The following is a 226,876-nucleotide window of genomic DNA, read 5'->3' as shown; positions in this document are numbered from 1 at the left end:
CCCGCAGCCCGCACCGTCTCCGCGCAACAGCCCGCCAAAGGGAACTGACGCGTTACATACATACATACATGCATACATACATACGTACAGACGTTTTGATTTTTATATAGGCAAATTACTCCAATACAATGGGCGCTAACCAGTTTTCTCAGCAATTTAGCTAGCAATTCTCGTGCTGTGTTCAAAGAGACGATTACAGTGAGGGTCGAACTTGAAAAAACGAACTATAATTTCAATCGTTTAATTGTTTTTTGAATGACCTCCTTACAAAATTATACTTTTCATTCATGTATTTTTGTTTTAGATGAATTTTCGGCCACGGGCCATGATCACATCAATGCCAAATATAAGAATATTGGAAGACAAAATACAAATTAGGTACAAGTCGAATCATCGTCAGTTTCTATCTTTCTACTTTTCGCGTGATAAGAATGACAGGCACTTTCACACTTGGTAATGGGTACACTCAAGTAATCGTTACATTCGCACATATCTGCATGGAAACATGAAAATCCTATCACTATAAAGATAACACTTTGCTTTCCATGATACACATTTGGCACAAAATACTTAGTATGAATTACTGACTTATGAATGTGCGTAGGCATGATTTCTGCGGCGAGTGATAACAGCTACAAAATGTGCCAAGAAGATATGTTTCGGTTGAGAATCGGTCTGTGTTTGCGAATTTGGATAGATTCACATATTTTTCTGTGTGGATGGTCACTTGTCTTTTGCAGGATTTCTACCGATAAAGGTGTGTTCCCTGAAGTGTCAAGATACTCCTGATGAGTGGCGGTAAAATGATCTCCGATGGGCGTATCCGGTGTTTTGTTTTTAGCGTTTCTAAGGTGTTCGTTAAATCGCAGCCTGATGGGTCTTTTTGTCTCTCCTACGTATGTGACATCCTCCCCCCTTACTTTGCACAGCGCACAGGTGATTTTGTAGACTACCCCAGAAGTTAAACATTTACCTTTAAGACCAGACTCACAAGCATGACATGTCCGTGTGCCAGACGGGCATTGTGGCTGAGAGAAAGCTGAACGAGTTAGAGCGCTTTTGAGAGTTTTGGTGTTACGCCATGCTACGCGTACGTTTAGGCCTGACTTTTTAACGATGGATTTCACTTTGGCGTTTACAGCTTCATCAATGTAAGGAAGAGTTAAGTATCCGTCCAGAGAGTCGGGTTCTTTTTTGCGTCGAGAGGGTTGCCCTCCTGCATCTGAGTCCCCCCTATAGCTTTGTGCGACCTCTCTGTGAAGTCGTCGCACGAGTTGTTTCCGGTAGCCGTTGGCTTCAAATAAGTCCTGTATTTTTTGACAGGAGCGGGAGGTGGCGGCTGTATCAGAGGACACTCGCATAGCCCGTAGGAACTCTGAACGTATTACAGCCTTTTTCGTGGCCATTGGATGTGATGAGGTTTGGTGAATGATGATGCCTGAATGATTGGGCTTGATGTACAGTTCTGTTGAATATTTGAAATTGTTATCTACCGTTACTAGTGTGTCCAGAAAGGCTACTTTACCAGAAGAGAAGCTGTCCTCAAGAGTGAATTTGATTGTTGGATGAATTGAATTGAGATAGTCAATGAAACTCGGAAGGTTCCCGCGACCGTGTGTCCACACTCCTATGCAATCGTCAATGTACCTGCCATAGAAATCTGGTTTTAGAGACGCGTTTCTGATGGCGCTCTGCTCGAAGTGGTGCATGAAGATGATGGCCACAGGAGGGGCCACTTTGTTCCCCATGGCGATCCCCACTTGCTGTTTGTAGTGGTCGTCATCGAATCTGAAGGTGTTGTTCTCCAGAACGTGAGTCAGAAGTCGTGTGACGTCCTCCGTGGATAGACCGCACAGGTCGATATCATCTTCATGCTCCGCTAGAAGCTCGGCGACAGCAGATACAGCATCATTGAGAGGGATGCTGCCGTACAAGTTTGTCACATCTATACTGAAAAGTATGGCGTCTTGGGGCAGCTGGTGCTCTGGGTACTGCTCTCGTAGTCGGCGAAGATACTCATCTGTGTTTCTTAGATGAGCAGGTATCTTGTCGAGAAGTTGGTTTAAGATTCGCTCTAGTAGCCAAGACGTTTTTTTCACTGGGGCCACCGCAACTGGAAATGATGGGTCTTAGAGGGACTCCTGGCTTATGGTCTTTGGGCAGACCATAAAAGACCGGCGTTCTCGCGTTCGTTGAAGTCAAGTCCTTGATGAGTGACTCTGGAAGTTTATCTTTGCAAGTTTGTTTGAAGATTTGTTTCGTCTTTGCTTCGTTTTTGGCTGTGGGATTGTTCGAAAGTTTCTGATAATTAGTCTCATCATTTAGAATATCTCGCACTTTACTAACGTATGATTCTTTGTCCAATATAACCATGCCCTTGCATTTATCACTTGGTTTGACAATCACCTGTTCATTCATCTTGAGATCAGTTATGCCTTTTCTTTCCGCTTCTGTAGTGTTTGGCTCGATCTGCGAATGATTCTTGTAGACGTTTAGCACCCTCTTTTTTAGATTCTTCAGTTTCTCCTCTGTTTCGTTGGAAGATAAGGGTGGTTGCCTTTTAGTTGCATCTGGAAAGTTTGGCTTAAGTCTTCCTTCTGTATTTTTGGTCGGTACCGTTCGCGCTTGCGCCTCTTGACCTTGCTGACCTTGCTGTTGGTCCGTGTGACCGTCGGATGAGTGATCCATTGTGCTACCTTCTATGTTATTTACGTTCTTGTTAGTTAAGAAATCCTTCCATCTTTTCCCGTATGCTAACCTTTCTACGCCTGATTCAACTTCGACCATAGTAGATTCAGTGATCTTTGTTGTCATAGCGAATTTCGGCCCCTTTGAGAGTACATTTAGGACACCGGGTGGCACATCAGTTGAAGATAGGTTGGTAACACGATTGCTCCCTTGTTGGCGTCTCTGCTGATCGAGATCACGGTCTGTTCTGTCTGAGTTGTTCATCCTTGATACATTCAATCGGTTCAAAGTCGGCAAAGCCCATTGGCGGTGATCGGCAAATTTCAGTTCCGAAACAAACTGTGTTTGAATAATTTGACTGAAAAATCTCTCAGCCCATCTGCTGATGGGAGTGTCGGCTGCCTTATTGTCAATTTTCCTCTCACCAACTCACCAAACTAACTGGGTGTCACAGCTCAAGCTATTATTGCGATTATTGGTGACCTGCCACATGCGTACATTAAAAGGCTTCGTTACCCTGTCAACTTTGACTGATTTTTGTAGAATAAGGAAGTAATCTAGCAATTCTGACTGACGCGTTTTCCGTACATGATAGAGTGTCCTACACGCTCATTATTTCATATTATGCGTCGAACAAATTATGGCAAAGCCTGAGACCAAAAACCGAACACGTTTTCATCATCGGCAAATTCGGCAAATGCCATTCACGGTGATCGACGAAGCTCAGTTCCGAAACAAACCATGCTTTCGATTGGTTTGATTGAAAAGTCATTCGGCCCATCTGCTAATTGGAATGTCAGCTGCCTTATTCTCAATTTTCCTCTCACCCAACTCACCAAATCAACAAGGTACCATCGGCAAATTCGGCGAATCATATTGACTGTGAGACTGTGAGTGGAACACAACAAGAGGAAACTCACAGTGTGAGTTTCCTCTCACCACTGTGAGTGGTGAGAGGAAAATTACGAATAAGGCAGCCGACACAATAACCTTTGGTGAACTCGGTTCACTTTTTCGAGTTCTACATGTTTCGAGGCTAGTTTTTGGAGCTGGATTCGAATTTAGCAACTATTTGAACATTTACGAAGCAGTTTTGGTAATTTTATAACACGTTACGAAGCTGTAAGAGGCTGTAAGAGCTGTAAGACACGTACTACGAATACTCGTCACAACCCCTACTGGTTGACCTGACTTGACCTAAACCGACCTGGTCTAAATGCTTCAAGACATCATCTGTGATAAAAACTAACACGATATTCGTGATCCGAAAAACCCCCGACAAAACCTTACAGCAGGCACACTTCACGACTTTTTAACAGTTCCTGATTTTCCCGACTTTTGTGTCATTGACCTGACCTGGAAGGTCAACCGATGATCTAGGACCTTAAAATGGGGTATCATCGGCTTCGTCTCGTTACGGGTCGCACGCTCGTTTTTCCGCGAAGCTCTAGCTCGATCAGGGGCCAAACGCGAGAGGGGCAGGGGTCGTACCAACCCTCCCTGTGCAGTCGAAGGACGTAAAATGGCCTGTACCGGCGAGAGGTTAAGGTTAAGGTTAAGTGGTTAGTGGTTATGTATTTAATCACTGAAACTGAACATATTTGATTTACTTTTTGCAATCTATATATTCCTGCGAGTAACTTTTTCCTCATCGCTGTTGGGGAGACGGTTAGGTTAGGATGGGTTAGGTTAGGTTAGGTTAGGTTAGGTTAGGTTAGGTTAGGTTAGGTTAGGTTAGGTTAGGTTAGGTTAGGTTAGGTTAGGTTAGGTTAGGTAAGATTAGGTTAGGTTAGGTTAGTTTAGGTTAGGTTAGGTTAGGTTAGGTTAGGCTAGGCTAGGCTAGGCTAGGCTAGGCTAGGCTAGGCTGGGTTGGGTTGGGTTGGGTTGGGTTGGGTAGGTTAGGTTAGGTTAGGTTAGGTTAGGTTAGGTTAGGTTAGGTTAGGTTAGGTTAGGTTGGGTTTGGTTAGGTTAGGTTAGGTTAGGTTAGGTTAGGTTAGGTTAAGTTAGGTTAGGTTAGGTTCGGTTAGGTGATGTTAAGTTAGGTGAGGTTAGGTTAGGTTAGGTTAGCCCGCGAGTTGCTGGGGGGGGGGCGTTAAACGCCCCCACTTTTTTCGCCGGGCCATAGCATAAAAACGGCGCTCCGCAGGCGCGCCAAATTTTGGGTACCTGTAGGGAATTGATTGAAGTTTATTGTGACAAAGTTTCAAAAAAATCGGTCGGAAAATTTTTGAGATATCGAGGTTTTAGTGACGTCATGATTTCTGAGTTTTCGATCAAAAACGGCATATGTTCAAAAAATCATATAAAATCACAGAATAGACATACAGACATGCCGTAAACGCCATTAGACTGCCAATACCATGAACAATCAAATGGCTATCTTCGATTATTGATTATCGTTACGCATTTTCAAAAATCTTGAACTGAATCTTGACAATTTCTCGTGACTACTTTACGACCATGATACATGCATTTCTTAAATTGAACTTTTTTAGCCAAACACGTACACATATGATAAAATGAATGTCACCATCGTGTTCTACGCCCCAAATTACCCATAAAACATGTGTCACAGGCTGCGAATATCAGTTTTGATTTTTGGGAATATGTGCCTGCCCGGTTGACCTAACCTTGACCCTGACCTATGCTTGACTGACCCCTACATGGAGCTGACACTCTTGTAGGCCTTATATGATGGATTGTGCACCGTTTTGACAGAGTTTATGACGAGAGGCGCCCATTGCGAAGTCCTGAAGTCCATGCTACTGAAAGCCCGATTTCAGGTGTTTGACCTGACCTTGACCCGACCTGTGACCTCAAAATTCAACTTTAAAGTACTCATCTGAAGCGTCTCGTCGCGTTCTTTCGTTTGCCGCCTCGTGCGTTTCGCTGCGCCTATCGGTTCTCGAGTTATCGGCTGGGGGCGTTTAACGCCCCCCCCCCCCCCCAGCAAACGGTGGGTGGCGAAATACCCCAGCAACTGCCGGGTTAGGTAAGGTTAGGTTAGGTTAGGTTAGGTTAGGCTAGGTTAGGTTAGGTAAGGTTAGGTTAGGTTAGGTTAGGCTAGGTTAGGTTAGGATAGGTTAGGATAGGTTAGGTTAGGTTAGGTTAGGTTAGGCTAGGTTAGGTTAGGATAGGTTAGGTAAGGTTAGGTTAGGTTAGGTTAGGTTAGGTTGGGTTGGGTTGGGTTGGGTTGGGTTGGGTTGGGTTGCGTTGGGTTGGGTTGGGTTGGGTTGGGTAGGTTAGGTTAGGTTAGGGTAGGTTAGGTTAGGCTAGTTTAGGTTAGGTTAGGTTAGATTAGGCTTGTTTAGGTTAACCCTCGCCCTGGCAGGGCATTTTTCATAACACAGCCTGGCAGGGGGGGGGGGGGTCGATGCGACCCCCCTCGTGATTGGCTCCTATGGCACCTAGAAACACCAAATTTGGTAGGTAGGTGGGCCCCCCGGAGTTCTCGCCCCTGTGCAAATTTGGTTGCTCTAGGTCAATATTTAGGGGGGTTTTGGGGGGTATAAATGTAAAAATTTCGCTAAAAACAGGTCAAAAGTTTTTCGCTTATAACTTTTGATCTAATTAAGATAGAGCAAAAAGAAAAGCACCAGTGAACTCAGCACGTCAAGGCGCGTCGAATGATATACTTTTTAGCTTGCTTAAGTGTACTTAAAGTTTTCCTTAAATTTTAAGTAAACTTAAATTAATAAATTAAGTTCAAGTTAACCAAATTGCATCATATCGCATATCATTCGATTCGGCTGATCACCAGGAACACAATGATACCATTTTTAAAGCTCTAGCGTCATTATGTGCCAAGTTATTGGCAAAAACGTCATTTGACCTCAGTTGACCTCATTTGACCTGACCCATGGATAAGTACACCAAACAAAGAAGCACCAAGTGACCTGCTGCTATGTACCGTGGTTTCAAAGCAAAAAAGTGATAGAACGAAGCGGATATCTCCAGTATTTTCCGAATTTAGTATTTTCCCATAGGCTTAACATTACGACGTAATGACCTCTAACTGACCTCAGGTCAGTGACCTCAAAAAAGCCGGACTATATGTTATACAACTCGGTGAACTTAGCACATCCTGAAAGTTTGAAGGAAATCAGTCGAAAATTGAGAGTTGGACAGGTGTAAAAAGAAAATTGAAATTTGACCATGACCTTGTACCGGTTTTTCTGACCTGGTGACCTGACCCAAGGTCACCCGGACCTGAAATTTTCAGGTCATATGTAAAAAGGTTGCCCCATAGGCTGTGCCAAATTTGGCGGCGCTGCGCGCCGCCGTTTTTACGCTATCTTCGAAAAACCTTAGGGGGGGTCGCATCGACCCCCCCTGCCAGGGCGAGGGTTAAGTTAGGTTAGGTTAGGTTAGGTTAGGCCTGGCTAGGCTAGGCTAGGCTAGACTAGGCTAGGCTGGGTTGGGATGGGTTGGGTTGGGTTGGGTTGGGTTGGGTTGGGTAGGTTAGGTTAGGTTAGGTTAGGTTAGGTTAGGTTAGGTTAGGTTAGGTTAGGTTAGGTTAGGTTAGGTTAGGTTAGGTTAGGTTAGGTTAGGTTAGGTTCGGTTCGGTTCCGTTCGGTTCGGTTAGGTTCGGTTCGGTTCGGTTCGGTTCGGTTAGGTTAGGTTCGGTTAGGTTAGGTTATGTTAGGTTAGGTTAGGTTAGGTTAGGTTAGGTTAGGTTAGGTTAGGTTAGGGTTAGGTTAGGTTAGGTTAGGTTAGGTTAGGTTAGGTTAGGTTAGGTTAGGTTAGGTTAGGTATGGCTCGGTTCGGTTCGGTTCGGTTCGGTTGGGTTGGGTTGGGTTAGGTTATGTTAGGTTAGGTTCAGGGGCGGCGCCACGGGTTTTCGATAGGGGGGGACGGGGACTATAGCTGTCCGAAAATCCCAAAAGTAGATACTGATCGTGTATGCAAAAAAAACGGGGCACGTAACGCCGCGAAACTTGGCAAAGCCCAAAACACATCGAATGGTGCATCCCGTTTCCAAACTTATCCTAGGACACCTAAGATCGATCACCTTTTCAAGCATCCTTGCCTCTAAATCAAAATTTGCAGTCTTGCCAACTCAAAGCTGCTTTCCTACAAGCTGCGAATTGATTAGGGATACTGGCCGCGTGGCCGAGTGGATTGGGTGTCCGGCTGGAAATCCGGAGGCGGGAAGTTCGCGACCGGTCGGTCAGTGTCGAGTAGCAGTGCCAACTATTCTTACGTTTCGTATTTTCAAATTTTCGATCTTACGTCTGGTCAGCTTCATGGCTTCACCATCATATAGTCATGGAGGAAAAGTGGGAATGTCTTCTGCTCTGACAAGTGCGCCAAAACTGCAATATAATTTCAGAATCATGACATCACCACCTGATCCATATGCAACGGGCAGGGTGCAGCTAATGGCTAGCCGTCAGTGGTCATGTCATTGGTGGTCACTCAAAAGGTCATGCTAGGTCATGGAAGGTCACCAGCCGTTATTTGATCACACTTTCTGATGGATTTTACTTACCAAGAGCTTCGCGGGAAAAACGAGCGCATGCCGCATGCACCGTTGAAAAAAAAAAATTGAGTGAAAGGGTCTCAGGTCCGGCGGCCTCTGCAGGTGAAATGCCTCAGGGTAGGATTCCGGTCCTTGTTGATTAACTCCGTCAAAAATGGCAGTAGAGCTGTGATGTCGGCACCATTGTGTTCGTCATGATCGAGCTGGCACGACCTGCATCGTTCTCATATTCACCCTCCAATCGTAACAACACAGCATGGGGATTGGCAAATGGCGGGGCACCCCCTTTGGGAGGTAATGAAGGTCTCTGGAAACCTCATCCCTCATCTCTTTAGCATTAGTGGCTCTCCTTATGGAACAGGTTTCTTGACTGGTCTGTTTCACCCCAGAATTCAAAGACTAGTCAAGGTAAAACCGAGCGCACCACAGTGAGCACAATTTGATAAGCTGGTGTATCTCAGTTTCCATGTAGAACCTTTCACGTATCACGTACCTAAAACACTTTCGTGCACTCATGCAAAAGCAACTGCCATGCTTCAACAGCTGGTAATGGCATTTTCACAGCCGCTGACGTAAGAAGGGGGGGGGGGCTCGATTAGACCCCCAGCCGTTCGGCCGCCGACCGAACTTTGTTTTGCAGAAAAAAAAACGAGTGCTATCGAACTCCTTGACGAGAGGGAGCCGATGCTACCCAATTGTAAGGTCTTGGGCTACTGCGTGCTTTTTTGGTCCTGCCTGTGATCTATCCGAACACTTCTCCCCACAAGTGCTGGGGTTAAATGGCATAGATTTCAAATGGTTCCTGTGGTAGAACTGCCATGCTTGAATTTGACTAATTAGGAATGGAAAATATCCATATAGTAACGGAAATCTATGGAATTTCAGTTAACTTGGTTTTGTCGGCAATGGGGTCTGGCAGTGGGGTGGGGGGAGGTAATAACCCTGCCTGGCGCCCCAAAAGGGGGGGGGGGGCACGATCCCCGAGGCCCTGCCGATCACCTTATAGGCATCACAGCTCCACACCTTTTGCAGATGGCCAGGACCCCCTGCGATACATCCCAACAGCAATCTTTATTCAGAACCTGCCTTGATTAACCAACGATGCATTAAATGCGACGGATAACTTTACAATGCATTATTATCAACTACTGAACGGGCCTCGCCGATAGGGGGGTACTGTACCCCCCTAACTTTCGATAGCGGGGGACCTGTCCCCCCCGTCCCCCCCGGTGGCGCCGCCCATGGTTAGGTTAGGTTAGGTTAGGATAGGTTAGGTTAGGTTAGGTTAGGTTAGGTTGGGTTGGGTTGGGTTGGGTTTGGTTGGGTTGGGTTAGGTTAGGTTAGGTTAGGTGAGGTTAGGTTAGGTTAGGTTAGGTTAGGTTAGGTTAGGTTAGGTAAGGTTAACCTAACCTAACCTAACCTAACCCAACCCAGCCCAGCCCAGCCCAGCCCAGCCTAGCCTAGACTAAACTAACCTAACCTAACCTAACCTAACCTAACCTAACCGAACCGAACCGAACCGAACCGAACCGAACCGAACCGAACCGAACCGAACCGAACCGAACCGAACCGAACCGAACCGAACCGAACCGAACCATCGGAACCGAACAGAACTGAACCGAACCGAACCGAACCGAACCGAACCGAACCGAACCAAGCCTAGCCTTGCCTAGCCTAACCTAACCTAACCTAACCTAACCTAACCTAACCTAACCTAACCTTACCGAACCTAACCTAACCTAACCTAACCTAACCTAACCTAACCTAACCTAACCTAACCTAACCTAACCTATCCTATAACCTATCCTAACCTAACCTAACCGAACCTAACCAAACCGAACCTAACCTAACCTAACCTAACCTAACCTAACCTAACCTAACCTAACCTAACCTAACCCAACCCAACCCAACCGAACCGAACCGAACCGAACCGAACCGAACCGAACCGAACCGAACCGAACCGAACCGAACCTAACCTAACCTAACCTAACCTAACCTAACCTAACCTAACCTAACCTAACCTAACCTACCTAACCTAACCTAACCTAACCTAACCTAACCTAACCTAACCTAAACTAACCTAACCTAACCTAACCTAACCTAACCTAACCTAACCTAACCTAACCCATCCTAACCTAACCGTCCCCCAACAGCGATGAGGAAAAAGTTACTCGCAGGAATATATATGTAGCGTGTCGCACTCACTTGTATTTGCTTCCCGATCAAGATAACAATACAGTACAGGTGCTGCACTCTCTGCGCTCGGCTCCGATCACACACTGCCCTGCGACCGGTCAGCGACCTCCGCCGGCAGGCAGATAGGCCCGCCCTCTACGATCGAACACCGAAAGTTGCAGTTCTTACTCTTAACACTAGTTGAACGCCTACACCACATCCCTCAATAAACAAGAGCGAACACAGAAGTCACAAAGCGCCTACACCACATCCCTCAATAAACGAGAGCGAACACAGAACCACAGCTTCCAAATACGACCTACACATCGCAACAGAAACACGGGTGACAATCGGAATGCATCAAGTCAATAACAGTCGCAGAACTTAATACAGTCGGAAGGCACTGCGATCAGAGCTCTTCCCGAAACACACGGCACATTGCATCAGGAACGAATCACACTATGGCACATAATAATCTGGCGGACGGATAGTGCGAGCGGAACGACGAAGCGGAATCAGAACTGTCGTCTCGTGAGTCTCCTTACTGACAGATAGCAACAAAAAATGCACTTTTGGATTCGGAGACCACACCGACCCATCTGCAGCCTTACCTCGAGAAAATCCGCCAGTGTCCTCCTGCGACCCCTGTGCACCACGCTCGGCCGATTCAGCGCCCTCTGAAACGGGCTCCCGCATGTGTGCGGCGTTTGCCAGCTTCTAATGTGTGGGGGGGGGGGGGTCGGTTGGACCCCCCTTGCCGTTTGGCCCCTGATCGAGCTAGAGCTTCGCGGAAAAAACGAGCGTGTTGCCCGTGACGAGAGGAAGCCGATGTTACCCAATTTTAAGGTCCTAGGTCACTGGTTGACCTTCCAGGTCAGGTCAATGACCCAAAGTCGGGAAAATCGGGACCTATGAGAAAGTCGTTAAGTGTGGCTACTAAGGGGGTTTTCGGGGTGCTGATCACGAATATCGTGTTAGTTTTGATCACAAATGATGTCTTTAAGCATTTGGACCAGGTCAGGTCAGGTCAGGTCAGGTCAACCAGTAGGCGTAGTGACGGGTATTCGTAGTACGTGTCAACCGCCTCTGACAGCTTCGTAACATGTTACGAAGGCACCAAAACTACTTCGTAAATGTTCAAATGGTTGCTAAATTCGAATTCAGCTCCAAAAACTAGCCTAGAAACATGTACAACTCGAAAAAGTGAACCGAGGTCACCCGAGGTCACCAAAGGTCAATGACCTGACCTGACCTTCAGGTGACCTTGACACCCACCCTAATGCATGGGAGCAACATCAAATCACATGTTTGAACGTTTGAAACCACGAGAAGCTTGCAAACGCACGGCAAATGCGAGCCGACATACGCGGAATCGCTATTCCCGCCAAACATGGTCTCGGAAAAGAGGTCACAGGTCAAAGGTCATTTGGGTCAGGGTCATGAAATTTTCAGGGTAGGTGTAAAATTGATCAATGTAAAGGTACTGAAAATTTCGTTGCGATCAGCCGCTTTTTACGCGAGTTATTCGCGAAAAACCATGGGGGGGTCCATCCGATCTCCCCCCCCCTACACATGCGAGGGTTAACGTAACATAAGTAAGTCACAGTAATTGAAATAGGCCGATGGCAATATTATTATACGAATGCAGCAAGAACACGGATACGGCCGATTAGACGGCCGGCAGCCGCCGCCAATATTCTTCAAGATAAGGTTGGGGCTGCTGTCGCGTGGCTGTCAGCTGTTGTGCCAGGCGGTCGTGCTGACATGCCGGTGGGCGGTAGCGGTATTCCAGGATTCCATTATTTACCTAAATGCTTTGCTTTTGAAGGGGTTTAAATAATAGACGATTCCCGGCTTGTCTCGTGAGGTTGTTATCATAATCAGGAGACTTTTATTTACTAATCTTGTCGAGACCGTAGCATTTGAATGAAACAAATTCGGACGATCGTTCCCTAGTAGCACACAACATTGACGTCTAAGGTGTATTTAGTGGAATGCCCTTCATGGTCACATCTCGGTCGCCCTTATAATCCTCGCGAAAACATACCTTTACCGAAGAATAATCGGAAAACGGTACAGAAAAAGCGAGGAGCCTGTTTCCGAATATTCTCACGGAAACATTCCTTAACCGAAGAATAGTCGGAAAACGGTACAGAAAGGGCGAGGAACCTGTTTCCGAATATTCTCACGGAAACATTCCTTAGCCGAAGAATAGTCGGAAAACGGTACAGAAAGGGCGAGGAACCTGTTTCCGAATATTCCCACGGAAACATACCTTTACGCCGCACACATGCGAGGGTTAACGTGTCCGTGCCCCATGCCAGCCTTTCCCAGCGCCCGTATAGGCACGAGCCACCGCCCGCAGTGACACCTCGTCGCTGAGGTGGCGAATGCTAGTACTAACCTCGCTCCCCAGATGACACTACACGTCCGTACCAGGGGTGATACTGCACCGCAAGACACATTTAAGAACGGAGAGGCAGCTGCGGCCAGGTGGGTGACAGCACGTAATCTCCTGAGGCGGTCGGGGTAAAAATATTTTACCCTTGAATGCTGGATGCATGCACTGCGACTTTTTATTTTAGGAACGAAAAGCGTGTAATTGACGTGTAAAGCGTGTAAAGGCGTGTAATCGACCGTATCCGTATTGGCACTCGTGCCGCATTTGTGTGACGTTAGCCGTTTTCACGACGGGCTATCCGGCGAGTGCACCTAATGTGACCAAATCTGCACCTAATCTCTTTTACAGCAAATATCTTTATTTTATGAATTGATTTCAGTGCTTTAATCGACGATACTCTCTGATAATATGACAAAGCAGGGGCATCAGTAAATAGTGCAGCCCTAGCAAATCTATATTACTATTTGAGGAGGGTGCGTCTGTCCGTTACCGAGGTCCCGACTTGGTCGTGCTTTGCGTGGACTACAGGCCAGACCGTTGCACCTAGCCCGGTGAAATTTGCACAACTTATAGATCAAGGATGCGCGACGTGCCTTTGAGGGGTCTCAGCTCGATCGGGTCGATAGGGAGCGCGTGGTGCGTGCTCAAAAAGTGCAAATTCGCGTCATAGACTTTACATGTATAAATCGGCGTGCGAAATCGGGCGAAAATGGCTAATTTTGGCCGACACGGGTCCAGTTCCCGTGCAATATCTTGGTGACCAGGGATCCGACCGGCACGGGGAAAACAGCATCGTGTACAGAATTGAACGGGCTATTGAATGGTGTGCCATGCAGAGGATAGCACGCGCCACGTGCACCGGAGAGGGCACTTTTATTTGAAAAATTGCGGTTTTTGAGGGATTTTGGAATTAATTTTATTTTTAGGTGACCGTTAAATGGAGCGAGTTGAATCAACGCCTATTTGCAAGAGAAAGGTACCGCCTCTCATATAAAAATTATGAAAAGCTGATTGATCCAAATCAAGGTGGTGCAAATCACAGGAGAAAATGGTGTTTGTCAATTTTGTGCCACTTTATTAATCACACGGGGTTTGCTGCATAACCTGATACCTTTGGCAATTGAATATGGTACCATTGGATAGAGCATTCAATTCTGTCCAATATTCACTCTTCATTTTTGCATAATTAGCAACAGTATCCTTAAAAATGTAAATGTTCCAAACCATTACATTGTCATTTTTAGCGAAATTCATCGATGGCCCTCAAAAGACTTCACGCCAGTTTTCGAATCATTCTAAAGTAGAACGCATGATAATACGACACGGGCACCTCGATGCGATGTATCTTTTTGTTTTCTTACAAAATGCTTGGCCGTCAAAAAGCAATCGAACGAAATGGATATTTACCAACCAAATCGACACAGACCAACCCACGGGTCAAAAAATCCCCCCTTAGCGTTGCGGAGCACGCGGGTAACCCTAGTAGCTACTAAGAGACACACGGAACCTAATTTGACCAAATCTGCACCTAATCTGCACCAAATATGCACCAAACGTGTATATTTATCTGTATATTTGTCTGTCTTGGTAGATAAAACAATACCAGAACAGGCCTACGAACACACATACTTGATCAGGATCGGACGATTGGACACTTTTAAAAGGAGATCTTTCGTGCCTCCCGGAAATTCACGGGAGAGCAGATGTGGGGTTAAAAAATAGGTGTCGATATGCTCCCATCAAGAAGCACACCCGGCATTTCATATATGTAGTTCAACTTTTGAAATATGATACAAAAAATGATTAAGAAACCAAGGCCTTGGCAGCGCTGTACATATGGCTGACCGGTCCTCAGCGCCGTCCCCGACCAGTTAGCGTTCCCTTCAATGTCCGTCCTGCTGTAAAGGGGACGCTAACTGGCCAAAGTCCGTTGTGCTGTGTACATACAACTGCTGTCCCTGCTGTGACGTCACACCCACCCCTCCGGCGGTGCCTGGAGGCAGGTCGGCGGCGGTCCCGCTTCACTGACAATAACATGTTTACATGGATGAAGGAGAACCTCTGAGGGCTGTTCACGGGCCCTGTGTGCGGTTGCACCGCACACAGCCTCCAATCCAAGCTCCGCCCACTGCGTCCCTACGTCAGCCTTCCGTCAACGGACACAGCGACCGCTGTGGCCGGTCGAAGCCGTCCACCGCACGCAGCCGTGACGTCAGAATCGCCTACCCATCCCCTACCCCCACGCCTGCTGGACTCACCGCACACACCGCACGCAGCAGTGTGCGGTGCCCGTGAACGGCCATCCGGAATGGAAAGTAACAGCTGATTGCCTTCCCTTCGGTAAGTGCCCGAGGGCACGCGCGGCGTGGGTAGCGAGGGGGATGGAGGCAGCGGGAGCCGCGTCTTGGTCTGCCGCGCATTCACTGGCGCCGCATAAGAAAAAAAAACACTCTGCCCCGCTGTGCAAGTCAGTGAGTGTCATCAAAATAGAACTAAACCTAATGATATTTTTCACCCAAGAATATTCGGAAACAGGTTCCTCGCCCTTTCTGTACCGTTTTCCGACTACTCTTCGGTAAAGGTATGTTTCCGTGAGAATATTCGGAAACAGGTTCCTCGCCCTTTCTGTACCGTTTTCCGACTATTCTTCGGTTAAGGAATGTTTCCGTGAGAATATTCGGAAACAGGCTCCTCGCTTTTTCTGTACCGTTTTCCGATTATTCTTCGGTAAAGGTATGTTTTCGCGAGGATTATAAGGGCGACCGAGATGTGATCATGAAGGGCATTCCACTAAATACACCTTAGACGTCAATGTTGTGTGCTACTAGGGAACGATCGTCCGAATTTGTTTCATTCAAATGCTACGGTCTCGACAAGATTAGTAAAAAAAGTCTCCTGATTATGATAACAACCTCACGAGACAAGCCGGGAATCGTCTATTATTTAAACCCCTTTAAAAGCAAAGCATTTAGGTAAATAATGGAATCCTGGAATACCGCTACCGCCCACCGGCATGTCAGCACGACCGCCTGGGACAACAGCTGACAGCCACGCGACAGCAGCCCCAACCTTATCTTGAAGAATATTGGCGGCGGCTGCCGGCCGTCTAATCGGCCGTATCCGTGTTCGTGCTGCATTCGTGTGATAATATTGCCACCGGCCTATTTCAATTACTGTGACTTACTTAGTAACATTTTCCGCTATCTTTGATAGTTACCGAGATATAGGTGGCGCCACCCATATATTTTTTATCATTATTGACCTTTAAGAAAAATAATTTGTGGGCTATTTTGTATCTGTAAAAAAAAAAAATCCGACAACAGCGTTGAACTCAGCGTAAAATTCAGGGAACACACCTTTATCGGTAGAAATCCTGCAAAAGACAAGTGACCATCCACACAGAAAAATATGTGAATCTATCCAAATTCGCAAACACAGACCGATTCTCAACCGAAACATATCTTCTTGGCACATTTTGTAGCTGTTATCACTCGCCGCAGAAATCATGCCTACGCACATTCATAAGTCAGTAATTCATACCTAAGTATTTTGTGCCAAATGTGTATCATGGAAAGCAAAGTGTTATCTTTATAGTGATAGGATGAGGTTAAGTGTGTTTTTTTCATGTTTCCATGCAGATATGTGCGAATGTAACGATTACTTGAGTGTACCCATTACCAAGTGTGAAAGTGCCTGTCATTCTTATCACGCGAAAAGTAGAAAGATAGAAACTGACGATGATTCGACTTGTACCTAATTTGTATTTTGTCTTCCAATATTCTTATACAAGGTGACACAAAAAAACGGTCATCACCAAATTTCGAATAACTTCGGAAGTTGTATTCAGATCATCGCCAAATTTCGGCCACTTAAGGTCACACCTATGTAGCATACATCCACCAAGTTTCAAGTCTTCACTACGAATACTTTTAGTACAGTGTGTGTTTTACTGACGCTCCACAATGTGCTCCAGGTGAGCGCCACGGCGCTGCAGGGCGTAGGCACACTTGCATCCGGCGGACAAAGTAGTCGATAACCCGATGGCTGTGCACTTTACAGAGTGCAATGGCCTCTGGAGACAGTGCTCAGGGGGTGTGCTACCCCTGAAACGTTATTCTTTTCGGGTTATCGGCAACTTTGCCCGCCGGATGCAGGTGTGCCTACGCCCTGCAGCGCCGGGGCGCTCACCTGGAGCAAATTGTGGAGCGTCCGTAAAACATACACTGTACTAAAAGTATTCGTAGTGAAGACTTGAAACTTGGTGGATGTCTGCTACATAGGTGTGACCTAAAGTGGCCGAAGTTTGGTGATGATCTGAATAAAACTTCCGAAGTTATTCGAATTTTGGTGATGACCGCTTTTTTTGTGTCACCCTGTATTTGGCATTGATGTGATCATGGCCCGTGGCCGAAAATTCATCTAAAACAAAAATACATGAATGAAAAGTATAATTTTGTAAGGAGGTCATTCAAAAAACAATTAAACGATTAAAATAAATGCCTTACATTCAGCAAGCACTTAACGAATTAAAAGTTGTTGAACTATAATTTCGTGAAAGTGAACTAACTACTCCCTTTACGGTGAGTGCGTCCGTTCGTGATTGAGATCCCGACATGGTGACCTGTTTGCAAGGTGTCCTCCGGCTCCATCCTTAGTCCTTTTTTTATAAGGAGTCGGCGTCGGAGTCGATCTTTGAAGCCGGAGTCGGGGTCATCCGAAAATCCATCGACTTCGCAGCTCTGGATGTAACATTGTCAAGCACTGAGCCGTACGCAATGTTTGAGGCCGTGCCTTGTCGCCGGACCGAAGCGACCCCTAGAGTTGACGACCGCGCCGGCTCGCCGCCGGACAGCCAGTTGAGTTGAGTCTGAGAGTTGAGTTGAGTTCAATGGAGTCGCTGGTCCGCTCACAGTCGTGACGTGGTCCTGGATTATCACGCTGTAGTTCGGTGACGTGGTCCTGGATTATCACGCTGTAGTTCGGTGACGTGGTCCTGGATTATCACGCTGTAGTTCGGTGACGTGGTCCTGGATTATCACGCTGTAGTTCGCGGTCAGTCTCTGGTCAGGACACATCCACTTTGTGAGTGGCAATCACAGCTAACGTCCAATACAGCAGTGTCGGAACCGAACTCTTTGAGAAAGGCACGCTGCGATACTTCATGTATTTTTCAGAAAGAGGCGAGGCTACAAAAGCATTTATAAAAAAAAATCTGCTACTTAATAGATTTCACTGGATTTCCTGCATAACCTGATAAAACTGAATTATATTTTTACAGTTGAAAAGAGCCCTCCATTTTGTCACTCCGCAGTTTTTGGATGATAAACATTAGTACGGGGACCCGCAGTTGCTACTGTACAGCGACCTTGAGTATATTGTCCCAGCACCCTCACAGGGAACAACGATAAGCTGTCAGAGGGCACGCACAGAAAACCTCAGCTGCTCTTGTACAGGGACGGGCAGTCGATATCAATGTTACCACTTGTTACTGGACAGGACAGACGGTTAGACTTGGGGTTCGTGTACAGTGGCAACTGCGGGTCCCCGTACCTATTCCTAAAAATATAAATGTTCAAAACCAATAGGTAAAAGTGATCATTATTAGGTAACGAAATTCATCTATGTCTTTATAGAGTTGCCGCAAGTTTTCCAATCATTCCAAAGTAGAACGCATGATGATCCGATACGGGCATCACGACGCGATTGATCCTTTTTCCATGACAAACTGTTTCTCCGTCAAAAGGCGATCGAGCGAAATGTATATACAACCCAGTAGACACAGGACTAACTCAGAACACACGGATCGAAAATAGCATTTCTTTTCGTTGCATAGCAAACGGGGCAGCCAACTGTTGGCGCCGAAGTTCTTGAGACCCTATTTTTTTCACGATTATTTTTCAATGCGTGGGATAATTTCAACCATATTTAGGAAATAGCCATTTCAAGCCCTGCCGAAACTTTTACTCTATGTACATCTCGTTGTCACTCAAATATTTGTGGCACTTGTCATTGACTCGTAATAAGAACTGTTTTTTTCCATTCTGGATTCGCCTCGAGACAGCGAAGTGGGTGACATCTGGTGGCAGGAATTTGCATAGGAGGAAGAGTGATGCCGAGCGGCGACGCGCACGTAGTTACACGGCGAGAGTACGGTGGAGGGGAGGAGTGTGGGAACTTAAGGTTGTAAGGGGTTGCTTACGAAGTTTACATAGCAGATATGATATCGTCTATAATGCCTCAAAGTGTCAGACTCTTCGAATAGGTACCTGCCAAGCAAATGATGCCCGATAGTAGGCCCATCTTCACGCTTGGTGGTACTAAGCTGGAGAACACCAACGAACAAAGAGACCTAGGTGTTATTGTTGACTCCTCGCTGGATTTCAACACACGTATCAACCTTCGCCCGTTAGGGTGTTAAGGGGTCCGTTCGACCTCCCCCCGTAGGGGAGAAGGGTCGAACGGACCCCCCCCCTCAGTTTTCCGCGAAATACTCGCGCAAAAAGCGGTCGATCGCGACAAAACTTTCAGTGCCCTCGCTTTAGTCAATTTAACACCTACCCTGAAAATTTCATGACCCTGACCCAAATGACCTTTGACCTGTGACCTACTTTTGGAGACCATGTTTGGCCGGAATCGCGATTCGGCGTATGTCAGCTCGCATTAGCCGCGGGTTTGCAGTCTTTTCGTAGTTTCAAGTGTTCAGACATGTGATATGATGTTGGTCTCATGCATTAGGGTGGGTGTCAAGGTCACCTGAAGGTCAGGTCAGGTCACTGACCTTTGATGACCTCGGTTCACTTTCAAATTTTGCATGTTTCTAGGCTAGTTTTTGGAGCTGAATTCGAATTTAGCAACCATATGAACATTTACGAAATAGTTTTGGCGTCTTCGTAGCATGTAACGAAGATGTCAGAGGCGGTTGACACCTACTACAAATACTCGGCAGGACTTCTACTGGTTGTCCTGACCTGACCTGACCCGACCTGGCCTAAATGCATGAAGGAATCATCTGTAATCAAAACTAATATGATATTCGTGATCAGCACCCCGAAAAACCCCATTGCAGCCCCATTGAGTAGCAAAGGAATCTTGATAGCGGCTACCCCTTACAACGTTCAAACGGATCCCAATTTTCCCGACTATTGTGTCATTGACCTGACCTGGAAAGTCAACCGGTGACCTAGGACCTTAACCCGCGCCCTGCTGGGGGGGGGGGGTGTTTGAACACCCCCTTGTGGTTTTTCGCGAATATCTCAAAAACGGCGGCGCGGCTCCGTTTTTGGTACACCTTATCATACATCAATTCTACACATGTTGTGAAAATTTCAGACCAAGGTCATTCAAGGTCAGGTCACCAGGTCACTTGAAGTGACCTCACCTCATAAAAAGTTTCAATGTCTGTCATAGCTACACCGAGAGACCGATCGCTTTGAAACTTTCAGCGATTGCTAAGAGCAATAGCATGTACAAAATCTATATCTCAGAATTTCGATATCGATGACCTTAGGTCAGGTCAATTTTGCGACCTCCCCATTATAAGTCAATGGGAGAAAATTGAAATGCGCCTCTTTTGGACGAAAGACATTATAAACACTCCCAAACACTGAATTACAAGTGGTTTAGACACACTGAACATGAAAATGGTGTCCGTGACCCCTGTGTATGCCCTGAGGTCATCTTAGGTCACGAATGATATCTAACAGTTTTTCGCAAATAACTTTTGATAGAGGCATGCTAGAGCGATGAAAACGCCTTAGATGTGTTCAGCTCGACGATACGGATCGACTGATATGCAACATGACCCTTTCCGGTCAGGTCATGACCTTGACCTGAGGTCAAATTTTCAAGGTGAAGTTATAGTTCATTCGATGCGTCTTGACGAGAGGAACACGATGCCGGTAAAAGTAAGCTCGTACAAGGCTTGGGTCAAAAGTTATTGCAGAAAAACTGTCCGAAAAAATCGGCTATTTTTGCAGTTCTTGCCCCCTGCAGGCAAAACCGTAACATTTGAAAAGCTGAGTCCGGCATTGTTTAGCCTAGCATACAAAACATTTGTTCGCCCTCAAAATTCATGTTGAATTTTGCCCCCAAGTATGGTCCTCTAATAAGAAATCTAATATCAAGAAGATTGATGCAGTTCACAGAGCAGCTACCAGAAGAATTGTGGAAATGCAAGAGTTAAAGTATCCAGAACGGCAGAGTCGGCTTAAGCTTACCACCCTAGAAGAGAGAAGACAACGGGGAGACGAGACTCACAAAATCCTCCATCAGCTCCATGAGTGACCTCAACCAACCGTAAAAAACCGAACAGAGTGAGATTAACTCAAATTGTACAAGCCCCACCACTAGACGTTGACGAGGGAATGTTTTTTCTCACGAATAGACCAGGTAAATAAATGGAATTCGTTAAGCCACCACATCAAGAACGCAGAAACATCCAAATTCCAATCTATATAAACCAAGATATGAGAAACATCAAAGCAGACCGACAAGATTGGCCCAAGTGAAACCAGAGGGCTGTTCACGGACCCTGTGTGCGGTCGGACCGCACACAGCCTCCAAGCTCCGCCCACTGCGTCCCTACGTCAGCCTTCCGTCACCGCACACAGCGACCGCTGTGGCCGGTCGGGACCGGCCACAGGAAGCCGTCCACCGCACGCAGCCGTGACGTCAGAGCCGCCTACCCATCCCCTACCCCCACGCCTGCTGGACGTACCGCACACACCGCACGCAGCAGTGTGCGGTGCCCGTGAACACCCCTCAGACTGATGCAAAAGAACCTGTAATCTAAAAAAGATGTGGGCTACAACATAGACCTCGCCGTCTTCTAGAATAAAAAAACCTTGACTCTTGATTGCTTCTTGTCCTCGCTGTGTGTTGATGTGAGCGGTACCGTAAAGTGGGGCTATTTGAGACAGTGGGGCTATTTGAGACAGTATTTAAAATCGCTATAAAATGAAGTGCGTTTGATTTTTATGTGATATTTTTGCTCAGGAAGGTGTGGAATCGAGCAGTAAATCACCTGAGCAAAAATTAAGCATAAATTTCAAACGGTTTTTATTTTATAACAATTTTAAATACTGTCTCAAATAGCCCCACTGTCTCAAATAGCCCCACCTTACGGTAGCTATTCTGCCTTACAAAAGCGCGAATATCAATACTTTTAAAATAATGATCAAAATCCTGTAAATTCCCACTTAAACCTCCTTAACCACCCTAAAACACTAATGTTCCTATCTTGCGCGCCGCACTCAAACCGTATACAAGCCTGAATGTCTCATGCGCGCCGGGTTCGCTATCCCTCTTACTACACTAGCGCCACCCTCGCGCAGCGGCGAGTCTCGAGGCGATATCTCGAGCCTAGAGACTTTCGTGCGTCATGACATTAGGCTCCGCCCACGACTCCGGTATTGACCCGTGACCATCAGCGACCTCTGTACAAACGACACTGCTGCCATCTGTAATGGGCTATGAATTTCGCTGATGCTTCACATGGTATGAATTGTATCACACGGTTACGGAAGAGATAAATAGTAAATGTTAGGCAATATATCGACACCTTTTTTTAAACCCCACATTTGTTCTCCGGTGAATTTCAGACAAGTTGGTTAGAGACCTTCAAAAAAGGTACAATCACTCGATTTTTCTCAAGTTTGTCTGTCTTGGCAGATAAAGCAATACCAGAACAGGCTTACGAACACACATATTTGATCAGGATCGGACGATTGGACACTTTTAAAAGGAGATCTTTCGTGCCTCCCGGAAATTCACGGGAGAGCAAATGTGGGTTTAAAAAAAGGTGTCGATATCTAGAATCATCAAATTCTTAACCTACTATTCACACACGCTTCGAACAAACGGTTCCTAACAACACACAATTTTAGATGTACCTAGGTAACAAATGACACCAGAAATTTATATTTAGGCATGACCCCTTTTTGGTGAAATACGAGCATAGCATTGTGAAGTGAAATTAAATTAAGGCAATCCAATAACTGACACCGTTCCGTGATTCCATCCTCAGGATACATAAATCCTTCTCCTCCGCACTGCAACCCCCTCCGGGCTGGACAGGCAACTTTATCTCATGTGGGCTGCTCCCTTGGAGCGGCTCCCGAGGGAGCGCACCCCAAAGCCGGGTGCAGTGAGTATCGTGGGGCTGGGTGGCCTGTCTTCTGGACGGGCTCAGCCCCGGTGACTCACTAGGATGCCTGCCCAGACCGATGCCTCCCCCTAATTCCTACCATCCTCCCGGCTCTGAAATGGTCTAATTGGACCGAAAGGGCCTATCCCAACAAAACAAACAAAAAACAAACCAATTCCAATAACTATTGCGATGGTGCATTGCGATGAATGTACCTATGAACAACTTGATGACATCAGACACCCCGTGGCCGTAACATAAGACTTTTTGATTCTCGACAATACCTACAGCACGCATTCTGCTCATCATTGACCATGTTTTCCTGGCGTGAGCGTCATTTTTAATATTATGATGCTAGAAACTGACCTTATGCTCATGCTACAATGAAATATGATACATTTAATTGTATCATGAGCATATGGTCATTTTCTAACATCATACTTTTCATAATAATGCTCAAACTGGCCATAGCTCACCTTCAACAAGTTACTTTTAATTGCCATTAACATTTATAAATTAAATACAAATTAACTGTTCATATTTTCATCTTTAAATTAATAAATGCTATCATATTAGGTACGATAGGTATGGCGTTGTAGAAAATGCGCCTTGGCACATAGGCGCATTATCTACAACGTCATAGGCTTTAAAGGAAGACTGCCACCTTCAAAAAGTTCGAACAAAACTATGCATTTTGTTGACTTTGACCTTTGACCTGCAAGGTCAAATTTGAGGTCTAACGACGGGGTACCGGATAACGTCTTGAATTTATGGAAGGAGCGGGCTAAAAACGGTCCCAAACGACGGACAGCCTCCGTGACCATGACCTTGAAGGTCAAAGGTCAAGGTCGAAGTCATGGTCACGGAGGCTGCCCACGGTGACGAGCTATCATGTATGACCACTTTTGGTCCTTTTGATCCCATAATTCGGGACGTTATTGGGTACCCCGTCATTTGACCTCTAATGTGACCCACCAGATGACCTTAAAAATGTGTTTTATGTCCATTTTTGGAACAAGCGTGTCCTACTTGACCTGATAACATGTTTTCAGTGATTCTGAATCCGACGCTGAATCCGTCGCTGAATACGTCGCTATCTTCACGCACGTTTCTTTGATGTCATGTCTCATCTGCCCGTCATTTGCAGCGTATAAAATTTAATGAAAATAAATATCAGCGAACGATCGCATTGTTCAAAGTAAGTACGGGGACCTGCAGTTGCTACTGTACAGCGACCCTGAGTAAATTGTCCCAGCACACTCACAGGGAACAAAAATAAGCTGCCAGAGTGCACGCACATAAAACCTCAGCTGCTCTTGTACAGGGACCGGCAGTCGATATCAATGTTATCGGTTGTTACTGGACAGGACGGACGGCTAGAGTTGGGGTTCGTGTACAGTAGCAACTGCGGGTCCCCGTACATGCAATGCACATTACGCGTTGCTGGCTCCTCATGCGGCGCTGCCTCTTTGAGCACGGTCAGACAACGTTACCCAGAGCCACAGCTCCGCCGGCTTTCGGCACCGCTCGACCGTCCCCGCTCCCCGCCACAGCGAGAGTGACCGCGCGCCGGCCCGAAACCGCCGCAGGCCAAGACCACAGAGGCGGGGCTTAGCTTTGACGTCATAGCGTATCACAGACTGACTAGTGACAGCCTCTTCACAACGGGTAAATATCTTGCTCGAAATTTAACATCACGAGTCAATGAGAAGTGCCTGAAAAGATGAGAAGACTATAAAATATCGCATTGTACAAGTTTCGGGAGGTCTTGAAACGGCCATTTACTAAACTTGGTTAAATTGTCCATGCATTCAAAAATAATCGCAAAAAAGTGCCTCAAGGGGTCTGGCGTCAACAGCAGTCACATCTCCAGTCGTGTCAAGTACCTAACTGTGGCTGGCGCAGGTGCGAGCACCGGCCGAGTCGCGCCTGCAGGCCAGACCCCCCCCCCTCGTCATGGAACATTCCTGAGCAGGACGCCCGGTCTTGGACGAGGCTCACAGAGCGGACAGTAGGCGGACAATGGAACGGACAGTTGGCAGACAATGGAGCGGACAGTTGGCAGACAATGGAGCGGACAGTAGGCGGACAATGGAGCGGACAGTTGGCAGACAATGGAGCAGATGGCTTGGAATGTCCGCAGTTAACAGCTCACTATCTGATAACATGAAAATCTTTATTGAGAGCGGCCGTTGTAGCGCTTAACGCAGACTGCTAAAGTAACCACGTGGCCACCATTCTAGATTTACCCGCGCCGCGCCGAGGGAGGGGGGGCGTTTGAACACCCCCCCCCCCCCTGCGGTTTTTCGCAGATATCTCAAAAACACACCTGTTCGTGCATCTTTTCCGCACATGTGAAAATTTCAGACCCAGGTCGTCCAAGGTCAGGTCACCAGGTCACGTCAAGTCACCTCACCTCAGAAAAAAATTTAGAATACTCGTCATAGCTACACCGAGCGAACGATTGCCTTGCAACTTTCAGCGATTAATAAGAGTAACAGTATCTATAAAATGTTAATCTCGGAATTTTCATATCGGTGACCTAAGGTCAGATCAATTTTGCGGCCTCTCCATTATAAGTCAATGGGAGAAAACTGAAAAGCGTCTCTTTTGCACGAACGCCGTTCTAGACAATCTCAAGCATCGAGATGCAAGTAAAATTGACACCTGAACCGAAAAATGACACCTGTGACCCCTCGTTACGTCCCCGAGGTCATCTCAGGTCACGAAGAGTATCTAACAGTTTTTCGCTAATTACTTCTGATAGAGGCATGGTAGAGCGATGAAAACGCCTTAGGTGTGTTCGGCTCGACGATGCGGATCGACTGATATGCAACATGACCTTTCCCGGTCGGGTCATGACCTTGACCTGAGGTCAAATTTTCGAGTTGACCTTTCAAGGTCAAATTATAGTTCATTCAAAGCGTCTCGACTAGAGGAACACGATGCTGGCAAAAGTAATGTCGTGGCTCTTTGGAGTCAAAAGTTATTGCCGAAAAGGCACTTCTCGTAAAAACGGCTATTTTTTAGTTTTTGCCCTTTGGAGGCTAAACCGTTGATGTGACCGCAGCGGGTGGTGGTTATGGTAATTTAGTTTAGTCCCGATAGCTGCCCCCTCCGCTCGCTGGAATTATATACACGCCCCTGGCGTCTGCTGGGAGACCGCCCGCGTTGGCTGAGTGGCGCCGGCTCGTGGCCCCGGCAGAGGCGGTCTCGCCTGTCTGGTCCGTGAAGGGGTGGTGCTGTGGACGAGAGGGTGCAGCTGGCCGCTTTCAAGTTCGCCCCTGAGCTCGCTCCTGACGGTTTGGCCCGGGGCGGAGCTGGGCCGGAGTTGGGTCAGAGCTGCCGGCGCGTCTCGGCGGTGCGGGCTCCCGCTGCAGCGCTGGAGTCTGGGTCTGCAGTGGGCGCACTTCGTTGTTGTTGGTCGTGCTGAATTGCAGCGCCTTCGAGGCGCCGGAGCAGGTTGTAGTGTCGGAAGAGCCCAAGACTGGATCGCCGGGTCCGCCTCTGTTGTCTGGGAGGCCGTTCTGCGCGGGTGGCTGCCCCGTTACGTCGAAGGTGGTCAGGACCTCTCAAGCCAGGAAGTGGTACTCGTTGGTGAGTTCGAAGTTAATTTGTACTTTATAGTTACATAATGGGTAAACCTGTGGGTAATATCTTCGTTATATTAAGGTGCCTTTTATGCCATTAACCCACGAGCCGCTGGGGGGGGGGGGCATAAAGTTGCCCCCCTTTACGTTTTGTGAAATATCTCCGAAACCTGATGAGCTACGAACGTGAAACTTGGCATAGCTTCAAATGAATACCTAGGCAATCTTTGAGGAAAGTTTAGTGGTTGTAGCACCTAAGATGACGTCACAGTGACGTCATAAAGTTTTGTCGTTTTCCGATATGGACCGTTTCTGATGACGCTGAGCATGAAACTCACCTGTAAATGAACTAGACAGCACCTGCTGTCATCCTAAAACATCTAACTACACTTCCATCTAGTTTCTGACCTATAATCAACCCTTTATATTCGGTCCCATATATCTGATGTATCGTGAGGAATATGAGAGTCGCAAATCTACAATTTCACTTATGACGTCATTGTGACGTCATTTCAAATGGGATCGACACCAAATTTGGACACAACGTCGGCTAGGTATTCAGGAAGATGTGTGCAAAGTTTCGCTTCTCTATCTCTTCGCGTTGCGACGATATCGTCGCAGAAGTAAAGGGGGGGGGCAACTATATGCCCCCCCCCCAGCGGCCGGCGGGTGGCGCGGAGGCCCAGCGGCCGCCGGGTTAAACTCGTTGTTGAGCGTTCGGTGGCGACATCTAGACATGTTGTCTGTCTCAGTCGCTAGATGGCAGTTGGATTGCTGCGTGTGGGACTGCGTCAAATCTGCCGCAGCTATGATCGGCGGCGATAGCGGCTGACCTATTGTTTACAATTATTTGTTACAAATGTTCATTGATGGATGTATTGTTTTCGTTTGTCCGAGTTGTTTGTGATGCCAATGAGCACTCGTAAATAGTTTTCTGTTGGGCCTCACGATTCGTCGCCCCCTCCCCCGTTAAATATGTACTGCCGGCGATTGTATTGCCTACACATGTGTTTAGAAGTTATGTGCCCTGCTTATTGTGTTTTTGTTTTCTCAGGAAGCCGCTAAATACAGACTGAGCGGAACAGCAGCTGTGTTGGCGAGTCAACCGAGCATACAGGGCTTCAGAGGTCACAGTTTCCAACGAACCTGTTCGTCGGTTTGAGGAGCAGCTCCTTCTGTACCGAAGGTCGACTGGTCACTGGACTGCAAGTACCTCCATCACCATTGGCTACATTATATGCTGGGAGGTCTGCAGCACCTGGACATGTGGTGAGAGTGTCAGTGAAGGACTTGATTTCTGAGATTAACTAAAGACTCTGTTAGCTCTGCTCGAATGAGATCCGTGTTTGAAGTTGAACTCTGCCGTCCAGAGCAGTGACTTGAATTGCATTGATGTGTGATATTCAGTGGGGCAGTTGTTTATTATGCCATGCTTGTGTGTAACCCGCTGTGTCTTTATTGGTTGATGCACCAACACATGCTTTGATAGTGTTCTTGGCTCCTTGATGGGCAGTTATTTTGACATTGCCTTAGGTTGGCTGCTTGAGCTCGGATATTACTCAAGTAGGTGATTCAGTCCTGAAGATCACCAGCCCCTTACTCCTGAAGAACCTAAGATAGGATCGGTCCAGAAGACAGTTGATCGCGTATTATAGACCAGTATTTACGTGGTACCTGGGCCCCTGGCTTATTCCATGTTTGCAGCCACTTGGATCTGGATCTGATGCTTGTTCGTAATGATATCTAGGCGCACTATCCAGAAGATCTGCAAGATTCAGAGTGTTCTTTTAGTCCTCTTTGTTTTTATTGTTGTAGGGATAGTTTGGCTCAATCCTGAAGCCGGCTCAACATCAGCAATCATGAAGAAGATGCTGGTTGTGGAGCTGAAGGACGAGTTGAGGAAAAGAGGAATAGACTCGGCTGGTACCAGATCAGTTCTCATCGAAAGACTCGAGCGAGCCATGCAAGGTGAAGAAAGGGACAAACTGGAAGGGCAACATGAAGAGAAAGGCAGTCTTCAAGACAAGCAGGAGCTGCAGCAAGAAACCGAGGAAGAAGTTCGTCCAGATGAAGAAGAGGACCTACCAATGGGTGCCTGTGCATCAAGCATCAAGCACGGCGTACCTCCGTCTGGGCAGAGATGTGGATCTGTAAAAAGTGGTCAATCACAGATGTCTACAGCCTCAGCAAGGGCACTGGAATCTGCCAGACGGGCCGGCCTACAAGCTAAAATGAAGATAATGCAACAAAAGCATCAGTTGGAAGAAGAAGTCTTAAGGGTGCAACGCAAGAAGGAAGAGATGGAATTGATGATGGAGCTGGCCGAATCCCAGGCCAGAGAAGACGTGTTGAAGGACTTTGAAGCATCCCAGGAACATCACCAGAGTAGCATTCAAGCCCAGCTGCATGCTCCTCCTGTTGCTGCAGAAAGACTCGCAGATCCACGAGAGCAACAGCAGTCAACAGCATTCAACAGCAGTCAGTTGAACATGGCGGAGGCAATGTTGGAGAGTAGCAGAAGGAATCTGCTTCCAAGATCGGAAATTCCCAAGTTTAGCGGTGACATCACAAAATACCATTCCTTCATCAGAGCCTTCGATTCAAAAATAGGCAACAGGTCGTTGGACAGCGAGGAGAAACTTCACTTCCTGGAGCAATTTACCTCCGGTCGGCCAAGACAGATAGTCCAAGCCTGTTTCCACATGGAAGCCGAAGAAGGATATGTAGAGGCCAGAAGGCTGCTAAAGAAGCGGTACGGCGACCCTTCAAAGGTGGCTACAGCATACACTGAGAAGCTGCTGGACTGGCCGACTATCAGCGCTGATGATGTGGAAGGACTTGACGAAATGGCTCTGTATGCTCGAAGCTGTTTCAATGCAGTCAGAGCACTGAGGGATCGAAGTGAATTGGACCATCACAAAACCCTTCGTATGCTGGTGGAGAAGCTGCCGTTCCACCTTCAGGACAGATGGAGAAGAGAGGCGGATGAGGTCAGTGAGCGAGGGAAGAAGATCGCATTCTCGGACTTCGTTGAGTTCCTGGAAACCGAGGCCAGAGTTGCATCACATGCAGAATTCGACACGTACTCAAGAAGACAGCAAGACGAAGTGACGTACAGCGTGTCAAATGCAGCAGGACGTCCCCAGAGGAGAAGGAGGTTTGCCCTTTCTGCAGTGAGGAGCACGCTCTAGATAGATGCCAGGCCTTCTCTAACCACCCTCTTGCCGCTAGACAGGAATTCGTGCGTGGAAATCGTCTCTGTTTTGGGTGCCTCAAGTCTGGCCATTTCTCCCGTTTCTGTCCGCGTCGCCTGACCTGTTCTGTGTGCAGTGGGAGGCACCCATCGGTGCTGCATGTGTTCAGAGCCGTAGGAGCGGAGGATCAGCAGCACGGTCGTCAGGAGGCTCAGATGAAGACGGAACCAACTCAACCGGCCGTATCAGTCAATGCGATCTCATCCAGTGATCGTTCTATGAAGATGCCAATGATCCCCGTGAAGGTTCAATACGGTGATGGTCCTCAAGTGGAGACATACATGTTTATGGACACGGGTAGTAGCTCGACATTCTGTACGTATGACCTCCTCCGCAAGCTAAATGTTAATGCCACGAACAAGACTAAGTTGTCGGTCTCCACCATGTCTAAGGACCCGCTAGTTGTATGGGCCTCAGCCGTGCAGGGTCTCAGGATATCAGACCTGAGTGAAAACGAGCAGATCATGCTCCCGACAGTGTTCGCTATGGATAAGATCCCGGCGTCCCGAGAGGAGATCTGCTCAGCTGAAGACCTCCAAAGGTGGCCGCATCTTCAAGCAGTCGTCCCGGACATGATCGACGCAGACATTGGAATATTGGTGGGAGTGAATGTACCAGAAGCGCTCGAACCGATCGACTTCATTCACAGCAGAGATAACGGTCCGTATGCCGTCAGGACGCGACTTGGTTGGGTGGTGAACGGTCCGGTACGTCATCACAAATGGACGGAAATCAGGGCTACAGCGAACCGAATCAAGGTTGAGGTTCAAGGACCCCAGTCAGAAGCGAACCCCGCATCTGAAGAACGGGGATGGTCCGTGGAGGACCACAGATGGATGGAGAAGGTTGAGAAGGAAGCTAGGATGGACAATGGACACTACGAGATACCTATACCTCTAAAGAGTGGTGACACAGTCTTGCCGGACAACCGGGAAGCATGCTTGAGGAGGCTACAGGGACTCAAAAAAAGGTTTCAAAACGAAGGCTTCGCTGATCAGTATCGTGAAGTGATTGAGGACATGGCAAGGAAGGACTATGCAGAAAAGGTGCCTGAAGAAGAACTGGACAGAGCTGACGGACTGGTGAATTACCTACCTCATCACGGGGTGTTTGGAAAGAAAGAAAAGCTTCGTGTGGTTTTCGACTGCTCAAGCTCGTTCAGAGGCGTCTCGCTGAATGACAAGGTTTATCAGGGTCCGTCGCTTTGCACACCGCTTATTGACGTTCTCGTTCGTTTTCGTCAGGAAGAGGTGGCCTTCATGGGCGATATAAATGCCATGTTTCACCAGGTTCATGTGCCAGTCGGTCAGCGTGACTTGCTCCGATACCTCTGGTGGAAAGGGGGCGACCCTGCAGAAGTGGTGGAGACCTGGCGGATGAAGGTGCATCCCTTTGGGTTGAAGTCGAGCCCAAGCTGCGCGAGTTACGCACTGCTACGAACTGCAGCGGACTTCGGTGAGGAAACATCACTTGAGGCTGCTCAGGCAGTCGCTAGTAATATGTATGTAGATGACCTCGTGAAGTCCGTGGCAGACGTGAACCAGGCCGTCAGACTGGTGAAGGATGTGCGGGAACTGTGTGAAAGGGGTGGCTTCCGCATGGCTAAGTTTGTGAGTAACAACAGAGATGTTCTAGAATCAATCCCTCCCGAAGACAGGGGCAAGAAAGTCAGGGATCTAGACTTTGATGAAGACTTGCCTTCAGAAAGGGCCCTGGGAATACAGTGGCATATGGAATCCGACACTATCGGGTTTACAGTGAAGATAGCCGAGAAGTCGCCCACGCGTAGAGGCATGTTATCCGTGATCGGTTCTGTATATGATCCATTGGGGATGGTGGCCCCGTTCGTCCTAAGCGGGAGGAGAATTCTGCAGGAGCTCGCCAGGAGGCAGTATCGATGGGACGAACCCGCACCAGAGGACCTGATCGTGAAGTGGCAAGAATGGTTGACAGGAACCTCCCTCATCTCGGATGTCTGGGTTCCGAGGTGTGTCAAGCCGGTTGGGTTCGGACCGATCAAGGAGTGTCAGCTTCACCACTTTGCTGACGCAAGCAGTGAAGGGTATGGAATAGCGTCGTACCTGCGGTTCACCAATATGGAAGGGAAGGTGCACAGTGCGTTCCTGTTCGGGAAGTCTCGCCTAGCTCCCTTGAAGGGCATGACCGTCCCCAGACTGGAACTAACCGCCGCCACGCTAGCGGTGCGCACAGATGTACTGCTAAGACGAGCTCTCCAGATCCAGATAGATGCTGTGTACTTCTGGACCGACAGTACTACTGTCATCCGCTACATCCGGAACGAACACACTCGTTTCCACGTGTTTGTCGCTAACCGGCTTCAGGTGATCAGAGGAGCGTCGTCCCCTGAGCAGTGGAGGTATGTCGAATCTGCTAGGAACCCGGCAGATGAAGCTTCCAGAGGACAGTCGGCGGCGGCCTTCATAGGCAATCGGCGTTGGTTCAGGGGGCCCGAATTTCTGTGGGAGGAAACTGACAAGTGGCCACGACCGCCTCCCGGGCTAGAAGGAACGACTGAAGAATCAGACCCAGAGGTAAAGCATGTTGTGTCCATCAGAAGCACGCAAGTTACGTCAGAACGTGACCCTGTGGACATGCTGCTTGACCACTTCTCAAGCCTATACAAGTTGAGACGAGCCGTGGCATGGATTCTACGAGTAAGACAGAGACTTCAGCTGAGATTAAGGACGAGATCAGAGCAGGGAGACAGCCAGCCTGCAGTCCGGTCTTCTACTACCTCAGTCACCTCCTGTACGCCCCTGAGCCGGGATGAGTTGGAGGCAGCAAGCCTTGCCGTTGTGCGAAGGATTCAGAATGTATCGTTTCCAGAAGAGCTCCGGGATCTCAGAAATGGGCAGCCTGTAAAGGGATACAGCCAGCTGGCGAGTCCGGTTATCCTGCCAAACTCCCACCATGTGGTTGATCTGATGATCCAGAGTGAGCACGAAGAAGCTGGACATGAAGGCAGAGAACACACGTTAGCAAATCTGAGAGACAAATGCTGGATTCTAAAGGGAAATTCAGCTGTAAGACGCGTACTGAGAAGTTGTTACAGCTGCCGACGAAGGCAAGCTCAGCCGGCCGGTCAGAAGATGGCAGACTTGCCCCTCGACAGGGTGAACCCGGAGCAGGCACCATTTCATTCCACTGGCGTTGATTACTTTGGGCCGTTTCAGGTCAGGCGAGGGCGAGGTCATGTGAAAAAGTACGGGGTCATCTTCTCTTGTTTGACATCTAGAGCAGTGCACTTGGAGGTCGCCGACTCCCTGTCCACCGACTCCTTTATTTGTGCTCTTCGTAGGTTCGTTGCCAGACGTGGACAAGTCAGAAATCTGCGATCAGATAGGGGAACCAACTTCACTGGGGCGGACAGGGAGCTGAAGGCTGAGATGGAGAACTTGATGCAAGATGCCCCGCAGATCGATAAGGCAATGATCTTGAAGAATATTTCTTGGACGTTCAACCCACCACACGCCTCCCATTTCGGTGGTGTATGGGAAAGGGAGATCCGCACTGTACGGAAAATCCTGGGTGCCTTGCTCACGCAGCAATGTTTGACAGAAGAATCGTTGCAGACATTCCTCTGTGAGGTTGAAGCCGTCATGAATGGTCGTCCCCTCACCACGGTATCGCCGGATTGTCGGGATCCTGAGCCCCTGACGCCGAATCACCTGCTACTACTCAACTATTGTCCGACTGTCCCAGCTATTGTATCCAAAACGGACGACCTGTACGGAAGAAAGCGTTGGAGACAGGCGCAATACATGGCCGATGTATTTTGGAGTCGCTGGAGAAAGGAGTACTCGGCTCTCCTACAGGCAAGAAAGAGTAACAGAAGTCAGAGAAGAAACCTGAACAAGAACGACGTCGTACTGATTGTAGATGAAGCCGCGCCACGGAACTGTTGGCCCCTGGGAAGAGTCATTCAACCCAAGCTCAGTGGGGATGGACTCACTCGAAGCGCAGAGGTCATGTCGAGAGGCAAGCTGATTAAACGTCCCATATCAAAGCTCATTCTCCTTGTTGAAGCATCTGAGTAAATGCAACTGAGAACAAGTATGTTCAGATAGTTAAGTTAGTTATAAGTTAAGTTTAAGTGCTGCTACAATCGGTTCATCGCTGCAGCTATCGTTCTTGAACCTGGAAAGGTTCAAAGGGGAGGGTGTGACCGCAGCGGGTGGTGGTTATGGTAATTTAGTTTAGTCCCGATAGCTGCCCCCTCCGCTCGCTGGAATTATATACACGCCCCTGGCGTCTGCTGGGAGACCGCCCGCGTTGGCTGAGTGGCGCCGGCTCGTGGCCCCGGCAGAGGCGGTCTCGCCTGTCTGGTCCGTGAAGGGGTGGTGCTGTGGACGAGAGGGTGCAGCTGGCCGCTTTCAAGTTCGCCCCTGAGCTCGCTCCTGACGGTCTGGCCCGGGGCGGAGCTGGGCCGGAGTTGGGTCAGAGCTGCCGGCGCGTCTCGGCGGTGCGGGCTCCCGCTGCAGCGCTGGAGTCTGGGTCTGCAGTGGGCGCACTTCGTTGTTGTTGGTCGTGCTGAATTGCAGCGCCTTCGAGGCGCCGGAGCAGGTTGTAGTGTCGCAAGAGCCCAAGACTGGATCGCCGGGTCCGCCTCTGTTGTCTGGGAGGCCGTTCTGCGCGGGTGGCTGCCCCGTTACGTCGAAGGTGGTCAGGACCTCTCAAGCCAGGAAGTGGTACTCGTTGGTGAGTTCGAAGTTAATTTGTACTTTATAGTTACATAATGGGTAAACCTGTGGGTAATATCTTCGTTATATTAAGGTGCCTTTTATGCCATTAAACTCGTTGTTGAGCGTTCGGTGGCGACATCTAGACATGTTGTCTGTCTCAGTCGCTAGATGGCAGTCGGATTGCTGCGTGTGGGACTGCGTCAAATCTGCCGCAGCTATGATCGGCGGCGATAGCCGCTGACCTATTGTTTACAATTATTTGTTACAAATGTTCATTGATGGATGTATTGTTTTCGTTTGTCCGAGTTGTTTGTGATGCCAATGAGCACTCGTAAATAGTTTTCTGTTGGGCCTCACGATTCGTCGCCCCCTCCCCCGTTAGATATGTACTGCCGGCGATTGTATTGCCTACACATGTGTTTAGAAGTTATGTGCCCTGCTTATTGTGTTTTTGTTTTCTCAGGAAGCCGCTAAATACAGACTGAGCGGAACAGCAGCTGTGTTGGCGAGTCAACCGAGCATACAGGGCTTCAGAGGTCACAGTTGACCTGAGGTCAAATCTGAGGACATGCTAGCGAAAGAGCGCTAAGAGAGCTATCGAATGCGCTTTTCCGCGGCGCCGTAGCTCTATCGGTTCCCGAGTTAGCTGTTGGCAGTTTCCAAAATGTTAAAATAGCCAACATTTTACCTTTGGTGACCTCTGGTCACTGGTGACCTGACCTTTGACCTGAGCCAAAAAATGACTGAAATGTTTTCGTCCTTATTTTGGACGTTCTTTCGATTGCCGCTTACCGCGTGTCGCTACGTGGCCCAGGAGCCGAGTTCCGCATATTATTACCCCAAGCCCTCCGCGACTTCCGCCCCCAGCCCGGCGCGGGTTAAGTAAGTACCGAACTGAAACAAAGACTTCGAATATGACGTACCGCATAATATTACCCCAAATCGCTTAATGTCAGTAATGACCCGAAGCGGGTATGGCTTTCGAGCGCTGAATGCTCCGCGGGACGGGAATCGGGCGGCGCCGGGACGGTCGGGCCGTCCCAGAAGTCTGGACTAACAGCGCGTTTCCTGATGAGAACATTGGCTGGATCGACCACTCTCCACCGCCGGGCACGGCTCGCTGTCGTCCCCACTAACGGTCCCCGCCGCCTGCTGCTCCTGGCCGCCGACCGGGGCCTGCTGATGCTGGCCGGCCGTCTGCTCCGGTTTGCCCGGTGGCTGGACGCCCTCGGGGCCGGGCGGCGGTGTGGCGCGGAACGTGGGCCCCTCAGAGAGCTCCGACTCGTGGTCGGTGTCCTCTGCCAGGGCGCCGAGCGGCGGCGGCGGCGGCGGCGCCGAGGCGGCGCGCCGCTCGACGCCGCCGCCGGCCGGCCACTCGCCAATCCGACGCGTCAGGTCCTCCAGCGACAGCTCCAGGTTTTCGGAGGGACGTCGCAGCCGGCGCTGGATCAGCAGCTCCATCATCTGCGGCCAGAGCGGGTCCGTCAGCCGGCGCACAGTGGGCGGATATGCCATTCTAGCGCGAAAGGGCCTGAATCTTCGAACGGAACCCTCGGTTTTTCCCGAGTAATTCGCGTAAATAGCGGCCGATCGCAACGAAACTTTCAGTACCCTCGTGATAATTAATTTCACAGCTAACCTGAAAATTTCATGACCCTGACCTTAATGATCTTTGACCTGTGACCTTCTTTCGAGGCCATGTTTGGCCGGAATCGCGATTCAACGCATGTCTGCTCGCATTAGCCGCGGGTTTGCAGTCTTTTCGTGGTTTAAAGTGTTCAAACATGGTATATTATGTTGCTCCCATGTATCAGGGTGGGCGTCAAGGTTACCAAAAGGTCAGGTAAGGTCAATGACCTTTGATGACCCTGGTTCACTTTTTTGAGTTTTACATGTTTCTAGGCTAGTTTTTGGAGCTGAATTCGAACCTAGCAGCCATTTGAACATTTAATATGTAGCTTTGGTGCCTTCAGTTCGTAACATGTTACGAAGCTGTCAGAGGCGGTTGCCACCTACTACAAATACTCGGCAAAACCCTTACTGGTTGACCTGACCTGTCCTGACCCGACCTGGCCTAAATGTATGAAGACATCATCTATGATCATAAATAACATTACATTCGTGATGGTTCCCCGTTGCCCCCCGTTCCGCCACCTATGTTGGGTAGGTTATTTCAACTGTTGACTGCCCTGACACTCTTTACTCAAGCTTGTGGTAATAGTAATCCGAAGCCTAGCATCCCACAAAGATGCCAGATATGAGATAGGGTTCTATGAGGATCCAATCCTTTTTTACCATATTCTACCTACTCGTATAGGTACATACCTACCTACTTCATGGAAAAACATTTGCATGCATGCAAGTAGGTACCTACCAACATGCTTGCTTGAAGTATGAAGTTTCTTGGGCACGCAAACAGTGAATAATATGTGAGGCCTTGGTGTTCAGCTGCTTACAAACTGACTTCTGATATTATTCCATCATGCTATACTGACAAAAGAGCAAATATTCAATATGTGTCTGTTAAGGTATTGGGATGTATTTATGGCTCACCTGCTAAGTGGTGCTGATAGGCTTCCTCACCAGACCCTTCAATGGGGAAAAGGACAGACAGGAAGCATGAAGATAGAGATGCGCCAGCCGCAAATCTCAAATGGGTAAAGCATGGGAGAGGTTGGGATGGTGTGTCTGCTGGTTATGTGCTGATGCTGTTCATTAGGTATAGTGCTTAAAGGTAACGTCTTGCACCTTAACATTAATTCGTATATGATGTAAGATAAAAACACCAAAACCACCCAACGTTTCGTGTTATTCACTTTTTCAAGTGAATAACACATGTGTCCAATTCAAATAATCACCTTAACATTAGTTTTGAGGCTTGAGCTGACATAGTTATGTAGCCAAGTCTGGGGCAGTCAGGCTTAGAAACCATGTTCTGCCTTGGTCCCAAGTTTTACAAGTGCCTGGTGTTGAAGAAGTTTGTTCCTTCTATAACACATTGTGCCTTCACAAGGCAGTATCTCTAAACCATTGGTGTTGGTCTACTAAGTGATCTTCTTCTAGCATCTCCATGTAAAGTGGGGCTAGTACGGCGCTGAGCGGGTTGCCCATAGCCAAGCCTGATTTTTGGACGAATTCTCTGCTGACGAATTGAAAAGACCCGAAGCTGACGCATAGTTGGACTAAGCCGATAAAATGTTTTTTCGGTAGGGGGGCGCTGTGTGTCATCGATGCCCTGTAGGACGCGGCGAACCGCACGCATGGCTACTTCTACGCTCACATTAGTGAAAAGTGACTTCACATCAAACGAGACCATCCTCTTCCCTCTCACATCTGCGTCTTTTAGCCGGTCGAGAAGGTCAGCGGAACTCTTCAGGTGTGAGCAGTTGATGCTCCCCAACGCGGCTGATAGTTTGGTGAGACATTTTGCGAGGCGGTGTGGGGCACTGTCCACCCCCGAGGTGATGGGGCGCATGGGGATGCCTTCTTTGTGAAGCTTTGGCAGACCCATCGTCTGTGCTGATCTTGGGTTTCTCTTCCAAAAGGTACTGTAAACGCTTGCCCCTTTCTGATCGCCTTAGACGTTTTCTGGCTTCTTTGTTAAACTTTTCGGACTCTTTCTTACAAGAGTCGGAAGGAACGTCCTCGTAGACGATGGCATCTGGGATCTGATAGGAGTTCGTTCATTTTTTCGTCATATGTTGAACGGTCCAGGATGACAACACCTCCACCCTTGTCACTTGAGCTAATGACGATGTTGTCGTCTTTAGCGAGGTCTTTCAGGCTAAGCATATAGCGTCTGGGAATCGAGAGATGAGAAGAGGAAGCCATCGTCTTCAGACATGTGACAAATCCTTGTTTGAAGCCTTTGTCCACCTCCGAGTCAGTAGACTTGATGTTTCTCATCATGACGGCTAGGTAGCTTTTACTGTTCTTGTCAGTGTCAAATTTGAGTCCCAGTGACAGCGCTTCAGTTTCTACTTGACTGAGTGGCCGACTAGACAAGTTGGTGATCAGGCGAGCATCTCCAGCATGTTTTCAAGAGCTTGATGCGCAGAGCCGGGACAGTTTGCCCAGTAACAGTTATAGGTGCCTTTTCGCCTTGCGCTTTAATTGTTCCTCGAGGTGTGCTGGAAAGGGCTGCCGGAAACGACTTCTTAAAATGGCTGCTCTGTTGCTTAAAGTTTCGGAGTTTCCACACCATCCTCTAGATAAGCTCTTGCAGCCTTTGAACGGGTGCTGTTTCGAGTACAGTTGACGAGGTGCAGAACGAGGGAGAACTTGCTCTTCTATGCAGTCTTTCAAAAATAATGCTTGGTTCTCAGTTCTAAAATATTTCTCGCGTAGATAATACTCTCGTCTTATTTCCAGCTCACCTCGAGGAACAATTAAAACGCAAGGCGAAAAGGCACCTCTAACTGTTACTAGATAAACTGTCCCGGCTCTGCGCATCAAGCTCTTGGAAACATGCTGGAGATGCTCGCCTGATCACCAACTTGTCTAGTCGGCCACCCAGTCAAGAAGAAACTGAAGCGCTGTCACTGGGACTCAAATTTGGCACTGGCAAGAACAGTAAAAGCTAGCTAGACTTCATAATGAGTAACATCAAGTCTACTGACTCGGAGGTGGGCAAAGGCTTCAAACAAGGGTTTTTTTCACATGTCTGAAGACGATGGCTTCCTCTTCTCATCTCTCGATTCCCAGACGCTACATGCTTAGCCCGAAAGAGCTCGCTAAAGACGACAACATCGTCACTAGCTCAAGTGACAAGGATGGAGGTGTTGTCATCCTCGACCGTTCAACATATCAGTCGGGGAAACTGTGGTCAAATCTTCCATTTTTAGAAAGCCTTCCATTTTTGGAAGGATTTTCTATATATGGGTACGCACCTTCCAAAAATGGGTACGCTGACGACGTCATCGTACCCAAATATAGAAAATGTTGCGCATATGTTGGAACTTACCGATTTCCGCCGAACATGAGGCAAATGCGACTATCGCCCCTGGTCGCTTTCTATTCGCCATAGTGAAGTGTCCATAATCTAGCGTGGATGCCTAAATCCTAGCGTGGATGTATTTTAGGTAATTTTTCAAAGTAATGAGTCGTGGAAAATTGACAAAAATTTACCGACAAACGATGGTTTTATAAGACTTTATCAAACATTTTGTAAGCAAAAAGCATCAAAAACGAAAAGTAAATATCCTTAAAAGTACTTTAGTGACGGGCCATGCTTGTTCGATACCGCCGACTTTATTTACAGTGCGGAATTGTCTGGACAGATTGCGGCGGTTTCGGGAGTGTAGTGGCGAGTAAAACTTGTATTTGTTGCCGTTTTCTGCATTTATTAGCATATTGTGTGGTTGATTTCAATTTTTTAAGGCTTTTGCCAAACATTTGGGTGGAGGTCTCGTCATTTTTCAATGTTTTTTTCCGGAATATGGGACGAATTAAATAGGCGTTGCTGCGCCGTTTTTCGTGTTACTTTCTATCGAAGGAGCATGAATCTTCAATTTATATGAGGAATAGTAAGTTTAATTTAAACCATTTTTTGTCAGGGCTATAGCTGTGTTCCTCCTGGTTGGTTATTGACCAGCTGTTTTCTCTTCTGAATTTCTATGTGTCCTCTAGAAGTAGAAAAAGAGAGCAGTGCGCCAGGACACCATGCTATTATATCACTATGTACATTGACATAGCATGCCTGTATTACCAACACTAGCACTGCTGCTTCTCCTTATATCAATGATCATAAATGGCAAAATCAACTATTAATGTTACACATTTAAAAAGGCCGTAACTTAAATCAAAGAATGTGAATCACAGTTGGGAACACTGAGATTAGACCTTCCAATTTTGGAAGCCTTCCATTTTTGGAAAATGCATACCCATTTATGGAAGGTCCTTCCAAAAATGGAAGGCTTCCAAAAATAGAAGATTTGACCACAGTTTCCCCCACTGATATGACGAAAAAATGAACGAATTCCTATCAGATGCCACCGTCTACGAGGAAGTTCCTTCCGGCTCTTGTAAGAAAGCGTGCGAAAAGCTTAACAAAGAAGCCGGAAAACTTCTAAGGCGATCAGAAAGGGGCAAGCGTTTACAGTACCTTTTGGAAGAGAAACCAAGATCAGCACAGATGAAGGGTCTGCCAAAGCTTCACAAAGAAGGCGGCCCCACGCGCCCCATCACTTCGGGGGTGGACAGTGCCCCACACCGCCTCGCAAAATGTCTCTCCAAACTATCAGCCGCGTTGGGGAGCATCAGCTGCTCACACCTGAAGAATTCCGCTGACCTTCTCGACCGGCTAAAAGACGCAGATGTGAGAGGGAAGAGGATGGTCTCGTTTGATGTGAAGTCACTTTTCACTAATGTGAGCGTAGAAGTAGCCATACATGCGGTTCACCGCGTCCTACAGGGCATCGATGACACACAGCGCCCCCCCCCCCTACCGAAAGAACATTTTATCGGCTTAGTCCAACTATGCGTCAGCTTCGGGTCTTTTCAATTCGTCAGACGAGTGATTCAGTATTGATTGTTTTGTCCTCATGATCATGAAGCTCGTTTTAGTCTCGTTCATTTTCAGAGAGTTTCGTGGAAACCACTTTTCTAGTGCGGAAATAGAGCACTCGACTCAATCTCTGAGGTCAGTGATGCCGTTTTCGGAAGGATGGGCCCTGTCGTTCGCGCAAGAAATTATTTTACCATAAGGAATAAAATAATCTGTCTCCTGTCAGTGAGATAAGTTTCAAACCAGTGGGAAGGCATGCCACACCAGGCCAGCTTCTCGATGAGGGCGCCGTAATCGACGCTGTCAAACGCTTTGCTCAAATCCACTGCCGTTATCGACGGCAGCAGGCCCTGGTCGGTGTTGTCTGGCACCCAGGTGACGTCGATCAGAGCGTCCTAAATCGAGTTTACAGTCTGTCTTAAAAGTACCTACCGCGCAAAGTAACGGTGGATCCATCAAAGCTGACCGAGGAAGAGCCTGCTATAATTTGAAATTTACCGAACCAATTGACCTGGGGAATGGAAGAGGATGTCGATTGCTTCGGTGACGGTCAGGCTTGATGGATCCCCCGCACTGTTGCGCGGTACTTTCAAGACAGACTATACATACGTACAATATTTTCGGTTACTTTGGTCAAGACGCTCAGTAAAGATATGGGTCTAAAATTGCTTGGCAATGTGCGGTCACTATGTATATTTAAAAATCGGCACAATGCACGTCGTTTTACAAGCCGAGGAAAAGACACCGGAGACCAGTAATGCGTTCACTCTGCGCAGCAGCAGCGGACCTTCCGCAGGGTAACACTGCCTGACTGTTAGCAGAGGGACCCCGTCGGCACCGGCGGCCGACAGCTCCGTCAGCGTCGCCGGGTGAGCTTAAGGGTGCGTTTCACGCGTAACGCTATGAGAAACGTTTTTCGTAAATATCTAGAGCATCGTTGCTTCGATTGCCTTCGTTTTTTGATATGTTATGAAGGACGTTAACTTTGTCATCACAGAGTGGTTACCGTTGTTCTGCAATCCACATATACTGAGCAATTGAGACAAACATATTGCAAAATCAAAATTTCAAACGAATAGAACTCAATAACGGATTGTCGTACGACTGTGATGTTTGCAGTTTTGGACTGAAGCAGTCAAGGAAAACATTTCCTAGCAAGCCTTTTTTCAAATTTTGTGCTATGTTTTGCATGATACAATTTTCATCTTGCAGTGCATTGCATGAAAGCCATGACAACAATTTCAAAAATGTGGCTGCTAGGAATCATAAAGACATCGATTCTCTACACAATCCTGTAAAGTGAATCATCGTTGCATGTATCACTATGCAGTTCTATTCATTTGAAAGTCATTGCACAGCTAGTTCATAAAATCGCCGAGAGATGTCTCTGACTGTATGGCCCGCGCGTTTCGACGGCCCCCTCGGCTCGTCACTCAGCGGCGTTTGTTGACACAGTGTCACACCCATTAGTTACGGCGCTCCGCTGGCGTGCGGCCGCCGTCGAGGTGCTCTGAACCCTCCCTGCTAAGTTTCGCCGTGACCAGACGGGTCGGAGACTCATCCCACGATCTATCCATGGGCGGCGCCCAGCCATGCGTCTCCTATCGCGCGCCTCTCACTCTTGATCGGGAGTACGCCGGGAAGAGCTTGTGAGAAACTGACAACTTTGAAAGAAGTCAGTTTGTGTGAGTGGTATTACGAACAGCGAGCAGGTATATTTTGACAATAGGTATTTGACCTGACCTGGGCAGTCGATACTGCATAAATAATGAAAATAACAAGTAATACCTACAAATTTAATGGAGACATAGACCCTAAGTGACGTGAGACTAAATATTAGTTAGACTGCTATGTCAAAACCCTCGCCTTGGCAAGGTATTTTTCATACCCCTTGTCGCGAATCGACATCTGCGAAAGATCAAGCGAATTGTTTCGATTATTTACGAATAAAATAACGAACTATAAATTATCGAATCTAGCCGATCAAAACAAAATGTATTGTTTCACTGAGCCGTTACGAATCGAATTCAAAAAACATTTTACATCGTTATCGAGGTCACATTTAATTTACATCATCACGCGCCGTCATTCTCGGGGAGCCATCGAATTGGCGACATCCTTCCCCCTCGAGACGAGCACGCGCGGCTGTAAAACACCCCATGACCAATATAGGTCATTACACATAAGGGAAAACACACACATTCCGTCCAATCCAATCGATATTCGTCGATATCTGCCACCTTCAGCGAATGTGGTATCATGCTTGTGCATTAGGCTGCCTTCTCCAGAGGGCATATCTTCACCACCGGTCTGACGTACGTGCCAGTTCGCGTCTTCAGCTCCACTGACCGCACTCGCCCGTCAGAGCCGGGGTAAACCTTCGTCACCCGAGCAATCGGCCACCGACCGCGAGGGGCGTTGTTGTCAGCCACGATAACTACATCGTCCACCTGGAGCTGCCGGGTGTCTCTCGTCCACTTTTCCCTCTTCATCAGTGTCGGGACATACTCCTTGGACCAGCGTCTCCAGAAGTGCTCGGCTATCTGCTGAGCATGTCTCCAGCGTCGCCTGGTTGTCAGGTCCTCTTCTGAGAACGCCCCTGGAGGCAGGTTAGGGAACTCTCGACCGAGGAGAAGGTGATTTGGCGTCAAAGCCTGCGGGTCTCCAGCGGTTGAACTGACGTAGGTCAGTGGACGGTTGTTCAGCATGTGCTCCACTTCGGCCAGAACCGTAGCCAGCACCTCATCCGTCACAAGCCGTTCGCCGATGACAACCCGCAGGGCCCTTTTTGCCGAGGCCACCAGTCGCTCCCAGCAGCCGCCCATGTGCGGTCCGCCAGGTGGGTTGTAGCGCCACCTGATGTTCTGCTGAGTCGGAGTCGCTGATCTGCATCTCGTTCCACTTCTGCAGTGATTCACGAAGCTCCCGTTCACCCCTCTTGAAGCTCTTCCAGTTGTCGCAGTGGATCTGGGAAGGACGACCACGGCGAGCCATGAATCGTCGGAGAGCCATCAGAAAGCTATCCGTGTCGAGAGAGGATGTCACCTCTAGATGTACCGCCCGTGTAGACAGGCAGGTCACGAGAAGGATAAACCTTCGCTCAGAACTTCGACGCACTCTCACGTGGACAGGCCCGAAGAAATCCAGCCCGATGGAGCTGAAGGCGTGCCTGCTGTCGAATCTTGCCTCCGGCAAATCGGCCATGAGCGGAGGCTGGGGTTTGGCTCGCCGTCTCTTACAGACCGCACAGGAATGTAGGTATGATTTGACAGCTGACCTCGCCTTCGGAATCCAGTAGAACTGCCTTAGCTCATTCAGAGTGTGCTCCGTCCCTGCATGGAACGCTTTACGATGCTCAGACGTTACGATGAGCCGAGTAACGTCGTGATTTCTCGGCAGGATGACGGGGTGCTTCGAAGACGACGACAGGCGGCTCTTCTCTAATCTTCCTCCCACGCGGATGAGCCCATCTCTGTCGATGGCTGGAGTCAGCTCCACGAGTGAGCTGGCGGTAGGGAGCGGCTTGCTACGAGACAGAGCTGCCAGCTCCTCAGGAAAGGCCTCCTGTTGGGACCTCAGAACGATCCGAGTTTCAGCGTCGATCAGCTCTTCAGCGGTCAGTGGCCCACTCCGTAACAAGCTGTGATGACGCGTGCCGTGTTTTGCGATGAAGTTACCGGTGAATCGAACCACCCACGCAGTGACACGCTTGTATCTGATCCAGGAGGAGTAGCGAGCTGGATCGACCAGGGGCCCTGGAGAGTCCGTTTTACTCAGAGCCGCCACCGTCTTCACTTCTGGGTCGGTTTCGTCAGAAACCTGCACGAGGGGAGCAGCAGGCCAGTTTCCTTCTGGCTTCTTCAAGAAGTCCGGGCCTTGCAACCAGCGGCTGTCAATGGTGAGCTCCGACATCGGCAGGCCTCTCGAGCAGTCATCCGCCGGGTTTAATGAGCCCGGAACATGGCGCCACTGGCTGGGGATCGTGCTGTCTCTGATCTCCGCGACTCTGTTCGCTACGAAGGTTTGAAAACGGCGACTGTCATTGTTGATGTAGCCCAGTATTACCTGGCTGTCTGTCCAGAAATAGGTCTCGTCGACTGGCACGGACAGGGCCGTTTCAATGCTCTTGGCCAGTCTCGTAGCGAGGACCGCTCCCTGCAGCTCTAACCGAACGACTGTCAGTTTTCTCAGCGGAGCGACCCGAGTGCGACTCATTACCAGAGCACAACTGACAGCGCCAGTCGAAGCAACTTGCCGCAGATAGCCAGCGGCTCCAAAGGCGGCCTCCGATGCATCGCAAAAGATATGCAGCTCTCGGCGAATGACATCTGCGACAGCTGCTGCCGTATAGCAACGAGGGATCTTCAGGCCAGAGAGCAGAGTGGCGCTCTGCTGCCAATATCGCCAGCGATATAGGTCGTCATCGGTCAGTGTCGCGTCCCAAGGGAGCTGTTTTCTCCACAGGTCTTGCATCAGAAGTTTTGCCTGTAGAGTGAAAGGTGCGACTAAACCCAGCGGATCGAATGTCGATGCTATGGATGATAGCACACTCCGCTTCGTTGTCGAGATCGTCTGCTTCTCTGGCGGTTGAACACTGACTGTGTCTCTTTCAGTGTCCCAGAGTAGACCGAGGACACGCCCAGGATGCAGCGGTGTCGAGAGGTCCGCGTCAGGATGCGCTCTGTCCGCCGCTGGGACCGACGCGAGAACTTCCCTAGAATTGCTCATCCATTTGCGGAGCTGAAAGCCTCCGCTGGCAGCCAGCGAAGTGACGGTGTGCAGAAGACGTTTGGCTGACTCGGGCGACTCTTCTGAGGCGATATAGTCGTCCATGTAGAACTGTTTTGACAGCCGATCTACTGTCCAGGGATGCACGCCATCTACGTCATTCATCATGGCTTTCTGCAGGGCGTGACTGGCGATAGCTGGAGAACATTTGGCGCCGAAGATTGCCCTTGTCATCTCGTAAGTATCTGGTGGCCTATCGCGCTCCAGATCTCTCCACAGAAAACTGAGAGCCGGTCGATCTTGCTTCTGGATTTTCACCTGCAGAAACATCTGATCGATGTCACCAGCGATCGCGATGAGCTTCTCGCGGAATCGGATTAAGATGCCGGGGAGCTCCTGCAGCAGATCCGGACCAGTGAGCAGTTCGTTATTCAGCGACGTACCCTTGAACTCCGCCGCTGCGTCGAACACCATGCGAATTTTGCCAGGTTTGTTGGGGTTAGAAACCGCGTGATGCGGTAAGAACCAGCGTCTGGGGTTCGCTACTGCGACTTCACTGTCCTCCAACTTCCGCGCGTGACCAGCCGAGACGTAGCTGTCGATTATGTCCTGGTACTTCTGAGCCTTTGCAGGGTTTCTTTGCAGCGACTGTTCAGCTCTTTCCAATCGTCGGAGGGCGCCGAGACGATTGTCTGGCATCGATACGTCGTCAGATTTCCATAGAAGGGCGGATTCAAAATGGCCATCCACCAGCTTGGTCGATTCTTCTAGAATCTTCACAGCACGTCGATCCTCGTGAGACGTAGGCTTCGTCTCTGAGTGTGCCGTTCCGAACGAGTCGGTGTTCCACCAGTTCTGCACCATTTTGTCCAACTCGTCGTCACGAGAAGTACGGCGATGCACGTGCATCACATGCTGCTCCGCGGGCGGTATCAATCCGCTTATCTTGCCACATAGCGCCCAGCCAAAATAAGACTTTATGGCGATCGGCTGCCCAGGCTGTCCGATTCGAACCTCACGTTGGAGTATGGCCTCCAGCACGTTCGCTCCAAGGAGCACCTCTACTTGGTCCGGGCGGGCCAGGCTGATGTCCAGTCCATTCGGATGCTGCCACTGGGCGCGTGAAGTAGAGCTGATCTGCGGCGAGGGAACGTTCAGATGTGGCACCGTCCAGACCTCACTGGCAGTTACAGCACCGGGGCCAGAGTCTCGCGAGAGCGGGGTCAGCTTTAAGGAGGTTTTTAACGCCATCCGCCGCTGCCCGCTGTTTTCAACATTGTTGAGGCTCAGTGGCCTGGTTTCACCCTTCAGATTCAGTTTTCTGGCGAGTTTTTCCGTGCACAGAGAAACCTGAGCGCCAGAGTCGAGGATGGCGAAGGTATCGACGTAACTCTCCGATCCATGAACACGGACCGGCACGATTTGAAGCAGCGTTGTCTCGTCCTCCTGCGGCGTAGTAAAGGCGACTGTGCGGCGACTCGATGTACCTCCTGCTACCTCTGAGCGTGGGAAAACTCGGCTGCTGCCGTGCAGAGCACGATGGTGTCTTCCTTGACAGCCAGCTTCACCGCACTTTTCTCCAGAGGTGCACTGACGCGAGCGATGTCCGTGCTTCAGACACATGAAGCAACGTCCGCTCTCACCGACGAACTGGGCGCGCTCCGCTGGAGTTCTCGCGAGGAAGGTGGGACACGAATCGAGTTTGTGGCGAGCTCCACAGCTGCATTGTGATTCATGTCCGCCGGTCTCTGACGACTCATTTTTCGCTTCGATTTTCGGGGCTGTAGTAAGGGCTGCAGGCCCTGAGGGAGCACGAGGTGTGAAGCTCCGAGCTTCTCCCTGTCGTTGCGATCTTCTTGGTTCGAAGGACCGTACTGGGATTGAGTCCATGATCCGAACCTGCTGGATCAGCCAGCGGTCGAAATCTTGTAGATTTGCGCGTCTGGGTTCAAGCTCGATGATTCGCCGTCCCCAGTCACGCTTCAGTTCATCCGGAAGTTTTAATACGACGCGTCGGAGATTTTCCGTGCTGTTGAGGTCCCCGTCAAAATCCATGCTCTTCAGCACTGTCACTGCGCAGTGGACGGCAGCCGACAGATTTCCCAGCGCGGACGAGTCGATTTCCTTCATAGGAGGGATTCTGAAGACGGAGGATAGATTCGCGTTGACGATGTCTCCCTCTCTCCCGAATCTCTCCACCAATGTCTGTAGCGCGGCTGGATAAAGGTCGCCATCGAAGAGCATCCCTTCTACCGCCTGCTTCGCGATGCCCGTCACTGACGACTGGCGATGCGCGAGCTTCTCCGAGTTTGACAGGCTCCTGTGATCGTGTATCATTGTTTTAAAAAGACCAATCCACTGTGGCCATTCAATCGCTTTTCCACTGAACTTGGGCAGCTGAATCTGGGGCACACTCCGATGATTGCCACCAGCAGCACGATCAGCTGATCCGACGTCCCGAGCGACTTCGTAAATCCACGACGTCTGTGATGCAGTCCGCTTAGGCACAGATTCGGCGGGAAATGCAGACGAGCGCGACGGGAGCACAGCTTCCTGTGACGTCACACTGGGTCGGTTTACGGGAGGGATGTCACGTGCCGCCGCTGCCTGATAACCAACTCCTGAGTCACGCTCCCTTGAGCGATCCGGCTCCGCTTGCGTCTGACGAGTGGCAGCGTCTTCACGGCCGGGTCGGCGCCGTTCTGCCTCATCCATCGTCCCATCGTCCAATGTGATACTGCCGCCGATCACTGGTAGCTGCTGCCGAGCAGAGCGCTCCTCATTCAATGCCGTCTCACCACAGAAGTCATCAACACGATCCCACGTAAGGTCATTTTCTGCCGCTTTTCGAAGCTCTGCCTCTGTCGCTGCAAGCTGTGCTGCGTCTCGAGCCTCAGCGAGCCGGGCCGCCCGCTCCGCCTCACGTTGCTGTCGCTCCGTCTCACGCTGTTGTCGCTCCGTCTCACGCTGTTGTCGCTCCAATATCCGCTCTTCTTCGAGACGGCGTTCCAGCTGGTGCACACGCATTTGCTGCAGGCGCGCACTGATGTGTGCCTCCTTCGATGCAGCCGAGGCTCGAGAGGTGGTGGAGGCGTGTGACCGAGCGACTGACACTAACCTGTTAGAGGCCACGCCTGCGCGAGTCTCGTTAGCGCGGGTCTCCAAGTGCAGCTTTAGCTGGTCCGTCATGTATTTGTGTTTTTCTTCGATATCTTGCATATACTTGTGCGCAAGTTCTTGTTCTTCAGATTCTTCAATCTGGTTTTCATATTCATCGTTTGCAGTTCCTATTTCTTCGAGCACATCGTCAAGCTCCTTTATTGTGTCCTGTATCTTATCTATACTTCCTTGGGAAGATATCAGCACTTCTGCTCTGGAGCATATTCTGGAGAACTTGGCCTCCTTTCTCGACCGCATTCTTTTCAATCGGTCACTCATGTTGAGTTAAGCTTACGTTAAGTATGCAAAAAGTACGTTAAATTCGGCTAGATCCGGCCCGGAGGACCACTAATGTCGCGAATCGACATCTGCGAAAGATCAAGCGAATTGTTTCGATTATTTACGAATAAAATAACGAACTATAAATTATCGAATCTAGCCGATCAAAACAAAATGTATTGTTTCACTGAGCCGTTACGAATCGAATTCAAAAAACATTTTACATCGTTATCGAGGTCACATTTAATTTACATCATCACGCGCCGTCATTCTCGGGGAGCCATCGAATCGGCGACACCCCTCTCCCGGCGTTTCAAGGTCAAGGTCAGGTCAAAGGTCAAATTTCGGGGAAAGCTGCAATTATCCAAATTACTTAGCCAATATTGGCGAATCTATGAAAGATAGCGACATGAAACCTTCATGACAGTGTTTCTCAACGAATTAGCAACAAAATGATGTATAGGTACTCGTAATTGATTGCATTTCAGTCAAAATAGCGTCTCTAGAGATAGTTTTTCACGTATCACTTTTGAAGTAATACCTAAAGCTCGGCAAAAACTGCATAATAGCAATTAGCAGCATCGTAGTCCTCTCGTAATTTCGCCTCGTAGCATATATACATATGTGTTGACTTCGAAAGGTCAAGGTCAAAGGTTGACCTCGGATCACATAACCTTAAGCCTCACACTGGTGGGGGCTATTCCCCCCCCCCCGTATCTCCGAAACTATTGTACGGATTCCCAAAACTCACACGGCGTTCGATAGCCCTGTTGCCTTGAAAAAAAAATCATTTAATTGACCACAGGGTCACAGATGACGTCACAGGTCAAAGTTAAAATGTTTCACCGTTCACGGGCCTTCTAGAAAATGCGCTATAACATTGATTAAAAGGCATTTTATCAAAAATCATCGACAAAGCGTCGGTTGCCTAGTACAGATGTTGCTAAAAGACGTCACTGATACCAGGTCAGGTCACAGAGGTCAGGTCACCAAGGGTCAACAGTCAACACATGAACCAAACTTAACTAGGGCCGTGTGATGCATGTTTTGTGACCATTTTTTTTTTCATTTCCAACTCAATGGTTTTAGATAGACGACCATGAGGGACGGTTCAGGTTACTTTCTGGTGGAGGTTAGGTCAAGGTCTGGTAAAAAAGGTCAAATTTCGAAGTTGATACTTTTGCATAAAATGGTTACCTATTTCGATGCACCTCATCACGGGGAATCCAATCGGTCGCAAAACGTCCTCAATTTTGCCACCGATACACACGAACTCGATTACGACACGCTGACGTTTTGTGATACAATTCGAAAGCTCCGACCCGAACGATTTCTTGGGGGACATAAGTCCGGATGAACTGATAAGATTCCGAGGCATACAAGTTGTAGCTACCAATGGCCTTATTACATCGTGCACTGCAACTTTCAAAGGACTGGGGCATCTATTGTAGCTCTGAAGCGGTGACAAAATTGCAAAGAAAGTGTTTTATACCTAATGCATTTTCTTCTGTGCCTTCTGATGTGATAGTCCGGTACTATACAGTGTAGCTCATGCTGATAGCTCATACAATAACCCGAGTTTCGAGCATCTAGGGTATACCTGAACTGGGTGACCTAAACTTCTGAGATCGGGGTTCCACAATTTCACACACGATGAGAGATTGATGTATGATAAGCTATGCCAAGTTTCGCGGCGCTTATACGGGCAAAAAAAAACTTGCAAGTTTGACAAAAAAAACGCCCAATTTCCCCAGGCGCGGATTAATGAAGCTAACACTATGAATGTGACTGAAGCTGCTTTCCTGTACCTCATTCTGTTAGCCCTTTCAGTTTTCCGGCCTTTCCCTTTCCGTGTGTGTCGGCGCGGGTTCGGCCCAATGTGGTTCGACTGAGAGCATGACATTCAACTCATAGCGGCGACGCGGCTATGGAAGGTTAGGACCCTGCCAGGGCGCCACCGAACGTGACCGTGGCTAATCGCCCCATCGACAGACGCAGGGCAGCCCTCGGAGGGGTGTCTGGGAGGGCGCGGGCCGCGGGACCGCCGGGCCGTCGACTGGAGTGGCACGAACGGCAGTCGTCGACGGCGACGGGCGGCGAAAGGGTCGTAGAGTGAGCGAGAAGTTTCTAGACCATCGAAAGAGTGTAGCGTAACTGTAGGAAGTGTCTCAGTGATCACCACAGTTCGTCCACAAGGCAAAGTCAGAAGTCTCAAGAAAGAAAAAAGTTCACCGACGGTGGGCACGTGACGGCCGCCCGTACCCAGGGCAGCGTCCAGCGGCCAGGTCCGGCCAGCAGCGCTCGCTCCGCTGCACCACTACATTTCACTACAGTGACAGAGCGGGGACCGCAACTGCTGCAGAGGATTGCGGGTCCGGCACACTAACGCCGACCCGGCAGGTGAGGAGTATCGAGCACGTCTCGGGTGGCACCTACCACAGCGGGGAGTGGTTGGCATGGCAATACGGCTCAACGGCTGTCAGCGCACCGCGCCATCTAGCACCACGGCCTCCGTGCTAGGCTCGGCCCCGGCGGACATTAGGTCCGCCGCCGACGCCTCGGCCCTCTGCAACTCAGGCACATATATCGGTCCGCCGCCGACGCATCGGCTACTCTGCAACGCGATACATCAGGTCCGCCGCCGACGCCTCGGCCCCTCCGCAACACGGCAAGAACATGTACCGGGTCCGCCGCCGACGCCTCGGACCCTCTGCAATACGGTAATAACTCATACCAACACGGTAAGAACACATAACGGGTCCGCCGCCGACGCCTCGGCCACACTGCATCTCATCCTCATACATCGGTCCGCCGCCGACGCCTCGGCCATTCTGCAATACGGAATGCACATACATCGGTCCGCCGCCGACGCCTCGGCCATTCTGCAACACGGAATGCACGTACATCGGTCCGCCGCCGACGCCTCGGCCATTCTGCAACACAGAATGCACTTACATCGGTCCGCCGCCGACGCCTCGGCCATTCTGCAACTCAGGCACTTACATCGGTCCGCCGCCGACGCCTCGGCCCTCTGCAACACGGTAATAACTCATACCAACACGGTAAGAACACATAACGGGTCCGCCGCCGACGCCTCGGCCACACTGCATCTCATCCACATACATCGGTCCGCCGCCGACGCCTCGGCCACTCTGCAACTCAGGCACATACATCGGTCCGCCGCCGACGCCTCGGCCCCTCTGCAACACGGTAATAACTCATACTAACACTGCATACTGCATCTCATCCACAAACATCGGTCCGCCGCCGACGCCTCGGCCATTCTGCAACACAGAATGCACATACATCGGTCCGCCGCCGACGCCTCGGCCCTCTGCAACGCAAGCACATACATCGGTCCGCCGCCGACGCCTCGGCCCTCTGCAACACGGTAATAACTCATACCAACACGGTAAGAACACATAACGGGTCTACCGCCGGAACCTCGGCCACACTGCATCTCATCCACATACATCGGTCCGCCGCCGACGCCTCGGTCATTCTGCAACACGGAACGCACATACATCGGTCCGCCGCCGACGCCTCGGCCATCTGCATCCCAGGTAATAACTCATACTAACACTACATACTGCATCTCATCCACATGCATCGGTCCGCCGCCGACGCCTCGGCCATTCTGCAACACGGAATGCACGTGCATCGGTCCGCCGCCGACGCCTCGGCCATTCTGCAACACAGAATGCACATACATCGGTCCGCCGCCGACGCCTCGGCCATTCCTGCAACACGGAATGCACATACATCGGTCCGCCGCCGACGCCTCGGCCATCTGCAACCCAGGTAATAACTCATACTAACACTACATACTGCATCTCATCCACATACATCGGTCCGCCGCCGACGCCTCGGCCATTCTGCAACACAGAATGCACATACATCGGTCCGCCGCCGACGCCTCGGCCCTCTGCAACGCAAGCACATACATCGGTCCGCCGCCGACGCCTCGGCCCTCTGCAAAACGGTAATAACTCATACCAACACGGTAAGAACACATAACGGGTCCACCGCCGGAACCTCGGCCACACTGCATCTCATCCACATACATCGGTCCGCCGCCGACGCCTCGGCCATTCTGCAACACGGAATGCACATACATCGGTCCGCCGCCGACGCCTCGGCCATTCTGCAACACGGAACGCACATACATCGGTCCGCCGCCGACGCCTCGGCCATCTGCAACCCAGGTAATAATTCATACTAACACTACATACTGCATCTCATCCACATGCATCGGTCCGCCGCCGACGCCTCGGCCCTCTGCAACACGGTAATAACTCATACTAACACTGCATACTGCATCTCATCCACATACATCGGTCCGCCGCCGACGCCTCGGCCATTCCGCAACACGGAATGCACATACATCGGTCCGCCGCCGACGCCTCGGCCATTCTGCAACACGAAATGCACATACATCGGTCCGCCGCCGACGCCTCGGCCATTCTGCAACATGAAATGCACATACATCGGTCCGCCGCCGACGCCTCGGCCATTCTGCAACACAGAATGCACATACATCGGTCCGCTGCCGACGCCTCGGCCCTCTGCAACACGGATTAACTCATAACAACACGGTAAGAACACATAACGGGTCCGCCGCCGACGCCTCGGCCACACTGCATCTCATCCACATACATCGGTCCGCCGCCGACGCCTCGGCCATTCTGCAACACGGAATGCACATACATCAGTCCGCCGCCGACGTCCCGGCCCTCTGCAACACGGTAATAATTCATACCTGGTCCGCCGCCAACGCCTCGGCAATACCGACTCCAGGGTAAAACGCCCCACGGCCTGGGGCAAGTAGCCCTTACTCTAGACTAAAGATTTAACGTGGTAGTTTGCTAAATGTTATATGAGAGGTCCGTTAGACCTCGGGAGGCACGGCGCTGAGATTAGCACATTCCATCCCTATCAGGTGTGCAGCTATGACACTATTGTATGAGCAGGTTTCTCACCTGCCCCATAAGGCCAATTAATAAATTATTGCAATGCTTATGTTAACAAAATACTTCTTTGGCCTTCCAGTCGCCGAGAAAAATGCATACAAAGGCATAGAAACTTACTGTTCGCCAGCTACCAAACATTAGGAAAGGGGGTAGTCCGAACAACACATGCGGTAAAACGCCCGATGGGGTTTTTGCCCCGCGACGTACTGGGGCGTTTTTACCCCATCACGTAATTCGGTCAGAAAACAGCGCCATGCGCTCTAGCAAGACATAATTTAACACGAATTAACCCGGCATTATAAGCGTTAGACAATAGTTGTTCAGAATACATTAAGTCGTTAACCTGACGTGGGCCATAAAAGAACGCCACGATGCATCATCAGACAACAAAACATCAAAATTACAACAACAACAAAAAAACACACACACACACATCTTTGGCTACATCTCCCTCAAGAGTTATCACAATTTCCTTCCAGTCGGCGCATATAACGATCATATAGTGCACGTTTTATAGAAGAGAGGACGGCTTCCCCAGAACCTTGCCAGTTCGGAGAACATCGGCGAGGCGTCTTACCCCGGCCGGGCGACTTGCTCCGGTCTACACTATCTCAGCAATTTGATACTTAACATCTGGTCCGCCGCCGACGCCTCGGCCACTGTTCAACTTGACATGCACACATGGTCCGTAGCCGACGCCTCGGTATCCCAGCAGCTCGATATTTGCACCTGGTCGGCCGCCGACGCCTCAGCAACCCTCGAAGACATGGTCCACCGCCGACCTCCTGGCTACCCTGCAACTCAACATTATGCACTCGGTCCGCCGCCGACGCCCCAGCTGCTCTGCAACTCGACATTCTACTCCGGTCGGCCGCCGACGCCTCGTCCACTCTGCAACTGGATAGACATACACTCGGTCCGCCGCCGGCCAGTGTTGGAAATCAGGCCCTTTGCTGGTTCCAGTCGGGTCAAAACGATTTTGTGCTTCTTTACAAATTTATACTCCGGCACCTGAAATTTCTGAAATTTCCAACCTATGTAAAGAAATCTGCTATTATTACGCTATAACATACATTTATAGCAGTGAGCGAACACATTTTATCGACTGTCACATTTAGTAGGCCAAACATATATGATTTTCCTGCTGAGATGTTCTAAAAGCTGGCCGGTTCTCCGGAACAGATTTTATTCTCCGGAACCAGGACCAAAATTCACAATTCCAGCATTGCCGCCGACGCCTCGCCACTCTAGCACTCGACAGGCAGGCATACACCGGGTCCGTCACCGACGCCTCGGCTACTTTGCAACTTGATAGTATAGTCTGGTCCGATACTGACGCCCTTGGCCCGCTGCTGACGCCCCGAAAACCCGGCAACGCGACGCAGACAGGCATAAACGGGGTGTGCCGCCGACGCCTCGGCCATCCCTGCAACTCGACAGATATACACCGTGTTCGCCGCCGACGACTCGGCTACTCTGCAACTCGTCGGACATGCATAAACCGGGTCCGCCGCCGACGCCTCGGCTGCTCGCAACTCGATACCATACACCTGGGCCCAATCTTACCAATGCCGTAAATAGGATTTGTCAGCACTGCCCGGATCTTACGGCTCTCATATCAAAGATATCCCTTTTATTTACACCCAGCTAATTTTGCCCGATGATTTTGATAGCGTGAATGATTATGAATGTTGCTTGACCGAATGAATAAGTGAATGTGTAACAGTTCTGAATGTTACCAAATGCCGTGAATGCGCATTCACGGCATTTGGTAAGATTGGGCCCTGGTCCGCCGTCGAAGCCCTGGCTACTCTGCAACTCAGTAGACATGTAAACCGGGTCCATCGCCGACGCCTCGGCTCCTCTGCAACACGACACACTGCGCTGCAGACGCCTAGGGTAATCCGCAACACGGCATATACGCCCGTCGGCTGCCGACGCCTCGGCCACGCCGCAATACCACATGTACAGATATAAATGTCGTATTGCATGTCGGATATGCATGTCGTATATGCATGTCGTATATACCGGTTCGCCGCCGACGCCTCGGCTACTCGGCCCGGCCCCACCAACCGCCTCTTGACCGGGCACGGCGGCACGCACGCCGGGGGTATTAACGGACGACACCGCCGGGGAGACGGGACGCACAGCCGGCCCGCCAAGGTCATCCGCGCGCCGGCCGCCCGGCAGCGGGGACAGGCATCGACACCGCGAGAGCCGGCAGCCGCGACCGGCGGCGAATGTCACCGCCGGGACAGCTCGGGCCCTCCAGCCAGGACCGTCCACGGGGCCACCGAAGCCTGTAGCGGGACCGCTACAACCGGCCCCAAGGCGAGAGCGGCAGGGCGGCGCCGCCCGCCTCAACCCGACCCCAGTCGCCGCCGCGCGGCCCTGCTCCCCCTCCGGTCACACGCTGGCGGCGGCCGAGCGAGGCAGACGATGAGCGAACACCCGGGACACGGGCACGCTCCATCATCGGGTCGGGGTGCCCCACGACGGTCGACAGTGATTCACTGGCGACACTGTGCGAGGCGATGGGGTCCAGCCACAGCGAGCTCAAGACGGGAGCCGACCTTTGGGCGGAGGGACGCATACCGCCCCGGTTCACCCGCGCAATATCGGTCCGGCCCAATAATCACCGCAGGAGCGACTGCAGTCTATAAATCGGGCACAGGCAGCGGCACACTTGGGGACCTTTCCGCATCTGCCCGGATTCGTAGTTAACCCACCAGGTGCTAGTCAACAACCCGCACGTGGACACTTGACGTTGGACCTCTCACAGCCCTCCGGGGGATCGGTAAACGACCGTATCAATCAAAATAGCTTTCGAGGCCACTACACCACCATCGCGGAAGCATGTTGACCGGTTCGCGCTCGATGGGCAGCGCGCGCTAGCAATAATATCCGGCCACCCTAAATTCCATTTGGTGCATTTGGCGTTTTGTAGGGGCTATCCTACCCTATAAACGAGCCGACGCGAGTGGTTCCGGCCGCTGACAGCCAACTGGGGAGAATGACCGGTGAGATGGCGCGGGCATCGGGGTCCTAATCAACTCATAGCGGCGACGCGGCTATGGAAGGTTAGGACCCTGCCAGGGCGCCACCGAACGTGACCGTGGCTAATCGCCCCATCGACAGACGCAGGGCAGCCCTCGGAGGGGTGTCTGGGAGGGCGCGGGCCGCGGGACCGCCGGGCCGTCGACTGGAGTGGCACGAACGGCAGTCGTCGACGGCGACGGGCGGCGAAAGGGTCGTAGAGTGAGCGAGAAGTTTCCCACCCACCCTCACCAATTAAAAGATGCGATCTTAAAATAAGTGTAACCTTACATATCCTCAATCCAGACTACATCCCGTCGTTATCACTCCGGCGGTATCGTTTGTAGGGGCTATCCTACCCTATAAACGAGCCGACGCGAGTGGTTCCGGCCGCTGACAGCCAACTGGGGAGAATGACCGGTGAGATGGCGCGGGCATCGGGGTCCTAACTGGTCCTTTCCGCCCGGCCCTGCCACTTCTCCCCGAACTTGCGGGGCGCGGATGGGGAGGGGCCCGGCAGTCGAACCCCTCTGCGCTAACAGATGGATGGACAGGGGAAATGTGATACTTGTCCTATGACAGCAAACCGGCGTTCAGCGCTAGGGCCATCTACTGGTCTAGAAACGTATCTCTATGTCGGCAAGATCCTCGCCAGGTGGTGTAAAGGTCGCGTGAAACGCACCCTTAAACATAGCGGCGCAGACTCTCACTGGTCTTACGAGCCGCGACTTATCTTCACTCACTGTCACCCCTGCCGCCAGTCGGAAGCCCACAGGGGAGACAAAGTCATTGAGTGCGTCGGGATCAGGCAGTAGTCACATGGGCGTCATCACTTTCGCTCCCAGATGACAGGCCAAATTTCCGCATGGTGCTCCAAAATCCGCGAAAATCTTTAGAGAGCTTTTGCTGTTTAACTGCTTTTTCAGGGACAGATACAGCGCTTTGTCATCAGGCTGTGTAAACGGCTGCCAATCGGCTTGTGTAATGTTTTAAGCATTAATGGCCTCCCCCACCTAAGCTAGAGCGTCCTGGAGCCACGGGCAGTGGGGCCGGCGCGTCCGCACACTACACTCTGGACACTGTTTATCGGTTAGACTGTTCCAGGTGCGCATAAAGATGTCCAGCAGCACGTGAGCATCAGTGGCGCTACCCAACTCTTCCCAATCAGACAACAAAAAGTCCAGGCTCAGTGTGTCCCAGTCAGTGCAGAGCCGGGCCCTGCACCGTACTGACTCAGAGCATGCAACGGCGGCTCTGAGGGCTCTCTACCGGTTATGCTGAGGTGCCTACCGAAGGCACCACATAAGCCCTTAGTCTCGCTGCGCTTTAATCCCATACCGGCCTTCTGAGCGCGCAACGCCAGTGCACTAATGGTCCCACACCGCTAACTGTAAGGACGTCATACCGAGGTATCTGAGGGTCCCACATAGGCTCATCATGGCTATGGCCACTCACCGGTGACTCTGAGAGTCCTGACCGGCGACTCTGAGGGTCCTTCACTAGCCATCACCGGTCCCTGAGAGCACCGCCTGAGGGTATCACTCCAAAACCTCAACGGATCCCGCACCCTCAGTGAGGGCCCCACACCGACGCCTCTGAGAGCCCCAAAGGGTAACCGATAATCGAAGCGCTTCTGAAGGCGACACACTGACATCTTTACCACGCTGATCTTTTGGGTCCCACCCACAGGGCTTCTGAAAACAGTACACAACTTGCAATCACGCTGAACTCTTGACCAACGCCGGCCTCTGATGACCCCTAAGCTTTCGAGCCTGCCTAAAGAAGGCCTGTCCCATGCGAGAGCCTGCAGGACAGGATCCAGCCACAGACCTCTCGGCACTCACTCACTCAAGTCCTACGGTTGTCCGAAAACTTAATAAGTGCTCAGCTTCGGATGACTCTGTCACACTCATGGTGAGTCTGGCTGCGCGCATGGGGTATTACTCGTTGGCTCGGGAGGCTCACATCAAGCGATTGCATAGGGCCATTTCGGGGCTTCGAAGGTCGTTCGTGCGAACAGAGCGTCTCACCAGGCTCTCATGGGCTGAGTTTGCTTGGCGAGTCCCTTTCACTCATTGAGCCCAAAATGTAACACTTTGTGTTGGGCAGCGTACAGTCTGTCTTAAAAGTACCGCGCAAAGTGACGGTGGATCCATCAAGCCTGACCGAGGAAGGGCCTGCTATAATTTGAAAGTCACCGAACCAATGGAGCTGGGGAATGGACGAGAATGTCCATTGCTTCGGTGACTCAAATTTGGCAGTCCTTCATCGGTCAGGCTTGATGGATCCACCGTCACTTTGCGCGGTACTTTTAAGACAGACTGTACAGTGTCCGTCAAAATGTGTGCACGTCTCCTTCACATGCGCACGTTCAGAGTAGCAACCAAACCGTGATAGCCATGAAAATGAAACCTCGGTCCACACGAGATTCAGCTATCGGGCAAGTTTCAGCGCCATTCGCCGAGTTAATTGGTAGTTTTTGTAAGGGCAACAATTTAAGCAGTAAGCACCCCTGACCTGACACACGTCACGTGTCGTGTCGGTCACCAATATGCATCAAAAGTAGTTGTTACTTCATGATTGAAGAAGTAGATCTCCATCTCCCTGATATAGCACCGCTTGTCGATCGGTCGGACGATTGATGAATCCAATTTTTAGACAAATCCATTCACTTTCAGCTCAGTTGTGCACCTCGACGTGACCCCATCCTTTTCGATCACTTTCTCGAGGCGCTCGCGATACGCCAGCGCGGCTTTCTTGCGCATCTCGACAGTGATCTCTGCGAAGGCGGCTCTAGTCCGACCTTTCAACTCTAGGAAGTTCGCCGGCCGCGTCACGTATACCTTCGACTTCACATACCCCCACATGAAAGTCACACGGGTGAGGTCGCGCGAGCTTGGTGGCCAGGGCAGATTGGGCGAAGCGAGCGCGGTGGACAGAGCAGATTGGGCGAAGCTCGACCTCACTCCGTGTGACTTTCATGTGGGGGTTTGTGAAGTTGAAGGTATACGTGGCGTGGCCGGCGAACATTCGGGAGTTTAAAGGTCGCAGCAAAGCCACCTACGCAGAGATCGCCGTCGAGATGCACAAGAAAGCCGCGCTGGCGTACCGGCGAGCGCCTCGAGAAAGTGATCGAAAAAAGATGGGCTTCACGTCGAGGTGCACAACTGAGCTGAAAGTAAATGGTTTTGTCTGAAAATTGAATGAATATAATCCCAAACGTGTACTTATATACAGGGCTATTTTTAAAGGGGGAAAGGGGGAATTTCCCCCTTCGAAAATTCCACTCTCCCTTTCAAATTGTGTCAGAATGGCTAGGGAGGGATGGGGGAAGTTCCCCCTTTCAAAATTATTTTTGAGACCATTTTCAATTAATTTGCTATTCAGATTCTATAGTCATCGTTATTCAGATTCTAGTCATCAATCAACGTTGCTGGCGCTAAGATATGATCAATGAGTGTGGGCAGTGGCACCGCCGGGGCGGAACTTGGTATATCCGGAACTCCAGATTTGACCCGATACCGATCGGATGGTCGGTGAGACCGTCTCTTGTGTTATCTCTTCGCACTCACTCAGGGGTGGATCCAGGAAAACTCCAAGGGGAGGGTCATGAATCGAAGTGGTGCCCCTACCTATACCCAAAATTAAAAACTCAACGGATTTATGCCACTCAATTTTGCTGGTGCCCTAATTTCATTTGGGGGGGGGGGGGCTGTGGTGTCCCTGTTAGGCCGCAGGTGCCTCTGACAGGTTCGTGGTGCCGCTGGAAGGAACGTGGTGCCCCTGACAAGTCTGACGTGCCAAAGACAGACCTGTGGTGTCCCTGACATACCCATGGTGCCCCTGCGAGGCCGGTGAACCCCTGCTAGGCCGGTGATGCCCCTGCTAGGCCGGTGGTGCCCCTGGCTGGCCTGTGGTGCCACTGCTAGGCCGCTGGTGCCCCTGGGCCCTGACAGGACTGTGGTGCCCCTGACAAGCCTGGAGTGTCCCCGACAGGCATGTGGTGCCCCTGACAGGCCCGTGGTGCTCTTGCTAGGCCTGTTGTGCCCCTGACAGGCCTGTGGTGCCCCTGGTGTGCCTGTTGCCCCTAGGCCCAGACAGGACTGTGGTGCCTCTGACAATCCTGAAGTGCCCCCGACAGGTCCGTGGTGCCCCTGTGAGGTCGATGGTGCCCCTGGCAGGTCTGTGGTGTCCCTGGCAGACCTGTGGTGCTCTTGCTAGGCCGATGGTGCCCCTGCTATGCCTGTGGTGCCCCTGTCAGGCTTGTGGGGTCCCTACTAGGCCGGAAGTGCCCCTGGCAGACCTTTGGTGCCCCCGGGCTCCAGGGGGGGTCATGACCCATGTGACCCCCCCCCCCCCTTGGATCCGCCACTGCACTCACTGACATCGGTACTGGCGTCGGCTGGAAACCGGCGGAGGACGGGGGTCATGACTTCCCCGAATTTTATTCCCCCTCAAGTTTTCCTGTAAAAGTAACCCTGCCTATGTAGTGTGAAAAAAATTATCCAATTTGGTTAAGAATGCAGGAAGTTATTCAAGTTTCAAATCGGGAATTTTACGCGAGTCACCCTGTAGAACAAATTTCTTGAACGCCAGACATTAGGTAGCTCTGGTGGTTGCAACCGAGATAGATGAACCATAGTTTTCAGCCTGGCCACAGACTTGGCTATCTCAACTCAAAACTGGCGCAGGTAAAGGTGGGGCAGTACCTTTAACCATTGAGCTTATTGCCGCCCTGCAGCAGGTCAGGCACCTGCAACCCAGCAGCAGCCTGCACCAGCTGACGCCCTTCCTGGATTCCAGCGGCCTGCTCAGAGTCGGCGGACGACTTCGGCACGCCCAGCGCAACTATGAGACGAAGCATAAAGTGATGTTATCTGCCCGTGGAGTTATCATCCGGCTGATCGTCACCGACCCACACAGGAAGCTCGCCCACGCCAGGACGGAGCACGTCCTGACTCACCTGAGCTAACAATACTGGATCAGGTCTCTCTGCGGCAGGGAGACCGTGAAACGATTCACACGCGCTTGCACACCCTGTCGAAAAAGGTCAGCACAGCCGCTGCCACCACGAATAGGTGACCTGCCAGCCTTCCGCATGAGCGGGCCGGCGCCAGTGTTCGCGCGAGTGGGCGTGGACTTCTTTTGACCGATGACCGTCAGGAAACGCCGAAAACGAGAGAAACGGTACGGGTGGGTGTCACTTCACATGCCTGTTCACCCGTGCGGTCCACATCGAGCTCGCCCACTCATTGGACACTGACTTATTCATCATGGCCATGAGACACATGATGGCCAGACGAGGCAAGGTCAGACTCGTGTGCTCTGGCAAGGTACAATTCTGCGCGCCGACGAGCGTGAGCTGCGGCAGGCGCTCCAGCACTGGCACCAGTCCAAGATCGCCGACACTCTCTCACAAGAAGGGTTTGATCGACTCTTCAAACCACCGGCCGCGCGGCACTTCGGCGGCGTGTTCGAGCACGCGGTCAGCCAAACGCGCCCTGGCAGCTATGCTTGGTGACAGGGTCGTTGACGACGAGACGCTGCAGACGGTGGTGACTGATGTCGAAGCGCTCCTGAACGGACGTCCGCTGACGCACGTCAGCACCGATCCTGACGTCTACCAACCTCTGACACCGAACTACTTCCTCATCGGACGAGCCTCCCCTCAGCTGTCGCCCGGTGTGTTCACCGACAGTGACATGTGCAGCCGACGGCGCTTGAAGCACACGCAGGTGCTGCTGGTTCATTTCCGGCAACGCTGGCGGCGGGAATATCTGCCCACGCTGACCGTGCGCTCCAAGTGGTTCAGGGACAAGACCGAGGTCAAGGTCGGAGAGCTAGTACTGCTGTCCGAAGAAAACGTAGGCCGCGTGGACATTGGCTGGTGGGACGAGTGGAGCGTGTGATACCCGGCGCAGACGGCTGTATTATTCGCGTCGTGGACGTGGCGACTGCCACCGGTCAATGTAGGCGGCCTGTCACCCGCCACTGCCGACTGGAGTGCGACGGTAATGGCTGTTGGAGCCAGGCTGAAGTGTCTTGTGCGGTGTTAGATTTGTTTATGGTAGTGCTTCCAAGCTAGCGGTAGTCTCTGTTCGCGTACGTTCACTTCGGTAATTAATGTGAGTTCTGTGTTGTACGCTTTGCGATGGTTGTTGATGTGCCGACCATGTGACAGCACCTTCACTGCCGCCAGTGCCTCTCAAGCGTTTGTACTTAACGATATGTGCCAGTGTGTGTTGCTAAGACTGCGCCGTCACTGGTTTTATGAATGGTCGCGTGATTGTTGTCGGGAATGATCTCCGCCTCGGTGAGACACTAATGTGTATTGTACGCGAGTGTGTGTTTGTAAAGTGTGCGCGGATGCGAATAGTTTGAGCGTGTCAGTGTAGTTTGAATGATTGTTCGTTTGTGGTTTGATTTTCCGCGGATGATTGCGAAAAAAACCGGGCCGGATATGCAAGCGAGCAAAGACGGCCGGCGCTTGGCACGGTCGGTCCGTCGCACCAGCGCACATGTGTGTGTCATGTTACCCTGTCCTGGTTCTTATATATAGACAATATAGACTTTTATGCACAAATTTTTACATTATATAGGTACAGACTTTTTATAGACTTTTACGACAGAGGGCCCACGTGTTGTGTACCGTGAGGGCTGAGACGGGACGGGGCCGGACAGTCTTCGACGCGACTCCGCCGGTGCGAGGCCGCGCGGGCGTACGACGTGGCCGACGTGCCATTTTTTTTTTTTAATAAATTTAGTTCGAATGTTTGAATGGACGGATTGACAGAGCCGAGGCCAATGCTAAGCAGAGCTTGTTGCGTAGAACCCGACTCCTACCGCCCGATCGCGCAATTCCGGGTAACGGGAGAATTTAGATGCCAAAGTTTAACGTGCCCTTCAAAGCCGGACACGGCCTGTCCCACTCGACTGACTTCAACTGGCTGCGGATGCTCCCACCAACCGCAGACGATCCCCGTCAGGAGTCTCAAATATCGAGCGCCGGAGCGACTCGAACCCGGGCTCTCACTACCGGGAGTCCGGTGTTCTACCAACTGAACTACGGGACCAGAGGTCGATAAAATGCTTGGAGTTGCTCCAACGAACATCTTAGTCCCATCCAGTGGCGCAGCCAGGGGGGGGGGGTGAAAGGGGTGAGATCTCACCCCCGTCTCTTATCCTAGGGGCCCACCGTCGATTCGAACTGTAACGTTATGCAGCCTGACAATTTTTTATCATAATGTCAAGGTCCGTCATAGGACTGAAAAACAGTTTTCAGGCCTCATAGCCCCCCCCTTAGGATTTATAGTCCCATTTTATTATCTAAGAGGGTACATCCAAGACCCGATTGAACTAATCAAGGCCTAGGAGGGCCCGTTCCATGGCATGAGAGGACCATTTCAGGCCTGAGAGGGCCCACTTCACTTTTCAGGTCTGTGAGGGCCCATTTCAGGCCTGAAGGGGCCCATTTGAAGCTTGAGAGGGCCCATTTCAGGCCCTAGAGGGCCTGTTTGAGGCCTAAGTGGGGCCCATTTCAGGCCTGAGAGGGCCCATTTGATGCCTGTGAGGGCCCATTTCAGACCTGAAGGGGTCCATTTCAGGCCCTAGAGAGCATGTTTGAGACCTGATAGGGCCCATTTCAGGCCTGAGGGGGCCATTTCAAGCTTGAGAGGACCCATTTCATGCCCTAGAGGGCCTGTTTGGGGCTAGAGAGGGCCCGTTTGAGGCCAGAGAGGGCCCGTTTGAGGGCTGAGAGGGGCCCATTTCAGGCACCATTTCAGACCTGAGAGGGCCCAGTTACGGTATGAGGGGGCCCTTTTTCGACATTGCCGGGCTGAGGGGGCCCATTTCAGGTATTAGAGGGTCCATTTTTCAGGTCTGAGAGGGCTAATGTCAGGCCTGAGAGGGCCCATTTCAGGCCCTAGAGGACCTATTTGAGGCCTGAGAGGGGCCCATTTCATGTCTGAGAGGGCTAATGTCAGGCCTGCGAGGGCCCATTTCAGGCCCTAGAGGGCCCATTTCAGGCCCTAGAAGGCCCATTTCAGGCCCTAGAGGACCTATTTGAAGCCTGAGAGGGGCCCATTTCAGGCCTCAGAGGGGCCATTTCAGGCCTGAGAGGGCCCATTTGATGCTGTGAGGGCCCATTTTAGGCCTGAAGGGGTCCATTTCAGGCCCTAGAGGGCATGTTTGAGGCCTGATAGGGCCCATTTCAGGCCTGAGAGGGCCCATTTCAAGCTAGAGAGGGTCCATTTCATGCCCTAGAGGGCCCGTTTGGGGCTAGAGAGGGCCCGTTTGAGGCCAGAGAGGGCCCGTTTAAGGCCAGAGAGGGCCCGTTTGAGGCCAGAGAAGGCCCGTTTGAGGGCTGAGAGGGGCCCATTTCAGGCATAACAGGCACCATTTAAGACCTGAGAGGGCCCAGTTACGGTATGAGGGGGTCCTTTTTCGACATGATAGGGACCATTTCCGGGCTGATGGGGCCCATTTCAGGTCTGAGAGGGCCAATTTCAGGTCTGAGAGGGCTAATGTCAGGCCTGAGAGGGCCCATTTCAGGCCCTAGAGGACCTATTTGAGGCCTGAGAGGGTCTACTTCAGGCCTGGGAAGGGCCCATTTCAGGTCTGAGAGGGCCTAGTTCAGGCCTGAGAAGACATCCCAGGAATGAAAGGATCATCCTATGTGTGCAGGAGGGTCCGTACTCCGTGCCTGGTCTGGGTCTGATAGGGCCTACCCCAATCCTGATTGAGCCCATATTATGTTTGATATAGGTCAACTCACCACATGTATATTGATGGCCCAGTTCATGTCTAATGGGCCCATCTCAAGACTCAGAGATTTTATGCGTCAGGAAGCCTACCCCAAGCGTGAGGGGGCCCATAGAGGTTTTTGAGGCTCATGGAGGTCAGAAGCGGCGGAACACCTTCAAGGGGGCCACTGCCGAATTATGGTCCCATTCATTCCATGCAACGCCCATAGGGCTTATGTTAAAATGCCAAAATCAAAGGCCACAAAGGGGGGCACGGTGCCCCGGTGCCCCTCCTGTGACGCCGATTTCGGTTTTAAGCGCAATCACGTGACACACCCCAGTCACGTGACCTAGAGGTGCGCTTTCAATAGACAGAGTGCGCTTATATCGCACCGAGAGTTGTACGCAATTAAAGACAATAAACGTGTTCAGTTTAACCTGCTCTCTTCAATAAAGCGAGATAAATGTTTCATAATGCTTCGGTACCAACGATATTGCCAATCCATCAAACATTGTAGTCAGGAGACGATTTGGCATTCGACACTTTTTCGAATTAATTCGGCGTTAGAATTGCACATATTTTAACAAATTGCGCTTTACAACAACAGTCGACTGAGCCGTCCGAGCGCACCCATTCCATCTGCGCCGGCAGGCGACAGAAACCGCCAGTGGCGGAATCAGGGAGGAAGGGGGGGGGGGTAAGAAAGTGGGGAAGAAGTAGCAAATGGCTTGTGGCGTCCGAAGCTCAATAAGAGCCTAGGTACTCAACCGGAGCCGGAGCCGTCCACAAATCTACGGCTCCATATATTCTTTGAATTGGGCTGCCTAATCGTAGGCTATGACTTCATTGGTGGTTGATTTATTTCAACCGAATGTCATAGTCATGAGCTGCTGATCGCATGTCTCTGGTCCATCTGCATTCTGTAGTTACTATCATGAAATACTCGGGAAACTTTGCCCTATTATAGATACTGTGGCTGTTGACGGCGTTCGAGTGTGAAACCAAAGGCGTTAATGACGTAGAGGAACTTCAGTGAAAATGTCTCCCAATTACTCCAGTGACCTTGACTCCAGGGTGGTGTTTCACAGCAGATCGCTGAGTGCGCTGCGCGCGTCGGCGCGTTGGGTTTCCATGGCAATATCAACAAACTTCACTCTGACGCTAAGCTATGACGTCATCGCAAAACGCTAGCGCGCCGCTCCGCCAGCACGCTAGCAGCATTCACACTCAAACCTCTGTTCTCTTTGTACTTGGTTCCTTAGGACCTCTGTTCCAAACGCGATTCATCATAAGCTAACAGATCGCTCGCAACGTCATTCGAGTGACGTCAGGGGTATGCCTTAGCTCCCAGCGCGCGCAGCGTCGGGCGGTGAGACAGGGGCCAGGGCCCAGGATAATATTCATTAATCGGTTTATCGTCCAAGGCCGTATATTAGGGGGTTAACTCGTCAGTAGGTTTGTTTACATTTGCTCAGCTGAAGAAATGACGTCAATGGTCGTCCGCCCCGCAAGGATCAGACGGCCGCACACAGTAGGTAGGTACATAACGCGGGCACAGGCAACAATCTCATCGACCTTATCTTGATAGAAAACACAACAGTAAAACGCTCTAAACAGGGGCGCAGCCAAGGGGGGGGGGCACACTGGGCTTTAGCCCCACCCCCCAAATCTAGTAGGCGCCCTCACTGGACGGCGCCTTCCACGATCATTTCGGGGCGCCGAAGGCGCCTTTCTAATGTCCAGCACTCTAGGCGCCCTCGACGGTTAGCCATTGCGGTACACCATGCGGCACTGGCGCCCAGGTTTACAATTTTATATCTCTTTGTGGGTGAAGATGCACCCACAATCCTGAACTGCCAGACATCCACCCCCAATCTCCTGACCATCTAGCACCCTGGCATCATCTTCAGCGCCCTTCTGTCTGTTCGGCGCCCTTCTGATCTGTCGGCGCCCTTCTCGCCATTCAGCGCTCTTATGGCCTGCCGGCGCCCTTTTCACATTCGGCGCCCTCTGGGCTGACCAGTCGGCGCCTTCATGGTCCTTACCACACAGCATCCTCCTGATCTTTCTGCGCCCTCCACACTTGCCAGCGCCCTCCTGACCTGTCAGCGCCCTCCTTATCGTATTATAGCGCCCTCCTCACCGTACAGCGCCCTTATGGGCCCATCGATAGCGCTTCGGCGATACCTATCGCCTAGAGGCTGCAATGGGGCCCTTAGAGTACGGTGTCAGACCCCCCAGAGGCCGGTGTTAGACCCAAGGGTCAGCGAAGGGCCTCAAAGGGCAAAGGCCCAAGGTAGGGCCCCAGAGGCTGATGTGGGCCTTCAGAGGCAAGTGCGTGACGCCCAAAGGTAAGGCTTGAGCCCCCCAGAGAACATAATAGGGCCATCAGTGGCCGGTGTAGAGACCTCATAGGCCAGTTTGGGGCCCCTCAGAGGCTAGTGTGGGGCCTCAGGTGTCGGTATGAGGCACTTAAAGACCGTTATGGGTCCTCAGAAGCCGGCATCGATCCTTCAGAAGCCAGTACGGGACCCTCAGAGGCACATAAGGGTCAGTTTGGGTCCCAAAGACAGAAATGGGAGTTGGGACCATCAGAGGCCGGTGTGGGACCTTTAGAGGCTGGTTTGGGTCCTTAGGGGCAAAATTAGGGCCCTCAGAGACCAGTACAGGACCTGCAAAGGGCAGTTTGAGACCATCAGAAACCGAATTGGGCACTCAGAGGCTAATGTGGGTCCTTACAGGCCAGCATGGGCCCTCAGAGGTTAGCGTGGGGCCCTCAGAGGTTAGCGTGGGGCCCTAAAAGACCAACATGGGCCGGCGTTGGGCTCCAGAGGCCATTAGAGGGCCCTCAAAGGCTAAGATGGGCCCTCAGAGGCCGATGCGGGCCCTTAGAAGCCGGCATCAGGTCTTCAGAAGCCCGTGCGGGGCCCTCAGAGGCTAAGGTGGGTCCTTACAGGCCAGCACGGGCCATCAGAGGTCAGTGTGGGGCCCTAAAAGACCAGCATGGGCCGGTGTTGGACCCCAGAGGCCAACAGAAGGCTCTCAAAGGCCAAGATGGGCCCTCAGAAGCCGATGCGGGCTCTTAGAGGCCGGCATCAGGTCTTCAGAATCCAGTGCGGGGGGCCCTCAGAGGCTAATGTAGGCCCATACAGACCGGCATGGGGCCCTCAAAGGTCAGAATGGGACCCTAAAAGACTGGCATTGGCCGGCGTTGGAACCCAGAGGCCAACAGAAGGCCCTCAAAGGCCAAGATGGGCCCTCAGAAGCCGATGCTGACCCTTAGAGGCCGGCATGGGGTCTTCAGAATCCAGTGCGGGGCCCATAGAGGCTAATATGTGTCCTTTCAGGCCAGCATGGGCCCTCAGAGGAGTGTGGGGCCCTAAAAGACCGGCATGGGCCGGCGTTGGACCCCAGAGGCCAGCGGAGGGCCCTCAAAGGCCAAGATGGGCCCTCAGACGCCGATGCGGGCCCTGAGCGGCCGGCATTGGGTCTTCAGAATCCAGTGCAGGGGCCCTCAGAGGCTAATGTGGGTCCTTACAGGCCAGCATGGGGCCCTTAGAGGTCAGTGTTGGGCCCTTAAAGACCGGCATGGGCCGGCGTTGGACCCCAGAGACCAGCAGAGGGCCCTCAAAGGCCAAAATGGGCCCCCAGAGGCCGATGCGGGCTCTTAGAGGCCGGCATCAGGTCTTCAGAAGCCCGTGCGGGGCCCTCAGAGGCTAAGGTGGGTCCTTACAGGCCAGCACGGGCTATCAGAGGTCAGTGTGGGGCCCTAAAAGACCGGCATGGGCCGGCGTTGGACCCCAGAGGCCAACAGAAGGCTCTCAAAGGCCAAGATGGGCCCTCAGAGGCCGATGCGGGCTCTTAGAGGCCGGCATCAGGTCTTCAGAATCCAGTGCGGGGGGCCCTCAGAGGCTAATGTAGGCCCATACAGACCGGCATGGGGCCCTCAAAGGTCAGAATGGGACCCTAAAAGACTGGCATTGGCCGGCGTTGGAACCCAGAGGCCAACAGAAGGCCCTCAAAGGCCAAGATGGGCCCTCAGAGGCCGATGCGGACCCTTAGAGGCCGGCATGGGGTCTTCAGAATCCAGTGAGGGCCCATAGAGGCTAATGTGTGTCCTTTCAGGCCAGCATGGGCCCTCAGAGGTCAGTGTGGGGCCCTAAAAGACCGGCATGGGCCGGCGTTGGACCCCAGAGGCCAGCGGAGGGCCCTCAAAGGCCAAGATGGGCCCTCAGACGCCGATGCGGGCCCTGAGCGGCCGGCATTGGGTCTTCAGAATCCAGTGCAGGGGCCCTCAGAGGCTAATGTGGGTCCTTACAGGCCAGCATGGGGCCCTTAGAGGTCAGTGTGGGGCCCTTAAAGGCCGGTATGGGCCGGCGTTGGACCCCAGAGACCAGCGGAGGGCCCTCAAAGGCCAAAATGGGCCCCCAGAGGCCGATGCGGGCTCTTAGAGGCCGACATCGGGTCTTCAGAATCCAGTGCGGGGCCCTCAGAGGCACTTAAAGGCTAGTCTTGGGACTAGAGAGACAGAAATGAGGCCACCAGAGGCCGGCGTGAGGCTATCAGACGCCGGATGGGCCCCTGAAGCCGGTTTAGGGGCCCTTAAAGGCCAGTGGAGGGCCCTCAGAGGTCAATGTGGGTCCTCAGCGGTCAATGTGGACGCTTGACCGCCACTGAAGGGCTCTCAGAGGTCAGTGTAGGACCCTCAAAGACTGGTATAGGAGCTGTTAATAGCTGGCGTGGGTTTCTCGAGCCTCGTGACAATCGAACACGGGCCAGGGCCCCATACGGCCATGGGGGCCCATCGGTTGTTTGGGGGGGGGGGGCAAATGATATGATCCCCCCTGATTTGCCTTTTGGGGGGGCATGGCCCTGATGCCCCCCCCCCCCCCCCCTGGGACCGCCACTGGAGCCGTCCGCCTTGCATACACCTATGCATTCATATCTCGGCCAACACCGACCAGCTGAGCGCCACACGGACACATTTGGCAGCACATACACCAGTGCGAAGGAAATCCCCTCCGCTAATACTTTACGCATAACAGGCCTAATGAAGAGGGGTCCCGCGCAAGCAACAGGTAAGTATGTGCATAGAGTAAATACAACAAAACTGATCGTTAACATCTAAACATGCTAAAGTATAGCATAAAAGGCATTAAATCCACAAAACCAGTGGCTGAAGCCGCCTCTGTCAAGTAAATTGTGCCGTCAAGTGTAAGTGCAATGCGCCCAAATCAAACATAAAAGTGTCTGGAAAGGGCGCATATGCGCTCGGATCATACTGCAGAGTGTCGTAAAATGGCGCAGTGCGCTTTTATCTGACTCGGTAGTGTCGTTTTTAGGCTAAGTGTCTGATAATTGCGCCTGAAGTCGACTCGGGAAAATTATTCAAACCGGTATTTCGAGAAAAATACAGTGTTAAAAGCAAAAGAAAAGCTGTCGAAATGCGTTTTGCAAACACACCTATCAATTAAAAGTGTTTGGGTCACCTTCAGGTCATTATTTAAAAAAAACTTGTTCACCGAATTCCAGCTCAACATCTAGGTAAGGTATACGACACCCACTACGTCTTCGCGGCAAAATCCTTCATCTGAAAATTCAAGTACATATGGTTGTGAGTGTGATGTACTAAATGTATGCATTATGCATCAGAAATGACGAGCGAGAAAATCTCTTTCAAATGAGCATCATTTTTTAAAGATTGGTTACGAAATAAACGAATGAGAACAGAAAAACGGAAAGTGCTCGACCACTCAGGCTCCAACAGGACTGTTGAATACAGGCGCAATTTACCCACGATTTGTCGCGAATGAGCGCAGTTTCACCGCATCGTTCTGCATCGCGTTTTTCTCATTTGTGGCGGAATCAAACAGTGTCCTGATACTATCACATATTCCGGGGGGCTAAATTTACCTCTTTTCATTGCAGCGAGCTTCCTAGAATGCATAACTTTGAAGATTTTGCGACATGAAAGAAATGTCGTATTTCAGCGCAGTTTGAGTGTGCAATTTGCGGCAACTGTCGCTTTTAAGCGCTGTCGTTTTATTTTGCGCAAAGTCGAATTCGAGCGCAAAAAAGTCGAATGAGGGTTGAATCGTATTCCTCCCCGTTCCACCGCCTATGATGGAGGTCCCGCAGTACGATATATCAGCCTCTGAGAAAGACATGCAGGGCCCTGCCAAGCCGACATCTGAAAATCTTCTCCTCAGGCCTGTCACCTGTGCCTGCCTCACCGCCCGGCCCCACGCCGACGTCTAGGAGTTTGACGCCTAGGTATTTGTCAGGACCCCACACCGGTCCATGATGGCTCCAAACTGCCACCTGAGGCTCCTGCACCGGCTTTTGAAGGGCCCACCGACCTCTGATAGCCACCACGCAGGCCTCAAAAGACCATGTCGATTGTCGATATCTAAACCCCGAAGTCTTGGAAGGCCTGTGCTCTATGCAGATTCTTGAGGGCTTTACGTGGGCTTGTAAATATCCCAAACTGGCTCTAGCCTAGCTCGACCGCGCCCCGCAGAGCAGGGCTCCAGGCTTTCCAGTTTTACGCTCCCGAGGGGTGTTTGAATATTCCCTTCTAACCTGACTCCAGGGTCACGTAGCGACAAGTGCGGCGGTAGGCGGCTTTCTAAAGAGCGTCGAAAATCATGGAGAAATTACTTCAGTCATATTGCAGTTCAGACCAAAGCACACGTCATGATGTTCATCGAAGGAAAAGTTTCGCCTATTTCGACACTCGAGGACATAAAAGCTATAGCGCGCTGAAAGTGGGTTCGATAGCTCTCTAACTCGTGCAATCAGCTTTAGGCGTATCGGCCAAACCCAATCATAATTTAAGACGGCTAGAAAGACGAGAAAGGAACGGATAGCTATAGGATGCTTCAGAATCGTAGAGGTCATTTTTCGATTAGGTCATCGCTGAGGTCATTGAAGATGAAATGATGACAAAATTATGATAAACACAAAGACAAGGTTACGACGAAAAAATTCATTCGATAGGCCTTTCAAAACGCTTTCGCTTTTAAGATTTGACCTCAATGCCTCATGTCAATGGTTTGGCAACAGAGCAGAGGGTAACACAAGCAAAACCATCTAAATAGTCGCATTTTACCAAAACAGTTTTGCTAAGAATTTTTGCATGGACTTTGCTGAGAATAACTATGAGACATTTACTTTGTCATCATTCTCTTGTTAACATGCATCGAATGAGCTGCTTATAATTTCACATAAAAAGTTCAACTTCAAAATGTGACCGCAGATCAAGATCATGCCCTTACTTCAGAAGTTCATGATGGTCATCAACCGATCCGTATGGATGATTAACACTTTCAAGACAATGTCATAACTCTACCTCGTCTCCTATATCAAAAGTAATAGTCGAAAAACTGATGTTGAGCTTTTTGAAAAGCCTTTTGACCTAGCCCGACCATTCAGATTCAGATTCAGATTCGTTTATTAGCAATAAGTCCACAGCACGGTGGCTTTTCACCATTGCACGTCAATTGACAAGGGATATAGCAGGGACAAGCACATCACATGCATTCATATACAGACTATCATATAGACATCCAGACAATGACGCGTAAAACGAGCGTTTCAAGGCGGTTGAGACATGATCACACTTTTTAGGTGTCTTTTAAAATTTGTGATACCGGGATCGAGCCCCAGTTCATTGATGATAGTCACACCGCGGTAACACAGGCGACGTTTACCGGTTTCTGTACGGATACGTGGTAACGTTATTCGACCAGCATTTCTGGTGGCATGGTCATGGTGCATGTTTGATGGACGCCCGATGGTGCTGAGCAGAGCCTCTGGTTGTCCAGTGGTAATCGTCGACTGAACAGTACAGGCAGTGTGGTACATGACAAGCTGCTTGGCATCCATCCACCCTAAGCGTTGAAATACATCCGCTGTGTGGCCGCTGGCCATCAATTGCACGCTGTCCATCTAATATGGGCAGAATGGTCGTGTTTCTGTAAATATGCTGTTGTTTTTTACGTGCCTCTTCAGATCAAGAGATATTTGTCCTTTTCCCCGATTTGACTGGTAATGATGACAATGATCTTACCTTTCGTTGTTGGTAAGGGGCCCCCATTTGTTTGAGGGGGCCCACTTTGCTGGGGGGCCCATCGCGAACGTCTCTCACCCCCGTCGCCAGAGTTCTGGCTGCGCCACTGGTCCCATCACTGTCTCCAGCTTAGCCCTCGCCTAGCGGGGGGGGGGCAGCTTCCCTAAGTTTTTTTTTCGCGAATAGCGTAAAAGTTGGCGTCGCGTAGCGCCGCAAAATTTGGCACAACGTCTGGGAATGAGCCTTTTGCTACCTATCCTGAAAATTCACTGCCATCCGCCGCGTCGGCACGCCGGTATCTCCTCACCTTCTCCCCATACGGCCTTGATTCCCCAACTCACACCATCACACTACTGCCTAGGTACGGTGACCGGTCGCACGGTGGATCTGAATGCCTACGTTTTCGCGCCAAAGTCTGAAACAACTAACGATTATCATCAGCTTAGAGATGTTGAAATTTAGCATTTTAAAGCTTTTAATTTAAAAGTTTATATGTGTGCTTTAACGCGCTTGTCCTTATTGATTGAGAAAAGAGCGGACTTTTTATCGTATTACCTAATACGAAGTAACGCAATCGAAGTGTGATTTCGGTCCACTGTGCGTTTTCAGGCGCGCTCGATAAAACACCCAGGCCTGGAGAAAGTTGGAAGGGTGATTTTCTGATCCTCCTCACCACAAAATGACCCTAAGCGAAAAAATGCCCGCAGGGCGCTGCCAACGCGTGCCAGCGGCCCTGCTAGTAAGGGCGAAAATCAATGTATGTGTATGCGGAGCACACCCTTAGCGCTACGATGGCTCCTTGGAGACACCTGGAGAAACCTCTGCCGGCAGAAGGGTCAGGTCCCTCGCAGACGGCGCGGCACGGCGGGAGCTCAGCGGGTGGCCTAGCCGGAAAGAGGATAAAAATAGCCGACTGGCCCGACCCAGCGAGGGGTGACCGAAGGGTGACCAGGAGTGAATGAGGGAACATACACGCGGTACCGAGCAGCCGATAACAGCACCGGACGATTAGTAAATCATAAGTCAATGCTGTACTTTAGGCGTAAGGAAGCATCCATGTAGACGGGCGGACTGTCTCCAGCTCTTCCAAGTATTGCTAATATCTTGCTCCAACGAGCGTTGGCACGTTGGAAGTTTTATCGACCACTGTTAACGGGACAGGCCATAACGAGAACGACGAATTGCACTGCACCTGTGGTCGCCATATTTTAACCTTTTTAGCCGTTTGGCTATCATTCCAGAATAGACTTTTACATAGACGAACAATAACTTTATATAGTACTCCAGGTGACGAACGAGTACGAGTAGTACGAGTGAACGAGTACGGATACGCGCAAACAGCAGGGGAAGAGCTGGGGGTAGAATATGCCGACCCCTTACATGCCGTGAAATGCATTAAACACCCACTGATCTATTGTTTTAACAAAAAGAAGACCTTTGGGGCCCTGTCCCTCACTTCGTTAGCACAAACAATGATTGGGGTCTGGGGGGCCCTGGCCGTTAGTCCCGGTTGGACGTCTGCTGTGCCAGGCAAGTGCTCTGCCTACCTCATTAGTGTTCTCATTTACAAAATTAGGGACGTACCCACGGGGGGGGGGGGCGGACGGGGCGCGCGCCTTCCCCTTGGGGCATGAGGAGGCCCCCGTATGGAATCAGGGCCCCCGTGGACTGAAGACCCAGGTTGACCAAAATCACGTCGGAGGCGAACGAAATTCACGGGAAAAAATCACACCAGGACAAACAAGGTCCTCTGACCAGCCTGACAGCTAGGGTCCTTCTCGCTTCCTGGGGCCTCCTGTGAATAACCGTTAGTGTCTGTGTCCGACCGCTAGGGCCCCTCTGACTCCTCAGTAGAGAGGAGACCCTCTGTAGGTAGGAGGCCGTCTGTAGAGAGGAGGCCCCTTTACGAGTAGAGAGGGGGCCCTCTGTAGAAAGGATTGGAGGCCCTCTTTAGAGAGGAGCCCCCTCCCCCGGGATTCCACCGCCCCCCCCCCCGCTGGCGAAGTCCTGGGCACCTGCCTGTACAAAGTCAACTCATTTCGTTAGAGAAAGTTATTACAAGAAATAATTTCGCTTTATACGGCCATCATATACCCACTCTCGATCATGACGAAGTGGCTCCCCGGTCAAGCTGCCTACTTAGGTACTCGTCCTATCAACCTAGGCGTCAGGTCGGTCGCGCCGGTGCGGTATACATAAATTTGGCGGGCGTCGGCCGTGCCCGAAGTGTTCCTTTCCCTTTCCCCTGCCAACCATGAAAGAAACGCCGTTTTCCCGTCATGTCAGGATGTGCTGGCATAAGCTGACACGTTAATTAAACGATCAAAAATGTCAGCTTAAAAATGTCACCCTTAAATAGACACTGTTTATTTGTGTCAGCCTTTGTTGGAAATTCGACTATGGATGAACGCTATTCTAGACACTCTCAAACATCGAGATGTAGGTAAAATTGACACACTGAACCGGAAAATGGCAACTGTGACCCCTCGTTATGTTGCCGTAGCAGATATATACCAAGGAGACTCTACACTGATCAACTTGAATGAGAGCACAACAGAGGAAATGGACGTGACAAGTGGAATTCGACAAGGATGTACCGGTTCTACAGCATTGTTCAAGATTGTTACGTATATAATCACCAAAGAAATACAGGAGACAACGCTTGGGTTCAGAAACAGGAAATTCTACATTCCAATACTGTTCTTTGCAGACGATGGACTAATATTAGCACATTCACTTCATGAAACACAACTGCTGATCAAAGTTCTAACCGAAGTGAGTAAGAAGTGTGGTCTTGATATTAACAAGGATAAAAGTGCTGTATTGGTATTCAATTGCAAAGAACAACCAGCGGAAGTAGAAGGAATACCGACAACAGACAAGTTGAAGTATCTGGGTATAAGGATTGGAAATCAGCGAAACATGTTCAAGGAGCAGAAACAGCAGATGATAGAAAAAGCTCAAAGGAATGCAAATATGACTTATGGGGTGATCGCGAGAAGTTGCAACAAGCTCATGATAGGAAAAACATTCTGGAAGAGCCTTGCTCTACCATCCATTTTGTATGGTGCCAACATATTCTACATAACGGAAGAAGAGGTAAAGAAACTGGAAATGATAGAAAACGGATTATATCGACAGATACTCGGTGCACCGAGATATACCGCCAACTGTGCCCTCCGGGGCGAAATTGGAGCTTCGGCGATGAAAACAAGAGTTATGAAAGGGCATCTACAGTATGTTAGAAGCACTCTTCAAGGAAATAACCAACTATTGAAGGAAGTAATAGAAACTCAATTAGAAGAGAAGAGTACGAAATGGGCAAAAACGATCACCGCGCACCTAGAAACGCTAAACCTAAGCCAAAAAGACCTGAGAGACTTGAAGAAAGAAGAACTTAACCAAAATATGATCAGGTGGGACGATAAAAGATGGAAAGAGGAAGTAGAGACCAAAACAAGTTTGAGGATATACATGAGATGGAAACTGAAGGTAAAAGAAGATGATGTATATGACAACACCCCACAATCAAGAATCCTCTTTCAAGCAAGAACGAACACTCTCCCTCTGAACTCTAGGAAAAGGTTTACAAAAGAGAAAACAAACTGTGTTTTGTGTGATGAACAAAATGAGGATCTAAAACACTTCTTGTTGGAATGTCCAATATTGAGTGAGATTAGACAGAAATGTCCCGAACTGCAACAGCCATACTGGGAAGAGAAAGAAGAAGTCATTATGAAATTTCTATTTGATGATAATAGGAAACATATGGAAGATAAGAAACAAATTCTATACAGCATGTGGAAGTTAAGATATAGAAGGCAAAAAGAAAAAGAGCTCAATACTAATCATGCACCCCATACCAACTCATAGCGCGATAGCTTAAGTACAGTTTAAAAGAATAGGAGGAGCCGTTGCAAAGGCAAATCCTCTAAACCATCATCATCATCATCATCATGTCCCAGAGGTCATGTCAGGTCACGAACAGAATCTAACAGTTTTTCGCTAATAACTTCTGAAAGAGGCGTGCTAGAGCGCTGAAAACGCCTTAAATGTGTTCGGCTCGACGTCGCGGATCGACTGAAAGGCAACATGACCTTTTCCGGTCAGGTCATGACCTTGACCTGAGGTCAAATTTTCAAGTTGACCTTTCAAGGTCAAATTATAGTTCATTCGACGCGTATCGACGAGAGGAACACGATGCTGGCAAAAGAGATGTCATGGCTCTTTCGAGTCAAAAGTTATTGCAGAAAAAACGCTTTTCGTAAAAACGGCTAATTTTGGAGTTTATGCCCTCTGGAGGCTAAACCGTTGACCTGAGGTCAAATCTGAGAGCATAATTCAGAAAGGTCTGTTAAAGGGCTATCGAATGCGCTTTTCCGAGGCGCTGTAGCTCTATCGGTTCCCGAGATAGCCGTTGGCAGTTTCCAAAATCTTTAAATAGTCAACATTTTACCTTTGGTGACCTCTGGTGACCTGACCTTTGACCTGCCCCAAAAGTTGAACCGAAGTGTTTTCGTCCTTATTTTGGACGTTCTTTCGATTGCCGCTTACCGTGTGTCGCTACGTGGCCCAGGAGCCGAGTAAGAAGGGGGGTGTTCAGATATCCCCCCGGCACGGCGCGGAATCTCAGAGCACCGGCCCGGCGCGGGTTAACCCTCGCCCGCACATGGGGAGGTTGCCCCCCAGGTAGTCTTTCTGCTCTGCGCTCAACATTTTTAGAGCTAGAAGGCTGATTTTTCGTATAGCTGCTCCTCTATTCTTTCTTGATGTCCACTGAAAATTTTAAGTTTCTGTGGTTTTTGGTTTCAGAGATATGACCTTATTTTTCAGGTCATGTCATGACCCAAATGGCCAATTCTCAACATCTTGCGTTGGCTATGGGCCTTATGAGCTTTTGACACCTTGATTTCGGCCTTTTTTGCCAGTCTTACCACCCACCTATCATGGAACATGTTGTTCGACGATGTACAGATGTCAAGGTCAGGGTCAAGATCAACCTAGGTCATCTATAACTGCGTTTTAGGCAAGCGGAATTTACTTTTTGTGAAGTTTTTTGACTGCATTTTTGGTAAAAGCTTCTCAGATCATGCTTTCACGTAATATTGACATATAAACACTCGGTGCACACATCAGTATACACACAGACACAGACAGACATACAAACACATATAATTGACATTGACCTAACTTGACCTGAAATGACCTCAGCAGCAAAAACCTGGTCGGGTAGTGTGGCAAAGAGGTTCTAGCTGGCTTGGCACCAGAAAACGGCATCGTCATCGGTATATGATAAGCAGCGCACTTGATATCCAACGGTGACCGAAAACAGCAACATGTTTTAGTTTGACCTGACCTGGAAGGTCAATGAATGACCTGAGAAGGTAAAACTGGGTATCATTAGATTCGTCTCTTCCCAAAGAATCTTTTTGGTCTTTACCGCTAAGCTCTATCTCCAACAGGAACGAAATGGCGCGGGGGGTGGCAACCCCCCCCCCCCCCCCATGTGCGTTCTAGGATGGGAAAATGGCATGTGCGGGCGAGGGTTAAGGGAGCATTTGGCTCCGAAGAGCCGAAGAGTGAAATTGTTTTTTATGTGAAGGGCTCAATTTTTTTCATATGCAGGGCCACTTGACTTGGTGATCAGATCTTAGGTGCTGTGGCATCAAACTTGTTACACGGGCTGCAAAATGTATGTGTTTTAGAGCGGTTTCGCCAAGTGATTTTGCCAATTTTCGCGGCGCTTCGCGCCGCCAATTCATACTCGAGTCAAAAAGAGATCGTGAGTTGTGACTATAAATAAAGCACCCTCACACGCAGTTATCTATGCATTAACTATCAGACTGGTGGTACACGGTAGAAGACAAAAGGCTAGTGCCGTTACCGGTGTCAAATTGAATCGGACTTCAGACTGGCGACTGTACTGTGTAGGAATTTGGTCCATTACCATTGGACAGATAGTGCATCGGCCTGAAAAAGTACGGTAACAATATCTAGGTTTCAGTTTTTAGTCGGCCGATCCGTCCCCCTGTTGAAAACCCGTGGCGACGCCCCGGAATTAATAGGTACAGACATCCCAAATATGGAAAGTTTTGCTGCTGACTGCTGAGCCCCCCCCCCCCCCCTGACAATATCATAAAGTTACACCCCTGTCTGAGGGATGAACCTGACCGCTCGCTGCTCATTATTTAGGTCGGTATGCTGATAACAGATGGAACTCCCTGAACTGCACGCATGCATATTGCAGACGCAGTGAAGCGTTGTAAAGTCACCGGCGCGGCGGTGGGTCGGGGTTACCGAATGGGTCGGAAACTTTTGCCCTCTCCAAACGGATTAGCTGGATCCGCCCCTGACGTCATGTGACGTAAAACATACAAGACTCTGGACTTACTAAAGTGGAGACCGGGTTAACATCAAGTTGATATCAAAATACACGTTTGAAAATGTTTTTGAAATGAATATAAAGATTGTAGGTCCTATATAAATAAGTCCTATACCTATCAGAGCATTCAAGGTCACCTGAGGTCATCAACGCTAATTAACAAGGTCATGTCCTAAAAATTGACTTGCCTCGTCGATGAGCCTTGCTCAGACTTGCGATTACTCTAAATTCACAGATACCTAAATGTTCGTGCATTCATAGCTAGAACATGACCATATTTTTATATGTTTCGTGACACTTGTGACGTCATAAACAAGTACATAAGCATCTGGTCCGACACATTTTGCACTTCAAATGATCGTTAGTCTCCAGCGTTTCGTTTGAGCCCAAAAACACGTCTGTATCTCATATAGTTTCTTAGTTATGAGCCCTGGCCAGTTTTGGTCCCGAGTCAAAACATAGTGCAGCGAGACGACCGTATTCGTGATTCGTGAAGCGGTGCGGGGCGCCGGGTGGGGCAGAAGCGTAATATGTCGTATACAGGTGGAAATGGCCTGCATCGCGGTGTCATGTGTGTGTTATATTGTTAAGACGTGCATAAAAAGAAATAGGAATGTTGCAGGCGGACGTTGGGCACTACATGAGAACGTCACGATCATCAAGAAACACGTATCTTTTTGTAAAACTAATGTAACAGTAGGTATGTCCTCAATGGTGAGGTAACTATCTCTAGGTTTTTACTTTTAATGTTTGCATTTCAACACACAAGATCTGGGGAAGAGATAGTCCGGCGACCTCCTCAACCTAAGTCGATGGTAAAATGGATTAGTCCTTGAAGGTGTTCAATGCTTATGTTGCACCGGGATGATATAATCGACCACGCCGGCATACATTCCTAATCAAATTTCATATATCAAACACATAAATTGCATCCTATTAATGGTGATTCTATTTTGCAATTTGGACGTAGTCTGACGCGATACATAATTTTACGCAGTCATTTGAAATCAACAGCGTCTTTTATGTGCGTTTTTCACAAGCCCCGAATCATGCGTGGAAATATATTTTTTGTGACTGAGTCGAGGGCTTCAGCTAGTGCGTTACTTATGCGCGCTTTTTAGCTCATTCGATGAAGTTACGGCTGCAACGACAACTGCACGGCAGCTACGTTCCATGCGAGCGCCCCGGTGCGACAGCTACTGCCCCGCCCGCTCCACCTCCACGCAGCCGCCTGACCGGCCAAGGTCACCGCTCCGTCCGCCGGGAGGGCGGAGCTTAATGGTCACGTGTTTGTGACGTCACGCCTACGCACGGATAGCCTCTACTCCACTGACGGATTTCCGGAGCCGATTTTAACATAACGAGGCAACAAGTACCCTAAAATTTGATATTTTGTTAAGAGACCATATTAACGAAAATTGGCGCTTGAGCTGAAATGTGCATTGTGGAAATTGGAAGCAAATTGGACAAATATAAAATAAATTATCGCCGAAAAACAGGGTCTCATGGGGTCTGAAATGCATAGTAGAACCTTAACATTGGGTATCATCGGCTTCCTCTCGTCACGGGCAACACCCTCGTTTTTTTTTTTTCGCGAAGCTCTAGCTCGATCAGGGACCGAACGGCAGGGGGTCCAACCGACCCCTCCCCCCTCCCCCTACACATTGAAGCTGGAAAACGCCGCACACATGCGAGGGTTAATATTGTCAATATTGACTAATGCAAAAAGTAAAAGCGACCAACTTAGCTATTTTCGAAGATGTCGGTCTAAAAAATTTGACAGTGGGCCATCGGTATGTGTTCAATCACATGCTCCATTTCCTGTTTTCTTCAGCACAAATGTAAGTTTTGAAGACCATCGCAGTAGCAACTGCTTCGAAAGATGGATAGTGGGCAACATATCCTGAATTTGCCGTGCTGCATGGGAAGTAGTGTTAATGAGAAAAGGGTTTTTTGGCTCAGATTATTGTGGGTGCAGAATACACTGTCTGCACCCACTGGAGAATTATTGTGGGTGCAGCTGCACCCACTGCACCCATGGTTCCTTCGCTTATGTCTGCAGCCTTGTCAATAGATGGCAGTACCACAATATGGGCGGCGAATCGTGCAACTGACGTCGAATTTTCGGTTCCTGCGAAGAATTGAACGGCAGATCTTTTCATGCAAGAATCAAGTAAATCGGTACACAACTTTTCTAACAACAGGGGTATAAAGTCAAAGGCCCTGCCAGAGCGGCGGCCGGCGGCGGCCGTTACGCGCCGCCTGGGTGACTGCCGGCGCGGGACGGTTCCGACTTTGCATTGCACTTAAACCTGTCAACTGCTTGGAATAGTTATTATAGCAAAATTTTCATTCGAGTGAGGAATAATCCAAGGGCAGGAAGCATGTATGTTTGTGTGCATACTGTGCAAGCCAAGAAGCTGCGTTAGTAGATACTCGCTAATACTAGATCCAGCCAAGTCCAAACGCATTTGTAACGCAGATGCGCTACATTTTTCATCTTTCATGCTGAACTGCAAGCTGTGCCACAAGCTGAAACAGGGCCATCTGCGAGCGCCGCACAGACACGGTCAGCCGGCTAAATCGGCTGTGATACCCTCTCTCTGTCCCAGCTGGCGTCCACACAAACGGCGCAGCCCGCTTTGACAAACAGGGGTCCCCTATAGATGACCACCCCACTTCATGAGAAACCGGACCTGAAGTCAACAGATAGCATACCAAAACGCGCCATTCTGCCGGTCTCGAACCATTAATCAGTTTAACCTTCGGAAAACAAGACAATGTCCCACGCTCGGCACCCCACCAGAAGAGAAGAACAAGGAGAGGGGAGTGCAGACCGGCCCTTATTTGAACCAAAACAAGAAAGGGGAGCGGGGACCGACCCGGTTTAAACGAAAACAGGATGAAATGCAACTCGGTCGCCAACGACAAAATATAGGACATCTGGCCGGAGCTGACTTCAAAACAAGGGGAGCGGAAGGCCAGCCCCGCCACCTGGCGCCTCAGGCGCCGTGATCGCCGTCGGCGAATTCCACCCGACCGCTGCGTGAAATGGTGTGACTGCCGTGGCCGGGGGTGCCGAACTTCAGCAAATCACGAACGTTTGAAGGCGGAGCCAAAAGCACTTTCTGAGAATGGAGGACGAAGATTGGACAAGGAGATGCTGCCCGGCCCTCTGAAGTATGACGTCATCAAAAGTATAAGTTGATGAAACGGAACTGGAACGCTCTCTCTGGCTCTCTCTCGGACGACGGATTCCACGCCGCTCTTCGCTCTCGGCTCACATCTGACACCGTGGACAGCCCACGAGACACCAGCGGCTGGCATCACGGCGCCGGCGGCGGCTCCGGCCGCCTGGCCGGGCGTTGGACGGACACGCGATAGGCGCTATCACAAGTGTATTCGCGGCCATTGGGGCGACGTAAGAAAAGAAGAAAACATCTGGCCCCAAGAGCTTTGAATTATCAGTTAGCATGCAACTTTTCCTTTATGTGTAAAGAATCTACCATTAAAGGTAGTGTGCCAGCTTTCCTGGACCGTATGGAGTTAATGGCCCAGATAAGGAGAACCGGATTTTTAGAACTTATCCATACCTTCAAAACTCATGGAAACGTCTTAAATTCTTCAAATTTTGAGTACCCCAGTGCGAAATTCGCCCCGACGGGTTGTCGGTCGTACCCCAACCACATTTCACACCACTATGAACAATAAATGCACACACTGAAATCGCTATTACCGATATGCTCATCCAATCAAGTTTCGATAAACCCGTTCATCATCATCTCCTGCGGTTTCGAACACGCCTGTTAGGTGGTGCGGTAGACCGCGCCCAAAGCCAGGGCCCCGGTAACGTGAGGTAGCCGAGTCGGGGCAGCGTGCGCTGACCCAAGCCGGGGCCGCGCGTCCTCCCGGTGTCATGTGATAGCCCGGGGCTGCCCGCGGGGATGCGGTAGACCGCGCCCAAAGCTGCGGCCCCGGCTTGGGTCAGCGCACGCTGCCCCGACTCGGCTACCTCACGTTACCGGGGCCCTGGCTTTGGGCGCGGCTTCTGCTCATACTTTGTGGTGCGGTGGTGGTGCGTCGGGCCGCGCGCTCCGACTTCGGCCAAGAAAAATGCGTCAGCTGATCATTGTCATTTCTGCCACTTGCGTGTGGTGAAATGGGGTCATAACTAAAGAGACGGCTTTTTCATATCAATTACTTTACATAAAATCATATTTCAAACCATAAATAATGTTCGACAGCCAAATAAAAGAAACAATACCAATACAGGCTTACAGTTTAAGGCTCGACATTGTGTTGTCTACCATTAGACAGCTGATAACTCATTCCCGTACGTCGTAACTCTATAATGACCTTTGCTTATTGTCACATGTGCGCCGCACTCGCGATTGTTGCCGACGCCTGTTTACAGGTTAGCCCACTACAATTGTTATACATATCGAAAAACCGATAAACTTTTAGGCGAAAAAGGCACTATTCCAGGCCCATTTTTGATTTTTTTTGCGATATTAGGTAAAAACAGAAGCTTCTTATCCTAGGAAAAATAAAATGGGAAATCTTTCAAAGGTGGCACACTACCTTTAATTGTTAGATAAAATTGCATTTAAAATCTTAGTTTTATGTTTTTCCATCGTTTGCACAATATATTCTTTTACTAAGGTAGAAACACTAATTAAAAATAGTTCCAGCATCATCGTCAAGAACAATAAGGAATGCTTGAAGTGAATACAATAATCTGAACGGTTTTGCAAGATGTAAAGATCACTCCTAAAATTGCCTGTAAAAATATTGAAGGCAAAAGTTCAACTTTTTCACAAGACAGATGTCTATAAACCTATTCAACGTGTGACAACTCAGCCGGTATTTCATCGCCTACAGCCCAGCTTTCAGTAGTGACCGCTAGAGGCGCTGCTATCGACGTTCACCCGTGCCGCCTAACGGGCCATCATGCCAGCGACTCCATCTCAAGTAAGGTCACGGTGAACATGGGCACGCACCTAGTCCATAAATCCTTCAAATAATCAGCCCCCCCCCTCGTCACTGCTATGTGAGCCACATTATATTTCCTTTTTTTGTGTCGTTGCGCAATAATTTAGGCCATTCAGTTAAGTTAGTTCAATTTTTTTAGAACCTTCAGTCTAGGTAGCTTAATTTAACAATCCGATTTCGGTCAATTATTTAACTATGGGCGTGGTGCGAGACGCGTGCCGACGTGGAGTGGACCCTCGTCCGGCGCCTTGTGATTAAGACGGATGGAGGGGATTATGCTCCGTGGGGAGTCGGGAAAGGGACGGGCGACTGTGCACCGCACCGTGCGGCGTGTGAGACTCAGTTGCTGGACGGCCGGGTCCCAGAACGTTTTCTTTTAAGTTTGGCATGTACGAGGGGCGTTCAAAAAGTTCTCGGCCCAACCATGAAGGAGTTGGAATTTCGGCCTGTAACGCGGTGCATTCAATGATGTGTTATTGGGATGTCCACTTACGTAGCCATTAACCAATCTGCCCTGTGATTGGTTCAGGCTGCTAATTAATCGTAACATAGTTTGCCATTCCCGGTCAGAATGGGCGACGCCCAGAAGAGAACAGTGATTTGGTTCATGCATTGCAGAAAAATGCACAAAACGTTATTCACGAAAAGCTAGTGCCAACACATGTTGAGGTTTGTCTTTCTTACAGTAGCGTCAAAAAGTGGGCATCTCTGTTCAATTTCGGTCAACAGATCATTAATAGTCACCCCCGCAGTGGCCAGCCATCAACAGCATTGTCTCAAGAAAATATGAAAAATAAGCACTTCTTTGTGAAAAATGACAAATGTTCTGGTCTTGAACAACGCAGCAGAAGCGGAGGTGTCTATCAGCCTCCTCAAAGTCATTCTTCAACAGCGTATTAATATGTTTAAGATCTCTGCAAGATGCATCCCCCATTTGCTGACTCCAGAGAAAAGGCAAACTCGTAAGGAGGCGTAACGCGAAAATTTTGGCCCCTATATCGAAGATCCAAAAGAGGTCATTGAACTACTTGTTACCGTGGAGGGATTGTGGGTGTCACACGTTGACCCTAAGAGCGTGACCGAGTTGCACAAGTGGAAGCACACTGATTAAAGGCCACCAAATGTGTGCGACGTGTTTAAGTCAGACGGCAAGGTGACAGTGGTTGCATTTTGGGATACTGACGGGGCTCTGCTGGTTAACTTTCTAAAACAGAGGCGCACAATTGATGATGAATACTACACCTCCCTTCGATAATAGTTGCGAGCAGCAGATATAGAGGAGAGAGTAGGGAAGCTGACTAAAAGTGTGCGCCTGATCCAGGACCACGCACCAGCACACATGAGCAGGGTGACGATCAGCGAAGCAGTGAGCTGTGGCTTCGAGTTGCTGTCACAGCCACTTTTTTATCCGTACCATGCACCCTCTGGTTGCCACCTTTTCCCCAACATAAGGAAATTGCTTAGCAATGGCAACTTCGCTGACAGCAAGGAGACAAAAGCAGCCGTCTTGGATGTGCCAGATGGGTCCAAAACCCACGTACTAAGCTATGGAGACCCTGGGGCCTCTCGCGAAGCGCTGCGCGAGATATTTTTTGTCTTAACGCTGGTTATTTGACTCAATGAACATTTTTGGTCTAATAAGTCGACGTCGTATCTCTGCTCCTTCATGGTTGGGCCGAGAACTTTTTGAACACCCCTCGTACAGGATTTTAAGGCATTGTGTCAGGAAAATGTCAATAAATGGGACTTGTACATATTGTAATACGAGTGTAAGGAGTGATGAAAGGAAAGGACCGGAGAGTAAAATGTCACAAACCATATGCCATCTACACAGCCGGAGAGGAAGTCGTTGCGGGAGAGGAAGTGGTTTCGAGGTATCCAATTCGCCATAGTATTTGGTAACAGAACAGTTCTTCTTTTTGTCTGCCTGGTTCTCAAGGGACATCCAAATCCGATAGGACCCAGGTAGTTTATCGAGCCCGTGGGGCCCGATCCCGCTCAAGGTGGGTGGAGCCGGCCGGCAAGGCCGTCAGTGATTGTCTCAGTGGTTTGGTAGTACCGCGTACGGCACGACTAGAGTTATACAGGTTTCGGAGGCCACGGAGTGGCCAGGCTGGCCTCAAGCATCTGAACTGATTCCACTTCCCCGTCGTCTGGTCAGTACAGGCTGCCTATCCTCCTGCCTTAAACAAATGCGGCGCCCGCACAGGAGCTGCTATCTTCCTGCCCTAAACAAACGCGGCGCCCGCACAGGAGCTGCTTATCCTCCTGTCCTAAGACCAACGCGGCGCCCGCACAGGAGCTGCTTATCCTCCTGCCTTAAACAAACGCGGCGCCCTCCCAGGAGCTGCTTATCCTTCTGCCTAAACAAAAGCGGCGCCCGCACAGGAGCTGCTTATCCTCCTGTCCTAAGACCAACGCGGCGCCCGCACAGGAGCTGCTATCTTCATGCCCTAAACAAACGCGGCGCCCGCACAGGAACTGCTTATCCTCCTGTCCTAAGACCAACGCGGCGCCCGCACAGGAGCTGCTTACCCTCCTGCCTTAAACAAACGCGGCGCCCGCACAGGAGCTGCTTATCCTCCTGTCCTAAGACCAACGCGGCGCCCGCACAGGAGCTGCTATCTTCCTGCCCGAAACAAACGCGGCGCCCGCACAGGAGCTGCTTATCCTCCTTTCCTAAGACAACCGCGGCGCCCGCACAGGAGCTGCTTATCCTCCTGCTCTAAGACAAATGCGGCGCCCGAACAGGAGCTGCTTATTGTCGTCTGGTCAGCACTGGCCGGGTCATACGTTCCCATTTCCAACCCAGAACGGCCTCAACTAAGGGGTTTCCGCTCAGCCTGGTCCGCACTGGTCGGTGGCTCAACTTTAAAAAAGGTGACGGTGGAGGACGAGAACGAGGAAGACGAGTTGTTAGTTCCAGCTAGAGTCTCAGTAAATCATCCCCACTAAAGTCAACCCACACCTAAGATGAATAAGGAACTCAGGGGGGATAGATGATGCACGTCACGCCCCTGTGCGTGGAAAGTCCACCGACGCGGCTACGGGTTAGGAGGGAGATGAGAAGCGAGTGAAATGGAAGAAGACTGCACACGTAGAGGAATCGGATTTCCTGAATGAAGCTCAGCTCGGATAGACCCCACTTAAAGGTAGTGTGCCAGCTTTCCTGGACCGTATGGAGTTAATGGCCCAGATAAGGAGAACCGGATTTTTAGAACTTATCCATACCTTCAAAACTCATGGAAACATCTTAAATTCTTCAAATTTTGAGTACCCCAGTGCGAAATTCGCCCCGACGGGTTGTCGGTCGTACCCCAACCACATTTCACACCACTATGAACAATAAATGCACACACTGAAATCGCTATTACCGATAGGCTCATCCAATCAAGTTTCGATAAACCCGTTCATCATCATCTCCTGCGGTTTCGAACACGCCTGTTAGGTGGTGCGGTAGACCGCGCCCAAAGCCAGGGCCCCGGTAACGTGAGGTAGCCGAGTCGGGACAGCGTGCGCTGACCCAAGCCGGGGCCGCGCGTCCTCCCGGTGTCATGTGATAGCCCGGGGCTGCCCGGGGATGCGGTAGACCGCATCCAAAGCCGCGGCCCCGGCTTGGGTCAGCGCACGCTGCCCTGACTCGGCTACCTCACGTTACCGGAGCCCTGGCTTTGGGCGCGGTCTACCGCAGGTGGCTTCTGCTCATACTTTGTGGTGCGGTGGTGGTGCGTCGGGCCGCGCGCTCTGACTTCGGCCAAGAAAAATGCGTCAGCTGATCATTGTCATTTCTGCCACTTTCATGTGGTGAGATGGGGTCATAACTTTAGAGACGGCTGTTTCATATCAATTATTTTACATAAAATAATATTTCAAACCATAAATTAATGTTCGACAGTCAAATTAAAGAAACAATACCAATACAGGCTTACAGTTTAAATTCGACATTGTGTTGTCTACGATTAGACAGCTGATAACTCATTCCCGCACGTCGTAACTCTATAATGACCCTTGCTTATCGTGACATGTGCGCCGCATTCGCGATTGTTGCCGACGCCTGTTTGCAGGTCAGCCCACTACAGTTGTTACATATCGAAAAACCGATAAACTTTTAGACGAAAAAAAGCACTATTTTAGGCCTATTTTTGATTTTTTTTTTGCGATATTAGGTAAAAACAGAAGCTTCTTATCCTAGGAAAAATAAAATGGGAAATCATTGGAAGGTGGCACACTACCTTTATATAGTAGGCCTCGCTTGGGTAAGCCCTGGATACGTGCAATAAGTCGCGAAGTGAAGAGAAAGGGTGAGAGCGAGTTGAAGATCGATTATTGAGGATGAGTGCTTAGCCGAGGAAGGCTGATCCGTTCGGTTGCCGGCGCGGGCCCCATAAAGCCGTGGCTATACGGAGACGATGCAGGCAGCCCGGAGGGACCTAGTGACCCCGCCCGGTTTTAAAAGATAGGTTAGGTTCGCTATCGGTCCATTGAGTGATCAGCGGAGGATGACATTCGATAAGCGACGTAGGTAGTTTCGGAGATGGTTAGGACCCCAGGCGTCCCAGCGAGGAGACGTATGCCGCCGGTTAAGTAATGTCTCGCGAAGAAACGTGTGATGCTGCAGGATAGGGGTGAACATTAAATACCAAAGCATGCGAGTCGGGTGATCGCGGTAAGTCGGTACTGGCCACCCCGCTGTCAGTCGATTTACTCCGGCCGTGCAGCGGTCATTTCGGATAGGTCTGTGACGACAGCTTAACTACCAGCAACGGATAGATAGGGCTTCGGGCAGCTATAACGCTGGTAGTCGTGGATTGTGTGAAGCCAACGGAGGCTAACCCGTTCGGTCGCCGGTGCTGTTCCAAAAGCCGTGGCTATACGGAGACGATGCAGGCAGCCCGGACGGACCTAGTTACCCAGCCCGGTTTTAAAGTTTAGATAAGCCCACCGCCGGCCGTGGTACGCTTAGTTTTCGTTTTCTTATAGGCAATTTGGCATAAACTGGTAGTCATGGATTCGTGTAAAGCCGACGAACGACTAACCCTTTTCGGTCGCCGGGGGCTGGCCCGAAAACCACGACTATACGGAGACGACGCAGGCAGCCCGGACGGACCTTAGTTACCCAGCCCCGGTCTCAAATTTCAAATAAGTCCCCCGCGGAAACCGGACTACATAGTGTCCTGCGAACCGCAATCTCGGAACCGCTGGCCGAAGGACATTTATGTTTTTTTTTGGTAGCTAGTTCGACATGGTGATGGGATGGACCGCAATAAGTCACGTAACGCGAGGGTCGAGTGCCGAAATCTGTGGTGGGTCGTATCTCTAATTGTGTAGCGTGAGCATTATGAAGCGTTTGTCTGATGTACCGAGCATTGTGGTTATGAAGGGATAACGGTTAAATGAAATTTAAGGCCAATGATTCGATAACGACTTTGCGCGCGCCCTAGCACCACCGGGGGAAGTTAGGAAAAAGGGGGAGGGACCGGAGATGGTCAACTCTGGTAAATTACGAGGTAATAAGTGGACGAATGACAGGGTTGTAAGGGGATGGATAAATGGACGAATGATTGATACATATATCTGGTGGGAGATGACCCTCAAGCTAGGAAGGGCGCTGTTGTTTGAGAGTGGGACTTTGGGTTATGTAGAGTTGAGTCCTTATTTCATTGTGATCAAGGGTACTATGCTATCATTTATTATCATCCCATTACCTAACCCTGGCCTACAGTGGCGTATCCAGGGGGGAGGCCAAGAGGCCATGGCCTCCCCCTTTGGGATCAGACATGCAAGTGGGCCCTTTGGGTCACTTAAGTGCAGTGACGCACCCAAGGGGGGCCACAGGGGCCCCTGAGGTCCAATGATAACTCAGGGCCAGGGGGACCAGCGTGACGAAGGCGTTCTGGGTCTCCCTGCCTTAATTCCAGTACTAGACAGAACGTCTTTTACTCGGAAGAAAAACTATCAGAGAGCGATATCTATCACAGTGACGAACACAGAGGGCCCCTAACTACCTGAGAGCTCCTGGCTACCTGAAGGGCCCCTTGGTTACCTGAGGGTCCCCCTGGTCACCTGAGGAGCCCCTGGTTATCTGAGGGGCCCTGGTTACCTGAGGGCCCCTGGTCAGTAATCTAGGGAGCCCCTAGTTACCTGAGGGGCCCCTGATTGTCCGAGAAGTTCCTGGTTGTCTAAGGGACCCCTTGGCTACCCGAGGAGCCCCTGGTCACCTGAGGGGCCCCTGGTTATCTGAGGGGCCCTGGTTACCTGAGGGCCCCTGGTCACGGAACCCCTGTTTACCTGAGGGGCCCCTGGTTACCTGGGGGACCCCTGGTTATCTGAAGGACTCCTGGTAAAGGACCCCTGGTTACGAGGGCCCCTGGTTATCTGAGGGGCCCCTGGTTACCCGAGGGGCCTCTGGTTACCTGAGGAGCCCCTGGTTATCGGAGGGGCCCCTAGTTACCCAAGGGGCCCCTGATCCCCTGGATGGCCCCTGGCCAGTCATCTGAAGAAGCCCTGGTCACCTAAGGGGCTCATGTTTACCCGGGGAGTACATGGTTATCTGAAGGACCTCTGCAGTCGCATGAAGGCCCATAGTTACCCGAGGAGCCCCTGGTATAGCCGGCTCCTGATTATCAGAGGATCCCCTGGTCACGGTAACCTGGTGGGCCCCTGATCAATTGAAAAGCCCCTGCAGTCACCTGAGAGGCCCCTGATTACCTAGAGGGCCCCTGATCACTTGGATTCAATGGCATAGCCAGGGGGAGAGGGGACACGTGTCGGTTTTATGGTTTAGGGTCCCCTCGGGCCCGAGGGGCCCTACGGTGCCAATTGACATCAGAGGGTTCGCGCTGGCCACGCGGCACGCTTCAACTGGAAAGGAGTGAAAGGACACCACGGGGCTTTTGAGAACACGTCATGAGCTCTTATGTAGCCACACTTATCTCCAGAAGGGCCCCACCCCAGGTTCTGAAGGACCTTGCCGCCCTCTGAGGTCCTTGAAGGCTAATGAGGGATCAGCTGTAAGGGCCCCACACCTGTTTGTTATGCCCCAACGGCCCACACCAATGTTTCTGAGGGCCCTCACAATGGCGCCTGGGAGGGCCCTCACCGCCACCTCTAAGGGCCCTACACCAGTGCCTCTTAACGGCCTACATCGGTGGCTCTGAAGGCCCGCTCACCGGCGCCTCCGAGGGCTCTGTACCAGCGCATCTAACGGCCACTTAGCAGCGACTCTGAGGGCCTCTTACCGGCATCTGATGTTCCCTTGCCGGCCTATAAAGGGCCACTAGTAACTTTCAGGGCCCCATACATGCCTATGACGGCCCCTACCAGCGTCTTTAAGCCCTAAGGCCCCCGCAACGGCGCCTGTGTGGACCCCACATTAGCGCATCTGACGGCCTTTCACAGACACATCTCATCTGAGGGACCAACACCGGCGACTCTGAGGGGCTCGCTCGCTTCGCTTCTTCATAAAAGACCGTGCATTTTATGCACATTTCTCAGGGAAAATGAAATTTTTATCTGCCAATTTTCCACATTTTCTCATGGCTTAGACTGACAGACAGACAGGCAGACAGTGAGACAGACAGACAGAGGGGCCCGTCCGCAAGGGGGACCAGACCCACCGTGCCCAATCCCCCCCCCCCATCGAAATGTTCTGGATACGTCCCTGCCTGGGTTGACAGTGGCCCCCAGGTAACCCGAGGCCCCTTCGAGAGCAGGTTGCCCCCTCCTGGGCGAAATCCTGGGTACGTGCATGCTTGGGTGTCCCAAGAGAAACGACCTTCAGGGCCTAATGCGAATTACTGGCCCAAGCTTAAATAAAGTCATTACGTCATTAAGTCATTAATAAAGTCAACTACGTCAAACTATCATAAATTTGCCGTTTGATGGCCTTCAGAGGCCGTCTCAGGGCCCTCAGAGGCTGAGAACTAGCCCCAGAGGCTAGCGCTGAGGCCCTCAGAGGCCGCTTCAGTGGTCCTACAGAAGCTTAGACTTGGGCGTGGGACCCTTTGACGCTGGCATGGAACCCTAAGGAGCCTGCGCGCAGCCCTCTAAGGCCAGCCGTGGAGCCCTCTAAGTCCATTGTGGGGCTTTCTAAGGACAGTGTGGGGCCTTCTAAGGCCAGTGTGGGACCCTCATGTTCAGTGTGGGGCTGTCTATGTCCAGCTTGGGGTTTTCTAAGCCCAGCGGCGTGGGGCCTTCTGAAGTCAGTTTGAGGTCCACTGGCCACTGAGACCAGCTTGGGGCCCTCTGAAGACAATGTGGAGCCATCTGAGGCCAGTGTGAGGTCCTCTGTGACCAGCGTGAACCCTCTGAGGCCAGCGTGGGGCCAGCTGTCATCTGACTTCAGACGCTGGTGCTGGGCCCTCAGAAGCCAGCACGGGGCCTTCATGGGCTGGCGTCGGGCCATTAGAGGCCACTTCGAGGGCCTCGGCAGCCATACTTCAGATCTTATGCATGTTTGAGCCCCCTGAGGTAGGAGTGGCCCTTAGAAGCCAGCGCGGAACCCTCAGAGGGCAGCATGGGCTTCTAGAGATCGGCGTGGGTTCGAGAGCGGCATAGGGTCATCAGACTGACTCACAGGCTCCCAAGAGCCAGCGTGGGGCCCTGGGAGGTCAGCAATAGCATGGGTTGCCTGAGGCCATTATAGGGCCAGCTGAAGCCAGAGTCGTTCACTCTGTTGCCGAATAGGGGCTTTCAGAGGCCAGAATGAGCCTTCAGAGTTTTTAGATTGCCAAGTGTGCCCAAAAAGGCTCCCTCACATGGCGAAAGTGGTAAAGAACCGCACCTGTGCGTGGGTTAAGTATGCTACCACTGGGACCCCTAAGGTAAGGGTGGGGCCCCTTGAGCAGGTTTGGCCTCCCCCTTTTCAAGATCCTGGATACGCCACTGCTGGCCTATGTGTTTCCGGTGATTGACCGCCCCAATGTAAAGATAAAGTCGGGACGCGTTCGCGAGGGGCTGGATACAGATAAGGGCTTCTAGCCCGCGAGTTGCTGGGGGGGGGGCGTTAAACGCCCCCACTTTTTTCGCCGGGCCATAGCATAAAAACGGCGCGCCGCAGGCGCGCCAAATTTTGGGTACCTGTAGGGAATTGATTGAAGTTTATTGTGACGACGTTTCAAAAAAATCGGTCAAAATTTTTTTGAGATATCGAGGTTTTAATGACGTCATGATTTCTGAGTTTTCGACCAAAAACGGCATATGTTCAAAAAATCATATAAAATCACAGAATAAACATACAGACATGCCGTAAACGCCATTAGACTGCCAATACCATGATCAATCAAATGGCTATCTTCGATTATTGGTTATCGTTCCGCATTTTCCATAATCTTGAACTGAATCTTGGCAATTTTTCGTGACTACTTCACGACCATGATACATGAATTTATTAAATTGAACTTTTTGAGCCAAACACGTACTTATATGATAAAATGAATGTCACCATCGTGTTCTACGCCCCAAATTACCTATAAAACATGTGTCACAGGCTGCGAATATCAGTTTTTATTTTCGGGGATATGTGCCTACCCGGTTGACCTGACCTTGACCCTGACCTATGCTTGACTGATCCCTACATGGAGCTGACACTCTTGTAGGCCTTATAAGATGGATTGTGCACCATTTTGACAGAGTTTATGGCGAGAGGCGCCCATTGCGAAGTCCTGAAGTCCATGCTACTGAAAGCCCGATTTCAGGTGTTTGACCTGACCTTGACCCGACCTGTGACCTCAAAATTCAACTTTAAAGTACTCATCTGAAGCGTCTCGTCGCGCTCTTTCGTTTGCCGCCTCGTGCGTTTCGCTGCGCCTATTGGTTCTCGAGTTATCGGCTGGGGGCGTTTAACGCCCCCCCCCCCCAGCAAACGGTGGGTGGCGAAATACCCCAGCAACTGCCGGGCTTGGAGCGCACCGACGGAGCTCTCTCTCTCTCTCTCTCTCTCTCTCTCTCTCTCTCTCTCTCTCTCTCTCTCTCTCTCTCTCTCTCTCTCTCTCTCTCTCTCTCTCTCTCTCTCTCTCTCTCTCTCTCTCTCTCTCTCTCTCTCTCTCTCTCTCTCTCTCTCTCTCTCTCTCTCTCTCTCTCTCTCTCTCTCTCTCTCTCTCTCTCTCTCTCTCTCTCTCTCTCTCTCTCTCTCTCTCTCTCTCTCTCTCTCTCTCTCTCTCTCTCTCTCTCTCTCTCTCTCTCTCTCTCTCTCTCTCTCTCTCTCTCTCTCTCCTCTCTCTCTCTCTCTCTCTCTCTCTCTCTCTCTCTCTCTCTCTCTCTCTCTCTCTCTCTCTCTCTCTCTCTCTCTCTCTCTCTCTCTCTCTCTCTCTCTCTCTCTCTCTCTCTCTCTCTCTCTCTCTCTCTCTCTCTCTCTCTCTCTCTCTCTCTCTCTCTCTCTCTCTCTCTCTCTCTCTCTCTCTCTCTCTCTCTCTCTCTCTCTCTCTCTCTCTCTCTCTCTCTCTCTCTCTCTCTCTCTCTCTCTCTCTCTCTCTCTCTCTCTCTCTCTCTCTCTCTCTCTCTCTCTCTCTCTCTCTCTCTCTCTCTCTCTCTCACTCACTAAATAAATACACTGCCCGGTTAGCCCCGCAACGCCGCGAAACCCCGCTACACATTCCACGGGATGTGCTTCTGATGCGTTAACAATATTCATCGTCGTTCGAGGGCGGATACAAAAAAAAAATTTGCACAGCTCAATTCCTTGAATAATTCTCTCCAACGCCTTATTCCTAATTAAGCGAATTAGTCCACCCTGGTTGAATAAATAGGGCGATTTCGCCAAAAGGTCGCGGAAAACGGACCGAAAACGGCCGCGCTCAACGTTAATTTGGGCATGTAGACTGTTAAAAACTCGCATTGGGCGGATAGAGGTTCCCAGGTATTGGTTCCAAAACAAGGTATTCGGCTCCCGAATACGTCCAAGTGATCCATCTCGTTCCTAGTCAAACTCTAATTAGATCAAGTGACTTATAAGGAGCAAAAATGCGACAAAAAGCATGAATTTCCCTATGGCGGCGGGCTGCCGGGTTGCCAGACGGCGCATTGGCTATTTCCACTTTTGACACACCATGAATACCGGCCTCAAACTAACACCGGCCAAATTGCCCCACACCCCCAGCCAAATAACCCTGCTAGTGGGGCAATTTGGCCGCCTTGCAGACCTTTGTATTACGTCACAATTACAGTATAAGTAATTACTCTGTCATTTCAAAGTAAAGTAAAATGAATGCGACACATGCCAGCGTTAAGAAAATGCAGAAATTGTAGTTGTAAATGGACAAGTATTGTATCGAGAGTACATGAGCCTCCAGGCTCCACGAATCAAACTATTAAAACAGTTACATCAAAGGCGTTTGTATGTAACTGTTGTAATGTAATGTTGTACGTTATGTTGTAATGTAACTGTTTTAATAGTTTGATTCGTGGAGCCTGGAGGTTCATGTACTCTCGATAAAATGCAGAAATGTGTCGTCAATTATACTTTATTCACGCCTTCCCGTGAGTAAAGGATATTTGATGCACGAGTGGGATCATTTAAACACGAGTGTGTAAATTTCACGAGTGAAACGAGTGAAATTTACACACGAGTGTTTAAATGATCCCATGAGTGCATCAAATATCCTTTACTCACGGGAAGGCGTGAATAAAATATATTTTAGTATGACTCCCCGTGTCGTTCAAGTGCTTAGCATTGAGTATTTCAGCGCTCCGGTCAGGATTATTAAAGGGTTTTTTTTTTGGAGAGTTAAAGAAAAAAGGGGCTTGGCTTTTTGGGGGGAGCAAAAATTGATTCACGCGTCAATTAAACGTATGATTTAGCGTATATATTGGTCACCATTCCATCCAACTTCTTATGGCACCGATGTAAGAAAACTCATGCATTTGCGCCTGCCAAAGAATCGTGTATTGCATTAAACCTGCAGTAACAAACCTATGGAGAGAAATGCTACGTGGCATACTAAACGAAGGTAACTGAACGGCGCAGTCGCTGTACGTCCGGGTACATCTACACTACGGGTAACTGAACCGATCTGCTTCTAGATCTTGTCACTGATGGTGATGTGGAAGGTGCAGTTGGTGTACGTGCCACTGAACAGCTGTCGACGTGCACTAGCTGCTCGTATATGTAGGCTTTCTTCACACTGCATGGTACGATTGCCATCTCCGGCTCCCTGCCCGGCCTCTTGAATGACTGAAAGCCGGCTCTGAGACAGCGTGCCTGCAGTCGCGCCATGCAAGGCCGCCTCTAATAGCCGTGCTTCATGTCGTCGTTCAGAAGATGTTGTCATTCCCACATAGTGCTGCAGACTTTCGACACTGCGGTGTCCAGTCCTAGCCATTATGCTCTGGGCCCGCACTCCGGCATGGAACAGGACTCCAACAGTTGTGGAGCGGACACAGTGGTTAGTGTACCGTTTGCTTAGTCCGGCGCTGGTGCTGATCCGGGGCATCATATCACCCAGAGTGTTCACCCCGAGGGGCTCCTTCTTGTACCAGGTCGGGTCATCCTGTCCTGGTCGTGGGCGGCTCTGCTGAAACATCCACTCACAGTCGGGATGGAGTTTGGAGATGTAGAGTCGCAGCAAAGACAGTGCGCTCCTTCCCCCCACCTGTGTGTCATAGATCCTCGTGCTGAGGTCGTACTGCTTATCCGCATCGGCGCCGCCTTCATGGTTTTTTTCCACCACACTCTGCTGCAGCTCGCAGTACTCCTTGCCCATGTCATCAGTGTAGAATTTAAAGCTCTCTCTCTTCAGTTGTCTATATATCTCCCGTCCGCGGCACCCCATGTTGAACGCTATCGTAAACCATACAGCTTGCTGCAGCTGTCGTGGATCCTTCGTGATGTTTTGTCCTCCCAGATACTCATTTATTTTTTCCAAATCTCCTGCAGCAATTTGCTCTTTGTGCTGAACCTTGGGACCTCCCTTCATGTTAAATAGGCGGCACTTCGCTTTGAATACTTTGTTTGCTGCAGAAAATGCTGGATCCTTAGTTATGTCCATGCCGTCCGGCCGAATTCCTGACAGGTGCCGCTGGAGCCCGGCCCGCATTCCCACCAGCGTGCTGGGAGACAGGTCTGATCCCTGCATCCCGCGGACCTCACCGTAAAATCGCTTGAGGATCCCAGACAGCATTGTAGGCTCGACTTCACTCATGTTGATATCAACTTTTCTTTTCGTCATCCAGTCTTCGAATTTTTCAACGCCCATTTTGTTTGTCGGGCTGTTCCTTTCTGTTCAGCTTGTCGAACCATGTTTTCCAGCTCTTCTTCTCCCATCTCCGAGCTGCTCCCATCATCATTATCAATATCCATACAGCTAGCTGATCAGAAAAATAATATAAAGAAATTCACAGATATGTAGAGCAAAACCAGATAACAATCACTGGCTTTTAGAAGAGCAGCTTGAATGCGCTCGTCAACAAGAAGCAAAACCTGTCGAGAGTAAAACGAAAAAATTAACGCGTGATTTATTTTATTGACGCGTGCAGTCTTTTCTGCACTGGATCTTTTACTTTGATTGCAGTAAAAAAAGCCGAGAACGCACGGGGAATCATATTAAAATTTAAAGTTACATCGTTTTCTAAAAAAAAGCGGCCAAATTACCCCAACCTCCCCTAAGCTAAAAAAGACAAAAATATAAGTTGATAAAAAATAATTGACCCGATATTAGCCTCTGTTTTGTCTGACCATGATTGCGATTTGCGTGTAAGACACCGGTCCAACCGGGTTCAACCCGGCCCAACCTGGTTCGGCTCCCCATTTTTAATAAAAATTTGGCCCGAACCTTTTGAATTAAAGGAATCACAAGGACAGAGTCCCCGCTAAGCTGAGCTTGTTGCGTTGAATCTGCCCTCTACCCTCCGGGCAAGCAATTCCTGGTCTATGGCAGAATTTAGCGTCCAAATTTTAACGTGCGCACATAGCCGCGCACGGCCGGTCCCCTCACACTGACTTCGCCTGGCAGCAGCCTGCCACCAACCACAGCCATACCCGTCAGGAGGCTCAAAAACGTCAAGCACACGTCGCGTTTCGAACCCAGACTTTTGCAACCGGGACGTGCGCTCTCACCACACGGAATCCAACGCTCTACCGACCGAGCTACCGGGTCGGACATTTATCTTGGGGTTTCACCTCGTGACATTTACAGACGTCAGACACATTAGCCGAACTTTAGCCTAAGCACTGAGCAAGCTGCGCGGGGCGATAGGTGCTCGTAGCGTTGAGGTTGGGTAGGTATTCGATTTAATGTATAATTCTGCGTACTCTTACCATCCTGAACAGTGCGTCCTCTTACCGTACATGCAATTCGCGCACAAAACAATCCCGAAACGTTGTGCAAAACTTCGCAAACAGAATATTGCACGCACATTATTTCCCCAGATAACCTCACAAGTTTCCCACAACAATCACGGAAATGTACCTTATCTCAACTGCCAAGTATCAAAATTATTGTACCATACCATAATAATATCATAACGCTCGAAAATAATATTCATCGCCTTAAACTCAACGGCGTCGCCGCTCAACGCCCACATTCCGTTGGTGACAATCAAGCACTGGCGGCTTCATGTCACTTCATGAACTCGACAAACCCGCGTTGCTAAGCAACCGAAACAGCTGATGCGTACTCTTATCGCCCGCGTACTCTTACCCGCCCTTACCCTAACCTGTGAGCTGAATGCGATGTCGTAAGTTCGAACCCCACTCCCGGGTCTGGTTTTATCTAGACACGAACCAAAACCTTTCCTTCTACTGCAAGATAGACTAGCACGATGACATCTTTCCCCAATAGGTCTTTCCCCAATGTCCTCTAAAAAAGGTCAAAACTATCCCTTATAAATGTTAAGCTAAGTTTCATTTTTAAGAAAATATTTTTTGGTCATTTTCTGGAGTCATTTTAACTCTTTTTTCTTTTCTGATTCTTTTCGACCCGATAAAACCCACCAAAACTGAACGTGGCAAATGAAAAATATCCAACTCAAATAACAGTTTAGAAAAGCCTGAGACATCATGCAACTATCGACTGAATAGTTGCATGCAATGAATACGTCCTAGATTTCAATTATCATTGTTCAACATTTTGGCTGGAACTGGTGCTGCCTCTCGCTTGCCCGTTTGTTTGAGATAATAAATCCCTTCAGTCGCATTCTTGCTGGTTACACATGAACAGGATACCACCATACCGGAGTGAACGCGCCCGCAACCATCATCCCCTCCCCTCAGCCTCGGCGCAGTGGCGGGCGGCCCTGGGCGGCCCACTCCCGGCGCTACGCACTTCCCATGCGCCGTGATACCGCGTCACTCCCCCTCCCTCCTCCCCCACAATGACCTCACTTCCCTCGGGATTTGGACTCGCCCTACCCCGACCGTAGCGCCACGTGGTGGCTCTGGAGATTTTAAATAGATCCTGTACGTATGGAATTTATCGGGAATGATTCACATGTTAAAACAAGGCGACGTTCGAGTTTCTCAAGTTCAGTTTTTGCCCGTTTCGCTGGCTAAAACGCGTGCTTAGTTGAAAAACATACTTGGAGCCAAACACCTTAAAAAAAAAACTAATAATAATGAGATGACGCTCACCTGGTAGTCGCCGTCCTCGGCAGCCGTGAGCACCTGCTGCGCGGTGGGAGAGCCGGCGCGGGCCGCTGGCGGCGACCCAGGGCGCAGCTCCACCAGACAGCGCGACTCGAGGCCGTCGGTGATGCTGCGGTACTCGCCCAGCGGCAGGTCCAGCGTCGGAGAGCCCGGCGGCAGCACGTGAATCTCGGGCGGCGGCCAGGGCAGCGTGGCGCCGCCGCCGTCCGGCTCGGTCAGACCGGCAGCCAAGCCGCTTACGGCTGCCGCCGGCACGCTGCCCTGGCTGCCCTGGCTGCTCATGCTGCCCGCGCGGGAGGCGCGCGCCGAAAACTCGGCCTTGGAGCGTCGCCGGCGTGGCCCGTGCGACAGCGCGATGCTGACCAGCTCCTGAACCATGGCGTTGTGCGAGGTGTGGTCGTGCGGGCTGGCCGGGCCGGCGCCGGCGCCGGCGCCCCTGTCAGTGTCGGCCGCCGCGCTGCCGGTGCTAGTGTACCGAGGCCTACCGGGCGGCACGTCCGACATCATGTTTGAAATGCCCGTGTGCTGACGGAGCATGGCGTGCGTGGTGGTGGCCAGCCGTTCCACGGCACCCAGGGTCTCCTCTAACCGCTTGAGCCGGTAGTCAACCAGCCGGGTGGCGTCCAGCTGCGCCACTTCGCGCTGCAGTACATCCTCGAGCCGCTGGTACGTCTGCTCCTGGCGCTCCCAGGTCTGCTGTACCTGCGACCACAGAGCAACACGTCACCAGACCTCAGAGCAAAACGTCACCACACCTCAGAGCTACGTCACCAGACCTCAGAGCAACACGTCGCAAGGCCACACAGTCACGTCACCAGACCTCAGAGCTACGTCACCAGACCTCAGAGCAACACGTCACCACACCTCAGAGCAACGTCACCAGACCTCAGAGCTACGTCACCAGACCTCAGAGCTACGTCACCAGACCTCAGAGCTACGTCACTAGACCTCAGAGCTACGTCACTAGACCTCAGAGCAACACGTCACCAGACCTCAGAGCAACACGTCACCACACCTCGGAGCAGCACGTCACCACACCTCAGAGCAACACGTCACCAGGCCACACAGTCACGTCACTACACCTCAGAGCTACGTCACCACACCTCAGAGCAACACGTCACCAAACCTCAGAGCTACGTCACCAGACCTCAGAGCAACACGTCGCAAGGCCACACAGTCACGTCACCAGACCTCAGAGCAACGTCACCAGACCTCAGAGCTACGTCACTAGACCTCAGAGCTACGTCACTAGACCTCAGAGCAACGTCACCAGACCTCAGAGCAACACGTCACCAGACCTCAGAGCTACGTCCCTAGACCTCAGAGCTACGTCACTAGACCTCAGAGCTACGTCACTAGACCTCAGAGCAACACGTCACCAGACCTCAGAGCAACACGTCACCAGACCTCAGAGCAACACGTCACCACACCTCAGAGCAACACGTCACTAGACCTCAGAGCTACGTCACCAGACCTCAGAGCAACACGTCGCCAGACCTCAGAGCTACGTCACCAGACCTCAGAGCAGCACGTCGCCAGGCCACACAGTCACGTCACCAGACCTCAGAGCAACACGTCACCAGACCTCAGAGCAACACGTCACCAGACCTCAGAGCAACACGTCACCACACCTCAGAGCAACACGTCACCAGACCTCAGAGCAACACGTCACCAGACCTCAGAGCAACACGTCACCAGACCTCAGAGCAACACGTCACCAGACCTCAGAGCAACACGTCACCACACCTCAGAGCAACACGTCACCAGACCTCAGAGCTACGTCACTAGACCTCAGAGCTACGTCACTAGACCTCAGAGCAACGTCACCAGACCTCAGAGCAACACGTCACCACACCTCAGAGCAACACGTCACCAGACCTCAGAGCTACGTCACTAGACCTCAGAGCTACGTCACTAGACCTCAGAGCAACGTCGCCAGACCTCAGAGCTACGTCACCAGACCTCAGAGCAACACGTCGCCAGACCTCAGAGCTACGTCACCAGACCTCAGAGCAGCACGTCGCCAGGCCACACAGTCACGTCACCAGACCTCAGAGCAACACGTCACCAGACCTCAGAGCAACACGTCACCAGACCTCAGAGCAACACGTCACCACACCTCAGAGCAACACGTCACCAGACCTCAGAGCAACACGTCACCAGACCTCAGAGCAACACGTCACCAGACCTCAGAGCAACGTCACCAGACCTCAGAGCAACGTCACCAGACCTCAGAGCAACACGTCACCAGACCTCAGAGCAACACGTCACCACACCTCAGAGCAACACGTCACCGGACCTCAGAGCTACGTCACTAGACCTCAGAGCTACGTCACTAGACCTCAGAGCAACACGTCACCAGACCTCAGAGCAACACGTCACCACACCTCAGAGCAACACGTCACCAGACCTCAGAGCTACGTCACTAGACCTCAGAGCTACGTCACTAGACCTCAGAGCAACGTCACCAGACCTCAGAGCAACACGTCACCACACCTCAGAGCAACACGTCACCAGACCTCAGAGCTACGTCACTAGACCTCAGAGCTACGTCACCAGACCTCAGAGCAACACGTCACCAGACCTCAGAGCAACACGTCACCAGACCTCAGAGCAACACGTCACCACACCTCAGAGCAACACGTCACCAGACCTCAGAGCTACGTCACCAGACCTCAGAGCAACACGTCGCCAGGCCACACAGTCACGTCACCACACCTCAGAGCAACACGTCACCACACCTCACGGTTCGTCGGAAGGTCATCTCAGGCTCAAAAGAAACGATATACAGGGTGATCGAAAAAAAGTGTCACCCCTAACTTAAAATCTACATAACTCGCGACTGGTAGGTCGGATGACTACCGCCAGGCAGCATCGGAAAGAGCAGGCAATTTCTTTTCAATTGAATGTATTCATGATTGTTTTCTATTCCAAATCATGTCCCCATGGGCTCAAAAACCAGTCAATGTGCGGCTTTCACGCGACAAGAAATTCACCGAACGGGATCGGACACCGCTGAACGAGAACAATGAGTATCGTAACTCAACATGACACACACCTTACACATTACACATGGAGTGTAGGTTGTTCACTGCAGACTGTTTCTCGGCTGACCTTAGACTCGTCTTCACTCGAAGTCGACTCGGTGCTCGAACCGACCGCCACCGCAGGCGATGCACGCCTCCAGGCCTTTTGGGAAGGCCTCGATTGCCTTTATCTCACCTGATGCTGGGAGATCTTAGCCCAACACACCTGCAGCCGCTCTCTCAGGTGGTCTAGATCAGGGTATATTGAGTGAAGGGTAGGACGAACTTTGGTAGGAATTTCTAGTATAACTACTAGAAAACCTACTATATGTGGTCGGGACTAGCAAAAACTTAGTTCAAACTAGAATATGGTAGCGCTTATGGTTGGCAGTCGTGACGCGCACGTGACATTCATTTATTAAATTTCTTAAATAACAGGTTTTAGGGGCCGATTAGTGGGCAGATACATTCAATTAGTTATTAATAATTGATTATGCAAACATTCAAGAATCTACATCATTCAATTCTAGCCGAAATCACGCGACGCTCCCAGGATTCGAACTCACGACCCTCGGATCCGTAGCCCGATACGCTATCGACTGCGCTACCGAGGACCGCGCGCCGACGATCGGAGAGCCGGATCGCGGGTGCTGGCGTGCAGAGAAATCTTTACCCTGTACGCCGTAGAAGATCGGCTGGGTTTCGTGAAAAATGGTAGAGGAATTGTCGAAAGAAAATTCATCGATCTATCATTTGAGACTAAGAACCATTGATTTCTTCAAAGGTTGACCGAGATATCGCTTGCCGAAAACAGGCCATTTAACATGTAAACCCTATGGGCTGGTAGGAAATGTACGCCGTGGAGCAGCAGTGCTACCAACTAACTTCGGCGGGGGCCGGTCTAGATCACGGATCTTCACGCCGCGGTAAACGAGCCTCTGCAGTTCTCCCCATACGTTTAATGTTTAATGTTTATTAGGCATTGTCAGCCACAGGCAAAACCCAATGACGGCTGAGGTCAAAGTAAAATATAAACACGCACACGCACACACGCACACACACAAGACACACAATATTTCATCACACCTGCCTACGCACATGCATATGCCTATACCCACCACAGACAAAAAGCCGCGGGACACTTTAAGACAGCAATAGCTCGTATAAAAGTGGCAAAAGGCCAAAACACTGAGATACAAAAAAGGAACAATAAAATGACACATGATCTGTAAAAAATGCAAAAGATAAAAGTAATGCAAACAATAGCAGCCTACGTGACTACGTCATACAAGTACCAAGGCCTCGTGCGTAGGCACGGATGCGCGCGGTGCAGTGGGGACTAGGCTGAAAGAAATCCTCGTCTGGATATTTGTTCAGGAACTCATTCACTAGTTTCGGGACTCGTACGCCGAGGCCGTTCTTCACCGTATCAACCCGTCCAAAAGGTACGTTGAACAAGCCCGTCTGCCTAGAGCGCCGGCCAGGAACACGCAGCGAAAACATAGTCACAAGTAGCCCACAGTCCAGTCGGCCGGCAAACACAGAGCGTATGAACTTCAGGTCGGTCTGAACAAGTCTAGCTTTGATGGAGATACAGTCAAAATGTTGGAGGAGAGACTCATAGTCCATCGAGCACCGGCTATGTGTCTTGGCGCCTAACCACATCAGGTAACGGTGTTGCAGTCTCTCCAATCTCGCAAGGTGAGTAGGTGCTGCGCCACTCCAGACGACACTCGCGTATTCCACAACCGATCTGACATGGGCATTGTACGCCGCCATGACTGCCCGGTGATCGAAGTACGGCAGCCGGGTACGGTGTGAGACCTGCATGCTGCGCATAAGTAGACCTAGCATGCGGTTGGCCTTGCTCACACAGGCGTCAACATGCGCGCCAAATGTTAGCCTGGAGTCCAGGATCACACCCAGATCTCTGATCTCCGTACACCGCTCGAGTTCGTGACCATCTAAAAAGTATGATGATGCGATGGGAGATGTACGTAAAGTAAAGGTGATGGTCTTGCATTTAGCCGGATTGAGCCTAAGATGCCATGTTTTTGACCAGTCACTAAGACGGCTTAGATCAGCCTGAAGAGAGTTGACGTCCGCTGGACATTGAATTCTGTGGAAAATTTTGACATCATCAGCATATGACAGTGAGCTGGTCTGAAGTTGAGACGGAAGGTCAGCTACATAGCATGTGAAGAGAATCGGACCGAGAATGCTGCCTTCCGGAACTCCAGATTGCACTGGGATCCAGTCCGAGTGCTTGCCATCCAGAATGACCCGCTGATAGCGGTGGCTGAGGTAAGAATCAATCCAGCTATATGCAAGACCGGTGATATTAAAAGAGTGCCTAAGCTTGTGTAAAAGTAGCCTATGACTAACACTTGTAAAAGCGGAAGAGTAATCGGTGTAGATCGTATCGGTTTGCATGCCCTTTGTCAGTGAGACCCAACAGTGATCCATAAAACATGCCAGATTTGTCACGCAAGAACGTTTTGGAAGAAACCCATGTTGGGAGTCTGGAAGAGCGGGCAGACATGCACGAAGTAAGCCCTCACACACAACTTTTTCCAAGATTTTAGAACTGATTGCCAAAAGTGAATCGATGGCCATACGAAAAAGTCCATCGGGTTTAGGTCAGGACTTTTTGGAGGCCACGCTTTTGAACACGCCAAATTGCGTCCTTAGCATACTTTCTGAATAGCTACATCTTCGTTTGCGGCATAAACCATGCATATTTACATCCATTCGAAAGGAAATTGTATGCTCTTTCCAATGCTGCCTGGCGCAAAGTCGTACCTACGACCAACCAATCGCGAGTTATATGGCTTTTAAATTAGGGGTGACACTTTTTTTTCGATCACCCTGTATATAGTACCATTCGAAAGCTGACGGTGTGATGATTCCAAAAACGTAATTTTTATCAAAATCGGTCGATGGCCTTTTTTGAAAATTGCGTTTTTGTAAAAACTTTATAATTTTTTATTCAACGGGCTGTCCCGGACATTCTTGAAAACATAAACATGTATTTTTGAGTTCCAGTGAAAGCTGAAAGCCAAAAGAACAATATTTATCGAAGCAATATTTCCTAACATTAATATGCGTCTCCCACAGCCGACAATAAGGCGCAATCACACAGCTCAGTGTCAGGATGGACTAAAGTCGGCCACACAGAAGCGTGAAATGACACTTAGCGACTCGCAGACCCGGCGCTCTCAGCTCGCCTGACCGGCCACGGTAAGGAGGTTCGGCTGTCGTTCTACTAAACGGGCGTCATATTTGTTAGTTTAACGATTCAAGTCGGCACTTGAGTTATTCAGGATACACGAGCAGAAGATTCATCGCTCTGTCATCTTCACATCATGCATTAATTTGCATTTGTTCATGAGCTCTGCTCAATTTGCTCTACTTTGCTCAATGCTCAATTGAGCCTGGTATCATGCCCATATAAGGAAAATTGGCCGCGCTGAAATGTCAGAGGTTGCACCGGCCTCAGCTCGGGTGGAGTGGGGTTAGCGCCCGGTGGGGAAGGGTAACCTTTGACCGGTCGCACGGCCGAGCAGCTGTCACCAGTACAGCCTCTGACAGTGATACCCCGCTCACTTCCCCTGCGCGGGCACTGAGCGCAGCTGGATGGAACGAAACATGTTTAAGAAAAATGTTAATTAAAGCATGTTGTAAATCTAGCAGAACAATGAATTTTCTTCACAGGTATCCTGAATAACATTAATAGCGATGTGGACAGATAAACTGACAAATATGACATTTATTTAGTAGAACGAGAGCCGAACGTTCTTTCTGTGGCTGGTCAGGCGGGCCGAGAGCGCCGGGTCTGCGAGTCGATAAGGGTCATTTCACGCTTCTGTGTGGCTGACTTTGGAGTCGCATATTAATGTTAGGAAATATTGCTTCGCTAAATATCGTTCTTTTGGCGTTCAGCTTTCACTGAAACTCGAAAAAAAAACATGTTAATGTTTTCCAGAATGCCCGGGACAGCCCGATGAATAAAAAATTATAAAGTTTTACGAAAACGCAATTTTCAAAAAAGGCCATCGATCGATTTTGATAAAAATTTCATTTTTGGATTCAGCTCACCGTCAGCTTTCGAATAGTATATACCGTTTCTTTTGAGCCTGAGATGACCTTCCGACGAACCGTGACCTCAGAGCAACACGTCACCAGACCTCAGAGCAACGTCACCAGACCTCAGAGCAACACGTCACCAGACCTCAGAGCTACGTCACCAGACCTCAGAGCAACACGTCACCAGACCTCAGAGCAACGTCACCACACCTCAGAGCAACACGTCACCAGACCTCAGAGCAACACGTCACCAGACCTCAGAGCAACACGTCACCAGGTCACACAGTCACGTCACCACACCTCAGAGCAACACGTCACCAGACCTCAGAGCAACACGTCACCAGACCTCAGAGCAACGTCACTAGACCTCAGAGCTACGTCACTAGACCTCAGAGCAACACGTCACCAGACCTCAGAGCAACACGTCACCACATCTCAGAGCAACACGTCACCACACCTCAGAGCAACACGTCACCAGGCCACACAGTCACGTCACCACACCTCAGAGCAACACGTCACCAGACCTCAGAGCAACACGTCACCAGACCTCAGAGCAACGTCACTAGACCTCAGAGCTACGTCACTAGACCTCAGAGCAACACGTCACCAGACCTCAGAGCAACACGTCACCACACCTCAGAGCAACACGTCACCACACCTCAGAGCAACACGTCACCAGACCTCAGAGCTACGTCACCAGACCTCAGAGCAACACGTCACCACACCTCAGAGCAAAACGTCACCAGGCCACACAGTCACGTCACCACACCTCAGAGCAACACGTCACCAGACCTCAGAGCTACGTCACTAGACCTCAGAGCAACACGTCACCAGACCTCAGAGCTACGTCACTAGACCTCAGAGCAACACGTCACCACACCTCAGAGCAACACGTCACCAGACCTCAGAGCAACACATCACCAGGCCACAAAGTCACGTCATCAGACCTCAGAGCTACGTCACCAGGCGACAGAGTCACATATCACGAGACACAGACAGCCGGAGTGGTCGCTCACCAGTCGGTCAGTGCGCAGCAGCGCCTCGGACTCCTTCTGGCGGAAATACGCCTCCAGACATTCTTCCTCGAAGTCGTGCACGTTCTCCAGAGCCTCCTCGTCGAGGAACAGCTTGAGGCCGCGGTCGTAGCTGGCCGAGTCGCGCCGGCACCTGTTCACCAACAGCACGAGCAGCATGTACAGGTGCGATATGATGATGAATGGCGGCGGGCAGACGGGTCGCAGCTCGTACTCCATCACCAGCCGGTAGCGCTGAAACATCCAAACCTCGTGCGACACCGCGTTGATGCTCGCGAATATGTTGTTGAAAACGGCGATCATCATATTGAGCATGAGTATGTTGGCCACCAGTAGGTAGGCTGCCATCGCGAAAACGGTGATCCAAAAGTGGCAGTCCTCGAGGCCTTCCTCCTGGCCGCACACCTCGGGCTCGATCTCTGGCGCGTACACCTCTCCGTACAGCATGAAGTAAGGCTGGTAGAAGACGTGTCGCAGCAGGTACCAGTCGGGCTCCTCGTTGGGGAACCGGATTGACTGGCGCAGCACCCCAAACGAGAACAGGATGATCACTAGCAGCACGATGAAGTGTAGCATCTTCACCGTCATCTTCCCCACCATGGTCACCATGGGACCCAGGTATTTTTCCACGCTGAATATCTCAAACAGACGAATGTGCCTGTGGAAAGAGCAGTGATAGCCCATCACACGCACGCACGCACGCACGCACGCACGCATACGCATCTGAAAGTGAGGAAACTAAAGTCTGTTTTTATTCAAAAGGACTCTGGCTCCAAATTCATTATCGAAGCTCTCACGTGAGTTTTGGCAGCTTCAGCGTCTGGCTAGTGGCGGCGGAAGCGGGGAGGGGGAGGGGCAGCGGGGGCACGGCACCCCCCATCTTCCAGGGTGGGGGTGGGGGAAGCAAACATATCTTTTTGCCCCCGCAAAATTGTTATCGATGATATACCACCATACTTCCATACTACGTCATGGACATTATATGCTAGTTTGGCTGAGTACCTTTTTATTAACCCGCGCCCGGCTGGGGGTCCTGTATTTCCACGCCCTGTAGCCTTTCTCATAAACATCTAACTTACTATTTGTGGTGGGTGCGTCTGTCTGTGGTCGAGGTCCCGACTTGGTGGTGCTTTGCGTGGACTACAGGCCAGACCGTTGCACCTAGCCCAGTGAAATTTGCACAACTTATAGATCAAGGATGCGCGACGTGACTTTGAGGGGTCTCAGTTCGATCGGATTGATAGGGAGCGCGTGGTGCGTGCTCAAGAAGTGCAAATTCGCGTCATAGACTTTACGTGTATAAACCGGCGTGCGAAATCGGGCGAAAACTGCTAATTTTGGCCGACACGGGTCCGGTCCCGGCGCAATATCTTGGTGACCAGGGTCCGACCGGCACGAGGAAAACAGCATCGTGTGGATAACTGAATGGGCAAATTAATGGTGTGCGATACAGAGGATAGCACGCGCCACGTGCACCGGGGAGGGCACTTTTATTTGGAAAATTGACGTTTTGAACGGATTCGGGAATTTATATTATTTTCAGGTGACCGTCAGACGGAGCGACTTGAAACAACGCCTATTGGCAAGAGGAATGTACCGCTTCTCATGGAAAAATTGTGAAAAGCCGATTGATCCAAATCAAGATGGTACAAATCACGGGAGAAAATGGTGTTTATCAATTTTGTGACACTTTATTAATTACACGGGTTTTGTTCCATGATCTGATATCTCTGGCAACTAAAAATGGCACTGTTGGAAAGAGCATTCAATTCTGTCCGAGGTTCAGTCTTCATTTTTGCATGATGATCAACAGTATCGTTAAAAATGTAAATGTTCCAAACCATTACATTGTCATTTTTAGCGAAATTCATCGATGGCCCTCAAAAGACTTCACGCCAGTTTTCGAATCATTCTAAAGTAGAACGCATGATAATACGAACACGGGCACCTCGATGCGATGTGTCCTTTTTTGTTTTATTACAAAATGCTTGGCCGTCAAAAAGTAACGAACGAAATGGATACCAACTACACCTTTTTCATTAGAATTAATCTATATTATGATTTATTCTTTATAAAATTCAATTTAATCTTTGAAATATTTGATTTAAAACACGTAAAGTTCATTTTAATCCAAGTAAAATTCATTTTAAACTTTATAACATTAAATGAAATAGATGGCTGTGATGAGCATCGTTATATATACTATGTAATACGAGAAGTAGTAGCCTTTGCTCATATTAATGTTCAAATAATGCACAAAACTGGATATACGAGTATTAAAATAATACTGACATTTCGCCTTGCGGCTCTGATGATGATGCCGCAAGGCGAAATATCAGTATTATTTTAATATATCCAATTTTGTGCATTATTTGAACATTAATATGAGCAAAGGCTAAAGCTTCTCGTATTACATAGTTTATAACATTAAGATTAAAACTTGCAAAACGCATGTTAAAACTTATAAAATTCAATTTAAGATAGTTAAAGTTAATATTAAACCAGCCGTTTATGCACTATGAAACGTTCCTTTAAAAGTCTGCGACACATTCTGCTTCTAAACAAACGTGCATCAGATGCGGCTGCTCGTGGAAATCGTGAGACGGATCTCAACTAGGATTTCAACATGATTACGAAGGAGTGCCCAACTTCAACTGTGCGAGCTTGGCCACGAGACGTATAAAATAATTTTGTTTCGTGCGTTCGTCATGCCATTATTGGGGCCGTGGTCATTGAACGGTTTTGTATATTCATGACCTGTTTTGTCAATAACGAAACTATTAGTTTATGCGTATTTTACTGTGTTTTCCAAGCAGTCAGATTAGCTAAAAGTAAAACGGCATTTTGATGGTCGAATGGATATGGACCTATACGTTGAGGAGCCTGAAGTTAATGTTCCGGATGCCGACACTGTTACGGATGAAGCGGAAGGAGCAGGTGGAGATAGATTACGGAAGAGGGGCGTGAAAAGAGGGACAAAGCGAGGTCCGTACCGAAAGAGAAGTGAGGGTGCGCGTCAAAGGATAGTGGAAAGTTATGAGAGGGGCGAAGACTGGAAGGTTGCTGCCACTGCTAACGGAGTTGCTATAAAAACCGCCTACGGGTACATCACCAGACCTGAAGAGGAAGGCCCTGCAAAACGTCGCGGTGGGCCCACGTATCAAAAAGTCCAGCCCATTCATGTGGCAAAGCTGGTGGAATACGTGGAGGAAAACCCGCAAGTAAGCATCAAAGAGATGTCCAGAAAGCTCAGAGCTGACACTGGAGTCAGCCTGTCCATACCGACGATACACCGGCACCTTCATGGACAGATGTACACGGTGAAGAAGGTCTTGCCACAGCCAGAACGCATGAACAGTGAAGTGAACAAGGAAAAGCGTGCTGCCTACACCCGAAAAGTGACTGAGGCAGTGGGTAATGGCAAGACTGTTCTGTTTATGGACGAAACAAACGCTAACCTGTTCCTCAGGAGGTCTCAAGGCCGGTCTAAGCGAGGGACACGGTGCAGTGTTAAGGTGGCAACCTCAAAAGGACCCAGCGTTCACGTGATAGGTGCCATCACCCAAACTGGGGTCGTCTACTGGGAGCGCAGACGTGGATCGTTCCGCAAAGAAGATTGCTGCCAATGGCTAAGTGAGGCTCTCAGACGGTGCCAGGAACAGCCTGAAGACATCGTCGTTGTATGTGACAACGCTCCGGCGCACTCAGCACTTGAAGAAGTGATGGGGGAAGAGGAGTTCGCAGGGGTTGAAATCCTCAGGCTGGCGCCATACAGTGCTCCGCTCAACCCAATAGAGCACATCTGGTCATCGGTGAAGGCCACTATCAAACAGGAGATGTCAGCCTCGTTCTATGAGATGCTGAACACGCCACCAGACCTGACGCAGACAGAGCACCGTCTGCGCTTTTTGGAAAGGAAGATCGATGTCGCCATGGCTGCCGTCACCCCGCGAGCTTGTCTGCGGGCCTGCAACCATGTGCAGAGGCACTTCCCAAGGTGCCTGGCCATGGACGACCTGCCCGTAGGAGAGTAGGAGAGCAAGTGAAGCGATGCATTGAGTGCACTCTGTGTTTGAACTGAGTTTCGGCTATTTTCACCTACAGGCTATGCAACCAAAGCATTTTCTTATGAAATACCTAACCTAACTACAGTGCATTGTTGATTGTTCAACGTGTAAGTGTGAAAATCAAATACACCACTGATTCTGTTTTACAAAATATATTTTCATGCATGCCGGGGAGCAAAAAAGATGAGCATGAGAGAGACGAAAATAAAGGCAGAGGGAGGGAGAGATGGGCAGAAAGAGGGAGAGGGGAGATATGCAAACAAGACGTTTCTCTTAGATAGAAGAAAGCTTTAAATTTTGCTCAATTATATTTCTGAAAGAACGGATTTCTAGGGCTTACGTTGCATACGTTTCACCCGATATATATATATATCCCAGAAACCACACATGTGGCTTTAAAGGTTCATCCGTCGTTACATACTCTTAATGGTTTAAATTGATTATTACTAAGTTTAATTTGAATTTTACACGTTTTAACATGGGCTTTACAAGTTTTAATATTAATGTTATAAAGTTTAAAATGAATTTTACTTGGATTAATATGAACTTTACGTGTTTTAAATCAAATGTTCCAAAGATTAAACTGGATTTTATAAAGATTAATTCTAATGAAAAAAGGTCTAACGATACCAAAACAAATACCAACCAAAACCACGGGAAAATACCGAAACCAAACCAACTTGGGAAACTGAGGGAAATACCAACTTTTTACCGATTTATTAGCCTCTTATACACTACACCTTTTTTCATTAGAATTAATCTTTATAAAATCAAATTTAATCTTTGGAACATTTGATTTAAAACATGTAAGATTCATATTAACCTATGTTAAGTTCAATAAGATGGCGAAGTACTAAAATGAGCAGCATTATTGAATATCGTAGAAGAATAACCTTATGCTCACTATCTTTAAACAATCCAAAAAATTAGCCTAGAATCAATGAATATATTTCGGAAACGTTCCTTCTTCAGTTCAAAAAGTTAACTATACAAGCCACAGAAATGTACAAATAATTGAACGTCACAAAAGCGCCGAATTCACTGATCACACCAACGAATATTAGTCACATTCTCGTGCCATATAAGTAGAACGGCCTCTTTTAATCAACGCAAGACTAAAATAACAGGTATGCATAAGGTAGCGTAACCAAATACAGCTGTATGAGATCACTTGTGACCCAACGAATAACTATGCTAGTCATCTTAGAAACACACAATATAATTACAACTAACATGCAAGGTGTACACCACCAACTACTCAATAGATCGATTGTCTAGCCAACAAACTAGCCATTCATCCAATTGATCAATCAACTAGTTACACCCATTACATTCAGTCATGGAGTCGACAAACCATTCAAATATCCATTCCAAATCATTCAATCAAACGTTTTATCATACAATCAAGCAGTCATTCAATCAAACAAACAACGATTTTATCATCCAATCAAGCAACCCTTCAACCGTTAAATCAATCAGACCCACAGTCGTCCATTCAATCCTCTATCAATCAACCATTCAATATTCCATTTAATCAGACATATAATCAACCATTCAATGATTCATTCAAACATCGGCATTTAATAAGACATCTAACTAAGCATCTCAAAAGCCAAAAGATCTAACAGTCATGAGGCTATCCCAACATCTATCACGTCTGAGTCTGACAGTTCACACTAATCACAGAACTGCCCAAGATGCGATGTTGGTGTTTAGAGCTGGTCGGTATGTCCTTATCCATAGCGACTCTGCTATTTTTCTGTCTCTGCTGGTGTTGCATGTCTGTAGGATCTTGGCCGCGATGTGTTGGGGCTCTGGGCGACATCGAGGGTGGTCATCTCTGAAGTGGTCGCCCCACGGTGAGTCCATACGGTGGTTCTTCGCGTCCCGTAGATGTTCATTGTAGCGAAGTCGTATGTGACGTCCGGTTTCGCCGATGTAGCTCCGGTTGCATCGATGTAGCTCAGTCGTGTGGCCCCACCGCTTGCTATCATCTTTATGGACAGCTTGGAACGGGACTTCAACACCAGTGCCTCACACAAACCCGACCTATACATGAGGTATATCGACGACGTACTCGGAGTGTGGACCCATGGCTCTGCCAATCTTCAAGAGTATTTCCGTCACATCAACGACGCACATCCATCGATCAAGTTCACCATCGAATCGACTGACAAGACGCCATCCATTCCCTTCTTGGACACCAGCATCACAGTCGAACCCACGGGAAAGTACACCACTGAGTTGTACATCAAGCCCACATCGGCTGGTATCATACTACACGCTGACTCGGCACACCCGTGGAAAACCAAGCGAGCTGTGCTGCACTCCCAAATACGACGTGCCATCAACATCTCCAGTGACAACAGCGCTCGTGAACGCAGCATAGAGAAAATCAAAGACCTGTTCCTGAACAACGGCTACAACATGCGCACCATCAGCAGAGCCATCAGTTGCTGCCAGACCTCAAGACCAAGACCAAGAAGACGAGCAACGCCGGTAACAAGGCTCGTGTTACCTTTCATCGATGACAAGCTAGCCCAAACCGCACAGGCCATCGTACACAAGAGTGGCCAACAGAACCTAGGAGTGACCTGGACCAACAAACAGACCATCAAGAACCAGCTGGTGCGCTCGGCCCTGAAACCACCTCCGTGTCCTGGTGGCTCACGCTGCCACTCGTGTGCTGCAGGACTACAGGGCCGGTGCCACAGTTCCGGAGTGGTATACCAACTTACCTGCACGCTGTGCAACCGGAGCTACATCGGCGAAACCGGACGTCACATACGACTTCGCTACAATGAACATCTACGGGACGCGAAGAACCACCGTATGGACTCACCGTGGGGCGACCACTTCAGAGATGACCACCCTCGATGTCGCCCAGAGCCCCAACACATCGCGGCCAAGATCCTACAGACATGCAACACCAGCAGAGACAGAAAAATAGCAGAGTCGCTATGGATAAGGACATACCGACCAGCTCTAAACACCAACATCGCATCTTGGGCAGTTCTGTGATTAGTGTGAACTGTCAGACTCAGACGTGATAGATGTTGGGATAGCCTCATGACTGTTAGATCTTTTGGCTTTTGAGATGCTTAGTTAGATGTCTTATTAAATGCCGATGTTTGAATGAATCATTGAATGGTTGATTATATGTCTGATTAAATGGAATATTGAATGGTTGATTGATAGAGGATTGAATGGACGACTGTGGGTCTGATTGATTTAATGGTTGAAGGGTTGCTTGATTGGATGATAAAATCGTTGTTTGTTTGATTGAATGACTGCTTGATTGTATGATAAAACGTTTGATTGAATGATTTGGAATGGATATTTGAATGGTTTGTCGACTCCATGACTGAATGTAATGGGTGTAACTAGTTGATTGATCAATTGGATGAATGGCTAGTTTGTTGGCTAGACAATCGATCTATTGAGTAGTTGGTGGTGTACACCTTGCATGTTAGTTGTAATTATATTGTGTGTTTCTAAGATGACTAGCATAGTTATTCGTTGGGTCACAAGTGATCTCATACAGTTGTATTTGGTTACGCTACCTTATGCATACCTGTTATTTTAGTCTTGCGTTGATTAAAAGAGGCCGTTCTACTTATATGGCACGAGAATGTGACTAATATTCGTTGGTGTGATCAGTGAATTCGGCGCTTTTGTGACGTTCAATTATTTGTACATTTCTGTGGCTTGTATAGTTAACTTTTTGAACTGAAGAAGGAACGTTTCCGAAATATATTCATTGATTCTAGGCTAATTTTTTGGATTGTTTAAAGATAGTGAGCATAAGGTTATTCTTCAACGATATGTTAAGTTCATTTTAAGACTTATAAAGCTTGATTTGAAACATATAAAGTCCTATTTAAACATTATAAAATTCATTTTAAACCGCGCACACATGCATCGCAAAGCCGCCCTATAGGGATTCACGAGTAGGTACGTAAGTCCACTCATGGGTTGGAGTGGAACGTGTGTTTTGATTCACTGTTCTCGTATAAATTTGTATCTCATGTTCACTTCCTTCCTAACAGGAAAAGTGGAAGCTAAAAATTAAAGGAATTATTGCTTATTATTGGAAAGGAAAGGACTCCAGTCTTCATAACTACTTACATACCTTGGAACATTGAAAATGACTTGAATGAACGTAAACGCAAACAGTTTATTAACTATATATGAAAAATTAAGCACTCACACTATTGGCGTTTTCACAGCCACAAAGGTAATGTGTGGGATACATAGGTCTGCAGCCGTTCAGCCCCTGATCGTCCTTGAGTTTCTAGAAAAAGCGAGTGCATTGCTGGTCACCAGAAAAAGCCCGCGATCCTTCCCCTCGTGTCATTTTTTTACGTTCATGGCCAGGTTAAACGGCGTTAATGCTACAACTTTACAGGTAGGTTTTCTGGGGTATTTACCATTTGGGGCTCCTGGCTCTAAATTTGGCAATCATCTTGTTCAGTAATAATGTATTTGTGCATGTGAGGTAGGCTGGATCAGGTATAGTCAATTCGGCGTCCCGACCAATTTCCCGGCCCTCGAGGGCCCGGGGGGGGGGGGCGTTTTTCGCCCCCCCCCCTGGCGAATATTTGCGACAACTCCCGAACGCTTAGGGATAGGAAGGTGAAACTTTCAGTACCTTTTCTCCCATCAATTTGACATCTTCTGAAGTAAAAAATTTGGACCTAGCCCCCTTGATGACGTCACGGTCCATTTTTCTAGACCCCTGCACGGCAAACTTCGGCGTCACAGACGCAAACTTCAAATAGCTGCTAAAAATAGAGTTTTAGAGATAAAGACAAATTACGAGCACGGCTGTGTAGCGTTTGACCTAGAGAAAAATAGAAAAATAGTTTTGGTGACCTGAGGTCAGAGGTCAGGTCAACGACCCCGAAATGTGGTTTTAGTTTTTCGCAAATAACTTCGACAAAAATGGTCCTAGAGCTACGGTAGTGGTACCATCGCATTCGCCTTGTCAAGCCGCGTCGAATGATATATATTTTGTTCGGAAAAGGTCAAGTTTCATGTTGACCTCATGTGACCTCGAATGACCTCTGGTTGACCTTGACACATGAAGGTCGTTTATGATGGATTTGTACCCGCTGATCACGAATCTGGCATCTATTTTCCTCTAAGCCTTCATTTAGAGCTTCCGGATGGCAAAATTGTCTTATTTATTATTACTAACTTGAATCAGTGAAATAGCCTCTAGCAGGGATACTCTTCTGTGACCTTGACCTTTGAGCAGCCTTGTATCGTAAGATGAACCACAAATAGGGAGCTGATAAGCCTCAAAACATTTCAAAACATCTTGGAAGTTAGCACGCAAGATGTGCGAAAAAGTGCCAAGTTTGAGGTCAATTTTGAGCGTGACCTTGACCTTGACCTCTGATTTGGAGCACATTTTCAGAATCCTCAGATTCTCTTCTTTCGTTTGACACCCAATTTTGCCGGTTTGATGCAGCCTGCCGTCCTCTAGAAGGCTTACTTTGAGATCACTACACATGTGCCGGTTTTGGCCTTTGACCTTGACCTCTGACCTTGAAAATTGACCTGAGGTCAAAAATTTTAGGTGCATTAGAATCGTCTCGTAAGGACCTTTCGTTTGGTATCGCTTTTGTTTCCGTAGCTCCCTTATTTACGGAGTTAGACAGGGGGGCGAAAAACGCCCCCCCGGGCTGCGGTGGTTGGGATTACCCCCCGGGCCCGGCCGGGTTAAGTCATATATCTGTTTATTGAACGTTATTGACAGCTTTGCCACATGTGGCATCAGCTTCAATGTAACTTTCCTACAATGTAACAATCCCCAAATGCTTAAATAAATAGTAAATTCGATACCAGTTTTGAAACACCATAAAATGCTTCAAAACTGCAGAGCTGATAAATTCAATCGAAAATCAGGTTCCGCTAGAACCCCTAAGCATAATTATTTTCGGTTACTTTGGGCGGCTTTGGGGTTTACGTTGCTTGGTTTACAATGAAATTTATTAAGTTTAAATACGATTTTATAAGTTTTAATACAAACGTTATAAGTTTTAAATCAAACTTTACTTAGATTAATACTAATGTTACATGTTTTAAATCAAATGTTCCAAAGATTAAATTGGATTTTATAAAGATTAATTCTAATGAAAAAAGGTGAAGTGAAGGCTTATGATACCAACAAAATACCAAACACTGTTGAAAAAATTGAAATTGTTGATTGAAATACCAAATACCAAGTTGGTATCAGTTTGGTATCGGTATACCAAAAAGTTGGTATCCGATTGACATCTCTAATACCAACCAAATCGACACAGACCAACCCAATACCCACGGGTTAAAAATAACCATTCTTCGCGTTGCGGAGCACGCGGGTAACCCTAGTTTTTACCAAGATTCTTACAGATAAGGTTGGGACGCGAGTCACGTGATCCTTTTTCTGCTTTTCCCAACCCTACTCACGATTTTCATAAGCCTTGATTTATTCTTTGCACAGAGTCGTTTGTAGTTATTTTATATACAAAAACTAATTCAATGATATTTGAAATTAACAAACAGATTTAACTCGCAATCTCAAACAAAAATTGAATTTATTCGCGTTTCGTTAATTTAATCAGCTGGCAACCATCACCCATAATCCTCGATGTAGTCGAACTTGGCGCACTCAGATAGTGTTCGAAATTTGTGACGCTTACTTGTTGCTATGGCGACCGAGCAGTACCTACGATTTTCATTTGTCAACAAGTGCTTGTGGAGCTGCCGCTCACTTTTTTGAACACAGTCTTTATGCGTCAGTTTGTTTTATGCGTCATACCTGAAACATGTTTCGTGAGGCTCCAAAACCATTCAATTCATCTCTTCAAAAGAAGTGTTTGGTAACATTTTCAATATGTTTTTTTGGGCTTAAAGGAAATAGTTCACTTTCACGAAATTATTTTTTTTGCAACGATTTATGATTTTTTATGTTCAAAATAATCAGCAAAGAAAATAAAACCTTTTTATAACAAAATATTTTTTTCTATATTTTGATATAGGAAGAACTTTTCAGTTTCTGTAAGGCACACGCGATCCAGTATGAAAAGAGCATGGGTCCCGAAAATTATTCAGAAACAGAGAAATTATCGCAGCCACCGGCATTTGGGCGATCTGCTCGATCTGATAATGTTCCCCTGAATGTCCTAATTGATCAGTACGAGAATTTCTCTAGAGTTCTCGTAGATAATTTCTCTAGTTTCTGAAGAATTTTCGGGACCCATGCTCTTTTCATACTGGATGGAAATATATGCAAGGCACACATCCTCAACGCAAGACACCTTTTTCGGGACGAGAAATAGAATATCTTTGCCTAGGGTGATCGTTGGGCTGTAAAAGCTCCTGATTTATGCTCGTCTCAGCCCAAGCTACGGAACTGCTATTCCAGTTCAAAACCCATGTTAAAAAGTGAACTATTTCCTTTAATTGCTAGCTCTATTCATCCTATCTTGCGTGAGGATAGTCATCACTCGGGGACCAGTCGTTGAAAGCAAGGAACAACGACGAGAAGAAGGTCTTGTAAAAAGTCGCAGCAATTGCATTGAGCATTAAATGACGAAAATATGTTAACCCCCCACCGCCTCAGGCGATCACGTGCCGTCACCCACCTAGTTTTTACTATTACTGGTGTCAAGGGCGGATCCAGCCGGCCGTCTTGGGGGGGGGGGGGGGGGGCAACCGGTTGGGACCAGCCAAACCTAGGGTACCCCCAAATCTAGTTTTCTCACCGGTTTTAGGCCACTTATTTTTCACCCTTCGCCTTTTCATCGAAAAAAAAAACGAAACGAAATTATTTGCAAAAAGTGAGATATTTTGTCTCAGCTGAGTCAATGAACTACCTTTTTGGTAACGTAGAATAAAGGCTTAAATCTTCCACATAAGCTGACAAGCCAGGTAAACTAGGGGTATTTTTTTCTTAAATGTTTTCTTCCCTTCAGTTTTCCTTTGTGACCCACAACCGCTAATTCAGGGAGGGCAAGCTGCCCCGACGGTTCCTAGCCCTATGAAAAGTTGTGGGGCAGCGCCCCCACGGCCCCAGAGTTGTGGGGGCAGGCTGCCCCCACTGACCCCCAGCTCCCGCGCCCATGACCACAAAGTTCAGGCCCATGGCCCGGCGTCGAGCTCAAATTCAGACTCGGCAATGTTGATGGCGTGTCCGAGTTCAGACAAGCTGAGTTTATGCTGGGGGTTCATCTAGGACGATTGAAGAGGTATCCTGTTGGGCTAAATGCCGGACAATCTCAAGCTCTAATTTTGCATTTAATGTTTAATTATCCTACTAGGTTGAGTGAAAACTACCCATGTGTCATTAAGTATAACTTCAAATAGTGGGTTTAGTTAGTGACATATGGTGGAGCATTAGGGGTTTTAGGGGTGCACATGCACCCCCTAATTGAATAAAGCACCTTCTCAAAATGACGCTTGAAACACTTCAAAAACAAGTAAAGGTAAGGGGAAATTGTGTCTTCCTCTGTTAACCCTCGCCCGTATAGGGGGGAGGGGTTGAACAGACCCCACCCCCTTCGGTTTTTCGCGAATAACTCGCGTAAAAACGGCTAATCGCGACGAAACTTCCAGTACCCTCGAGTTAATCAATTTTGCATCTACCCTTAAACTTTAATTACCCTGACCCAAGTGACCTTTGACCTGTGACCTATTTCAAGAGGCCATGTTTGGCCGGGATCGCGATTCGGCGTATGTTGGCTCGCATTAGCCGCGCGTTTGCGGTCTTTTCGTGGTTTCAAGCGTTCAAACATGTGATATGATGTTGGTCCCATGCATTTGGATGGCTGTGAAGGTCACCTGAAGGTCAGGTCAGGTCATTGACCTTTGATGGCCTCAGTTCACTTTTTCGAGTTTTACATGTTTCTAGGCTAGTTTTTGGAGCTGAACTCGAATTCAGCAACCATTTGAATATTTACGAAGTACTTTTGGTGCTTTCGTAACATGTTACGAAGCTGTCAGAGGCGGTTGACACGTACTACGAATACCCGGGAGGACCACTACTGGTTGACCTGACCCGACCTGGCCTAAATGCATGAAGATATCTTCTGGGATCAACACTAACACGATATTCGTGATCAGCACCCCGAAAAAGCTCAGCCACACTTACGACGCTCTAACAGGTCCCAATTTTCCCGACTTTTGGGTCATTGACCTGACCTGGAAGGTGAACCATGAACCAATGACGTAGGACCTGAAATTTGGTATCATCGTCTTCCTCTCGTCACGGGCAGCACGCTCGTTTTTTTTTTTTCGCGAAGCCCTAGCTCGATCAGCGGCCAAGCGGCCAAACGGCAATGGGGGCAACGGACCCCCCCCCCCCTATACGTTCACGGCTGACAAAACGCTAATACGGGCGAGGTTTAAATCCATATACATTCAGGCATGAGACAAGAAAGTTCCTGGTTAATAGTGTTAACCCTCGCCCGTATTGGTGTTTTTCCAGCCGCGAACGTATAAGGGGGGGGGGGGGGGGTCCGTTGGACCCCCCTTGCCGTTTCGCCCCTGATCGAGCTAGAGCTTCGCGGAAAAAACGAGCGTGTTGCCCGTGACGAGAGGAAGCCGATGATACCCAAGTTTAAGGTCCTAGGTCATTGGTTGACCTTGCAGGTCAGGTCAATCACCCCAAAGGCGGGAAAATCGGGACCTGTTAGAACGTCGTAAAGTGTGGCTGCTATGGGGTTTTTCGGGGTGCTGATCACGAATATCATGTTAGTTTTGATCACAGATGATGTCTTCATGTATTTAGGCCAGGTCGGGTCAGGTCAGGTCAGGTCAACCAGTAAGGGTGTTCGTAGTAGGTGGCAACCGCCTCTGACAGCTTCGTAACATGTTACGAAGGCACCAAAACTACTTCGTAAATGTTCATATGGTTGCTAAATTCGAATTCAGCTCCAAAAACTGGCCTAGAAACATGTAAAACTCGAAAAAGTGAACCGAGGTCATCAAAGGTCAATGACCTGACCTGACCTTCAGGTGACCTTGACACCCACCCTAATGCATGGGAGCAACATCATATCACATGTTTGAACGCTTGAAACCACGAAAAGACTGCAAACGTGCGGCTAATGCGAGCCGACATACGCCGAATCGCGATTCCAGCCAAACATGGTCTCGAAAAGTAGGTCACAGGTCAAAGGTCATTTAGGTCAGGGTCATGAAATTTTCAGGGTAGGTGTGAAATTGATGAACACGAGGGTACTGAAAGTTTCGTCGCGATCGGCCGCTTTTTACGCGAGTTATTCGCGAAAAACTATGGGGGGGGTCCGTTCGAACCCCCCCCCCCCCTATACGGGCGAGGGTTAATGAACTATGAAGAAGCTTCAGCTATTAAGAAGCTTCTGAAATCTCTCAAGCTGAAGTTGATTATACCATGGATGAGATAATAATGGATTGGTGTCTTCGCAGTTTTTGGCGACATTGAGCTCAGGCCTGCCATCTAGCGGGAGAATTATCGTAAGTTAGGAGCAAGCCGAGTGAACGCCGCTGATTAGCATTGTGACACACGGGAGTGTCGTGTAGTAGCAGGCTTGTTTTGCAATTTTTCAAAAGGTTATGTCTTTATATGTCAGCAAAAGCGAAGAAATTAGTAGATTTATGTGCAGGGTCAGTAATAAGATAAGCAGTTCCATGTTATTTCATCATTAAATCGTGAAACAGGGAGTTATTGGAGGCTTCGCCAGCACGTGTCGTTTCCGCTATTTTTCACATGAGTCTTTACTTGGCCTAAATCAAACAAATTGTCCAATCAAAGAACAAAATGAACGTAAGTAGGGGAGAGCGGGGCCAGTTGAAACCAGGGGGAGGCACTCGCCTTGGCCGTGTATGGGCCAGAATGTCTAACGATTTCCGCCATGTTGTGTATACCAAAGTCTTGAAAAGTTGATCACTGCAATCAAACTGCAAGCATGAAGCAGCAGCACTTTTGAGTAGTGTACCTCTCACTTAACTGCACCTCTGCTACCGTACAGCAATTTATATATCTGGTATACACAACATGGCGGAAATCGATAGACAAAAACAAGTCACCAATGCTCCTTCCAGTATATATTAGAGTTCAGTGGTTGAAACACGGGGTCAGATGAAACATGGCTTTATTTTCAACAGTATGCAACATATGGCGTTGCCGACACCACTGCGCATCCGCGCTCGACCACTTCCTTTGTCAACGGCGTTTGGGCGGCAAACGGACGGTAATTTTGATTTGACACTTGTTTTTGTGTTTTTGAGGGGCGTTTGGGAGAAATCGTTTTTATGAATATTTTGTGATATCTCATATACCTTTGTTTGCTGAAAGAAGAACTCCTGGCTCCGGAATAACACCTTATTTGGTCCTTCATTCAGCATGATGCCGTCCCTCCAGCTCGTTTGACATGTGCTTTACGGCGCGTGCGAGATGGCGGGAGCGGATGGGGTCAATTGAAACGCTTCTCTGAGGGTCAGTTGAAACAGGGCCACAACCCGTTTCAATGGACCCCGGTGACCTTTGCAATGCTTATTGTTCAGGGGCTGTAAACATTAAAGGAAATAGTCCACCTTTGAAATGAGCTTTTAAACTGAAAGAGTAGTTTAATAGAGCTCAATTTTTGACCCCCTTTTCTCCAGCCTTTTGCTTGAAAGCACACTATAGCCTGAGACATTTCTCATTTTCCTCATCCGCCTATTTTACCATAGTCTATGTACTTTATGTCACCTATTATGAGGAACTTTGCACTTTTAGCTTTCCAACGACCTATTGAATGTAGCATTTGGAAAAGTAAACCGGACAAAATATCTCCTTAAGAAAGTGGCCTTAAAGAGGAAAACATCCCATTGTTAAGGATAGGTGCAATTGACCCCATGGGCTGGTTCAATTGACCCTCGCATCGGGGTCATTTGAAACGGACGTAGAGCTGTTTTATAAGCATGCGTTTGGCAGCAAAATATGTTTGAAACATAATTTTACATATCTTAAAATAAAGCCAAAAGAGCATATTTTTTCATGGTATTGTGCATTTTTCAATATGACAACTAGATCTCGCTGTACATGTCAATATATAAAAAGTGGTTCAACTGGCCCCGCTCTCCCCTACTATCTATAAGTCTAATGAAAAAAGTTAAACGGAATTGCTAACGTCATTGCCGCTCAATATGTCATTCAAGACGCTCTATGAAAAGGACCCAACCAGTGCTGCGTAGTCGATGAAATTTCAGTGACTTTGGCTCCAACTCCGACTCCGGTATCCAGATATCGACTCAGACTCCTTCGGGCAGAACTGTCGATTCACACAGACTCCGACTCTGACTCCGACTCTGCAGCCCTGGTAAGTCTGTGGAGTCGATGACTTTTCGGTGATGTTCGACTCATACTCCGGCTACAGCTTTTAATAATCAACCGACTCCGAGTCGGAACAGAACCACTGGCTCTGACTACAACTCCGCAGCCCTGGCCCAAGATAGCCGCCTAAAACAACTTTGATGTGTGATCTTCTTCGTACATTGTGAATGTTATTTTAAACAAGGAGTGGAAAAGGGAGACGAAGCCTTCACAAACAAGGATCTCCTGTTGCGGATCAATCGGCTGCTGGAACAGAAAGGCATAAACACCACGCATCTCATTTCATCGTTTTCCTAACGACTCCAATGTAAGCACTGATCAATGCTGTGCGAGCATCGATGTGACATTTGTGTACCAAGTTTGAGTGTTATCCGCCCAGCCGTTCTTGAGATATGGAAGCGGCACCCCGCACGTGCGCACGTGCAGTAGCACCCCCATAGTGACACATGGAAATGCATTGGCCACTGGGTGCCTAACTATTGACGAAGTTTTACGGTAATGGGCCCAGCCATTGCGGAGTTACTTTATGTGGAACAATTTTGACACCCCTAAGTTGGCACGTGACACGTGCCGTAACATTAACTAAGATGAAGAAAATCGGGCGAAATTCGGACAAGAAGGAATAAGCCTACCAAATGTGTATGACATATTGTCAAACTGCTGTATACCATAGTGAGTAAATGGCATATAAAAGCTCGTACAGTCACCAGCAGTTGCTACCCATCACCCCCGGACGGCGGGGGAGCAAGCTACCACCGCCCCTGCGAGACTAGCGCCGCCATGCGCCAAGAAGTGGAAACACCACGTGACTGAGGCCACGTGAGGGCAGGGTCACGTGATGGAGGGGCGGAGCATAGTAGCTTTTGCACCCGACACTAACTGAAATGCGGCGCTGTGATTGGGCGCCTTAGCATGAATGAAGCCCCGGCGCCAGAATCAGCCGTTCGCCTTATATGGAAAGTGAGCCTTTGCGTTTCACTGTTCTGTATTGGTTTGAGAGCCACGGCACCATACGAATTGTGAGCCCCTTTGAACGGGTCACCGCCCAAGGCACCGAGGCGACGGCTGTGCCGGGCAAAGTCTAGCCTGGTGGGAGAGGTGGGCCAGGGAAAGTGCGATCGAGCAGCCACTGGGACGTGGATTGGTATTATCCAACCGCGACAAACGATGTCAGCAGCCTCTTCTCGTGTCATAGACAGTGTCTATGACACGAAAAGCTAGACAGACAACGTGGGCAGTGCCCAATCAAAAGCTACTAAACGATCCAGTTAAGAAGTTGGTGAGGTAGCCAGACCAAATAAAAAGTTTTTAATTCGATTTTGGTTGACAAATGACATACAAGCCCGCTGTGACGGACCACAAAAGGAGCTGAACAGTTCATAGGCAACTTCTAAAAAGCTCAACGGTTTAAAAATTCAAAAGTTAAATGTTAAAATTCAGCCTGCATGTTTAAACTCTGGTCCGGCGCTGGCAGGAAGCTTATATTGCCACTTGCAATTCCACTACGTTGTAATATTACCAATAGTTCAGTGAGAGCAGCAACTGAAACTGTTGAGGGGGGGGAGGGCGGCGCGAAATGGCCCCCTCTCTCCTTTTCAGTCGATATCTCCTACAGTATAGCAAATGTCGCCACCAAACTTTCAAGACCCCTCCGGGCATCATTTTTACACCTTGTGACAAAATTTTTCCAGAGCTCTTATGAAAGGTTAGTCACAAATGACGTCAGAGGGATGTCATGTTCTGTCATTTTTGACCCAATAAAAGGTTTAGCGGGAAGAGCTGTCACGCTTACAGTTTTGAAGATAGCAAAAAATATTCCAAATCAAAAAGATGTAAAATAAACAGCGCTACCAAACTGCTAACTCTTATTTCCAAACAAAAATTGATTTTGACCATCAAAACTATAGAAGTAAACACCCCGAAAATACCAACAACTTTCAAAATTAAAACTGAAATATATGTTATAGAACTATCTGCTCTAGATACGCCAAACTTACCTAAACTCGTTAGCTCCATTTTTAGCAAAGTTATGGCCAAAAAAAAAACTACTCGAAATTTATTACGTAAAATTTTTCAAATTCAATTTTTAGCCGTCACAGAACACACAGAGCAAGCCAAAGACCACCATTGGATTTCCTGTGATGAGCTGCATCGAATAGATACCCCTTTTATGCAAAATATCAACTTTCAAATTTGACCTTCTTTGACCTGACCTTGACCTGACCTTCACCAGAATGCAATCTAAAATGGCCCCAATGGCCGTCTAGCCCACACCATTGAATTATAAATGTAAAATTGACCATAAAACATGTATCACACGACCCTAGCATAGTTGGGTTCATATTGTAACCCTTAGTGACCATATATATCATATTGTAACCCTTACTCTGTGAACTGACCTGGCATCAATGACCTCTTTAGGCAACATATGTATTAGACAACCAGCGCTCCATCGATGTTTTTCGATTACATGCCTTTTATTTGATGTGTTAACTGACTGTAACGCATTCCTTAGACTAAATCGGTGAAAAATGCGACCTTTGACCTGACTTGTGACGTCATGGGTTGCACCTAGGTCAACAAAACCTGGTAGCAAGGTAGTTCCCTGGTGGGGCTATCGAACGCTCTTTGAATGTTCAAAATCGGTCGGTAACTTTCCGAGATCTCAGGTGGAAGGCGAAACGGCTGCACCACCTGATCAGGCCTGGTAGGGTCCGCCAATAGCCCAAGGGGCGCGGATTATTTATTCACTCATATAGTGTCATTTATTTTGAGAACACCTTTCTCACGCCATGACATGGTCCTCTCGTAATAGAACGAGATGAGGAGAGTGTTTTCACGCCTCCTTATGCACGGCTCTAAGTGTCATTGAGCTATCAACTGTCAGCGGTTTTCGGACAATGAAGTTCTTAGTTCTTACTGAATCCAATTTTATTTCAAACGATTTTCACTGTGCTAGTTTTTTTCTTATACTTTTTTGAAAAAGCGCCGAAGAAGTCTTTGATAGACGAAACCGGTCCGCTTATTCTTTTTCTATTTGTTTTTTGAATATATTCGTAAACTGCTGGCTCTTTACCACAAAATTTGAGAATGTTTGGTATTACTTTGACCCGAACGATGTGCAGCTGAATTTTCCCTGTTAAATGATTATGGACAGCTCGCGAAATTAACTTCAACCTAAACTACCGACAAGCAGAAGAAAATCCGATTCAAGCCTACCTCAATCCTCTCACCGATCATTCAACCGTTTAAACGTTAAAGGCATTTGTTCAGTCCGAGTCGCTATGTCGACCACCCGCGCCATGCTGGGGGGGGGGGGGGCGTTTTACACCCTTCCCTCTCAGGTTTTTCGCGAATATCTAAAAAAAAAAACGGCGACGGCCAGGTCACCGTAACGTCAAGTGACCTTACCTCAGAAAAAAAATCGAAAGCTCGCTGTAGCTACACCGACTGAGCGGACTTTAAAACTTTCAGTAATTGCTTAGGGTAATAGTGTGTATAAAATGGATACCTCGGATTTTGTATGTCTGTGACCTAAGGTCACGTCAATTTTGCGACTGCTCCATTAGGTATAAGTCAATGGGAGAAAATTGAAATGCGCCTCTTTTGGACGAATTTCGTTCTACACCCACTCAAACATCGGTCCATAGGTAAACATGACATACTGAATCGGAAAATCGCATCTGTGACCCCTGTGTGTGCCCCTGAGGTCATTTTAGGAGATAAAAGGTCTTCAGCAGTTTTTTACTTTTGACAGAGACGTGCTAGAGCGGTGAAAACACCGTTGATCCGAGGTCAAATTTGAGGTCAATCAGAGCGGTGCCCTCTGGGGGCTAAACCGTTGATCTGAGGTCAAATTTGAGGACATGTTGGCGAAAGAGCGTTAAAAGAGCTATCGAATGCGCTTTTCTGCGGCGCTGTAGCTCTATTGGTTCCCAAGTTAGCCGTCGGGTGTTCAAAATCGTTGAAATCAACAAAATTTGACCTTTGATGAATCCTGGTGACCTGACCTTTACTCGGACCTTAAAATGACCGAGTGTTTTCCTCCTTATTTTTGACGCTCTTTCGATTGCCGCTTACCGCGTGTCGCTACGTGGCCCAGGAGCCGAGTTAGACGGAGGGGCGTGAAACGCCCCCCCCCCCCCAGCACTCGACGGAAAGTTCATGCCACCAACACGGCACGGGTTAATTGTTATGCTAGCTAGCTCCTGTTGTAAGCTGTGGAGTCGTGGACCTGATTTTGAATGAACTGGGCCTAACATTTTCACAGCAAACGTAAAAAAATGTTAAATAGGTTGTGCAAAAATAGCATCTCTTTTATGAAACATTTGCGAAACCTTCAACATCATCCCCAGACCCCATTAGTGCCGAGCTCCCAACGACGACCATAAAAGCGTCCCCATCCCGTCAGCGGCGGAACGGGAATGGCACCGGGGCACCGTGCCCCCTTTGATTTTTGCATTTCAACATTAGCCCTATGAGCGTTGCATAGAAATAATAGGACCAAAAGCCGGCAGTGCCCCCCCCCCCCCTCATTGAAGGTGTTCCGCCGCTACTGCATCCCGTCAACGTGGGTTTATCATAAGGATGCTAAGATTTAATTTCAAATCCGAAGCTGTAATGATGAAAAGCAATTTTACGTTTTGCATGTGAAACAAGCTGACACAACTAAATATTTCCTCTCTCTCGCTCCCTCTCACTGATTTACCCATTGCCCTCTATCTCATTTTACCCTCTCTGGTTTTCCTTTTCTGTCTCTCTTTTCTCTCCTTCCGTCCTTATCCCTTCCCTCCAGTCTTTCTTATCTCTCTCTCTCTCTCTCTCTCTCTCTCTCTCTCTCTCTCTCTCTCTCTCTCTCTCTCTCTCTCTCTCTCTCTCTCTCTCTCTCTCTCTCTCTCTCTCTCTCTCTCTCTCTCTCTCTCTCGCTCTCGCTCTCGCTCTCGCTCTCGCTCTCGCTCTCGCTCTCGCTCTCTCTCGCCCTCTCTCTCTTTCTCGCCCTCTCTCTCTTTCTCGCTCTCTCTCGCCCTCTCTCTCTTTCTCGCTCTCTCGCGCTCTCTCTCTTGCTCTCTCCCTCTCTTGCTCTCTCCCTCTCTCCCTCTATCTCTCTCTCTCTCTCTTTCTCTCTCTCTTTGTCTCCATCTCCCTCCCTCTTTCTCTCTCTTTCTCTCTCTTTCTCTCTCTCCCTCTCTCTCCTCTCTTTCTCTCTCTCCTCTCTCTCTCTCCCTCTCCCTCTCTCTCTTTCCTCACAATATTCTCGACTGTCACAGCGCTGTAGGGCTTGTTTCCAGACAGGTCCAGGCGCTCTCCACTCCGCAGGCCCCAGCCCACACGGCCCAACCACTCAAACACCCTCCGGCGGATGACCTCTGACGTCGGCGACCTGACCCCAGCCGACCGATCGCGTCCCCCTCCACGCCTCCGCCCCGCTTCCCCCACTACAGCTGCGTAGTAATTGTAGCGTGTGCAAAGGTCACGTGACATTATTTACTTCTGCGGCTTGTTCGGCGGACAAGAGATGGCACTAGTGGTCTGTGGATCAGAGGCGGGGCTAGGTTCTACGACTTCTTGGGGCACACTTTAGGGCAGAAAAGAGGTTTTTTGGCTCTCCATCCCAAAATGCTTCGAATATACAAAAACAAGTTAGATATTCGAAAATCGGAGGACCAAACGGATCGTTTGACGTATCTTGCGCGACTGAGAATTGATCGGTCTTCAAACTACTGAACAAAAACGAGGTGATTAGTAGCAAGTGCTGGTGACTGTACAAGCCGATGGGACTGGGCGTTTCAATACACACCGTCTTACGCATTTTATTTTCGTTATTACCTAAAGGCTGCTTGACGTTTTTGGCTTTCATGCATTTAAGACATTTTTTGTCGTCTCAGGTCCAGTAAGATTACCTCCAGCTCGTGGGAATATGCACTTCGAGCCAACTAACACTTCACACCCACGTGTGTCATAATGCTGAGAGATGGCGTTCACTCGGCTTGCTCCTAACTTACGATAATTCTCTCGCTAGATGGCAGGCCTGATCCCAATGTCGCGGATCCCAATGTTAATTTCCACGAGACACCAATCCAGTGTTATATCATCCATGATTATACTCAGTGTTGTTATGATCATTCCTCAGTTTTCTGACAAGAATCACACATTAGGCCATGGCAAACGTTGAAAATACCTTTTTCTTTAAAAAAGTGCCTAATGACAATCTTATTTTCCAACAAATTTGCAATTAAAACCAACCAGTACACAATACAGAACACGTGCCTATGAATGCGAATAACAATGCAATATAATGTCGATTTCTCCTATATGTAAACCCTCGCCGGCACAGGCCATTTTGACTCTGGTTGGCAGAGTTTTTCACGTTTGCCCCAAGGTCACTCAATCATCAAAGCAATATTTCAGTTTTTCAGCATAGGAACTTTGAGAATATTTTTTTTTTTAGTTTTCTTGACTTACGTCTTGGGGGGAGGCAAAAGATAGTATGCCCCCCCCCCCTTGACCGTCTTGGGGGGGGGGGGGGGCATGGCCCCGTTGGCCCCCCTTGGATCCGCCCTTGACTGGTGTATAGTAGAATTCCCAACCGGGGCTGGGAAAATGCGTTTTCCCAGCCGTATCGTATCGTTCGCCAGTTAAAAAACTGGTGAACGATACGATTTTTCTAGTGCTTGAATTAGATTCAATGAAAATTTCAGGAGACATAAATAATCTAATCCTTATAGCTACTGGGCGCTTGGAGCATTCGCTGGCATTTCAATTTCCATTGCAAGCTGCATTACCAACATCACATTTGCATTACTTTGGGTGAATCATAGTTGACAGTAAATGAACCGGCCACAGCAAACCCATGCCTCATTTATTATCATTTCCCTCCAAGCAGCCAAGCTAACCGGCCGCCCGGCCCATCACCACCATATGGAACAACGCTGGAGTGCGCCATTTGCCTGCGGCAGTGCCCCACCACGCCGGGGCTGTTTGACAGGTCACCAGCACCGTGACCTCGCCAACCCCCCGTCCACCTCCCCATCGGGCCCAGCTCGGTAGTGACCACGCCATCTACTGTTAACGCCAGACCCCATGAGACCCTAATTTTTCGCGATTATTTTTAAATGCGTGGAATAATTTCAACCATATTTAGGAAGTAGCTGTTTCAAGACCTGCCGAAACTTTTTCTTCAAACACATGTTGTCGTCACTTAAATATTTGTGGCACTTGTCATTGACTCGTAATGTTAACTGTTTTTCCATCCTGGATAGAGGCTTTCTACGTCATGACATTAGGCTCCGCCCACGACTGCGGCATTGCCCCGTGCCCATCAGCGACCTCTGTACAAACGACACCCCTGCCATCTGTAAAGGACTATGAATTTCGCTGACGCTTCACGTGCTATGAATCAATTGCAGCAGACGGTCAAGTAAATGTTAGGCTCTTGTTGACTCTTGTAGGTATATACATAGGACCAAGAGGACCATCACTCCTAAACCTACTACTCACACGCTTCGAACAAACGTTAACGATTCCTAACAAATACCATTTTCGATGTAGGGTAGGTATCTGTTTGAAATACGAGCGAGCCTTATGATGTGAAGCGAAGGCAATCAACTTAATACCTATTGCGTTGTTCGATGGTTGCATAGCGATGTACAAATCGGCAGCTACTTAGTGACATCCGGCATCCCATTATCGCATTATCTGCAACGCCATGGGCTTTAAATATAGGTGAATATTTCCTAACCTTATGTCAGTTAGGTATATGCTATCTGCCCGTCATTTGCAGCCTATAAAAAAAATAAAACAAATATCAGCGAACATATCAGCATTGTACAAGCAATGTGCATTGAGCATTTATGGCTCCTCGGTCATCATGTCGCTCTTTGGGCACTGCCAGACAAGACGTTACGCACAACTCCGCCGGCTTTCGGCACCGCTCGACCGTCCCCGCTCCCCGCCACAGCGAGAGTGACCGCGCGCCGGCCCGAAACCGCCGCAGGCCAAGACCACAGAGGCGGGGCGTAGCTGTGACGTCATAACGTATCACAGACTGACTGGTGATAGCCTCTACACACCGGGTGAAAATCTTGCTCGAAATTTAACATTACGAGTCAATGACAAGTGCCTGAAATATTAAAATGGCGATAAAATATCTAAATTGTAAAAGTTTCGGCAGGTCTTGAAACGGCCATGTCCTGAGCTTGTTGAAATTCTTCCACGCATTTAAAAATAATCGCGAAAAATTAGGGTCTCAAGGGGTCTGGCGTTAACAGTACAGGGTGGGGCAGCATAATCGGGAATAAATATCAAACGGGATTATTTGGTCATGAATTTAAAAATATAGCTCCAAGCACTATTTTAACAACATCCCATCAATCGGTCACCTTTTACCTATCCCTCATCCTATTTGACCGCCCTTCGCGTCGATGACCTTCTCAAGGCGGGTCCAAAAGCACGCGCATGCACGTGCAGCCTCCTGCTTGTCCATGATCGCCCATCAGCTTCGTACCTTGCACTGAAGACCGTTTTTACTGATGATAAGTTGTTCATTAAACTTCTACCAAAAAACGCTCCATATAAAGAATTTGGTCGGATTTAAATCGGCGGAGTTGAAGGACCAGAAGTTTTTGGTTCATCTCAGGTGGAGGTGCCCTACACAATAACATGTCGTCCTCACTGCAGTACCAGCACGGACAGAGTCCTCGTAAGACGTGATCTGGACCGTCAGTGATCCTCTCTTCCGACGACTCCACGTGAGTCTGCCAGAGTGTGGATGTATTTACCAGAGGTGCTCGTTTTATCCGGGCTCGATGAAGTAGGGTGCACCACGTGCACCTCCCTTGAAGACCACCCATAGGTCCATCACCTCAACAGGATGTTTACTTTGCATGACCGCTGCAATATTCTCGATACAATCCCCTATATGGCATGCCATTCTTTTTTATCGTATTCCAGTCGGTGATAAGATTTTTGGTCGCTGAAGTTTTGAACATTGTTTCTTTTTAATATGCTCAAGAGCTTCTTCCTTATATTCAAGTGAGTCATCTTGTATGTCCTCTGCTAAGAGTTATTTTACGACGATTACGTTAACTTTTTGTCCTAAGTATCCCCACACAATCCTTATCGTCCGTGATAACACGTTGACCTGTCCAGCAACCTTTACGTGGAATGGCATTGTTTTAAACAAAATGTTCTTGTTTTACTCGTTTAACATTAGTGTCTATGGGCGCGCGCAAAGCACTTGGAGCACCGTCGAACTATTTTGCTGCTCTTTTCCAGGAAGTTGCATGCTCATGGATGTAGTCATGTCAGATGATGCACAACTTTTGGGCGTTTCATTGCCATGATATAATTTATCAAAATAATGCCATGCCTACTCATGACCAGAGCCCAAAAAGCATTCCCGATTATGCTGCCCCACCCTGTAGTTACGTCTGGAGATCCTTACTAGATCCACTGTACACTACCCGCGCGGCGGCCATACACCTTAACGCAACAGAAGCTACCGATGCCATTGACTGGGGGCCGGATGTTTGTCCCAGCTACTTATACTCAAATCAGTCCTATGCATATTGTTTCTGCTCCACCGCTATTTTCCGTTCGTTCTTCGCAGACAAGCTTCCCGATGCAAGTTTTGCGGTAACATTTAAGAGCGACAACTTCAACGTTTAACATTGATGCGAAGGGTACGAATTCCATCATTTCATCGAGCATTCTTCCGAGACGATTTGATCCCGACCATAATGAACTACATCCCCATACGACACACTGGATAAACTTCATTGTTTGATTGAATAACACACTACTAAAGATTGCACTGTGACGAGCTCGAATGTTTGTGTGCTATATCTTGTTTTCTCAGTGATTATGTCATGCTGATGAAGATTTAATAATCGAAACGCGTCTATGCACTATTTGTTCCGTGTTTTTCTACCCAAAACTACACCGACTGAACAATCGCCTTGAAACTTTCAGCGATTGGTAAGAGCAACATTATCTATAAAATGCCGGTTTCGGGGGAGCCGTATGGCCTCCCCCCGACAACCCATTTATGGACTGGCCCACGCCCTGGAATGTGTGACGTCACAGGTCGCGAGCTCGTCTGGACGGGAGGAACGGCTCGAGGCTCTTTTCGTGACCGGTCTCGGTGGCGACCGGTCGTGCACGCATCCCACCTCCGCCCCATCATCCGCCGTGGTCAAAATATAATGTTCATAGATTTGTTTTGGTGGTAAATAGCTATTTCAGCGACATTCAAATAATTCATGTCGTCCGTTGGCACTCTTATCAACTATCAAGTCGGTGAATTTCACCACAATACGCAATACTGTAATCATTCGGGTGTTTGGAACTTCGGAATGTATTCGTACTGTCATGGTGGGCGGGCCACATCACCCATAGTGACATGTGATGTGTAAAATGTACCATTTCGAATACAATCCAAATTCACAAGCAGATGTCTTTCCTGGGGGCGGATAGGTGCATAAATGTTTAGCTCGGAATTTTGATATCGGTGACCTCAGGTCAGGTCAATTTTGCGGCCTCTCCATTATAAGTCAATCGGAGAAAATTGAAAAGCGTCTGTTTTGCACGAACGCTATTCTAGACACTCTCAAACATCGAGATATAGGTAAAATTGACAAACTGAGCCGGAAAATGGCAAATGTGACCACTCGTTATAGTCCCCGAGGTCATCTCAGATCACGAACAGAATTCACTGGCGGATCCAAGGGGGGCCAACCGGGCCAAAATCAGGTTTAGGGGGGGGCCAAAATGGGATTTGCCCCCCCCCCCCTTTCTGCTACTGATTTCGTCCCTGTAAAATCGCCTCTGGGCCGCGATCGGCAAACATGCATGCTAGACAAACTACTCAGTGCGTCGTCCTCACAACTCACGTGAATACCTACCTAGCTGCTTCCTGAAGTGGATGGACAGCAGTAAGCCGTCAGCTTAGCAACAGACTGGGATACGCTGACTGCCCTCGCAGGCCAAGTTAATCACACTGAACAGTGAACCCGAATCCTGTCTCAAAAGTCTGGTAATTCTTAATCTATCCACTGAATTCAGTCATCCAAAGGATCAATGAAAGTTACATACGGACGTGTCCTATTTTATCCAAAATGACTCCTCACAAACCACTTTGGACATAGTAAAATGCCACCTTCCGAGGCTTACATAGATATTTCCAGTGATGCATCTGTATTGTATTTGTATTGTATTGAACAATCATGAGCGATCTACATTCTCAAAGTGCGTGGCGATTACTGCTCATTAGAGTTCTGCACGGCTGCAATTTTCCACAGCCTAGCCGCCCCGCAGCCGTGGCTCCACAGCCACAGCCGCCCACAGCCGTGGCAAACTGTGGACAGCCAGCCGTCAGCCGGCCGTGGATACTTTCAGTGAAATGCAACCAAGGCCATCTATAGAAGGTTCAGTCACTCCCCCGTCGACCAATCAGAGACAGATCCTGAGTGACGTCACCCCTGATGCTCGCAAGGGGTGCTCCATTCCTTTACAACGTAAAAATGACTAACTTCATTTGAAGATTGTTGGCGACACTCTACACATATCGCTCAGCCGTTGATGTCATCGGAAAGTCCAACTGATTTTCTAGCGATAAAAAAGCAGCAATATGCTAAGAAATGGCCGGTTTTGAAGATATAGACGATTTAAAAATCCTCCGCAGTTGCAGGAAAGCAACGTAAAAAGACATCGAGCTTATATTTTTACTATGAATAAATCATTTTTCAGTAAGTTTTTAGATATGGTATCGATTTAATCAACAACTTTATTACAATATTTTTATTACTTGCAACTTTATTTCAAAATAATATTTTCAAAAATGGCAACTGTTGGTAAGTAGCTTTGAAGCGATTGTGGCGCACCGCGCCATTATTGTCCTGAGGCCCCCTTATGATGTCATCAAAAGTAGAGTGACATGGGCCTGAATGCAACCAAATAGTATACCTATAAAAAGTTGTTTTTAGTTAAAACATATAGCCAAAAGCACATTGCAATGGGCTATAGATTCTCAAGCTCATGAAGCATCATAGGTTAAGTGGTTGTGTATCGGCCTGAAGCCTTTCGGCCTGAAGCCTGATGCGCAAGGCATGCCTACACAAGCCCTTGCAAGGGGTTAAGAAAGATGGGTACCTAGGTATCAGGTAGGTACCCACATCAGCAGAAAACATAAACAACGAACCAGAATAGAACCACTAGCAGTGTAGACATCTAGTGCCAAATCTTGAAGCATGGTTGTGGGACAGAACAACAGACCCTGATGCTTTTCATTATCAATGTTATGGAAAATGAAACTGAAGTTGATGGACTGTCAAACAGTGATTGTCTAGTCAAGACTCTTGCTTCTTTCTTACCTTGCATATTTTCTGGGGTGTGATATGCTAGGCTTGAAGCAGCCTTCTGAGCAAGTCTCAAACTAATGTGATATGCAAGGCATCAAAACACTAGTGAGCATCCAACAAAGAAAAACATTCATCTATTTTGATTTTTCCAATTTTATTTTCATTTTTCTTCAATCTTTGCTCAAATCACCAAGGACGTGCGAGCCACAATTGCCTCTTTCAATCAAAAATGGGCGCGATCGGCGCCGCCGTCAGCTCTCCGCCGCCGCCGAGACAGAGCGCGGCTGTCCGGTGATCTGGGACAGACGACTGGCCCGGCGGCTCGCCCCCGAGGAGAGGCCCAGAACACTGGTGTACCCGGCCATCGTGAGAAACACCGGGCTGATAGCGGAGCGGCCGGACCCGGCTGTTTCGTCCAAGCAGTTGACTTTCGGTCACATCAACATTCGTTCGCTGACACCGAAATTGGATGACGTTCGGCTGATCATCCGCCAGAACAAGTTAGACGCTCTCTGCATCTCCGAGACGTGGCTCACCAACGAGGTCAGCAGTGATATTCTGCTTTTCGCAGGGTACCAGGTGTTCAGAGAAGACCGGAAAAAAGCCAAACCAGGGCAACGGAGGATACGGGGCGGAGGAGTGGCCATCGTTCTTCGTGACGACATCACGGCCAGCAAGCTGAAGATGTCGCCCCCTAAAGACAGCCGACTGGAGAGCCTGTGGCTGATGGTGGCGGCCCCTGGCGGGCAATCCGCCGTCCTCGGAGCCACCTACCGGCCACCCGGAGAACCAGTGACTCCTGATATCGACGCCCTTCGGAATCAGCTCCTGGAGGTGTCCCGTCACGGCAAGCCGGTCTATCTCCTGGGAGACATCAACCTGGACCTGATCCGACCCGAAAAACCACAGGTGGCCCAATACATCACCATGCTTCAAGAACTGAACTTTATTCAGCTCATTCAAGACCCAACACATCCCGGAGAGCCATCGCTGATTGACCACGTGGTCACCAATATGACCAGCATCACACACAGAGCAGCAGCCGTCGTTCAGACACACGTCAGTGATCACGACCTCATCATCGTCAATGCACCGCTGCCCAGACCTAAGAGGAAACCACGAGAGCTAATGACCCGATCCACGCGTGACGTTAACTATGACCACTTGTGTCTGGATCTCCTGCAGTCCAACTGGTCACGCTTGTACGACAGCGATGCGACTTCAATCGACGATTTGTTTACTACATTCCTAGAGATCTGGAACGCTGCAGTCGATCAGCACTGCCCGCTGAAGAGCGTCAAACTGCGACATCCCGACCGGCCGTGGCTGACGATCAACGACGACCTTAGAAAACTACAGGCTCAGAGAGACGCCGCCAGACGCCGGAGGGATGCCGTTCGCACTATCGAGAGCGAAAATGAGTACTCCTCTCTCAAGAAGGAGTTCAGACGACGAATCGCAGCAGCCCGCGTCGAGTACTTCTCTGCACCTTCAACTGCTACGGAGATGTGGAAGGAGCTCCGCAAACACGCCCTGGGCCCCTCACAATCAACTGGTCCCGGCGACGTGCCAGATGCAGCGGCAGCGAACCGGTTCAACTCCTACTTCGCCGGGGTGGGCCCCCGCATCACCGTTCCGTGCTTCTATCCTCAGGATACTGAAATCCTTTTCCTCCAGGCCACAACCCCCCTCCGGGCTGGACAAACAACTTTATCTCATGCGGGCTGCTCCCTTGGCGCGGCACCGCTGCCCCCGAGGGAGCGCACCCCGTAGCCGGGTGCAGTGAGTGCCTTGGGGCTGGGTGGCCTGTCTTCTGGACGGGCTCAGCCCCGGCGACTCACTAGGGTGCCTGCCCAGACCAATGTCTCCCCCTATATCCTATCATCCTCCCGGCTCTGAAATGGTCTCATTGGACCGAAAGGGCCTAACCCAACAAAACAAAACAAAACCGCCGCATCGCTGCGGAGCTGGCCGCCCGCCGCGAGGACGGCCCGGCGCCGCCACCTCGCCCGCCCACCGCAGCTCTGCATTCACCGTCAGGCCGGCCACGCTCCCAGAGCTCAGCGACGCTCTGAAGCGAATGAGTGGCTCCAGAGCAACTGGCGATGACGGCGTGTCGCTGCATCTGATCAGGCGCTGCTTCCCGGTGGTCGGCCCCCACGTCCTGCGGGTCATCAACGCCTCCATCATCACCGGGAGGGTGCCGGCCGCGTGGAAGCACGCCAGAGTGATGCCTATCTTCAAGTCGGGCGACAGGCTGCAAACGGCGAGCTTTAGGCCGATAAGCATCTTTAGTGTGATATCTAAAGTAGCTGAAAAAGTTGTTAGTGTTCAACTATGTAGGTACCTGGATGAGCATCACATTCTGTCACCAACGCAATATGCATACAGAGCTTATCATTCAACCGAGGCTGCGGTAGTCGACCTAGTTAGCGCCATATCTCTGCGCAGAGAGGAGGGTCGAGTGACGTGTGTGACCTCATGTGATCTGTCCAAAGCATTTGACTGTGTAGACAGGGATGAGTTGTTCAAGAAGCTTGGATGGTATGGTATTTCGATCCACTGGTTCCGGGACTATTTTACCGACCGAACGCAGTCTGTAGTAGGAAGCGCAACCCTCGAGGTTACGCATGGTGTGGTCCAGGGCAGCATCCTCGGGCCCATCATGTTCAACATCTTCACCAACGATCTGTCATGTCACCTGTCGCGTCATGCTTCTGTAGTATCGTATGCTGACGATTCTCAAATCTTACATTGTGCACTACCCACGCCCTCCGGTCTGGCTGAGCTGCGTCTCACCGTGGAGGCAGACTTAACCAAGCTGTCAGCGTGGTACACTTCCAGTGGCCTCAAAGTAAACCCCTCTAAAACCGAACTGATACTTTTCGGAACTGCACCGTCGCTCAAAAAAGCTTCAAATTTCTCAATCAGTTTCGACGGTGTGAGCTTGACTCCAGCCCACAGCATTTAAGTTCTTGGCGTGCTTTTAGACGCGGAACTGAGCATGCAACAGCAGGTAAACAACGTGACAAAACGCTGCTATGGGAGTCTTCTGACCATCAGCAAGCTTAGAGACACCCTCCCGCGGAAGACGCTTAAACATCTCGTTGAGTCGCTCGTTTTCCCGCATATCACCTACTGTTTACCGGCGTGGGCGCCGCCCACGCAGCAGCAGCGTCAACGTATTGACAAGGTTGTCAACTTCGCCACTCGACTCGTGACAGGAATCCGCCAACGTCAACACATCTCAACCGCAAGGCGTGAGTTAGGGTGGATGTCATTCAGTGCGATGATCGATTATCGTGACTCTGTACTGATGCACACAATTCTACACCAGGATCAGGGACGGCGGCGCCTGAAATCCCTGGTCTCGTACAGAGCCGACGTATCCCAGCGAACCACGCGAGCAGCAACCGCCGGACAGCTAGAAACGTTCCGATGCCGCCTGGAAGCGACCAGGATGTACGTGCCTGTCCGCGCTGTGCGCAACTGGAGCCGGCTGCATCACAATGTTCGCGGAAACGACAAAGTCAGTCATTTTAAAAAGCGTGTGAAAGCGTCTCTAATGTCGGTGAAGTAGCCTGTCGGCGATGTGCGACTGCCACCCACTTAAATACTGCGCACCGACCTCTCAGCTCCACCGTCTCAACTTTTTCATGCTAGAGTGTCAATGTTTTTTACGTGTTTTAACCTTTTCAATGTTTGTGTACAATGTGTGTATTATGTTTTTTACCTATCTTATACCTCGGTTGCACATTGTATGACACTGTGGTTTAAAAGCCAGTCATGTATTGGATACCACAAAGACCCGCAATAAATAAATAAATAAAATTTCATTTGAGTCTGATGACGTCAATAGCAAAGAAGTGGCAATAATTTTTTTTGTGTCTCTATAAACAGCCATAAAAATTATAATTATTACATAATGAGACTATACAGTAAAAAAACTAGCTCTCAAACAAAGATTTAGTATAAATTTTTGCAGTTTTAGAAAAAAAACGTCATTTTATTAGTAAAGTCAACAGCTCGCGAAAGAAATATCGTGTTCAGCGTTTTCACCGTCATGTGAATTACGTGTTCAGGGTTTTCACCGTCATGTGAATTAACCGTAAGTATGGTTGATGCTCCCTTATAATCTAATTCCATTGGCTTCGTTGATCAGCATTTTCTGTTAGCGGTCACTCACACACCAGTTAGAACATAAAGCGCCAGTTTTATATTATGTAATTGGACTTGCCGAAAATCCAGAAAAACATCTAAGAGTTATTTTAGATAATATTTTATGAAGTCTTTACCTGCCTTTACCTAGGCGTTATTTATTTTTCTATTACCTGAAAGAATTATTGAACGGTTGTCTTCAATAGCTGTAAGGTGCTCTCCTAATGACCAGGTGAGATTGGAGAGGGATGTGACAATGCAACATGTTGCATTTTCTGAAACTGTCAAGCTCTTGATGATGAAGGAACAATTGGCACCTATAATTAGTATTCTGTACCAACTACCAGAATGCAAACTCCTCCTACGGCAAATGATAAAACCATTACAGGTTTTCAAAGGCTTCACCACTTTCAATGTTGCTGGGCATCCTTTGCATGATTTTTACAGGCTAGACTGCTCATCAGAATGTAAGATTAAGGATTTAAAATTTTATACTTGAGTACTTAAGATTGAGCTTGAAATCTCACAGCCGTGGCCACAGCCGTAGCCGTGTTCTTGGAGATATTTGTAGCCGCCCCGGCCCACAGCCGTGGGGCTGCAGCCAGCCGCGGCTGCAGCCGGCCGGTGCAGACCTCTACTGCTCATCTATTTGACCCAAGACCAACAAATAAGTTTTAATGCGCGTTGCCCCCAAAATATATCTGACATATGCTCTTCTCATTTGTTTCATTGAAGCCAACGCTTAGAGATACTTGTCCTGGCTTCTGATGGTATTTCCAGGATTGCTCCAAATTGCCCAAATCATTTACCGAACCGAGACCATGCGCGAGACGATGAACACTAATTCAGTCTCAGAAGTGTGTTTTTCTCAACGAGTTCACCAGACATGGCCCTCCGAAGTGTCATGCGTTCCCGGGCCACGGGATGGGAAGAGTGTCGTGCCTTTGAAGCCGTTATGGGACATTGTCATGACCGTTGGAACAGCGTCCCAAAATTACATTTTAGCTTGAGTGTCAGAGGCATGGGTGGAAAACCCGCCCCGGCCACCCCGGCCGTGACCGGGATAACTTTCAGCTTATCCCGACTAACGAGACTTCTGTTCAAATTTTTTCATCGCGGAGCCCGACAAGTTTGATCAAACAGGGTAAATGCTATTTAAGGGCCGTTATCGTAAGATGACACTGCATTAGCATCACAAGACATGTCTAGAGTAGTATCAGTGATAAACAAGAGCATCAAGAAAGAGCTGCTGGGGCTCAAGGCTCCCCAAACTTAACCCGCGCCAGGGTGGTGGCCCCATCGTAGCACGTTGAGTCGAGAGGTGGGCGTTTCGGGTGGGCGTTTCACGTCCCTTCTAATTCGGATACTGGACTACTAGGCCAGGAGCCAAATGCCGAGCGGCAAATGTGATCGGAGACATTCGTTCATGTTTTAGGCAAGCTCAGTGGTAGAATCACCATAGACCATCAAAAGTCTAATTTCTGCGACTTAAGCGTTCACTTTTATCACAGTTCATGAACATAGCAGAGCTTGAGAACACTGCATGCCAACAAAACATGCGAAGGCTCTTTTAACCCGCGACCTGGTGGGGGGGGGGCTATTTTTTGCCCCCCCCCCCCTCCAGACTTTTCGATATATCTCCAGAACCGCTGCGCCGATCGTCACCAAACTTTCAGTACCCTCCCGGACATCAATTTTACACATTGCGACCAAAAATTTTTCCAAAGGCTATGATAGGTTGGCCGGGAATGACGTCAGAGTGACGTCATGTTCTGCCGTTTTCGACCCAAAAAAGGGTTTCGCGGGAAGAGCTGTCAGGCCTATAGCTTTGCGAATACAGAAAAATGATAAAGACCTAAAAGCTGTAGATTGGACAGGGCTACAAAACGGCTATCTCGGATTTCTGAAATTTTTGGATTTTGACCCCCAAAAATCAAAAAATAGATTTTTTGAATATAATAATCGAAAAATCCAAAAAGTTTTTTGAATTTCGCAAAAACCGGAACATAGGTGATAGTCCTTACCGCCTTAAATCAACATACCAAATTTGAGATTGATACCTCTTTTTTGGCGAAGTTATAGCGAAAAAGCTGTTCAAAATTGATTACGTCAAATTGTCAAACTCAATTGTTAGCAATTCTAGACCCCGTAGCGCAAAACAAAGACCACCATTAGACTCCCCGTGACGAGCTGCATCGAATCAATACCCATTTTATGCAAAACTATCAACTTTAAAATTTGACCTTTTTGGCCTGACCTTGACCTGACCTTGACCTGAACTTCACCAGAAAGTGACCTAAGCCGTAACTGATAGTCTTATAACCAACACCATTGAGTTGGAAATGAAAAATTGGCCATAAAACATGTATCACACAACCTTAGTAAAGTTGGGCTCATGTGACCTGACCTGTGACCCTTGGTGACCTGACCTGTGACCTGACCTGGTATTGCCAGTGACCTCTAATAGCAACATATCTACTAGGCAACTGACGCCCTACCGCTGATTCTCGACAAAATGCGTTTTCCTCGGTGTTATAGCGCATTCCCTAGAAGACCCGTGAACGGTGAAACATTTCATCTTTGACCTGACCTGTGACGTCATCGGTGACCCCGAGGTCAATGAAATTTGGGTTCCCTCGACAAATTTGACAGGCCTTTCGAACGCCGTTTGAATTTTGCGGATCCGTCCAGTAGTTTCGGAGATACGAGGGGGGCAAAAAATAGCCCCCCCCCCCACCAGGTCGCGTTATAAACAGACCCCACCAGGGCGCGGGTTAACCCTCGCCGGACCTATTGGTTTTCTACATACGCGCCGGCCGAGGGGGGGGGGGCGGCTACGACCCCCTCCATCGCCGTTTCATCCCTGGTGGAGCTAGTGACCATCAAGAAGTTTTCCCCCTCCCTATGCCTTCCACTCGCCAATTGTCACGTGCTCTATGCAAGTGAATTTCAAAAGCCTAGATCAAATCACCCCAGGCGCCTTGTTTTCACCGTCCACCACTTTTACCGGCATCGTGTTCCTCACGTCATGGCACATCGAATGAACTATGAACACAGGTCATGCTGCCTATCAGTCGATCCGTATCGTCGAGCTGAATACACCTAAGGCATTTCCATCGCTCTACCATGCCTCTATGAAAAGTTATTCTCGAAGAACTGTTAGATACCAGTCGTGACGTGATATGACCTCAGGGACAGAAAGAGGGGTCACGGGAGCCATTTTCCGGTGCATCGTGGCATGTTTACTTGTAATTCGGTTTTTGAATTTAGAATTGTTTTGCGTGGCATTCGTCCAGAATTTGCGTGGCATTCGCCTTTCATGCTCCTTCCATTGACTTATAATGGAGAGGTCACAAAATTGACCTGACCTAAGGTCACCGATGTCAGAATTTCGAGATAAGCATTTGGTACAGTTGCTCTTACGGTTGCTCTTATCAATCGCTGGAAGTTTCAAAGCGATCTTTCACTCGGTGTAGCTATGGCAGACATCGAAACTTTTTATGAGGTGAGGTCACTTCACGTGATCTGGCGACCTGACCTTGAGTGACTTCGGTCTGAAATTTACACATGTGCAGAAAAGATGCATGATCAAATTTGCCAGAAATACCAGAAATGCCAGAAATAACTCGCACCCCAGCAGGGCGCGTGTTAAACTTACCCTGCACCGTGTTTTTTTTTTCGGGGTGGGTTGGGGTAATCGGTGCATCCTAAACCTCAGTATGGAGTTTTGAATGGGCTCGGAAAGTGGCCGGTTTTGGCCCCTCCCTTTGAAAATGGCTGGATCCGCCCCTGACAGAATCTAACAGTTTTCGCTAATAACTCCTGATAGAGGCGTGCTAGAGCGCTGAAAACGCCTTAGATGTGTTGGGATCGACGTTGCAGATCGACTGATATGCAACATGACCTTTACCGGTCAGGTCATCACCATGACCTGAGGTCAACTTTTCAAGTTGACCTTTCAAGGTACAATCATAGTTCATTCGACGCATCTCGACGAGAGTAACACGATGCTGGCAAAGGTAATGTCATGGCTCTTTTGAGTCAAAAGTTATTGCCGAAAAAAACGCTTTTCGTAAAACCGGCTATTTTTGGAGTTTTTTTCCCTCTGGGGGCCAAACCGTTGACCTGAGGTCAAATATGAGAACATTACTCAGAAAGGCCTGTAAAAGGGTTATCGAATGCGCTTTTCCGCGGCGCTGTAGCTCTATCGGTTCCCGAGATAGCCGTCGGCAGTTTCCAAAATGTTGAAATAGTCAACATTTTACCTTTGGTGACCTCTGGTGACCTGACCTTTGACCTGACCCAAAAATGACCGAAGTGTTTTCTTCCTTATTTTGGACGTTCTTTCAATTGCCGCTTACCGCGTGTCGCTACGTGGCCCAGGAGCCGAGTTAGAAGGGGGTGTTCAGACCCCCCGGCCCGGCGCGGAATCTCGGAGCACCGGCCCGGCGCGGGCTATCGAATGAGTTGTTCCGCGAAGCTCTAGCTTTTTTGGTTCACGAGTTATACGGTTATTTGTGACAAAAATAAAAATATTTTTTTGGTCGTTATCTTGTCTTTGCGTTTATCGTAATTTTATCATTATTTTATCTTCAATAACCTTAGCGATGACCTAATCGAAAAATGACCATTGCGATTCTGAAGCATCCTATAGCTATCCGTTGCTTTTTCTCGTCTTTCTAGCCTTCTTAAATTTTTGTTAGATCATCGGGTTTGGCCAATACGCCCCCCTCCCCCAACCCCACCCATGGCTGATTGCGCGCGTTAGAGCTATCGAACCCACTTTCAGCGCGCTATAGCTTTATATGTCCTCGAATGTCAAAATAGGCGAAACGTTTCCTTCGATGAACATGACGACGTGGCCGTGGGCTTTGGTCGGAACTGCAACATTTACATGACCTGAAGTAATTTCTTCATGATTTTCAACGCTCTTTAGAAAGCCGCCTACCGCCGCGCTTGTCGCTACGTGACCCTGGAGTCAGGTTAGAAGGGAATATTCAAACACCCCTCAGGGGCGTAAAACTGGAAAGCCTGGGGCCCTGCTCTGCGGGGCGCGGTCGAGCTGGGCTAGGGCCAGTTTGGGGCATTTACAAGCCCACGTAAAGCCCAAGAGTCTGCATAGAGCGCAGGCCTTCCAAAGACTTGGGGGTTTAGATATCGACAATCGACATGGTCTTTTGAGACCTGCGTGGCGGCTATCAGAGGCCGGTGGGCCCAAGGCCATCTATAGAAGGTACAGTCACTCCCCAGCCGACCAATCAGAGACAGATCCTGAGTGACGTCACACCTGATGCTCGCAAGGGGTACTCCATTCCTTTGCAACGTAAAAATGACGAACTTCATTTGAAGATTATTGATGGCACTCTACACATACCGCTCAGCCGTTGATGTCAATGGAAAGCCCAACTAATTTTCCAGCGACAAAAAAGAGCAACAATATGCTAAGAAATGGCCGGTTTTGAAGATATAGACGATTTAAAAACCCTCTGCATCAGCAGGAAAGCAACGTAAAAATGCATCGAGCTTATATTTTAACTATGGATAAATCATTTTTCAGTAAGTTCTTAGATATGGTATAGATTTAAGTTACAACTTTATTACAATATATTCATTGCTTGAAACTTTATTTCAAAACAATATTTTCAAAAATGGCAGCTGTTGACAAGTAGCTTGGGACTTTGGAGCGATTGCGGCGCACCGCGCCATTAATTGTCCTGAGGCCGCCTTATGATGTCATCAAAAGTGGAGTGACATGGGCCTGGGTGGTCCTCTCAAAAGCCGGTGCCTCAGGTGTCAGTTTGGAGTCATCATGGACCAGTGTGGGGTCCTGATGAATACCTAGGCGTCTAATTCCTAGACGTCGGGGTGGGGCCGGGCGGTGAGGCAGGCACATGCCTGAAGAGAAGAGGAGTTTTCAGATGTCGGCTTGGCCCTGCATGGCTTTCTCAGAGGCTGACATATCGTCCTGAGGGACCTCCATGAGCCTCAAAAACCTCTATGGGCCCCCTCAGGCCTGGGGTAGGCTTCCTCCAGCATAAAATCTCTGAGTCTTGAGATGGGCCCATTAGACATAAACTGGGCCATCAATATAGGTACATGTAGTGAGTTAACCTATATCAGGCATGATATCGGCTCAATCAGGATTGAGATAGGCCCTCTCAGACCCAGACCAGGCACGGAGTACGGACCCTCCCGCACATAGGATGATCCTTTCATTCCTGGGATGAGCCTTCTCAGGTCTGAACTGGGCCCTCTCAGGCCTGAAATGGACCCTCTCAGGCCTGAAATGGATGGGCCCTCTCAGGCCTGACATTGGTCATCTCAGACCAGAAATGGGCCCTCTCAGCCCGGAAATGGTCCCTATCATATCTGTTCGAGAGAAAACGTACCGTGCCGTACAGCGACGGCAGCGCGCGGCGGGCACGGCCGAGCCCCGCCGTCCACGTGGTCCTCTACAGGGCCTGGGGGGTCATCTGGAGCACATATGTGTGCTGACCGGCCCCAACGCGCCGGGCCGGCCGCCGCCGGCCGGCTCGGCAGTTCGCGACACGACGACGACGGCGACGCGGCTCCGCCGGCGCAACGGCGCCGGCGTCGTACGATTCGATTGACGTGCAGTGTGTGACGAGTAATCCAGAAATAGACATTCATCAAAAAACTCTTTTGGTCCTCCGGTTAATGAAAGGATACGATCAGCTACGCAATTCTTAGTGAACTGGACGATTACATGAACACTTTGGTCTGCCGTGCTGGGTCAGAGTAAACGACCACGAATCACACGAACATTTTGGTCCTCCGGGCCGGATGTATGTTAACTAGTGAGTGAATGGACGTACAGTCCGACGCGAGTGCAGTGAATGAGTGATGTCGGAAGCGAAGTCCGACGCAGTGATGTCGGAAGCGAAGTCCGACGCGAAATCGACCGCAAAGGCGGTCGCACGGTGTGACGCTAAATCTACGCGCAGCTCGCAGGCATGTCATACCCGCAGCGAGACCTTCGGCAGCGCAGCGTCGTCCACCATCAGCGCAGCCCGCCGTCGAGCCGCGCTAAGCAAGCTCGCAGCGGAGCAAGGCCAGCGCGCGGCCGCGGCAAAGGCGGAGCTGACACGGCAGGAGGCGGAGACGCAGGCGGAACGGGCGCGGCAGGAGGCGGAGACGCAGGCGGAACGGGCGCGGCAGGAGGCGGAGACGCAGGCGGAACGGGCGCGGCAGGAGGCGGAGACGCAGGCGGAGCGGGCGCGGCAGGAGGCAGAACTGGCACGACAACGGGCAGCTCTCGAAGCTCAACAGCTCGCCGACGAAGCTGAACGCCGTCAGCTGGAGCTGGAGCTGCTCGAGGAGGAGGAGCATGGCCACCAGTCATCTGCCGTCGACCGTCAGGCTCTAGCTCGGCCTGCTGCCGCAGCTCCAAGTGAGCCAGCCGCCCAGCCGCGTGAGCCGCTGCGGCCGGGTGACAGGTCCTCACGCACCCGGGACTGGGTGGAGCAGTCCTCCCAGTACGGACAACTGGTGAGCGCGCGGCCATACGACGACCGTCACCAGCAGGAAGCACGACGCCCGCTACAGCCCGTGAGACAGCAAACGACTCCACAGCTGCCTCGAGTGACCCTGGATAAGTTCAGCGGCTCCGCTCTGGAATGGCCGAGATGGATCGCGCTGTTCAGGGCTCTAGTGCACGATCGAGACGACCTGACTGACGTCGAGCGCCTGACCTATCTCCAGGCTCATCTCACCGGGCCGGCCAAGGAATCAGTGCGCGGTATGTTATGTGACTCTTCGCTGTACGGTGAGGCTCTGCGTGAGCTAGAGGAGGAGTTCGGTGACCCGGCGCGGGTCATTCACGCGACGATGAAAAAACTGCTCGATTCGCGGCCGGTGAAAGATGGTGATATGTCGGCTGTGACAGAGCTGTCACGTGACCTTCGCACCGCGGTCCGTGTGCTACAGTGCCTTCACTACGACGCGGACATCTCGGCTGCCACCAATGTAACAGCCGTGATCTCGAAGCTTCCCGCTGCGCTGGCGCTGAAGTGGGGCGAGCACGCTGTACACAGCGATCTCGTCCGCCCCACTCTGGCCGACCTGGACAGCTGGCTGCGCCGCTACGTGGCCGCAGGGCGTGCGTCCCTGACCCTGACGGGCCACCAGCAATCCAAGGCCGAGGTCAACAGTGGGGAGAGCCGGCAGCGGCGTGTTTACGCGACTGCGCTAGCGCCGGCCGCGCCCCGAGAGGTCGTAAAACCGAAAATTAGTGCAATAAAGGCAGCGTCGGTCGCGAGTGAGGAGGCATGTGTAGTCTGTCAGGGGGCACATGACGTAGAGCGCTGTGACAGGTTTCTGGAGCTGACAGCGAGCGAGAGGGCGGAGGTCGCCGGTTGCAACGGGCTCTGCTTCAATTGTCTCGTGCGAGGCCACATCAGCGCCGCGTGCCCGTCCGGTACAAATTGTGGACACGAGAACTGTGGGAAACGTCATCACACGCTTCTGCACAACGGAGGCCGTGTGTTTCCACGGCACAGTGCTGCCGGCAGCGCGCCGTCACCAGTGAAACATGTCGGCACTGCGGTGGTCGAGCCGCCCTGTAAGGTGCTGCTGCAGACACTGCCGATAACGGTGCATGGTCCTGCTGGGCGCTGCACGACCCACGCGCTTCTCGACCTCGGGAGCCAGGTAACGCTGGTGACCGAAGGCCTGAGCGACCGTCTCGGCATCTCTGGACCCATTGACAGTTTGGTCCTGAGTACCATAAACGGAAGTGAAAGACTCAGATCACGCCGTGTGTCCTTCGTGATCGAGCCTGTCAGCAGCGGTGGCACACGTCACGAAATACGGAACGCCCAAACGACGCCGACGCTGAGTGTGTCAAATCACGCCATGGACTGGTCACGGGAGAAGGGCAAATGGCCTCATCTCGCTGACCTGGATCTGCCGAGTGCGACTCGAGGTCCAGTAGAAGTACTTCTGGGCGCTGACGTCATAGAACTGATCGTGGCACGTGAGGTGATCGACGGACCACCGGGTGCGCCGTGCGCCGTGAGAACACTGCTCGGCTGGACGGTCACCGGCCGCGCGCCGGATCGAAACCTGCCAGTCAACAAGGACGTGCATCATATCCGTGTCAGCGAGGAAACCCAGGACGCTTCGGAAGTGACTCGATGGCAATACGTGCCAGGGTCACTGAACTCATCGAACATAGGCAGCCGAGGCTGCTCGGTGACTGAGGTGGCACCGAGCGGAGAGTGGAGCGAAGGTCGCGCCGTCCTGTCGCGCTGTCCCCAGGACCGGCCGGCCGCGCCGCCCCGCCCGACAAAGCGCCCGAGAGACGAGGAAACGGCCGAAATGAGAGCACCAGCCTGCGTCATCAGGGGAGCAGAGCCGGCCATAAACCCCAGCCGGTTCTCATCATGGCTCAGGCTGCTGCGTGTGACAGCGTGGGTGCGCAGGTTCGCTCACAACAGCCGCAGCCGAGCAGCTGCTGATCGGCGGACGGGACCGCTGACTGCTGAAGAGCTGAGAGAAGCTGAGTGTGTCTGGCTGCTCAGCACACAGGCCGAGCAGTTCGGCGATGAAATCGCAGCTCTCCAGCACGGAACGCGGGTTCCCTCGAACAGCCAGCTGCACCGGCTTAACCCATTCCTGGACTCGAACGGCCTTCTGAGAGTCGGGGGCCAGCTGCGCCACGCCCAGCTCGACTTCAAGGTCAAGCGCCGGGTGATTCTACCTGCACGCGGAGACATCACTCGGTTGATCGTCACCGACCGACACGAGAAGCTCGCCCATTCTGACGCAGAGCACGTTCTGGCTCACCTGCGGAACCAATTCTGGGTCATCAGTGACAGGGCCGCTGTGGAGCGGTACACACCTACCTGCACGCCGTGCCGGAAACGGTCAGCCCAGCCAGCGCCGCCGCTAACGAGTGACCTACAGGCTTCCAAGTGGGCGAGCCGGCCCCGAGCCGCACCTCCGGACGCTTATCACACGGATGAAGTGACGCGCAGACCCGGCAGACGTGCAGCTCGACGAATTAGCGCCGGTGACAAAGGACAATTTGCCTCGCGGGCACTGCCTGTGGGGCGCGTGGTGAACGTGTTCCCTGGCGCCGACGGCCGAGGGCGGGTGGTCGAAATGGCCACTGCCACTCGTCGCTCTAGGCGGCCGATCTCTCGTCTCTGCCGTCTCGAGTGCGATGGTGACGGGCAGTAAATGGACTCAGACGGATGATGTGTGCGCGAGTGGGGCGACTAGCGAGTCTTTTACGACCACTGTGAGCCGCTGCCGAGCAGCGTCGGAGTCTGGATATTTGTGAGTGTTAACTGCGTCCGTCATTCGTGTTAGGTTGACGTGTGCGTGTGTGAGAATGAGCCGCTCATTCTGTGCGCTGTCGCTTGTGTCAATTGTCATTTGTTTGGTGATTAGCCATTAGCTAACAGCTGTGAGCCGTTCGACAGTGCTACGCGTTCACACTGTCATAGTGCCCTCCCGGCTCATTCGGCCGGTCGGCCTGTACAGTATATCTAAAAAGTATGTCCCCTGGTTTGGCTCTCCCACAGGAGGCGAATCGGTAACTTGGCTGAATCCCAGTTGCGGCACCCGGCCGCCAGGGTCGCTGCCGCGCGAGCGGCCTTGACCGCTCGCATGTCATTGGCAGTTCGGTCCCTCCCCATCTATACCGAGGTGGGGAGGGGAGAAGAGCGGAAGAGAGGGGAGGGAGCGGCTTTCGCTCGGCACTTGGCGATACCTGGCTGACCCCGCGCTCCCTCACTGACCTTTGTCCTGCCCTCAGGCGAAGACCGACTTCCTGGCCTGTAGCGGCCCAGCGGAAAACCGAGCTCGCGGGGCGCGACTCCATTGGCCCAATCTTATAAATGGAATGCTGTCGTATTCACGGCATTAGATTATATTAATAGTGATACCAGCAGTGGATGTGGTAAAATACAGTCCAAAATAAACGAAAGCACACGATTCGTGCATAATGCGCCCTCCCATTCAAATAAGCCCGCCCACTTCGATAGATGGTGTAGTTTCTTAGGGCGTAAAAGATGCAAAACACTACCGATTTTTTTTAGCTCGGCCACTGGGACCGACAATATACAATTGACTGAAATGCATGAAAACCATTTTGCATTTAGGTAATAGCCGTTTTCTGCACCCAAACTTTAGCCAGTGACACCCTGTCCATTCTAAAGCGTTTATAAGATTGGTCCCAGCACCCGATTTTATATGAGGAAGTCGTTTAAAAAGCATCTTATTTCTAACGAATTTATTATTATGGCCACTTTTACAGGACGTCTATAGAGCTTTGACTTTCACATTTCTTCCTCGTTCAGGAGAAACGTTTTAACCCTCACCGGACCTTCAGGTTTTCTGAATACCGAGGGGACGTTGGGGGTTGGAAGTGAGGAAACAACCCCCTTCGCCGATTCGCCCCTAATTGAGCTAGAGCCTCGCGAAAGAAACGATCGTGTGCGTCGTTACGAAATGCAGCGATTGGTCTCCGATTTAAGGACCAGGGTCAGCCGATGACTTCGGAGGTCAGGTCAAGTGGCCCAAGGCACAGGTTCGGTTTTTGGTAAATAACTTCGCTAAAAATGATCGCAGATCCGCGATTTTAGCAGCATCGTGTTTGTCTAGCTCAGGCGTGTCGAATGGTATACTTTTTCTTCGGGTGAGACCAACTTAACCCTCGCCCGTATAGAGGGAGGGGGGTCGAACGGACCCCCTCCCTCGGTTTTTCGCGAATAACTCGCGTAAAAAGCGGCCGATCGCGACGAAACTTTCAGTACCCTCGCGTTAATCAATTTTACACCCACCCTGAAATTGTCATGACCCTGACCTTAATGACCTTTGACCTGCGACCTACTTTTCGAGACCATGTTTGGCCGGAATCGCGATTCGGCGTATGTCGGCTCGCATTAGCGGCGCGTTTGCAGTCTTTTCGTGGTTTTAAGCGTTCAAACATGGGATATGATCTTGCTTCCATGCATAAGGGTGGGTGTCAAGGTCACCGGAAAGTCAGGTCAGGTCATTGACCTTTGATGACCTCGGTTCACTTTTTCGAGTTTTACATGTTTCTAGGCCAGTTTTAGGAGCTTAATTCGAATTTAGCAGCCATATGAACATTTACGAAGTAGTTTTGGTGCCCTCGTAACATGTTGCGAAGCTGTCAGAGGCGGTTGCCACCTACTACGAATACCCTTACTGGTTGACCTGACCTGACCTGACCCGACCTGGCCTAAATGCATGAAGACATCATCTGCGATCAAAACTAACATGATATTCGTGATCAGCACCCCGAAAACCCCATAGCAGCCACGCTTTACGACTTTCTAACAGGTCCCGATTTCCCCGACTTTTGGGTCATTGAACTGACCTGGAAAGTCAACCGATGACCTAGAACCTTAAAATTGGGTATCATCGACTTCCTCTCGTCACGGCCAACACGCTCGTTTTTTTCCGCGAAGCTCTAGCTCGATCAGGGGCGAAACGGCAAGGGGGGGGGGGTCCAACGGACCCTTATACGTTTGAGGCTGGAAAAACACCAATACGGGCGAGAGTTAAGGTGTTAACCTCGGGTCAAGGTCAGGTCACAGCCCGTCAGGTCACGAAGCTGGTCAAAGGAGGTCATATTGCATATCAATCGATTCGGCAGGTCTTTTCATGTCCATTAGTGGCTTTATCGACTCGGTAGCTTTAGTTGATCGGGAGTTATTGACGAAAAACTGATAGCCTTAGTTACGTGATAAATGACGTCACGCAAGATCAACAAAGCAAAATTGAAGCATCAGACCTTGCAAGCAGCGCATGAAATTACGATTCCGTGTGCTTGAGAATTTGAGATAGTTGTATATCATTTCCGGACGGACCAAACTAGCAATTTCCATATTCCCCTGACTTTTAATGGTGAGAGACTGACCTGATCTCAGGCGACCCTTCAGAAAATCCTAGATATACATTTATACAAGTTGTGAGACCTCTCGATCATACTATAAGATCCTGTAAGTTTCATCTCCCTATGAAAGCTCTGCACTGAGGGTGTTGCGAAGTTGGAACATTTTAGCACAGTCCTAAAATGTTCATTTTAGGACAGTTTAGGACAGTTTCACACAGTTCATTTTAGGACTGCTCATTTATGACGTCATAGATCAGTGACCTGACTTGACTTAAAAATGCGGTTGGCGTAAAAAATCCGACTTATCAAATCCCGACTAAAAAAAAAATCGACTTATAATCCGGTTAATCAAATCCCGACCATGTTTTTACCTGGCCATTAACCCGCGCCCTGGTGGGGGGGGGGGCTATTTTTTGCCCCCCCTCCAGACTTTTCGATATATCTCCAGAACCGCTGCGCCGATCGTCACCAAACTTTCAGTACCCTCCCGGACATCAATTTTACACATGGTGACCAAAATTTTTTCCAAAGGCTATGATAGGTTGGCCGAAAATGACGTCAGAGTGACGTCATGTTCTGCCGTTTTCGACCCAAAAAAGGGTTCCGCGGGAAGAGCTGTCAGGCCTATAGCTTTGCAAATACAGAAAAATGATAAGGACATAAAAGCTGTAGAATTAACAGGGCTACAAAACTGCTATCTCGGATTTTTGAAATTTTTGGATTTTGACCCCCAAAAATCAAAAAAATAGATTTTTGGGATATAATAGTCAAAAAATCCAAAAAGTTTTTTGAATTTCGCAAAAATCGGAATATATGTGATAGTCCTTACCGCCTTCCATCCACATACCAAATTTTAGATTGATACCTCTTTTTTTGGCGAAGTTATAGCGAAAAAACTGTTCAAAATTGATGACGTCAAAATTTTCAAACTCAATTTTTAGCAATTCTAGACCTCGTAGTGCAAAACAAAGACCACCATTAGACTCCCCGTGACGAGCTGCATCGAATTGATACCAATTTAATGCAAAAATATCAACTTTAAAATTTGACCTTTTTTGACCTGACCTTGACCTGACCTCCACCAGAAAGTGACCTAAACCGTACCTGATGGTCTTATAACCAACACCATTGGGTTGGAAATGAAAAACTGGCCATAAAACATGCATCGCACAACCTTAGTAAAGTTGGGTTCATGGGGTGACCCTTGGTGACCTTTGGTGACCTGACCTGTGACCTGACCTGGTATGACCAGTGACCTCTAATAGCAACATATGTACTAGACAACTGACGTCTTATCGCTGATTTTCGACAAAATGCGTTTTACTCGGTGTTATAGCGCTTTCCCTAGAAGCCCCGTGAACGGTGAAACATTTTATCTTTGACCTGACCTGTGACGTCATCGGTGACCCCGAGGTCAATGAAATGTGGTTTCCTTCGACAAATTTGACAGGGCTATCGAACGCCGTTTGAATTTTGCGGATCCGTCCAGTAGTTTCGGAGATACGAGGGGGGGCAAAAAATAGCCCCCCCCCCCCCACCAAGTCGCGTTATAAACAGACCCCACCAGGGCGCGGGTTAATGTTCTAACCTTACAGGTGGTTGTTTGAACGCGGAAGATGCTGAATCTTGGTTAACCCCATACTTATCGTATGATAAAGAACGTCAGTGTTAGAAAGTTAATCAACAATTTTATTTAGGATAGTTTAATTCAAGTGGGTATAATCCGACTTGACAATTTACTAGGAGGGTTTTGCAGCGCTATTAGTTCGGCATTTAATTATAAATCATTGCTAATTTCGATCCGGATATCGTTATTCAATGCTGGCCTTTGCGTCCTCAGAAAAGTTGTTTATAGTCATGAAGGCTTGCATTGACCCATACTTTCCATTTTTCAGCACCATTATTCGCCGTAGTTGACCAGATGTTTTTCTTCAGCTCTGCCCTGAATCCTTTGGCTTAGACCTGGCGTATCACCCGTGCATCGCAAGACGCACCTACCACACACAAGTTCATGATCCCCACGAACCCACATCAGCGTCCGTTCGCTTGGTGTGTGACCCCTTGACCTTTGGCCGCGACAACTGCCAGCTTGCCGGAGCACCCCTCCCTACACGCGCTGCCCCGTCCGCTCCCCTCCCTCCCCCCCCCCCGGGGTCGTGTCACGAAGGTTCGGGCTTACGCTACTACCGGCCGCTGCGCAGCTGTCACCTTATAGCGCTTGGGAATGTGTGGTCTGGTGCGGATTCAGCCAACTACCGGCTCGCGACACCAGCGCCACGTAGTGGCGACGGTACATTCTTTTTAGACACACTGTACGAGCTAGTAGTTTACGGCCTTAGAGTGTAGCAGCCTTAGATTGGGACCGACGCGCGGCGCAACCGATGTAGTTTACAGCCTTAGCTTTAGCGTTCGTTTATTGCTGTACGATACGGACGGAGACGCTGCTTGCGAGCAGCTGTTTGTTGTTTCGTTAATGTTTTCTCTCTTACGTTTAGAATTTCCGCGAGCGACGCGAAAATTCGGGCCGGCCATGTTCGAGAGAAAACGTACCGTGCCGCACAGCGACGGCAGCGCGCGGCGGGCACGGCCGAGCCCCGCCGTCCACGTGGTCCTCTACAGGGCCTGGGGGGTCATCTGGAGCACATATGTGTGCTGACCGGCCCCAACGCGCCGGGCCGGCCGCCGCCGGCCGGCTCGGCAGTTCGCGACACGACGACGACGGCGACGCGGCTCCGCCGGCGCAACGGCGCCGGCGTCGTACGATTCGATTGACGTGCAGTGTGTGACGAGTAATCCAGAAATAGACATTCATCAAAGAACTCTTTTGGTCCTCCGGTTAATGAAAGGATACGATCAGCTACGCAATTCTTAGTGAACTGGACGATTACATGAACACTTTGGTCTGCCGTGCTGGGTCAGAGTAAACGACCACGAATCACACGAACAATATCGAAAAAGGGTCCCCTCATACCGTAACTGTGCACTCTCAGGTCTGAAATGGTGCCTCTTATGCCTGAAATGGGACCCTCTCAGGCCTCAAACGGGCCCTCTAGGGCATGAAATGGGCCGTCTCAAGCTTGAAATGGGCCCCCTCAGGCCTGAAATGGGCCCCTCTCAGGCGTGAAATGGGCCCTCTCAAACATGCCTTCTAGGGCCTGAAATGGACCCCTTCAGGCATGCAATAGGCCCTAACAGGCATCAAATGGGCCCCTCTCAGGCCTCAGGCAGGCCCTCTAGGGCCTGAAATGGGCCCTCTCAAGCTTCAACTGGGCCCTTTCAGGCCTGAAATGGGCCCTCACAGACCTGAAATGGGCCAACTCAGGCCTGAAATGACCCTCTCATGCCATGGAACGGTCCATCCTATGTAGGCCTTGGATTAGCTCAATCGGGCCTTGGATGCACCCTCTTGAATCATATAATGGGACTATAAATCCTAAAGGGGGCTATCAGGCCTGAAAACTGTTTTTTTCGTCCTATGACGGACCTTGACATTATGATAAAAAACTTGTCAGGCTGCATAACGTTACAGTTCGAATCGACGGTGGGCCCCTAGGATAAGAGACGGGGGTGAGATCTCACCCCTTTCACCCCCCCCCCCCTCCCCCTGGCTGCGCCACTGCCTACCCATCGGGCGATCACATGGCTCTGCACTAGCAGCCAGTGCTGAGCCATGGGAGCCCGATGGGTAGGGAGTGGTGGAACATCAATCTGCCCCCCGAGTGTACGGGGGTAGCTTGCAGGCCCCAACAGAAAAAACTCGCTGCAAAAACTGACCACTTCAGAAAACCCGCAAACCCACGCAAATAGAATAGTAATATAAATTAAGGGAACCCTATGTAAACACGCCTAATGTTGGTAGCGGCGCCCACCTGTGAATCGCCAATGTTTGATTTGGCCAGTTGCGGTCGATACGCACCAGTACATGTTATTGCAGCAGATGAGCGAGCGGCCCCAGCGGAACGTGCTGGCATTGTAGCGTAGCGGCTGCGCCAGCAGGTAGCTGACGATGAAGATGGCGTCCAGCAGGTTCCAGAGGCGACTGAACCAGTGCGCCAGCTTCATCCTGCCGCCCAAAGGTCAGCACGGTCAGCGGCCGGATCAGTGCAGCCAACCGGCACTCAGTGACTGGTACCGCAGTGACTGGCACTCACTACAGTCAACAGTACAAGAACATAAGGTTGGACAAATTAATACGTCACTGGTGCCTGGAATATGTTTTTCTAGTATCCCATTACACAGGACTAGTTAAACTAAATTTGAGGGGAGGGCACTTAATTCCCCAGTATCTGATTTTATGAAAATAATTGTTGGAAATGTAAAATAAGGCATCATGCACTTGTTTTCAATTGGGAACAGACTAGTGATGTCAGTTACGGAAAATCGAAATACCGATACCAAACCAAATACCAATCAAAACCGTGGAGAAATACCGAGACCAAACCAACTTGGGAACATGAGGAAAATACTAACTTTTTACCGATTTCTTACCTCTTTTGGCGAGGGTCCATGATACCAACAAAATACCAAACACATTAGGATTGAAATACCAAATACCGAGTTGGTATCGGTTTGGTATCGGTATACCAACAAGTTGGTATCCGAGTGACATCTCTAGGACAGACTATATGACAAGGAAAAACTGTTTACGATTCTGCTAAATCAGATAATTTATGTAGTATAAATTCATGGATTCACAGTCTGCATCGCCGTGGCCAGAGGTAACGCTGCCTCTGTGCTGACCACAGCCAGGCCAGCAGTGGCCACCAGACCGGGACCGTCACCGCCGCCATCGTCCGGAGTGACCCCGAACAGGATCGCTCCGTCACTCAAGGCACCGGAAGAAGAGCCAGTTGCGGGGCCGCCACTCGACTCTGGCTGATCCGCCGACACACCCACCACCACCGACCCCTGCGGACGGCTGTCGTGCGGAGAGACGCGTGACACGCTCTCAGTCCTCCTCTCTGTGGCACAGAAGGCCACGGTGGCGGTTCTTCCACTGAGGAACTTGAGGCAGTGCCTCACCATCTTTTGGGTAAAAAAAGCTTTTATTGGATTGCTTCCTTTATTTCATTCATGGCTATTGGCTAAGGCCATGTAGCTTCCATGCCTCGGCATAGCAATGTTGCCACCTTGGGTGTTTACCATGCTACATAATAGTTGCCAGGTTGGTGGTCTAATGCTTTTGTATGGGAGAATCAAGTGAGGCACAGCCTCACCGAAAATAGCCAAGATCGATTTATTATGATTTTTAATATGAAACTATGGGTAGATTTTAGTTTATTTAAAGAGACCCTCCCACCTTCAAAAAAGTTAATGAATTGGCATAAAAGTGATGTCCTTTGGTTCGGAAAGATCAAAAATGAATATCTACCAAATTTCACCGAAAAATATTCGCGAAAAACCGCAGGGGGTGTTCAAACACCCCCCCCCCCCCGGCCCAGCGCGGGTTAATTCGGAGATATGGAATTTCAAACTTGCAGTTTTCGGATTCTGATGGGCTAATGCATTGGAATACCCCCTTAGAATTTGTGACGTCAGCGGAGATCTAACGATTTTTAAATTTTTTACTAAAACGTTTGGTAGCACACGGTGGTATATGCTGCTTTGCGCGCAACAAATGCCGCACTTTCTAATCGCAGATATCTCAAAAAAGGCCGCGCGGAGCGCCGCCGTTTTTGGCACACCTGTTCGTGCATCTTTTCCGCGCATGTTGTGAAAATTTCAGACCCAGGTCCCCTTAGGTCAGGTCACCTGGTCACGCCAAGTGACCTCACCTCAGAAAAATAAGAATGCTCGTCATAGCTACACCGATTGATCGATTGCCTTGAAACTTTCAGCGATTGATAAGAGCAACATTATCTATAAAATGTTTATCTCGGAAGTTCGATATCGGTGACCTAAGGTCAGGCCAATTTTGCGGCCTCTCCATTGGTCAACGGCAGAAAATTGAAAAAAGCGTCTGTTTTGCACGAACGCCATTCTAGACACTCTCAAACATCGAGATGTAGGTAAAATTGACACGCTGAACCGGAAAATGGCAACTGTGACCCATCGTTATGTCCCCAAGGTCATCTCAGGTCACGAACAGAATCTAACAGTTTTTCGCTAATAACTTCTGATACAGGCATGCTAGAGCGATGAAAACCTTAGATGTGTTTGGTTCGACGTTGTGGATCGACTGATATGCAACATGACCTTTTCCGGTCAGGTCATGACCTTGACCTGAGGTCAAATTTTCAAGTTGACCTTTCAAGGTCAAATTATAGTTCATTCGACGCGTCTCGACGAGAGGAACACGATGCTGGCAAAAATGATGTCATGGCTCTTTTGAGTCAAAAGTTATTGCCGACAAAAACGTTTTTCGTAAAAACGGCTATTTTTGGAGTTTTTGCCCTCTGGAGGCTAAACCGCTGACCTGAGGTCAAATCTGAGAACATTTTCCAGAAAGGTCTGTAAACGGGCTATCGAATGCGTTTTTCCGCGGTGCTGTAGCTCTATCGGTTCCCGAGATAGCCGTCGGCAGTTTCAAAATGTTGAAATAGTCAACATTTTACCTTTGGTGACCTCTGGTGACCTGACTTTTGACCTGACCCAAAAAATGACCGAAGTGTTTTCGTCCTTATTTTGGACGTTTTTTTTCGATTGCCGCTTACCACGTGTCGCTACGTGGCCCAGGAGCCGAGTTAGAAGGGGGTGTTCAGACACCCCCGGTCCGGCGCGGAATCTCAGAGCACCGGCCCGGCGCGGGTTAAAGCACTTTTCGATGTTGTGAGTGCCCAAACCGGTATTTTCAGGCCATGGCCACTAATTTGGCTATCTCAACTCAAAACTAATGTTAAGGTGGGATGGTCACTTAAAATAACCTAATCATGTCGAGCCATGCATCCCTTAAAAAACCTTGAATCAGCTGAAAGTTGGACCAGCTAGCTAGATACAATATATGTCATTTTTGTTGAGCATGACAAGCCGATGCGCCGAGTGCGGTCACCTGATTGAGACCGGCTCGGAGATGCTGATCTCGCGGCACTTTTCGATGCCGGCCGTGACGATGAAGACGGTGACGTAGACCTCCTGCCAGCGCGGCACCGGGTACATCTTGACCAGCACCACGAACGTGTACAGCGTCAGGAACACCACGTAGGCCAGCTGCGGGGAGCGAGCGCAACCGGCCGTCACCACACGCTCCGCTCACAGCTCACAACACAAAAGCCGTCAGCTCAACGCCCATAATGCCGGCGGTGCGACTGCTGTGCTGCGCTGGGCACGCAGTGGGTGAAGGTGTGACACGCTGGGCACGCAGTGGGTGAAGGTGTGACACGCTGGGCACGCAGTGGGTGAAGGTGTGACACGCTGGGCACGCAGTGGGTGAAGGTGTGACACGCTGGGCACGCAGTGGGTGAAGGTGTGACACGCTGGGCACGCAGTGGGTGAAGGTGTGACACGCTGGGCACGCAGTGGGTGAAGGTGTGACACGCTGGGCACGCAGTGGGTGAAGGTGTGACACGCTGGGCACGCAGTGGGTGAAGGTGTGACACGCTGGGCACGCAGTGGGTGAAGGTGTGACCGCGCGTCGCGCGGCGCGCGGCACGCAGTGGGTGAAGGTGTGACCACTGCGCTGGGCACGCAGTGGGTGAAGGTGTGACACGCTGGGCACGCAGTGGGTGAAGGTGTGACACGCTGGGCACGCAGTGGGTGAAGGTGTGACACGCTGGGCACGCACTGGGTGAAAGTGTGACCACTGCGCTGGGCACGCAGTGGGTGAAGGTGTGACCGGGGGTGAAGGTGTGACCGCGCGTCGCGCGGCGCGCGGCCGGCCGTGAGCATCCCCGATAGGGCTCCGGCGCAGAGAGGCCCCGAGCAGCCAGATGACGCCCGAGTGGCAAACGGCTACCCAACGATCTGCCAGAGAATGACATGGGCCTGTTCTAGTGCCTCCAGTCAATAGTATTCACTGGTGGCTCCTCTAGCAAGTTTTTAAGATCGAAAATATCATTCAGTTTTAATAAACTACATATGCGTCAAAATTTATCAATATGTTATTTTCTTTGCATTTGCATGTATCATGATTAACCCTCGCCCTGGCAGGGCATTTTTTCATGACGCGGCCTGGCAGGAGGCGGGGGGGGCATGGCAGGGGGGAGGCGGCGGAAGGCAATTTGGGATGGGGGCACCACTGGCGGATCCAGGGCTTAGGCGCGGGGGGCTAAACCAGGTAAGGAGCCAAACCTTGGGTACCCCCAAATCCTGTGTTCTCATCGGATTTAGGCCCCTTAATCCTCGCCGGACCTATTGGTTTTCTACATACGCGCCGGCCGAGGGGGGCGGGTACGACCCCCCTCGCCGTTTCGCCCCTGGTGGAGCTAGCGCGTCGCGTAAAAAAAAACGAGCGTGTGCGCCGTTACGAGACGCAGAGATTGGTACCCGATTTTAAGGTCCTAGGTCAACCGGTGACCTCTGAGGTCAGGTCAAGTGCCCCAAGGTACGGTTCAGTTTTTGGTAAATAGCTTCGCAAAAAACGGCCGCAGAGCCGCGATTTTGGCAGCATCGTGTTCGCCTCGCTCAGGCGCGTGGAATGATATACTTTTTGTTCGGGTCAGATCAACTTACGGTGTTGACCTCAGGTCAAGGTCAGGTCAGCACCCCCCGGTCACGAAGTTCGTCGAAAGAGGTCATGTTGCATATCATTCGATTCGGCAGGTCTTCCTGAGTCCATTGGTGGCTTTCATGACTCGCTAGCTCAATTTGATCAATAGTTATTGACGAAAAACTAATATGACCTTGATGACGTCATAAATGACGTCACGCAAGGTCAACATTGCAAAAGTGACGCATCTAACCTTGCAAAAAGTGCATCAAATCACGATTCTGTGTGCTTCAGATAGTTGGAGATCGTTCTAGGCGCCAGAATAGCAGTTTCCATTTTTCCCCATTGACTTATAATGGTGAGGTCACGAAAATGACCTGACCTCATATGACCTTTAGGAAAAATCCAAGATATTCCAGTTGTGAGAATCATAATGGATACTAGATCCTGCAAGTTTCATTTTCCTGTGACATCTCCTCTGGCAGTGAGGGCGTTGCGAAGCTGCGACATCTGAAGACCGTGCAGAGGTTCACTTATAAAGTCATAGGTCAGTGACCTGACCTGACCCGAAAATGCGGTTGAAGTCAAAAGATCCGGCTTGAATCAAAGGTCAGATATGCCAAGTTTCAGCTCTCTATCGCCAGCGTGTTCGGAGCTATCGCGAAAAAACCTAGGTGGGGGGGGGCGGCACCCCCTCGGTCGGCGAGGGTTAATTTTCGTCACAGCCCTGATACGATAATTTGTTTTGTGATTTTTTTTAATGGTAGGCCATCTGACTCCACTGGCGGATCCAGGAGAGGGGGCATTTGGGGAAAATACCCCCGCGTCACCCGAAATCTAGGTTATTTTGCGGCTTTTCGAGAACATAACGAAAGCCCATTTCTTATTCGGAAAATATGAACATATATTCGGAAATACATTGTAAAACCCTCAGAGGTACCGGTAAAGGACCCTCAGAGTCACCGGCGCGGTGTCTGGCTGTGAGAGGCGCCGGTGTGGGGCCCCAGAGGCGCCGCTGTGGCACCCTCAGAGTCGGGGCCTTAAGAGGCACTGGTGTGGGGCTCTCAGAGGTAGCGGCGTAGGGCCCTCAAAGGTGCTTGTGTGGGACCCTGACAGTCGTCGGTAAGGTTTTTTTACAAGCGCTGTTGTGGGAGGCCTCAGAGACACAGGCATGGGGCTTGGGGCCCATTATAAGCGTATGCAGGGCCATTAGAGTTGCTGGTGCAAACTCTTCATCGGACAGCAGAAGTGGATCCTCGAGAGACCGGCAAGATCTTCAGGAGCCCTGTGGGGTGCTTAGAGACCGGCGAGGTACTCTCGGTGGCGCCGCTAGGGGCCCTCAAAGTCACTGGTGTTGGGCCTTGGAGTTGGAGGTAGGTGACCGGCGCGTCGGTTGCGCTTGTGTAGGACCCTCGGTGGCGCCTGTGTGGGGCCCTCAGAGCCACCAATGTAGGGCCTAAACGCGGCAGGCGGTGGAAATCCCGGACGTTCAGTACAGGATATGCCGGATAGTCAGGACAGTCAGGATGTTCCGTATCGATTTAAAGTTCAGAGCTACGAACTTTTTTTTGCAGAATCTGCGAGATTGCGTGATATGAGACAGTTGTTGGCGCACTTGGTGGTGCACCGTATGAATCCAAGTGACGTAATTAATAATTGTTTCTTTAATTTTCATGTGTTTTTGATGTTTTATTAACAAAATAAGCTTATTATTAATAGAATAGTATAGAAAATAGCAAACTCAAGCGTTTGTTGCGAAACCATTTATTAGTTGTTATTATTACGACAGCATAAAATAATTCACGGAAATTCTGGAAAATCGCAGAAACCGATGTCAAGGGAGTCTCGCAATCACGGATCTGCAGATCACGCACGTAACTTCCTGGACGGTCACGCATAGTGTAGCTCAGCTTTTACGCGTACGGCAGAACTGTTTCCCTGCGCGACAGGGTGGGGGCTCTAAAGCCGAATGTACCAGGCGTTTGGCGAGGGTGTTGCCATTTTTCCACGATGCTGTTAAGCTGGGATTAACAGATTTCAGGGCCGCATCTACTTTCCGGGTCAGGCAGAGGCTGTCACTGATGAAAGGCAGTGACAAATATATCCTATCCCTACGTTGGGGATGGGCTCCTGTGTGACTACGATCACTTGTGCGGTCAGCTGTCAGATACTTTTGTCTGTTGTATTGTTTCAGAGCCTGACGCGCTATCCCATGCAGCCAGCGTGGAGGGTAGCCGTTAGAGTTCTGCACGGCTGCAATTTTCCACAGCCTAGCCGCTCCGCAGCCGTGGCTCCACAGCCACAGCCGCCCACAGCCGTGGCAAACTGTGGGCAGCCAGCCGTCAGCCGGCCGTGGATACTTTCAGTGAAATGCAACCAAATAGTATATAAAAAGTTGTTTTTAGTTAAAACATATAGCCAAAAGCACATTGCAATGGGCTATAGATTCTCAAGCTCATGAAGCATCATAGGTTAAGTGGTTGTGTATCGGCCTGAAGCCTTTCGGCCTGATTCCTGATGCGCAAGGCATGCCTACACAAGCCCTTGCAAGGGGTTAACCCTAGAACGCCTAGGGGGGGGGGGTTGTATCACCCCCCCCCTGAGGTTTTTTCGAAGTGCACGCTAACCGGCTTGTCGTAGCGGGCTGAAATTTTCAATACCCTCTGGGGCAACCTTTGCGCATCTTTTGCCGAAAAAAATTGATCGGGTCATGTCAGGTCACGGAGTTATGACGTCATAAGAGGTACAGCCTCCGGCCGGATTTTCACAAACTGAGTGCCAACGCCCGAGGTTTCCTGCCGGTGGTACGGACATCGGTTGATGGATCGTGATGAAACTTCCCATGCATGTTGGGGCAAGTATTGGCTATCATATGGTATAAGAAATTTGACCGGGTCAGGTCAGTTCACGGAGCTATGACGTCACAAGAGGAACAGCGTCCGGTACTATTTTTGAAAAGCGCCCGAACCACTATTTTGCTAATTCTTGTCACCTCAATGGGAATATGCAGCAATATTAGCTTCTATAGGGAGCAAATGGACCTCCCAAATCCAAAAATACAATCAGATTTCAAAAATTTAAATTTTGATTTTTCGAATTTCTGCCGCCGACTGTGACCTTGCCGACTTCCGGCGCTCCCAACGCGCCATTTTTAGAGCTAGGGAAACGAAATACATACCAAACGATAGAGAATTGATCAAGGAACACGATAGTGAAGGTTTCAAGTCGATATCTCCCACCGTTTTGCCGCAATCGCCGCCGAAAGTTGAAAAAAGTCTATTTTTCCGAAAATTTGACCTTTGACCGGTCAAAAGTAGGTCAAATGTTGACCTAGGACCAAAAAATATACCATCAATCGCGAGATCTCGTTGAGAGCAATCCGCTGGTTTTTTTCCGCTAAGCTCTACGACCTTCCGTTTCGAAACGCCAGGGGGGGGGTCGTATCAACCCCCCCCCCTGGTCGTTCGTGTTATGAGAAATGGCCTGGTCGTGCGAGGGTTAAGAAAGATGGGTACCTAGGTATCAGGTAGGTACCCACATCAACAGAAAACATAAACAATGAACCAGAATAGAACCACTAGCAGTGTAGACATCTAGTGCCAAATCCTGAAGCATGGTTGTGGGACAGAACAACAGACCCTGATGCTTTTCATTATCAATGTTATGGAAAATGAAACTGAAGCTGATGGACTGTCAAACAGTGATTGTCTAGTCAAGACTCTTGCTTCTTTCTTACCTTGCATATTTTCTGGGGTGTGATATGTCAGGCTTGAAGCAGCCTTCTGAGCAAGTCTCAAACTTATTTGATATGCAAGGCATCAAAACACTAGTGAGCATCCAAGAAAGAAAACATTCATCTATTTTGATTTTTCCAATTTTATTTTCATTTTTCTTCAATCTTTGCTCAAATCATCAAGGACGTGCGAGCCACAATTGCCTCTTTCAATCAAAAATTTTATTTGAGTCTGATGACGTCAATAGCAAAGAAGTGGCAATAATTTTTTTTGTATCTATAAACAGCCATAAAAATTATAATTATTACATAATGAGACTATACAGTAAAACACTAGCTCTCAAACAAAGATTTAGTATAAATTTTTGCATTCTTAGAAGATGCAAAAATTTATAAATTTATCTCGTCGATGTCGGCGAGAACGTCGCGCAGGTCGCTAAGATGGTTAGAGACTAATTTGCTGAGCGCCTTCTGGCGCAGCACCATCAGTTTGGTGACGGCGCGCAGCGTGCGACACTGGCCACTCTCGCCCGGGACGGAGATCAGGGAAACCATGTCACTGAGGAACGGTCGCAGGCCCAGAAGCGACTGCAGGGTGGCGTTCTGGTAGCAGGAGTTCCCGTAGTTGGGTAGGCCGATATACAGAGGGTCCTTGCCGTCCTTGTCGGAGTCGAGCGGCCGGATGGCCGGGATCAGCTGTAGGCCGCGGCTGGCCGTCTGCGCCTTACCGCAGTGCAGCTGCAGGTTCTTGCCACCCTCGCTGGACTTGCGGGGCGACGGCGGCGGCCGTATCTGTGGACTGGCGGCGAACAGCGAGCCGCCGGCGTCGGCCAAGTCACCGTAGAACCGGCGCGAGCCGACGCCGGCCACCTGCAGCAGCTTCGTGTTCTCCTTGTCAGCGCGGTCCGGGCAGCTGGGCGTCCGCTCCATCGATCGCGGCAGTCGCGGACGCTTGGCTTCGGACGGGTGCGGTGAGCCGCCCCCTCGTCGGGTGACATCGCTGAGCCGGCGCGGTGACGGCGACTCGTTCTCGCGCGCCCGCAGAGGAGAAGAGCGCCGCCGTGGCAGGGAGCGCCATCGCGAGCCGCCGTCGTCGTTCTGGTAGCTCTTGCCGTAGCTGCTGTAGCTCGACTTGGGCTTCCTCCATTCGCCTCCTCCCCTTCCACCGCCGCCTTCCGGCAGACCCTCGCTTCGGTAGCCGCCGGTGACCAGGCGGTTGTTGCCGTTACTGTACCCTGACCTGGAGGATCTGGCGTTGCTCGGCTCCATCGATGATTTGCTGGTGGCTTGTTTAGCTGGTTTCAGGGGTACCCGACCCTCTTGAGTTGAGGCTGCAGTTGCCAGGACGGCCACCGCGTTTCCCCGAATGATGGCCAAGGACACGCGTTGCCGCAGCCAAGCGACCTCTCTGCGATCTCCTGTGAACTCGGAGATCCTCCTACCCAGCTCTGCCAGGAGGGCTGAGGCCGCTGGCCCCAGGACTCCGGTGGTTTCCACGGCCACTGGGATGAAGATGTGCCTCTCAGCAATATCAGAGTATTTTACTCTTTTGCGAGCTTCTGCGGCTATCGCTGACGAGCCAGGCTCCAAGGCCGCTTTTACAACGGCGCCGTCGGCAAAAGTGTCCACACAGGTTGCATCCCACACGAGGCTTTTTCCCTGCTTGTATGGGAAGAGAGTGACGCCGTCCGGTCTCTTGCCGTCCCCTCGGTCGAGTCCCTGTGGCTCTAGGATGGATGGCATTCCTGCGCTGGTCAGTGCACGCCTTACCACGTCATTGAGGTTTGCGCGACGTGGAAGGCGTCCGGCTGACTTTTTGCAGGAGAGCCCATGGTGACCTTGAGTGTCCACTGGGCGGCTACACTGGCTGCAATTGTGCGGCTTGCATATTGGCGCTCCCAGGCGCAGAGCAACAGCGACTCTGACTGTCTCTGCATCGAGATGGAGGCCGAGATTACTTGCCGGGATAGCCTGCAGCCAAGCGGCCGTGTGAGGTGTAGAGGCGGCGAGGAGGCGAGCCCGGTCGACTTGATTCGCTGATTCAATCAGTCGTTCGTGAATCGTTTCGCATACCATGTCGTCCCAGGCTCGTTGCGGATATTTCTCATGTCCTTCTGGGATGTCGCTTGGACTTATGAGCTTCTTGAATCCTTGCTTTGCTCGTTCCACGATGTTGGACGTGGTGAAGCCAACACCCATCGGGCTGGGGCTGCGGCATACAGGGAGGCCAAGTAGCATGGGAGAGCGAGTGATTCGACGGAGCGAATACCGAGACCTCCGTGCCTTGTAGGCAGTGATGCTTGGGTCCAAGAAGGTCCTGATATTTCAACGTTGGTTACGTCGGCTAGGGTCAGCCTCACGATGTCATCGATTTTGCGAAGACCAGCTTTTTCCATGTATAGTGGGCTGGAACGCATCAGGTAGGTGATTCGGGGTGCCGAGACATGGTGCGCGAGGAAGAATAGGCCGGTGTGCCGATCCAGGAGGCGGATCCGCTCGCAGAGCCGAGCGATCATATCGGCGACTGTTGTGGCAGCATTTGAAAGCTTGTCTTCATGCACCGGGGAACCCAGAAGCTGAAGACATGATAGCGGAGTCTCTGAAATGTCAGGGAGAGCCTGCTTTACTTGCTGGATCAACATGTTTTGCTGATCTTCGTCCGCGTCGTCTAGAACTGTCACCTCGCATTTGGCAGGATTTAAAATGAGGCCGACATCTGGCAGCATCTTGGTGACTGTTTGAAGGTCAGAGATGACGTCAGCAACTGGGCCTGCAATCGTTGCATCGTCAAGATACCATATGTTCAATGGTGATTTGAGGCTGCGTGCGCACGTGTTGACTGCCAGCGCGAATGCGAGCGGGCCCAGCGGGTCACCTTGCTGGACACCCGTTGAGGACATGATTTTGTGACCAGCGTAGAGAAGTGGAGTGGGCGTGCTATACGCCTGATGGGCCATCGCATATACCTCCGGGCAGCATTCCTTCAGACATCGAAGCACGACGTCACGTCTCACAGTATTAAACGCGTTTTTGACGTCTACCTTGACGAGCACTCGTGTTGCTTCTGTTTGATCTGGTGAACTTTTTGTATAGTTTCTTGTTGCGTGTACTGCGGCCTCACAGCCGAGTGGCGTGCCGACGCCGAGTTGAACGGGTCTCAGTTCCGGACCCAGCAGGTCAGCTGCAAAGCGGGCGGCGATGCGTGCTGGTAGGCGGCGGTAGACACTGCCGACGGCGATCGGGCGCAGGCCTCCGTCTTTCTTCCGGAAGGCGCACAGAGATGCACTGTAGAGGGCGTCCCGCGCACATGATGGTAACCGACCAGCCAACACCAAGTTGGTGAGTGCGGTGAGTGAAGTCAGCATGCGCTGACCGGCCTCACCCGCCTCTGCTGAGATTAGCTGCCGCAAGTGAAGGGGCCTGATGCCATCCAGACCCGCAGCTGATCCCGTCGGCATGGAGAGAATTGATTGCCTGACCTGGCTCTCCGTTACGGTCATCGGCGGTGCATCTGTAGCAGATGGCGGCGGTGGCATGTCTTCGTCTTCTGGTGCTGGGGGGTGTTTAAGGCGTAGCAAACTGATGACCTCTTCGGATGGCTGCACTAAGGACTCGCTAGATGTGAGTGTCCTCAGTGCAGCTCCCACGTCGCCGTCTGCGCACTTCGCGTACACCCGACGGGCGATATTATTATCCTCGGAAGAATGCATTTGCTTTCTGCTTGCGGTGTTCTCGGAAGAGCTTTAGCTAAGAGCGGGGCTACCTCCCTCTTGCATTTCAACGGTCCGCGTTGACAACGCTCCGTCGGTGACCTGTCACTTAATGAGTGTTGTTAAGGAGCAGTTACGTTTGTTGTTGGCGTCTGGAGATCGCAGAGCACTGTATGCGAAGGAGAAAAGGCGCCACCAAGCGTCAGAACTTGAGCTGGAGACTGCTTCACTCATTCTTTCCTAGAGGCTGTTGGCCACTACCGCGCGGGCCGCTTTCGGAATGAGTCTTATGATTCTTGTGGATTTACGTAGGTGAGCCAAATTGGCCGGTATATCGCTGTCCGCCTGATTTCGATCTGCTGTCAGTGCTTCTTCGGTGTCCTCGGCATTTTCATTTGGTCGTTCTTGAGAAGAAATAAAACTATCATTCTTCAAGCAGACGCGCAGTGCCAAACTGATAACTTGCGAGCCTGGGCAACTGTCAGCTTTGCGCAAGAAGTATGCCAGCGCCCTCCGCAGCCGCTGCAAATTATCGCAGCCTTGCGGACAGATAAGCTAGTGCATGCCGCACAGCGATGAGTCGATTTGTCGGAAACGGATGGTGCTGGCATTGTCTTGTCAATGTAGCTTTGAGACATTATTCGAGCATTGAAAGAATTTTCTTAGCGACAAGGCGCCACTACCACTAACACGGCTTTCACGTCAAACAAGCATTACAAAATGTGTCACAAATAGAACAAGCCGTTTCATTTGAACAATCATTATTTTTTTCTGTTGTTTCGTTCATGGTTTTTGTAGGAGTCTTGAAAAGGACGCGTCATTAAGATCCATTTACATCCATAATCTCCGGTATACGACTATCTCTGGAAACAACGTCACGTTCTTTTCTCGAAGAAAATTATGTATCTTGGGTCAAGCTGATATTCATTATGTATGGTCACTTTTCGGATTATTCTCTGGGATAATAATATCTAACTCACAAGTCCATATATTTCGGATGATATTGCTCACCCTTGGTCACTGGACAAAATAAAAACAATTACATGTATGAAAAACCACACACCAAAATTATTCCCTAGACGGGTTACATTTTTCAAAAATATATCACTTGCCAAAAAACTGACACGGTCTTTTAGCTTGCATGTTCCTCTACATAACAAGTAGTGCAACCAATCTTCTAAGTTCTACATATACCTATGAATACCTACTACCTATACTTGTGTCTACAGAGATACATCGGACACAATAGATCAATTTGCACAACCGGGTGTATGTTTAGTTCCTATGGATGACATCTTATGCTCATGTCGACCTATTTCTAAGGGTGAAATCCCATATTGGACTAAGGCCAAATTTTCCTACATCTCGGTTCATGTATGGATCTTTTTCTTTTATTTCTATTGCTTCGCGCACGATTCTCTTTTTCCAGTTACTCTCACATGCCAAAGTTTTGCCTTCCATGGGGTGCATGTTTCTACCGCACTGCCTAGTGTGCCGAGCGGGTGCCGACTTTTGTACCCGCCCGTGCTCGATGTCTTGAAGCTGATATTCGGCAAAATTTCATAAAAACATCCAAATTTGAAAGTTGTTTATCATTCTGGTTCCTTACTTACGTGGCTTCATGCTGTGGCCCCTGGGAGAAAAGGTTTGAAATATTCATTTTGCGAAAACCGCAGCAAATGACTTCCATCCTCAAGACAGAATGTCAGAGATTGAAGTCCGCGCCAAAGATCATCTCGGCTGGTCACATTTGTCGAAGAGAAGATCTTGGAGGTTTGTGAGCTTGTGTGGGTATTTTAGGTAAGCTCAGGCCGGCTACTGGGCTAAACCAACAAACCACAACTATTAGTGACACAATTTGTGCAAAACCAAGTATAGAAGTCAGAGTATAGTGGGACCAAGGAAAGAGATGTTTTCTCGCCGATGACGTCACTGATTTTGTTTGATCAAGTAGATCAAACAAAATCTACTTGTTTTTGTCAAAAACTTTTGAAAGGCGTAAGCCATTTCTCAACTGCCCTCGCCACTCAAGCGATCTCCGTGGATAAGAATGTTCAATTTTTGGTCGGGTGAGTAATTTGCAAAATTTTCTCCCAGTATACGAGAAGCGTTGTCAAATAGTGTTTTCCTTTGGGCATCATAATTTCGACAGAATATTACGTAGTGGCGGACATCTTCCTTGAAGTGGCCGCAAGAACATTCAGGCGAATCTGCTTTGTTGATTTGAAAACGATGAGAATTTAGACAAGACATTTCAGTTCTTAGTCGGGTATGTAGAATGTTTCCAGTTTTTGAGCCAATTTTGTAGTAGTCTGGGGGTTTGGCCATCCCTAGTCGCTGGTTAATTTCTTTTTTGAAGGATGTATGGGGCAAGGATCTTAATGATTCTGGGAGGTGGTTCCATAGTTTGGCAGTTGATAGGAAGAACGATGACTGATAGGATGTGGTGCGATGTGGTTGGAGTGTAGGGGAAGTTGGGGCAATGCCGGAGTTGGGGCAAAGCCGAAACTCGAGATATTTCTAAAACCGTACGACATGGATGCCACGTCTCAGTGATGCTCTGAAGCTTAAGTGACTACAATTATCGCATGTTTGTTACGAGTTGTCATTTGGAATACTTCGGCTGTGAGGGCGCCAAAAGCGTTTTCAAGGTACGTTTCCCTTGTACTACATGCGCCTTTGAAGCTGCATTTCTTACTCATTATGCTACCGTTTGTCTGGCCAATTCGGTCAAGTAATCTTCAGCATGTCTTTGCATAAGTGTGCTGCCTATTTGAAATTTATACAGCACGTTTAAAAGTTATGGGCCTGCAAATGAAAGTATGGCTGGCTGGGGTAATGCCGAAAACGTGCCATTACGCACGTTAAAGCACGCTACGTGGACTTTACTGCTGTAGAATAGCAACGCGTATTTTTAGTCAAACAAATTACACTTTCAGCCGGGAACACGATTACTCTCAAATCCGACATTTTTGCGCCCCCATGCAACACGATGCGCTCAAATCCGACAGCGCTATGAATCGACTGTCGGGGCGAAATTGCACATGGAGATTGCGCTGTTTCTGGACATTTGATAAAAACGTGATTTTATCGGAAACCAATGCCAAAGTATACGTGGAAATGGCATAAAACGGGTAAATGAGGTAGGCCGATTCATTATGTATGACTTTGATTCGACAATTAAGTAAGCGTTCTGCAAAATGCGCTGTTTTGTAAATGACTGCTGAATTGCTCCACAACTCGACTTTTGGATGCAATTTTGCGCCAAGATCCGACCCTTTCGAATCGGTGCTTAGTGGTCGTGAAAAATTTCATTTGACTTGTATTTCTTTAAAAATGAACGTATAAAGGAATGTTAAAAACAGAAATGTACAGTTTTTTGCGCTCTTTAATGTGATGTGCGTTTATAACCAATTGGTATTATGTAAAATCAATTATTTGCAAGAATAAATTCCGAGGAACGACTTGGCCTTCACGGTCAAGTGAGATCAATAGTAAGTACCTAGGCATTCATCACGAAATCATGACTTTTCAATTTCTTAAAAACTGATCCTAACAAAAATCGAAGTGTTGGAACTTGTTAATTGCAGTACAAGGATCACGATTATGGTATTTTTATCTTTGGCCGTTCGATATTTTCGCCAATACCTTTGATTTTAAATATTTCACAAGTCAACGACGAGCGCAATATTCAATCTTTGCGCCAAGGCAGAACACCAGCATGTCAATTGCAAGCGCATTGCGCTATTTTTTGACGACTGGCTGGCGGATTTGGGCGCACTGGACATAATGCGCTTCAAATCAACTCCCGATGAAGGGAAAACTTCAATTTGGCAACACCAGCATGTCAATTGCAGGCGCATTGCGCTATTTTTTGACGACTGGCTTGCGGATATGGGCGCACTGGACAAAATGCCAGGGGCGGTCGCAGACTTGGCGTTTGGGGGGGGGCAGCTTGGGAAAGGGGCCCCTGCACTGACCTGGGGGACCCGGTGCTAGCTTAAAGGGGCCCACGGGCGTAGTGCATGGGGGCAGAAATCTAGCCATGGCCGGTGAAGCGGGGGGGGGGGGGGGTAGGGAGCGGCATCTGAGCGGAGGCTCATTGCCAGCTTTGAGGGTGTACCATGCCGAAAAGGTAAGTTCATTTTGAAGCATTGGTGTAATGTCAATAATTCACGCAACTGTGAATTGACTACCGGCTACCGCAAAAAGTAAAACCGGCTAACTTAGCCATTTTCGAAGATATCCTGCTAAAACTTTTGACAGTGGGTCATCGGTATGTGTTCAATCACATGTGTTCCGTTTCTTATTTTTTACTTGAGCACAAATGTAAGTTATGAAGACCATCACAGTAGCAAATGCATCGAAAGATGGATAGTAGTGGGCAAAATATCCTTAATTTGTCGTGCTGCATCGAAAGTAGTGTTGATGAGAAAAGGGGTTTTTATTCCAGATAATCGTTTGTGCAGAATACATTGTCGGCACCCACTGGATAATTATTGTTTGTGCAACTGCACCCACTGCACCCATGGCTCCTACACTTATAGGCCCATGGATAACGCTTCGGCGATACCTATCGCTCAGAGGCTGCAATGTGGCCCTTAGATTACAGTGTCAGACCCCCAGAGGCCGGCGTTGGACCCAAGGGTCAGCGAAGGGCCTCAAAGGCCCCAGAGGCTGATGTGGGCCCTCAGAGGCAAGTGCGTGACGCCCAAAGGAAAGTCTTGGGCCCCCATAGAACATAATAGGGCCATCAGTTGCCGGTGTAGAGACCTCATAGGCCAGTTGGGGGCATATAGAGGCCAGTTTTGGGCACCTCAGAGGCTAGTGTGGGGCCTCAGATGTCGGTGTGAGGCCCTTTAAGACCGGTATGGGTCCTCAGAAGCCGGCATTGATCCTTCAGAAGCCAGTACGGGGCCCTCAGAGGCACATAAGGGTCAGTTTGGGTCCCAGAGACAGAAATGGGACCATCAGAGGCCGGTGTGGAACATTTAGAGGCCGGTTTGGGCCCTTAGAGGCCGGTTTAGGGCCCTCAGACACCAGTACAGGGCCTGCAAAGGGCAGTTTGAGACCATCAGAGAACCGACTTGGGCACTCAGATGCTAAGGTGGGTCCTTACAGGCCAGCATGGGCCCTCAGAGGTTAGCGTGGGGCCCTAAAAGACCGGCATGGGTCGGCGTTGGACCCCAGAGGCAGCCTCAAAGGCCAAAGATGGGCCTTCAAAGGTGATGCGGGCCCTAAGAGGCCGGCATCGGGTGTTTAGAATCCAGTGCGGGGCCCTCAGAGGCTAATGTGCGCCCCCAACATGGGGCTCTCAGAGGTCAGAATGGGGCCCTAAAAGACTGGCATGGGCCGGCGTTGGACCCCAGAGGCCAGCAGAGGGCCCTCAAAGGCCAAGATGGGCCCTCAGAGGCGATGCGGGCCCTTAGAGGCCGGCATCGGGTCTTCATAATCCAGTGCAGGGCCCATAGAGGCTAATATGTGTCCTTACAAGCCAGCATAGGACCCTCAGAGGTCAGTGTGGGGTCCTAAAAGACCGGCATGGGCTGGCGTTGGACCCCAGAGGCCAGCGGAGGGCCCTTAAAGGCTAATATGGGCCCTCAGAGGCCGATGCGGGCCCTTGGAGGCTGGTATTGGGTCTTCAGAATCCAGTGCGGGGGCCTCAGAGGCTAATGTGGGTCCTTACAGGCTAGCATGGGCCCTTAGAGGTCAGTGTGGGGCCCTAAAAGACCGGCATAGGCCGGCGTTGGACCCCAGAGACCAGCGGAGGGCCCTCAAAGACCAAGAGGAGCCCTCAGAGGTCGATCCGGGCTCTTAGTGGCCGACATCGGGTCTTCAGAATCTAGTGCGGGGCCCTCAGAGGCAATTAAAGGCTAGTCTTGAGACAGAAATGGGGCCACCAGAGCCTGTGTAAGGCCCTCAGCCACCGGTTGGGCCCCTGAGACCGGTTTAGGGGTGCTCAAAGGTCAGTGGAGGGCCCTCAGAGGTCACCGTGGGTCCTCAGCGGTCAATGTGGGCGCTTGACCGCCACTGAAGGGCCCTCAGAGGTCAGTGTAGGACCCTCAAAGACCGGTATGGGAGCTGTTAATAGCTGGCGTGGGTTTCTCGAGCCTCGTGACAATCGAATACGGGCCAGGGCCCCATACGCCCATGGGGGCCCATCGGTTGTTTGGGGGGCCAAATTATATGATGGCCCCCTGATTTGCCATTGGGAGGGCATGGCCCTGGGCCCCTGATGCCCCCCTCCCCCCCCCCCCCCTGCGACCGCCACTGCACCAATCTGAGGCTGTTGACAAAGCTGACATCTGGCGAGCAGGCTGAAAACCAACACTTTAGTCCAGACAGAGCGCGCCCTTGAAGAAGTGCGCCTAGAGCAGTCAAAAGGTGTCGTCTGCCGGCGCAATCGTGGAATTTAGAGTGCGCTCACGTCACGTATAATGGCTGAATGCCAAATCGTTTCCAGACGAAAATATTCGATCTTTTGAGTTGTTTCTTGTTGGACATGAGATTTAGAACATTTATAGAGGTTGTGTCAAAGCGGTGAATGACAAAAACGGTTCTAAGCAACTTAAAAGCCTTTGTAGATTCAGTACTTTTTAAGCGCACCATGTTGTGTATCGGCGCAGTGAAAAGTCACGTGACCCGACCTGGTCACGTGACTGCGCTTAAAACCGAAATCGTGATCAGGGGAGGCACAACGGCCTGTTACCTATAAGGAATGATTTACCAGCATTTTTTATTATATCACACAATTATAACTTCCAGTGTGCACCAAGCGTCCTCAAGCTCTTAAAACGCGTGTCAGCTTTGATGAATTTTGGATAAAGTTTGAGATAAATTGGCAAAACATCAATGTCAGCATTCCTCGTAGATCATTTATCCCATTTTCGGCTTTCCCCGCAGTCCGGGGCAACGCCGAAAAAGTCAGTTCTTTGATATTTTTAGTTTTTGCGCTTAACGGTATGCGAATTCATCAAATGCGCCTGGTATGTTTGAAAGACAAAAGACTGGCCTCTCGAATGACGCCAACAAGAATAGCTTATGTTGTCTACCTTGCGTGCTACGGGCGTCAGAAAAAAAGTATTCGGCGTTCCCCCAACTTCCCCTATGGTTCCTGTGATTTCGCAGGGTCCTTCCTGTTCTTTGTGAGCGGGTGTCCGGTATGATTGATTTGATGTAGTTGGGAGTTTTTTTTTTTGTATGTGGCTATTGAGTGTATGATATAGTGTTATTTTGTGCATCTCTCTTCTTGTTTTTAACTTGTTCCATCCTAGGTCTTTTAACAATTTGTCAGTTGGTGTTCTAAATAAAGTGCCAGTCACAAGCCGAGCCGCTCTGTTTTGTAAAACTTCAAGTCTCTGTGTGTCCTGGAGCGTAATATGTCCGTCATAAACAGTGTCGTAAAAGTCAAAATGTGGTCTCGTATATGTTTTGTAAATTTGATCTAAAATTTCTCGGGGGATGTATGGAGCAATGGAGTACAATGATGGGCTCATGGTTCTGTTTACCTTCTTGCAAATTTCGTTAATGTGCTGATGAAACCGCAAGTCCTTTGAAAATGTCATTCCCAGATGAGCGTGGTTTTCGTAAATGGGTATTATGTCGTCCCCAAATGTAAGAGCAGGTGGTGTGTTTTGTGGGCTGCGTGAAAATGTCTGTTGTATTGTTTTGCTTATGTTAAAAGTAATCGCCCATTCTTTACCGTATTTTTGTATTTCATTGAGATCATTTTGTAATGACGTCTGTGTTGTGTTCAAATTTTGTTTTGTATGGGATGCATAAAGCGATACGTCGTCTGCGAACTACCTGTCAACGAACTTTTGAGACACCCAGTAAGTGAATGTGGAATAGTTTTGAATGTTACCAAATGCCGTGAATGCGCATTCACGGCATTTGGTAAGATTGGGCCCAGGTGAGGTTGTTATGTTGTAGGTTTTAGGTGGTAGGATAAATGATAACAATAAAGGTAGGTTGTAGGTAGGTAACAATAAAGGTAGGTTTAACAATAATGGTAGGTTGTAGGTTGTTACAGAGCGAGCGAAGCGAGCGGAGTCTTCCCTTAGATTAACAAAAATTTCTGAGTATGAGCGGCCGGCCGGCCGTGGTCAGTGGTCACGATTTTGCGACGCTTATATCTCAGCAAACACTTCGGATTTACACGCGGTAATAAGTAATTTTATAGGGTAGCTTCATTCCTTCTACGAAGTATTAGACTATTCCCGATGCATGTGGGTGAAACGAAGACGTGTCACTTTTGTAATTGTTGCAATATCTCGGTAACTACTTGGCCGATTGCGCTGAAAGTTGGCATATAGGTAGGCACCCACTAGGCAATGCATATCCATGTGCCAGAGTTGGGGTGCTGCTGCATGTGCGCACGTGCAGGGGTCGATTCCAGATCTCGAGAACGGCTGGACCGATGGCGCCAAAATTTGGCACATGGTTAGGGACCGGTTAGTAGGGTGTCGTGCAAAAGTCAGTTGGGACCCATTTTGCACGTGCGCACGTGCAGGGTGCCGCTTCCAGATCTCGAGAAAGGGCAAAGGCTGGGCCGAGGCTGGGCCGGCAGGAGATAGCACTAAAAACAATGTTTTGCCGATACAACCATAAAAAGATGATTCAATTAGGAGACCATTATATCAATTTGAAGACTTTCAAACGGCGGTTTCAATAAGCCTTCAATCAGTTCCCAAATCGCCTCCAACGGTGTCACAGGCCAAAAATACTCTGAAATACTAGTGTGTACAGAAGCAACTGCGGGGGTCCCTGGCCCTGTTTCACGGCACAACGCTAAAGCGCGCTACGCATAGCGGTGTATTGGTTTTCCATGGAAAAACCAACGCTCGTAACACTGGAGCGTTGAGGCGAATTCGTCTCAAACGCTGCACCAATACCGTAAACGTACGGTTCGACACGACCTGTAGCGTCGTGTCTAACTGTAGGTACTGTAGTGCACTGTAGCGTCGTGTCTAACCGTAGGTACTGTAGTGCACTGTATTGTCGTGTCTAACCGTAGATAATGTAGTGCACTGTAGCGTCGTGTCTAACCGTAGGTACTGTAGTGCACTGTAGCGTCGTGTCTAACCGTAGGTACTGTAGTGCACTGTATTGTCGTCTCTAACCGTAGGTACTGTAGTGCGCTGTAGCGTCGTGTCGTGTCGTGCACTACAGTACCGTAGGTACTGTAGTGCACTGTAGCGTCGTGTCTAACCGTAGGTACTGTAATGCACTGTAGCGTCGTGTCTAACCGTAGGTACTGTAGTGCACTGTATCGTCGTGTCTAACCGTAGGTACTGTAGTGCACTGTAGCGTCGTGTCTAACCGTAGGTACTGTAGTGCACTGTAGGGTCGTGTCTAGCCGTAGGTACTGTAGTGCACTGTAGCGTCGTGTCTAACCGTAGGAACTGTAGTGCACTGTAGCGTCGTGTCTAACCGTAGGTACTGTAGTGCACTGTATTGTCGTGTCTAACCGTAGGTACTGTAGTGCACTGTAGCGTCGTGCCTAACCGTAGGTACTGTAGTGCACTGTAGCGTCGTGTCTAACCGTAGGTACTGTAGTGCACTGTAGCGTCGTGTCTAACCGTAGGTACTGAAGTGCATTGTAGCGTCGTGTCTAACCGTAGGTACTGTAGTGCACTGTAGCGTCGTGTCTAACCGTAGGTACTGTAGTGCACTGTAGCGTCGTGTCTAACCGTAGGTACTGTAGTGCATTGTAGCGTCGTGTCTAACCGTAGGTACTGTAGTGCACTGTAGCGTCGTGTCTAACCGTGGGTACTGTAGTGCACTGTAGCGTCGTGTCTAACCGTAGGTACTGTAGTGCACTGTATTGTCGTGTCTAACCGTAGGTACTGTAGTGCACTGTAGCGTCGTGCCTAACCGTAGGTACTGTAGTGCACTGTAGCGTCGTGTCTAACCGTAGGTACTGTAGTGCAGTGTAGCGTCGTGTCTAACCGTAGGGTAGTGCACTGTAGCGTCGTGTCTAACCGTAGGTACTATAGTGCACTGTAGCGTCGTGTCTAACCGTAGGGTAGTGCACTGTAGCGTCGTGTCTAACCGTAGGTACTATAGTGCACTGTAGCGTCGTGTCTAACCGTAGGGTAGTGCACTGTAGCGTCGTGTCTAACCGTAGGGTAGTGCACTGTAGCGTCGTGTCTAACCGTAGGGTAGTGCACTGTAGCGTCGTGTCTAACCGTAGGTACTATAGTGCACTGTAGCGTCGTGTCTAACCGTAGGGTAGTGCACTGTAGCGTCGTGTCTAACCGTAGGTACTATAGTGCACTGTAGCGTCGTGTCTAACCGTAGGGTAGTGCACTGTAGCGTCGTGTCTAACCGTAGGTACTGTAGTGCACTGTAGCATCGTGTCTAACCGTAGGTACTGTAGTGCACTGTAGCGTCGTGTCTAACCGTAGGTACTGTAGTGCACTCAGGGGCGGATCCAGCCGATCCGTTTGGGGAGGGCAAAAGTTTAGCCGACCATCGGCGACCCCGACCCACCACCGCGCCAGTGACCAAGTTACTTCACAACGCCAGTTACACAATCTTACCCTAAGATGGTGTAAAATGTCTTATGTTAGCCCGTGCCCAGCCGCGCTGGGGCTCCTGGATTTTCATGCCCCTGGGGGATGTTTGAACACCCATATCCCTTCTAACTCGGCTACTGGGCCACGTAGCAACACGCGGTAGGCGGCGTTTGAAAGAGTGTCAAACATAATGACCAAATTACCCCAGTCACTTTTAAGGTCAGGTCAGATGTCAGATCACCAGAGCCCATCAAAGGCCAAATCCCGATAATATTTAGGTCCAGTTTCGACAATTTTTGAAGAACTGGCGCATAACTCGGAAACGAATAGAGCTAGAGCGCCCCAGAAAAGCTAATTTGATAGCACTGTTACTGCTCTTTCTGGATAATTCGCTCAGATTGGACCTAAGATCAACGGTTTAGCCTCCAGGGGAAACTGCCATAATATATACTATTTTTACGCGAACGGATTTTCTGCGATAACTTTTGAATCAAACCTTGTGCAATCTTATTTTTACCGGCATCGTGTTCCTCTCGCGAAGACGCGTCGAATGAGTTATAATTTGATCATAGAAAGTGAACTTACAACTTTGACATTTGGTCAAGTCATGACCTGACCGGAAAAGGCCGTGTTGCATATCAGTCGATCCGTATCGTAAAGCTGAACAAATCTAAGGTGTTTCTATTGCTCTAGAATGCCTCCAGCAGAAGTTATTAGCGAATTGCTGCAAGCTATTGCATATCTTTCGTGACCTGAGATGATCTCAGGGACATAAGGAGGGGTCACGGGTGCTATTTTCCGGTTGGTTCACTGTGTGCTGTTTAGGTTGTAACTCGGTATTGTTAAGAGTGACGTTTCTTATAAATTTAGCACGAATGTTAGAAAGGGCGGATTGACGGGAGCCGGAGCCTACGCTAAGCAGAGCTTGTTGCGTAGAGCCCGACCTCTACCGTCCGATCGCGTAATTCCGGGCGACAGGAGAATTTAGTTTAACGTTTAACGATGCCAATGTTTAACGTGCCCTTCAAAGCCGGACACGGCCTGTACCACTCCTGACTTTGACTGGCTGCGGCTGCTCCCACCAACCTCAGACCATCCCCGTCAGGAGTCTCAAATATCGAGCGCCGGAGCGACTCAAACCCGGGCTCTCACTACCGGGAGTCCATTGCTTTACCAACTGAGCTACCGGACAGGAGGTTTGTCCAAAAAAGGTGCCTTTCAATTTTCTCTTATTGACTTATAGTGGAGAGGTCGCAAAAATGACCTAGCCCTAGGTCATTGATATAAAAATCATGTGACTAACATTTTGTACATAGGTACCGTTACCATTATTAACTGCTGAAAGTTTCAAAGCGATCCGTCACTCGGTTTAGCTATGGCAAGCATTGGAACTGTTTTTAGGTTATGTCACTTGAGGTACAGCTTAGTGACTTCGTGACCTTGAGAGACCTTGGTCTGACATTTTCAGAACATATGCAAAAAATAGGTTTAAAATGGCGGCTAGGCATGTCGCCGTTTTTTTACGCGGAACGCTCAACAGCAATGAGGCTCCCAACAAATGACAAAACTGTGGATTGCTTAGGTAATTTCGAATATAGGGTGGTGGGCGTCTTACCCGACTGGGCATCTTGCCCCCTGTTACCTCACACCATGGCCATTGGCCACACTGCATATGCTTATGCATGCATTCAGTTCAGGGGGTTCAATCTAATATCAGCATATCGACCTAAAATATCAGCAGCCAGTGGTCAGCTCCTTCCTTCGGAATGGCCGTCACGGAAAGAAGCCCTGCTTTTCGTCCATATAGGCATCGACGCCGTATTAGATTTGCTCATCGCTACATGCTTTGGGAGGGGCAAAAAGATAGTCTTGCCCACACGATTTGGCTTTGGGGAGGGCAAATGCCCATTTTGCCCTCCCCTGGATCCGCCACTGAGTGCACTGTAGCATCGTGTCTAACCGTAGGTACTGTAGTGCACTGTAGCGTCATGTCTAACCGTAGGTACTATAGTGCACTGTAGCGTCGTGTCTAACCGTAGGGTAGTGCACTGTAGCGTCGTGCCTAACCGTAGGTACTGTAGTGCACTGTAGCGTCGTGTCTAACCGTAGGTACTGTAGTGCACTGTATCGTCGTGTCTAACCGTAGGCACTGTAGTGCACTGTAGCGTCGTGTCTAACCGTAGGTACTGTAAAGCACTGTAGCGTCGTGTCTAACCGTAGGTACTGTAGTGCACTGTAGCGTCGTGTCTAACCGTAGGTACTGTAGTGCACTGTAGCGTCGTGTCTAACCGTAGGTACTATAGTGCACTGTAGCGTCGTGTCTAACCGTAGGGTAGTGCACTGTAGCGTCGTGTCTAACCGTAGGGTAGTGCACTGTAGCGTCGTGTCTAACCGTAGGTACACTCGGGGGCAGATTGATGTTCCACCATTCCCTACCCATCGGGCTCCCATGGCTCAGCACTGGCTGCTGCCAGTGTTGCCTGCCCTCAGCACTGCTCAGCACTGCCTGTCAGTGCCAGTGCTGCCAGTGCTGGCAGTGCTGCCACTGGCAGCAGCCAGTGCTGAGCCATGGGACTGGGAGCCCGATGGGTAGGGAGTGGTGGAACATCAATCTGCCCCCGAGTGTACTATAGTGCACTGTAGCGTCGTGTCTAACCGTAGGGTAGTGCACTGTAGCGTCGTGTCTAACCGTAGGTACTATAGTACACTGTAGCGTCGTGTCTAACCGTAGGGTAGTGCACTGTAGCGTCGTGTCTAACCGTAGGTACTATAGTGCACTGTAACGTCGTGTCTAACCGTAGGGTAGTGCACTGTAGCGTCGTGTCTAACCGTAGGTACTATAGTGCACTTTAGGGTCGTGTCTAACCGTAGGTACTGTAGTGCACTGTAGCGTCGTGTCTAACCGTAGGGTAGTGCACTGTAGCGTCGTGTCTAACCGTAGGTTCTATAGTGCACTGTAGCGTCGTGTCTAACCGTAGGGTAGTGCACTGTACCGTCGTGTCTAACCGTAGGTACTGTAGTGCACTGTAGGGTCGTGTCTAGCCGTAGGGTAGTGCACTGTAGCGTCGTGTCTAACCGTAGGTACTATAGTGCACTGTAGCGTCGTGTCTAACCGTAGGGTAGTGCACTGTAGCGTCGTGTCTAACCGTAGGTACTGTAGTGCACTGTAGCGTCGTGTCTAACCGTAGGGTAGTGCACTGTAGCGTCGTGTCTAACCGTAGGTACTATAGTGCACTGTAGCGTCGTGTCTAACCGTAGGGTAGTGCACTGCAGCGTCGTGTCTAACCGTAGGTACTATAGTGCACTGTAGCGTCGTGTCTAACCGTAGGGTAGTGCACTGTAGCGTCGTGTCTAACCGTAGGTACTGTAGTGCACTGTAGGGTCGTGTCTAACCGTAGGTACTGTAGTGCACTGTAGCGTCGTGTCTAACCGTAAGTACTGTAGTGAACTGTAGCGTCGTGTCTAACCGTAGGTACTGTAGTGAACTGTAGCGTCGTGTCTAACCATAGGGTAGTGCACTGTAGCGTCGTGTCTAACCGTAGGTACTATAGTGCACTGTAGCGTCGTGTCTAACCGTAGGGTAGTGCACTGTAGCGTCGTGTCTAACCGTAGGTACTGTAGTGCACTGTAGCGTCGTGTCTAACCGTAGGTACTGTAGTGCACTGTAGCGTCGTGTCTAACCGTAGGTACTATAGTGCACTGTAGCGTCGTGTCTAACCGTAGGGTAGTGCACTGTAGCGTCGTGTCTTACCGTAGGGTAGTGCACTGTAGCGTCGTGTCTAACCGTAGGTACTATAGTGCACTGTAGCGTCGTGTCTAACCGTAGGGTAGTGCACTGTAGCGTCGTGTCTAACCGTAGGGTAGTGCACTGTAGCGTCGTGTCTAACCGTAGGTACTATAGTGCACTGTAGCGTCGTTGTCTAACCGTAGGGTAGTGCACTGTAGCGTCGTGTCTAACCGTAGGTACTATAGTGCACTGTAACGTCGTGTCTAACCGTAGGGTAGTGCACTGTAGCGTCGTGTCTAACCGTAGGTACTATAGTGCACTTTAGGGTCGTGTCTAACCGTAGGTACTGTAGTGCACTGTAGCGTCGTGTCTAACCGTAGGGTAGTGCACTGTAGCGTCGTGTCTAACCGTAGGTACTATAGTGCACTGTAGCGTCGTGTCTAACCGTAGGGTAGTGCACTGTAGCGTCGTGTCTAACCGTAGGTACTGTAGTGCACTGTAGGGTCGTGTCTAACCGTAGGGTAGTGCACTGTAGCGTCGTGTCTAACCGTAGGTACTATAGTGCACTGTAGCGTCGTGTCTAACCGTAGGGTAGTGCACTGTAGCGTCGTGTCTAACCGTAGGTACTATAGTGCACTGTAGCGTCGTGTCTAACCGTAGGGTAGTGCACTGTAGCGTCGTGTCTAGCCGTAGGTACTGTAGTGCACTGTAGGGTCGTGTCTAACCGTAGGTACTGTAGTGCACTGTATTGTCGTGTCTAACCGTAGGTACTGTAGTGCACTGTAGCGTCGTGTCTAACCGTAGGTACTGTAGTGCACTGTAGCGTCGTGTCTAACCGTAGGTACTGTAGTGCACTGTAGCGTCGTGTCTAACCGTAGGGTAGTGCACTGTAGCGTCGTGTCTAACCGTAGGTACAGTGGATCTAGTAAGGATCTCCAGACGAAACTAGATGGCGTTGAGCCTCAGTCGAGTCCATGTGAGATTCAAGGAGAGGTCACTACCGAGCTGGGCCCGATGGGGAGGTGGGCAGGGGGGGGGGTGGCGAGGTCACGGTGCGGGTGACCTGTCAAACAGCCCCGGCGCGGTGGGGCACTGCCGCAGGCAAATGGCGCTCTCCAGCGTTGTTCCATATCGCGGTGGTGGGCCGGGCGGCCGGTTAGCTTGGCATTTGGCTGCTTGGAAGGAAAGGATAATGAGCATGGGTTTGCTGTGGCCGCTTCATCTACTGTCAACTATGATGAACCCAAAGTAATGCAAATGTGGTGTTGGTAATGCAGCCGGCAATGGAATGCGAGCGAATGCTCCGGGAGCCCAGTAGCTATAAGGATTAAGATTATTTATGTCTCCTGAAATTTTCATTGAATTTAATTCAGGCAATAGAAAGATCTCATCGTTCGCCAGTTTTTTGACCGGCTGGCATTTCTTGCGTAGAGCGCCCTTTGGCAAATAATCATCACGCAGGTGTTTTTTTTTATTGCTGGTAAGATGGGCCTTTTAGGTCAAATCAAGTCGCTAAGAGAAGATGAGGAAAAGTGGACGAATACCACATTGCGTGCGAGACACCGGTCCAACCGGGTTCAACCCGGCCCAAACTGTTTCGGCTCCCCCTTTTTTAAATATAAATTTGGCCCGAACCTTTTAAATGAAAGGAATCACAAGGACAGAGTCCCCGCTAAGCTGAGCTTGTTGCGTTGACCCTGCTCTCTATACCTTCGATCAAGCAATTCCTGGTCTGTGGCAGAATTTAGAGTCAAAATTTTAACGTGCGCACATAGCCGCGCACGGCCGGTCCCCTTACTGACTTCGCCTGGCAGCGGCCTGCCACCAACCACAACCATACGTCAGGAGGCTCAAAAACGTCAAGCACACGTCGCGTTTTGAACCCGGACTTTCGCAACCAGGACGTGCGCTCTCACAACATAGCACATGGAGTCCAACGCTCTACCGACCGAGCTACCGGGACGGACAATTATCTACCTTGGGGTTTCGCCTCGTGACATGACAGACGTCAGACACTTTGGCCGAACTTTAACCGAAACACTGAGCAAGCTGCGCAGGGCGATAGGTGCTCGACGCTCGTAGCGTTGAGGTTGGGTAACCTGTGAGCTGAATGCGATGTCGTGGGTTCGAGCCCCACTCCCGGGTCTGGTTTTATCTAGACACGAACCAAAACCTTTCCTTCTACTGCAACACAGATAAGCACGGTGACATCTTTCCCCAATATCTTTCCTCAATATCCTCTCAAAAAGTCAAAATTATCGCTTATAAATGTTTAGCTAAGCATTTTGATTAATGACCTTACCCTCGTAGTTTGAAAAAGTTAGATCAAAACACTTGTTTATTAATAATTTCGAGCACAGCTCTTCATCAGAATACAAAGCTAAAAATGTCACGAACATAAATTTAGCTTTGTATTCTGATGAAGAGCTGTGCTCGAAATTATTAATAAACAAGTGTTTTGATCTAACTTTTCAAACTACGAGGGTAAGGTCATTAAAGGTAGTGTGCCAGCTTTCTTGGACCATATGGAGTTAATGACCCGGATAAGGAGAACCGGATTTTTAGAACTTATCCATACCTTCAAAACTTATGGAAACGTCTTAAATTCTTCAAATTTTGAGTACCCCAGTGCGAAATTCGCCCCGACGGGTTGTCGGTCGTACCCCAACCACATTTCACACCACTATGAACAATAAATGCACACACTAAAATCGCTATTACCGATAGGCTCATCCAATAAAGTTTGATAAACCCGTTCATCATCATCTCCTGCGGTTTCGAACACGCCTGTTAGGTGGCTTCTGATGCTCGTCGAGGTCGGAATTTCCAAATACGCGTGGTGCGTCGGGCCGCGCGCTCTGACTTCGGCCAAGAAAAATGCGTCAGCTGATCATGGTCATTTCTGCCACTTGCGTGTGGCGTAATGGGGTCATAACTTAAGAGACGGCTGTTTCATATCAATTATTTTACATAAAATCATATTTCAAACCACAAATTAATGTTCGACAGCCAAATTTAAGAAACAATACCAATACAGGCTTACAGTTTAAGGCTCGACATTGTGTTGTCTACGATTAGACAGCTGATAACTCATTCCCGTACGTCGTATGGTCGTAACACTATAATGACCTTTGCTTATTGTCACAAGTGCGCCGCATTCGCGATTGTTGCCCGACGCCTGTTTGCAGGTGAGCCCACTACAGTTGTTATACATATCTAAAAACCGATAAACTTTTAGGCGAAAAAGGCACTATTCCAGGCCCATTTTTTATTTTTTTTGGCGATATTAGGTAAAAACAGAAGCTTCTTATCCTAGGAAAAATAAAACGGGAAATCTTTCAAAGGTGGCACACTACCTTTAATCAAAATGCTTTAATATGATCCTCGCACAAGCACTGAGAAACTTAAAGAATGTTTAGCTAAGTTTAATTTTTAAAGAAAATATGTTTGTTCATTTGTCTGGAGCCATTTCAACTCTTTTTTCTTTTCTGAATCTTTTCGACCCGATAAAACCCACCAAAACTGAGCGTGCAAAATGAAAAAATATCTAACTCAAATAACAGTTTGGAAAAGCCTCATCATGCATCATGAAAAGCATCATGCAACTATCGACTGAACAGTTGCATGCTATGAATACGTCCTAGATTTCAATTATCATTTTTCAACATTTTGGCTGGAACTGACACTGCCTCTGGCTTGCCCGTTTGTTTGAGATAATGATTCCCTTCAGTCGCATTCTTGCTGGTTCCACATGAACAGGATACCAACATACGGGAGTGAACGCACCCGCAACCATCATCCCCTCCCCTCAGCCTCGGCGCAGTGGCGGGCGGCCCTGGGCGGCCCACTCCCGGCGCTACGCACGTCCCATGCGCCGTGATACCACGTCACTCCCCCTCCCTCCTTCCCCCACAATGACCGGTGACCTCGCTTCCCTCGGGATTTGGACTCGCCCTACCCCGACCGTAGCGCCACGTGGTGGCTCTGGAGATCTTAAATAGACCCACTGTACTGTAGTGCACTGTAGCGTCGTGTCTAACCGTAGGATAGTGCACTGTAGCGTCGTGTCTAACCGTAGGTACTGTAGTGCACTGTAGCGTCGTGTCTAACCGTAGGTACTGTAGTGCACTGTAGCGTCGTGTCGTGAAATAGAGCCCAGGATGCTGGTGGTTCCTGATGATATCATGATTTGTCTAGAGCTACTGGCTGGCGGCGGTGGAACGCTGACTGGAGAATTATGGGGCTACCTACTAGAGCTTTCTGGTGTTTTCTGGTGGCGCTAGAACAGGCCCATGCCAGATCACGCACCGGTCGCCCGGATCGCCTCACTCACCGTGAAGCTCCAGAATTTGGTGACGGGCGCCGTGTAGAACTCGTAGACCTTTTTGCGGAGGCCCAGCTGGCTGCTGCTGCGGCCGTCGCTGAAGTCTGCCAGGCCTGCCGGGGACGGCGGCTGCGCGCCGGCCGCCGGCGGAGACACGGAGACGCGCCGCGGCGGCGGCGACGGCCCTCCGCCGGCACCCTGCCGGCGAACGGCCGAGCCCCTTCGCGACGAGACCGAGACGCGCCGCGAGCGGGGCCGCGCCGCCACGGCCGCCGCCGCCAGCATGCCGTCCTGGCGAGCGTCCGGCGGCCAGCCGCGCCGGTCAGTAAATAGAACGCAAACTGCCGCCACCCGGCCAAAACGGAAATCAAACAGCCAAACTCAGGACGGAAACAGAAACAAAAATAACACACGCCCAGACTCAGCACACCACAACCAAAAATGGGCCAAAGCAGCCAAGCAAACAAGATAAACCACTACACGACTAGCCTAACCAACTAGATAAAAAACTTCGTAATCCATTCGTAACAAAAGCCAACTATAAGGTCATTCAATAAGTAACAGTCAATAGTATGTATCTAAAAGATTTGCAACGCTAACGTTTTGAAAAAAGTGCTCGTGAATTGCCAAAAATTATCTACAAAGCGTATATCTTCGTTTTCCGTTCATATTTACCGTCGTGCGTTACCGTCTTGCGTTTTTGCGTCTTGCGTCTTTGCGTTACCGTCTGGTTAGGAACTTAAAACTCCCCAATATAACCTTTAACACTAACTGTCCGTATTCTAAAAAAAACTAACACGTGAATCCTTATCCGACCAATCCCGTTTGACAGTGCCATAAATTATAAATTGTTCAATGTGTGATCCCAAATTATATTCAATAAACGGAACGGAGCGGAACGGAACGAAAAAGTGGGGGCAGTTAACATTACTGGCCCCCCCCCACTATGAAAAGTGGGGGGCACCGCCCCCCCCCCCCCCCCGTCCCCCCTGTTCCTACACCTATGGCAACAAACAGTTTATTCACTTCTTGTGTGTGTGTCTGTGCGCATATCAACCCAGGGGATTAGGGTTGTTAAAACCCTATAGTTCGGTCGGGTAGGTTCCTTGCTTTTACAATCAAACGATCAGTGTGTTCGATTACTGGACAATGTACGTGGCCTTGTATGGAATCAGAACTCCGGCTGTCTTCTAGTCCAAAGTGGAATTGTTTTTAGGGGTAAAACATGTTAAAATGGCTAACATGAATGACCCAAAATATAATGTGTAAAAAAAGGTGTATAATTATGCAGTGTCCAGTAAATATATCGACGAATGCAAAAAAAGAAGAGTCACGTTTGAGCAAAGTCATGCAGGATGCTTTGGGTCATAGGTTGCTGTAATATCCAATATACTTTTTATTTGTTTTGTTGGGTTAGGCCCTTTCGGTCGAATTAGACCATTTCAGAGCCGGGAGGATAATAGGAAATAGGGGGAGACATTGGTCTGGGCAGGCACCCTAGTGAGTCGCCGGGGCTGAGCCCGTCCAGACGACAGGCCACCCAGCCCCAAGGCACTCACTGCACCCGGCTACGGGGTGCGCCCCCTCGGGAGCAGCGGTGCCGCTCCAAGGGAGCAGCCCGCATGAGATAAAGTTGCCTGTCCAGCCCGGAAGGGGTCGCGGCGTGGAGGAGAAGGATTTCAGTATCCTGAGGATAGAAGCACGGAACGGTGTGTCCGATATATTTGTTTGTTTTGTTGGGTTAGGCCCTTTCGGTCCAATGACACCATTTCAGAGCCGGGAGGATGATAGGATATAGGGGGAGACATTGGTCTGGGCAGGCACCCTAGTGAGTCGCCGGGGCTGAGCCCGTCCAGAGGACAGGCCACCCAGTCCCAAGGCACTCACTGCACCCGGCTACGGGGTGCGCTCCCTCGGGAGCAGCGGTGCCGCTCCAAGGGAGCAGCCCGCATGAGACAAAGTTGCCTGTCCAGCCCGGAGGGGGGTTGCGGCGTCGAGGAGAAGGACTTCAGTATCCTGAGGATAGAAGCACGGAACGGTCTTTCCAATATATATAGTTTATCATTACCGATTGTAATTGAATTGGTTTCAGTTGTCAGTTTCGGAACAAAAGCGTTGCCAAAAGTCACGTGATTAATGTTGCAGAGGTTTTGAAGATGCATCTTATCAATATTAATTCTGCTCCTCTTGGAAAACGCAAAAAAATGTGCAACTCTATCAGTTGTGCAAAAAAAAAAAACACATCAAAAATCGCAGTAATTCAAAGCCGTATGAAACAGCGCCATCTGTGTGTGACGTTTGAAGCTTCAGTGCCCTGGTTGTACTCCAGGGTTCCATCGGAATAGGTGCTAATCCTAAGCACCTTAATAGTAGTTGTTTAGCACCAAAAGTGCTAATCATTTTAGTGTTTCAGTGTAGCACAACGTTAGTACGTAAGGAGCTAATTAGCAGATATTTAGCACCATATATTGATATCTCCAAGATAATGAAATGGGGTGCTAGCATGAAGCACCTTCATTATTTTTTTTGCACCTTCATTATTATAAGGTGCTATAATTAATTATGTTATTTTATAACGGGAGCTTAAACCAAGGATCCATTTATCGTAGCATGCTTGTATCAAGCATGTGATGCTATATTTTAGCATCTGCTTTATAAAATGCTGCTTATTTTAAGCATCATAAATTCTTAGCATCTGAATAGCACCCTAGTAGCACCGGTTTAGCGCAAAGGGAGCTTAACTTTTCTACAGTGTATGTAATGCAGGATGCTTTCGGTCATCGGTTGTTGTTACGGAGCGAGCGATCAGCGGAGTCTTTCCTTAGATTAACGGAAATTTCTGAGAATGCTTGCGGACGCTTTTGCGAGGCTTATATCTCAGCAACCACTTGACCTATTTACATGCGGTAATTTTTGTAGGGTAGCTTCATTCCTTCTACCAAGTATTGGACTATTCCCGATGCATGTGGGTGACCTCTTATGCACGTGCCACGTGCAAAACGAAGAGGTGTCAGTTTTGTAATTGTTATAATATCTCGGTAACTGCTTGGCCGATTGCGCTCAAAGTTGGCAGTAGGTAGGTACCCATTGGGCAATGCATATCCATGTGCCAGAGTTGGGGTGCTGCTGCACGTGCGTACGTACAGGGGTCGTTTCCAGATCTCGAGAACGGCTGGACCGATGGCGCTCAAATTTGGTACACGGTTAGGGACCAGTTAGTAGGGTACCGTGCAAAAGTCAGATGGGACCCATTTTGCACTGCGCACGTGCAGGGTGCCGCTTCCAGATCTCGAGAACGGCTGGGCCGATTGTGCCCAAATTTGGCACATCGCTACAGACCACTTAGTTGGGTGCCGTGCACAAGTCAGTTGGAGGTACACCTCGAAATTCCGCACGTGCAAGGCTCACCCTCTCGCTCGCTCCGTTAGCCGCCCCAAAAGGCGTTATACTGGTAATATCCAATATATATAGCCACAGATAACAGTAGTACTGGATTGGAAACAGAATATTGGCAGTTGCAGTAAGAGGCCGAATGTTTTTATGCGACGGCGCCAAAATGAGATTCTCGCGTGCTGCTGCGTGGATAATTTGTGTGTTGTGTATTGCAAGAAATCGTCTTTTTGCGTTTTGTCGCTTACGTTTAAAATCGAAGCTACCAAGGTTACTTTCATTTGCTTAAAAATTAAAGTATTTCACCTTTAATTTGATCATTTAGAGGGCACAATGCGTGGTGCTTTCTTTTGAAAAAATTGTGGTGCAAAGCCTTACATACGTATAGGTACATCAACAATGGAGGAGGGGAATGAGCGGTAAAAACCTGCCGTTCTGGCTACAACCCAAGGAACCAAGAGGAACAAAAGATTAGAACAGGAGATATCTCACATGCCACCTATTCGCTTTTCTCACCGAAACATCTCTACGGGCTCAGTGGGTTGACGCCATGGGTCACCGTGACCGGGCTGAGTGGGATCAGGACTATTCCGCTGTATGTGAGCTGCATTTCAGAAAGGAAGATTTCGAAGAAGATTGGTCATTTCGCACCGGCATGCAGACAGTGCCGTCGGCTCAAGAGCGGCGCAGCCCTGTCAGTATTGACCAGCGTGGATTACGCGATGCCCCTTGTGCACGAGCGGCCAGCGAAACGCCATGGCATCCGCACGCCACTCACACCAGAAGCAGGTTATGAAGGGCCAGACCGATGCGTTCTTCACGAATGACAATATCAGCTATCAGGTGGCAACTACAACTGGTCGAGTGTCCGACAGTTCCTGGAGAATGAGGCGGTACTCTCTCTCTCTCTCTCTCTCTCTCTCTCTCTCTCTCTCTCTCTCTCTCTCTCTCTCTCTCTCTCTCTCTCTCTCTCTCTCTCCTCTCTCTCTCTCTCTCTCTCTCTCTCTCTCTCTCTCTCTCTCTCTCTCTCTCTCTCTCTCTCTCTCTCTCTCTCTCTCTCTCTCTCTCTCTCTCTCTCTCTCTCTCTCTCTCTCTCTCTCTCTCTCTCTCTCTCTCTCTCTCTCTCTCTCTCTCTCTCTCTCTCTCTCTCTCTCTCTCTCTCTCTCTCTCTCCTCTCTCTCTCTCTCTCTCTCTCTCTCTCTCTCTCTCTCTCTCTCTCTCTCTCTCTCTCTCTCTCTCTCTCTCTCTCTCTCTCTCTCTCTCTCTCTCTCTCTCTCTCTCTCTCTCTCTCTCTCTCTCTCTCTCTCTCTCTCTCTCTCTCTCTCTCTCTCTCTCTCTCTCTCTCTCTCTCTCTCTCTCTCTCTCTCTCTCTCTCTCTCTCTCTCTCTCTCTCTCTCTCTCTCTCTCTCTCTCTCTCTCTCTCTCTCTCTCTCTCTCTCTCTCTCTCTCTCTCTCTCTCTCTCTCTCTCTCTCTCTCTCTCTCTCTCTCTCTCTCTCTCTCTCTCTCTCTCTCTCTCTCTCTCTCTCTCTCTCTCTCTCTCTCTCTCTCTCTCTCTCTCTCTCTCTCTCTCTCTCTCTCTCTCTCTCTCTCTCTCTCTCTCTCTCTCTCTCTCTCTCTCTCTCTCTCTCTCTCTCTCTCTCTCTCTCTCTCTCTCTCTCTCTCTCTCTCTCTCTCTCTCTCTCCCTTTATTGTGCCGGGCTCTATCGAGCATTTACGCACAGGTTCGGGGTAAGTCAAAGAGGTCAGATACACACGCACAGCATCACATCATGCGACATTGGGACTGCTTAATGCCTTACTTTGACAAAGGGGTGAGTAACACATTGAAACAAATGTAATAATGCAACAAAAGTCATAAGGGTACATACCTAGTCGTTCATGCGTTTTGTAGATATCGGTCAGTCAGAACTGACGGCTGGCCAATGCAGCCTTGAATGAGTCGAGAGAGGTGGCACCCACAGTTTCCTGTGGGAGATTGTTCCAGAGGCTGATGGTTGATGGGTAAAAGGAGTCTTGGTAGCATTTAACGCGACTTGCTGGCAGTAGGAACCTGTGGTTATGTCCTCTTGTTCTTCTATGGGTGGGCTTAAGAAGAACAGTTGGAATATCCATCAGGTTGTGTGATGCGCGGTAGAGGTTCGTCAGTTTTGCACGCTGTCTTCGACTCCTCAGGGTATCCAGACTCAGCGCATTCAGCATGTTTGTGACGCTGCTTCGTCGATCGTAGTCTCCTGTGATAAATCGTGCTGCTCGACGCTGTACAGATTCAACAGCTGACACACGAGCCTTCACAGAGTTGTCCCACACTGTTGCTGCGTATTCAAGCTGGGGTCTGATCAGCGTCTTGTACGCTGTTAGACGAATCTTGAGCGGACAGTGTGAGATGTTTCTTCTTAGAAAAGCCAGGGTGTTCGATGCCTTCCTACTGATGTTGTTGACCTGTTTTTCCCATGACAGTTTGCTGTCGATGTCAAGGCCTAGGTATTCGATGCTGTCGGATGTTCTTAACGCTTCACCATGGATAGAGTAGTTCTTAGTTATGGGTGATCTCTTGTTTGTTATGCGGATGACTTCGCATTTGTCTGAGTTGAATGACATTTGCCAACGATGCTCCCAGTTCTGTAACGACTTCAGGTCTTTTTGTAGTTCGTCTGAGTCGCTTGTGTTGTTGATGACGCGGTACACCAAGCAGTCGTCAGCGAACAGTCGAGACGTCGAAGTGACACATTGGGGTAGGTCGTTAATGTAGACGAGGAACAACAGAGGACCAAGGACTGTTCCCTGAGGGACTCCCGATGTCACTGGAGCTGGTGCCGACTGTTCTCCATCGACGACCACTTGTTGGGTTCGGCCGTGGAGGAAGCTCTCAATCCACCGCAGTGTCTTTCCTCTCACTCCGTAATGTTCAAGTTTGGTGACCAGTCTCTGGTGTGGTACCTTGTCAAACGCCTTGCTGAAGTCTAAGGCAATGGCGTCAATCTGTTGTTGCTGGTCAAGCCCTTTCGCCAGGTCATGTATAGTGGCGATCAGTTGGGACTCACCGGACCGTTTCTTTCGAAAGCCGTGCTGCTGGTCGGCGAGGATATTGTGCGCCTCCAGGTGGTTGATGATATGACTATGGATGATGTGCTCCAGGACTTTGCAGCTAACCGATGTGAGACTCACAGGCCGATAGTTGCAGGCTCGGGCTTTGTCACCTTTTTTGAAAATGGGGGCAACATAAGCCCTTTTCCACTCAGCTGGGACCTGGCCTTGATCAAGAGAGGCTTGGAATATGATTGTAAGAGCCGGCGCGAGCACTGCTGCCATTGCTCTCAAAAGCTGACTTGATATTTGATCAGGTCCACTGGCTTTATGAGGATTGAGGCTTTCTAGAAGTGCTCGTACACCAGCAGCAGATATAGTGATGTCCGAGCGCGTAGGGTAAGGTGAAACTCCCATGTCAGGAATGACTGCAAGGTTTCCTTGCGTGAAGACTGACGAAAACTGTTGATCCAGGATCTCAGCCTTTTCTTGTGATCCTGACTTCAAGAAATTGTTGTCCAGAAGAGGCGGAGTACCATAATTCTCTGTTTTCTTGCTCTTGATGAGGCCGTAGAGCTTCTTGTCGGTTTTGTCGTCGCTGATCATGTTCTGGATGTAGTTGCTGTAGGCCATCCTACAGGCCTTTCGTGATTCTTTTTGCAGTTGGTAGTAGCGCCGCCAGTCGTCAGGGTCGTTTGTTCGTCGTGCTTTTTCGTGCGCTCTTTTCTTCCGCCGACACGACCTCTTAACCTCACGGCTGCACCACGGCTGGCTGAATCTTACAGAGGTGAGTTTAGAGGGCACATGGTGGTCAACTGCAGCGGTGCATACGGTCTTAAAATCATGCCAAAGTGTTTCCACGGTCGGGGAGGGCTCATCTCGTGTCATGCTGCTGAGCCGCTGTACGTACTCGCCGAGCTCAGTAGCCAGTCCTGGAAGGTCTGCCCGCGACCACAGGTGAATCCGCCGTCTGACTGGTCTCCTAGGCCTGGGCGTGACACTAGTCTCCACCAGCACAGCATCGTGGTCGCCTAGTCCGGGGAGCCGCGAGCACTTGGTGACTGACGACGGCCTGTTAGTTGCGAAGATGTCCAGTGTGTTGTTCAGTCTCGTTGGAAAATCAACTTTCTGCTGACAGCCGATATCCCTCAGCATTTCAATATATCCGTTGTTAATGACTTGAACATAATTGTGCCCGGTAATCCTGTCATCTTTCCAGCAGATGTCAGGTAGGTTTGCATCACCTCCAATCCAGAGGACTTTCCGCTTGTGCTTGGTATGAATGTCAGCTAGTGCAGCACACATACGGTCACAGTATTCGGTGTTATTGTCTGGTGGTCGGTAAAGACTGCACACGATTACAGGTTTTGTTCGTGTTTCGATAGTCGCAGCCACGAGTTCAGTGGCACTGTCAACGCTGATTTCCGTCGTGTGGTCACTGGTCACCGTACTCCGGGTCACTGGTCACGTTTCAGCCCCGCCGACGCCTCCGCCCGAATGGCACCATCACAGCAGGAGTGACAGCAGGATGGTGCTCTTGTCATCCAGGAGATAGTGGCCGCGGTGGCGAAATCCACTGAAATGGAGGACCTGGATGACAGCGCCAAGGCCTCCCTGGGACACAGCTCCGGCGCCTTGGCACGCTCGGCTCTGCGCTCGGCCACCAGGCGTAACAAGTACGGTGCCTCCGCCAGCCTGCTGATCCATCGTGGGGCTACGCCGCTGGAGGTACGACTGGAGAAAGACGAGGAAGACATCGACCTCACCGTGAGGATCTGCCAGATTTGGAGGAAACTGCCGAAGACGGAAGCTAACAGGAACCAGCTGCTGGTCTGCGATCAACCAAGAAGTGACGCAGAAGTGACGAAGATAGTCATAAACCGAGATGTTGAACTGACCGGAAGTCGTTTGCAATGATAGCCACGACGTCCTTAGGAGCCTCCTTACAGAGATGTATGCGACGGCTTTCAATCTATTTGCTGGAAAGTGTGGAAACATGGTAACTGATAAGTGAGACAGACTCTCAAGACCACGGTATATAGAGAACTAGGTAAAACCGGTTTGCCGCCACAGCACTAAGGTATTTTGACCACTTTCTTCAGCTGGCCATTAAGACCCAAAAACGAAAAATAGGCGACATATTTGGGCCATATTAATTATGCATTTATTAATTTGAAGTGCATTAGCAGAGGGGAGCCGACAAGAAAATCTGTATGCTAATGGAGGAAAAAAAATCAAGCCATTCGCACCATTTTTCCAAAGCAATTATTTCAAGTTATAGCCGTTTGTTGCGCAAATCTCTTCTTTTCTGTTTTCAAATATTAAAATTAATAATAAATCCACAAAAATATCTACAAATAGTGCTTTCTAGAACTTCGAGCATATCCATGGATCGTGACCCTTCTTGAGTCGAGAAGAGGCAATGTTTCAAGACAAATATAGGGTAAATTATCATGTATTGGTCAATAAATGTGGTATATTCAGGCTCAGAAAAGATTTTTCTATAACATGAGCTACAATTCATCACAGTATATGCCCTGAATTCTAATATATTACAAGAAGTGTAAATTAGAGCTGCAGTTCTACACGGCTCCCGCAGCACACTTCACACACGATATCTCAAAAACGAAAGAGAGTCGCGGTCTATTTAAAATGTCAAAAAACGCAGAATTCATTTTCATATAAGCATGAGAATTCTTTAAAAGAGAATCATACGGTAAGACATTGAATTTTGTTCCCAAATATAAAACTTTGCATTTGTCCGTCACTCAATTTTGAACAAAATGGACATTTTGTATAGATCTTCCGCTAGTTGCCACCAAAATTATACCCTATCCGACGGGGAAACTATTTTTCTTATTTATCTGTGCATGATTATGAGCATAAATAATCGACAGACCAGAAATTTTGCGTCTAAGGTAAGTCACCATTGCATTTGCAGAAGGTGACGCTTTCACCTTCCCTGGATGAATTCTCAAAAACAAGAGGGAGTCGCGATCTATTTAAAGCTGAAAAATGTACAGAATTGATCATTCTATCGATGGTGAGAATACCAAAGACCAAAGCATACGGTAAGACACCTCATTTTGACCTCAAAGCCATAAAAAATGTTTTTTAATGTGAGGTACGTCGAATCGCAATGGCGTAATTTTATGTTCGACGTTCCTGCTAATGATGCATCCGCTTTAATACTTCTGCGTTTGCAGGCGTGATTCGATGTTTGATTGGTCCAGATCAGCTCAGATTCGGAGCAACAACAACTTGACAAACATTTTTCGTCTTTGTTGTGCATTGTCATGCATTGTATTGTCGTGGATGGAGGTTCTTTCATCCATGGTATTGTAATATATACACTTGGTTTAAATTTAATTTGATTTGATAAATTTGAACCTATTCTTAGTGATATGGGAGTTGTCTTGCAAGTACCCACAAGCCCAAATATATATTTTTCAGTGAAAAGTAACATGAAAAAGTTAATGCCATGGTTTAAGAAGTTTGATGCTGGATGGCTTAAGAAAATGCCTTATGGTCAAAGTCGTGTGTACTGTGTTCCTTACATCAAGCACTCAAAGCATCACCGTGAAGAGACAAAGACCAAGGAATGAGGTGTTTGTGTGGAAATGTAAGTAATATTTTTTTTAATTTGCTGGCAAAGCTAGACAAAAACATTGATATCCATATCCACGCTAACAGTGGTTGTCAATATGTGGGTAACAGCGGGTCTGGGTGGGCATCGGGAAGCAGTAAAGACTATCAAAGTTGTGTTTTTTAAATGTAAAAAAACTGAAGTTTTACCAGCTTTTTTTGTAGGTACGCACAAAGTTGATGTATTTGTTGGGTTGGGGTCCATATGCATATACTATTTCTGTTTCATTATCTATCATGCTCGGATAAGTTGATGTCACTTGTGACCAAGGTATTTGGGTATGACGAGTCAGAGCAGTAGCGGCGGAACACCTTCGATTAAGGGGGGCACCGCCGACTTTTGGTCCCATTCTTTCCATGCAACACCCATAGGGCTAATGTTAAAATGCCAAAATCAAAGGGGGGCACGGTGCCCTGGTGCCCTCCCCATTCCGCCGCCTATGAGTCAGAGTAGAGCAGACATTATAGAAATGTTTTCCAACCAAGGCGAGGCGCTTTACCCAGAGAGTCTTCTTTTTAACACCAAACCAAACCTTACCTGACGTAACCTAACCTACAAGTCAGCTACAACCTAAAATCATACAACCTACAAACCTACAGCTGTGCCTCTCCTTGGTTGGAAACCCTTCATAGTTCATTTGACATCTGCTCTACTAATGCCGTTAATTTTAATTTGTAACCTAACCAAACCAAGCCTAATATAATCCAAACCTTGCTCATAACTGTGATAAGTTGCAGTACTAACATCACTTTGATTTTCCTCAGCCCATTACACCATCAAGAGGGAGACCGCACTGACAGGGGTCCAAGATCCATCTCAGGCCCTACTGTAGGTAAGTGTGGACGTCCTGACCTGTAGCCAGAAACACTGCCACTGTAGCACAGCAGCTAATTCCCTATCATCCTTCCAGCTCTGCAATGGTCTGCATTTCTGCAATGGTATCAACCGGCCTGACTGAACACAAAAGCATTTCACTTACTAACATAAGACTAATATTATTCTAAAAATGGTTGTAAAGCAATGTAGAGTGAAATGGATATATGGTGTATATGAATAGAATTGGGTGTCCTGAGACTTGTACTTAATGAACTTGAACAATGAACACTAGAGTAACTAATTCAACTATTTGTTGTTATTCAGACTGCCCGCCAGCAGACGGAGGCCCACCGACGGACGTCGGCTCAATGGCCAACAGTGGCCCGCCGGCCGGCTGACGGTGGCTCGCCGACCGACGCCGGCCCGTCGGCCGACCACGGCCCACCAGTTGATGGTGGCCCGCCAGCTGACGGAGGTCCGCCGGCCATTCGTAGCACGCCCGCCGACGGCAGCTCGATGCACATCCTGGCCTTAACTATGGCTATGTCACCCCCAAGATTAGTTCGCCCCCCCCCCCCCCCCAAGTCCCTAGGTGAGTGGCTGGAGAGTGGAGAGAACTTTGTGTGTTGCCGGGAGGGGATGTCTGCTAATGCAGGTGCCGTTGCAGGGGTCGTGACGTATGATGGGTCTCAGACTCGGGCCTCGACTTTTGAGTGAGAAACGCATAAACAGGTTAATGTATTGCAATTATGGCGAAGTGTGCGACAGGAAACGCTATGAGCTATGAGTTATCGTCGCCGTGGCGGAAATGTGAGGACCGTCGCAACCTGTGACGTCGCCGTGACTGCTAATTGATGGTCGCCTTGACTCGTGTGTAACGGTCACTGTGCATGGTATGTGACGGCCGCCATGACTGTTTATATAACGGCCGCCGTGACTGTTAATATAACGGCCGTCGCGACTGAAACGTGACGGTCGTCGTGAGATCTGACGTGTCGCGACTCGCTGTGTCACAGGTCACCAGTTGCGGGCGCTCCATCTGACGGTGTCGTCCGACGGCTCCACGGTGACCAGCGCCGCCACTGCGGAAACCTTCGGACCCCGAAAATGCTGCTAACCGTACACGAACAAAAGGCGCCATGCACCCAGGACCAGCGCCCTGCTCCGAGGCGGTATCCAAAGAAGGCCGCATAGTGCACTTGCTGTGCTAAGGCATAGTGCGCGCTGACTGATAGGAACAAATGACGGTCAGTTATCAGATCTCAGTATGGAACTCAAGATGGTCGGAGCCGACCTGGCCCGGTGGATGGTGTGCCAGGGTTGATTAAGTGTCGAAAGGAGTGAGACGCCCAGATATGTGAAGGATACGTCGATACGAGCCCCGGCTTCGACTCCCCGTCCCAAAACGATGTTGGCTGTGATTGGAGTTTGGTATCTTTACGGATTCCCCCCCCCCCACCCCACCCCGGAATTTGTGCTATGTAATAGGACGATAATATGTCGTGGTCTCATTTTGGCTCGATATGGTAATAGGTACTTAATTGGATAGATGTTGATGGTATTGGTGGTGGATGTAAATGACAGGTTTGGCGAGCGCGAACTAGTAATCGTGAGTGCACTAGCTGCAATCAGTCGCGCGCTTATTGCTGAGCACCTGTGAGCAAGAAAATGGTATGAAAGTGGTAGTTCCTCGTGAAATCTGTGTACTTTTGGATTAAGTTTTCAGAACAGAAGTGTATTTTTGCCGTGTCCACTGCAGCTCTGGAACAGAAACATAGAGATCGGCTGTGTGCTGTAGCAGGGGCAAGTAGTCCGTGCCAAAAAAAAAATCAAAGGTGATATGTGAATTTAAGTGAATATACCTCGCTTTATTTTCAATTTTATTACAACAGAACCAATGCGTCTACTGCTGATTACCCTCGGCTCCTAACAATAACGTTTGCAATACTGGAAAGTACATAGACAAGACAATAGATACCCTTGCGACCGACTGGCGCGATCCGAGAATCTCTCTCACTGTTTTTGCTGACCTACACACAAAAACACGGCCGAATAGCTATGAGCGAGAGCACGGAACGATGCTGGTGACTGACGGACCAGCGAAAATAGAGCTCCCGTCTACGCGCGGAACAGCGCTGATTGGCGCGGCTCACAGACTCCATTGGCTCATCAGAGTTCAGACTGTTGACGATTGTTGCTCCTCCCTCCCCTCCCCGAGAGGGCGTAGCCAAGTAGTTTAGTTGTGTGCGCAGCTGGCGGCCACCGTCCAGTCGTCTTTTTGCATCTGTGAAACCGTTGAGTGGATGGTATCCAGACGAGCTAGGCGTCGGCGTCGCCCATCCCAGCGGTCGGGCACGGGGCAGCGCAGGTGGACGGCCGGGGATGGTCCGCGACCGCCACCGATCTCGGCACACTCTGCAGAGTGTGGCCGGACGCTCCACGGACACGGAGATGCATAGCGTCGATAGGCCGTATGGTGTCGCTGTCGTAATTATGAAAGCGTAAGTAGAAGGTTGAAGCAAGATAGAATGTTATCGTTTTCGAGCTTTGTTACACATAATTAGTACCTAGGTATTGGCCGTTTCTTTACCAATAATATCGCAAAGCACAGCTTTATGTGCTGGTAACGATATGTGCGCGTTGGTTGCGGTGGTAATCGTCGAATAAATATATAATTTATGAACGTTTCTTGATCATTCAATGATAAACATGGCAATGTTTGCCTGTTGTGAAGAAGACTCCTATACTGCCGCTCTATCGTCCGGAATTAATCGTGTCTGATAACGGCGATTCCGCCACTCTATCAGCTGATTTTTGTTTCCGAGTCACGTGACCAACCGGTGTCTCCCTGCTCAAGACAGTGACAAGACAGTCCAAGACAAGACAAGACAGTCCATCGAAAGTCAGGAAGCAGACACCCCAGCCACTGGTGCAACCCGATCGAGGAGCGACAAGAGGCCAAAGCTCAGCAGGGTCAAGAAGATGTAAGGCGGGGAAGCAAGGTCTCTGATGAAATTGGGAAGGCAGGCGAAGCGAAGTGACACTTGAAGGGGTGTTTTGTGACGTTGGTTTGAATCGTGACGTTTGGATGGTTCGTTGTGGCAGGACTGGTATCGATTAGCATGTAAATAAAGAGATCAAACTCCCATGTATGTACAAGTACTTTTTGTGGATGAGAGTGAGAAATAATTATAATCAAATCAGTGGCATACGTTCCCTCACCACGGTGAGGAAAGTGTAACCAGCAACGTTTAGTAAAATAAATTGCCATTATGCAAAAATGCAGCAATAAACACGAGCACGGCTAGTCGATTGCTTCTTTTTAAGTTTCATTCACATAAACCAATATTTTTTGTTGCCTGTGAGAGGAGATATCGAAATATGGGCACGAAATATTCGGTTCTGTTTTCGGCCCCTTACTGCAGCCACCGGAATCCTGTTTCCAATCCAGTACTACTGTTATCTGTGATATAACTTATCATTACCGATCACAGGCGGTCACACCATGAAGGGAGATGAACTCCTTACAAATGTAGGTGTCCACATTGGCGAGACGATGTCAATCTGGAACCTTGGCAGAAGTCCGCTTAGGTCTTCCCACTACTAGTCACGCCGATCGCGTGGGAAATCAAAGATGTTTTGCCGCTGCTTTTGTGACCTATATAATGAATTGAACTGGTTTCAGTTGTCAGTTTCGGAACAAAAGCGTTGCCAATAGTCACGTGATGAATGTTGCAGAGGTTTTGAAGATGCATCTTATCAATATTACTTCCGCCCCTCTTGGAAAACGCCCCAAAAAATGTGCAAATGTATCAGTGGTGCAGAAAAAAAAAACATGAAAAATCGGAGTAATTCGAAGCCGTATTGAACAGCGCCATCTGTGTGTGACGTTTGTACCTTTAGTGCCCAAGTTGTACCCCAGGGCTCCATCAGAATAGGTGCTAATCTTAAGCACCTTAATAGCAGTTGTTTAGCACAAAAAGTGCTCATCTTTTTTACAGTGTTTACGTTAGCACCTAAGGAGCCTAATTAGCGGATATTTAGCACCATATGCTGATATTTCCAAGATCATGAAATGGGGTGCTATAGTCTGTTTTTATTCAAAAGGTCTTTGACTCCAAGTTCATTATCGAAGTTCTCACGTGAGTCACTCACTTTGTTTTAACAACCGTTGTTAAAATTTACATAAAAGATGAATATAAACGACAAATAGATTCACCGCCTCGTCGATTTCGCATTACAACTAGTTCCGTTGCAACACACCTAGTTCCGTTGCAAAGTAACTAGGTAGTTTGCATCCTAACTAGTTAGTTTGCAAACTAACTGGACGGTCAGTTAGTTTGCAACGAAACTAGTTGCGTTGCAAACTAACGGATTTCGCATACTAACTGTAACATATACATATTAGATAATACAACAACCGATGACCAAAAGCATCCTGTATCACATTGCTCAACCGTGGCTCTTCATGTCTATAGATGCTAATGTTATGCTTGCAGTAGGGTGTTGGGGTATAGTAAGAAGCTATTTGCGTGCTAGCTGAAGGTTCTAAGCGCTAAGGTGCTAAACAAGTAGCACCTCCTGAGTGCTGGTTTTTGACCCTAGCACCCTCAGTGTGCTGAAAAATACACCCTCCAGGGTGCTATTTTTTAACACCCTTCGGGTCTTAGATATGAGATACTAATTAAAAAGCATCTTGTTAGCCCCATACAGGAGCCATGGTGCTACGATTTTTATGGTGTTAAAAATAAACAACTCAAATAGCACCCTCTTAGCCTGCTTAAAATAAGCCGGTGGGTTGTGCTCGTTTTTTACCACGGTACTTAAGTGCATTTAGCTGATTGGTGGTGCTAAACTTTTTTACAGTGTAGTGAACAAGCCGATCAGGATCAAGCCGATCAGGAGCAGCCGCCAAATACGGGTGCGTGATTTGGCTGAGTGAGTAGGCTACTCGACTGGAACAATCGTGAATATTGTCAACCAGCAAACCAGAATCACCATACGCCACGACAATGCCCGACCACACACGGCCGACACCACGTGCCAGGAGATTGCGAGACTGGGATGGACAATCATGCCCCAGCCGCCCTACAGTCCGGACCTCGCCCCATCAGATTTTCATCTGTTTGGTCCCTTGAAGGATGAGTTTCGTGGCCACCACTTCCAGACCGATGCTGAGGTGAAAGGCGCCGTAAGACAGTGGGCGAAGAAGACAGAGAACCCGTTTCGTTAGGGTGCAGGCCCCGTGTAAAGGCGGACATTTGGCCAGATGGGGATTAGAAGAAAAAAAAAACATGTTCTTGATATTATCAAGAGCTTTGGAAACTGCATACGTTCCATGCGCTTATGAGACATTTGTTGCGCAGTGTGTCCTCCCTGTATAGTGTATTTATATACACTGTGTATATTGCCGCCAATTTCTCGGCATTTCCAGCGGTTCAAACGTTTCTTCTGAGTTTCCGTTATTTGAAAAAGGTGTTTAATCGCCCGATCAATGTAGTGGAAGGGGTGAGTCGGCCAGTGATGTCGAGGTAAGCCACCAATTAAGTGCAGCCTGCTCTTCAGTCTTCATGGACTAGACTGAGATGCTTTTTATTTCTGAGTATAATTATAGCCCCAGTGGTGTGACATCGTTCCTCACTTGTTGCAACAAAATTTGTTACTTCTTTATCCATTCATATTCTTTTCCTAAAGCTGCTGTTATTTTTTCGCAACTTGTTAGGTCACAACCCTTTCACTAAGCCTTTACGCAAGCCCTTCGTAACCCTTTCGCAGCCTTTTTATAACTTATTCGAAACAACCCTTTCGTAAACTCATGGTAACCCTTTCTCAGCCTTTTATTAGTTTATTCACAGTAACCCTTCATAACTTATTTTTAACTTTGTGCAATATTTTCATAGCTCATTCAAAATAACCCTTTCGTAAATTATTTGCAACCCTTTCGCGACATTTTCCTGACTCATTCGAAAGAGGCTTTTCATTAACTTATTGTAACCCTTTCACAGCCCTTTCATAATTCATTCAAAGCAAATTTCTCATAGATTATTTGTGACCCTCTGACAACTTTTTCATATCTCATTCATAAAATCTCTTCATTAACTCATTGTAACTCTTTCGGAACCTTTTCGTAACTCTTTTGAAGGAACCCTTTTGCAAATTCTTCATAACTCTTTCACAGCCTTTACATAACTCATTTCAAACAACACTTTTGTTAACTTGTTGGAACCCTTTGGCAAAATTTTCATAATGCAGTGTCCCAAAATTTGTCAATTTGGGTGGAACAAGACATCCAAATGAAAATAATTTTCCACTCCCACCTCCAACTTTCAAGAGCAATTTACCACTCACGAAAGAGCATCTACTTGCATGATCGCATCAGATTCTACCATTGTACAGAAAAGTGTGCAATTTTTCCTTCTTCTGTTCTTTATTTTTTTTGAGGGGGGGGGGCGGGGCTAACCTGATCAAGAATATACTACCCTCATCCCTTTTTTGGAGAGGAATTTTCCCCTCTAACACCCAAGCATTAATGTAATTTTGTGACACTGCAGTCATTCGACACTGCCCTTTTGTAAAATATTTGGAACCCTTTCACAACATTTTCATAACTTGTTTGAAGTGATCTTTCATAACTACCTTTGACATCAGCTTCCCAAGTATGTATTGATCTTCCCTATTTAACATTGATGTAACAAGCAGTGCCTACTAAATTTATTAGTATGCCATTACCACCCAATGTCATTACAACATGCTGCTGAAATCAGAACATGTGTCACTCATGTGCAGTTTCAAGAATTGTTGTGGTGGCTCTGCAGTCTGCAACCCACTTCATGAAACGGCTGCTTGTTAACTCCTCAGATAGTAGGCATATGCTTCTAAGTCTAACCTGCATATTTTAATTCAGGCTGCTTTGAAAAATTGACTTACTTTCTTTGAAATTGGTATCCCATTTGTCAAGTTCCTAGGTAATATGCTCTTTTTTCTGGGCTGATTTATAGTAGTGGCAGTGTCAGTTATCAGTTTGTATTTATTGTTTTACAAATTAGAATATTACCATCAGGCTGCTCAGTGCTCACGCATGAATGTGAAGTTTCACTGGTGGGGACCGAAATTCCTCATAATATCTATTTACCTAGGACTAAGGGGTTTTAAATATGAGCCTTCTGGTGAATGACAGTGACACTGAAGAAAATGTTTTTTGTGACAATTTGGCTTTTCTTTCCAGATGAGTGCGATGCCTACGTGCATCAACGTTTAGTGGACCTAAAGGACATCGTCAGCACCGAGATTTGCCAGCTGGAAACGCAGTGGGGCTACACGCAATGGAGGCACGCGTACCACTCGTCCTAGACAAAGAAACGTCCTCCGTGCTTCCGACGAACTTCAATCGGCGCGAAATTCCTAAACCTCGAGTCACGAGTTCATTCAGAGTAAAATAGCATGGCGAGGAAAAATCACTGTTCGGGACGAAAAGTGGAGTTCAGCAATTTAGATAAAGCCGGCCGTCACAAAATCATATTGTTCTTGTTTTTGCCCTCCTGCCATGGATTTCCTCGGCCTCCAAAGCGGGATGCAGCTGCGACTGCTACTTCTAAAAGTGTGTAAAAGTCATGAACCTATCGGACGATAAGTCGTGATCTCGATTAACTTCGCCACGAGGTTGCGAACTTAATGAAAATGTTCCTGTCGGTGTTCTTGTCCATGATCGGTCCGTTGTTTCTTCGTATTCAGTTATTTCATGTTTGTGATTTAACTGCTGGGCGGGCAGAATCCATGCAAGTGTTTACCCAACAACCTGTTGAAAAACAGGACGGAATGTGACATGCCTTGACGCAGGACGGCCGGCGACTGTTGAAGGCAGCTAAAAATTGTTATGCGACTTGAATTGCGAGCGAATGTGCACCTATCAAAATGTTGGCGCATCAGAATCTGGTGCGTGAGAGTGCGTGTCAAAATGTGTTTATTTGACTGCATTAGATTTGTGATAAATGTATTGATATGCTACTTGCGAAGAATATACATTATATGTGTACGCGACGTTGATTGCGTCAATATGACGAGAATGAACATGAAAATAACTGGCCCGCACCCTGACAAGTATCTCCCATCGCCGCCATGCCTAGGTACCTACATGTTTGGATCATGCCTACTGATACTTTGATTAGGTAGTCAATTTTTAAGATAAAGTAAGTTATGTTCAGGTAAGTGAAGTTCTCCAATTTTACTCTTATTTGAAACGCTTAAGTAGCCAAATTTGAAAGAAATAGCTCATGGGTGTAGTTTTCCAAAAATCATTGGGGGTGCTCAATAGCTTTCAGAAAGGCATTCCATAGTTTTTGTAGTTTTTTTAGCTGTTCTTTTTTACTGTAGCCATCAGGCATCATGCAAGAAATGATGTTAAATCGGTTCGAGAGCTTGTTTTAATAGCGCCACTGTAAAACAATTTTGGCTCACCCAATGCATTAACCCGCGCGGGGCTGGGGTCTCCACTCTCCAGCCGAACGCGCGGGGCTGGGGGAATAAATTTTACCCCCCTGTTATCTCCCGAACTATTGGTCCGATTTGGAAAATTCAAACGCCAATCAAAAGATCTCATCACGAATAACTAACAACATGCACTTAATTTAAAGTTTGAGGTCAAGGTCAAGGTCAGGTCAAGGGTACAAATTGCAAATTTCTACAGTATCGGCCTTGCACCGTAGTTGCCGAAGAATGGAGTCATGGACTGAGACTGATTGCCCAAAACGTGTTTGGGCCTGACCTTGGCCATAAGTTTGGCAGGCCGGATTTTGTACTGGACCATTTTGAGTCAACTTTGAGAAATACATAACGTACAACGGTGGTAAAATCGTTGCTATAGGTATAACACAGTTTACCCGCTCCGGGTGTGAGGGAGGGGTGTGGGGCAATGAGTGCACTGACGTGGCGCCCTCGGAGGGCCGGTATGGGATTAAAGCTCAGCTACACTAAGGGCTTGTGTGGTGCCTTCAGTTATCGGTGGCACCCTCAGAATCACCGGCGTAGGCTCAGAGCCGCCGGTAAGGGAGGCACCAGTGTGGGGCCGCCATGCAGGTGCCGGTGTGGGCGATCAGAGGTGCTAGTGTGATTCTCTCAGAGGCGCCGATGAGGGTCCTTACAGGCGTTGCTCCGGGCCCTCATAGACGCTGGTGTAGAGCCGTTACAGACGGGTGTGGGGCCTTTAGAGCTGCTGACGCGAACTCTCTACAAGCCGGCAGGGGGTCTCAGTGACCGGCAAGGGGTCCTTATTAGGCCGGCAGAAGAAGTCCTGCGGGTCCTAAGAGACCGGCATGGTACTGTCAGACGCCGGTGGGGCCCTCAGGGTCACCGTTGTGGGGCCCTCAAGTCATCAGTGGGTGGCCTTTAGATGCGCAGGTGTTGGGTGGGTCCTCAGAGCCGCCGATATAGGGCTTTAATAGGCACTGGTGTAGGCACTCGGAGTTGGGGGTGTGAAACCCTCAGAGACACCGGTGTAGGCCCTCATAGGCACCGACGAGGGCCCCATAGTTGCCGTTATGGGGCCCTCAGAAAAATAAGTGTGGGACCATCACAGGTGGGAAATGCCCCTAGAACTTTCCCTCATTGGCCGGTAAGACCTCTCAGAGGCCAGTAAAGGCTGAAGCAGACTCTTTCCGCGTTCAGGAAATCGCATGCGAGAGCCTATTCAAAAACATTGTAATTCCTCTCGCATCAATCGCTCGCGGGAGGTGCGTGCGATTGATGCGAGCGTGCTTCCATGTATTTGAATAGGCTCTCGCATGCGATTTCCTGACTGCGGAAAGAGTCTGTTTCAGTAAAAGCCGCAAGAGGCCCTCAGAAGTCGGCGTGGGGCCCTTATGGAGACCTTAGTGTGGCTATTTAGGGCCCATGAGGTGCTCTAAAGAGCCCCACGGGGCCCTTCTGAGTAGAAATATGGCCATCGTTAACCCTCAGCGGTCAAATGGCGCCGCAGGGCCTCTCGGACCCAAGTTAACCCGATGGGGGGAGGGGAAACGTGTCCCCTTACACCCCTAGCTATGCCACTGTTTTATATGCATCATGTCAGGTATTTTAGGCTCGCCCCCCCCAAACTTGAAAATCGTTCCCGGGCCCCTGATAATATCAGATGTAATGTTAACACAAATATCATGCATCTTAATTTGTGGTGATTTATTCATTGTATACCGGGTGGCCCAGAAAAAAAAACGTTCCCAACTTTAAATCAATATTCCTCAGAAAGTGATACAGATACAACATTGAAACTTTTGATAGTCAATGCGGCATATATTTTCAATAAATGGTAAGATGTTTATTGTTTATGTTATTCGGTCAATTTCTTTTTAAACGGTTCGTGTTTCTAGCATGCCATGAAAAAAATCACTTTTTTGCTCTGAAGTTTACTAAAAATGTGAGTGAACGGGCCACTTCCATCTCGGCACCACGGCTTGCAGCCATGACTGCTACTGGCAACTAGTCTCATTGACATGGTTCAAGCCTCAGGGTGACACATTCCCTCAAGCTTTTTCCCTTATTCGGTCGATTTACTATTTGATCTTCTTGAAGGGAGGGCGATCAGCAGTAACTCATGCACCGTGCCACTCCTTCTCCTCGAAACAGGACTTGTGTTAAAACAAATGGCATCCATTAACACAATGTTGGCTTTGTATTTGAATATATGGTATAGTCTCTCTTGAAAGTATCGCGACTCTGAGGGAAGGTCGCCACCTGTCCCAGCCGCGGCTGAGCGGAAAAGTTTGAGAGCCGCTGGAAGCACTGACCGAAGCCTGACACGCGGAGGCAGCCAGCGCAGCGGGCTGGGCCGAGGGGAGTGGGTGCGGACTGCGGAGGGATAGGGGGAGGTGGCAGTCGCCGTCCGGTAACTTGTGATGGGAGTAGGCATGTGGTCAACGGAAGCCACCCTACTCGCAGAGGATTTATTGAGATTTGTTTCATTGCAAAGCTAACAATTTGACCTGTCATCGGCACAACTGTCACAGGTTTTTGGTAAAATCCGGAAATCCGTGGCCGAATACAAAACAAAACACAATCATCAGTTGCGCCCGCTAACAGAATACATCCGTGGTTGCAGATGCACCCGCGAGCGGATTCAAATCACAAAAATTATCTCTCCAGCCAATTCGTCAATTCGCTCTCTAGCCAATTATAGTCATATACCTACTTGAAGTTCTCTCTTTTGAATGAGCCGCTTAACCCGCGCGGGGCTGGGGGGTAAATTTTACCCCCCTCGCGAGTTTTTGCAATATCTCAAAAACGGCGGCGCGCAGCGCCGCCAAACTTTCAGTACCTTTTCTTACATCAGTTTGACACGTTCCCTAAAAATTTGAGCGAAATCCGTCGGAAAATTTTTGAGAAATTGACGTTTTAGTGACGTCATGTTCGCCATTTTCGCCTCAAAAACGGCAAAAGTTCAAACGCCGCTAACATCTTCATTTTTTAAGGAATCAAGACGCAACAAAAAAGGATATACGTAATTCTACTTTGTCTATCAAATGGCTATCTCAGTTTTTTGAAAATTTTGGAGTTTGGCCCAAAATTTTTTTTCTAAAAAAAAAACTGACTTTTTTGGGAAAATAGCTATAAAATCCAAAATTTTGAGTGTATCGAAAAAACCGGAATATATGTCAGAGAAGTGGTCTATGTGCACCTACATACCAAGTTTTAAAAGAATCGGTTCAAAAATGTGGGAGTTATTCAAAATTGTATGACGTCACGACACACAAAAATTTTGAAAAATGACTTTTTTGGAAGTTTTAGACCTCATACGGAAACAAAAATAGCACCATTCGATTCGCCGTGAAAAACTGCATCAGATAGACACCTTTTTAGGCCTTAACAACCAACTTCAAAATTTGACCTCACTTGACCTGACATTGACCTGACCTCGACCTGAAATTCATCCAGAAGTGGTCCATATCACTTATTGAGTGTGCCTATTGAATTCTATGAGTAAAATGACCCATAAAACATGTGTCGCACATGCCCTTTTCTATATTTTGTTTTTGGTGACCTGACCTGACCTGACCTTGACCTTGACCTCTGAATGATATTGTATGCAACGAATATTGTCTTGGTAGCCTAAGAGCACGTTTTGGGCGATCAGTCTCAGTCCATGACTCCATTCTTCGGCAACTACGGTGCAAGGCCGATACTGTAGGAACTTGCAATTTGTTCCCTTGACCTGACCTTGACCTTGACCTCGAACTTAAAATTAAGTACATGTTTTTAGTTGTTCGTGATGAGATCTTTCGATTGGCGTTTGAGTTTTCCAAATCGGACCATTAGTTCGGGAGATAACAGGGGGGGGGTAAAATTTACCCCCCCCCCCCAGCCCCGCGCGTTCGGCTGGAGACCCCAGCCCCGCGCGGGTTAATGAACGGCACCAAAAAAGAATATTCACCGTTCAGCCGTCAAAACCTGGCATCAAAAGCCCCATTTGATGCCAGGTTGCCCCCCCCCCCTCCCTCATGACAAGTTTTACGTCGTTCAGAAGGCCTCTTCACAGAAGGGCTATGACGGAACTTTGCTCCGTTGTGATTTTACGCGTCACGCACACGAGTGATTGGCGCCCACTAAGGCAGACCAATGAGCGCCCGGCCGGCTGGTGAACCCAAGCGGCGCCGGTATCCGCCTGAGGCGGGGGACGGGGTCAAGGCGAGCGATACGAGCAGGACCTTTGGCCGGCCTCCACCTGTTTTCACCCAGTTGTCAGCCGCTGGTGCCTGCGTCATATAGCAGATTTCCTCCTACCGCCGGCGTAGAATCGTGTTACAGCGTACTTTTATGATACAGGCCATGACCTCACTGCTGGGGTCCTCAAACTGAAGGGAATAGTTCGCCGAGCCGCCGCAGCCCATGACGCGATACTTCCAAGAGAGACTATACATAAGTGGGACAAAAATATTAAAAATAACAACACACGTGCTGGTATCATTCACGTGTTGTATTTTGCTTTTTTTCTAGCATGGTACGTCTAAGCCAATCATTACTACCGTTCAACAACGGCAAAAAAGCAAAAACGTCTTACTTAATTCAACATAAGATTGCTGGCTTGAAGATGATGGTACAGTGTTATAATTTGGCATATCAATGCGCAAAGAAGTGACGCAAACTTGGTGAAAATTTTGGCTCGTTATTTGCACTCGAATTTGAGATACAGGCCTCCAAAGTTCGGAACGTTTTTTTTTTTTTTTGGCCACCCGGTATTCTCTTAGTCACTGAATTGAGTAAGCATAGTATTTGCATGATTCACTGGGCTCATTACAGTACTAGGAGATGGACATTCTGATTATTGAGGGCCTTGAGTCAGCTGGGAATGTTTTGAGGAGGCTGGGGGTGCTTTAAGAAGGCAGGGGGTGCTGAGCTCAGGATTGGGGGTGCTTGAGCACCCACAAAGAGATATAAAGTTACGCTTATGAAATAGCTTTAGCGTTTGTCCCCTCACCTTAAAAATCAGTTGTGCCCGGATAAGGCCTGAGACCGCTATTGCACCCAGTGATTGGCAATGAAGACACGGGGTAAAAGCAGCTAAGGCTAGGCGCAATGGGGGTATGGGTACCATCATTCGAACAGCAATTAATTGCTGTTTGATTATCTACTGGGGCATTAACGTAATATTCAAATTTGACTGAGTTGTAAGCATTGAAATATAGTAAAAGTGTATGTTATATCGACCGATAACGAAAACAATCGCGTCAAAAGTAGCATAAGCCATCACTGACTTGTGACTAATATGCATTTTTAGAAAGCTTTCTTTGTGGGCTTTCGTATTCTGGTGGGGCATTTATCGATGGTGTCATTTATTCATTAATTTTATTAGTTAATTATGGTGATACCACAATTTTGCCTAGTGCTTGCTTATCAAGACACGAGAAAAAAGTAGCTTAGGGTAGGCACCATTGAGGCATGCGTAACATCATTCGAACGGCAATTAATTGATGTTTAATTATCTACTGGGGCATTAACGTAACATTCAAATTTGACTGAGTTGTACGCATTGAAATATAGAAAAAGTGTATGTTATATCGACCGATAACGAAAACAATCGCGTCAAAAGTAGCATAAGCCATCACTGACTTGATACTAATACACATTTTTAGAAAGCCTACTTTGTGGGCTTTCATATTCCGCTGGGGCATTTATCGAATGCGAAATATGTGCAATGATATTATTACTTAATTGAAGTGATGCAATTATTTACTTATCAAATTATCCATTAAAATACCTATTTACATCGCGAGATGTATCATGAAATTTAGCTATAATACGAAATGCATTTTTCTTAAATTTTCAGTAAAGGTTTCGTTGACGCATAACGTATCGTTACTAAATAATTTGAATTAACGTGCGATCCGTTGCGATAGTTCCGACCGCCCGCCGATGGTGGCGCTGGTGTCGCTCCGGCCGTTATGGCCGCGGCCGCCGCCTATCGTTTTTCGGACGGGATTTCGGCGTTGGTGTGAGCGCCTGAAAAAGTGTGTTCAGGCTCGTGGTGACCAGTTTGAGGAAGCAGTCAGGAGAGATGTTGAACGATAAACATGTCAAATCTTGAAGATGCTGGGTTAAAAAATAAAAAAGTGATGACCAACTGACTGTTACTTATTGAACGACCTAAACGCTGAGTAGGAAGCAGAATACACCAAGAAACCCAAAAAGCTACGAACCAAATCACGAAAACATTGAGACAAAGCCAGTAGCCACCTCGTCACACTTAGTGACTGAGCGTGAGACAAAGCGCACCGCCCGCCGATAGACGTTCAACTTACACCTAGCAGTGATGCCTGTGTAGATCCATGGAACGGAAACAAATATAACGGTAAGTTAGCCACATAAGCAAATCGCAAAAAACAACGTATGAAAAAAGCAGTGGATGTAACATTTTTCTTGCTTACATAGCTGGCCCTGAGATTATTTCGCTATTTCCGGCTAACTGCACTGCGCAGCCTATAGTGTTCTCACAGCGAAGAGACTACCAAAGAGCGGCGCCGCAGCGGCCAGCCAGCTGCGGCGCCCGATTGGGGGGAGGGAACTGGGCGGCGCTGACTGGGCGGCGGAGCGCTGACGCACCTGGTCGGCGCTGATTTGGGGGGAGGGGGGCTGACTGGGCGGCGGAGCGCTGACGCACCTGGTCGGCGCCCGACTGGGGGGAGGGGCGCTGACTGGGCGGCGGAGCGCTGACGCACCTGGTCGGCGCTGATTTGGGGGGAGGGGGCTGACTGGGCGGCGGAGCGCTGACGCACCTGGTCGGCGCTGATTTGGGGGGAGGGGGGCTGACTGGGCGGCGGAGCGCTGACGCACCTGGTCGGCGCTGATTTGAGGGGAGGGGGGCTGACTGGGCGGCGGAGCGCTGACGCACCTGGTCGGCGGGGGGAGGGGCGCTGACTGGGCGGCGGAGCGCTGACGCACCTGGTCGGCGCTGATTTGGGGGAGGGGGGCTGACTGGGCGGCGGAGCGCTGACGCACCTGGTCGGCGGGGGGAGGGGGGCTGACTGGGCGGCGGAGCGCTGACGCACCTGGTCGGCGCTGATTTGGGGGGAGGGGGCTGACTGGGCGGCGGAGCGCTGACGTACCTGGTCGGCGGGGGAGGGGTGCTGACTGGGCGGCGGAGCGCTGACGCACCTGGTCGGCGATTGGGGGGAGGGGAGGGGGGCTGACTGGGCGGGGAGGGGCGCTGACGGGGCGGCGGAGCGCTGACGCACCTGGTCGGCGCTGATTTGAGGGGAGGGGGGCTGACTGGGCGGCGGAGCGCTGACGCACCTGGTCGGCGGGGGGAGGGGGGCTGACTGGGCGGCGGAGCGCTGACGCACCTGGTCGGCGCTGATTTGGGGGGAGGGGCGCTGACTGGGCGGCGGAGCGCTGACGCACCTGGTCGGCGCTGATTTGAGGGGAGGGGGGCTGACTGGGCGGCGGAGCGCTGACGCACCTGGTCGGCGGGGGGAGGGGGGCTGACTGGGCGGCGGAGCGCTGACGCACCTGGTCGGCGCTGATTTGGGGAGGGGGCTGACTGGGAGGCGGAGCGCTGACGCACCTGGTCGGCGGGGGGAGGGGCGCTGACTGGGCGGCGGAGCGCTGACGCACCTGGTCGGCGCTGATTTGGGGGGAGGGGGCTGACTGGGCGGCGGAGCGCTGACGCACCTGGTCGGCGGGGGGAGGGGGCTGACTGGGCGGCGGAGCGCTGACGCACCTGGTCGGCGCTGATTTGGGGGGAGGGGGCTGACTGGGCGGTGGAGCGCTGACGCACCTGGTCGGCGCTGATTTGGGGGAGGGGGGCTGACTGGGCGGCGGAGCGCTGACGCACCTGGTCGGCGGGGGGAGGGGGCTGACTGGGCGGCGGAGCGCTGACGCACCTGGTCGGCGCTGATTTGAGGGGAGGGGGCTGACTGGGCGGCGGAGCGCTGACGCACCTGGTCGGCGGGGGGAGGGGCGCTGACTGGGCGGCGGAGCGCTGACGCACCTGGTCGGCGCTGATTTGGGGGAGGGGGGCTGTCTGGGCGGCGGAGCGCTGACGCACCTGGTCGGCGGGGGGGAGGGGGGCTGACTGGGCGGCGGAGCGCTGACGCACCTGGTCGGCGCTGATTTGGGGGGAGGGGGCTGACTGGGCGGCGGAGCGCTGACGCACCTGGTCGGCGGGGGGAGGGGTGCTGACTGGGCGGCGGAGCGCTGACGCACCTGGTCGGCGATTGGGGGAGGGGAGGGGGGCTGACTGGGCGGCGGAGCGCTGACGCACCTGGTCGGCGGGGGAGGGGGCTGACTGGGCGGCGGAGCGCTGATTTGGGGGAGGGGGGCTGACTGGGCGGCGGAGCGCTGACGCACCTGGTCGGCGGGGGGAGGGGCGCTGACGGGGCGACGGATCGCTGACGCACCTGGTCGGCGGGGGGAGGGGGGCTGACTGGGCGGCGGAGCGCTGACACACCTGGTCGGCGGGGGGAGGGGCGCTGACTGGGCGGCGGAGCGCTGATTTGGGGGAGGGGCGCTGACGGGGCGGCGGAGCGCTGACGCACCTGGTCGGCGCCGGCCGTGTCGTCGTCGTCGGAGGAGGAGGAGCGGTCGTCCTCGTCGTCGCAGTGTTCCATCAGGTACTCCTCCTCTGTCTGTGGCATCTGGCGCAGCTCCTCCTGCGTGCGGAACTCCAGCTGCAGCATGGCCGGCGGGAAGAGCACCGAGAGCAGCACCTTGAGGTGAGTGTTGCGCCGCAGGTTGAGGCCGCCCATCCACAGCTCTGCCAGCAGCACCTGGCAGCTCGGGTGCGCCAGCAGACGCTTGTGGTCGGCGGTGACGGCCAGACTGAGGCACGTCTGCCGACTCCAGTTGCGCAGCTCGTAGGTGAGCAGCTGCTGTGCCACGTCCTGGTTATGCTGGTAGACAAAGTCCAGCACGTCCAGCGCTGCGGCAGCGGCAGCCAACACGCGCCCGGTCAGAGCACAGCCACAGCCACCGGGCAGCTGGCCAATCCAACCGCAGCCGCTAACACATTGGTATTGAAGGCCTGATTAAATAATTGGTGGGGTGATTGAGGAGGAATGATTTTTAGTTTAACCCGCGCCGTGCTGGGGGGAGGGCGCTTTTACGCCCCCCCCCCTCCCCCTCAGGTTTTCGATAATATCTGAAAAACAAAGGCGCGTAGCGCTGGCCCATGGGCGGCGCCACCGGGGGGGGGGGACGGGGGGACAGGTCCCCCGCTATCGAAAGTTAGGGGGGTACAGTACCCCCCTATCGGCGAGGCCCGTTCAATAGTTGATAATAATGCATTGTAGAGTTATCCGTCGCATTTAATGCATCGTTGATTAATCAAGGCAGGTTCTGAATAAAGATTGCTGTTGGGATGTATCGCAGGGGGTCCTGGGCATCTGCAAAAGGTGAGGAGCTGTGATGCCTGTAGTGAGGTGATCGGCAGGGCCTCGGGGATTGTGCCCCCCCTTTTTGGGGCGCCAGGCAGGGTTATTATCTCCCCACCCCACTGCCAGACCCCATTGCCGACAAAACCAAGTTTACTGAAATTCCATAGATTTCCATTACTATATGGATATTTTTCATTCCTAATTAGTCAAATTCAAGCATGGCAGTTCTACCACAGGAACCATTTGAAATCTATGTCATTTAACCCCAGTAGGGTAGCCTGGGGCAAGACGCCCCAGATAATTTATTTTGCTACATAACTTTTGTCCCACATCACCTGGAAGGCCAAATTTGTGCTCAATGCGTTCTTTGGACATTTTACTTTAAATTCTACCCCTCAAATTCATTCACTTATGATCGGACTCCCAGCTAGGAAGTGATTTGTGAAGCAACTGCAAATAGGGCGTTTTGCCCCAACCCCAGGGCAAAACGCCCCACGGCCTGGGGCAAGAAGCCCCATACTCTAGATTAAAGATTAAACATGCTAGTTGACTAAATCTTATATGAGAGGTCCGTTAGACCTTGGGAGGCACGGCACTGAAGTTAGCACCTTCCATCCTATCAGGTGTTCAGCTACGACACTATTGTGTGAGCAGTTTTTTCACCTGCCTCAGAAGGCCAAATAATAAGTTATTGCAATGCAAATGTTAACAAAATACTTCCTTTGCCATCCAGTTGCTGAGAAAAGTACATATAAATGCATAGAAACATGCCGTTCGCCAGCTACCGAGCATTAGGAAGTGGGTAGTCCGAACAACACATGAGGTAAAACGCCCCATGGGGCTTTTTGCCCCGCGACCTACTGGGGCGTTTTACCCCATCACGTAGTACGGTCAGAGAACAACGCCTTGCACTCCAGGAAGACATAATTTAACACGAACCAACCCGGCATTATAAGCGTTAGACAATAGTCGTTCAAAATACATAAAAGTCGTTAACCTGATGTGGACGATAAAAGAACGCCATGATGCATAATCTGACAACAAAACATAAAAATCACTCCAAAAACACATTTTTGGCATTATCTCCCTAAAGCGTCATCACAATTTCTTTCCAGTCTGCTCATATACTGATCGTATAGTGCACGTTTTATAGAAGAGAGGATGTTTCCCCAGAACCTTGCCAGTTCCGAGAAACATCGGTGAGGCGTTTTACCTCGGCGGGGCGACTTGCCCCGGTCTACCCTACTTGTGGGGAGAAGTGTTCGGATAGATCACAGGCAGGACCAAAAAAGCACGCAGTAGCCCAAGACCACTGCCTACATACGGCCTTGCCCAAGACCTTATAATTGGGTAGCATCGGCTCCCTCTCGTCAAGGGGTTCGATAGCACTCGTTTATTCTGCAAAACTAAGTTCGGTCGGCGGCCGAACGGCTGGGGGTCTAATCGACCTCCCCCTCTCCCCTTCTTACGTCAGCGCCGCCGAACGGCTGGGGGTCTAATCGACCTCCCCCTCTCCCCTTCTTACGTCAGCGCCGCCGATTCAGCGGCTGTGAAAATGCCATTACTAGCTCTGTTGAAACATGGCAGTTGCTTTTGCATGAGTGCACGAAAGGGTTTTAGGTACGTGATACGTGAAAGGTTCTACATGAAAATTAAGATACACCAGCTTATCAAATTGTGCTCACTGTGGTGCGCTTGGTTTTACCTTGACTAGTCTTTGAATTCTGGGGTGAAACAGACCAGACAAGAAACCTGTTCCATAAGGAGAGCCACTAATGCTAAAGAGATGAGGGATGAGGTTTCCAGAGACCTTCATTACCTCCCAAAGGGGGTGCCCCGCCATTTGCCAATCCCTGCTGTACAGGGTGTCTCAAAAGTTCGTTGACAGGTACCAGCCATGCTTTTTTGTCAATAATTCTGAATCAACAATAAATAAACAGTCGAAATTTTGCATGGGCATTGGTAACAACCTTCCTCAAGCAGTGTCATTGTTTTCAAACGCATTCGACCCTTCATGAGCTCACAAAAAGGGTTCATCTCTGACCATGGGTCAAGCATGAAAATGGAGGTCGCAAAATCGGGTCGGCTGAGAAACTCTCTGTTTCAGGAATAATGAGAATGGTTAAGTCGGAAATGACACATGGCAAAGTGTCGTCGAGGATGAGTACAACATGATGATCATCTAATAAAAACGGTGGCTAGAATTTTTGAAGGACAAAACCATGCAAGACTAACAGCGTTTTGAACGACCCTCGTACGGCAGCAGACTCGTGCTCCGGAAAGCAGCTGAAAATGAAGGCATAACTATTGAAAACTGACAAGAAGCTTACAGATAGAGGTTACCCAGTTTCAAAAATTGCAGGTCATCGTAAAATATGTAAAGACAAAGTATCATTTGAAATTGTTTATAATATCTAGAACGCTAAATTTTTGGGGAAAATAATACGAAAATCATCAATACCAAGGACAACTGACCCTCCAAAAGTGTCAATTAATGTAAAGTTTTATCTTGCAAAGTTTCAAGAGGCAGATCTGGAGCAAATAGCTTTCTTTTACACACAAAATCCGGACAAAACCGCACGATGGACAGGTCTTGGCCGTTTACATAGCAGAACCTCTCCTGAGGAAAACACTCCGGAACCCAGCGAAGGTCTTGGCATGGGGAATGACGAGCGTTTGGGTTTTGCAAAATTTGCAAAATGTGTCTAAGAAACAGATGGCCGACACATTCTTCTACGATATGCTGCGAAAAAATTTCCCCTGGCACTTCCCATTTGTTCAGGAATGGGGTTGTTTTGAAAAGGAAAATGGTGCTTGGGAGGTCGGCGCCAGTCATTCATGAAGGAGTTAGCGCCAGAGAAGACCTACAAAATACTCACGGATGGTGTCGATGCACGCTGTCGGCTTTCAGGGAGAAGCGGATGTTGCCAGGGAGCTCGTCAAACCTAATTCCGACGCTGAAACTGCAGGTGATTCCCTTACAAGAGCTTGAAAGCTGGGAACCTTTTATCAGCCTCCGGCAGCTGAACGAGCGACGAAAATCGGTATGGGCAAATATTTTTGGAGATACAGCAAAGGGTTTGATTTCCAACCTCCCGAATCAGTTGTCAAAGCATGCATATTTGTCTAGTGTGCACACAGACACAAAAACCTTAGTTTTTTAGCCGGTTCTTATATGCTTTATGGGCATGGGAAATGTGTATGCGAACTTTTGAGACACCCTGTAGTTGTTACGATTGGAGGGTGAATATGAGAACGACTGCAGGTCGTGCCAGTTCGATCATGACGAACACAATGGTGCTGACATCACAGCTCTACTGCCATTTTTGACGAAGTTAATCAACAAAGACCGGAATCCTACCCTGGGGCATTTCACCAGCAGAGGTCGCCGGACCTGAGACCCTTTAACTCATTTTTTTTTCAACGGTGCAGCGCTCGTTTTTCCCGCGAAGCTCTTGGTAAGCAAAATCCATCAGAAAGTGTGATCAAATAACGGCTGGTGACCTTCCATCACCTAGCATGACCTTTTGAGTGACCACCGATGACATGACCACTGACGGCTAGCCATTAGCTGCACCCTGCCCGTTGCATATGGATCAGGTGGTGATGTCATGATTCTGAAATTATATAGCAGTTTTGGCGCACTTGTCAGAGCAGAAGACATTCCCACTTTTCTTCCATGACTATGTTCCCAAATAAGTTCCAAAATTATATCTCACTTCCAAAGTTATCTATTCATTTTCGAAAATCCATAAACGTTTCACAGAATTCCTTTTGTCTAGTCTCTTCTTTTGTCACCGTTCCCCCAAGCCCGTATTCGGAAAAATAATAGCTCGAGAGATAAGCACGAATAATACCGGTCCGAGATACCTCTGATTTGTTTCCCTCTTAACAGCTTAATAACGTTTCAACCCTTGGCCACCACATACACATTACACAACTATATGATGGTGAAGCCATGAAGCTGACCAGAGATAAGATCGAAAATTTGGAAGTACGAAACGTAAGAATAGTTGGCACTGCTACTCAATTCATACCTAAGCAATTCGCAGCTTGTAGGAAACCAGCTTTGAGTTGGCAAGACTGCAAATTTTGATTTAGAGGCAAGGATGCTTGAAAAGGTGAACGATCTTAGGTGTCCTAGGATAAGTTTGGAAACGGGATGCACCATTCGATGTGTTTTGGGCTTTGCCAAGATTCGCGGCGTTACCGTTTTTTGACACACCTGTTCATACATCTTTTTCGCACATTACTGTTAAAATTTCAGACCCGGATCGTTCAAGGTCAGGTCGCCAGGTCACGTCTAGTGAACTTACCTCAAAAAAGTTGCAATGCTCGCTATAAGCTACAACGACTGGATGATCGATATGGGACATTCAGCAATTGATAAAAATGACAGTATGCATAAAATGTATATCTCGGGACTCGGAATTGTGATTTCTGTGACCTACAGTCAAAGGCCTGTTTCACGAACAAATTGAGTTTGCAAATACAAAGAAAAACTTGAGTTTTAAAGAAATAATTACCAACATTTTAGATTTGGATTTCACGAAAACTTTGGGCATGAATTTTGAGCTTGCAATTTACAAACTTTATTACGTGAAAACAAATTGCAAAAAAAAACACTGAAATTGGAAACTTGCTGTTGCTCAAAGACCAGTAACTGAAAAGAAAACAGTTTTTTACAAACCAGAAATTCCAGTGGTTCTGCCGTTTGGAATTTTATTACTTATGTGCAATAACGCCAAAACAATCATCTATTTAGGACGAATATGCTATACCGAGTCGTTTTATGCTTGCTTTTTAATTAGCACATTCCCTATGAAGCAAGATATTCAATATTTATATATCGTCATGTTTTGTCATTCGCGCGCCATAATTGCATTTAACAGTTTTCTGCTGTCAAATATTTAGCGTGCTAACTTTCATCCACAATAAGACAATGTTAACAATCATTCATGCCTATATTGAGTCTCTCGACGAAACGCATCCAGCCGAATGTGTTGTGTCCGTCTCATAAATTCATTTATATTGTTTTCTAACAGTAACACTATTTCCATTTTAAATAAGCAAATTCTGACATGAAAACGAGACGTAATTGATAAAAAGATGCTATACCGGTGCTTGAACTAATGTATGCATAAAAAGATGCATACTATAGTTCTTGATTAAAAACAATTTTTATGTTTACAAATTTAGTTATAAACTATCAGGGACGTATCCACGGGGGGGGGGGGGGGGCACGGGGACAGTCGCCCCTCCCTAAGCACGCCCCGCCTAGCCAGGCGCGTAGCGCCGCGCCGCTTGGGGTAGCTTTTTGTACATCAATTTTGGACAATGTGTGAAATTTTTGACCCCAGGTCATGTCAGGTCAGGTCACCAGGTCAAGTTAACTGACCAAGCCTAAAAAAGTTTGCAATCATGTCCAGCCTGCAGTGTTTGTCAGAAAGGTTTCAAACTTGGTGGATTGCATGCTGTTATGGGCGCCTACAATTTGTATATCTCGGATTTTTTATATCCGTGACCTAAGGTCAGGTCAGTGGCGTGACCTTTCCATTACAGCTCAATGGGGAAAAATGAAAATGCCTCTAGATCCGTGTGTACGCATAGGAACAGTCCAAATATTTCAGAATCACAATGATTTGGACCACCCGGGATGACCAAGGTGTCATTTTTGCTGATAGCCTCTACAAAGGTCATCCGAGGTCATTAGAGGCTACAAACAGCTTTTTGCCAATAACTCGCGATTAGACAGAGATAGAAGGCTGGGGATGGTCTCATTGTATTTGTCTTGTTAAGACGCATCGACTGATATGCAACATGACCTTTTCCGGTCGGGTCATGACCTTGACCTGAGGTTAAATTTTCAAGTTGACCTTTCAAGGTCAAATTATAGTTCATTCGACGCGTTTCGGCGAGAGGAACACGATTCTGGCAATAGAAATGTCGTAGCTTTTTGTAGTCGAAAGTTATTGTCGAAAAACACTTTTCGTAAAAACAGCTATTTTTGGAGTTTTTGCCCTCTGGAGGCTAAACTGTTGACCTTAGGTCAACTTTAGCCCTCGCCCGCACATGGGGGGGGGGTGGTTGCCACCCCCCCAGGCAGTCTTTCTGCTCTGCACTCAACATTTTTAGAGCTAGAAGGCTGATTTTTCGTATACTGCTCGTCTATCCTTTCTTGATGTCCGCTGAAAATTTCAAGTTTCTGTGATTTTTGGTTTCGGAGATATGACCTTGTTTTTCAGGTCATGTCATGACCCAAATGGCCAATTCTCAACATCTTGCGTTTGCAATGGGCCTTGTGAGCTTTTGACACCCTGATTTCGGCCTTTTTTGCCAGTCTTACCTCCCATCTATCATGGAACATGTTGTTCGACGATGTACAGGGGTCAAGGTCAGGGTCAAGGTCAACCTAGGTCATCTAAGATAATTGCGTTTTAGGCAAGCTGAATTTACTTTTTGTGAAGTTTTTTGACTGCATTTTTGGTAAAAGCTTCTCAGATCATGATTTCATGTGATATGGACCCAAAAACAATCGGTGCACACATCAGTATACACACAGACACACACAGACATACAAACACATATAATTGACCTTGACCTAACTTGACCTGAAATGACCTCAGCAGCAAAATTCTGGTCGGATAGTGTGACAAAGAGGTTCTAGCTGGCTTGGCACCAGAAAACAGCATCGACATGACATCGGTATTTGATAAGCAGCGCACTTGATATCCAACGGTGACCCAAAACAGCAACATTTTTTAGTTTGACCTGACCTGGAAGGTCAATGACTGACCTGAGAAGGTAAAACTGGGTATCATTGGATTCGTCTCTTCCCAAAGAATCTTTTTGGTCTTTACTGCTAAGCTCTATCTCCAACAGGAACGAAATGGCGCGGGGGGGTGGCAACCGCCCCCCCCCCCATGTGCGTTCTAGGATGGGAAAATGGCATGTGCGGGCGAGGGTTAATAATGACCTTATCAAAAGGAGAGTTCAAAAGCTATCGATTGCTTTTCCATGCGTTTTTCTAGCTACCATAGTTCCTAAAATAATGGCACGTTTTCTGAAAAATATAATGACAATTGGCAAATTTTGACCTTTGATGACCTCTGGTGACCCCAATATTGCTCTAAGATGAAAAATGACTGAAATACTTTCAAACGTACGCATTGAGAGCTATCGACTGCTCTTTACCGCGTCTTTCTAGCCCTCTTAGTTTTTGAGTTAGAGGTGGGTGGTAACATGTCCCCCCCCCCCCACTAGGGCGAACTTTGCTGAGACCGCCACTGGGGCGCGGGTTAACAGCGTCGTCTCTTTGTAGACAGCTAGGGCTAAAAAAAATCCCGCCGGTGCGACAGCCGGTCCGCTGTGAAGCGCCATAGACAACGACAACACAGGAAAAAACGGCGACAGTGCGACAGCGGCGACAGCTCATCCCCGCTCGTCACCGATTGAGCGGTGGCGGGGACCGGCGCGGCCTTGGCCGCCGCCGGAGTAGGGAGGGACCGGGCGACTGGGACGGGGGACGTCACATCTGGGCCACAACTGGGGCGCGGTCCATGACCATCGGTCCCAGAAACTTGGTAGGAGCGTTGATAATTGGTCCCGACTACTGAAGCAAAGGCAAGTGAATCAGTGACAACTGACAATCCTTTCATGAGTTCTGATTGAACTGGATCAGGAAGCCAGGACGAGTTAGGAAGTCAATCATACCAATAGGTATGTTTAATGATATTCTTTTTTTTTTGTTGTTGTTGTGTCACTGAAATGAAGTGATGCCCAGAGGCTGAAATTTGAAAGATCAGCTTCTTTCTAACATTCTAGCCTCATTTTAAAATTTCTTTTTTTGGCCTATAAAGGTGACGAGAAAACGGCAAAAATGTGGTTCCTATTGTTTCAAGATGACTTGTGAAAAATTGGTGACAGCTAGACATCGCGTAGGTGACAGCTTCTGACTTTTATTCACCTCTGGGGCCCTTGACCTCGACAGTAGCAAGAAAACGGGCCCAGATACGCGCTTCCGGGGCCCAGTTTCAGAAACAGCTTGTCCTGGCCGGTCCCCAGAAACGTAAGGGCCCGCTGAGAAGGTCTTGCCCAGGCCATCGGGCCCGAGGAACAGGCAGCAGCCGATGATGGTCCCCTTTTGACTGACCTCGTAGGGCTGTTCCTGTTTACAGTTCTCCTAGCAAAATGAGCTCCATAGTTCGTACTACTATAATATAATAATTCTGTACAGAACTATCCATTCCAATTCAAATGTTTTTCTTTATGCTGCTCATTGAATTGAACTGATTTCATAGTTGAACTGACAATGATGAACAATATGTTAGCGTGAACAATGCAACACAATGGGAGAATGGGTGAACAATGCAACCCAGATCTCCCCGGCCGGGGAGCCGGGAGATACAGGTCACCGCTGAAGTAGTGAGCGCATATACTGTAATCGGACAAAACCCAGCACCAATCATTAATGGTGAGGCCTACAATCAAAAACAGTATCGCAAATATTTGTGTTCCAGTTGGACAACTTTCTCTAACACGCCACAGTTCCGCCTGCCAGCCCACAGAATGTTCGCTATAATCGAAAGCGGGAATATTCACGCCATTCGGGGCACTCCAGAGTTCAATCTCTGTGACCGCCACTGAACAGAGGGTTCTAAGCCTACGCACGTGCGTACTACGCCGTATAAAGTGTGATTGCTGACC

At 49.4% G+C, this 226,876-nt stretch overlaps 1 protein-coding gene and 3 long non-coding RNA genes across 5 annotated transcripts; 3 read left to right on the top strand and 1 right to left on the bottom strand.

Annotated features, from left to right (window-relative positions):
- The first annotated feature begins 26,310 nt into the window (after positions 1 to 26,310).
- On the top strand, positions 26,311 to 34,928 carry LOC122391299. Its single transcript, XR_006258325.1, has 2 exons — positions 26,311 to 26,562; positions 34,529 to 34,928. It is a non-coding gene; the product is annotated as an uncharacterized LOC122391299 (long non-coding RNA).
- A 422-nt stretch (positions 34,929 to 35,350) lies between these two features.
- On the bottom strand, positions 35,351 to 217,716 carry LOC122391300 (transient receptor potential cation channel trpm-like; the record flags this gene model as incomplete). Its single annotated transcript, XM_043385094.1, has 7 exons — positions 35,351 to 35,901; positions 100,867 to 101,583; positions 109,010 to 109,685; positions 158,760 to 158,906; positions 161,832 to 161,989; positions 189,451 to 189,732; positions 217,334 to 217,716. Coding segments are annotated over 7 exons (2,774 nt in total), but the record flags the coding sequence as incomplete, so codon positions are not given.
- Positions 199,451 to 202,194, top strand: LOC122391297. 2 transcript variants are annotated; one of them, XR_006258323.1, is made up of 4 exons: positions 199,451 to 199,478; positions 200,267 to 200,334; positions 200,643 to 200,910; positions 201,335 to 202,194. It is a non-coding gene; the product is annotated as an uncharacterized LOC122391297 (long non-coding RNA). The 2 variants fall into 2 exon arrangements; XR_006258322.1 differs by having other exon boundaries at positions 200,643 to 202,194.
- LOC122391298 lies at positions 205,711 to 208,355 on the top strand. Its single transcript, XR_006258324.1, has 2 exons — positions 205,711 to 205,849; positions 207,544 to 208,355. It is a non-coding gene; the product is annotated as an uncharacterized LOC122391298 (long non-coding RNA).
- Positions 217,717 to 226,876: the final 9,160 nt, after the last annotated feature.

The sequence above is a fragment of the Amphibalanus amphitrite genome, unplaced genomic scaffold (genome assembly GCF_019059575.1).
Source record: "Amphibalanus amphitrite isolate SeventyFive unplaced genomic scaffold, NRLGWU_Aamphi_draft 000430F_arrow, whole genome shotgun sequence".
In the NCBI taxonomy this organism is placed as follows: domain Eukaryota; kingdom Metazoa; phylum Arthropoda; class Thecostraca; order Balanomorpha; family Balanidae; genus Amphibalanus; species Amphibalanus amphitrite.
This window is presented reverse-complemented; position numbering and strand designations above follow the sequence as displayed.